Source organism: Diprion similis, chromosome 4 (assembly GCF_021155765.1).
Source record: "Diprion similis isolate iyDipSimi1 chromosome 4, iyDipSimi1.1, whole genome shotgun sequence".
In the NCBI taxonomy this organism is placed as follows: domain Eukaryota; kingdom Metazoa; phylum Arthropoda; class Insecta; order Hymenoptera; family Diprionidae; genus Diprion; species Diprion similis.
This window is the reverse complement of record NC_060108.1, coordinates 12,214,678-12,441,263: the sequence shown is the minus strand read 5'-3', so window position 1 is coordinate 12,441,263 and position 226,586 is coordinate 12,214,678. Positions and strand designations below refer to the sequence as shown.

Here is a 226,586-nt window from a genome sequence, read left to right as displayed (position 1 = left end):
CAAAGTCGTCGAAATTTTCGCCAACAATCCAAAGGGGTTAACCTTACTTTTTTGCGATTTTTGGAGCCGAAAATTTCTGGTCTCTGAATCGATTTGTATGACCCTTTCCAGATTAATTGGACGCCCAGGAACTCAAAAAACACAACAAAAAAAGCGTAGGATCAACAGCCGAGAAATTACCATACAAAGACCAGCAGCAGAAAAATTGAGGAAATAGGTCTTTCGTTTTTTGGCTGTAATTTTTGATTCGTTGCTCGTAGCGTATTGGGACTGCGCTCAATCGATTTCTCTCGCAAAATTCGTCGATATAATGCATCAGAGAATTGCTTCTAGCATGTTCCAAGGTCGGCAAAATTTTCGCCGAGAATTCAAAGGGGTAGGATTTTAATTTTAGAGATAGGAGGCTGAGCTATTGCCTTACTTAATTCCTTACCTGTGTTACGAACGGCCCCTGTTTCCCAATATTAGCTAGTATTTCTCAGGCATGCAGTCAACGCATTCCTGCACATGGTCGCTTTTCCTAAAGTAGAACAAGAAAGGGGATGACGCAAAGAAACCGCGATACAACCAAGTCTGCTGCTGTTGCACCTTGCCTCATCAGCAGACAATTTTGAAATCAGGGCAACCCGAAGTTTCTTTATCGAAACCGCGGAGATTGCCCCCAGTCCTTCTGCCGCTTTTGGTGAGTGCCGTGGGCAAAGTGCCCCACTACCCGAAACCCTTTCGAGGCAGCACCTAATTGCTGGAACACCGGTGCCGACGTGACGGCAAAGTAAGACCAGGGACGTGGAAGAAGTTGAAGATCTCTAAACAGGACAGCTGATACATCTTACCCGGTCCCCTGGCAAGGCACCGATCCTCGGACCCGGACAGCCAGCGGTAGGTCAAACCAAAGCTGACCCGGAACGGTTAAGGGAAACACTCGGGCTCACTCCTTTGCCTCATCAATTTTCTTGTTCTAACATTACACCCTTTACCCACTAATTTACCATAGAAGTTCAATTGTTAATACTTAGAATAGCTTACTAATAAGTGTAGTATATAAATAATATTGAAGTTAGGCTTAACCTGTTTCTTGGTTTGTCATAAAACCGTCCGTCATTCACCCTTCAAGTTACCTGAATAGTCAAACTTGATCATTCACTAAATCACAGGTGTCCTTAGGACTTTATTTGAGCTAAGCCCACGAGGATAGTCTCTAACCGCTCGGAGATTATCCTCATTTTTCAGTAAGTTAACATCAACCGAAGCTTTCAGCCTTGGTTGCACATAACACCTGTAATGCTAAAGCGTTTCAACTTAGTATTAACAATTTCATTGGGTTTATCAAGTTTAACACTATATTCGCCAGAGATATAGTTGCAGGTATTTTATTTTTTGGGTTCTGTAACCAATCTTCTTGTTAATTATTTTTATGTGAATTTGAATAGAAAATAAGAATCCTACGTCGATAGAACTAATCGTTGATAACATGTCTGTAGAGCCTGAATAAAAATATGAGAACAGAATTTATGACTTATGACTTACCTGTCCCCACTGCATGTCATCAGAAATTTCAAAAAAATTGTGTCTAGGTAACTGAGTGATGATAGCGTAATAGACGAGGGCCGTTTCGGTTCATTTTCAAGCCGCCTAATTAGAGACAACCGATTGTGCATGATGTATAGGCGCCTAATTATAGACAACCAATCTTACATACCGTGACGGTGCCTAATTATAGGCAACCATTCTGACGTAACGTGAAAGTGCCTGATTATAGGCAACCAATCTTACGTACAGTAAGAGTGCCTAATTATAGGCAACTAACCTTACGCAACATCAAAGTGCCTAATTATAGGCAACCAATCTCACGTAACGTAAAAGTGCCTAATTATAGGCAACCAATCTTACGTACAGTAAGAGTGCCTAATTATAGGCAACCAACCTTACGTAACATTAAAGTGCCTAATTAAAGGCAACCAATCTTATGTACAGTAAGAGTGCCTAATTATAGGTAACCAACCTCACGTAACATCAAAATGCCTATTTATAGGCAACCAATCTTACGTCACGTGAGAGTGCCTAATTGAAGGCAACCATACCCGTCAAAAGAAGACCTCCTCGGCTCAGATGTTCTCCTCATACCAGGAGCACTTTTATGCTAAGACTTCTCCCATTTCACTGATACTAAGCGAATGTAGCACGTAGGCAAACGATCACATGCCTTCTCAAGCATGCAGGCATGCATCTAAGCACGCAGCATCAACGTCGCAAGCAGTCAATCAATCAATCCCTGTTTTTGGAAGAGCTCCTCGGCTCAGATGTTCTCCTGATACCAGGAGTAATTTTCGCTGAAATTTCTCCGATTTCTTAATTCTAAATGGCTGTAGCACGTAAGCAAGCGATTACATGCCTTCTCAAGCAAGCAGGCATGCATCAAAGCACACAGTATCAACGTCGCAAGCAGTCAATCAATCAATCCCTGTTTTTGGAAGAGCTCCTCGGCTCAGATGTTCTCCTGATACCAGGAGTAATTTTCCGCTGAAATTTCTCCGATTTGCTTAATTCTAAGTGGCTGTAGCACGTAAGCAAGCGATTACATGCCTTCTCAAGCAAGCAGGCATGCATCAAAGCACACAGTATCAACGTCGCAAGCAGTCAATCAATCAATCCCTGTTTTTGGGAGAGCTCCTCGGCTCAGATGTTCTCCTGATACCAGGAGTAATTTTCCGCTGAAATTTCTCCGATTTGCTTAATTCTAAATGGCTGTAGCACGTAAGCAAGCGATTACATGCCTTCTCAAGCAAGCAGGCATGCATCAAAGCACACAGTATCAACGTCGCAAACAGTCAATCAATCAATCCCTGTTTTTGGGAGAGCTCCTCGGCTCAGATGTTCTCCTGATACCAGGAGTAATTTTCCGCTGAAATTTCTACGATTTGATTAATTCTAAGTGGCTGTAGCACGTAAGCAAGCGATTACATGCCTTCTCGAGCAAGCAGGCATGCATCAAAGCACACAGTATCAACGTCGCAAGCAGTCAATCAATCAATCCCTGTTTTTGGGAGAGCTCCTCGGCTCAGATGTTCTCCTGATACCAGGAGTAATTTTCCGCTGAAATTTCTCCGATTTGCTTAATTCTAAGTGGCTGTAGGACGTAAGCAAGCGATTACATGCCTTCTCAAGCAAGCAGGCATGCATCAAAGCACACAGTATCCACGTCGCAAACAGTCAATCAATCAATCCCTGTTTTTGGGAGAGCTCCTCGGCTCAGATGTTCTCCTGATACCAGGAGTAATTTTCCGCTGAAATTTCTCCGATTTGCTTAATTCTAAGTGGCTGTAGCACGTAAGCAAGCGATTACATGCCTTCTCAAGCAAGCAGGCATGCATCAAAGCACACAGTATCAACGTCGCAAGCAGTCAATCAATCAATCCCTGTTTTTGGAAGAGCTCCTCGGCTCAGATGTTCTCCTGATACCAGGAGTAATTTTCCGCTGAAATTTCTCCGATTTGCTTAATTCTAAGTGGCTGTAGGACGTAAGCAAGCGATTACATGCCTTCTCGAGCAAGCAGGCATGCATCAAAGCACACAGTATCAACGTCGCAAGCAGTCAATCAATCAATCCCTGTTTTTGGAAGAGCTCCTCGGCTCAGATGTTCTCCTGATACCAGGAGTAATTTTCCGCTGAAATTTCTCCGATTTGCTTAATTCTAAGTGGCTGTAGCACGTAAGCAAGCGATTACATGCCTTCTCAAGCAAGCAGGCATGCATCAAAGCACACAGTATCAACGTCGCAAGCAGTCAATCAATCAATCCCTGTTTTTGGGAGAGCTCCTCGGCTCAGATGTTCTCCTGATACCAGGAGTAATTTTCCGCTGAAATTTCTCCGATTTGCTTAATTCTAAATGGCTGTAGCACGTAAGCAAGCGATTACATGCCTTCTCAAGCAAGCAGGCATGCATCAAAGCACACAGTATCAACGTCGCAAACAGTCAATCAATCAATCCCTGTTTTTGGGAGAGCTCCTCGGCTCAGATGTTCTCCTGATACCAGGAGTAATTTTCCGCTGAAATTTCTACGATTTGATTAATTCTAAGTGGCTGTAGCACGTAAGCAAGCGATTACATGCCTTCTCGAGCAAGCAGGCATGCATCAAAGCACACAGTATCAACGTCGCAAGCAGTCAATCAATCAATCCCTGTTTTTGGAAGAGCTCCTCGGCTCAGATGTTCTCCTGATACCAGGAGTAATTTTCCGCTGAAATTTCTCCGATTTGCTTAATTCTAAGTGGCTGTAGGACGTAAGCAAGCGATTACATGCCTTCTCGAGCAAGCAGGCATGCATCAAAGCACACAGTATCAACGTCGCAAGCAGTCAATCAATCAATCCCTGTTTTTGGAAGAGCTCCTCGGCTCAGATGTTCTCCTGATACCAGGAGTAATTTTCCGCTGAAATTTCTCCGATTTGCTTAATTCTAAGTGGCTGTAGGACGTAAGCAAGCGATTACATGCCTTCTCGAGCAAGCAGGCATGCATCAAAGCACACAGTATCAACGTCGCAAGCAGTCAATCAATCAATCCCTGTTTTTGGGAGAGCTCCTCGGCTCAGATGTTCTCCTGATACCAGGAGTAATTTTCCGCTGAAATTTCTACGATTTGATTAATTCTAAGTGGCTGTAGCACGTAAGCAAGCGATTACATGCCTTCTCGAGCAAGCAGGCATGCATCAAAGCACACAGTATCAACGTCGCAAGCAGTCAATCAATCAATCCCTGTTTTTGGAAGAGCTCCTCGGCTCAGATGTTCTCCTGATACCAGGAGTAATTTTCCGCTGAAATTTCTCCGATTTGCTTAATTCTAAGTGGCTGTAGGACGTAAGCAAGCGATTACATGCCTTCTCAAGCAAGCAGGCATGCATCAAAGCACACAGTATCAACGTCGCAAGCAGTCAATCAATCAATCCCTGTTTTTGGAAGAGCTCCTCGGCTCAGATGTTCTCCTGATACCAGGAGTAATTTTCCGCTGAAATTTCTCCGATTTGCTTAATTCTAAGTGGCTGTAGGACGTAAGCAAGCGATTACATGCCTTCTCAAGCAAGCAGGCATGCATCAAAGCACACAGTATCAACGTCGCAAGCAGTCAATCAATCAATCCCTGTTTTTGGAAGAGCTCCTCGGCTCAGATGTTCTCCTGATACCAGGAGTAATTTTCCGCTGAAATTTCTCCGATTTGCTTAATTCTAAATGGCTGTAGCACGTAAGCAAGCGATTACATGCCTTCTCAAGCAAGCAGGCATGCATCAAAGCACACAGTATCAACGTCGCAAGCAGTCAATCAATCAATCCCTGTTTTTGGGAGAGCTCCTCTCCTCAGATGTTCTCCTGATACCAGGAGTAATTTTCCGCTGAAATTTCTCCGATTTGCTTAATTCTAAGTGGCTGTAGGACGTAAGCAAGCGATTACATGCCTTCTCAAGCGAGCAGGCATGCATCAAAGCACACAGTATCAACGTCGCAAACAGTCAATCAATCAATCCCTGTTTTTGGGAGAGCTCCTCGGCTCAGATGTTCTCCTGATACCAGGAGTAATTTTCCGCTGAAATTTCTACGATTTGATTAATTCTAAGTGGCTGTAGCACGTAAGCAAGCGATTACATGCCTTCTCGAGCAAGCAGGCATGCATCAAAGCACACAGTATCAACGTCGCAAGCAGTCAATCAATCAATCCCTGTTTTTGGAAGAGCTCCTCGGCTCAGATGTTCTCCTGATACCAGGAGTAATTTTCCGCTGAAATTTCTCCGATTTGCTTAATTCTAAGTGGCTGTAGCACGTAAGCAAGCGATTACATGCCTTCTCAAGCAAGCAGGCATGCATCAAAGCACACAGTGTCAACGTCGCAAACAGTCAATCAATCAATCCCTGTTTTTGGGAGAGCTCCTCGGCTCAGATGTTCTCCTGATACCAGGAGTAATTTTCCGCTGAAATTTCTACGATTTGATTAATTCTAAGTGGCTGTAGCACGTAAGCAAGCGATTACATGCCTTCTCGAGCAAGCAGGCATGCATCAAAGCACACAGTATCAACGTCGCAAGCAGTCAATCAATCAATCCCTGTTTTTGGAAGAGCTCCTCGGCTCAGATGTTCTCCTGATACCAGGAGTAATTTTCCGCTGAAATTTCTCCGATTTGCTTAATTCTAAATGGCTGTAGCACGTAAGCAAGCGATTACATGCCTTCTCAAGCAAGCAGGCATGCATCAAAGCACACAGTATCAACGTCGCAAACAGTCAATCAATCAATCCCTGTTTTTGGGAGAGCTCCTCGGCTCAGATGTTCTCCTGATACCAGGAGTAATTTTCCGCTGAAATTTCTCCGATTTGCCTAATTCTAAGTGGCTGTAGGACGTAAGCAAGCGATTACATGCCTTCTCAAGCGAGCAGGCATGCATCAAAGCACACAGTATCAACGTCGCAAGCAGTCAATCAATCAATCCCTGTTTTTGGGAGAGCTCCTCGGCTCAGATGTTCTCCTGATACCAGGAGTAATTTTCCGCTGAAATTTCTCCGATTTGCTTAATTCTAAGTGGCTGTAGCACGTAAGCAAGCGATTACATGCCTTCTCAAGCAAGCAGGCATGCATCAAAGCACACAGTATCAACGTCGCAAGCAGTCAATCAATCAATCCCTGTTTTTGGAAGAGCTCCTCGGCTCAGATGTTCTCCTGATACCAGGAGTAATTTTCCGCTGAAATTTCTCCGATTTGCTTAATTCTAAATGGCTGTAGCACGTAAGCAAGCGATTACATGCCTTCTCAAGCAAGCAGGCATGCATCAAAGCACACAGTATCAACGTCGCAAGCAGTCAATCAATCAATCCCTGTTTTTGGAAGAGCTCCTCGGCTCAGATGTTCTCCTGATACCAGGAGTAATTTTCCGCTGAAATTTCTCCGATTTGCTTAATTCTAAGTGGCTGTAGCACGTAAGCAAGCGATTACATGCCTTCTCAAGCAAGCAGGCATGCATCAAAGCACACAGTATCAACGTCGCAAGCAGTCAATCAATCAATCCCTGTTTTTGGGAGAGCTCCTCGGCTCAGATGTTCTCCTGATACCAGGAGTAATTTTCCGCTGAAATTTCGCCGATTTGCTTAATTCTAAATGGCTGTAGCACGTAAGCAAGCGATTACATGCCTTCTCAAGCAAGCAGGCATGCATCAAAGCACACAGTATCAACGTCGCAAGCAGTCAATCAATCAATCCCTGTTTTTGGGAGAGCTCCTCGGCTCAGATGTTCTCCTGATACCAGGAGTAAGTTTCCGCTGAAATTTCTCCGATTTGCTTAATTCTAAGTGGCTGTAGCACGTAAGCAAGCGATTACATGCCTTCTCAAGCAAGCAGGCATGCATCAAAGCACACAGTATCAACGTCGCAAGCAGTCAATCAATCAATCCCTGTTTTTGGAAGAGCTCCTCGGCTCAGATGTTCTCCTGATACCAGGAGTAATTTTCCGCTGAAATTTCTCCGATTTGCTTAATTCTAAGTGGCTGTAGCACGTAAGCAAGCGATTACATGCCTTCTCAAGCAAGCAGGCATGCATCAAAGCACACAGTATCAACGTCGCAAGCAGTCAATCAATCAATCCCTGTTTTTGGGAGAGCTCCTCGGCTCAGATGTTCTCCTGATACCAGGAGTAATTTTCCGCTGAAATTTCTCCGATTTGCTTAATTCTAAATGGCTGTAGCACGTAAGCAAGCGATTACATGCCTTCTCAAGCAAGCAGGCATGCATCAAAGCACACAGTATCAACGTCGCAAGCAGTCAATCAATCAATCCCTGTTTTTGGGAGAGCTCCTCGGCTCAGATGTTCTCCTGATACCAGGAGTAAGTTTCCGCTGAAATTTCTCCGATTTGCTTAATTCTAAGTGGCTGTAGCACGTAAGCAAGCGATTACATGCCTTCTCAAGCAAGCAGGCATGCATCAAAGCACACAGTATCAACGTCGCAAGCAGTTAATCAATCAATCCCTGTTTTTGGAAGAGCTCCTCGGCTCAGATGTTCTCCTGATACCAGGAGTAATTTTCCGCTGAAATTTCTCCGATTTGCTTAATTCTAAGTGGCTGTAGGACGTAAGCAAGCGATTACACGCCTTCTCAAGCAAGCAGGCATGCATCAAAGCACACAGTATTAACGTCGCAAGCAGTCAATCAATCAATCCCTGTTTTTGGAAGAGCTCCTCGGCTCAGATGTTCTCCTGATACCAGGAGTAATTTTCCGCTGAAATTTCTCCGATTTGCTTAATTCTAAGTGGCTGTAGGACGTAAGCAAGCGATTACATGCCTTCTCAAGCAAGCGGGCATGCATGAAAGCACACAGTATCAACGTCGCAAGCATTCCATCAATCAATCCCTGTTTTTGGAAGAGCTCCTCGGCTCAGATGTTCTCCTGATACCAGGAGTAATTTTCCGCTGAAATTTCTCCGATTTGCTTAATTCTAAGTGGCTGTAGCACGTAAGCAAGCGATTACATGCCTTCTCAAGCGAGCAGGCATGCATCAAAGCACCCAGTATCAACGTCGCAAGCAGTCAATTAATCAGTCCCTTTGTTTGGAAGACCTCCTCGGTTCATATGTTCTCCTGATACAGGAGCAATTTCACGCTGAAATTTCTTCGGTTTGCTTCTTTTTAACTTGAAGTTTTTAAACGACCTACTTGTCCAAGATGTTCTCCGGATACCAGGAGCAGTTCTACGCTAAAGTTTCTCCGATTCGCTTAACTTAAATTGGAAGTAGCGTGTAAGCAATGTTTGCAATAGTAAATCCATTGCAAGTCAAGGACATACCTTGTACGGGATGGAGTGGGATATTTTGTAGATAATTGAAACAACCATTCATGATAATCAAATTTCAATTTATTTCTGTGATTAATTCAACATATTCAATTCGTGTATTTTTATTAGTACTCCAAAGCTCATTTCACAAACTCCAGGACACAATGTATGTTGTTCATATATAATATTATGTATCATATATACCATACTATATTTAACTATAATACGTATTTCTTCATACATTATACAGTTACACATTCATGTATATACCATCATTACAATTATCATTATTATTATCTTACATTTTCTATATCCAGGGATATTACATGTGTACGGTATTGTAATAACTTATACAGATACACATTCATGAATGTACTTTTATTACAATGATTATTATTATATTCTACATTTTCTAGATCCACGGATACCACATGTGTACGGTATAGTAATAACTGACAGTACAACTTTTAACAGTAATGGCTGTAATAAATTTTTAAATCAGTTTCGAAGCTGAAAATTTTTCGTCTCGGAATCGATTCGTATGACCATCTTTAGAGTAATTCGACCCCCAGGAACTCAGAAAACACATAAAAAAAGCGTATGACCAGCAGCAGAGAAATGACGATGAAAATTATGAGTTTTTCGTCTGTAACTTTTCAGTTATCGCTCGTAGCGTATTGGGGCTGCGCTTAATCGATTCCTCTCGCAAAATTGCGTCGGAATAGTGCCTCATAGAATCAATTGCAGCACTTTTCAAAGTCGTCGAAATTTTCGCCAAAAATCCAAAGGGGTTAGCCTTACTTTTTTTGTGATTTTCGGAGCCGAAAATTTTCCGTCTCGGAATCGATTCGTATGACCCTTTCTGGATTAATTGGACGTCCAGGAACTCAGAAAACACAGCAAAAACAGCGTAGGACTAACAGCAAGAGAAATTACGACGCAGAGACCAGCAGCAAAAAAATTGAGAAAATACGTTTTTCGTTTTTTGGCTGTAACTTTTGATCCGGTGCTCGAATTTTTGAGATTAAATATATCATGTGATTTCCACTACTTTCGCTCTCATTAGCATTCAAAGATCATGGAGACGCCGATGAAAGCTAAGTATTACTTCCCTCGAGGTTTGCTAACTTAGCTTTAGCGTACTCCTAGCTTATATAGATACAGCAAAGAAATCGATCAGTTATTTTCAAAGGTTTCTAGCGTCTAGTTCATTTCTTCTAAATTCGTAGTGTTTTTTCTAATTACAAAATATATATTCTATATAATATCTCTGATTGTGATGAATCACTTCAAACGCTTATCGCTTCGACAAAACGCTCTGCGAGTCTTTAGTGATGTTACAACATTGAAAATGGTCTTGATTCATTGACAAATCCGTTTGAATCCAATGGCCAATAATGTTGTAGACTTAGCTTGAAGCTATAGGCGTGCTTGACAAGATGGGGGGATGTGATTTAGATGAAAAATAGACCCTTCCTCCTTGGCTGATCTATGTTACTCAAGTGAATACCCAAAGAAAAGGTTTTGGCTTATTCCGTCATAGAAATAGAGATTACCGCGATTTTCTGGATTGCTGTTGCATCCATTGCACTCATACCATGCCATGGTCGCCATGAAGCTCACCGCGCTTCTCCAACCAATAACAGTGCAGAGCGAGAGAGACAGCTGTACGAGGATTCAGAGGATTGCTTTCATGCTTGATGGCATAAGCTCGATGATTGCATCACGTGGCTTGCGCGTCAAACTCAAATCCCGTTACGTCATGAATGTGAGGTTATGTTTTGCACCGCGAAGCAGGGATTGTGTTTAGGAATGAGCCGAGATCAACGCAGGCCTCCAACTTCTCGATTTAGATAATGGCAGGAGCGGAAGGGCGGGTGGAATTCGTGACAGAACAATGTCCAATAAAACCGCGAAGGATCGGTCCCCAGAACATAGTGGTTCGTCTGCGTCGACGGGAGATGCTGGGCTGCAGATACCCGGGTACCCACGTCCTCGTAGCGAGGCAATTCTACCAAAACGTATTCCCAAACTTCACCGTAGTAAACGTCGAGAAACCTCCCTGTTTTCTGAGAAAATTCAGCCCCGACGGAAGGTACCTCGTTGCTTTCAGCTCTGACCAAACGTCAATCGAAGTTTACGAGTACCGCGGAGCATCCGCCGCAGCCGCTCTCCTCGCCGATTGCAAGGGCGAATACGTTGGACACAAAAATGACGAGAGAACTTTTCGCATCAGAAGTAGCGTCTTCAACCAGTTTTTCAAGGTTCAGGCTTTTCTCATTAGTCGATGCAATACCGAAATTTATAGTAATTCTACTCCAAGTCACTTGGAATTATCAAAGTTCTTAGCCTGCGCATAATTCACTATTTGCTAACACCTTCGTTAAACAAATCAGCTTATACAGAAAGCGATGACTGAACTCTGAGTATTGCCAAATTTCCATGGCATAGCCAGTATGTTATTGTTCATGGTTTGTCGCTCCTGTTCACTTTACTTTCATACAAAGCCTGGGCTTGTTTTTTCTCTTACTCAGGGTTTTTTCCTAGGCCAAATGGATTGTCAATGTTGCTCAAAGCAATGAACAGCTTAATCGAGAATGTAGTCTGTTCACGGATGATGGACGCTACGTGATCGTAGGATCCGCTGCTTACATACCAGACGAACTACGTCCTCACTTCTATCAGGTAAAAAATATCACTCAATATTTCTCTGAGGAATCTGTCAATTGACTTGTACAGTCACTTTCATCTGCTGACATGTATGGCTACAGCTATTTCGAAGATAATAATGTGAACAATTGATTAATTTGTTTTTAAAGATCTATTCCAATAATGAAGCGTTGACACCAAACCCTAGATCTCCCCTCGAAGACTACAGTCTTCACTTGGTTGATCTTCGTGCTGGACGACTATGTGATACTAGGCATTTCAAAGTGGATAAAATTTACCTGTCGCACAACCAAGGTGATCTTCATTGCTATGAATTTGCGCTTTGCATTTAGCACTTGAAATTAGATCAAGCACATATTTGATTAATAAACATTCTACTTATGTAGGTTTATATTTATTCAAGGACATCTTGGCTGTGCTTTCTGTTCAGCATCAAACTATACATATATTTCAAATACTGGATGGAATGTTTATTAATGTCAGGACAATCGGCAGGTAATATTGAGGTTGATATTCGTAATGTAGGCATGCATTTTCACAGAAAAATCTATTCTCAACCTTAGTGATCATCTGAAAATCAGTCAACTGTTACAAACTAAAACATACTGATACGATTTACAAACTCAATTCATGTTTTGGCATTTGAAAGTAAAAAAATAGAGAATTCTGTAATGCATCATCACAGTAGTACTACTAACTTGAACTACATAGGTAACAGGATGATGTTCATACACTTAGATACACTATAGAAAGATAGATCTAAAATTGTTATGTTAAATGACTGATATTCATTCATATTCAATTATTTTACCAAGAATAACACTCGATTTTAGATTCTGCTTGGAGGATGATGGATATCTAGTCACCACTGCTTGGCCTACAGTGAACTCCAGACCTTTCAGAGATGTTACAATAAACAGCCTGAAACATAAACTGCTTGTGTACTTGTTTAAACGGGCTAAATGCATCAGCGACTCGACAAGAGATCCGTATGAACTACGACGATTTTATCAGTATTTCGATCAGGTAGCTAAAACCTACGAGATGTTATGTTGAGAGTTTAACGTCAGAATAATCCATTTAGGATTTTTTCAATTCTGTAAATACGTTAATCTGCTAATATTATTGTTCGCATGTAACGTACGGCGTCTAAAACCCCTTTATTAATCAGTTAAAGGCTCTGCGCATGTGGAAAATGCAATTGCTAGACACAAATCATATACTGGTAAGGTATGCTAGTGAGGAAGTGGCAACACTACAGGCAAGTGAACCAAATGCCCAACCAGCCCTTTTGGTTGTCTACGACATGGTTACTGCCAAAGTTTTAGCTGCCTATGATAATGCGTCTACTCAGCTGTTGACGCAGTTCGAAAATTTTAGCGATTTTTTTCGAAATGCAAGGATGAGTACTGATCGACAATACATGTGCTCACCGTCAAACAATATTTATGCAAGGTAAATATGAACATTAATCAATTGTAAATAATTTTTGAAAGGAAAACAGTGCATTAAACGGAACTGTATATGGATTACTGTTGATTCTATTTCTGCATAGACTGATACAGCAAAGGTTTAAGCAGACTATAGTTAGCGCGCGATATGGTGGTCAAACAGAAGCAACAAAAAGATTACTTGCTCAATTGCCAATTAGTGCCCAATCTTACTCCAGCTCTCCTTACCTCGATCTTTCGTTGTTCTGTTATGATGATAAATGGGTCTCGATGATGGAGCGGCCAAAGGCATGTGGCGAACATCCCATACGGTACGTTTGCGCACGTTCTATACTTTATATATCTATAAAAAAATAAGGATAGATTAATTTCGAAGAAATTAACGTACTCTAACGTTTTTTCACTTTCAGCTTTTATGCCAGAGATTCTGGATTACTTAAGTTCAGAATTTACGCTGGGATGCTGGGCCGAGTGACGCCAGTTGTTGCTAGAAGACTAGTCGCGTTCACATTTCACCCTAGTGATCCCTTCGCAATTTCTGTACAACGGACAAATGCTGAATATATTGTCAACTTTCATGTACGACATATTTAACAAAAGCTCTATGGAAGCTAACATGTACATAAAAATTAGCTATCGTTTGTTAATATAAATTTGAAAAAAAAACAATACTTACGCGAAAAATACTCTGTTCAATTCTGTGATATAAATTGTCTTGTTCAATATTGTAATTATCAGTAATATTTAGGTGTAGTATATACACGTGTATAATATTTGTATTGATACGTCTCTTAGTTGAAGCAGAAATGATAAATAGTTAATATGAATTTTGTACAAGGAGTGAAAATAAGATTTGCAAATTAAGTTAAAAACAATGTGTTACACAACGTGCCTGATATCGTTGTCAATTATTTGTAGTTATGAAAGGCATTAAAACATTTTCTGCCCGAGTCCTCAGTTTTAAGTTTAGGAAATAAAAAAACTTGGATAAAAAAATTACAACAAATAGGTATATATACTTTTAAACATAGGTATAAATATATTTACCTACTGGGATTGAGAATATCACTGCGTCAACTACTCTTCATCTAATGCAAAGTTTTGTACATTTACATAGACTAAAAGAATTTTTGACATACCTTACAACTTTATTGACATAATTCTGAAGAATAAAAAATGTACTAAGCAATACAGTGTCTACCAGTTATTTCTCAATCACTTCAAAAGTGATTGGAAGTCATCGAATCGTTGTGTAAAATAATAACTGTGCAGATGACTAGGTTTGAAGACTGGATTAATTCGAAGAAATCTTACAAAATGAGTGTAATTCACCGATGATGAGCATTCAACATCTTTTTTTTTTTATGTCATTCATTTTCCATCTCTGTAGGAACCTGATAACTAATTAAAAGGTAGAAAAAAAGAACAAATTTGGCATCACTACAATAATAAACGCTGAAGAAATAATTTTAAATTGACAATACTGATCATTCTGTGACTTAGTGAATTATGTCGACTCATTACAAATCTCCAATACAAATTGAATCAAACCACTCGGCGACCCATTGAATGAAAGATTTGCATTATCTAAGTACAGATAGTAGGGATTGAAAATTGATGTAATAATTATATGCATAATTTTAAGTCGCTTTTTAATAGTTACAATGTACATACATACGATATAGTGTAACCAAGTAAACAACGCCAATAAAATAATGCAAACTAATTTACGATTACTAAGTATACTAAGCAAACCAAAGCAACATTTATAGTTTATGTGTAACGCGTGTATATATATATATGTATAATAATGTGCAGCTGAGTAATGTATACAATACTGTAGCCTGAATTGTAGCTTTATTACTATAACCCTTTGCTCAGCTGCAATCATTAATTTAAATAGTTTCCTTATTTAGTTATTTATTTACTTATTTTATCCACTTTATATTTATTTATTTATTTTCTTTCTTCTCAAATATATTATATTCCCTATTTCTACACATATTTATATATATACACAAATATATTCGCTACATATTATGTATAATTTTTATTTAAATTAATTTATATATATATAACATATCGTTTAACAAATTCGTCTCGTCAGGCTTTAATCGGGTAACGATTAACATTCAAGGCTATGTTCAAATACCTAGGCTTTTCTACGATTTGAAAAATATTCATATAGAAATGTGGTCTACAATGACCAGAGAAGTAGCCATGTTTGGAAATTACATGTATATTGTGTACGAGTAAAAAGGAGGACAATCTAGAAATTATCGTACAAAAAAAAATAAATTAATACTGCATAGAGGTGTAAATATTAATCGAATACCTCTGATTAATATCATGACGAGAAAGCGGAGAATGGGGTAACGATTTTAGCACAAATGCTCCACTTTTAAATAAGACCATTTTTGTTGTTAGTTGTATGAAATATTGTTAAATGCCTTGTTTTTCGATGGAATCAATAAATAATAACAGTATATAGAGAGTATGGCGACACATTATTAATGAAGTTTTATTTAAAAGTGTTGGCTGTAGCAATATGTGCCAAAGTTTAGGCATAATACCAATGTTCATATTTATAATCACATATACCTGTGTGTTTTGTGTTATATGTTTGTTTTATGTTTGGTTTCAGTAGCTTTAACGATTTTTTTCATGATACAGTTAAATGTGCAACACCTTTCTAGGTTCAACGAATCACAAAAAGAGAAACATGCATCAGAGCAGTAGGCAATGCGTATAGAAACATGTATGAATTCTTGGAATTATCGGATAAATGAGGTATCCAGAAAAGAAAATTAAAAAAAAAAGAAGAAATACCTACAGTATTAAAATTGAATCAACAGTTTAAAGAAACTTCATACAAGACAGACTATGCGTATATATGATACCTGAGATATATAAGAACTACGTATAGTATCAAAGGCAGTGGTTTGATTTTACTGAAAATAATTTTTGCCTCACTTTTAAATTTTGTGTAAAGGAATCAACATTTTAATACAATAATCATCAAGCTATGTAAACAGCCTGTACCAAATTTATTTTCTTTAATAATTTAGGCTATATTTATATGTGTAGGTACTTATAAATTTGAACAGAAAAGCGTCATCTTCAAATTTTCATTACCAGATTTATACTCAGAAACTCCTCAAGACTAGTATGTCTGAAAATCAAATCCAACGTCCAAAAACCCTAAAAGTGGTGCTGATTAATGGTATCCATGATAAAGTTTAAATCGTCATATGGATTTTCAGTTACTCTTTTTTTACTTGTACGACATGTTAACAATATGCTTGAATGTTTGCAGAAAACAACAAAAATATACACATTAAATTAAAAGTTAATAGTTCTCAAGGTTGCAGGTTTTTCACCTCATAACATACAATACTTAAAGAGCAACAAAACGGCAAAGCTTCAACTCTACATTGTATCAAACAATTAAGAAATGCTCTTGGAGTATGTTATAACTGCAATAGCTGCAAAAAAATCTGTTCCGTAATCTAGGAATAAATATATTGACGCGTTAATGCAATATTCGACAACAATGCAAGGTCTCTAAACTTTCAGAGAAAACATTTTGGAATACTAGAAATTTTCGCCACATAAATTTGTGAAATAAAGAAATTTGAACCAAATGCAGTTGTTAAGAATCTCCACGTAAATTTCTTGAACAATTTTATTTTTTATAACAATACGTCGATGGAAACATATTTTACTTTGGCTTAGTGGTGCCAGTTTTCTCATGTGATGTAGCTGTTTTTGTTTTTATGGCACTGATGATGATAACAGAATATATTCATGATTCATAGGAAAACAATACCTTTTAATTAAGGTAGTTCAAATTTCTATCTAACAATAAGTAGTAAAACGTATCATAGAATCACATTCGACTAGCTAATACATAGCTGTGTTATAGTTTGACAGCATAAAACAAGCGGAAACCGGTTCAATATTTCTGCCTACAATGAAAGTAATTGAATTTTGGATAAATCCGTATAAGTATGACGAAAATTTTATTCATATATCATATGATAAACGATGAACCCTCGTGTAAATAATCAAAACATTGAAGAAACTCTCAGTACTAATATCTATTTTTAAATTCATTGTATTCAGATAATATCAACCGACATCCATCATAATTTTAGAAATGATTATTTCCTTCTTTTCTCTCTATTAGACACGAATAGTTAATTAAAACCTACCATAACGAACGCTACGAAGAATACCTAGTAGTAACCATAATTAATGATTAAATTACGAATTATTTATCGTTTGTTCAGATATATTCATTTAATTTATTTTTAATGAACCGATTTTTTTCTATTTATTATTCTCCTCTTTTTTTTCTCTTTTTGAACATTCATTTAATAATTATTGTTATTATATAAGAAAAGGGAATGATTGTTAATAATTAAGATAGTTATCATAATAGAAATTGAAATTCCAATAGAAATAGATGACTTGTGTATGTACGTGTAATATACATACGTAAGGGGCCAAAACGAGATCAAATGTTCTTTCTCTCTCTGTTCTCTATACGAGCTTGAAGATGATTTTTTTAAATTTAGCATTCGTATTTATATTGTGCCGATACACGTTGCATGTTTCTATGCACAGGAGCATAAGGTGGTCAGAGAATATGATGTCATTTCTTTGTTTGCTTTCATATCCATTATGACTACTACACAATAGTCGTAAGAAGCGCAGAACTGTATAAACGTGAATACGCATATGTATGCATGTATATAATGTTATAATACTCATTGTCAGAAAATAGTTGAAGGAAGAAAAAATGGAAGGGAACGGTTTTGCAACATTCCCTTGTTGTTGCGTAGAACTACCTTTATCACCTAACTTTCATTACAGAGACATACTTGGAGACTCATGTATCTCTAGGAAGTGTCAAGACTATATCGAACCTGAAAGAAACAATTATCCGGCTTTCATACAGATGCCAATGCTTACATTTCTCTTCTTACGAAGTGAAGGATATAGAAAATGTGTTCGAAAAATCACAGATAAATCGAATTTATGATTTACAAAAAAGAACTGACAGAATAATACAATAGTACTGGCTTCATCATCGTTGTGTATATGAAATCACATCAAAATAAAATGTGTCATATTGAACGTTTTCTACGAAGTTTTTACCTTGAATATTCAAGAAAGTGCATAATAATTCTGAATAATTTTTTCATTTACAATCAAAAGATAGTAAATATTTTTAAGGTAAATATTGGTAGTAGATAACGACATTTTATCTTCGAAATTTATTGTTCTCGTGTTATGCAAAAGGTAGTGTTTAGATTCTACGCTGATCTTGTATGAAGTGCTTCAGCAACAATTCAAACATTTTATCATTCAGAGATTTTTCAAGTCTCTTACTACCTCGTGACTAAGCCACAAATTGTGATCACAAAGAAGATATTTGAGGACTATGGCTGAATCATAATTAAATGGAATTCAATTAACCATCGTAACACTTGATCGTGTATAGTGAACAAAATTTAAATACATCTAAGAACCAGTTTTAAGTCTGGTTATGATAAATTTCATAGAAGGCAATTTTTTGATGTCTCGCACATCAGATGAGCTTAGATGATGATATACGTAATTGATTTCAGTTGCTCTGGTTTACTTACGTAGGAAGTAGTTGAGTTTATTAGCCTTTAGGAATTACTTAGTCCTAGTAAAGAGTGTGCACTACACAGTCACGTTCGGGCAGTTGGCGAACTTTCATTGAACCATCCGCACCGCATGAAAATAAACGGGCAGCTGAATCAACTTGTAATTGAGTTACACCCTGTGAAAAACCAACATAATATAAGCTCATTGTTAGATTAGTATAAATAATGAGATGTACAGCAACAAGTAAGATTACTGAGTGGACGTTAGTAAAGCAAACAAAATTTGGCTTCTTAAATGGAATATTAAATTCTTACGAAATGTTTTAGAAGAAACTTTATAATATCTAAGAGAAAACTATAAAATAGGATTAATAACATTTTGAGGGTGTTTTTCGCAATAATTGCAAAAAAAATCACAGCAGAATGCATACATAAATATAGAGATGTCCAGAAAATTCTAATAGTAGTTATAGATTATTGTACACATATCGACTAAGTTATGTAAAATCTGAAAGAACTTCATAAGCCTTGACAGTGTCTAGAAAAAAGACAAAGTTTACAACAACTCAGAAATTTAAGAATACAATTTACACAATATTGTGATGCACCCCAATGAGAGATGACTCACCTGGCCAATGTTTTTGAAAAAGCTTGATCTCGCGTGCTCACCAGGAAAATAATGTAGTAGAGAATGGACGGTAAGGCCCCAGACCTAATAAGGTGTAGAAAAAAGTTTTATGAAATTGGACAATATTGAATTTGTAAGATAACAACAACCATGCAGGATCTATTACCTTGATATCACCATCGCCAGCTCCGCTAACAAAGAATTCTTCGTGAGGATCTAGTGCAAGGCACTTAACTGCCGATTCATGAGCCTGAAATCTGTGCCGTTGCTGTCTTTGCCGTACATCGAAAATATTAACATCACCCTTCTTTCCACCGCTAATTAAAAGTTGGTGTTGTGGTGCCAAGATCACCGAGCTTGAACCCTGGTCATGGCATACGAAACCTTGAAGTGCAAAGAAAATAAGATTTATTACAAACTAAGATGTATCAAGAATCGGTCTATTGTCTTTAGTCCGCGCAACTACCTTGTACAAGTGACTTGTTTTGCGGAAGAAGCGTATCCCATAGTGCCACATTGCGACCCTCGGAGCCATGGCCTGCAGTTGCAACTAAACTGCACGCACCCAGGAAAACAAAATCGGCTGTCACCTTACTGTGGCACTGGTAGTTCTGTAACAAAAATATGACCAATATTAGTATGAAACTAGGGCGTCTACTTGGAATATCACGAGGAAAAATTTATCTACATTATATACAGTCGCTTCAATCAAATGCATACTGAAGCGTAAAATTACTTACGAAAAATGGTCTTGTAGTGCCTTCTCGACAGGCGACTTGGAACAAGCTGAGGTGTCCATCGGAGTCAGCAACTCCAAACTTATTTCCATGTTGTGAAAAACGGACTCTTGTCACTTTAGCAAAGGTACCTGCAGGTCGAGGAGTTGCTACTGCTGACTGATGGCCCCATTCCCACAAGGAAACTGAACCGTCTTGGGAGCCCGTTAAGTCTAAGTTATCCAAAGTTAAATTACATTTATTGAATCTTGCATCGATGAGTTTTGGTTAGATTCTATTACAATTGACTTACACAGCGGTAGGAGCGGGTGTGAAGATACACGTCTTATGCCATCGATTTTATGTTTGAGGACCTGTCGTAAAAATTCATAAGTCTGTGATCATCTTCAATCATGATAAATGTGTGATACATAAAATATTAAGGTGGCTAATTCAGTTTCAAAACATAATTTCACAAAGAAGAAATATTGATAATAATAAATCATTGTATATCATCAACTTTGCCTTTCATATTTCATAATAGCAGCATAAAAATAATAAAAATAAATCAATAAATGAATAAATAAATATGCGGCCTAATCCAGATAAAGCATGCGACAGAAGGCAGTGCTCCGAACATCTCATGTTTTCTTTAGACACTGATAGTGATTGAAACAGTACTGAGGGAAATTTATTTTTGGACAATGTAAAAATAGCAAAGTATCGATTAGTGCTCTAATCTTCGTAAGCTAAGGACAGAGAAATTGTTACTGTAAAGATACAATTATATTCATGCAAAGTTACACTCATTGTTAATAGAACGCGATTATAACGTGATCATCAAGACTTAACATTTTGCCCTTTATTCGTAAACATACATATAATGATATCATAACACAGGTCCACCAAAATAAAAAAGTGGTGTGTGCTGGGGGTCAAACTGTATTTTCCTTGTGTATTTCTTCCCGCTGAAGACGAATCCGAAGTCAGAATTGGGGGCCTCGAATGATGGAAAAATAGATATTTGTAGAGTACTGGTGCATGTTACAGAGAGATCTAAACGAAAAAACTTTAGATGCAAGAACCATAAGAAAAAATTTCTAAGACAAGGTTTTGATGGTTTTTTTCCAAGATTTTTCACATCGACCCCCAATTCTGACTTCAAATTCGTGTTCAGCGGGAAAAAATACACAAGAAAAATACAGTCCGACCCCCAGTACACGCAACTTGTTTTATTTTTGTAGACCTGTGTAATTTTTTATTCAATCATCAATGTACGAAATATTTTAAAACTAGATCTAAGTAGCGTTTATCCCACACATACGTGGAGTAATATGAAAGAAATTTTAATAAATATTGAAAACAATGACCAAATCAATACATATACAACACACAGCCACCGAATATTCTATTACTTAGCAATCAAGACGACAGAGTAAGGTAAACGTTATTACGGTATATTGTTGAAAAAAAAAGTCCAACAAAAATAGCAAACTTACAACTATGAACTATGATCGTATGATGACTTCTAATTTTTATTATGAAATCAGGAACTTATTACCATGATTGTTACGTTCTTATTACCATGCCTAGATTTAAGAACTTAGATTCGCGCCCAATGCTTGTTGGAAAATTCTGTCTGACCCAAGATATACCGCAACGATGAATTGCCAAAAAGTAAATATACTGCAGCATTGTTGATACAAACTGTACCAAATTGAGAAAAGTATTGAAAACATGATGAATCGTTGATATATGATAGGCCAGACGTGAAGTTGAGTGTAGTTTGACATTAAAATTGGTGAACATTTAATTGGCATTAGGAAAAAGGTAGGCACTAGGGTCTGTTAGATGTTAGTCTCACCGGCTTCAACAAGTGTTTACTCCTATCAGCGACAAACTGACAGAAGCGCAGGTCGTGGGAGCCAGGGAAAGCAGGCATCCCCTTCATCTGAGTGAGCAAGTGAGCCGCCAGATCAGTGACGCAGACCGAGTGTGTTAGGCAAGCATTGAACAAGCAACATTGTCTCTGTCACCACGTGTGCTACCCTAACGCAATTTCCACCATACTCTCTGGCACCGAAAGTATAGCTCATTTTTACCGACATTTTTTATCAATAAAAAAAAATGTACTCCACAAAATAGCAAAAATCACTCATTTCGACGCTACGATACATAGAGAAACGTGTAAACCACTTTCGTCAAATGAGCTAGCCTTGTTTTCAAGTTTCATCCAAAGAGATGGGGTACGAAATCATTTTTCACACAATATCTCGGGCTACATGCATCACAAGTAAAACCTATTATAATAGATGTATTATTCAATTCTTACAAGAGTCTGAAAAGTACTGAATAATCGACAATCCTGTGAGTCAAACACTGTACTTTTTTAATCTTAATTACATAAGAATGGGATTGATGGTAAATTACACTAATGCGGCAGACTTTATATAAATTTGTAACACTCAAAGTGATCCAAATTCTTCAAAATTGCATCACAAAAAGTATAGCGAATATTTTACTCTTTATCATATTGCGCATTGAAATTCATTTTAATGCTTGCCAGATTACATCCTCTATAATAGTATGTTATGCAATGAGAGAATAAAGTCGAAGATTATCACCACGGATGGGTTTACTGCCTGAGCAAAGAGGGGGCAGTAATAACCCAAGGGAATAATCGACTGTTATTCCTATGCTGCATATAAGGACTTTATTTCCGACTCAACTCTGACCAGATTATTGACTTGAAGAGTGGGACACGATAATTTTGGCAATATTGTGTGTAGAATTCAGAACAGAGATTATTAATCGTAAATTATTATATCAGATGAATAAATGAATAAAACCATTTTTGTATAAAATCTCATTGTAATTTTACTTTGTGTGTAAGTGTTTTATTACTCTGAAAACTAGAATATTGTTCATAATAATACAGAAGGAAATAGTTCCAAAAGAAAAAAAAAAAGAGAAAATCAGAAAACTCCATTATTAGCAAACTCTTAGCAGGAGAAAAGAGCTACACTTTTGCCGGCGATGGGGGAAAAAGTACATGAGGGAACAATTTACTACTTTTCTCCAATTTATCAGATCAAAAAAGTGTACATTATCATTGAGTCGGGAATAAAATAACAATTCTACCACACTGACTCAGTACCATTTGTTAGACCCATAGCAGTAGTGTGAACCATTAGACGGTGTTACATACACAGCTAAGAACGCGTTTATGAGGACCAGCATGCATGAAATTTGACAAATGAAAAGAACAGAAATAATTTAACTACGCTGTAATTGTTTTCTGAGAAACCTGGCTTGCTACACTGACGACAAAAAACCAGTGTCACAAATAAACTCGTCGCAATTGCTACATTATTAGCAGTTAGTGATTGTTGTCTTACAGATATAATAAAACCGTGTAAAGACTTTTGCGGAAAAATTATATTTTCATCTTCATTCAATTTTATTCATCGCTGATAATCTATCGGGAATCTCTGTTGCAAGAAGCTGTTTCGAGCCACGCAATTAACATCAGCACCAACACGCACAAGTTTTTGTTCACAGCATTTATCCATTACGCTTGGCTCCGGTAAAAGTTCTGTATGTATCGGCGCTGGTGGTGACTGCGTGGCTCAGACCGGGCGTTTTCAACAGAGATTTCTGATATGTATTTGAATAAAAATCAAAGTTAAAAACTTAAGTTTTCCACACGTTACAACGGGAATGAATGATCAACAGTGCTCTAATTTAAACAATTTCAAACATACCAGTCCCCTTAGAGTAAACGAGTTATTCAAATGTCAGCTGAAAGGGCAGGTATGTATTCAAAATTACATTTTCACAAAATTCAGAAAACGATTCGCATATTATTTTTATATGTAAATAAATATGACTTCTTGGTGATGTTTGGGAAGCAAAGTTTTACGTGTTGAAACATGGCTGTGAATTATGATCCACTATAATTCAGCCTGATCTCAGGTAATAGACATACATACAGTGATCGAATTATTTATCGCGTGTTTCATCATATTTTATTCAATCGCCTCATTTATTGTGGACCGTACTTTACAGCGCGAAAAACATTATTTCTTAGAAATCGTAAATGCAGCGTTGAACGATAAATTTTTCAATGCTGTGTATTGCATGATTAGTTTGATATAAACACTGGATTTATCACCTAGGTATATATAGGAGGGGGATTAGCACGTTAAAACATACAGTAACCCTAACAAACTGGGATATAAAATTTACAAAAAGTTATTTAGTAGATAATAACTCACCACGCTAGCACCACGGCCACTTTGACCAGCTATTCCTGACTGCGGTTGCGGACTGTTTGGCTGTGGGCTCTGGGCAAGGAGCGGTCGATCAGCTGCTGTCTGTTTCAAGAATGAAAATAAGATACGTTTACATTTCAGATGTCAAGAGAATGTAGGTAAAAATTGAAGCACTAAGTTTACATTAAATTATACAATGGAGTTTTGTTTCTTTGAACTTTTTTTGTGTTTCAAAAATCAACTGAACTGTCGTAATGAATAAAAAAAAGTCCGTCTCACTCACGTTAACCAGAGTTCACACAAAATATCGTAAATTATTGTAGACTCATACCTGTATCACCAAAAAGCTGGTTGACTGTGTGGGTTCTGGTTCTGGCTGCTTATTCAGATTAATGATATCAAATTCGCACTCATCTTCCAACCACGACGGCAGTTCGAGTAACAAGGAAATGTCCATTTCTTGTACTTCTCGGGGCGTGGCCATAGCCATGAGCCCTGGCTTGACCTATCGATCAAAACATGTTTGAGGATCATGAACGTAATTTTGTGTTTAGATTTATTGCAATTTATACTCCTACTTCGAATGTTCAAACATATGATTTTTAAATTGAGACGAACCTGGTTTAGGCAAAAGGCACTGATGCTGTCCTGTTCTTTATGGATGATTCTGACTGGCTCCGGAAGACTGTTTGTACTACTATCACTACCTTTATCTTCACCGGTGCCTCTACTCATACCGTCGATGGCTGATTGGCTATTTTCAATAACTGACGACAATGATCTCCTTTTGCCAAATACTGCTCTGATAAAAATATCCTGCACCAGTTCTTGCCTCACTAGATAGCACCATAGACGATTGCCTGGTGCAGCAGATGCCATGCGTGTGCTGTATGAATAAGATATGTATTCTTATACTATCGTTGCATGAACACTTTATTTCTAGCTGATACACGGCAAAAAGCATATACCAGCAATGCTAAAACTTCTCGCGCATCGATGTAACTTATTATACTACATAAAAATGACATCAATACAAAACGTACTGACACTTCACAAAGCCTCATTTTTAACATGTTGAAACCAGTCATTTGACCAGGCCTGATAAGTTTAGTGTTAACGAATCAGACCTTCCATCATTACCAATATCTAACTTTTGCCTTGTGTTAGCAGATATATTAATTTGAATGAGTACGACATACTTAAAGGGTGTATTCCCTCTTTCCAGTAAAGATCGGTATTTATGTATCGCAGGCCGTCCCGGTGTAGGTGTTGGATCTGGGGCACATCCAGGAATATAATTGGCAGGGGGTGGACCTCTTGATTCGAGCTCTTCTCTCAACGTTTCTTGCCATAGAGAGACTACGCCCAGTGTTCCGTGAATTAAAGGGCTACTAACTGGCAATTCTATAATAATAATGGAGCCTGGATGTAATTTATGCACCATTGATTTGGGTGGCGACGGGGGAGGAGGGATGTTAATAAGTATTTCCAAGTACCTTGCATTTCTATTCCGGCAATAGTGAGGTAATCTTGTAGTTGGTGTTGTAATATTCTAACAATAGCCAATCTCATAACAGACCAACTGTAAGAAATTGGATTTGAATGTTCTGTATTGTCTTTTGGTTTCGTCTTTGGTTTTGCATTCGTGTCGAATACATCCTCCTCCTCTGACGATGAATCTAAATCTGATACAGCTGAATCCGCTGAATCATAGTCTATTTCATCCGGGTCATCTCCTTCTATATGAGGCTGTAATAAAAGGAATCAATTACAATAATTCAGTTATCAATGTTTTAGCAGAATATAGGCTGCTTATGTATCCAAATTCGATTACTCAGAAACTTTGTGATAAGACTCTTTATTTGAAGAATAAGAAAACAAACTGTTGGATTTCTTCAATCGATACAGCAATTAAGGAAATCTTCAAATATCTTGGAGTTTACGAGGGAATTTACCACATCTCTGATGCCTCATCTATCATTTTTTCTCAGTTTTATGCATTGTCCTAACGTAGTACACACAAAAAGTAAACGATATACTGACCTTCATAAGAAAATAGGATACCATGCTCATCTGTGGAGAAACAAACTGTTCCCTGTACGTAGGTTTGTCTTCTTTCATATTAGGCTGTTGTCCAGTAAACTGTCCAAGGAGTTTCATATTCAGCCTAACTCTCTGTTTGGTCAGGGAGGTCATGGTACTCCAAACACCACCGGCAGCACTGCCGGGTTGTGATTCGCTCGAAACACTGTCTCCACGTTCTACGCTCGCATTTGCACTCTGTGGAATATAATTGGTTAGCATATTTTATTGCTGTTCAATCCAGGGCAATGAATATGGAAATATTTTGCTTATACCTGACTAGTCGTACTCGCAACGCGAAGTAGTTTTTTAACGCCGCCACCAAACAGATACGACCAAGTACTCTGGTCGAACTTCTGTCCAACTAGACGATAGAGTATGTGGCTGTCGCAGCTGGACAATGCATACACAAACAGACTCATATAAGTTGCGACAAACGCTTCACAAAGAAGGATATTTAGCTTTGGTGCATCCTCATCTTTTTCGCGAGCTAAAAGTGCTCGTAAGTTGGTTACACCAGGCCACTTTGATGGCAGCGTTGTTATAGTCATTCCATCATCTATCGAATATCGACGATAATTCTTGTTTGATGCAACCAAGTGTCCGCCCGAAAACGTTTCTATTTCAGCTTGAGTTGTGAAACTGTGAGAAAGACGAAACAGAAATAACTAAATATGAGTTTACAATATATTTCGTAGACAATTTACTCGTTGGAAATGTTTTCGTTGCGAAAAATTGCTCAATCTTTAGCTAATTGACAAAATATAATAAGTTTTCAACCGTTTATTACCTTTCTGGTTGATGATGCTTCATGACAAATGTGTCCGAGTCACAGAGTGATTGATAGATGCATGCACTCAGGGCAACAGCCAAGTCTCTCAGAATGAATACCTCGCGGTAATGAGTATTTCGAGTAGGCATAGGTGGGGAGCGTAGTTCAATCACAGTTTGCAACATATCATGTGTTTGAGCCTGAAGTGAATAAAGAACTGTGTAGATATTCGGGTTCACTTAAGATTACTGTCTTTATTAAATTAGGAAGAAGAGACTAACTATATTTTTTTTCTGAACTTTACCTGTAAATGCCTGACAGGATCGGCAACAACTGTCTTGTTACATGCAACACTAGCACTAAGTAGAGGCAGTGTCGTTGGAAACGGCAAAGGACTGAGCAGTTGCTGCTGAGTTTTTTCCTGTTGTAATTCTTGCAGTAAGATCACCAGCTCCATTCGTACCGATGCTAATCCACCACCAGATGCTCCGTGCAATGAACAATAAGAGAGAAGAGTTCGCAATAGCGTTTCATTTGCTGTAAAAATGGCATTAATTTTCAACAATCAAACTTCAATTTTATAGGATGATAAAATTATAACGTTATTTAGTGGTTTAATGATACGAAATATAATTTATTCTGGCTTAAAAAGACTTTAATCAATATTAATACAGTACCTTTCAGCCACTTCTTTCTTTTTGCCGCTCTCTGAACTTTTGCTTCAAAGTCCAACTTCTCGGCAAGTAAAATTTCATGCAACGTTGGTTGCTCGCCTGGTCTGTAAGGTGGCACATCTTCCATCATACCGCCATCATCTTTAACCAAATAAGAAAAGTATGGTTATTCACACTGAAATTATGGACTGATAATTATTATACATGTCATAGAACGAGATTCTTAAATAGTGGCATGAAATGAATGAGGAGATTAATTTTTACATTATATCAGATTTTGAAAAACTCATGAAGTTCAATTTTGAGTTATCGAAGCCTCAAATGCCTAAAATATCGATATAATATAAATAAGGCATCTGTTATTTGATATCTTATCTTTACATTGGTATTTGATTTCTTCAATACATTCAGAAGAATGGTAATGAACCAGAGCTGAGAAAATTAATTTAGTTAATTTTGTCACGTATCAGTATGCGCAACAAATAAATCAACTGGCAATCGTTTCAATCATGATGTGTAATTATACAGTCGTTTATTCGCTTAGCTAGATAGTACTCACATTCTGAAGTATTATTTGCATCACCGTCTGGACCAGTACTATAACTACATAACTGTCTTAACGCGTCAACTTCTCGTTCTAGCCAAACATGAAGCTGGTATCGTAACTGCCCACCGTCAACTTCAAAGCCAGTGGCTAATGTTGATAATTCTTCCATCAAAATTTTTAGACAGGCAATAAACTTGAGCTGTTGCGCCATTATGTCCAACTGTCCCGTTGGTTTGGAATCTAAGTACAACATAAATTAAGAACATTGTAGTTCTTTAATCTTATTGTCATATGAGATCTAACGGCTGAAGAAATAATACATTGTGTATCAAAAGCAGACAAAAGGTGAATTATAAGTGTAATCCCAGCAAAGCAAGGTTGGTGATTTGTTTTTGTTTTAATCCAGTTGAAAATTCGCCTTTCAAGTACATGAAGTGAGTACAGGATCGTGTGTCTGTTAATTTATGAGTGAGTATGAAAATTGCAATTTTCTGTGCCTTCTTTAGATGCACAAAAAGACGTGTTTTCAAGAGGAGTTTGACAAAAGAAAATTTATTTCTTGCTAGTCAATGTTTTTTGACGCACTTTATTAAGCAGTAATGATTACCGCTTTGTTCGTCCTTAGACATCTGCTCCATACTCTTCTCCTTTTTGTCCAAATTCATACTCATTGGTGGACTGTCAGCATCTTCGTCCTCATCTCCACGGCCATCATCCTCCCAGTCTAATACCAGCTCATCTTCTGCTTGCTTCGATATTTGCTGTGACCAATCCATTGCTGGTGCACCCCAATCCATTGAACTCGACTCTGGAATTGTAACTCGTGAAAATTAAATTTTGAAAAGTGGAATAATGACCTGAAATCAACAAACGACATTCCGTATTCAGACACATCATAAAACGTGAACTCGTTAAAAAAATACCTTGAGGGGTTGCTTGTGGAGCAGGTGAATCCCAAGTGATGATTCCAGTATCAATCTGCGCATCTTGGGTTTTTGCCTTCGTTGGACTATTGAGAAGGCCTGAAAATACGACATGATGGTATTCGTTACTATTGAACAAAGAAAACATGACACATCGATCAAAATACTGAAATGCTCTCAGTCTTTCACTTACTTGGCGAATCGTCACAGTTAGTATCCATGACTTTGTTCGGCAGCTTAGATAAAACTTCTAAAGCAAGTGCCGGGCAGCCAGCCTTGAAGTGAGCGTGTGCCGTGGTGAAGTACAGCTGCCTCTCGAGTGGAGTTATACTGTCTTCTAATAACAGCTGTTTATCAGCCTGAGTTTTAGTTTCCGAACCATAACTGAAGCCAGAGATGACAACTGAGTGACCTTTTCTTTTGTCCTGAGCAGTAGACGCAATGTATTGTCTAATTAACAACGGATGAGTGCGTAGGTAGACATAGAAGTTGAATACGTTTGGATTGGCTGAAATAATCAATCAGTATTTTTAGGCTTTCAGGTCAACAATTAAAAATAAAAATTACATAGGTTATCAAAAAACCTACTACCTAAAAGCAAAAAGGATTTCTACAGATATATTACATATTAATCAAGGATTTGATAGAACGCAAAGATATTCTGAAAAAAGGAGTATCCAGTGATTAGAAAGTGAAAATGTACTATTACTTGTCTAATACTAGAAGACAATATCGTTAACAACTATCTTACTCACCGGTACTTCCTTCTGGTTTTTCTGATTCATCGTTGTACTGGGGGTGGTTTGAGCCGACATTGGTAGATAGCAAAGTATTCAATGACCCCGTGTAATCCTTTAGGATCCATAAGGCCATACTTCGGAGGAATGGATCTGGATGAGCTTTGTGTATGTCAGCATTACTGCCCTCCATATCACAACCCAGAATTTCCTCATAAAGTAGTCTTTTAAGATTAGGTGGAGCCCTGTCGTCTTCGTAAAGCCTAGCTATTACCATGGCGAGCTGAATGTCGTTAAGTTTATTGAGGCAGACTTCGATGGCATCTCTTAAAGCTCCAGCTAGCAAAAAGAACGCAGCTGCATGGTCGAATCTCTGCTTACCGAGCAGAGCGAAAGCATTTTTGAGTGCAGCTTTCCTCCATCTATCTTCAGCAAAATTGTTAGAAAAGAAGGCGGTCATTCTCTCGTCTCGTTTGTTTCTGAACAAACCCCAAACCAAATTTTTCTTTTTCATGGCTAAATAGTATATAGCTGCGTCAAGAGGATCTTGATTCGCTTGAAAAGCAGCTTTTGCTATTTTTTCAACGCAACGTTTTAATACTGTGTTACTGTTTATCCACCATCCGACACCGAGCTCCTTCAAGACTGACCACTTTGGCTGCCCTTTAGCATAGGAAGGTATGAGTCCTAATAGTTCATCTTCAGATTCTGAATGGAAAGCCCATACAAGATTATTAGTAGATACGCCCTGCTTTTGGAATTGAGCTCTTTGTGATAGTGGAAGACAGCGTATTAGGTAATTGTAATGTTTCATTGCAAGAAGGAACCTCAAACCACAGTCGTCCAGAGAATCAGTAGATATTTCTTCCCCTGCTGGAATGCCAGTCAAGTTTTCCTTGGCTATTGCATTTTTCGCAGCATCGATAGCAAAACGTTCAGCGAAATCGGTGTTGCAAGTCGATACCGTGTCAGCCAAGGCTAAAAGATGCATTTGATCAAGACTAGATAGTCCTGGTAAGTGAGTGTGGGTTAAAAGGCGCGACAGCAATCTTCCTTGTCTCGGACCAAAGTGTGATATGCCTTGTCTTTCTGGAACTGAAGATCGCCGATCTTTCTGACGTGTGTGATCATAGTCTTCATCTAACATGTCGTCTAGAGATTCTTCTTCATCCAACGTCCCATCAAATAGTTTGTTGTAATCTTGCTTATCATCGTTTTGCTGCAATATCATGTTGGTCTCCTTATCCGCTATCAAAAGCGTCCACAATGGCAGAGGGGGAATGGATGTTATTTCTGCATAATCCAGTGTCAATTCCTCTGGTATTTGAGTTGTCGAACCTCTTGGTTCTAGCGGTGAAGTTGTGCCCACATAACTGACAGACATTGTTCTCGATCTGGACCATCCACCACGCTGTTTCACCAAACTTTCATCATCTACTCGAAGGGAACAAGAGCTTGAAATGCATCTGACCAAATGAGCCAGAATGGCCTTTACCCATCTAATTTTGCCGGAATTTAAGAGCTCCATCAATTGTTTGGGATGATACTGAGGCAGTACTGGACAAGCTATCCTCGACGCTTCGAACAAGCCATTGTCAGGCATATAGTCGAAAGTGACATTCTCGTTTTGCATTCCACGTTTCTTTTTGGCATCTAGCATTGTTAAATTAATACTACTGACACGGGAGAGATGCGGCATTGAGGATACATTGGCCAATCTTCTTTGAGAAGTTTCTTGCGCCAAAGTTCGGAGGTCTTCATCTCTAAGATTTCTGCTTGCCTGAAATTCATCTGATTCTTGACTCTGGGTATTTGAATGAAAACAATCATTCTGTGGATTTGGTTTCCATTGCGAATAAACATGCATTTCTGAGTCCATTCCAACGACCAGAATGCCGTCTCTGACCCAGGAAATCTGCATCGGTAGTGGTGGCAGTCCGTCAGCTGTGGTAAGTTCGATTTTTCTCAATTTCATCCAGCGTATTTCATCAACAAACTGAGGCTGAGCTAGAGACGAAGTTTTTCTGAGTATTGGTCTATTGGTTCGCTGGGACTCTTTCATGGCTTTCATATTAGCTTGAGCAAGATCGGAGCTCACTGATGTGAAGAGCATGATTTTCGAGCCTACGCCGACAGTCAATATGTGGGAGCCATCCTCTTTAGATACCCAATCAAGTTGAACAAGGTGTTTCTGAGTCAAGGGACATGTATTGCCGTTTTCTATAATTGATTTCCGAAGTGACTGAAGTGTGCTAAAAGATGGAACAGCCAATAGACCTGAAAAATAGGATCATTAATAAAATTTTTGCATTTCTTTCATTTTTTGAAATCCTGTAGTGAGGCTTCAAGATTTTGTGTCATAGAATTTGATGTTAACAAACCTGCAGCTGCTTTAGTACTGTCTCCATTTTCTCCGTTACGTGTTGACCTAACATCCTCGTGACTGAGCGTTTGTAGCACTTGAGTGAGCCTTTGTTTTTTTTGTAAAAATTTACTATCGTACAAATAACTCAAGTCCAAATGTTGATCCACTTGAATTCTAGGCAAGTGTATGTTTTTCAAGTGTATTGTATCTTCTAGCACCCACTCGCTACCTCCGGTACTCTCACATTCGTATATCGCAACACAAAGATTCACATAACGAGAATCAGGATCACTTTTTGTGGGACGAGTAAATGACTTTCCATATTTGTATGCACAAGCTATCCTTCCACTGTACGCTGCACTAATATTCAGTGGCTGACCTGAATATTGGAACAAGATACATATCAAGTAGAGAAAATAGAATACGAACTAGTTATTTTTAAATTCATAAATCCAGTAAAGAATTTGTGATCTCTAAAAACGAGTGTTCATTTCCAATTTTATTATTCACCTGTTATATCGATTGTTGACTCTTGGTTTTTGCGTATCATCTCCCATTCACACCATTCGTAACTCAGAATATTATCCTCGCCTGTTTTGGTAACTTTACATTTCCAGAAACGAACCGTACTGTCACTGCAGGCAGTGACGACTATGTATGGAGCAAAACACGCTGGATAAATAGAGGAGCTGCTAAGATGACCAGCAGCTGGAGCTGCGTGTACAACCTGTTGATGTAAGGTATCAATATTTTGCGTTCTTTTGATTGTTTTCACGTCTAGACAATGCAAAAACTGAATACGAACCTCGACACCTTCAGGCAAAGGTAATTCCTGAGTACAGACTTTGGTCGTTGTAATTAAAACGTGGCTATTCTGATGATGACGGTGTTGAAACGTAGAATCAAACTCAGGCTGACCATCACGCGGATTTCGACCCATCGTTTGACTGGTTCTGCGAGACCTTCTGCCTTCTGATTGTGAATTCCGACCTGGCGTACCCTCGTCATCTTCATCTTGCACAAGATGAGAGTCAGGAACATACATCATGGATCCAGTTAAACCTTGAAAATAATGAATGAATGTGTAAAATAGTCTGGCTTATAATAATTGTAGATTATTCCGATAAATTTCGACGTATTCAGGCAACATACCACTTGTTTCTGGTTGCGAGGCGATAACCAGCCTCCACATGTGGACTGTAGTTCCTTTTTGTGTTCTTTCAAGAACGACAATATAGAAAGGCTCTTCGAATATGGCTGACTGTTGTAAATCGACCATGGCGTCCAAGGTAGACTCCATAAACCCTAGGTCATTAGTGGATGTTTCAACTCCGGGAAGTTTTTCGTCGTTCCGTTCACCAGTAATGAGTTGTTCTTGGAATACGTGAAGGAATTGCGTATTTTGCCAGTCCTATGTCAGAAATAAGTCGTTGACAACAATCAACCAGTGACCTGGGAAGTTTTAACAAGTGTTTTTGTGGTCCAAACTTACGTGTGTAGCGTCAGTTATTGCATCCAATTGGATAACACAACCCGGTCTAGATGTTGATTGCTGTGAAACTATCTTAATTTTGTCGTGTACGGAGTGTCTAAGTCCGTCATCAGATGACGTATCAGTCGATAGACTGGCCATAGAATCCTATTTAAAAAAGGTATCATGAAATACGGTAAGCAGTTAGCAATATAGTTAGACAAGATGAATGAATTGTGAGTATTTTTAGTTTTGAGTAATAAATTACCATCATTCTGCTTCTTCTTTCACTGATAGAAACCTCAGCCAATAGTGTTCTAGCGTCTATAACTGCTTGATAAACTCTGAGGCTCTCTCCGTCGCTAGCAACAAAACAGGCACTTGGCGAATTAGATAAACTGCCTAAAGTAGTACTAGGAAGCAATGTTGGTATCCAAGCTACGTTACTGAATGCCGATATCTCTGGGGAATTGATTCTAGCAAGCTCAGACACGCCTCCGCTCTTCGACAATGGTCCTACTGCATCTACCCGCCAGAGAATCAGTTCACTGCAAAAACCCTGGAAGAAAAACAAGTCATTTTGCGTTATCGGAATGACAGATAAAATTTTTATTAAAAAAAAATCCCACTTGTAGTTTTATGCAATGAATGGATAATTCTATTTATGATGAAAGTGTTTGGAAAACTGGATATTTTTTCACTTTTAAAAATATTCAACCTGACTTACGGTAGGTGACATTACATCTTTTCCGCGTCCGTGATCTTGTTTATTTTCCATATCGCTCATAGATCCAGGCATTGGTGTTTCAGAAGTAGGGAAATCTGGCATGTTGTGATGCGAGGTTGTAACAAGCAGTGGCAATACTGGATGACAGGTGATGTCGTTGACTCTGAAACGGTGACCAGATGCTCTGCAAGCATGCCCAATGCTGAGGACCTGCAAAAAGAACAGAAATATTTTTTTCAGACACAAGGCATTCTATAAAACTACTGTAACTTATCGACAGCTGTTTTAGCATTTCACTCAATTACCTGGGAGAATTTTGTTTTGTCGGCAAAAGTTAGTTGCCATAAATTCAGTGTACCATTAGAATGTTTTGAGACCATCGATACGATTGGACTCGGATGTGCGAGCATATCTGTAACAGTTTCCTGAACATTCTTTGCATTCTCAGCTCCCTGTGAATTCTGAGTCGCTGTCCCATTCTGAGTTTGCTCAGCAAGAGTTTGTACGCTCTTAAGCAGTTCCTGACCAGCCTTAGAGGTCAGCGTAGATTGTTCTTCATCTTGCTCAATGAGACTTGGCAGTGGCGTCGTCACCTCGGCAGCTACTCACAGAAACAAAATAATGAGGTAAAATGGTTTGATGATGAATCTCATGTTATTTTAAAAGCAAAAAATCATCCTTACATTCTACAGGTTTACTAGCTGATTTGGTGGCCTCTCTGATGTTGAGTAAAGGTCCGCCAGTGTTGTGAGAATACATCGATACATTGTGACTCATCGTTGACGCATCGCCGAGGGGAAAAGCATTGGGTATCCTTGTAGAGAATGATATTTGTGCCTGTCTGAACGAACCTGGGTGGTATTCGTCTAGCCACTCTATGTGCCAGATGAGAAAGCTGCCGTCAATCGGATGAATTGAAAAGAGAAGGTCGGGATTGTGATGCCAATCACGAAGCAGCGTTTCTATCTTAGTATCCAATGAGTCTGGTACGTGGTTTAAAGACGACGTTGCATCCGTTGCTATTGAATTGATGGATGTCGTATTGCTGTGTGAAAAGAAAAAAAGATGGATAAAAATTCTTAGAACAATTCCACATGCAATGGCAGCAATTACTAATATTATTGTAAGTAATTGAGGCACCTGAGGCTTTGGTGGGATTGTACACTGTGTGGTAGACTGTGGTGAGACGATGTGTGGGTTGTATGATGTTCGTCACTACTATGATCTTCCTGGCTTCCTGATCTACCGGCAACCCCAGTTTTTTGGTTGTGTTGATGACGCCCGGCTCCCTTCTCTGAAGAGCGTATCATACCATAACACGATAAGATGGTTCCTAACAAACGACACCATACCCAACAACCATGCAGCGCATGCAAGACCATAAACCGCTTCTACTCTTATAATGTTGCTTAGCAATCATGACGGTAAACTTAAATTACTGTCAAACTAAAATGAGCGCATGATTAAATTATCCAAAAGTAACTAAGAAGCTTGAGTTGAAACTTATCTTTTAAAAAGCAAACTATGAAGAAAAAAAAAATACTAAAGCTAGAACAAACTGTGCATTCTTTATAAATTAACAAAACAAAATTGTATTCAAAGCGAAAGATGATTTCCATTTTACAATAGAAAACCAAGCTTCTCAACTGATACCTAACTACCAAACACCACACCACGTGTCATTAATGTTTTAATACTGAACTTACTCGGTGTATGCTCGTCTTCTGAATCATGATCTACATTGTCCCCTTCATGTTGTAGTCCTTCTTCTTTTTCGACAACTTTTCGAGTTAATTCCTGACAAAAATCACAAAAATGACAGCAGGATGTTTGAAAAATAAAAAAACTTCTAGCAAACTCATTAGTCCAGTGAGCACTTCATAAAAATTTTAAATTCTGTTAATGTCCATTTAATATTGAATGGAATTCGAATTAATACAGATCAAATAAAGAGAATAAGAATTCAGAATTTGTTCTTAAATTCGACAAAAGAATGTTATCAATTGATTACTGATTAGGGAGGCTGTCCAAAGAAGTGAAAGCAGATGACTTACATTATACCTTAGCATTAAAATATCCAAGCATTATCTACGTAATTTGCTAAATAACCTGTAAAATGCTCTCGGCCTGCATAGTGAAGTGCATTTCCTTGTTGTTTAGCCAGTGCAATATAAAGTTTGGCTCTCGCTCGGGATCTCCAGTAATTAAACTTGGCACCAAAGGTATATCTATAACATCAATGTACACTGCCAATCATAATTTAACGAAATATCAAAATCATATGTACTTTAATAAAAAATAACTTATTGTGAATATTATGATACAAATTGTATTGGAAGAATAAAAATATAGTAATAGTCGGTGAATAAATGATATCCTTGATAGTGAGTAACTGACTCTCAATTATTATTGAAAATTTAAATACTCTACCAGTTTCGGCGTTGATGCTTGCTGCCAGATGAAAGTGCATTCCTGGGTAGTGGTTGGTGCCTTGATAATGGTTGTGGAAATCGTGAACCGAATATGTTGATGGAAGAGTAGGCAGAGTAGGAGCTGTATGACCAGCTTGATTTTGTTGCTGTTTCGCGTGTCGTCGAATATGAAAACAAGTTCTGTTAATGAACAAAAATATTCGTGTCACTGTTTTGTCGGTTCAAATGTTCAACATATAGAATGAAAGATAGAAGTTCATGCTTTTCATTCTGACATAACATCGAATACAGTTTAGGCCTACGTTTGGTTACAAACCGACCAAGAGAAGGAAAATGGTAACAAATGTAATACTTCATGTGTTTCAGACGCTGCATGAAACGATGCTTATGCATGCTATGATGCCGGTTTTTTCCGTGATGACCATGTCTGTCTGGACCTTCAAATTGGCTCATGTTAGCTAGCCCTTCAATTTCTGGTGGTATCGTCTCTGCCCAAACGCGACAAATATTATCACGACAAGAAGTAACCAGCATGTTAGACACAGATCCCCTATTAGAGAAAAGATCATATTCAATGCAATTACAAATAATTTGTAAAATCTTTTTCAACATAACAGGCAATACTAACTTTGGCATGTATTTACTCGTTTTGCGCCATGACAATTGAGTAACTGCGCGCGGATGAGCGACATAAACGAAACTGTAACTGATTTCATTGGTTGTAGATTGGCTGAAGTTTGAGTGATCCATGCTTCGTGTTGGAAATACTGCAACATAAATCAGCCAAAGTGAAATAATTAATCTCATTCAAATGAGATATCAGCAAGCTGGTGATTGAACAAATTAACAAAGTTGTTTACTCTGCTGTTTTGTGTCTAAAGATATGAAAGAAACCTGTGAACTAGCTTACACTGCTTATTTTCGAACCAGATTTTCACTAATCTATCATTCAGTCCGGTTGTTGCAAAAAGAGTGCCATCTGGGCTGAAACTCATAAGATGCACGGGGGTGGCTGTGCGGCATTTCCATACGCAGTTCCAAGTTCCTGCATCTGAGCCCGTATTCGGATCACCAACTCCTGGACTGTCCACCTCTCCACCAATGGAAAAAGTTACTCCGCCAGTAGCTGGTAGGTAGATATAGTGATAAAGTTATTAATACACACATAAAGAATGTACAGTTTGACAGGTAAACATTTATAAGCGAACGAGTGCCATGCTATGAATACGAGCCAAGTTTATGGCGACAAACTGCATAATTTAATAAATTGTTAGTCGCTTTTTAGAGATGGGAGTTTCATTTGCATTTTTTATATTACTCCGCAGATTCTGTATACTGCATCTGGCGTGGCATGCCTGAATTATGCGAATCATCAATCAAGCTCATTCTCAAATTGAGCCAAGAACTCACGATCCTGTGAAGTCGATCCGACAGAATTGGGATCTCCAGCTTCTTCCATTTGCAACTTTTGTACTCTTGTCGCTGCTTGTGTGTTTGAGTTGAAAATAAATTATTTAACGTTTATAAGAATCGAGTAACTTCATTTAAAATAATTTGACTTCATCAAATTAATTTGAGAAATCAAGTTCAATTGTCTTTTTGAATTTGATACATCGCACAATTATTTTCTCATTATCACAAGCAACAGAAGAATCTGTGTCAATAATGATGACCAGTTAATTACATTTCGAATAAAAACAGTTTAAGATTACTTACTGTGCTCTTCCTGAAACGGCTGAATATTTTGATGCCAAAGCTGCAGCAGCTCCCCACCTGTCAGTATTCTCGTCCCCTCCAAATTCCATGATAAACTGCTAATGTGGGAATCTGTTTGAAGGCTACCAGTCTGGACCCAGCGATATTCCAATTGCTGAAACAAATGTAGTAAATTAAATGCAAGGTTGCTACTGGAAAACTTGAGTTAATAACATAAAAAATTCCTATAAAGTATTGAAAGCTGTAAATTTCAAGCATAAAATTTTCTCATTTCTTTAAACAATAGTGATAATTAACATACTTGAATGGTAGAGTATTCTTGTCCTAAAGCAATTGATGTGATTCATAATAAAAAAAGGTAAAGTCTGGTCAAGATACTCTGTGGAATGTCAGTTGCTCTTGGATTGAGGTGTTTGTAAATTTTTAAGCTTTCAACATCTCGAAATAATTATGACTGGTGCAGTTTTCACATACGGCAATAAAGACAAGGATGAAGTAATAGAATGTAACAAATTATGTCCTCTTCTCTGTTTCTTTGGGTAATGAAAGGGACGGAAATATCCGCAATACAACACAGGGTACCACATTCTTCAATATTCTACTTTAAATAATTCTAGTTCAAGTTTATGCTCGAGTTATACACAGATGAGGACATTCTATAACTGTGTGGTTGGATAGCCGACAGAGAGATATTGATCCGAAAATAGAAATCCGCAATTATAGAGAGCAGCCATTTTGGAAATAAAAATACAACGACCTTTTGATAGCTTAAACAAAGTTGGGCTAGTTTAATTTTCTCTTCAATTGCGAATCACACCCAGCATACTTCACATTTGGTATAACAGCTGACTGAGATGGGCTAAAGTGGCTCTACGAGCTGAAATTTTTTTGTTAATTAGAAAGGCACAAATGCTGTATGCAATTCACGTATAACTGAAGACTATTTCATGTTTTCTTTATGCAGTAAGTAGAAAATAAACATCAGAATTAATTGCTTTAGAGCAAATCTCAAGGTGTAAGTATAAGACCTAAAGATAGAAGAAAATATGCTGCAGGAGTTTTACATAGCGATGGTGACTTAGTTATCAATTTTATACCAGCACACCACCATTTAATTCATTGAATTACAGCGGGAAGCTAAAAATGAAGGATAATAATAACAACTTACGTGGGAACACGTGCTGTGGATAAGTGGCGTAGGCTCAAATATACACACTTGGTTTTCATACGCAGCAGCTATTTTCCCAGTGTCAGTGCTACAATCGAGGCAGCTTATACGAATGTAGTTGTGTACCGCACCTGGTATTATTTGAACCCTTTCAAAGTTGCTAGCAAGAATGACTATGTTGCATCCTGCTGCGTACGCCTGTGGCAAGAAATAAAAATACAGGTCAAACGATAATACACACATGTATTATTTCTGTTCTATTCGAAACTGAAATAAAGTAATAGCAATGATAAGTAAGATGATTTTTACGCAGATATAATTAGTCTGGAAATATTTCAAATCTTATCAGTTTGTTGCGGTTTCTTAGCAGCATTAATTCGTAAATAATGAATCACCTTGCGTGACCTGACTGTATTATTAATCATGTTGAATTTACTAACGTTATCGTAACGATTCATGCTAACGACAAACAGTTGCTTTGCAGTTTTGGAACTGTTTGAAATTCAGTAAACCGTAATAAAATGAAAAAATCATATTTTGCAATCACGCTTCCTTCAAAATCATTATAAAAAGGAGAAAATAGTCATTTTTAGTGAATTATTTTGGATAGTGACGATGAAATTTTGTTTTATTTCAAAGCTAAATTATTAACTAATCAGGAAGAAGCATTGTTTTAAAAGTTCTACGATTTTGAAAATAGTTGTTTTCAAATCATATCAGTTTTTTCATTAATCCTCTCGTCTGTTAGCATAATAACCAAAATCGTTTACGAGAATCAATGAAATTATTAAACTGTCGAACTTTTTGACACGTGATATTTCAGTACATAAGTTGGTTCAGGCATCTGAATGTAGATCAATTATGAATGGATTTCTTATCATTCGAAATAACCAGATTGATTATTTCCAGACTCATTTCTTATCCGAATCGAATGGGAAGACCAAAAATTCTTGAGAGATAAGCAAGATATGCATGAGTTTATGATTATTTGTTTGAAGAATACGAACCGATTTAAACCGTCAATTGAAAAATACAGTAAATTTTCACAGTTGTGTGATAAAAAATTTACTACTGTAGTCGTTACAGTTGAAAAATGAATAATTATGCAAATGCAATATTTTTCGAGGAATAAGAGATGTAAAAAATTTTTTGAACCGTAGTAAAATTATAGGATATTTATATTATAGGTATTACTTAAAAATGAACAAGATTTGAGGCATTACAAAAGAGAATTCAATGATTTCATGCACGTTTCGAGATAAACACAAGTTTAATATTTTCCTAAGTGAAACATCAGTCAGGGTGACATGCTTGTTACGTGTGTAAATTTTGAGGAATTATTTTACCAGACAAGTAGTATAAAAATAAGAATGCCCATTATTGTTGAGTTGGAGTAAACTTAAACTGTTGGGCATACATGTGTCACAAGAGAAGCTGAAGATAATGTATGATGATAATGAAGATAAGTAGCCGACGTTGTCGTTACGTAGTCAGTAAACATGTAGGAGAAGGAAGGTACCTTTAATAGCAAAAAGGAGAAAAAATAATAATATTGCGATTACGTATTTGAAGGAAAATTCATTTCAGTCGAGATATTTTGAGAAACCGTTGAAAATTGAAAGAAATGCATAATATACGTCAGTGGGTAAGTTTGCACTGACAGTCTATTTATAGACAAAGTTTAGACACACACACACACGGACACACTGTGTGAACGAATTGATGCGTTATGTGCGTGCGGATAATTAATTATTATCGCTGCACCGATTCTCGTCATTCGGGGGAAACTGAAAAGGATTGTTAAATCAGCTGACTGTTAAATAGCAGCCGACAAAGCCATATTGACTTTTATCTCAACTACGTGAATCTTCGGCCTAGATATTGCCTTTTATTGATCTCAATACGCGCTTTGTAACTGGGCGTTCGACCCACGGTTCGTTATGAAAAATACATACAGCGGCTCGTTAGCGGGGTGGATTTAAAACGCACGTACCGTGAAAGATATTCCCTCAACGGAACCGACGGCGTAACAACGATCGCCTGCATTGCAGGCACCACTCAGTATCTGATGGCAATTCATGGCTCCTTCATTGATTCACATTATCATTTTTCAATCATTTATTACTGGATGATTGATTAATATTTGATTTACTATTCTTAAAGGTTATTACTCTTCTCGTAGCACCTCACTCGCTCTATCGAGGTTCGGATTTATTTAAACAATCAACACTTGTTATACATCCCTATGTACAGTACCTAATCACAATCCGACACTTGAAACTGACGTGCCACTACACCTAGCAGTAGCTCATCGGCCATCTTTAAATGGAGACTGGAGCCTCCTTGCGGAGTTGCCGGATCCTCATCTTTTCCCACCCCAACGATCGTATGCAATTCATTGAACTTTTTCGTTCCCTTTTATCTCCGCCAGAATGCGCTTCATATTTGTAATCAAACGGATCGCGGGAATTTCAAATGGAAATTTCGAGTCAATATTTTTACAATGGATTTCTAAAAACGAAGCCAAGTTTCGTATACAGAAATTTTACCAATAGCCTGAACAGAGGTGAAGGGTGACACGCCAATTAGTAATCTTTCATTCCAATAATAATTTTTCCGTTTTACTGACAGTAATTGCATTGGAAGTGATTTTTGAAATTGTTCAGCCAAACTGTTTTTTCAATTTTAATTACGCAAAAAAAAAAAAATCATTCAAGTTTTGTTGCGATCTGTGATACTGAAGAATTACTCCTAAATTTCTGAACTTAAAACTAAAATATCTGTTATTTTTCTGTAATCCAGTGTTTACTGAAAATATTAAACAGCACGATGAAAGTTCCAAATTAGCTATTAATTGTGATCAAGAAATCGGGAAACTTTTTCTAATCATTTAGACCTGGTGTAATTGTTATAAAAAAGAAAAAATTAGTTACGAACATATAGAATTTCTTATTTTTTTTTCAACATGTAATATTGCTTCGATTATTGTTTGATTTGATATCGATGTCCAGTATTTTGTCAATGATGACTAAATATTTAAAAAAAAAAACTAGACAATATTGGACGTAAAACGAGAGCTTCGTTCATTTCAAATATTACGTTGCAGAGGAATGAAAAATTTGTAGTTGTATTGTATGTTAGAGTTATATATTTTTTAACTTTATTATTATTGCGTAAACTAACTTGTTTTAATCTCTAGTCACCAGATTGTTCGTTTAAAACAGTGACTGTTAATTGCCATTAGTAACATATTCCATAGTGATATGCGGTTACGAACGACTTTCGTACGAGAATAAAACCTATTTTCAATCTCATATATCATTATCATAATTATCACCAGTATTATATTTTATTCAGAAAATTTGACTTGTTGATGAACTCAAAAAATGAAAATAAAAAATTGTCACGACTTATTAATTGACCGTTTAGTTTGAAGTTAACCATATAATAATGTTTAAAAGGCAAATCTCGATATTCTATAGCTATTCAGACAGCTTTTTCTCCGTGACCAGAGATCGGACGTTTCTCCGTGAGCGCTCGAGTGGGACTGTGGGACTCACAGACAACCTATAGGGTGGGACTACTCGCGCAGTTCCACCTCCCTCTCTCGCGCGCTACTCGTTCGCTCTGCGCTTCTCCCTCTGTGCATGCGCGCTACTCGCTTACTCCCCCCACTCTCCGTGACCAGCAAAATGCATGGCGCACAAACTTCCCGCGCTCACCCTGCTACATGATTGTGTAAAGGTCATTCATATTGAATGCAATAGCACATTTAGGCAGCAAAAAACGTCTTCATTGGATGAAAAATAAAAATAAAAAATAGGAAATTCTACAGTTACGGAAACAAAGTAAAATTCAAAACTTGACGGAATCAAAAACGAGAGTCGGTCGGGGGCTCCGTTCGATAAATAGTAAATGGTAAAAAAATGGGAAAAAGTGAAAAATCGTTATTTTTGACGTGGCGCACCACTCACAAAAATTTGAAATAATTTTTTTTAGGTAGGTAATATACATCTGAAGCAATGGAATGATAAAAAAAGTTTTTGTTACATCGGGTTAAATTTCGAAATATAATGTAGCTTTCAACTTTTATGAATTTTTTCAAAATCTTAGGAGTGGCCACCTGCACCCAAATTAATTTACATTAGAGGTCTTTCGGTAATGGATACCCATAATTTTCTTATTAAGAATCCGTCAATTGAGTCTTGAGATAAAAAATCGAATGCATAAAATGTCATTTTTTTAACACCCAGAGAGGGTGAAGGGAGTTATTGAGTTATAAACCCCTGGATACGTCCTTTTATGATCGAAGAAATATTTCTCAATGGATAGTTCAAAAATCCAGGAACAGGTGCATTTGGCCCTTTTTAACCAGGGTTACTCTCAGATATTAAAAAATACAAGGAACTCCTGTATACCGAGAAATAGGCAATCCGCAATACAAAACTATCCGAAGGGCTGCTCTATTCACGGAAGAATTTAGTCAAAGGCTGCTCGTATTCACAGCTCGCTGAATAAATTATCATACAAATTATTCACAGATAAATAAACTGTGATAAACAATTAGAGATGTCGTTAGCTTGAAGCAATAAAACGTCTACTCACCACTTTTCAGTATCGGCAGCTGTATTCATATGAATTGGATTTGTTTCAACAGTCGTGCTCTATTCACTGAAGCACCAATTGGTTGTTACAAAAATATACGATCCCTAACAAGCATTTCTCTGCAGTATTTCAAGACACTCTTAGAAAGTTATAAATCAGCTGTTTACATATTTATTGTATATCATTTCGTCATATAATTGATTATTAGGTCAAATACTTGCTATGCAAATAATTACATCCTGAATAGTTTCCGCCGTTTCAGTTGAATCAGTGAGCACTTTTCTTGATAGTTCACCGGTATTCAATTTAATAATTATAAATCAACAACGTAATTACTTACCTTTTTGGATTACAGTAAATCTCGTTGACTATTTGGTTCATATTATAATCTAGCACCGTCAAATAAGACGGATTAAAATTGATTAATTAAAAAAACAAGACTGCTTGATATCTGCAATTATACTTAAAGGTAAGATCATATCTATTTATTCTCGATGAGGATATTGGATCACTGAGAAAGTTGACATAGCATTGCCACCCCTCGAATGATCCAGTGTTCAGGTGGTTTGTTCGTTGGGAGCCATATAGCGATTACAAAATTTGTAGAATGACCAGTGGTGGATAGAACACCTCTACGTTCACTCGTTTTGTACACTGGACAAGTGTAAGTAAGTCTCTCGGGTACGTCTTCTTTTTTCATTGGCGTTAACAAGAGCTGAAACATTAAAGTATGTAGTTTTTATTCATTATATCGTAACTTTTAGCGATATTCGTAAACTGAAAGCTGTGTACCTGTCTTCACATATGTGTTTTTTATTTTTATGTATTATGAAACTAATTCTTACGAAAGGCACATCGTCGTAAAGGACTTTTGGAAGACTTTCATCCAGCATCATTTGAGTCATATTAAACCTGGCACCGTCTAGAAACAGTCCGTAAATGTAGATACCGTCTTCCGGAGGCTGCGTGAAATTCTTTTCCTTTTGTGGCATGAAATCGTATACTAGGAGATCGATGGGGATGTGATACTTTCTTGCGTAGTTCTGCCTAGCTCCAGTGAGAAATGCTTGCGTGAAATAGAACCCGGATATCCAGAAAGTAATCGGCGGACCCTCTTCGAACCAGAGCTGAAATAAACAAAATATTGTCAAGCTCGCTTAGTATTTTCTATCTTCTGATATACTTTAGCTCAACAAAGCAGTACAGAACAGATACCTGCAGGAAAGCCAATCGTTGTAGAAAATCGTTAACATAGCTGCCGAGCGGTTTTAATGACGGATAGGAATTCTGTTTCCATAATCCAGGGATTCTTCCGGTCAAAATGGATCCCACGACTTCTTCCAGCTCATAAGACATGGACACAAATCCTTTTGCACGATAGTAGAAATAAAAATTGCAGTTATAAAATTGTATTTTAAAATTCCTTTTCCGCGAAAATAGCTAGTAGAAATTAGTACCTTTGATTGCCTTTTGAACATTGATAAGGCTACTTCTAATGCACTGTAGAAGCTTGTTGAATCGTCCCATTTCTTGAACCAGAACAGTATTCATACTTTGATTGTATGAGGTTGGATAGCGTTCTAAAGCTTCGACAAGATCAAAGTCATTTGGCAATTTGTTCAAAATATCGCTGGATACCGAAAACACGATTTCATCTGCTGATTTGCCGCTGCTGTCCGTATCACCGGTTTCCTGTGTCAAAAGACAGATGATGAAGACATTTTAGGTTCCGTAATGAATAAACGTAACATATTTTTGAGTGATGCCACTTATCAACGTCAAGAATTATTAATGTTTATATTACTTTATCACCTACGATAATTCAGTCGTAGGTAAATTACCTTCAGTTTCTGTACAGCAGCATAAAAAGAATATCCATGTAATGAAAAATATGTCGTGAAAAATTAACTACGCGAATCGACTACCTACCTCCAGCATCCATAGGTCCTACAGTAGCAGTAATTGGAATAAAAGAGATGTTTATTAATTATATATTAGAGAAACTACAGTTGCGCATTACTAATTCTAGCACCCACATATACATACCGTCCGATCCTAGCAGCGTGAAAGCATGAGCACTGAATGAAGAATGGAACTAAGAGAGAACAAAAGATTCTAATCTTATGCGTCTGGTTTTACCTGAGTTAAGAGCACTGATTGGAACAGAAGATCAGTTTCTTGCCCTTCCTTGATGATGTCTGCGTTCTCGTTCATCCCAAACACACTTGGTCCAGTAATCAAGGGCAAGTTTCTGGTGTACTCCATATAGGCTTCGTATTCTTTAGCAGATGGACAATAATAAATCGTAGATGATGAATCGTAGTAGTAAATTTCTTGTTCGACGACTTCCCTGAAATTATTTTTTTTCGATTGAAGGATTTTAAGGTCTTGAATAGCAATAATTGTACATACTTGCAGTAAAACTTAGCCAAGATTGTGACCAATGTCCGTCTATCCCACTCGTCGGTAACCCTTCCTCCGTAATTGCACTCCCCTGTTAAGTATTTAAGAGCCTCATACTGCACGTCACTGTATTGGTTTAGAAATATGTGAAGCTGGAATACGCTGATTCGCAAATCGGTCTCGTTGAACTCGTACGGAGTGTTCCACCCGATGGGCCCAAATTTCCTTCTCTCTTGCACAATTGCGTGGAAAAAACACAAAGAGTACAGAAGTTTCTTAAAGGAGTCGCTTTGGGTACAGGATTCGTAGAAATCGGAATCCGAGATGGGATCACTTAGATATGAGCGTATGATGTTTGCGCGAAGGCCACTTGGTGGTTCGTTGGTCATTTTGACACCATTTTGGAGAACTGATACTGGAAAATAATCAGCAGGGTAGCTGGTCAGCCACAATCGAAAGTCAGGGTGGATCGTATCAGGAAGCAAACCCTCGCAGATCTTCTCCAAAGTGCTCATCCAACTCTTGGCCAAGTGGCAGTTTTGAAGTACCACCCAATAGCCGAATTTCACTCCGTCGTTGATCAGCTTCACAGCTATTGGGCCTTGGCCTGATACCAGAGAAAGTGTAAAATTACAATGCGATGAACTTCATTTTATAATTGATCTAACATTTCCAATCAATCATCACCTTGTCCTAATGACAAAGAAAACAGTTTTTCTGCTCCAAATCCCTGGTCATCGGCAAACTTTAGCAGTACTTGGTTCGGATCGGCTCCAGGTGTTAAAACGAAGATAAGCGGTATGCAGCAGTGAGAATCGGCATATGATGCTGCTAGATCGAAAGGTGGAGGCTCCACAAACTGCCTACCCATTTCGGCTGGAAAACGTGCATTTAAAGTGTAATATATATTAGGTACTTATCAGAGATTTATCAGCACATTTCTTACCTTCAACGAAAGCCTGAACTGCTGGTACAATTTTGTCCGGTCGAATGCATCTGAGGATCAACATTCGTTCCATTTGCTTAACATTATCGAACGGAACAGGTAGAGTTGCATATTGCGGTTGCTTATCGTCAAAGACTGACTTCCAAGCTGATAAATTAGCAGTAAACGATTCTTTGATTCCCTATAGAGTAATAATGAAAAAAAATTTAATGCCATCTTCTTATATAAATAAAAAAATAAATAATAATCAACCTTGAAACCCTCAACGGTATCCAATCTGCAGAGTTCGTTCCAAGATTTGACTGGAAGCCAATTAGTTGGATTTTCAAATGGATTGTCTAAGCCAATTCCACCCGTCAAAAGAAACATCCAATGAGACATTGAGACTTGTCCGTCTTTGTTCAATAAATTAATGACGAGTAGAAATGAGAATAGTAGCTTGTCCTTTTCGAATAGAGAGCGACATATATTGACGTAAAGAGAATACGTAAAGTATTTCGTCAAGTCGGCCAAGCGTAATTGCACGTCGTCGAGCTGCTCAGTGTTTTCGATAGCTGCCTTGAAGAGATTAACAAACCAGGCCAGTGAATACTGATACATCGGATCTATGTTGGCCAATACAGCTGTAAAAAATCAATGAATTGTGATTCATTTTACTTACATTAATTCAATATTGAAAGCAAAAAAAAAAAAATTCAAGTATGTGAAATATCAGACCGTGATAGTATCTTACCTATAGTAAAAAACAGAACCGTAGAGTAAACTGCGATCGGAGTGTACTGCAGTCGAGCAACGTCGATCGACTTCTCAGTGACTTCGGCTGCTGCTTGCTTGATTTGAATATCGTTGCTCAAAATTTTCGACGAGCTCAGAATGCTAATGGCTCCTTCATCCTCCAGGATGTTACCCTCAGAAGCTGACAGAACTTCCAAGATTTTGTCTTCAGTCTCTTTTAACATTCTGTTTTTATAAGTAAATTATAATTATTTGTACGTCAAAAGTGTGAGTACTCAAATACGAATACATCGACTTACTTTTTATTGGCAGCTCCTTGAACGATTAGAGCATTTTTCTCTGACTCAAGATCTGGTCGTTCTTTTGCAACTACTATTCCCAGGAGTTGATCTTCCAGTCCACCGGGTGTGATCATGAAATTTAGCAACGTCACCTTTACTGCTACTTCAGGCAAATAGTGAGGATTCTGCAGCTTCGTTGTAATGTAGAATCTGTAATATTAAAATTGTTCTTATTGTTAACATGCATTGATTAAGATTTTATATTTGGTCTCTCATAGTGTACGTGCCTGAAATTATTACTGTATTCCACTATTGTGTCTCCTAGCTTAATGCATAGTGCTCCACCCTGCTTGAAGGTCTGCTTCATCAGAACTGGTTCCAGCAAAGCATCCAGCTCTTCGCCAACGTTTTCTAATAAAAGCGGAAGTCCAAATTGTATTGCGTTTTCCAGAGCTCTTGTATAGTCTCCTTGTGTTAGGCGAATGATGCTCATGTTGTTTGCTTTTTCCATATTCTTCACCCACTTGTTGGCCTGTCCTTGAGGGTCGATCATGAGTGGCCATCGACAAGCATTTCTAAGCAATAACCGAATCATTTTGAATAAAGGATAACTGGCTATCTTTATCATCTTCTATAACTTACGTTACTATAATCCCATTGTCGATAGAGAATGAATCACTGGGGAGACCAAATATATTCCACGATCGAATAAGCACAGGATCGCCCAAAGTATCCCTCAATTGAAAATCTTCGGTACATGTTACTTTTAAGTCAGTACACAGTTTCACCCATTTCTCAATTTGGCCCACACGGAACGGGGTCGTGTAAGGGCCAAGGTATGCCACTATCCCCGAACCGATTATAATGTCTCCAGTTAGTTGGAAATATCTGATAAAAAAGTTTTGGTGAATTAGCACCATCTCATTATGACCTTTATTTACATCTCACAAGTTCCACGATACCAATGTGACAAAACGCTTGATTATGAAAATCCTACCTTTCACCCAACGACTTTGCACTCTCGGACCACCGCGTGTATTCACCTCCTAAGCCTCCTATGAGTTCTTCAGCTCGTCTCAGTTTTTGCTCACAGTCTGTAACCTTATCCATCATTCCCTGGTAATCGGCCTTACGAGTCCGTAAGACGTCTTCAAGTGCCGTCAGTTTTGCCTGAGACCAATGCATTTTGTGTGAACTTGAAAAACATAAGTAAAACTATTATCGGCTGATAATGATTACCTGGACTTGTCGAAGCTGTTCGCGCTTGATCGCAAGTTCACCCATGGCGTCGTTGTACTTTGCTTGCGCTTCGGCCAAAGCCCTCTTCTTCGGGGCAACGACTTTAGCGACTTTATCGTACTCGGATATAGCATAAACCCAGCGACATAAGCCTTCGCAGGCAGTTGATGCAGTCTTGATTTTGTCAGGATCGAAATTTATGTTGGTTAGATAATCTTTTCGTATCTTCTCCATCACGCGTTCAGGGATATTATCCTTATCATAATTTATCAAGGAATCCATGAACTTCATGTCACTCAAAACTTTTAACGATGCTTTCCAATAATCATCGCACAACTTTCCATCAGGTCCTTGCACTCTTTCCGGTTTGACTTCCTGTAGATCGAGAGAATTATTAGATGCAGCACACATATCACACGAGATGAAACGACCGAAGTTGAATCGCATAGACAAAAAGTGCTAACCTTGAGAATGCAGACGCTTTCCATTACTAGTTTCACACCAGCAGGTGGATTTTTCATTGTTTTGACCACCGCGATATCGGCAGGTGTCAGAGTGTTCAAAGCGGCATTAGCACGATTCAGAATTGGCATTGCTTGCTCTAAGTTTGCGTCACATTCTGACTTGATTTTAGATGCTGCTGCTGCTACTTCCTAAAAAGTTCAAATCAGTACCTGAATAATAAAGAGATGTAGAGATGTAGGTGACCAAGCATAACAAAGTAGCTCATCTCACCTGCGCTGCTTCTTCATCTACTTTAACAACTTTCTCTACTTCAGCTACTTGGACACTCTCGGCTTCAACATGCTCAAGTATTTGCTGAACTTCACTCGCTGCAGTGACGAGCATTGGTTGTAATTCCCTTAAGGTTTCTTGCATTTCTTTGACTTGTTGATTGGTGTTGTCTAGTTTATCCAGACCTCCTTCGTATCGCGTTTTTGCAAATATCACCTCGCTGAACATCACGAAGGTTTCAACGCAGATCTGAATTAGTATGGTTCAATATTACAGTGAATTAAAACTTACCTTCTTTTCTTTTCTAATAGAGATTTGAACGTGTTGATTAATTCCAAGTATGACGTTGGGGTGACATATGTCTTCCGGCGTACCCTTGTAAAGAATTCCTTACTCATCTGCTGCGTTGACATATGAAAGTACTGACACATGTCAATGCAAGCAATCCTTTCCTCTTGTGGAAGTTCAATTTCACCCAAAAATCGAGTCGCCACCGCTAGTAGTGCATCCTCTGGCCACGGCTGAATAGGATCAAATAATCACGATCCAATTGAGATCTTAGAAGAAGATACTTTGATGATCCAAGGAATGATGGGTTGCAGAAAGTGCTAACCTGGAGCCAGTCAATGGTACAGCAATTAACCAGAGCTGGGAATTTCCGGATTCTGTTGCGAAAGCCATCGCCGATTGGAGACATTGCCACAACGATATGTAATTGATCGCGAGCAATTTGGACGAAGAAGTTGAACAGTGCTACTGGACTGCCGTCAGTCTGCACAGACTTTTCTCTTTGGCGATCGATCTGTCGCATTTTTTCACAAATTTCTGCTCTCTCGTCAGCGGAAAATAGATTCGGCACCTGTATGGTGATTTATTTTAGATATACCTACTGTTCAAAAGCTTCTGAAGTATGATCTTGGATAACTGACCTCTCCAGAATTCAACATATTGCTAATGTCCTCCAAAAAGCTTTCTTCCTTGATCTGCGTGTCGGTGAAAAGGAAAGTAGAATGTAGATCTGTTGCGGTGCTTTTTGTCAGGATGACTTTGAGATCATCATGCCACTCATTGCTACCATATTGTTTGCTGATTTCGACTTGGAAAAGTTCGTACTCGGAAATGTGTGCGGCCAATCTGGTAAGGGACTGTCTTCCGGATCCTCCAACTCCAACCAGCAGGGCATGGCTTCGGGGCTGCTTTATGATCCGGCATATTTTTGAAAGATGCTCAATTGCAAATCTGAATGAATCATTAAGAATATTTATCAATTTATGCGTCGTAATAGTACTTTAGTACGAATCACCCATATATTTTGCTTGACATTAAATTTACAGAAATCTATAGATAAAGTTTAAATCAAAGAGAGTTACCTGAATAGCACCAGATTCATTGGCTTTTTTGTCATCGAGTTGAACTCTGCAAGATACGCTTCGACGATTACTCTGAGGTTATCCAAGTCCTGGACTTCCTGGTACTGGCGTATGTCAACTTTTGGGTCAGAGAAGTCGCAATATAACAAGTTCCGAAGTTCGAAGTCCCCGACCTAGGAATGCGAAGAAATTAGTATAACAGTACTCTCTGAGTGATTGGATGCTAGCGGTATCTTACAGGTCCTTTCTTATCCGCGGTCAAATCGCTGAACATATAGTCCATGTCTATTTCCATTCTCTCCTGAACGGTTCTGTGAAGCTGGTCGATAAGCCAATTGGTGTCTGTCTCGTCGACCAATCTGTCGCCGTATACCCGGAGGATCTCATGAACCCATAGTCGTTTCATATTGACCAGTGTGGGCATTGTTTCCGGAACAGACAAGAGTACACCCTATAGTGGAATTAAATGTTGTGCCATCAGCAACGAAAGATGAAGTAAAACTTCATGATATGGTTGTTCGTGACATTGTGAGCATACTGATTTCGCCTACCTGTATTACCCTCGAGAAATCACGAAGATTGAATAAGTAGTGGGACTTAGCAGGAGTTGGCAAGAGATGCCTGAGACTCTCTTTGTAGATGTCCATGGTTGCCATTACAATCTGTTCAATGCATGGATCAAACTCTTTGCTAAATCCCCTGAAGAGATAATTCGAGATATTAGATTTGTTGACCTTCTCTGTACATAATCTAGTTATTCAGCCACCGAGAGTACTTACCTAGTATCTAAATGCCAGAGAACAATTTTACTAAATATTGTGATCATAACGTCGTCTTCGAACTCGGATATAGTTAATGTGAAGAAATGACGTTTGAACCGTGGTGTAACATCTTTACCACTACCACCGGGTGGTCCCATGGCACACATCAACTGAATCTCGATAAGTTTCATCGGGACAATTTCTTTTCTATCATACCTGCAAATTATCTCCGATGTTTACATGATCTTATAACCACAGAACAACAGATAAATCTTTGGATGTTTACCACTGCCAATGGTCCAGCCATTGCCTCAACAACTCGATCGGAGGCTGCGCTCCGTAGATTTCTTTTAAAGGCATAGAAACGTCGTCTACAAAAATGACCCATCTCTTTCCAATCGGCGGACCATATACACCTTTTCTACGTTTATCTAGCTTGCTCATAATGATGTCTTGAGTTTGATTAGCGGTTGTCTGTGCCGAGAAATTGATGAATAATGGTTTATAGATATTTGTGTTGTTCTTTTTCAGCAGAAAGTCAACGATGTAAACTGATTTTCCAGTGCCGGTCGGGCCCACAAAAAGTACAGGCTTTTGATGTTGGACCAGTAATTGGAAGAGGGTTGTATACCTCACTGTCTCTACCGTTGGCACGATAATCTGATTTACTGGTATATCACGGGGAATGGGTGGTGCATTTATCAATTCATCGGACCATAGTTTCCATTTCCCTTTACCCTGGTGAATGTAAATTTTCCTGTAGTGTTTGAAGTTCTGTGTCCAATACAGTAAGTTTGTCTAAATACCTCTCGTATGAATCTGTAGTCGAAAACAAGCCCGTCCTTTGGCATGATGAATATGTATGGTTTGATTGGAGGATCAACAGGTTTGGTCAATCTAAACTCTTCCAGTAGGACTGTGGGAAATTCTTTTTCCAGTAAACCTCGGAAGAGTCTACTGAACTTTTCTCTGTAACGTGCCTCTAGTGTTCCACCCATAGCCCAGATACAGGAGAAAAAGAACGAGCCCTGCAGGTTCGTAAAGCATTGAACAACACTGAACCGCAGTAGGCAATCAATCAATCTAAAACTTAGATCGTTTATGATATATCTTACCTCTGTTTGTGCCCTGAGGTCCATGTCAGACATACCTTCCAAAAACTTTTCGTCGTGAAAATCTTCCAAGAAGCAGTCCATGAGGTACATCAGTGACCGTACTAGATTTGAATCAGGCATCGGTGCGAGTTCCTGGATTAAGAAAATCAAACATTATTTACCCAGCCAAAATAAAAGGATCTTAAATGCGTCGTTAATTACCGTGACGCCACCTCTGCGTAATAAATGCAACAATGGTCGACAAAAACGGTAAAATAGGCAGTCTCTCACGAAGTTCTTGAGCCATTCTCCTATTGCCTTCGGAATTTCTTGAAGCCAAGACAATAGCAAGGGTGTCCACCCTAAGGCCACTGGTTCCATGTAAATCATACCTGTTAAATTGATCATTTGCTTAGGAAGCATAATTATATTGTTACTATGACTTATTTTTATATTTCTTATATTTATTACCACATCGAGATACCGTAGCAGGCGAGGCGACCTCAAGGTCCATCGGTTCGAAAATCAAATTGGTAGTTGGTGCCAACTGGATAATCTCTCCGCTCATTAGGCACAACTTTTTATTATCGTCTAAAACAGTATTCATGTTTTCTATCCACACCGCGTCCACAGGCCCATCGAATATTAGCCACTTGCGATTATCATTTGTGGACACGGCGAAGGCCCGATAACTTACAGCTAGTACCCCGTCGCTCCACTCATGTGATGCCCCATCAAACTGTCCGTAAAGTTGACCCATCGTAATAGACTTCGGATTAATTACAGTTATCTCAACTTTATGCTCGTCCATTAATTGCTGTGACAATATAAATGATTAGCACTAAATAGTGAAGGCGAGAACTGGATGAGCAATGATCTCATACCCGTTGCTCGATCAACTCCAATGCGTCAGCGAGCATTCTGTAAGCTGTAGTTTTTCCGCCAAAAGGATACCCGACGATCATGAAGCCGTGCCTCACAATCATCATTTCGAATATTTGCTGGATTTTTTCGAGGAATACTGGTGTGCATTGAATGTTAGCCTTTTCACACGCGTCCCGAGCGCAAGTATTCAAATCAGTATAGTCAGGTTCAGGAAGAACCACGTTAGGGAAAAGATCTGAAGCAATGCCCTGTGGATTTCGATGTTATTTTTCATTTCATCTAACAAGTTGACAATTGTACCATAGAAAATGAAACTTACATGAAATAGTGGCAAGTCATGACTGAGGAATTTCGGAAGGTTGACATCTTTAATGCTGCGTAGCATCAGTATATCTTCATTCTCGTTTGGATACTTCAATTTCAAATTTCCAGCAGCTACGAGTACGGATTTCACGGCTCTCATTCCGTAATCGTAATGGCATTGACTTGACAGCTGTTCCGAGCAGAGTCTGTAGGCCATCACGATTTTTACGGACAATGGTCGCGCGTTATAGAAGCCATATGAGTACAATGTGTTCTCTGATATTAATCCGTAATCTGGTACCTATAAAGTTGAAAACACAAACCTAACGATCATTCGAAAATATATTAAAATTGACAAGCTCACGGAGTCACTGACCATCATGGCAACAGAACGGAAAAGAGCTTTCAAGTTGTCCGGAAGCTCCGATCTTCCGGCATAGCCAGGATTCATTGTGATAAAAACTGCGCAGGTTGGATCCAGGGTCAGTTGAGTGCCTTCGAAAATAAGCGTTTGCTTTCCCGATTGAATACCGCGTTGGATGGTAAGAATTTGTTGAGCGACTACCGAGAGGACTTCGAGATCGATGCGATTGAACTCGTCGAAGCATGACCACGCTCCACATGATGCTAGGCCCTGCATAATGCAGATAATTTTTGGGTACCATAGAAGGAAGATGACAAGAGGAGATGTGTTTTCGTCATGTCAACCGTACCTTGAAAAATTTACCAAGGGCAAGGTAGTCCAACCCATCGGAACAATTGAATACGACGCACTGCTTCGCGACAGCCTTTGCCAGGTCTTTGGTAGTCTCTGTCTTGCCAGTACCTGCAGGACCCTCTGGAGCTCCACCAAGATGAAGACTTAAAGCACCGAACAATGTTCTGTAGCACCTGTCTGTCAACGGGGTTATAACAAGTCGCGGTGAGTTTCCTAGATATTCGTAACCGTAGCTCAACGAAGAATTGATCATCATTGTTTGCAAGTTATCCATCTGCGAAATAATTAGAAAAATTGATGATAAAAACAAAAGTGGGATCGATTTTCTTCATTTTTGAAGTTCTCACCTGCCAGTAGTAACGCATCTGACACAGCCATTTGAAATCCGTTTCCGACTCAACTTGATCTTCCCACAATCCCACCAAAACATCTCGAGCATGAACATCTAACGTGACTAGCGCTCCTAGCAAGATAAAGATCGCGAAATATTGAAAGTGTCACATTTGCAAATCCACAGTGTAAGTAAATGTCCCCTTCTTACCTAATGTCGTGCGATTTTGGACGGACAGTTTTCCACGCACTAGAATGATGATCTGATTCAAATTGTAGTTGCACTTTTCAATATATTCCTTCAGCCCTTTCTGCCCTTGAGAAAAAGCTACAGTGACTTCGGCCGTCCAGTACATTTGTCCGATGCAGAGAACGGTCTGCCCTGGCCAGTCCAGCACCCACTTTGACCTGAGCTTTTTTGGATAGGTGTTTTTCGCATTTATAACCTGCCCATTAGAGAAAACAAAGATAAGATATCATCGATACCGAATGACAATAGTGACATTATTGTATTAAATTTGTTCAGAGTACGCACCATAGCGCGTACACTTTTTTTCATGTCATCTTCGAGCTGTAAGAGCCACTTTTCAACCTGTCCCCGAGCTGCTGAAGTGTCGATTATAAACTCGAGTGTAACTTCTTCGCCTTCGGACGATCTCATTGCAGTGACTTCCATGTCTTCGGTGAAATTCAATTTTGCTATTCCTTCGAAACATTTTTTTAAGTGAGGTTGAACTCTGTAACAGATGAAAAAAAAATGCTGAATTTTTCTTGTGCCAGACTTAACGTCGAGCAGATAGACTTACCTAGTTGGATCCTTGGTTTCGGATAAAATTTCCAATAACTCGTCATTCGATAGGAAAAAAAATCTAGCAAAGTACAATCTCTTTTTTTCCAAATATTCATTCAATCCTTTTTGAATCAGTTCCAAGAGCCCCATACTTTTTTGGAGACGATCGAGCATTTTTTCAATTTCGACTACCGTCAAAACTCTGGGATTGGATATCACAGTGCCCATGATGTCTCGCCAAATCTAAATCAGAATGGTTTCGATATAACCAGTGATTCTCGTTTTTTAATATTTTTAACATGCCTTGTCAACAGCATTGAAGCGGCGTCCCTCTTCGGGCATCTGCTGCTGGATGTCAGGAGAGGAGAAAATTGGCTCGAGATACATCCATGTTGATTGCACTTTCAACCAATAATCGATAATATCTTGTAGTAAATGAAGTTTGGCTTCCCATTCTCTGGAAAGATGAAAGATGCACAACCACAGTTATATTGTTGATAGCAACAGTTTAACCATTCGTATTTGAGACCAATTGCTTACAGAGTCTCACTCTCAAACGGTTTAATGTAGACAGAGTTCTTCATCGTCTGAGCCTTGGTCAGATGGTCGTCCAGCAGCAGCTGGATATCATCTACACTGGCCACAACGTATGTTCCAGTATCGCGATATGGAGTGACCGTGAACTCCATCTCTGTCCAATCAGTGTGCATTCTCTGAAGAGCTTTTTCCAAGTTGTTCTCTTTCGTTGCAGCCTCAGAGAGGGCCTCAAACTTATCCACGTACTCGTCCAGCCCGAAATCTAATATCTATGTATCATTTCATTGCCCGAAAGTTATTGGATCATGTAACACAAATCGATTTGAGAGTATTGTGCGTCGATTAAATCACTTGCCTTTGCCAGCGTCATGTTATGATCAACTTTAATGGGAAAACCAACGAGTTCCGAAACCTGTTCCCAATGTCTAGCCTTCAGTCCAGGATTTCCCAGCGTCATTATGACGGGTAGGTGTTCTTTGAATTCCTCGATTTTACATTTGATTGTCTCAGCCAATTTCCTGGGGATTGGTTCCTGGAAGGTCTTTTCGAGCTTGTAGACTATTCGATAAGCAACGCCAACGTCTGACTCGATTGTTTCAGGATCGTATGACCCGATTTGAGCGCTTGTCCACTTTTCATAGTTAGAAAGAAACTCGCATGCAGCATCGAACAACTTTTTGTAGGGCATCAGTCTGTCAGCAATCTGTTTTTGAGCGATGTGCCATGAGTTTCGGATCGGTTGGAGAGTTCGAAGATGCATCAGCTTACCTTTTTACGAAGTGGATACTGCGACAATTCCCAGCCGAACATTTGTTCCTCCTCGTTGAATCTTTCAATTCTATCCATAGCCGCGATTAGTCTGTTCTCAAGACTCGTGGTCTTCTTTTTGTAACGAAATATCTCATCTACATTACCCCAATACTGTATTTCATCACACTGCTTCCAGTATAGCTGTAAGTCTTGTTCGAATTTTTGAATTCGTACTGACAGAACTTCCTGATATTCAATCGTTTTCTGTGCCACTATTTCTCGGTGTTCTTCGAAGACAGAAGGCATGCGGTAGCACCTTTCCAAAAGCAAAAAGTGGAAATAGTCGAAACGGAGATTAATTTGGGGGCAAAAAACAGTGGTGAATTCCTACCAATTAAAAGCAGCATTCACTGATTTTATTTCGACAGGTGTGAGTAGGGAGTAATCTGTCAAAAATATGATGTACTGCAAAACTTCTCTTAGCCTCTCTTCAAGCAAACACACCAATTCATTTTCAGCTTTCTTTACAAACTTTATAAGCTGCATGAGTTCAGGAGTCCCTGGGGGAGTGCAGAGGGCTTGATCAGCAATGGCTTCATATTCCTCGCAGATCCTACAGATTATAGATTTCAGAAATTATTATCGGGCAAATTAAGTTGTCAATAAGTAACAACCGGACCAAACCCAAAGATTTGTTCCTTTTTCATGTTTGGAGAGGAACAGCGTTGAAAATCAGAACAAAAAAATTATTGGGCTTACAATCTACATTTGTGCTGATAATCTGAAACCATCTCCAATACAAGGGTTTCTTTCTGAGCAGCTGCCATTGCTGCGATACTTTCAATCAGATGCGTTCTTCGTATGGCAAACATTCCCACGAAAACCGTGTGTTCATTCATCACAGGGATGTCTATGCTGAGCTGGTGAAACTTGTCGATTAGCACAACGTATTCTTGCAGATTATGCGGAGGATCTGCGTCTATGAACTCAAAAACCGTTCGGTTTTCGTGATCATCGATCAATGACATGTACTGGTCAAAGTCCCGTAGCCGTTGCTCTGGACCGACACGTTGGTCCTCGATGAGATTGACGATTTGCTGACTGTAACTATCGATGACTTCACGAAGAATGACTGGCTGTGGTAGTTTGAATGAAGCGGGATGTTAGTGGAATTAAATTTAGAATATTTGTGACTTGGTAAAAAGTTATAACGTCCTTGATGTCTGAATAGGTATCATCTCGAGTGAGGCACAGTACCTGCAAAACCTTAAGAGGTCCGTTGTAATCTTTGTATAATTTAACTTCAAGGCGAGGTATATGTTTTACTGCCTCCAGAAGTGAAGTCAAGAGGGTGATCAAAGTGTCTGTGAAGTTCTTGAAGGAGGGCTCGAACGTTAAAGTTTTGTTTCTTATGATCACGTTCAAGTTGAATCCACACTACCAATGCGTATGATTGTTTAATTATTGAAAACAGGTAAGTTTTCTATAAATTTTTTCTACAATCAATTTGACAAATATCTAGTCGACGAAAAAACAAAAAACTTAGCACTTACATTTTTCACATTTAATATTCTCTTCGTCTGCATGAAAAGAAGTTTTGAAGTGAATATGAATGTCGGTGTGGACTAAATTCCTCGAGTTACAAACTGACGACTGCAGCAAAACTCAAAGGTTCTCACAAAATAAAAATAAACTTGTTACTTACTCGAAAGCTCAAAATATAATCCATATAGTCTTTCATTGATTCCAAACAAATATCGCGGAGTTGCGATTCCATAATTGTTGCCAGACAGTGAAAAAATTGTTCTCTCTTTGTTGGATTGCCTGCACCTGGTAGCAATCCCTTTTTATGTCCCTGAAACCGGGCTCGAAGACGTGAGGAAATCGTGGTAACGCTATTTTACTTCACTCAATGGCAAATCCATTCAGCCCTGATAATTTTAAATTTTCTGCGATACTTACAGCTGTAAATATGCGTAAGATTTTCGGAAACCAATTGTTGCATAACGCATCTTTAGCTTTCGCGACCATTCGTGAAAATCTCCAGTCAAAACTCTCCAGGTCATAGATCTCACCGTAGGTCTCAAGTTCTCTTTTGTTTATCAGCCGTAATTGACTAAAAACGGCAGGAGAGTACCTTTCAAAATAAGTATTCCAAAACCGACAATTTTTTAGTGTACTCACTGAAATTCTCTGTACCAGAGATCCAGGGTCTTGCGAATGCAAGGGTTGTACAAGTTCAAAATCTTTTCTAACTTTGCTTGGGTCGTCTTATACCGGATACTGTGCTGTGGTGGGAAGTGTTTGATTTCGTAATTTTCATTCGATACTGTTTGCTGAAATATAACATAATATTGCGGATGACTGTTTGTCGCTCAGGATCTTCATGGATAATCTGGATATCAGAATTCCAACCCACCACTTCTTCTTCCATACTTTCTAGCTTCTGTGGATCCTGAAGAACAAAATCAACGACGGATTTCTTGACACTGAGCATGTAGTCGTCTAGAGCATCTTTTTCAAGCTGCTTTAAGATTTCTGGAAAGTGTTCTCTCCAATTAATGGGTATGAGAGCGATGATATTCTTCATCACCGCGACGTCGATGGGTCCAACATGAGCATTGTCGATACCGTGTAGAATGTAATAGTAATATCTGAGCAGTTCTCGTTCGTCCTCCGTTAACCAGCCATCTCCAGGATCACAAGGACACACATCGGCCGTTTCATCAGCCGCAGAGACGATCTTAACCACCCTTTCCCTGAATTCCTCACGCCGTTTACGTAGTGCCGTGTAGCAGTTCATTTTGAAATTGAGCTCCTGTTGCTGGCGAGCTTTGGAAGGGGTGCATCTGATAAGCCTGTGTTCGTGATAAGTCCGAGGAAAATATTAAAAGAATAAAACTACCATTTGGCGAATAACTCTAAAATATAATTTTTACGGCATGGGCATTGAAAAGTTTACTTTTGTAGCAGTTTTCGTTCCGTAAAGTGACGCTTTATACGGCAGCGAACAAAGTTGCGGAATAAAGTCTTTATTCCGCAGTTTTGATGCGCAGTTCGAAGTGCGCATCCCAAACTGCCGAATAAAGTAGCTTCGTCGAAGAGATCGCGACATAACCTCACTCTTCCTTTTGCTTTTCAATGCCCATACGGTAAAAAATATTGTACGTCGCATGCCCGTAAACCGTTTTTTGCCTCGGATAATTTCAGTACGCGCTTCCGGCTCGCCTTCAGCTCGTCCTGAAATCTTTATCCTTGCCAAAAAAACAGGCGGTTTACGGGCATGCCACATAAATAGCTATTGAACCAACTCGGCTATAAGTTACACGTATCTAAGTATAATGCACCTAGGTATCTTTTCCTTAGGAAACTCCAAGAGCTGTTCAGGGAGTGAAATGATTGGATCCTTTTCGAAACTGTCTTCGGAGTGACCATCCTCGGGTTTGGCGGGCTGAGAGTATTTGCTGTGGTCCTTTCTTTTGGCACCTCTACCAGGTTTTGCTCCAAAAGCCGAAGCAGCTCTAGTGGACTTTCTACAAGGCTGACTGAGCGAAACTCCACCTCTATGACAGGGCAGTTTTTCCTTCCTGCAGGAGTCTGGTGACAACCTTTTAACACGGCATGTAAAATCTGTTCCACATTCATTTCCTCCGTCAGAGTCTCCGAAACAGGATGGTGTCGCTCTGCTTAAATGATCCATAGTGCTTCCATGTGTAACTTAATTTTCTACGGTGTAGCTTCCTTCTGAATATTTAATGCTTTACTTTGAATTTCAGCTACAGAGGGAATGCTCAGCCACATTGAGGAGGCGCTATCGATGTAGTGACTTATGACGTTTGAAATCCGGCACGTTTGACAGAAAACTGTTGACCACATGGCGAGCTTGTCGGAAAACTAGCAGTACGGATCAATGAATCATCTGTTATTTGTTTACTCAGTTCCATGGCAACTGACAGAGGCAGATAGCTGCTGCGGTATACCCGGTATACCTTAGGATCAATTTTCCTGCATCTACGCATACCTTGAATCTTTAATACCTGCAAATTCACATCCATCGATGCGAGGAATGCGATCCTTAATAAATCTCAGGTTCTAATTATTGTTAGTTGAAGTTTTTTAATTTTGTTTTTATTGTATTCATCAGTTTTTCAAATTCTCTTCAAAGCGCTTAGGTTGTAGCTTGGGATGCGGTTGTAAAACCTCCCTGAGAAGCAGCATGATGAGATTAGGGGCACAAAAATTTTATTCATCTCATTGTACAATGTTACAGTATACTTAAATAACTACGATGACCTGTTTTTGATTTTCATTGATGATTGTCGCATAGCTTATTTAATGACTCATTCGCGTTTCATAATAGCCACTTCCTGATGGCTTGAAACTGCTTTTTTATATGATATTTACACATACAATTAAATTATTTCTGATACAAAGATATACAATATCGCTTATACTATACTGTTGATATAACTTCATATTTAATATTACATCGGTATTATTCTAAGCCCAAACAGCATACGGCAAACAAGATACTATCGATTTACTCACAGAAGATTTCCCACTTTTGTTACGAAGCCTATGCATTCAGACGGTAACGAAATTTTTGTAACATTCAATAAAAGACAAGTACACAGAGGGAAAGGATTATTTGAGTTAAGTGATATTCATTTGATTCAACAAAATACTATGGTCAAATGCGGGGAAGACAGTACTTAATTAATTTAACAAAATAATTTTGTCGGACGAACTACTTGTGACAACTTAATATAGAATTGAATCAAGTCCTTGAATGATCATGCTGACTATCAATTTATTCTGAATAACACGGTGTGAGTTCCTTGCAGTAATTTGAATTTTGTAGCAAGAGAATGTGCGATTGAAATTATTAAAAATTTGATTGGATATATCTGAATTGTTGTGTTATAAAAATATGAAACTCTTGTATGAAAAAAAAATTGAGCTTGTTTCAATGCATGTTTTTTTGACTGTTTTTGTTTCGGTTTCTCTGCTTAAAATCTTAGTTAATCAGAACAGAAAATTACAATTGCAAATTTCACTGAACCTTTGTGTTTGTACAATCACTGCGGTGAGCCTTGAACGTAATAGTTATAGCTTCGGAAGTGAATAGTCATACTGCATTATCGATTCAAGCTTGGTCCACAATACTGCAATAAAATTTACGTGCAGCTATACAGAAGTACGTATCACGACGGTTATTCAGCACTGCATGTGACCTGAATTTCATACGGACAAAATCGATCGCATTTTTTTCTTAATTTTCAGAGATTACATAACATAGCTTGACCACTTTACAAATACGAACGATTATCACCATCGTAACAGTCATCCATTTTAAATGTTATACACGTACAACGTTAAAGTGTCTGCGTAAAAGCTCAGAGATTATTTTCATGTCGAACGATTAATGCTGTGCAGGGCTCAAATGGGTACGAGAAATTTTTTCCATTAGTTATACCTATGACATTATAAGATCAAGAAGATATGCACGACATCCACATACGTGGTTTTTGTACATTTATTGTTACACGAACGTATTGGTCGATAATGTGGCCGAAAGCTTCGCTGATTGTCAGACGATGGGTGTAAATATATATATAGACATATTTATAATTAATTTTTTCTATCAATATTAACAGTTTCTTATATATATTTATATATATATAATTTTCTACACACTTTTTTCTCTCGACATTTATTATGTGCACTCACTGCACAGTTTTGTTTGCGTTTTACTTCCCTCTTTTAGCATGGGTGTTATTTGCAATCAGATTGTTCAACCTAATTATACAGTACACTGAATACAGTATAGTCACCCCGTGTTATAATTCCGCTCGATATATAACCGACGATCATTATTCACTCGAGTGTCCTCAATAAAGCGAGGTCGATCGATTTCCTTACAGCCCTACGACCGGGATCATAATTCGAGACTGCTGAAGATCGGTTTTGGAAAGTGTATAATTATAAAGAGCGTACCACATACCGTATGGGAGTATAAAATAACTAACGAGAATTCTGATGTATAATTCTCAGCAAGTGTATTCAGAGCAAATAAGTAGTCTCCACAAAACTGAGCACGATTGTTTGATGGTAAAAAAATGGTACGATTATCGTATGGAATCGTACCATAGTTAGTTAGTACACATACATACGTAATGTGGTATTATAGACATAAGAACATAAATCGATTGTGCTGCATCGTCTCTCGATCGTTTGATCTTTTATGAAGTCAGCTGTAAAATTGACAAATTTACTTTATCGGTTACATCGACGAACGGTATGTCGATTGAGTGAAGGAGAATTCATTCTTGAAGCCTGTGGGAGCTGGCTAAGGTCTCGTGAAGCGATATGAGGCCCAGCTGATAAATTCTAAGGAAAGAATAAACGTAGAGAGATTTGAATACAGCTGCATTGTGTGGAACGTTATACCGATCGCCATCTACCATGGCATGGTCTACTGACAACACGAATACACACAAGTTTATTTTTTCATTCACATTAAAGCTTCGATTGCCATACCTTAATTTTCGAATGAACCGTGAAAATCATGCGATATGCACAACTATACACTACGCCGATTTACTTGTAACATTATAACATAAACTGCGTTGCACCTGTAAATAAATACTTACACAATCGCTACAATCGCATGCACGCATCTCAGGTGTGAATAACAACGCCATGTTTAAAAATAGAGCTTCAAGTAAAATTAGATCACGCAATATTCAACCCTGTCCAATTGTAATCACGTCCCAAAAAAGAAATTACTACAAACTATTTTTAAAAACGTTCGTATATGTGTACGAATACGTAAGCACCATACAAATGTACAGTACACTCTCCCTGTATCAACGTTTCGTTAATGCCCTGTGCCCTTGATGTTCTAGATAATAAATCGAATGCCAAAAATCCCAGCGAATCACTGCACAAACCCTAGCGGCCAGGGAAATATTCTGCGCATGTGCTGTGCGCACGTGAAGGATCGGAGTGGGGGCAACGCCGAGGTAATCCCAATCGAGAGAGAGTCTACTGTACCGTATGAATCGAAGCTGTGTAATTAAATACATATACGGAATAATATAAGATGTATTGTGTAGTGTATAAGAATTGTTCTGTAGTCGATATTTTTCTATAAATCTGAATTAACGATCCTGAAATAATGTTTAAACATCATTATCAAATAAAGAGATGCACGGAATGAGTCGATTTTATGAAAACTTTTCAAAGTAAGTAATCGTTTGAAAAATGAATTTTTAAGTTTTTCGACCAGCGGTGCGTGCACTGAAGTCAATTGATGTACAAGGCAATACTTTTTTTCATCTCAATTTCATTCTAGCAGAGATTTACCCATCCATCCGGTAGCCAAGTTTTGATGTTGTGAGCCGTGACGGTGATGACGATGATTAGGATGGTGATGATGATGATTTGGTATAAGTCGTGATGGTGTAAAGCTTCGTTGGATTTTTGTAGAATGGTGGATCGTGTTTTATTTATTTTTGTGAATAATAATTTGTCTGCGACGGTGTGCTTGTAACCAAACAAACATGTAGAGAGAAAGACAGATTCAGAGACAGCTTATTATTCTACGATTTACCATTGGTCGTGATGCAGGGACAAACTGCATTCAGAATTCGGTTGCAGAAGCCCCGAGCCCTTGAGTTCCAACCCCGGATACGATCTCCCCCTCTCAAACTACTTCCTGCGATACGTCCGGTAATTTACAATTACACACTTTTTACATGAGAAATGTTATATTCCTAATTCATCATTGTCGTTTTTCCAGTTATCTAATATTTTTGCATTTTTTTCTACCAACTGGTAGATCTCTCGAATTGAACACAAGCCCTTTTGGTGTAGCTTTTTACAGCTCCAAGTAGGACTGTGCGGGTTCTCGAAATCTGGGGAAAAAATTTCGGGTTCGGGACGAATTTGTATCGTATCGGGTACTTTGACGCTCTCGAGATTTTCACGAAACCCGGAATCTTTGAATAAATTTTTCCCGACCGATTTAACTCGAAGAATTCTGGTACCCGCACAGCCCTGGTTTCAAGTAATGATCATAAACTAATTTAGTGCAGGAATAACGATTAATCTTCTATATCCACGTGCAGTGCAACAAATTACAGCCATACTGAGTATAAGTATTTTCTAAGTATGCAGCTATCTGACTTTAGGCTCTCAATCACAAAGCTTGTACCATTTGCCACGTATCCGCACTATTCAAAAATAAATTACTATTTCAAAGACGACAAAAAAAAATGATTAAGATTTATTTAGGCCATGAGTTCTCTATAACGACTTCTAACAAATATAGAAAGACGGTAATGTAGAATTAAAACAAATTGAATTTAAATAGATTTTGATAATCTTTTTAATTTTCCACTCATTTCTGCTCAAAACCTCGAACCGTATACGCAATTTCGATGAAAAAAGTGTACGAAATAATTTAGAACTTTTTTGTCAAGTTTTCAATAGTCAACTCACGAATAAAAATATTGTACAGAAAACTATTGAAGATTTTGTAAATTGACGTTTATGCAAATAGAAATCAATTGATAATTCAAGAATAACACCAGAAAAAAAATTGTTGAATAAGATCCGAATATCAAAGAAAGATTTTAATCAGTCGTTCGTTAAACATCGTTCTACTTTGACGAAACATTATCAATCGTAACTTGTAAGCAGATTTAAATTTCAAGGTTGTACAAATATTTGCTAACAGCTGTTATCCGAGCGTCGCACTACATATCGCTGGAATTTTGGTTAAAACAAAAAAAATCTATGTCAAGTAACGAATACGTTAGAATGAAACCTACTTTACTAATCAGGCCTTACTTTTAGAATAGATTTGCGAGCTATAATAGTCTATATGGCGTACAACAAAGGAGAAAAGTGATTCCATAATAATTTGCAAAAATTTACCTTCATCAGCTTGAAACTCCTGAAACAAAAGTAAAAAAGAAATAAGTTCGAATCAATGCTCGTTTGACAATTTTAAAAAAAAGTTTCCTTGTTCTGACAGTGGCAGAAACGGGAGATCAACGCTTCGTGTAAAAGGCTCAAATTACCTATTTGTGTCAAGTGATATTCGTTTGATTCAACTAATTGCGGTGGACACAATATACTTGCTTAATTCAAGAAAATACTTGATATTTAGGTGATTTAACGATTTTTTTCTCTCATTGTCAGTATAATTACCGCTTTTTGACACTTCCGTTTAGAGGCCTCGGTGGCTGCGGATTCAATGACGTCAGCGACGAACCTTGTCGTTTCCTTCATCAATTCTTCATCGTCCTTGAATGCCTCTTTGCGTTGCTCCAGACCCTCGGATAACAAGCCTCGCTCGACCTCTTCCATTATCGGAGAATGAAACGTCAACGTCATTTTCTCACTCATTATAACTTCCAACTTTGTAGTTCTCTCTAACCAAAGCTGCGGAAATTAGTCAGTTAGCCATTAACTCAAGGGTAACATTGTTACACAACACCAATGACACCATTTCATTCAACCTAAACTCGTTCAGTCAAATCTTAAAGCTCATCTACACAACAGGTGTAGTGTTTCATAATCTAGCTGTCATGCAATCTGTACATAAATTTTAAGTCCGCAGCGGTATGCTTTTATGAAAATTTTTAAATATATATGGAAGATGGGAAAACTGTCTTACATTCTTGCAGACAATTCTCAAAATTTTCCGCACGACGCTACGTGATAAAAAGCAGGAATGTCTCGTTTGAATTGGCATGTGAGACGGGAGAAATTTTTAATAAAACTGACGACGGTAGTAATGTTCAATTAAACACTTTATTCAAATTCTGTAACAGTCCAGTGCAGTGGTTTGTTGGAAATTTATCGACCGCAGAGAAAATCGCCAAGGAAAAAATTTTATGCTTTGTTGAAAAGTATTATTCTCTGTCGAACGAAACTAAACAATATGGAAGTCAGTATCGAACGAATAATGCATTACGTTAAAATTCAGCAAGAACGTTTAGCCGTTTTTCTACCTCCCCATGTCACTTCCCTCCAAAACTCCAAAGACCACGCGATGTCTAAAATGTTATACCTGCAATCCTTCATGAGATACTGTCCATCGATTGATATCTCGTTTTGAAAGGCTCCGTTATGCAGATACACTGACTCATGAATATCCTCGTGTTATTTTCAAAGTTGATTTGAAACGTCTGTAAAGAATGGTATTGACAATGCCGTTCTGAGAGTATGAAACTAATTACAAGTCAAGAGATTCAATAGAAGACTTTAATCATCTGTCACAGTTTACCGGATAGTCGAATCATAGATCCACAACTAATCATGCAGGGACGTCGTTTTCATGGTGTGACACTTTGTTGTTAACATTTTTGTCTGTTTTCCAGGCGATATTCGGTACCGATGAACAGCAATACACGTAACTTCAAACGATGAAAGCTGGACGTAATGATCGACACTCTCAGAGCCCGGCTCGCCGAACTGCGAATCACCCCAGCCAGGCTCTGAGGAACTCCCGCAATTGAGACATGCGCAAAGAAGACTTACCGACTATAGTTACATGTGCATGCACGTACACCTTTATATTTTCTCATGTATGTACTTACGGCACAGTATTGGAAATATAGAAGGTCCACGCATTCAATTATAGCGAGTTTACACTCGACCTTATAACTCATTCCCTATTTTTTATACATATGTGAAACTCATTCCGATAATCCTTTGCCACGCGAAGGGGTAAATTTTTAGGATATAAATTTCAGTATCAAAGTACTGATCAAAAAACTTTTTTCAAAGTAGCCTCTATCGAATGAAGGATGGAAATTAGCGAAGAAATCCGCGGTTTGTCAATGCTTGATTCAGAAATTTGAAGCAATCTTGCAATTGTCTTGAAAATGTGATTATAGTTTTACATTCATTTTACTGTCAATTAGTAGTTTACATGCAACAGCGAATTAACAGTTAAACTAGTGAGTTGCTGTTATAATTCGTACACATATTCATGGGTATAAACACGAACCTAAAGCGTGTGTCCATAAATCTTAGCGGATAGTTTAACATAGATCAAAGTTATGTTATAGATCAAAGCTTTCACCTCTCACTAAAGCTCAGTGGCGATGAAAATTTCTAAATATAGTTTAGGTACGAGAGATACCTTCAACGGAGGATCAATACGCACGGTATTCACTTATCTCCTAATACTGATGCTGATATATAGAGTTAGGCCATTACACGGCATCTTAAAATGCGGCCACCTATGTATATTTTGTACGTTATCTATCCATTATCGGTAAAACGAATCGATCCGTTTTCTGATTCTACGAAGTAACGTAAGCTGATGAGCTCGATGTGTAATTTTCCATTATTACAATGCTACTAGGATTGTGTTGATTTTTCTGACTTGATAAAGAAAAATTATTATGTAGTTTGGTAATATTTGTATCAGCATCATCGAGGCGATCAGATATCTATAATCAATGGATTTATTTTTTCCTGGACTTTTTCTTCTTTTTTGTGCAATGTCGTTCCCAGTAAGCTCTCCATGCTTTTTGAATAACTCTAGCTGCACGATTTCGTACGAATACGTTTATCCTCTCGTTCAGTATCTTGCGTGAGGTTTCTTCTTTTTCTCGTTGTAAATCACCGTGTAGCCGTCGTAGATCAACCATTACGTCATTCTACGTGAAATCCAGAACAGAATTAGAAATTCCGCTTTAAATGTCACGACTCACGTCTACAAACAGAAATTAGATTCTTTTCGATTTTTTAACACGCCTTATAACTTGCCTCCAGATTTTTTCGCTCAGAACTAAGAAGCTCGAATTCGCTGACCAAATTCTCTAAGTCTGTGTGGCGACCACCAATGTCAGCGTCGTATTGAATCACGCAATTTAAAAGCTGCGCTTCAACTTTACATCTCGAATGATAAAACAAAGGTGCACAGATTAGTTGGGCACAAGTAGCGAAAAGTAAAATTCTTACCTTCTATCTCTCAGCTCGTTTTCCAAGCGAATATTATTACCACGGAAGTTATTTACCCTTCTTTCTAGGACTTCAACTTCGGAGCTCAAAGCTTTCTGCAATGCCGCAGAATCTTTGTAAAAACGTATCATTTGAGTCTCAGATTCGATTCTAAAAATCAAAGAAATCCTTTCAGGAACTCAGGTGAGCAACTAACGTACAAGACTGTAAACTTTTCAACAACATAATCTTACACAATTCGATTCATATCATTTGCGATCTCTGTCGCTCTTTGATCGCTGACATTCTGACACTCGTTTGTTTCTTCGTTAAGTTTGCTGATCAATTTTTCGTGTTCCATTTTCTGGGCTGCTAAAGCTTCGTTTAAGCCTATAAAAACGAGTACGAGTCTGGATTGAGTAGGTTCTAAGATACTCAATTCAAAATTTGAGAAAAAGTACCGATACACTACATTTAATTTCCGCTTCGGCTTTCCTGCAGCTTCTAACAGCGTAACGTAGCTTCCGAGTTTTTTCCTGTAGCTGCATCGGCGATACTTTTATCTGTCCTTCTGTGTATTCAACCAGAAATCGTAAATTAATTAAAAATTCATAAGCGGGTCGCGATATGTCCGTTGGAATGATGTCACGATTGCCTAACCCTGCGTGGCAAACATCGCGAGTTTCCTGAATCTCCTGAATAATTAAAAAAAAAAACACACTTGAAGATGATAAACGACGAACAGTATTCAAAAGTGCAATCAACCATCGATAGTTTCAGACTTACTTCGTGCAGTGAGAACTGTTGATCAGCATCTTCTTTACCAAATATCTTTACCATCTCAGATTTTGAATCAGGTGTGAAGAAACTCGAGCCTTGTTTCTCCGACAGCTGTAAGATCCGATTTTTTTCATTTGTGAATTCATAAGGGTGTGATTTATTAAGGTCATTTGCTGAACGAGTGCACGTTATAATTTACCGATCTCTGCATGGTCTTAAGTGTTGCTTTCAGAAGATTGATTATGTCCTCAGCCGCGATGGTTATGTCTCGGAGATAATCGATTCCATCAGCCTTTGGCACAATGCTAGGTCTATATTCTACGAGATTAGTCAGCAGCTCCTCGCCATGCTCTTCATAATTATCACCATCAGCTGCTACTTTTCCCACCACAGTGTGGAACATTTTTGATAATGACTATTGCTCTGCGGTATGTCCACTGTAGAGTAGTGTTATGCGTATGTAGAATGATCAGAAACATTCCAGACGAGCGTCGCCATATTCAAACATACTTTTGTTGCTATAGGAACCCACGTAGCAGGGAAATGACTTGGTACGCTGGAAACGGAGTTACCGTTTTCACTACTGATGGACAATCGATTTTGTAAATGAAGTAGGAACTTCAGCAAAAAATAAAAGCAGGCACGTCAGATGTGCTATGAAAACTGTCAATGTTGATTTTGATAAACAAACGAGTTTATGGCCTCTACTATCAATTTACCGCGAAGCAGAAGATGAAAAAGCACCGATTTCAGTGATTAATCACTTTTAATAACGATACATGCCACAAGTTCTCGGCACGGGCGTCTAGGTACGCCTCGCGGCTAACCTATCTACCTTCCGAAATAGTTAGTGGGCAAAACGCAATCCCTTCTCCTCCACATCTAGGTTGATAGGATGGCCGCAAAGACGGCAAAACCTACCTCAACGGCTAAAACTATTGGCGGCAATGCTGGTGGCCACAACACTGGCACAGCCAGCCTCCAATTTTCGTTGCCACAGATGTTGGATCTTGCGTTAGGCACACCTGAGGTAGTCAAAGGTTTACTGCTTGTCATATCGAAGCTTCGTTGATTTGCTTTAAAGTCAGAAAGTTCTTATGAGCGTATCAAATTCGAACGCTGAATCAGTTGGTCAATTTTTCCATGATGATGTGATCTTGTAGCAGCAGTTTTATGACGTGAAATTGTGACCTCAGGTTGGAGCAGTGAACTTGAACATTCTTCACAACTTTCTTCACGTGCTTCTACATCAGGTAAATCTCCGAACAACGAAAGTCGAGTATCGTGGCGAGGATGCTGCTCGTTTGCAAGTGAGTATTTCTGACGAAGAAGTGTCGCCCAGCGACTTTAATCCAGTCTTGGCATCCTTATATGCGCAGAATGTAGTTATGAGTGCTAGAACAGGGCCATCTTTGCATCTCCACGAGTACAACATCATCGAGAGCTCAGGGAGGGTCAAGCAGCGGATTCATAGCACTGAAGATGTTACCGTCAAAGTCGACGTGTTCACGGAAGGTACCTTTAGGGTTCCCGCGAGTGTTTTTCAGTTTCAGTGTCTGGACCCAGAGTAAATGACATCGTTACTTCTATGATTCGTCATATGTATTTACCTTGAAATTACCTTAGAATCGAAAACTCCTGGGAGCAAAGGTACCAAGAGTGCAAAACCTGCTGCCAGTGCTCCAGCTAGCGCTCGTGGAAAAGGAGTCAAAGAGCAAGGTTTGTGAGTCACTCATTTGTCGGTTTACAGGAACTATAATGATAAGAGAATGCATATGATTTTTATTATCGCAGTAAAAAAACAATTATACGGTATAATGGTTTCAGCTTCTGAAGGTTCGCTGGAATCGCGATCTTCGGCTGTTGGTAATGGAGCGAAGAAGACTAAGGGAATGAAACAACAAGTCGGTGGTGGTTCACAGAGTGAGGCTCATTCCGTGATTTTTGTGGAACCAGTTGTAGACGGAGCTATGCCAACAGCACTTGGATTCAAGCAGCTCGAAGACACTGTAATTATCAAACAAACTTGCGGCTGGTGATCCAGATACCGATTAGTATTTTCCGAAGAGTAGGAATATACAAAGTATTTTGTTTTTTATACAGATACACAAACTGCAGGCAGATTTCCGGGCACTCGAAGAACTCGCCACGACGCCAGAGATGGTCGAAAGACTAAAGACGAATAGTACAGATCCCGTGACGGACATGTGGCACGTTATAAACATAACAAAACGATTGGATGCTGCTGAGCAAGGAATAGACAAGGTAACTCTGTACGCTGTGCTACTAAGGTTCTACGAATCGTAATCAATTTTTAAAAACTAAATGGCATTATGCTGTCTCTATCACGTTTCCAGATTACGACCATGGTGCAAGACCTGATCAAAAGTGACAAGGTGATAACCCTGGGCGGTAACGGGGGTGGTAACACAGGTGTTAACGCGGCTAGTAGTGGAGGTGGTAACGAGAATGTGGCACCTCAGTTAGTTGATATTGACAAGCGACTGACAGATTTGGAAAAACAGCTGTCGTATAGCGGACCCGCTAATACAGGTGAAATAAAAACGACACGTCGGTCGAAAGTTTTGACTTCAAAGTAACATCACGTTTGCATATACTATCATATTTCACTCACCGCGTTACGATTTCTTAGTTGAAAAACCAGCAAATCTTACAACGCCAATTGACGGTGATGTTAGCTCAGAAATTACAACGCTGAAGACAGAGATGATGCAGCTAAGAAAAGACCTGCTGGACTTAATTGGCAAGATAGACAACGCTGGCAAGTTTTCATAGTATTGGAGCTTGTTCCTAAAATTACTTTTAGATTTCTAGATAGAATCTCTAGATTTCTCAGACCATGGAAGATAAGGGTACCTTCACTGGTTTATTTTTCCAGATTTGACACCAGCTGCGAAGAAAGACGGTCCTCGTGTGGAGTCAGGATTAGAAGGTAAAAATGCTGGGGAGATTGTTGTTAAGTCGGAACCAGGAGTATCGGATGCTGGAACAACGTTGGAAAGCGACTCAAAGATTCTGGAACAGATCCAGAACATGGAGGCGATGTTTGGAAATGCGACGCAGGACCTTGTTCAACGTGTGCAACACCTGGAAAAGGATGTGGGATGTTTGATAGAAAAGGCCAACAGCGCACCAATGGCTGGCGTCACTTCTGATGGGTCGCAAAACTTGGGTGATCTCATTAATAAGATTCAAACCATTCAATCGGACATGGAAACCATAAACCAAACTGCCAATCGACTTCTTGACGACAAAGAGACTCGTGAAACCCACACGAACGTATGCGGTCAAGTTGAAAAACCTGATAAATTTTACGGTTTTAATATTCAGTATTTTCCTTCACTCTGCAGGCTCTTCTAGAGCAAATAGAATTCCTGAAGATCATCAAGGCTGATAAAGAAGATCTCGAAGGAGCCTTGGCTAATAAAGCTGATGCTCGAGCGGTGAACCGAAAGGTAAGTGCTCAGTTCGTTTTTGTAGAAGAAACAACAGCTCATGACGACGGTGCAGTCAGCTTGAACCAAAAGACAAAGAGTTCAACACTTTGCATTTTAGGTATCCTACGATCAGTTCGACGCAGCTTGCGACGACCTAGCACGAGGCTTGGAAGAAGCAGTGTCGAAACTCACCCAGCAAGAGGGCATATGGCAAAAGGCATTAGACGAAGTCCAGCAGGAGATAGAAGGCAAGTTAGACAAGATTGAAATCTCACCACTCAAGGAGTTCGTCAACAACAAGCTTAAGACGCTCCAAGAGAAGCTGAAGACTTTGTCAGACCTTAAGAAAGAAAACGAGGCAGCTGGAACGAAGAAGTTGCTCAGGTAGTTCCACAGTAATCATGATCCATGTCGAATCTTGAAACCATTCCGATCCAACTCCTATTTTCACTGTCGTCATAATCGTCATCCAATTCCAACACTTATATTCTTGAAATCGAAATAATCACCAGAGACGTGCAGTGCCTGTCATGCGACAAGAATGTCGTGATGAAGATGCACGAGGGTGCCGTCTTTCACGCTGAACCTATGCCCTGCACGCGAAGCATGAAGCCTTACCTCACCTACGAACTGGACCAGGTGCGAAAACAGCAGAGAAGGCTGCCACACGGTAGAAACATGATACAGTTTGAGGCTGCGATGCAGGAAGAGGCGAGAAAAGTCCGACCTCCAAGGGAAGATTCCCTCGCAAAATCACCAAGGTATTATAAGAGATGACGTTCACAGTTTGTCAAAGCTTGAAGAAACCAGCAACTAATATTCTTTACTGAGCTTCTTAACACTCCTATCAGGGATCATCTTTGCAATCGATATTGCGGTGGAAGTCACACCGTTACGACGCCCCAGCAACGAGTCATGAGGATGGGACACTTCCTGACTCAGTGGGGACCTGAAGCTATTCAGCTTACGGAAGGTGTCATTCGGGGTACTGACGGCCAAATGTATCGAAGTCGAGCGCTTCCGAGCACGCCGGAAGTCTGCGTTCCCCAGGAAGCCGGAGATCAAATGCAGCCTGAGGAAGTCATGCCACCACCACCGCCACTGCCACCTCAGGAACCGAGATCAACCAGCGTTTCAAGTGCTCGTCTTGGGGTAAGAATTCATAATTTCTATGCTTATTTGTCATCGATTGTGGCTCCGGTTTGGCGTAAAATATTCTTCCATTAATTTGAAAATTTGTTGAAATTCTAATTGTATTCTGAAGGAAGCGCGAGAGTCGATTGGGCGTTCCAGATTGAGTGCAAGACCATCCAGTTCAACATCTCGTGAGTTGCTTTCACCTTGCTTTAAGACTTCCTAATTAATCAAGAGTCTTATGAGTTTTCAGAGAGGCGATCAGTTTCCCGCAAAGTCATTATGGCGACGAAACCTTCCGTTGAGCGCACGTCGGTATCGATACCTGCACCGAAGGTTTCGGTAAGTGGCACAATTAGGCGAAACAGTAACTTCTGCTAATGAGTAACTTCCACTCTCACCTCTTTTTTCAATATAGGAAGTAATCATTGAGGAACCAGTAAGTGCCGAAGGAAAGGAAGATGCTGGTGAAGAAGGAGGGGGTGAAAACGACGAAGAACAGGGTACTGAAGCCGTTCACGAGGTTGAGCATGAACATGAACATGAACATGAACATGAACATGAACATGAAGAGCAGCCTGAAGAAGTTGCTCCGGTGCTAGAGGAACCACCGGGCGTGGTGGATGCGGTGGATGAAGTTACCGCAGAGCCACAAACAGCTACTTCGGAAGAAGAGGGTGCTGAGTAAATATTCTGGATGTAACTTTATCGATCTTTGCGTTCGGTAATATTTTCTATCAATATTTTTACTCTTGATGATTATATTGAGTTTGTAGAAATTTAATGGGCTGTGGCGTTTTTACTTCGATTCATCAGTGAGCTTTGTAATAATTTTTTTAAAACCACTCGTACAAATAAAGTGTTATTTGAATGTTTTTTTATCAATTGACAGTTGAAGGTAGTAGTTTTGTTTGACGTAAGATCAGTATCAGTAGTAAGATAATCATACTGAAAACTAACAAAAACAGGACATGCTTCCTTCATGAAATTACTTGAAATTTTAATTGCAGAAATTAGATCAAATTTTAGCTGATCCGTACACGTGTGTGAACTTAGCATCTCATAATATAACGGCAATTCTTATGGCATTCGATATAGTTCTACAGTTCCTGATACTTTATAACAATAGTTCTGCTGAATTGAGCCCCGAAGACCGCACTCAAAAAATGAGATGCTAATGAGCGGAGGATAACATCCCAATATAGCAAAAACAAAAAATGGCACAAAAATTCAATAGTTCAGTCATAGTTCTGTAGTTATTTATAAGAATTTTATCTGATGCAAGTACACATCAACCTCTCATGTACGCAGTAGGAAAATATAACTGCTCTATCGTAAATTTAGAGGTATTTCGAGGGTTCTGAAGGTATTAAAAATTCATTTGCATAATCGTAAAAATAGTTCAGACCATTGTCCATAACTCAATAATTATAAACAATCTTGAAACCAAAAATATAAGTAATTGTTAAATGCTGCTGCACAAGTGCGTGTTCTGCACTTCATCAATATTTTATATGGTGGACATGGTACTCCTACAGGAGGGTGAAATGAGTTTCGTATCGGAGCCTTTCCTCGATCGATATAAAAAAAACGTATACAAACGAAAAATCTGCATGGCCATGAGATGGTGTGGTAAACAACTCACGACCGTGAGATGCAGTCTTACGTTATAGTCTTAATACTCCTTCGTAGGTTTTAGAAGAGTTCTAGCATTTCCTAATTTTTTCAAAATTATTAACAATTTTATCAGCATCTCACAATCAGGTATACAGTCATGAGATGCTGTATTGGCGTGAGTTCCAGACTCGTTTCGGGTCCTACATTATAGTTTTACTGCCCCGTATGAGTTTCAAAAGAGTTCTGAGATCTCTTGATTGTTTTTAAAATTAATAACAATTTTTATCAGCATCTGAGGTATAGATAAGATGTTAATAAAAATTGTTAGTAATTATTGAAAAATCACTAGAGGTCAGAACTCTCTTGAAACGCATCGGGAAGTACTAGAACTACAAGGTACGACCCGAAATGAGCACAGAACTCACGCCAATACATACACCAGCATCTCACGACTGTACACCTGAGACGTTGATAAAAATTCTGAATACTTTATTTTATATTACTTTATTTTAGCTGAGGGCTCGAAACGAGCCTGGAAATCATGACAAAACACCAATATCTCACGATAGTACACCTGAGATGCTGATAAAATTGTTAAGAATATTAAAAAACTTCGGAAATATCAGAACTTTTCTAAAACCTACCAAGGAGTACTAGAACTATAACGTAAGACTGCATCTCACGGTCGTAAGTTGCTTTCACACACCATCTCATGACACTACAAATTTTTGTTTGTATATATATTTTTTTTATAACTATCTAGGAAAGACTAAAGTTCGAAACTGTTTCACCCTTTTGTAGGAGTACTATGACCATCATATAAAATCTTGTCGAAGTGCAAAATACGCAACACTTCAAAACAGAACAATAATTCTTAGCATCGGGTAACATATGTGTATGATTAACAATGTTTTATTACCTTGACTGGTGTGCAGTTAAATCAAAAAAGGGGTTCCCAGATTCGTCCAAATGTTCGAATTCAGCTAGCACACTGATCACACACACATTCACCATTCGATACCACTTCACTCTGTCCTCTTAAAATCCCAGATTCGTCCAAATGTTCGAATTCATCTGGTACACTGATCACACACACTCACCACTCAATACCACTTGACTCTGTTGTCGTAAAATCGGTACGTCGCGCGTGAGAGTTGTTGACTGACTGACGAATTCACCGATCAGAGGTGATTCTAGATCGCCCCCCTCCAGTCCCCCCTCTGTCGGGGGTACACGGACTCGAATATTTTCGAAATTTTCGCGCTTTCGTGTTGGAAACTCAATCCTAAATGTACCGAAGACATTTCTATATTACAAGATAATTTGGTACCGACGATTTTTGATATGATTTATGGCTTATGCCTGATCCTATTTCCCTTACCTTCCAACAATATAAGTTGTTTATGTATAAATGATGAGCTCTCATATAAAAATGTTGAAAGTTAAAATAAATTTGTAGTCATAGAAACTAACTTTTGTGAAAAAACGCGTTCCGGAGGATATACCCTACAGCGGATTCTATGATCGGTTGAATCAGACTTGTCTACATTGAAACCTTGATTCGAATTTTTTCTTCTCGCCAATACACGGCAAGAATTCAAGTTTGATAGGTAATTAATCTGTTTAAATCTGAAATATTGATCAATGCGTTTCTCTTAAACTGCAAAAGTTAGAGGTCTGGAGGTGCAGGATTTTTTTATACCACTTCTGTAGCGGTTTTTCAGCAACCACTGCACCTTTGATTGGGATAAAAAAGTACGATTATAACGTAATTTGATTTAGTTTCATCAGTTCTAATCTAATGTAAAAATAATCTGCAACCTGGGTGCGTATTCTCCGTTGGTAAGTATATTCCTCGAAAGCATGGTGCACGAGGTGGTAGGTGAGAAGTAACCGTAACATATTAACGCTCGACGTATTAACTTATTAAAGTTTTATTGTTAATAAGGAATTTCAGCTTACACCGTATCTGCTACTATCTAGCAAAGATGATTCAGGAACTAACTGAGCGGTGTGACGCGGGTAGAGTAGAAACCAGTAGAGAATCCTTACATTTGGTTCCGTTTAAATATGATCCGCGTCAGGCCGGAAGATAATCCCGTCACAATAACGCACAGGTTTAGTAGATTACATACAATAATGTACTTAAAAGATTTATAGACATTACGACGTTGGAAGTATATAATTTCGCTTTTTCCCTGTAGCAGGTATTAATTTAAAAAAATGGGTAAATCAGGGTCCAGGCTAAATTAGTTTTGCAAAGTCTCAGGCTTTTGCTCGACCTGTGAATTGTATACGGTTACATAGATTATGACACTAAGTAAATAGGGGTTATTAGGTGGTTATGAGTTTAGTTATAATCTACTTCATATAAATTTCAAGGTACAGGGAGTATCTACAAGTAATGTGGCCTATCTAACTGTTTTGCCACACAAAATGGCCTCTATGAAACGGCCGATGAAATTTGGTCCCAATTATGATTTCATGTTCTGTTTATATAACATTGGATCCGCTGCCATGTATGACGTAGAAAAAATCTGCCATAGTCAGGTCATTTTTCAACGTGATTAATTATCAACTGTATAAACATTTTTATGCTTCAGTGACGTATCGATAAGTGTTTTGAAAAAGGGAAAAAAAACCAGCGACCACTTGTGTGATGTGAACTAATCTAACCAGATTCTGATGATTTTTACTCCGGATCAAATTGCATCGGTGTCTAGTTTCAAACAGGTCACCCTGTATAATTGTTATTGTATAATATGTGTAAGACTAGACGTATGTATTTTATGTATATGTATATAATATATGTATGTATAACTTCTAAGTCCTTAGTTCTTATATACTAATATCATTAATTATCCAACATAGAATTTTGTTTACAACCATGAGCTAACGACACCATTATTATACAAATGAATACAATGTTAAATAAATATATATATTATATATATATTATGTATAGATTATAGTTTTTAAAACAATAATAATATCGATGATAGTAGTAATCATACTAATAATAATAATAATAATAATTGCAATAATAATGATAGTGCGACACTAACGAGTCTTAAAAATTTTAACGTGGATATGCATTATTGGTTACAATTAATAATACTGGCAGCTTACAGTAGTCAACGTAGGTGAATACAGTATCGATCGCAATATAAGCCAATTGATGTTAACGGATTATTTTTGGTACTTATATCGTTTTACGGCAAAAGAAATCTGCACTGAACTGAAATCAAAATACTAGGCAAAGTTAAATACGAACGTTGACAAGATAGTTTCACGGTATATTATTTCCATCATCGAATTCCAGTATTATGCCACTGATAATGGTCTGTCAACGTTGAGATTAAGTTTGTCTGGTGCCACAGAAAGTGCGAGAAAATATCTAGTGTGATCTTCCGTGTTCTGAAGGTCTTAGTAAGGTCTAGCTACGAGATGAAATTTCTTTGAAGCCTGAATGAGGTTTCAGCTTTGGAAGACTCTAAATGAAGGACTAATAGTGACAGAGTAAATATGAAAGTTTCAAGCACGTAAGATGTAAGTGAGAGATAGAGTGACAAAGGAAGAAAAAGAGAAAGAGAAAACACATGGAGAGAGAGAAAGATAAGAATCGCAGGAGCTGCGTGGAAGGCTTTTCAAAAGTTCTTCTAATTTTTAAGCAGTGAGCACCCAATATTTTCATACTTTTTCATTTTCTTTTTAATTTGGCACGAGACAGACTTATAATAATTATCATACAAATATCGTTTGGCTGCAATTACCTTATAAATGTAGTTAGGTCCAACTAAATTGTATATATGTACGTATAGGTAATTAGTATTCCACACGGAGAGAAAAATCAAGCTTTGAAACGATGGAAACATCTCAAGCTTTGATGGCTTGGAAAGACCATCCTTTTAAAGGATGAATTCAACCTTCTAAAGCTTGGAAGGTCTTCTGCTCGAAACGCATGAAACTCATGCTTTTGCAGCAAGAACCTCGTCGTTTAGGACCATGAATACCGCCGGGTAGAAGCTTGCAGTAACTCACGGTCCGAAAGCAAGACTTTCACGGTTCTAAACTGTGAATCTCTTGGTCTCGAGTGTTAATAAGCCGCTAGAGCAGGTAGGGGGAACGCTCGAGATTCACAGTTTCAAGCGGTGGAGTTCATGGTTTGGAGGCTTGAATAATTCCGAGCGTTCAAACGATAGACTCCATGCTTTCGGACCACGAAGTCCATGCGGCTAAAGCATGGATCTCCTCCTTCCAGCCCGTGAATAGAGTCTTGCTTTTAAACGATGAATTCACCGGTTAAACTCGTGAAATTCATGCTTTGAAAGCATGTAAAAATTACAAGGTCCGAAAGCATGAAGGTTCATCGTTTCAAAGCTTGATTTTTCTCTCCGTGCATCTTTGAATTTTTGGTTTGTTCTTTGCTTAAATATAAATGTTGCCTCAACGCTACAATAATAGTAATTATAATACGTATCGTATATGGGTATTCATATATAATAATAATAATAATAATAATAATAATAATGTAATAACATATCCGGCTTCGCCGATATTTCCGATCGTTCAGAACTGCAGTATCTATAATAAATGTTTAGGCTAATATTCATTAAATTTAGTTTCATTATTGTTAACGCACGGACGTCTGTACTCTGTGTCGACATTCGAACAGTATTTTTATATATAAATTGAATAATCATACTTCAGTCCCACAGTGTAAACAATTAATTCATAACTGTCAATGATCCAAAGAAAAAAAAAATCGATTAAGAAAAGATCTACTCGTAATATTGCACGATCACCGATACAAAGGTTATTTACTAATTGTCGTTCAGACACAATGAATCACAGGTGAGAAGAAAATATTTTTATTCGTAACTAATTGTATACGCAGGCACTAGGTCATTGACCTGTAATTTTAATGGTTTACTTCATTTGTCTTTTATTCATTTGGATGCCAATTATTAAAACACGAATAAAATTTATCCCATAATAATAATGATAATAATGATAACAGTAATAATAATAATAATAATAATAATGATGATGATAATGATGTTGGTAACATGGGATGTAGTTACGGCATTTGTATCAAATTAATATCACATAAAATAATATAAATATGTAAGTTAGTTTTACTAGTGCATGTTGAAAAATTCATTAATGAACTATTATCAGGGATAGATATTGTACAAAATATATAAGGAAAAAATAAACATGTTGGAAAAAAAAAGTCCAACAAAAACGTGAATGAAAAGAATTACACTTATAAGAAAGTTTTACGTCTGGGAATAATTTTTTTTTATCACTTCGACAACAGTAATTAACGAATTCATTAATAATGAAAGATGAAATCAACAAAACTACCAGTAAATATACTTATAATTGTAATGTATACATATATATATATATACCTATATTCATTTACCGTTATGCGTAATAAAGTGTTCAAATATCTACCTAATATTTGGCATTGTTTTTCCTCAGGCTATCTCGCCCCGCTGATTTACAAGAGCGTTAAAATGTTTTTCACGTATGTATACAAATTACATGTAAATAATATAATAGGTATCGTATTATAAGTATAATGACAAGCATAATTTTCAGTTTGGCCTGTTACCGTTTGTCGCGAAAGTATACGCGAAAGATAGATGTGAAATTTATATCTACCCTTCATCGTCATTTTGACAGACGAAATTTACTTCTAGTAAACTAAATCTATATTACGTATATTCCTAGGTCTAACATCGTCTTAAATGTATTCACTTCGCATCGCGGTGCTGCAATCAACTGACATCGAAACCTTGCGAGGTGTTTGCTCTCTGATTACAATCAATCTTGGCAGGATTGAGGATGGAAATAAAATCAATAAATAACTTTTCTTTTTTTTTTTTAGAAATAACAAAATTAAAGAAAAGAGTGAAATTTGTTCTGATTCAGTTCAAAATACTTATTTTTGACTGATAAATCAGTTACTCTGCTGATTAAATCAGAGGTAAACACCCGGTGAGCCTTCCCTACAAGGTTGAGAATTGACAGTCGCGAGCGAGAAAGATTGCAACTTTCCCTGTATAATCCTATAAAGAGATCAATACATCACTTCACACTCTGGCCCGTTTGCGAAAAAATCGAATCCCTTTTGCACAGCCTTACAATAATTAAAGTCTGTATGCAGAGATAAAATGGAGAAGTATTCGCAAACTGTCTATATAGGTATAACACACGTCCTCGAGTTCTACTACCTCGGTATTCATCATCATGCAAGCTGCACTGCAGTGAGATTCTAATGCGGTGCCAACATCGTTTCATGCAGTTCATTATGCGCGATTCTGTGCCGAATCGATATATGTCCGAGCCTCTGTCATCCGAGATTACACCATCCAGGATGTTGACTCATTCGTTCATTGGGTAGAATCCAAATATTACGGGTTTATGGCTAGACGAGTATCATCGCACATCGGCTTGGGAAGACAATGTTTCAAAGTAAGGATATTTGGTGGTTGAACAAATTAATTACCGCGAGGGAATTTTATTTCTATACTTTTTTAGCACTGACCTCGAATTTCATGCAAATTGATTTTAATGCAGCGAGGTATGTATCTCCGGAATTTCGTTTCGTTTCTTATTAATTTTTTCTTCAAATTTTGTATTCGAATAAGTCAATGATTTGTTATAAAATACTGAAAATTAACGAGATTTACGATATACTAAATCAAAAACGAGAAAACGACATATTGGTTAAATGAAAAATGTCAACTTCTCATGTTACAAAAACCGCATTATGAGCCGTGAATTATAAAGAGAAATAAAAAAAATTAAAATGGAAACCCGATGTAAATTCTAGACAATATCATCACAAATATTTTCTCCAATACACATGTGCTCGAATCTAATCAAAAACCAAAACTGGATTCATCGAAAATTCCCTGAGGCACATATTCCATCGATTCTTTAGAATTGAACGGTTCTCCTCGTAACAGCTCAACCCTCGTTCATCTCTTTTTCTCTCGCTCTCTCTCTTTCTCTCTCCCTCTTTCTATCTCACTACTGATCCATATTCAGGTCAGTAATTCCGGTGATCGTTTGAGTCGTTCGATCGAAACTGGAGAAATTTGCAAGAAAACTTTCTGGGAAAGTGCGGTATATAATTATTGTAGCGCCTTAAAGGGCGCTGCGATAGATGCGCTACAAAAGTTGGGCTATCACTGGATGGAGCAGGCACATGTGCTCGGCTCCCCGTATCGGCAACCGATTTACACTGAAGTGACGAACCATTTCTGGAATAGTCTCGAAGGGCTTACTGAACTGGCCGAGAATGTAGGCATTCAATTCCTCGTTTCGCTGTATTCGCATATGCATGAATCCTCTTGCGCTTCTGCAATTTCGAAATGGAATCGTTAGGAGATCATTCCTGCTCAATGTTGCAGATGTTCCCTCTTCTCTTTTGAAATCTTTGCTTATACTCACTTGAGAGACAGAGAATAATCCTGTTTAGTCGACTCGCTGTTTCTAACCAGGTAGCTTCCTTCTCTTAGTAAACGAAGGACTGCTTCCGCTTCGATTCGGGTAATCGATCCGTGGTACCATCTATTAAACACAGAAAATCGTTCCGGTAATTACTCTTTTATAATCACTGAACAAAATAGTTTTGCTGATGAATATTTTGCTCGAGCTTATGTCTCGTAGTAAGAAATTTACTCAATTGCTTGAAACCCGTTGAATAAAAATATTTAACTGTTGAATTGTTTTGAATCGCTGATTACAAATCTAACCTCAAAGTATAAAAAGTCGAGACGATGCGAATTATGGTATCTAATTAAAACTTCAAAAAGCATTATGGTTTTGGTTGAAAAGTTGGGTTTCAGTCATTTTCAAAGGAGTTAACCAATTCTCTATCTTCAGAATTAAATTCAAAACTCAGAACAGCAAATTCGGCTACAAACTGTACAATAAAGATTTTATACATATTAAAAAAAGAAAGTTCAACTGCTGGCACAGAATCATCATGGCTGCCATTGTCCCTCTTGCGTTTTGCATTCGGCTGCGGAATTATTTCCAGCACCGGACAGTTTTTGAACGCTTTTCTATGCCAAACAAACCAGCGGCAAGAATAATTCGGTTATGAGATCGATTTCCAAAAAAGCCCCGAAGCCGAGATATTAGCTAGTAAAATTCACTCGCGTACACGAGTACCTACATGCATTGCGTATCGTTCATTCTAGCATATTTACATTTTCATCCTCAATTCTATATATTGTGACATCGCCGAAAAGAATCATTCTATTTCAAATAACGAAGAGATAAAAAAAAAAAAAAAAACTACCGAGAAGAAAAAGCGCGGAACTGAAACAAGGCATCGAGAGAAATGAAACCGTAGTAAAAACGGCGCGAGGGTTGCAAAAGTCAGCAGAATGCATGATGGAATATGAAGACATTCATCTTACCCTTGTCTCTCCAAGGGCAGGTCTGCGTCAACGAGGTCAGCGGATCCGCGGGAAGTCCCCATCTCCAGGGGTAGTCCAAGGCAAAGTCCTCCGGGTTTTTTTAGGCCTACTTTACCACCAGCCTCGTCCGTCCCGCCAGCGTCGAGGTTCAGCGTCATCTTCGGGCGCGCCGTACCGCCGCCTGAAATGAGTCACATCACAGACTGTTAGGAGCCAGACACAGCGTCGCGACGCTACCAGAATCGCCCGTAATATTCACACAGCAAAACTCCACCCCGCGTATCAGCCACCCCAAGCTTTATGGTCGATCTAATTGAACAACTTCCTCATGCCCTTTCCTGCAGCCACTGGTCATGTTTACTCACAAATTACTCACTTTTTTTGACCTACTTTGCTCAGGTAATAAAACGTTATGGTAAGATGAAACAAGGAAAGTTTGCTCTACTTGTGCAGAAAACTTTGATAAGGAAAATGAGAAGATATTTTTTATGTAACTGAATTAAGACTGTAACTGAATGAAATGAGAATTTTCACATTCCGATCTAGTATTAAGTCAAATTCAATTCCTTTGCTTTTTGATCACTCAATTAATGAAAACATATTCGATCAACACAAAAAAAATCTAGCCATGACTGAGGTGGTATACTAAGATTGGAAGTTTTTTTCACGAAAACACTTTAATTTAGGATAAAATGTTCAAGTACGTATGTTGCGGGAATATTTGGAATTTTATTTTCACCCTCCGAGTAATTTGGGGAAGAATTTTCCATTAGTGTCCAAGTTAGACTGACTGGGTCACCGTGATTGATTCGAGAATTTTTTTTTTAATTCGGCAGCTGAAGCACCCCCGGAGAATTCATTATAAGCTTTTAGACCGCCGTGGCAGAACTTAAGTCTCTGCTACTTTTTATTGAGTTTTTTTTTTTTCCAAATGTCCCGGTAGGGAGTTTGAAAGAAAACTTACTTTGGAAGTGTAATGAGGTCGAACCAGTACATGGTTCTTAAATCACGCTGCTTCGATTGACGAAGAGCAATTAGATGAAAAACTTATCCATTTGTACCATGTACAAACGAAGCTGCGACAAAGAAACTGCAAACAATAGGTATATAGTTGACTTCGGACAAATATTAACGGATAAATTGTCATCCGGTGATTAATTGGTGCAATGGACGATATCGTCCACCCTGACTTTCTCACTTATCGGTATCTCGGGAACTTTTTCATAGTTTAACAATTTCTACTAATTAACTGATTGAAAATTTTCTAATGCAAACTATTGAGATATCAAGTAGGCACCTGAAACTGATTACCTGAGTTGTTTGAAAATTTTTGAAAAGTCTTACGTAGGGGAAAAACGCTAAGGACGAAATCGTCCACGTTAGCCAGCAACGTTGGTAAAAAACCACATAGTTGGCGGAGACTCAAGTTAAGTTCCCATCGCGTGATTCGGTTCAGGTATCCCTCCAAGATCAATCTCTTAGCAGTTCGGTTTTGGTACAGGGAATGACGAAGGTGGTTTAAGCCGATCTGTCAGGTGTAGCTTTCGGTTAGAGTTGCGTGAGGGAAGTTAATCGCGTTAAGAGATGCTTCTGTCTCGAATAATAGTCCAACTAGAATCACTGCCGTCCCTGAACTCAGGCGAAGCAAAAACTCCTGAACGAATTAGGCACTGCGTGGCTCCATTAAATATTAACAACTTGTTGTACTTTTTCCAAGCTATCCGCCACAGAGCTTGTTCTATCAAATCTTAGCCATAAATCTCTACGCTGAACATGTGAAGATGAAGTATGACATGACCAGGAGCTGACAAAGAGTGTTCCAAAGTGATTTCTCAAATAAGAAACTGTTCCTGACCTCGTCTTAGCTAAAGGTCCAGCTGCATTTCGGAACGTCGTTGATTGAGATCACATATCCAGACGTCGACGTGGAAATAGTGATCAATTTAAAAAACGTGGAGTAAATCAGAAATGATCAAGTTTCAGTGACAGACGAGTGAGATATGTTGTTCGGAATAAAACGCGGTGCATGACGTTACCCAAGATCGCAGGCACGTCGCAGTGTCTAGGCGTCTTGGCGGGTTGCGAAGTCCTCCAGGGAAATACCGGGACGTTGAAGGCGTCACCGAGCGACAGCGGGGAACTTTTAATTCCCTTAGAAAATCAGGATGTATTGGTTCGCGTCATTCGGCTGGGTGAGTAGGCGCGAGGGATCCTGACGCCACGACGACGACTCGTGACAGTTGGTCGGAAACGGTATTGATGCGTATTTATTGCCCGCTGCTCGAAGCAATTTGGTGAGAGTTTTTATTGGACGAGGCATTGCCGAGTGTAATCGGCTTAACAAATGTCAGTGGAGGTGACGCTGGACAAGTGATGTCCAAAGGAAGCCAGCCACGTTTGCGTTATTCATGGGGTTGTATCCCATTATGATGATCTCACAGCTTTCGAAAACCTGCATTACACTGTGAGGCATGGTGCTCTGCTCCACACGTGTCGACTGGTGCAGCATCTGGTAGCAGATGTATCCTGCCAGCGAAGGCGAGCCCTCTTATCTCGCCTCTCACCTCTCGTGTAACAAACACTTTGGACCTGCCCGGAATTCTTGATGCATCGAGATCCTCATGAAATATGAACTAACGGAGCCAACGCCCCTGGATACCGTGGTCTGCAGTATCTGCCGTGTAACAGGATGCGCATATCCCTTTATCGTCGGAGATCCCTGATGGTTTCGGTATTCCAATTTGTCCAGAGCACAAACAATATCGTCGTGTCAAAAATTTACCCACTCACGATGAAACTGGGTGAAGAGTGTTTCCAGATCAAAAAAGAAAGTTCAACGGGTCTGACCTTCAGCTGGCTATACACTTGGGACTTGTCGATACACTCGCAAGAACCGTTCAATTGATCTTTGTTATCCGTACCGCATCATTGGGGTTAGTGAGCCGACTCGAGATGCTGAGTTATCGGTCCTTGCTGCTGCTACCGTAGCTGCTTTTTCATAAGTAGATCCACTTTTCTCGCTCAACCAAGGTGCCTAGCTTCGAAATTGAATTTTTGCTTCTTAAGCGAAATCTTGAGCAACGCTCACAATAAGAATGGATGTCAAACCTCGCAGCGTTTGTGAATGTTAAATTCAACGCACGATTCACGACAAGAATTATCATTGCCAATGTGAAATGTACTTACAATCAGCTTCTGAGAGGGTTAGTGTTAAAGCTATGAGAGAAACTGTAGTGCGATGGTGATGGATGGTTACGACACAATCGAAATCTCTGCCAACATATTTGTGCAATAAAAAATTTCGTTTGCAATACGTATCAGGCATCCGTACTGAGAAATTCGACACCCTAACACTTGAAGTTGGACTAAGGATTCGTATCTCCTCAATTTTTTAAAGTGAGCTCATACCGGCGTAGTCCTTTCATAATTGAATCATGAGATCAGTCCTCTACCTTATACTTCGCTCCCAGATTTCGTTCTGCTGCATCGTGGTTTCATCCAGGAAAGACAAAATCTCGGCGGGCAGCTTATAAATGCGTTATAAAACATTCATCCGGTGTGAAGGACCGCCACTAGATTTAATTTATAATTCAAGAATGGGCGAACGAGGAGATGGCAGCAGGTAGCGGCTATACATATAAACTGCTACATCGTAGCGCAGTGGCCACTGCGACTAAAGTCGTTATATACATCCGGTTATTGAGTAGGCTGCTGGGGCTTTAGATACGAAACAGAATCAGGTTACAGAAATTGGCTTTACCTACGGACTTTTTGATCTTTGCAAGGCTTTAGAGAATTGTAATAAGATTAGCAGCCCCTATGCGGGATGTTCCGACCGAAACATGCGGGACTGAATTCAAAACTGAATTTCAAAACGGCGCAATTTGAATCCATTTTTGTTACAAAGGGGAGTCGAAAACCCGTAGACAGTGGTGATTAGGAAACCGCGAGTCCTTTCAACGAAATGCTCACGGAGTAGATTAAAAAACGTACGCATCTTCTGAATGTGGGAAAAGCATTTCGCTTTTATCTTGCAACGGCAGCGGGACTTTCCTCCACATATTTCAGAACTTCTTCAGCTGTTCCTACTTTAATTTCTGCAGAGCTCAGTCAGCCGCGTAGCCCGAGATAAGAGGTGAAGGGGCTGTTTTCGCTTCAGTCAACGAACTTGCCGTGTAACAAAGATCTCAGGATTTAATGATCCGTGAGAGATAAAAATAACCCTAGACTCAGAGCTGAAAGAATCGGTTTAATTACCGGACACCTATAGTCTCCGGTAATCGATGTCGTGACGTGGGTGGTGTTCTAAGTTTTTTTTACACCATCTCTTATCCTTTTTCTTGCCTGGTCGATACCGCATGATTACAGTTTCGCGACACGCGACGTTACTATGAGTCATCCGGGATCGTTGTTGTCCATGAATTGCTACAACGCATCTCGACTGCACAGTTTTGTGGCCGCAAATAACACATTCAGCCCTTTTACAATCGCACAGACGTATGTACACATACGTCATACACCTACGCATGCGGACAAAACGGCATCTACATACTTCGATTTCCAGCCAGGCAGTGGCCCACCTTTTGTCTCTAAGCACAATGCACGTCTACTACCCAGCGGTAAAATAAAGCCAAACGGTACTCGTAGCTGACGTCACTTTTTTCTGTGTTCACCCTCGGGGTTTCTTTTCTGTTTTCCTCACTCATTCAGGTGTCGGGAGTAAAGCCAATTTCCGTGAATTCCTCATGTTGGCAATGGGATTCGGTACGTTTGGTCCACTGGAATTGAGTCGTGACTCGATTGGATTACACCGTCGTCCATAATCTCGGCAAATCGCTCATACATGACAATAATTACTTCTGTTTGGGGAAAAACGTACCCTCGTAGCGCGATCATAGCGTGATCAAGACGACGGAATTTCGCCATTTATTCGCCCCTTTTAAACGCTCGTTTGGAGATCGAGACGCCGTCTGGACATCCATCAGACCGTTCTCTGGGTCCACTGCACCAATCCGTCTTGTCCCATATGTTACAAGCCCCTTTCGCAATACTCGACGACAAACGAATGGCGATTTAAGAATCGCCGATTCTCTGCTTACGGAATGACGCTCGCGAGGCGTTGATATTAACCTGAAGACGGATCACCAGATTCCCTGGACTCAGATTGGAAAAGGATTTCTGCCCGGATAAGCTTGACCCTGATTTAACAGCCACTTAAACTTCCTAGACTTTTTCACTCGTGACAACGCACTGTCGAGGCGAGTATTTCGGAATATCGAGAGACTAGACATTGAAAATTAAAACACACGGTTTTTTTATCGGCGGAAAAATGGTTTGAAGAGGTGAAAACGACCCTCATAGATAGACAACCATCAGATTGATTTTTTGTTGCGCTTGATTTATTAAAATGAAACCGTTTTTTCACCAATAATTTTCAATGTTCTACAATATATTCTACAACATACATGAGTTGCAACGAAATCGAAAGGGGGTGCCAAACTGATGTTCCTTATCAGGTAACGTGTTGAACAGTTTTTTGAAGTACATAACGGTCTGCAGGACAAATTCAGGATCTATAATAAAAACCATCTTACACTTGGCTGCGTTCAAAGTGAAAGCGGTTCATCAAAAACTTCTGGTCGAAAAATTTTATGGTAATGCAAATTTTATGATCAGTGACTTTCCAGCGGTACGGATCAACCGTACTAGAAGTTAAATTTTTGCGGTTTCCGTGGTCCTTCATAGTTTGCTTTCCCAGCCAAGAGAGTACCAGATTGTTCGAAACACGCGCGAATGATGCGTTTATGTTGCAAATGGGCATGGAATTCGTATAACCATGCTTCGAAGATGTTTCAGACGAATATCGTTCAAACTCCCATCAAAACAGGGATGGTGTCGCCCTGTCGTAGGGGGAGTCTTCGCTCAGCCCGAGGCTATGCGTCGCAGTTTAATCGCCTGACTAATTTCAGTTGGGCCAACGTCGTGTGCTCTGGTATTACATATATTACAGGGCTTACCGCGACGATCGTAATCCAGGCTCAAATTACAATCCTTTAGAGTAATGGTACAAGCAAGCGTGAAAGTGCCTGACGACCAGAAATTGTTAGGGGTGCAGAGAAAAGTAAAGGGTTCCTTTTGGAAAAATATTCTTCCGAGTTACAAATGACTCGATGAAGAAACCGTGGCGCATTAGGTGGGCATTCCATTTTTAAAGGTCACGCGCAACTGCCGAGGGGAAAACTCCGTGTCGCTAAGTAAGTGAGTCCTAACATCGTTAGACACTGTCTGAGTGGTTTTGATTATCAAGTGTCAAACTGCCATGGTACTTAAAATATTAATGGGGTATCTCTCATTTTTGCCTGAACTTCAAACTTTGGTGTTCCTAAAATATTATCTTATGTAGGTACTTTTACGTCAAGTTCATCACGAGAAACTCGAGATTTTATCGATTTCACTTCGAAATGGAGAGCATTATTTACCCCAGGGAATGTTCAAATATTATGCCATCAGTTTGACGGTTATTTTATTCTATTAGTACTGACGTTATGTTGAAATAAAAAGTGTATACTTGAATTAAAGCTTGTACAATTGTAATACTTCAAATCACTCCACGATTAAAAAAAATTCTAAACTCCAACGAGTAGCTTCGATTGTCTTTACACACTGTGAAAAAAAATGTCGGTGTAGACTTTTATGAACAATAATTTGGTGTCAATCTAACACTATCTCATATCAATCTGATACTGTACGATACTAAATCGTTCCGCACTGATCAGAAAATTGTTCCATGACAATCCACACCGGCCAATTTCGACACCATATTTCTTTACAATCTGAGTTTATAGGTAACTTGACATAATGACTCCAAAAGGAACTCAAAATACTGTTGAAGAAGCGTACAAATGATGTCAAAAATGCTTAGCCCCCGTTTTTAACATATACCAATAAGTTTATTCAAAGTGCTGACTCACCGAACAAGATAGGGACGTCAATGTCGCGTACAGACAAGCTCGACGAGGCCTGTGACGCACTAGATTCGATGCTCTGAGTGCACCTCAGACGTCTTCGTAGTTTAGGCATGTCGAACGGAAGATCGCGGAGATCGACGCTAGTGGCACTACCGGATGTGGTGGCATCCTGCTGCATGAGAAGTCGCCGCCTGCGTAGTTTCGGCATGTCGAACGGAAGGTCGGAGAGTTCAGGTTCATTGTGGACCAGGTTGAGGTTATCAACTTGCGGTTTAAGAAGATGAAACCCGAAGGGTTTGCACTTTATCCCGGCGCGAGATTCAATCGAGATCCCGCTGTCCGATCCCTGAATTTCAGCGTCTCCGGACGATGACGACTGCAGGGCGAGGTTGATGAGATTCTTGTTCTGGGGCGTCCGGCGTTTCTTGAACGAAGTGTCGGTCGGCGATGTCACGTTGTTCACGTTCACGGTCGAGTTTTCAGTGGTCTGGGTCTGCGCCTCCTCGGGCGAGCCTTTCTGGGAATTGTTGTTTCTGTTGTTGTCCGACGTCTCAGAGGCCGGTTCCTGCGAGGACTTGTCCGATATCGGAGACAGGATGTGGAGCTTGTTCGCATGGTGGGTCAAGAAACCGGTCAGTGTGTTCTGCTGGTGATTGTTCACGCAGCTCGTGCTACCGCTGTCCGAACTGTGCGAGCTTAGACTCGTGCTGTGGCGACTCTCCGAGCTACTCGTCGATCTGTTTCCCTCGCTGGTGCTGCTCCTCAAGGACTCCATGCTCCCGCCACTGCTGCTGGTGGCCATGCTCTCCGTACTCGAGTAGCCCATCCTCCTGCGAGTCGTCCTGAGCTTGAATTCAAGGATTCCCGCCTCTCTCCGTGGTCTCGGAAGGTGTTCCTCAGCCTCGTGAGGCCTTCCCTTGAACTCCATTATCGGACGAGTCTCGCGAATGAGGCTCCGAGGACGTTGTCTCTCCTCCTTTGGCCTGCCCTTAAATTCAAGGATCAGTTCCTTGTCAAGCCGGCGCATTTGAGCATCGGGAGCCTCGCTTTTTGGCCGTCCCTTAATCTCTAGTATGCTTCCCTCGCTGCTCTGTGGCGACTCTTTGGCGCGGAGGGATTTTACTGGTAGTCTCGAGTCCTTGAGCCGCGGATGATCGGCCTGGGACGGTAGATTCGGAGCGCTGCGTATGTTCAGAAGAAGATGGTCCTTCCGGCCGTGAAACTTGGCCGGAAGTGGGGCTGTCGACGGTGGCGAGGGCGGTGCGGGCGCGTACCCACGGAGCGGCAGCCTAGGCGAGGAGTTTTTCTCGTCGCTGGAGTTTACCTGGAGGGATTCGATGTCTTGGGACAGAGACGACATATTGTCAGGTTGCTGAAGGCGGCTCGGAATCGGTTTTGGGCGGAGTAAGACTACCTTGCGTCGCTCCTTCGAGGCGTACGCGTTGTTGACTGGGCAGCTGACGGGCTCGAAAGCGTGGAAGGACTCCGGCACCGGGGACGGAGCCTTCGGCTGCAGGACCGCCGCGATCCTTGAGGGGGCATGGAGGACCGGATGGTTGGTAAGACGGTCATGATCGTCGAGGTCGTCGTCCGATCGGCTGACCTTAGAGTCGAACGCAGTCTCGTAGAGACGTCGCTGCCTGGCCATCTCTGCCTCCTCCTTGTCGGCCGTCTCCTCGTCCTCGTCGGCTTCGTCCTCGAGCAGGACTAGCTGCGGGTCTATTTTTCGATTCCGGCGAAGCTTGCGCGCTTGCCGCAGGGGCGGATCTACATCCTCATCGTCCGGTGACACGACGCAGGTGCAAACTGCACTGGGTATGTCGTGACTGAGGAGACGATGCGGCGGCATGAGGGTGCTGTCCCACTCCGTGATAATGCACGATGAAAGTATCTCGTTCCCACTGTGAGGTACGGCATGCTGCTCACTCCCCGATGTTGGGCTCACTAGATCCTGGTTGTTGTTGAACGTTCCGCCACCATCACCGGCCACCGAATTCCTCTTTGGTAGTCCCGGTGTCCTCGATCTTTCCCCTGGGACGTCGAGGCTCACGCTCTTCCGGTATCGTCCTGGCTGAGGACGTGAGAGTTCCTCACTCGCCTTGAAGAGGTCGCCGTAGTAGTAAGGCGACGGATGTCGCACCGGCTGCCCAGGATCCGTTGGCGACTGATCCGCTTCGAGGTGCACCAATGCCACGCAGTCTACGATCACTGCGTCTCCTGGAGGTAGCGTTTCCTCTTCAAGGAGTGAGGGCGAGCTGCGACCCGTTGTCTTATAAAGGCTGTTCTTACGTCGGCGAAACTCCGTCAGAGTACCACCTGCCTCGTCATCGGCACCGGAGGACTCGGATGCTGACGGGTCTGTGGAGAAAAGATTTCACAGGCTATTATATGATTGTTGCGGGAGATTCAAATACACAGAACGAAATAGCTATTTATTTTGTCATATAGAATTAACAAGAATTGTCTTCGACATATCGATTTTAAAACTGAAATCAGGGCGTAATATCGACATCGCAACAATATCATCACGATGAATTCAATCAAATCTCAGCAGTTAAAAATTCCGGGGCATCACCACATTTTTTTAAATAAAAATAATGTCTCTTATGCGATATTGCAGAAAATGAAACACCATTAAAAATGTGCTAATAAAAAATTAATTGGCTTCCGATATTGCATATACAAACAAGTCTCGTTTTCTATTTTGCGAAATATTGTTCGGACGGACGTAATTTACCAGAATATTTTTCGCAATCGCTGAAACACATTGATTCCACTCAAGAAAATTATGATAGGTGTGATTTCCTACGAAAAATTAAACAGCAAATTCCTTAACAAAAGGGTACTCAATTCTAAAATTGGAGTGAAACGTGCGACTAAAAAACGGTTTATAGAAGCCGAAGATAAGTGCTGCTGCTTTGCCACCGCTGGAAGTAATTGTATATATATATATATACAATGTAAACGAGCGTTATTCTATTCTGGAAATTGCGTCGAACGAGAACAAAAATTTTTCCAGAATCAAAAGACGATGAAGACAAGAAAAATTTTTACCGCGCGTGTAACACAGCAGTTCTGCATATATTTTTGACGATAATTTAAGGACTGCGTAGCGCAGATGCTACGAAAAAGCGGATTCTTAATCTGTGCCACAAAGGAGGCTGTAATAGCTTTTCGCCAGGCAGCTTCTAGCTATTCAGGGTTCCAATCTGACGCGCGACGTCTTCGTCGACTGTGCGAAATAAGGGGAGACAAAAAAAAAAAAAAAAATAAAATGAAGAAGGTGCAGAAGAAGAAGAAGAAAGGTTTGAAAAGAGCCCACACTGGTGGCTTCTTTTTTCCCACCGGAGTAGCTATAAAGCCGTGTTTCCTTCCTTCCGGGAGGCCACAACGTCTTGATTTCACATTGTCACTGAACCACTGCGCTTCAAAGCACCTCGTCAAGTCAGGCTGAGTTAGATTTCGCCAATTTGTGCATTCTCTTCGTACACCTGAGACGAGAAAAGATAGAACTGTCTTCTTCTCCGTTCATCAACGTGGAGTGAAAGTAATTCTACTTTGACAAATCCATTGGCCAAACCGCAGAAGGCCATGCTGTACTTCTAGATATGGAGCTTAACGATCTACTGCAGCAGAATTTTGCTCCTAACATCAGGTTTTTTTCCCCTAGTTCATTTCTGTCCTTATCACTTTATCACTCGCCCGTAACTCTTTTTTCGATCATTTTTTTCGGCCCGAATAGATTTTTTATTGATCGAAAGATTGGAATATTTTGTTCTTTAAGAAAGAGACTTAAAAAAATGCAAGAAAATAACGTAAAATAAAAGATAAAGAAGTTATCTGCGAAACTTCTTTCAATTTTCAGAATAACCCAAAAATCGCATTTTAGTTTACGACTTACTTACAAATCCATAACTTATTGCGGCCTTTAATCTTGAAGAAATGTAAATTTCTATAATGCAATTCAAAGTATTTGACCCTTTTTTATTCACACTTTTGAATTTGAACAACCAGCGCTTCAAATATCATAATTCCGATTTTGTCATTCAAATTTCTGAATCGTTTTTCGTACAATGACAAAGAAAACACTTAGGTATAAGGATTCAGAGAAACGAATCAAACTATTTAAAAAACATTAAGACTGAAAGAAATACGACAATAAAAATGATGAATTTACACCAGAAGAATTTCACCCCTCAAATGTATGTACATTTATTTCTTTACTATTACTTTCGTTATTTACTTTATTATACTTATTTTGTTTTATTTCATTTTATTACACCGTCATATTATTTTTGTTCTATTATACTTCGTTTTTCTAAGTTAACTTTTCATACTGCCTTAGGGTACTTGTCCCAGGATGAATATATATTCTAACTCTAATTCTGAATATTCTAAAGCATTTCTTTGTTCCAAGTCCATCGACTCCGTGTGTATGTGACATTCATGCTTTACCCATAAAATGATCTGAAATTTGGAAGACAAGGACTTCTGGACTTCGTCCTCCGAGTGAAAGTAACAGTGGATATAAGCTTATAGAAATAGGAGGTACCCTTAAGGAGAATTGGTATCCGCCTCTTTTCTTTGTCGTAATAATTTTTCGAAGTAAACTTCCTCCTGGTTGGCGTTATCTATACGGCCAGGGAACCGCTGTCAACGCCAGAACTCTGTGGTTTATGGAGCTGGCTGGGCTCGCAGTCCTTCGCCCTGCTGCCAAGGCGGGGAAACAGCCAAAAGAGGAGTTTCGGGAATCCATGATCCATAACGAGACCATTATCCACACTTGGTATACAGGATGTATCCCGAAATAATATCGCAAGCTGCGCTCTTGACGCGTAAGCCTAAAAAATCTTTATTAAATCCTGAACCCACGGAAAAATTCATCATCCGCATTATCTGCTTCAACATAAAAAAAAGTGTTGCCGGAATAGAACGAAATTACCGTGTGCAAATGGAAGGTCGTTCAATCCAAATAAGAGATCAGCATCTCGTAACTTGAAAAGTCTTTGAAAGTTTTCAAGAAATTAGTTCCATGAATTTTATAAAATTTCAGTGATAATGCTTTTAACGTTTTACGGTATTTTCAAAGATTTCGCACAATTTTAAGCCCAGTTGTAAAAGTATTCACGTTATTTAAAGAAATTTAAAAGACCTTATATGATTGCCAATGATTTTTAAGGCCTTAAAAATATTTCATACAGTGTTTGAAATATTCTGTTCAAGATTACAGGCCAGATTAAAAAGTTGGCGTATTTTTAGTGCAAGAGTGAAATTCTTAATCGTTGATTGAATAATTATAAGAAAAAGGGAAAAATATTTACAAAAAATAACGACGTTTCACGTGAGTAGAAATGACGCGAGACGGCGATACTTTCACCCTTGCACGTTGCTGCAGTGCAGTTTCGCAACGGTGGTTAGCATTACTTGAGACATTGAGGTGGGAGATAAAATGGGGTAGGGTGCGAGGGATGCAAGGGTTAGAAGCCTTGAATTAATGAAAAACGAAAGAAGAAGAAAAAGAAGAAGGAAGAAAAGAAGAAGGAGAAGCAGACGATGAAATATGAATATGTATCCACAGCTGCTTCGTCCTGAACCGACTAGGCGTATAGCCTAAAGGTAAAAGAAATGCGGAGGGGGAGAGATAAAGAGATTAAAATTTGCAAAAGAATATTCAAAACTCGCTTTACGCAACTTGATTGTATAACCTCCGCCGCATAGCTTGTCTGTAAAAATTCTTCCGCAGCTGTTTCGCAGCTGTTGTATTATCGCAATTAAGAATGAAATATGCACCTACAATACAAGACGCAAAAGCCATCTGCGTTTACGTTTCAATACGATGGACATAGCTACCGAATGGGAAATTATTATTCCAGCTGTGTAACACTTGAATTACATATTGAGATAATTTTTAATTTCAATTATCCGTCGTTTGATGAAATTTTTGTGATAAATAGCACGTGATGGATGTTGCAAACGCATCGGAGAGGGTGTATAAAAGAAATGACATAAAAAAATGGACGTTTGGTGAAATAAATTTAGATTGCATTGGTTTCGTGTATTGGTGGCCGAGGAGTAATCAGATTTATGATATTCCCCGCGTGGCAGAGATTGACAGAGTCCGGCGGTTTAGGGATGCTGCGGGTGCGGCGGTCTCCCTAATGAATCTATTAGGGGTTGCGGGATGGCGCAGCCTGCTTGCATATATCTATTTGTACACACCCTGCGTCGATATACAGACCGTATGCATGTATGTGTATGTAGACCATATGCACACAGCCGAGAGTCTTTGGTTTGAAATACTTCCGATATACAGGCTGCACTGCACTATCTCTCTATAACGGTTTATCTATTATACAATAAGTAACGATCGGCAAACAGGGATTATTGGTTAAAACCAGCCCCCAAAAACAACACCCGCAACGTGAAACGTTTACATTATCACATTTCGTCGCGAACGTGACGGAAGCTCTTTTCTCCGCATTCGTATCAACGTCCATCACAGGATGAAGAAGCGAAAATGCTCTGCAAAATTTATAAACCGAGAGATGTTTCTGGATGATTTATTACACGTTACTATACGTTTTGATTACGATCACTCGTACTGTGTTTTCTTATAAAAAATTTCCTTGTAATTCTATCTTATATCGAAGTTAGTAACGTTATTGTAAGGATTTATGTTGAGGAAAAATCGTTATTTCGCCATTTTGGAATTGTGAGAAATTCAGTAGACTGTAATAAAACAAAACACACTTACATTTTGAAATCTTAGTTCCTTAAAAATCATTGTAAAATTAAGTATTATTATAATTAAAGTAATTTCCAATTTCATGTGAGTTTTGTAAAGATAGATTTGCGCATGCGCTGTTTACAATTGCTTCGTTTCCGGCCCTTGGGAGATGGCTTTTCTCCCTAGGGAGAAAAAGAAATTGACCACTCGCGTCCCGCAAAACTGCCATATAAAGCCCCGCCACTTTTCATTCGCTTGTTATAAAAACTATCGCGTGTGACTCGGTTCAAGAGTTGGCGATAGTAACTCGTGTGATTGCCGTCTGAGCGAAGTTGCGATATACTATATAGTAAAAAAATTTTCCGTGTTGTAAATAATACATGAAAAATGTCAAGCAGATTTTTCGTTTCAGATATTACAAAGAGAAAGGATGTTACGCGTTTTAACAATGTCGGTAAAACAAAGTTTAAAAAAGTTCGCGTTTATACTGGGCGAAAGAAACTTTACGGTTGGTGGAGTGACAAGATATTGCATGAATAATGCGAACGCGTGTTCGAGCGTGAGCGAGTGAGTAATATTTTGTTTTTTCCCTTATTTTCTAGACTTTCGTTGTACTTTTTTCTTTTCCGTTTTTCAACTCCTTGTAATACCGAAGAGGCAAGAGAAGAAAAAAAAAATGAAATGGAATGGCACAGACTCAGTTACATTATATAATTACATTCTTATAAAATATCCTTTAATATTGTCGAAGGAAAAATCGCGACAAAATTATCACTTTTTATATTGACATTTCTTCGTGTCTTTTTTTTTTTTTTTTGTTCTGATTTCTTGACTTCTTCGTTCACCAGAACAGCGTTAAATACAAAGATAACTAAAGATCGATGAAAATTTATCCATAAATTTATCAAACTTTTCTTGGTGACCGTAAAATCACTCCGATATCACAAATCGTACGATTTACCAAATTATACGTAACTGCAGAGGGATATAAGGGTGTGAATTGAAAAATTAGCAAAATTCCTCCGTACGAAAAGTTGGAGATCTGAAATGCGCTCGATAATTCCCATTCAAGTGACATAAAAAAAAAAAAAATTTTCGTTGCACTCCGAAATGATTTCTCAGGACAGAATAAAAACGAAACGAATGAGCTACGTTGGTGAAAATACACAATGAGACGCGCAGAGGTCGCGGATAGAAATTGTGAAACGAGAGAAGCGAAGGGACGAAGAAATGGGAGATGGGCCCTGCCCTCGGATATTTCTTAAGGCTTTATAAAAGAGTAAAGCTCGAAAGCTCGCGGGCCCGAAGGCACTTCACTCCGTCTTTTATTAGATATTGTCCTCACGCTTTACGCGGCTATAGAGAAACTGCGTGGCGCACCACCATACCAGCGGGGACTCTGCGCCCCTTCTATATAAGACTGGGAAAGATTACCCCGCCGAGAAACCGCGGAAAGCCAATCTCGGTTATTGGACACACTATATACGAGGATTCGGATGGTCGCGTTTAAGGATTGACCAAATTTCAACCCTCCGTAGGAGACAACGGAACCCTCCTTTGAATATCCCCGTTTTTGTACAAGGGTAAGGGAAAGGAGTCACAGGGGCAAGGTGGGGGGGATTTACGAATATAAAACATTTTTGAAACGCCTAAGTCACTCGGTTTTATTGTAAATATTACATCACTGAAGAATGAATTAGTCTGTAGGTTAGAAAAAGAGAATGAGAGAGAGAGAGAGAGAGAGAGAGAGGGAGAGAAGAGCTATTGAAAAAATATTCGATAATTTTATTCATGATAATGAGAGTGAACACGAATGAAACAGCTTTTTTTATGTTATGTGATGGAAATGGATCTTTGAAAATTAGAGCAAAAAAAATATATATATATATTTGAGAAAGAAGTTTTGTAATGAGAACGTTTGATGTTGTAAAAAGGGTGAAATCATCCGAAAGACGCATAAAAGCTTTCATATATCATTAAAAATACAAAAATTAATATAGGAAAGTTAATTCTACATACCCTAAAATCGACATAAAACGTCGTTTCCAATTTGTTAACAACAAGATTACCTGAACTGCAAAATGCATGCCGAAGTATTCAATGCACATCTTTGCAGTATCTTCCAAATAAAAATTGAAACTCATTATATCGGATACGCAGTGTAGGTCGATTTAGTTTCAAAATGTCTGCCATAAGTTCTGCATTTTTGCACTCCTCGTGAAGGGGTTGAAAATCTACATCATTCTACCGATCGTCATTGAAAGAAACCTAAGTCTTTAGAAAAAATCACCATTGCTGGTATTTGCGTAGGTATACAACGTGGGTAACGAGAGAAGAAAGCTCCATCGGGAAATAAATAACTGCGTATAAATGAAAGGCGTTTCAGGAGAAGAAGGGAATTCGCGAATAATTAGACCCCTAGATTCCGTGGCAGCGAGCTGGAATAAGCCAGTAAGTATAAGTGCCATAAGAGAGAGAGAGAGAAAGAGTGAGATACGAGGAGCGGGGAATGATAGAGGAATAAAATTACTGGAGTAAGTAATTTGAGGACAGGGCAAGTAATTGCCACTCAAAAGGTTCAAAGGCGAGGCAAGTTCGACTTGCAGGCGTTGTGCACGCGTCTTTTTAATTCACCACTTTTTTAACGTCGGGTAGGTGTAGGTACGCGGGGTAGTTTCCTTGTACGAAATTATTCTTGCGCACAGCGTTTACCCGCAGCTTCCCCCGACGGACGCCATTCGGAGCGACGCATCTTTGCACCATCGTCAAAGGAGAAGATCACAGGAGGAGCTTTTCAAAGAAGACGCATCACGTTCGATTTACTTTGTAGCTCTCTATACTTCGCAATCAGACTCCGATGCCCGGTGACGAAGCTTTAATCATCGTAATAATATAATTTTTTTTATCACGTCATTTTAGGATGGGAATTGCAAATCCTGGAAATTTGCAATCTTGGAAATATTACATTCATTTCTGCGATCCTTAAAATTCTCCGATATTTTCGAATAATTGTAGAGCCTGCAGTGGATTTTAGTTCTTAAAAATTTTGAAAATGTTTCACATAATATCAAGAATTTCAAGTAAAATCCTGAGGGAGAATTTTTAAACTTTTTTAAAAGTCTTTTACTGATTTCTAACGATGACACGCAGTTTCCGGTGTTTTAAAAAATCTCGAAAAATATGTATAGATTTCTAATACTTAAAGAAAGTGAAAATGACATCGAACGGTTTTCGAGGATTTCAAAAGATTTCACTAAATTTTGAAGATTGGAAAAGATTGGAATGTTTCACAAAATTTCAGTTTTCAAATGATCGCATAGAGTTTTAAAGGTTATAGAAGCTTTAACAAGATTCCGATTATCTTTGTAGTTGAGAAAATTGCTATTTCAACTGTGTATTTATCATATCAAAAGATTTTAGAACATAAAATTTCACAGATTTTCAAATATTACTAGACTGGCTTCAACGCGATTTGTAATATATATCGTTCAATTTTTCGAGATGCCAATGATTTCTTGAGATGATGAAATTCGTTCAGAAATATTTATACATTTTGTCACAAACTTGTAAAAAAAAATTCAAGAGTATAACTCACAATTAACTCTTCACAAAATTACCAAATCATTCTGTTAAGCCATATTTAAAAAATTTGAAATACCACATTCATTTAATAATAATTTTACGATTTATTCGTACATAATTTCCTTTTGAAAATTCATCCGTCTAAAGATCTGCAAATAAAGAAAATAAAAGAATAATAAATGGCGTTGCAAAACGAACGAGACATAAAAACTTTGCCGGATTGCCGGACAAGGATCTGAATGCAGATAAGCTGATGGACTGCTCGTAGCAGCTGAGCAACCGCGAAACTGCATTGTTAAATTGCGTTGAATTTTAGTGCCAGTAAAATCAATGTTAGTCCATCGTTAGGGTTTGCCTACTGTATACCAGGAATTTCGAGTGACTATCGGGGGTAGATTATGGCCCTTCAGGACCCCCTCCTTTTCCACCCCATAAGCCCCCCGCCCCTCGACGGTGCTGCCCCTATCAATGGGCATTGCTCAATTGAAATCTACATCGGTGATCACGTGAAACAGCGCCGTTTCGACAGAGGGAAGCTACTGCCTGCCTGCAGCATCCCCCTAAAAATTTTCTGCGTTGATGCAGCTGCACGGATTTAAATTTTCGGCATTTTCAATATAATAGGATCTTCGTGACGACATGCAGCGGGTAAACGTCTGACTATGTATTTGGCAACGCGAAAATTACCGGAGTCGCAAATCTATGCAAAGAGATTCAGATTCACGTCAAAGGCTCGTGCTTGCAATACTACAGGAGGAAAATTATTATTCGTGTAATATAAATTTTGACTGATGTTAAAACCGGGTTATAATTCTTTTTTCATTTTTACATACATAAATAATAAAATTTTTGCGCATTCGAGTCTGATCGTTTAAACAATACATTTTCCTACAATTCGGGAAATTCAAGCGGAAAGAATTTTTCCGAAGGTTTTAAACTTCAAGAATAATGCATGCAATCAGAAAATTTTCTGATATTACTTTTATTTGTCATATCTGGAAAATCCTTTTTATTCTCCTCTCCTTTCACTTATTTATAGATTCTAAAATTTCTGTCCAACAACCAAAGGTTAAAAAATTTGATATAAATGACGATGTATTCAATAATAATCAATGATTCAAAATTTTTTAATCTACACTAAAATTTCGATTAAACACTATTTGATCACAATTTTTGCCCCCCAATAAAATTGAAACAAATAAAAACTAAGTTAATCATTTTCATCGCATCGTTATCTTGGATAACTCCATAACAAAGAAATTCTTTCACACGTTTTCAGCCATTTTACAGTGTTCATAAATTAAATTATCGCGAGCATTCGCGTAGAATTAATCACGAAAATGATACGAAAATTAGCGCAGTAATGTTAATTATAATCACTGTGCGCAAATTAATTCAACAGCCTTCTCTCTCTTTCTCGTCAAGGGTTATCCGAAGGGTCGAGAGTCTAATCGAGCTTACGCCGAGCCTCCGACACTCTTCAAAGGCATTTCTGCAAATTAGATCCAGCGATTTTTCAAACCACCGAGAAATTAAATTCTGCGCATTATTTTTCATACAGGAAGGATCCTCGACCCTTACTCATTAAGTAACTGAAATCACGACCTATATATATGTGCAAATTATCTGTCAAAAGTCTCCGCGCAACAGATAATCGGGCAAAATGTCACATAGATATAAGGCATTCCACGTAAACTCGACAAACGATTTTTCCCCTCCACTTTTAATTTCGTTCATAATTTTTATACGATTTTCTTAGCTGAATTGTTTTAGATTTTCCACTCCAACCGTTATTTTTTATAAATTTTCAAGCATAATAACAGAATGACATGAAAATGAACTCTTCGATCAAAGACGATCGTTTATATTTATTTTGAATATTAGTCAAATAAATATAAAAATAATAGTTTTTAATTCCGGATTTGGCCTGAAAAATTATCGTCTGCATTTTTTTTTTTTTTTTATTATAGCTTTTTCATTTCGAAATAACAGTGTAAAATTCTTCCTGGCAGCAAAGCTTTTCTCATCCATTTATATCTTTGTACATCGATGATTAATTTGTCTGGTCCGAAGCGGAACCCGCTGCGCAGGGTATGAATACACGTATATATCACGCAGCTTTTCCCACCGCATACATCGTCGTCGAGCGAATTTCCCGCGATAATAAATTCGTCAATACACGTACATGCCTCAAGCATATCTGTGTATCTCCGCCTAGATGGGGTTAAAAATTTAAGCACGAATAACCGTTTATCCATACATGGATGCGTGAAGAATGCTAAGTAAAAGCCTGAACTGCAAGACAAGCGCGTAGTTATTTAGTGAAAATAATAATAATTATTATTATTATTGAAATGAAAATAATTTTCACTCAATTTCAGCAATACGTGCGATATAAAAGTTTTGCAAAGTTTAGGATTTTTTACCTGCTTCTTCTTTCTCTGCCGTTTTTTCGCAGTAAATTTTTGTATTCAAATTAATCGAAATCAATCTTCACAGTTTCATCCCAAAGTTGTGGGCAATAAAAAAAGGGAACGAATCATACATCAAGATTTTTACGATTTGTGGAAAATTTGTAGCAGCGATGCTTTTTTTAGAGGGATAGAATGAAACTAAACCAAAGAAACTGTTTGAAAAACTGCAGTGTCAAGCATGGGTATGTGAAAAAGTGTGATTCATAAGTTATTTGCCAGAAAGTCCCATTTAAAGAAGTAATTTGCATGACTTTTAGCCACAGGCTACTTTCCATTGATCAACCATTTAAAATTATTGATATTACAAATTGTATTCATCATTATTCATGAATTGAATGCCAAAGACCATTGGGAAATAAGCAGGGTCAAATGCGTGATGACATTTTATGGATGAGTAGATATTATCAAAATAGTTATTGTAAGATCCTGTGAGTAACAGACATCGATTTCAATTGGTTTTCAAGAAAAATGAAGAGAATTAGAACTGTGAAATTACAATTACAATGAGTTATTAAGCGAGCAAGAATTTGTAAATAATAAAGTTCCGCAAAACGCGCTCTGAGATATGAAGTGAATCTTCTAAAATAAAATTTTTTTTATCTGTAACTCAAAGTGTGAAAACGTTCAATGAATTAATTTGAAAAAAAAAAAAACTCTGCGGGATAATGAAGGGAAACTTTCTGTTCACCGCGTCTTGTAAGCCTTTAGCTGAACTTGAAACTCGGAGGTGAGTAAAAGTCGAAGCAAGTAAAAGGAAGACCTTTAATCGAAGGGTTCAATTAATTCGGCAGTTTGTCCTCCTCCAGGGTTCCAAGACACGCGCCGGCTGTTCCAACCCTTTGCTGGTTCAACTGACGGCTACTATAGCTAAGCGATTTGCATGGGTTGAATTCTAGTCTGCATATGGTTAACTGTTAAAGGGATGAGGCGTAAACCACGCGTCGTTAATTCAAACGACCCATCAAAAACTAAACTACTGAAAAGTAGTGTTTTTAGCCTGAATTCATGTGGATTAACAGGTTCGTCGTCATTTTCAAAGAAAATGTTAAGAATATCTGAGATCATTAAGCTTCTAATCTTATCTGTGGATGTCTTTTTTCAATGCCAATAACTGCATAAGCGGCCTAAAAAAGTTTAAGCGGGTCTAATTCTAAGATTATTTTCAAAGCCCTTGACAACTTTAATTTCATTTTTTTAATGTGTTACTGTGATATTAAATATTTCAATGAAATATCAGACAGCTTGTGTTACCTCAGAGAAATTTTTTTTGACAAATGTAAACGGATTTCAATTTGATCTTTGCATAAAAACATTTCCAATTTTTTACATTCTTTTTTTTATTTCTATAAAAGATAACTGCGAATGATACGTGCAATCGAAATGAACCTTAAAATAGATAATAATTAATAAAATATTTGTTTAATCGCCGAAAACACTGCTATTCAATTATTTTCGGGCTCCTTGAGTATTGCACGTACAAAATTTTTTTTTTATGTAAACCGAACTGATTTTTCAGCCATGAATTGATAATAATTGAGGTTGATCCGGCTGTCAAAATATCAGGTAAAATGTTTTTTAATATCAAAATACCAAAAATACGAAGCTATTTGTCAAAAACATTTGAATAGTTATATGAAAAATTGTTGACGCAACGTTGTGAAATTTTCTACTTATTTCTTACTTCACTTTCAGTTCAATTTCCAACATTTTATCAAGATCCAGAATCGCATTTTGCCATCAATAGAATATCTTTTTTCAGACTTCATTTTATTCTTCGATAATTGTTCATTTGAAACCTCATGCATTCAAGAATATTTACGAAGTCTTAACGAACATTTCCAGGATCAAGAGATATTCAATTAAATTCTTTCGATTTATTCAGTGGTATAAACCAAGTTTTCGAATATTTTCTATCAACCCTACAGCGTTTTAAAGTTAATTTCTTCGCTACGTCTTTATAAAATATGAATTTTCATTTCAACAACAATAAAAATTTGAAAAAAAAATTAACTAATTCATTTTCATCACTATTGGTATGAAAAATATTTAGTAAAAATCTCTTAATTTTCATGACGTGCAGGGGTATTTTTTTCTCTTTATTACACACAGATACGGTTCAATAAAACTTTAGAACACAGCAGAAAAGCCAGGGTTGAAAATTTCTCGAAAATACAGAGAGTATGAGGTGACCATGGAAACAAGAAGGAGAAAATCGCGATCGAAACGGTTAATAATAAAGCCATTCGTCCCGCTCTTTAAGCCCCTCTCGAAAACTTTACAGACTGCATGTATCGGGAGAGAGAGAGAGAAGCCAGAAGGGCTGAACGGTTCGATAACAGGGTGAGTTTAATTAAATATCGCACGACGTACAGTCAGGAGAAGAACGAAGGACAAAGGATATATGTTGGGCACTGAGTGACGTCACGAGAATAAAAAAAAGGAGAGAATCAATGCTATGCTAACGTGAAAGTTTAAAACGCCCAATAAAAAAAAAATAATTCGTTTTTACTTTACCGATTTTGCAAAATTTTTCTAAACATGATTAAATAATCCAGAAATTTCTTAGATTAGCTTTTCACAGCATATAAAAGACAAGCTTCATCTATATTTAGATGAAACGTGATTAAACGTCAATCACGATCGCGTCATAAGATCCGGTGATTAGAATTGGGCGTATTTCGTCACCACGTCCCTGAGCAAACAATCTGGGTAACGTAGCTTGGTTCTGGTTGCCGTATAAGGTGCAAATATTTGCACGGTCTAGAGGGCAGTATTTGCTGGTTTAAGGCTGGTGAATTACGCAGCCATGAATACGATAAGAATGGAAATTTCACCGTGTTTGTTCGGGACCTGAATCAGCTGGCGATTTACATACTTGGTTGTTCGCTTACGCACTTCTCATGCTGCTGTGGAAATCTGCGTACCAGACAATGATACGTAGAGAATTATCCCGTTGCGAAATCTCGATAACGTTTCACGGGAGGAAAAAAAATTCGGTGAAAAAGTTTCATCACTTTCATTTTTTCAATGCGTTTTAGCAGAGTTCATTCTGGATTATGGACATTCTTCGTGACTTTAAGCTTTTTCAAAATGTTTCAGTTTTCTGAAAATTACCAAGTACACGAGATATTAAATCAGTAAAAGCTTCGCTAATGTTTTGGTTTTCGCCATAAGAACTTTGAATGAAGAAAAAGTGAAAAATAAATAACCGCTTTTCGTACGATAGTTCATACAAAGTAATTAAGAATCTTAAAAAAAGGACGAATGGATTGATTTGAAGACACAATGAAATCTTATTTCAAAATCGCGAATAATAAGAATTGAAAAAATTCTGAATTAGAAAACCGGGATAAAATAAAAGACTAAAAAATAAAGAAAATAAAACCGGACAACAGGAGCAAGTTTTCAAATATATTTGAAATATATTTCGAATCCACGAAGAACTCAAGTTTTATGCAACTGCGACTAACAATTCGAAAGAAATGTCTAAATTAACGTGCAAAAACGATTTTCCCGAGGAACGAATAGAATAATATTTTTCAAATTTTGGTAACATTCGCTAATCACCGGAAGTTATATTAGACCAGAGAAAGTCACGCGTAACAACAAAGAAAGTCTCAAAACACGCTTTCTTTCTTTCTGTCTTCTTTTTTTACGGATCAATGTATAAGAAAGTTTTGCACTTAGACGAAAAAGAAATACAGAAAATAGAAAAAAAATCAAAAACAAAAAAAAAGACATCCAAGAAAATTACTCACCGGTGTAAGGTCTGCAGTAATCTCGATTGACCTTCGCGTAAAGTTTTGGCAATGAAAGTTCCTCGCTCGGTTCAGAGTAGGCTTTCGTTCTGCTGTCTCTCGGATCACTGTATTCTTCTACAACTTCGACTTCCGCCTGAAAAACGTAATGAAAAACTAACGATAAGCATGAAACATTCTCAAAACATTCGTAAGAATTTCTGTGATACCATAAAGTAAAAAATAAAAATTACAAAATTAAGATTCAAAATATCAACTCTCGAGATGATCGACAAGAATTTTATTAAATCATTCTTTTCATCGGGTAAAAGAAAATTGGAAATCGGAAGACGAAAAAGTTGAGTTGTCGATAACTTTTAAGAGATCATTTTATTGTTCCATTTTTATTTAAATACCAAAATCGAATTTTGTTTTAACCACAGTTTTATTAATCATAATTATCTATAATAATTTGACGTACAAGGTTATTCGTTTAGGCAAGAAGCCATGTGAAAAAACTTATTTTTTTTATTTATTTTTTTTTATCAAAAATGATACAATGAAAAATGATTGTTCGCAAATTCCGCAAAAAATCGGATTTTTTATGAGTTAAAATTCTTTCCATAACGTCTTAACGAGAGATTATTTCAAAAGGTAAATTTAACTTGATTGCCTTTGGTCCAAGCTTTTGCAATATAATTTCATTTTTTGTCGAAACCTTTTTGTTTAATCTATACGTCCGCCGCATCCTTAATAAGTCGCTTTATGTCACCGATAATGCCTCAGGACTTTCTGGGACTACGAAAGATATTATTCTCTTTTTCGGCTAACAATGCATAGTAGGTATATATGGGCTATGAGAGAATCGTGTGACGAATCGTCTCTGTATGAGATTCGATATACGAGGATACGCCTTCGCGATTTCACATACATCGAGCAACACAACGGTGACCATCTTCTATACCCTGACAAAAGGCATGTGAGTCTGCATTGTTCGTTCACAGTGTTATATACATATAGATATGTATGAATAGCCATATGGCGGTTATACGAAAGTGTATTTCATAATAATAGATAGAAAAAGAAGGAAAGAAACACATAACGGAGAGGGAAAAGCAAAGAAAAATGAACGTCGAATACCTGCTGCGAAATCGATTTCATTGGGAAAAAAATCTACGTATAACTATAATCATAAATTACTTAGAGAGTAGAAAAATTTCTACTTCTAATTGTTATCATGCAAATAAAGTAACTAACAATAGAAGTTTTGCAACGCGGTAACCACAAAATTTAGTACATGTACCTACTAATTTTTTAAACGTTTGTTAATATCATCATTCGTACTAAATTTTCTTGTAACTGTTGCGATAATATTTTGATTTTGGTGGTACGACGATACTCGTTGAAAACAAAAAAAAAAAAATAAATACAATTCAGTAAACATAACAAGTAACGTTGAGACTTTGATAAATTAAACATAAATCTTTGATTTAACGACCTATTATGGACATTAAAACAAACTAATATTTGTTTTCCTTTAAATATTGAACAATTTCTAAGTACTCTTCAGCTGCTTGCCGAGGGTTGATTAAGAGCAAATTTGCGTACGTGGGTGAGAGATGAATCGAAGGAAGGGGGGGGGGGGTATTACTGTAACACGTAACGACCTCAGCGTCGAGTGTAAGACTGATTTCATAGAAACGCAACGATAATAATCAACGACGACAAAATCGACGACGCGTTAAGTTAGATTGGGAAGGATGAGCTGAGGTGGGAGGGGGGAGGGGCAGGGGGGGGGGGGTAAAAGAGACGGGGTTGAAAAACGGGGGTGATGAAAATCCGAGGAAGACAAGTACCTTAAATTGAAAGAGAGACCGGAATTGAAATTCCCTCGACAAACTTATTCACCGTCGTCGCGTCGTTTCGTCGTTGCATGTCGATCCTTATTCGACACGTTAATTCCGATTGGCCTACAGTTATGAAACGGAGGGATAAGAAAAGAAATGGGGAGGGGAGGAGAGAGAGAGGATAGAAGAATGAAAAGCGAAAAACACCGCCGTGTGCTCTTCTATAATTGCGAATGTTCCATTTGCAGGGAAACAGGAGAATTCGAGGAGAATTAACGTCGGGATCGTTTCGCCAACCGTTGAATTAAGGATACGCCTGCAGGAAAACCGATCGGTATTGCATATGATCCAGATCAGGTTAAATTAAAATTAGTCAAACATCTGGGAATTCGCGACGTGAGGATAGGTAATTGAAAATTTCTCGTCCAGACTGTGTGCTGACTGAACATTCCGCAGACCGAGTGCAGGTGAAATTCGATATATGTACTTAGTTCTGAACTATGTATACTCAGCTCAACCAATATACGATTACACAGGAAAATCGGGATCAGATCGATCGGGCCGACTGTTGGTAAAAATCTGATAGAAAAGTTTTAATTTTTAACTACTTTAAGCGGTTTTTATCATCCATTCATCGTTCTGAAAGTGCTCCGCTAGGCGATCCACAGGTGTTGCGTGAATTTATATGTTAAGGAGATTGAGGTTTATTTTATTAAAAAGTAAGTAGATCGAGCTTAATATGAATAATTTTTTTTATCTGATAAATTTATAGGAAGAATTTACGCTCGGTGATTTGTTTTTGCGATGCTCAAGATACATTAAAAATGGCTCGAATAAAGTTTGTTCAAATCAAGAACTAGTATTTTTCAAATAATTTTTGTTCTTTTTGCCACGATGCCACTTTTTCATTGTATCACAGTATTTTGGTTAATTAAAGGAAAGAGTAAATTTTGAACGAATAATCGAATATCGATTACAAACGCTCGCTATTTTGCTAGAAAAAAATTGTTTCGTCGCAAGTTTCAAGTAAATCGATAAAGCTCTTTTTGAAATATTCCGGGACCAGAAAAAATTCGTTATTGTGAATAACAATACTTCTCATTAATTTATTCTAATGAAAAATATGCGAATGAAACTTGGTCTGCAAAATTTTAAACGAGACAAACCCCAATTGAATTGAATAATGAATTTGAGAGGATTTCATTCGCGACTAGAAACCATTTGTAGCAGATTGAGAATTTCAAACCTATTAGAATTGCGAGTGCAGCAGGTGCGGAAGTTAGCTGCAGCATCACGGGGGTCAGTCGAGTGTATTTAACGGCAGTTTACTGGTTGAATATAAAAACACATCGGAGTTGGCGTTAAATCGACTATAAACGGAAATATAATGCTATATGTGAAATTTATGGAGGTTACAGGGGGGCGGTAAAATCACGGTCGTTCGAATGGCGCGAACTACCCTAGGAATTTACCCTCTCTCTACTGTCAGGCTTTGTTGACGCTTATATCATAATCCCATTGATTTATCCAGGACTTTGAGCCACGATTATCCGGCCACTGCGTTGTAATTGGAAACGATTATGAAGCATGTTAATTGCAAAATTCTGACTAACCGCAACGGCAATTATCCCCAATTTTCAAAGCCAATTCTCAACGATCAATAAACTCAAAACTCCGAGGAGAGTTTTTATTGTGACAAACTTCTTTCCCAGTCCTAAGGAAGAATACACAAAACTTTTCAAGGGGACAAACACATCCATTAGTAAATCGATTAGTTGGTTTCCAAAGTACTAAGTAAGATTGGTGAAAAATTTTTTATATCCTCAGTAAAAGTTAACGAAAATGAGTAAAGCGTGAAAAGTTTGCTTGATTGTTAATTGGAATTGTAAACTGAGTAGCCTGTGTGAATAAACAAAAAAAAAAAAAAAAAAAAACTTTGAAACCAAATTGAAAAACTAGCATTAAATAAAATCATTAATAAGAAATCTATGTAGGTCATTTTGAATGAGAAACACAGTGAAAATTTCACCGTTTTTCCTTGACATCCTGACGAACATTCAATCCGAGTTTTATTCTCTTCCAAATCTCTGCGGAGACGATCAAATCGTGCTTCAAGCGGTGAATTTTTGCTCTGCAACGTACGAATATCGTATGAATATATTCAAGGTGAAAGTTCTTCGACAGGGGAAGAGAACTCATGCGATCGCGGTTTCCGGAGTGCGCGGGGTACATTGTAAAGTGATAAATGTGCGAGACACTTAGCGAAGAGCTACAGTAGTCTCGGGGTAAAATCCAGCTCCGTGTATTAAGTGGATCTCATCGTGTACTGCAGAGTGTCGCCGCGCGATTATTCACCCACTTGAGTCAAGTGCCATGCCACTGCGGAGGGATGAAACAGTGTATTCTAGAGTGGAACCAAACTTTTGTCCCTCCTTACTCCGTCGCTCGAATTCCTCTCTGTTTTACCCTGGCCCGTCGTGGCCTCATATCCATCTCTGTCTCCTTCTCCCTTACATTCTCATCCCTTTACGAGCTAGCTCCTCCGAACAATCGTCAAGTTCTTCACCAAATTGCGAAAAGTTTTATCCACCGACAGTCAAGAAGAAGCGCTATATACGGGGATGGGACACACGTCGAAAGATCACTTTGCAAACTTGAAACAATAAACTTTCTAACGGGTATTTTCATTTTACAAAACTTAAGCAAAGTGGAGGGTGCAGACTCGCGAAATCGCAGGACGTGATTCTGTCGATTTGGTTCATGTAACGTTCGCTATAACGCATCATCGACTGTTCCCTAAACTTATTTGCAATCAGTTTCACTTCATGAACTGTCGTAGAACTATCTAACAAGTGCATCACTGGATCGGAAATGTCGAAATATATTTTTTGTATCGCATGCACGATTTTCGCGTTTTTTTACTCACAAAGTGGGACTAAAGTGACAGTTTTTGGACCAGCGGACATAAAAAAAATCCATGCATGCGTTACAAAATATATGGTGTGCACCATGGGCTAAGCGAGCTTTTTAACATCGTTTGGTTGCAGGACTCGCTTTAAAAAAGCCCGCTTTACGCCCTTGGTGCACAATATACTAAACCGATCGTAACTTCCCGGTGAGAAAAGAGTCTCGTAAACATAATTTTTTCAGTTTAGAGAATGCTGAGGCAAAGCTGAGATCAAAAGTCTGAAAAAAAAAAAAGGTCAGCCTTTCAAGATTTACGACGAGGGAAATCTCATGAGCGGAAATTGTTTCGTCGAAGAGAATTGTCCGAGAGTTAAGGGATTGAGGATCGCGTCAGCTGAGAGACTACTTCAGGGAAAAACCATTTGGCGGAACTGCCTCCGGCAGGCAGACTGCCACCAGGTTCCCGGTGGTTCGTTCGCTCGTCGAGTACCGCTGACGCAATTATGCACGACGTCGTCGGAAGTCGGGTAGGACACGGTGCCTCGATCCAACTCCGGCAAGTTGCGCAGCTGCAGTTGTACCCTGGGGCCATTTTCTCACTCCCCATAATTGTGTCTACCCCTCATATAAAACTGAGTCCTGCACGCGGTACTCCGTAAGAATCAGGTAGTTATCCTCCAAGGGAAGATATTTCAAAAAGTGAAATAAGAGTGCGTCGAGAACTCTGCGCACATCTGATGCACGATTCAGTGATAAATTAATGGAGATTGCATCTTGCAAGTGAAATACAGCCACTCCAACACCGAATTATGCGAAAAGCATGTTTTGCACAAGAAACACAGTAACCTACTCACGTTTTCGGTGGTCGGACTTGGCAAGGCCCACTGGACGGTGGAAGTCGCTGCAGCAACGCTGGCGGGTCGTCGTTTATTGACAAAGTCAACTGGCAGACTGTATTCATCGCATAAAGATATCTGGAACAGGCAATGAAAACACCAGGTTATATACAATTGCCGTTTTTTCACATTTCTGAAACCGCGGTTAAAACTGAGCTGACAGTTTGATGATTCAAATCACACTGATTCAAATCCAATTTGGGTGAGATGATAAATATCGGTATCAGCAAACTTTCTAGCGAAAGTGAATTTGTGATAAAGCGACTGTCAAATATGATGAATAAGTCAAAAAATGACAAGGCTTTCAGGATTTGGAACTCCCTGGAGTAATTAAAACTCTGCCAGACCATAGCTAATAGATTGTTGTGAGAACGTTTGCATTTTCATTGGAGCTGATGAGCACGAACCGCGATTTCCGATAATCAGTATCTTCGAATACCGTATGGAAAATTCAAAACCTGGCAGCCTCGTCGATCCTGATTAGCGAGTGTACAACAGCAAATGGTTGAAAGCTCATGGTGGGTGGCGATTTCGAGGCGTAAGCAAAGCACGGGGCTCATAGGCGATATTTACTGTCTGGCAGAGGTTCGATCAATCGCGTATATCTATATATATATACACACACACGTCTGGGTACGTATTCCACATGTATTTGGGCGCGTGTAAAATCGAGACAATCGGGGAATCCCCCGGGGCGGCTTATCACGAGGGGCTGAGGGGCGAGGGAATAAGGGAGATGAGGAGAGCAATGGGTGGAAGGGGGGGGGGGGGGGCGAAACGGGAGGCAGGCTTTATTCCGCTTCGAGGCCCTATGCAAATGGCCATCGTTTATTGCAAGCAAAGAGAGTGCCGTATGAACCTGGGCGGCGAAGGGTGAGGGTGAGAGGGTGAGCAGCGGTGGCGGGACAGAATGAAACAAAAAACTGAAAACAAAAATAAAAAGAAGAACTACACTAGGTACTGCTAGATGCATCGGCTGAACAGTCTCGGTTATTTTTCATTATCATTTTTCATTTAATTCTATTTTTCTGAATTTTTTGTTCTCCGAAATGGAAAATAAGGGAAGCGAAACGGAAACGCAGCACCGTCTACTTGAGCAAGTCGTTGGTTTTGATATCTGATCTGATTTTTACTGAACTCAACAAGACTATTGAATTTCAAATCTGCTCAAACAGTAATAATTATATAGGATATTGACAATTGGGGTAGATGCACCCTTTTTGGCCACCTTAGTACCATCTGTGGCCGCCAATTGATCCATTTGTCGCCGTATCAATTATATGTAGATAAGGACGTAACCACAAATAGTACAAAACTGTTAAATCAGCTTTGATAATTGTTAACATTATTTCTTATACAATTTATCGTCAAAAAGTTTCATCTCATATTATCTGCAAGACATGTTTTCGTAATGAATTCAATAACCGGATGGATTTATAGTATCAGAAACAAGTAAAGCATTTTACAAGGTTAGCCAAAGATGGTGCAGCGACCACAAATCGTACGATTTGTCCCTTTATAAGGTTTTTCAAAATTTAAAACTCACTACATTGTTTTCACTTTCTTCCCGATATTTATTATTTAGATGCAAGAAGTTGTAACTATGCTTACGTTATGATGGTAGAAGAGACAACATTTTTATATATGATGAGTCAGTAACAACTTTGAGAATAGGAGGAAGTTCGCTGATCAATTGATGCCATCCCACATCAAATCAGACAAGTGATTAGGGCAACCACATGGAAGCAACGTCAGTATTGATATTGGTGTGATGTTTCGATGGTTCGATATTAGCGGCATATGGCACCCAAAATACTGCCAACCATAACAAGAAGTGTTTGGATCACGGCCTTCTATACAGGTCTGGAAAATCGCATGGTGGGGGTAAGTCACTTACTGTGACTAGCCAGAACTAATCCTCTAGGTTTGCTACGTATGTTGCGATATGTATATATGTATATATATATTCGTCCTACGAATGCTTATTACATGTGGGTACTTCAATTCCAGTGAACCTAGTGGTTTAGGTATGACAGATGATACTGACAGTAAGTAAACCCCACCATCCAGAAACGATGGAGTTTCTACACCTGTATATAAACCCGTGGTTTGAATATTGTTGTTAATGATTTCCGTAAAAACTGTTTAAACAGAGAGACGTCTGATTTGTCACGAAAGTTACGTCAGAGGTTCCTCAAGAAACCACTCGGTATTTACAAAAAGTAATGTTTGACGACAAATTCAACATCTTTCAATATTACTTGATTGTATCATTAGTGTCAGAGTAACTAACTGTGTCACGAAACATTCGAAATGATAATTGACAGCTATGCTTCTTGTTTAATTGACAAATATGCTTCTTGTTTAATTGTTTGATTAATTGCGGGGAAGTATCTACATATACTGATCAACTAACCTCTACCTATTTCCGGAATTTGTACTGACTCACTCTCTCTTTCTGACTCGTTACTAGCAAACTTATAAGTGTTATCACACAATGCGTGACACATTTTAGAGTGAACTTTGTAAAAGTTATGACAAAACAAGTGTTACAAAGATATAGAACATCGTTGGCAGCGAATCTTCATTCGTCATTGGTGAAAAGATTTAACAACAATTTTAAAACGGGTTCATCGAAGTGTGATGATTCACGAGTAGATTGATTGACACACACACAGTAGTTTCCAAATTCGCAAGGCTTCTGTTTATAAGCACCCATCTTACCTTCCGCGGCTTCTGTTCGTGATTGTGAATGGTTCGTTCATTCATCAACGATTCCTAAGTTCTGCCTTTCCCCCTCATTCGTCAGAAGCCAAATACAATCTAGGCCGTCGTATTGCTCTAGAAATTCAATGGAGCACAGAGCACACCTACATCTGCAGCGTCATATTCATCATCTGCCAATTCTCTATTCCCCCCTCTGCTGCGCTAATACCACATGTCTTACGATGTCAAGCTATATATAGACATTTCTCGTTCAAAAGACATAAAATGACACGCCAAATGACTTGAAGCATTTGACCAGTCAAGTTTTTGCGATAGACAAATACGAGTATAAAAAATTCGTGATCAGAGTCTACGATTGAGGGCTCGTCAGATTGAAGGATTGCCGCAGAGTGGCAATAAGCAGAAGGCAATAAGGGTTAAAAGTGGAAAAACAGCGCAGTCCTGCGCAGGATCCTGGGTAGGCAAATTCCGGATTTATTCAAACAACTCGAATACTTGGTCCCCATAAAGAGAATGAATGGTATTGTGGAGGTTGCACCAATGCTCAGAGCTGCTTTGGGGGTTCATGAAATACAGCGTTTCCAACCAGCCGCCCTACTCGAACTGCTCTTCGCAGGGCGGCCAGGGGTATTACCATGAATTTACATAGCCTCTCGCACCAAACTCAGAACATATTGCATAGCTTTGATTTATGCGATATGTTTGCTAAACATTTCGTTTAATCTCCGTGCCACGGCAGCGGATTATTCGGCTCATTCTCCGCGGTCTCATTTTCATAATTTTTCAACGATATATTATCCACGTCATAAACAGTGATAGACCGTAATATAATTTCTTAGCTTTTTTTAGCCAAGGACCATGCTGACGGCATCTGAAAAAGTGACTAATAATCTTGAAAAAAATCACTAGGCATAAAGTAAGATTCAATGAAATCAAGGTATCAATAAATGAAATACTTCTCAAGACGTGAAAACACATAAAACTGAAATAAATAAAGTTAAAGATTACGGCTACTTTTTTATTCTTATAGGATCCTCTACAAATTCTTCCCGTCTCAGTCAATACTTAATGGACAAGCTTCCAATTAAGCTTTACAGTGATTAATCATGTCTCTAGTTATTCTGAACATTGTTACTTATTGCTATAATGGATGCGAGCACGTATCCGTTTGAAAATGACTAACATATCATTGAATGGAATTTATTGGCCAAGAAACAGTATCGCTTGAGCAATATAACGTTAATAACTTTAGAGGTAGGTATGGGGTGTATACTGTACAGTGCGGTTCAGAACTATTAACGGAATGTTATGATAGGGCAATGAAATTCTTGACGTGCTTCACAGACGAGCAGGAGAAACTGGCCTCGAGGGTGGAACGGGCTTTCATATTAAACGTTCTAAAGTCTCGATATCAAATCTCGTGATATTCAAAATCCATATACCAACCGGCGAAGATCCATTATATCCTTAATTCCCCCCATTGACATGCCATAAAAAAGAACCCTCGACGATATTTAAACCCCGAATAAATCTGGGGACCAATACAAATATACGTACCTATATAGGCGTGGGTATACGGTAATATAGAATAACCGCCGTCCCTAGACATTTTTTTAAATTCGTTAAACCGCCTTTGATCTGACCACCCGTAAAGCGATTTTTCAGAGTACGTTTTTAGGAAAAGAATTTGATCGCGGTACTTGCATTCATCATGTATATGAATATATTTAGTCGTCATTTAATTTCCTGCGAAGCAGAATTGATTATTAATTTAAAAACTGTGAGGGAATAGCGACGCTATTATTTACCAATCACGCCAAATAAGACGTGATTATTATTAAACAACTTCAATTAATCATTGGCTTATAATTAACCTGGAAAAGGGGCGAAGGGAAGCAAACGAAGCCTGCCGCGGATTGACAAGGGTTACCAGGGCTGCTTGTGGCTGCATAGAGTTAAAGGAAGGGTATCATTTGTTACCATCTCAATGTGATTCAACCTTCAGATTAATAGCTGTCTTGAGAGAATGAACCGGGATGTTAGGCATCAATCTCTAGTGAACTGTCTGTTTGGTCAGGAAATTAGACGATTCGTATAACAATTATTTACAACCTGAACGCAAATATTTTCACTATAAAACCATAGTCCAGAACACAATTTTCGAACCAAAATGACGCATTTAACTTGCGGAATCTTTCGTAAGATTGAATGTCAACTTTCGGAAGAATGAACCTTCGACTTTGGTTTTCAGAATGAAATGAAAATATAATGAATTGGAACAAAGGTTTAGGGATTATCCAGGTTACAACAGATCCTAAAATAATTTCATGATTTCAATTTTCCATGGGTACTTGGTGGGCTAATTTTTGCAAAGTTTAGCGATTTTTCGCTGAACAAAATACTAATGTCTTAAGTGTCTTAAGACGCACTAGTGATTTGTGAATCTGAAAATCTTTCCCCGTGGAGTCTAGCAGTCTGACTACGATAAGTCCAGAGTCTGAAGTGATTCGAGTCGAATACATAATCGATATAGGAAAAGTCTTCTCTCCCGCGGAGTTGAACTTTCAGGAAAGTGCATGTAAGCAGGCAGAGACAGGTCATTTGTCAATAAAGATACGAGAACTAGGGGAGCTTAGACACACGGTTCTTTCTTCATGTGTGCGTCGCTAAAAGCCCGGAACACCTTTGACCCATAAACAGTCATGTCGAGTCCACTCGCTCCCCGGAGACGGAGGGGACTATAGACAATGTGTCTACAACGTCATTGACTTGCTTGAATTTGCGAAAGATGAAGTTGTTCAATTCTACTACAATCGTTGAAAAAGCCGGGAAATTATTCACCACTTTTCGATTCGAGAGTCGATTTTTTAGAGTCAATCATTCGACAAAATCTAAGCCCCTTGTGGTTTCGACAATTTGATTTTGACGTTAAGGGCTAAGAAGGGAAAGACGTGATCAATTATTTTTTAGATTTCCAAGATGAATCCACATTTGATCAGTTTTCTTGCATACATTTCGTAGAAGTAAAATTATCAATCAGAGAGAAACTGTGGGTTACGCCTTTTTGGCACTCAGCACTTGACATGATGGTTAATCTGAACATTTGCCATTTAGAATTTAATCCATACTCGAAAAAATTGTTTATAGATTCATCTCAGAATAAGACTCAATGAGTGTAAGAGTAGCTATTCATTACCCTGCAGCAGACAGTGTCGTCGCATGCTGTATCCAGCATTAGGTCTGATTTGGAAAGGTGCGATGAACGATTCTACGAGAGAGAGAGAGAGAGAGAGAGAGAGAGAGAGGGGGCGTTAAAGTTTAACGAGCAGTGCTGAAAGCGAACAGGAGACCGAACTTACGAAGCAATCCAACATCATTTCGTGGAACCCCAAACATTTTCACTATAGCATAGACAGCAGCTCTCGTATATCGCTGTGGCTGCAATAGCGAGGCGATTTCTCACCCTGTCAGTAGTTCTCCGTACTCGAGAGAGTGTGTCCCGTTCCCAAAAACTCAACGCGGCAAATCGGGGGTTACTATACGTCAGGCTGCTCGTTTTTCTTCACTTGTTAAATTATATTAGGGCTCTTCCCAGTCTATGGCGACGCCATATCTCGTTCGCGCGAAGGTCTGAAAAATCCTCCAATCATCTTGAGATGCGTTGACGCCTGAGGGCTCGCTAACAAAAAGAGCCAGCAGATGACATTCGGCTTGCAGCAATTTCGCAAGCAGGAGGTCGCATATTTTTCACCATGCGAGATATAAATTTACAGATTTCTTTTTCATTTCACAAACTTTTTCTCTCTCTTTATTTATTTTTTTATCAATTTTAACCTCACTTTCTTCGGTCGGCGTTTTTTTCGTTCACCTTCCTACAGATTGAAGAATGAATTCCTCACAATAAAAATATCTGCGCATTTCAGTCAGACTGGCATGGTCTCGATTTCTTTGGCTGACCAACATACTGCAAAGGGCTCGCTGCACATGAGAGGCGGTCAAAGGAAATCTCGTTTTCAAGTCAGAAGCGAGGAGATTGACTCTGGGAAAGTTGTAGCGGACGTCCCTAACCACGTCTCGTCTCCGTCGACGTCCCCTCGTATTCCCGTCTTGGGTAGGCTACCTGGAATTTCCGGCAAAGTCCTCCAGTCAATCCTCCCTCGCAACCAGCCAGCCAGCCAGCTCTTCTCCGGAAGGCTGAGCCCAGAAGTCGACCCTAACTGCGCAGGGTCCTTTGTGCCACTCAATTATGTCGAGCGGGTCGAGGACTTTTAAGATCTTCAAACTTTAGCTGAGATTTCTCGGCCTGTCTGTCTAGGGTAAATTCCCTCCCGTCAATTTGCCGATGCAGGGACAACTTGTTAAAGAAAAAAATGATTCACCCGAAGGTATCCTCGCTCTCGAATTGAAGGCCTATCTCTAATTGAGCATCGGACAATGAAATGTTTTTGACGTTCGAGCTTTTTGATCCTCAAGAAAAATTTCAAGCTTGAGTCTATACCTCTCAACGCATTCATGAGTACTATACTAAACGTCTGCAGAGAATCAGCGAGTATAAGCCAATATTCCGAGGTAGCGCAAGCTTCATGGAAAAACCCTTAACCTGGTTGTAAAATCGAATTTAGCATTATCCATGAGTTGGGGCTACGAATCTACACTCAAGTCGACGGTTTTCCCGTAAAGAAAACTCCAGTGAATCATTCCAAAATAATTTGGTATCAAAGTTGAGTTCCGTGCACGGAGGCGAGGGTTGCGTCTAAGAAACCGGAGGGTTAGCGGGTCGAAGAGGGAAGTGCAAAGGGCGAAAGGGTTGAAATGAAATAGGAGCAGAGTTGACGTGGCCCCAGCAGCATTCATTGCAGCGCCGTGATTGTTCTGCCATCTCCACTATCGGGATAAACACGCGGGCAACCCGCAACTCCCGGCTCGACTCCCACGTCTCCTCCGTTACTCCGCTCCTCTCCTTATCACCCGAAACGAGGGTTTTCCGCTGTCGCAGAAACACCCTCACCGTCACATCGCCTAAGGGGCTGCTAATTGATTTCAGAACTTTCGCTCCTCTTCCCAAAGCTCCTGCTCCTTCAGCGCTGAAGACCTTTGTGACCAAGTCGCTAGGCGGGACATGGCAAGGCTACTTCTCCTGAATATCCCAGTTCGGTGTACAGTCTAGGGTGTTTCAAAGAAGGACGATTTTTTTTTTTTTTTTTCTTATGGTGTCCAAAAATTGATAGTATACGTAAAACCAAAAATTTTGGCGCCAATATGAGCTCTTAATATCAATAGTAAGGCTTGCCTCTATCCATTTCTTTATTTTCTATTTAAATAACACGGGAAATTTTTTTTTTTATTTTTGAATTTTTATTACTTTGGAACGGTTCATCGTAACAACAATCTGAAAAAAAGAGATTTGTAGGAAATTTCACGTTCTACAAAAAACGTCTAAAGATCAAAGTTTCTCAGATCAACCGTTTCAAAGATATCAGCGATCAAAAATAACACTAATAAAAAATTTCAAATATTTTCCAATAAAACTACAAAAAAATATCATATGCCATATTTATATTATTATTATATTTGTTTACAGTCTCAGGTTAACAGAATTAAAGTAATTTTACATAAAAAATAATATAAATATGGCATATGATATTTCTTTGTAGTTTTATTGGAAAATATTTGAAATTTTTGATTAGTGTTATTTTTGATAACTGATATCTTTGAAACGGTTGATCTTCAGACGTTTTTTGTAGAACGTGAAATTTCCTACAAAACTCTATTTTCAGATTGTTGTTACGATGAACCATACCAAAGTAATAAAAATTCGAAAATAAAAAAAAAAAATTTCCCGTGTTATTTAAATAGAAAATAAAGAAATGGATAGAGGCAAACCTTACTATTGATATTAAGAGCTCATATTGGCGCCAAAATTTTTGGTTTTAGGTATACTATCAATTTTTGGACACCATAAAAAAATAAAAAAAAATTCGTCTTTTTTTGAAACACCATAAGGTATATAGCTATGAGCGGCACCGTTATAAGTCAATTACCGCACTTTTATAGTGTAATTGTTATATGCAATTTGAGAATATGAAATTATGATCATAGAGTCTAGGTCTTATCGAAGAGCCGAATATTCCTGGTGCCAAACCCGTGTATCACTGGTGTAACTATACTGTGGAGAGCCTCAGGGCATTCGTTGACGTGGCAAAGTTCGCAAGGAAGGAAGGGTCGGATCGTGGTTGCCGTAATCATCGACTCTGTAACAATACGTGACCCCAGGCAGACTAGAACATTCTGCATCCTCGGTGACTGCAAGTTGGACAAAGATGAAGCAATAACAAAAATCGTACGATTCAACGAATAACGGCTTACGGACCCCACGTCTTACAATTCCAACCGTTATCGATAACGCGGTTATTGCCTGGTTGGTCAGCAATGTTTCCTGGCTCAAATTCCAAGTCGGCAATAAGAAAGCACGAAATCAATGCCGTTCTCCAACTGATCACAATCAGAAACATCTTGGAGTTAGTATCTAGAGTTGGACCAACGATATTTTTAAACAGATTGTAAGATTTGACCCTCTGAGACATCGGAAAAAGGACCAACTTCAGAAACGTATGTTTATTGTATTCAAACAAATCGTTACATTCCGTAGAATGCAGATACAGAACCGGAGAGGAGGAATTCCGAGGTGATTTGTAAAAGTAAGCCACTGAACATCGGAGACCCGAACGTTCATTAAACTTAACCTCTCTGCAGCGGTCACAAAACGAGGACCTGGTGCTTACGTTACGAAATTTTAGGTCACCCTGTGAAATTTACTATCGCAAAGGTCAAGTGAACCGCTTTAAGCTGGTTCTTACTCACAGTGAGGGTGGACGCGTTGGTTGCCACGAGGTTCTGCTGGTGCCTGGCGAAAACGAGGCGCTGAGAAACGGAAATATAAAATCTTGTTAAGGGAACTCTGGTCGTTAATATCTCTCGGTACATTTACTTCAAGTCTATTTCCGGCCTCGAACGGCCGTGGAATCTGCGTGTGCTAAACAACAAATTTGTATGCGTGAACCGGCCCCCACGACGGTCGGGTACATCCATCAGGTTATCTCTCATCTTCGGTCTGCGAACGGGAATAAACGTCTGTTTTTCACATTAAAATATAACCGCGGAAAAACTGAATGAGCAAATCATGGCCCTGAATATTTGCATCCAGGCTTTTTGTTACACAGGTTAGAAGTGTATGGAAATATTTTCAAATAAATCCTATCAATAGTTGTTCGGCAATGCTAATGGAAATGATACAATTCATAATTTCCTTGTTTCGAGATTTCATTTTATTATTGTCGCAGACGCGATACATTTCTATGCAAATTTTCAAGGAATGGTTTTTTTTTTGTTTTTTTTAAGTTCACGTCGACAATTAATCAAGAGATTCGTACAACGCTTGAATCGCCGTTTGCATTATGGCTAAATAAAACGAGCAGGAGCTGTAGCAATCACTTTACGCTGCAGGAGATGGAAATGTTTGTTGAGTAAAGTGAATTACCACCGTTAGAATAATATTGACAATGTTTGATATCCTTTCAAAATTTGGATGCGAATTAGTGTTGGAAAATTGGTGGGCGAGAAAATTTTCTTGCAGAAGAATTAACTTCATTTTCATGGTGTCTTGTACTTACACTGCATGTCAATGTTCAATACGATGAAAATCGTTTTTTCTCGAATAAAGAATCACGCACCAGAAACTCACGTAGCCACATAGCTCTGTTTCTTTCAAAGTATGCAATTCGCGAGAATGAAATATGAAAATTCATCAGCGTTTAAATAATTACACTGCAAATTGAAGCAATGAATATTTAAGCGTCACTAAAGTTTAATTCCGGTCAGTATAAGAATGACTGATGTCGACAAAGAGGGTGCTGAACTGCGCCCCTTTCAAAACGATGCGGATTTTCAACGGATTACGCACAAATGAGTGGCATTTTTTACGCTCACCCGACTACAAGGAGGTATTATTTTACAAATGAAAACATCCAGGGACACTCATTCCTCCACAAAGAATTTTGCAAAAGAGTGAGGCTTAAGAGGATTATCAGTGCCCGCAAGGCAAAAAAATAAGGTACAAGAATGTTCTCAACACAAGTTTGAAAGTTTATTCGCTACCGCAATGATTCAAAGTTCCTTGACACATTCGTCCGTCCGTCTGCGGTTAGTTTAAACAATTCTCAACCGTTCACATTACCGTAAAATCGCAATGCGTAAGCTCTACGTCACGTTCAGTGGTGACAGTTAATGACTCGCCAACTGGATCGGAAACGGGGGTTTGAGGATCAGGATAAAGGGACTCGAAGAGAAAGGGAGGCATGAAGAGGGTGAAAAGCAGAAGCGAACATCACGATTCACTTGCGTTAATGATGCCCCGTGGCTCGGACGAAAAATTTTTTGTTAAAAAGTGCAGGGTGGTGCGGTGCACCGAGACACGAAGCAACCGTTGGGTTCGGGCTACCATGGATCGCCACTATGCTTTACCTTCTACGTCATAACTCTCTCCCTCTCTTTGAAATACTCTGGTATGTATGAATGTACAATATCATTCAACCACTGGAAGCCAGGATACTGTTGCTAATGTTAGATCTTGCGCATAGTTTAGCTCTGGAGGTGAAATTAATTGCTGCATAGCCCCAGACGCTGTGCGTGATACACGACTGTGAAACACCAAGCTCGCCAGAGATTACTCGCCACTGAAATCCCCACCTCTTACAACTGCTATCGTTATCTTTATTTCACATCTTTTCGTAGTACTGCAACCAGCTACCGCTTTTTACCAACAATCGAGAAACGGATGTGAAGATTCAATGAAACCGCATAGTGGAACCATATTAACTTTTTAAAACTATCCAAAGAAATGACAAGAAGATTAAACTCAGTCCGCTAAAACTATCAAATTGATTCCAAGTTGATCTAAGATAAGGGTCATTCAGATCAATGTCAATATCCATTACTTTTGAATGTATGTAACAATGACTACTGTGTCTACTATTGGGTTGTAAAATGGAGACACTTGGCTTTGACTTACTGTATCTCAGTGCATTGTGGAACTAGTTAAAAATTTGGAACAGAACAAGCTTTATGATGATTTGCTTCCAAATGCTTTACCATTTTTGCTCACTATGATACAGAAAATCATGGCCGAGTGTCCCGATTTCACTTCCCGATAATAGATGTGATTCACACCGTGTCGTACACTGAATGTTTGACAAAAGTCCTGAAACGATTCGAATCCCGGAGGATTTCAATGACGTTTAAATTTTCTGGTGATATCTGAAAATAGTTTCTGAGTGACCTGGATGAACAAAGCAAAATACGGCTGGTGGCCGTTGCTGAAATTCATAATCGTGTTCGAGAACTGACGTGTAATTATCAGAGTTTCGTTTTAACGTGTTTTAGTTACAACGAAGAGGTTCATTAAAAGCGTCGAACAATAGGATCAGAGACGCAGGGAAAATGGAAAAATAGTAAACGTAGATGAAAAGTGGTGCGAGGTGATTCGGTTGACCGGTGACATGAAAAAGTGGATGGGAGAGTAAAGAGGGCTGTAGACACGAGGGTCAATTGTTGAAGGGTTGACGGGACGGTACGTATGCAGGAACAAGCATCGTTGGCGTGTGTGAAGTGACATTTTCGTTAATTCGTTGGGTTATCACCGCGCCGTGTAATTTGAATAACGGTTTCACAGTGGCGATAACAATTAAGCGTTACAATTTGCGATCTGACCGTAATATCCCAAAGGGATCGGATTTTATCTGTCCATCTCATTCACCGGCAAACCAGCCTCTAATTAATTCACTTTCTGGACTGGACCCGCGTCTTCCGACGTAGGGCTAAGGGGGACCCTGGGCCGAGCTGAAAGCCTAAGGCTATAATTGATTCAAATGCTTCCAGGGTATTACTTGCCCTTTCTCTTCCTCCTTCACTCCAAGTATCCTACGCTCAGGGAACAAGAGTCTTTGCGTAAAAAGCCTCCGGCGATTGTTCCCCGACGCGGGTAGGGGGGGGGGGGGGAGGTGAGGATTGATTTTCTCATCAGATGCAAACAGTCTGAGATACTTTCGGAAAGAAGCGGAGAGTCGAATTCAAACAATTCCGATGGCATGTTCGATTGGTTTTCACGGCTGTATGCCTGAGGCAAGCGACTTGTTATCGGAAAAATAGTAACTGGTATCGTGTAGTAGACTGCAAAAAGTGCGATAAGACTAAACTCCTAAGAAGGCCTGGTTCCCGCTTCCTTGGAGGGAAAAATTGAATCAAGGACTAATAAAAAAAAAGGTGTTATGGTGGGAATTTCAGCACTAAGTCACGTGGAACAAAGGGACCACTTCAGAGGAAGACGTAGCTTGCGAACCATGGAGAAACGGAAGGGTAAGATGGGAGGGGGGGGGGGGAATTTCCTGCAGCTGAGGGACAATGAAATCAGGGAACGCCACTGAACACGACGAAAGAGACGAGCCCTGGCAAACCTGTGATTAATGCACATGCCACTGCTGTATAATTACTTAATTAAAATCATATATCACGTGGTATTAGGCGATACCCCGAAGGAATATTTTCTGCGTTGCACCCGCCAGCCAAACGCTTCCCATTCTTCCTCCCCGAGCATCCTATCATTGCGAATTTTCTTGAACCTTTAGTTCGTCGAAACTTACACCTTGGTGTAAATGAAATTTCCAAAATTCTCGGTATCATTCAGACCGACGGTTCCCAGTAATTGGACCGTAAATTTTTTCAGAAGAGGATATAACCTGAGATTAGGTGATCGCTGCTAATTGGCTTCGGCTGTGGCTAGATTGCGGTCACCTTGTTAGAGAAACCTCGTCGCCTTGCCTTTTTCGCGAGGATATATATCTTCGACATCAAGGGGTGTGGATATCCACGAGTGTGTTCAGAGCTTGGTCGTTTCATCAGGACGCTTGAAAAGCCTCGTTTAGACTTGGTCTTTTACGTTTTACACGATCTGGGGCACATGATTAAGAAAATGGAACTCAGAAGCTGCATGAGTAGCGCGTTTCGGGCAATCTCGAGTAAATCCCTCATGTTCAGGCTACATTCGCTACTGCGCAACGAGAATTATCGTTAACTTTTAATCCATCGACATTTCCTTCAGCAAAAGTGCGGAGGTTTTTCGATATAAGATACTACATCAGAAGTCGACGTTCGTTAATTAAATTTCACGTTAAAGTGCATGAAATTCATATCAACCATAACTCAAAAATCTGTGGCTGAGATTAAACTTCATTCAAATCCACAGTTAAAAATGAATATGAGAATATTTTTTGCTTTTTTTTCAAACTTTGAAAATCATTAAACCTCAAATTTGAAAACTTTTACGTATGGTCAACACCATTCGTACGAAAATACATACATCGCGTACATTAATAAATGAGATTGCGTTTCATTTTCAACGATACGGCAAGAAATACGGAGTTTCGGTCATATTGTGTTGGAGATGATGGAGGGTGCCGTAAAGGTGTTAAATTGAGATGGAATAATGCGTTCTTTTTTTGGGCCACGTTTGGTGTGACCGAATTAGAATGGATCGGGAAACATTTAGAGCTGATTGCGACGATAACCGCATCGGCATCCTCTTTCTTTCTCCTGCTTGAATGAGTGGCGGTAACAGCGATCAAGCATGTTTTTGTTTCGTTTTTTTAATTAAACCAAAAGTTGGTATCCAGCGCCACCCACCGAGCCTGAACGAGCTGGCTCAGAGTGATTAAACTCACCCGCTCCACCGTTCTACCCGACGTTGTATGCGTATGTAATGAAGAACGATAAATTAAAGCCGGAGCTTCTATGCACGATTCAGAAAACTGATCACGTCTGTGCTGCGTATCGCTATGTGCCTATATACCCGATAGAAAAAAGCGGATATATCTCGTTTTTGAATGAGGCATTTGCATACGGTAATCCCCATGTTTTTACAAACCAGAGCTTACAGCGTTAAATGGGCTAAGCCTAGCTCTTAGCGTATTCGTTCATGTTTCATGGAATATTTTATGCGGAGCGAACGACCAAGTCATTACTTTGTCTGGAAGGTTTCAACACCTGCGTCGCGCCCAAGGTATTAAAAGTTATCCTTGACATCAAACTACGAAGCTTGCAGCCACACGTTTCAATGGTCATTCGAATAAGGTAGTGAAGTCCGAAAATCAAAGTTTTTTAAACACCGTGAACCTCCAATATTTTTATAGAATTATGAGGATAAAACTGAACTGCATTTTTCTGTTTCCAAAAAGTTTAACATGTTTTGCTGCGAACCCTGGCTGCCAGGTTCATCTCCATATCAAATTACAATTTTTGAATTTTGACCCCTATAACTTTTCCCCCCCAAAAAAAAAAATTAAACCGAATGTGCAGAACTGAATTCTGGTGAAAAATATACCGTGCTTATCACGCGGGTTACCCTGATGCGCCAAATGATATTGTTTATGGTGTGGACACGCGGGAATGCCGTGTAATAGAAATTCCACCGTCCTTCCCATGGCTGGCTTCCACCGTCTGCGGGATGGCCTCCGGGTATTTATGTGAATCCGTCACGTGGCCACAGCCGAGAAATAGTCGGCCAGTTCTCATTGCCACTTGACGCTATTCCCGTGGGACATTTGTACATATGCAAGGAAGCCTGATATGAGAGGGAATCTGGATAGATACGTCCGGAAAGACATCTAGACTAGGACCACGGGAGAATATATCTTCGAATGAGAGACGTGGATTAGTTATTTGCTAAAATTGTTAGAGTCAGTCAAATAGCTTAGAATTTTTTTTTTCTAATTAGAATGACTATTCATCTTGATGCAAGATAAAAAGTGAATTTCCTTCTTACTTTCGATGTTGTTCAACATGTGAGGGACAGTGATGATACCGAGCGTTTACCATTTTCATTTTGGAAACTATATATTTGATCAAATTTCATTGAGAAAAACAAATTTCTGTAGGTTTTTCATAGTTTAGTTTCCTTATCAAATTTTCGACCAATACGATGAAATTTAAAATAGCGACAAACGTACTGAATTATATTCAGGATATATACAACCCTGAAGACCTTCTACAAAGTTGAATCTATGATTTCGAGATCAGATGTATAAATAGTTAACTAAAAACCTACAACCTAGAATTTATTCAAATCACTTCGACCTACGAAAAAACATTTCGGTTACATTACCCCGTGTTTTTGCTGAACAGTATACGAAAACAAAAGCAGAGGATAAATTCAGTTCGAAATGTGAGGCGTGTTTACCTTTTACCCAGCGGAGTTGAATCTTTGAAAAACGAGCCCCGAACGCCCTTTATAGTAGAAGAAGTAGGTACTAAACTCGGATCATCATGCCGGAGTGAAGCCCCTACACGAGGATCTTATCGTCGGTGTAATCCGGTCAAAGAAATAAGCTTTTTCATGTAGCTACAAAATTTTCTTTTCCGGGTTCAGCAATCCTCGGAGACTAATGCACGCTTAGGTGGATTAGTCGAAGGGTCTTTCCTCTCTCATATTGGTGCATCCTTGCTCTACCCTTATAAACCCCCGGCTGCATAACCATTTTCGACATTAATCGTGCGATTGTCCAAGTGCAAGACACATCATGCGGACTGTTCAGTTTACGGAAGCTAAAGCCAGCACTGAGTATTCAAACTTTTTAATACGAAGGTACAACTCGATTTATACACTACGCGTGTATAATAATCCAGAAAACAAAACGTCAGTCGAATCACATTCCTAAAACTTGGGTATATATACGCTATAGGATTTCATGCAAAATGCGAAACAATTCGAAGAATTGGAAAAGTTTTCGGAGTTCTTTTGACGTCGATATTAAATTCCAACCCAAGCAAACTCGACTAGAAGCAACAAAGTTTTCGAATTCCAACAGCGAGGAGTTACAAGATGAATTCAAAGCACACCGCGTACCCCAAGAGTTTGATTATTCGAGGCTATGTCGGAATCGATATAAACAGTCTGATGATGATTGTGAATGATCCTTTGAGAATCGAATCTTGACCATTCGAATGCCTACATTTGGTGTTAGATATGAGAAGTGTGCTGGCCAATATCGGATGAATAGCGAGCATGGATTTATCGTCGATATCGCAAATCCGAGATCTTGGAAAGTGTCTTGGAGTGAGGATTGGCCCGAGTAGGTGTGCCATAAAATATTAATTCGGAGGAGTTCTAATCCGGTAATCACCATCGAAGGGTGGAGATATCGGGCGTGTGTTGGCCCGATAAGGGACGTCGAATGGCGTTTCCCATCCCCCGCGGGATTACGTCCCCTAGGCTACATTTACATACACTTTCTCGTGTCCCGCCAGCCCTGGGACCCCCGGATCCCGTCTTGAGAGAAAGAATTTAATACCCCGAGGAAGGAGCTCCTATTGTCTCAAGATCGAGAGACGACGCCTCCCTATACAACGAGACTCGACATTCAAAATTCATGGGATTACACGCAAGGTAGGACGGAGGATAAATAATTGGCCATAAACGGAATTTAGGTTGGGTCGATATAATTATAATTTGTTTTGTTTTTTTGTTTTTTTTTGCTTAGTTTTTTTGTTTAAACAACAAATTTTTTGCCCATTTTGTTTAATTATATTTAATAATAACACTGTTTAGATGTAACCTCAAGTATTTGGATTCAAATGACTTGAAAAAATTTGGGATAGTATTTGACCATTATGTTTTATAGGAAATCAGTTATTCTTAACAAAATGAAATTTTGGATATAAAAAGATATTTATTAAACAACAAAATACCGGAACATGGATCATTCTACGAAGAAAATTATGACTCACTGAATTTTCAATATTTTAGTTGAAAATAAACTGAGTAACTCTCAAGGCACAGATATTTAAAAGAAAAAACTATTTGGCAAAATACTGTGTGGCGAAAAAACATACTTATTTGAGCGAGTGAGGTTGACTTTTTGGAAAAAGAATGAATTGTGGTTTTTTACGATATTTCATTGGAAGCTTTTTGGATAAAATTTTTCAATGCGAACCGATGCATGACCAATATGACTTTCGAAGGATGTGAACATTCGCACGATTTATCATTACCGTCCTGGTGATAAGATCGTTACAATTTTGATGGATAAATCATTTTGGTAAGTACGGTATTACGTGGGAATAGCTGTATACAGATATAACGCCGGTTGCCCATGGTGATGATAAAAAATCACCCCCTCACCCTAATGGAAATAAAGAAGAAGCGTAGAACTCTTATAGAAGGTATGGCTGGGTCTGAGAGGGTGAAACAGTGGCAAAAAGAAAAAGAGAGACGGCATCGAAGGAGAGTGAGAGGGATGGGAAATAAGAGAAATAGAGCTTCGGGGGTGTCGAGTACCCGCCTATGCCTGCTCAGCTACCACCCTTACCTCTCCTTTCCTTCCTTGTGCGCGACTCGAAATGTATCCTAAATAAATATCCACCATTTTTTCACACTCGTTTTACATCCGACAAAGTATAAACAAGCTCGATAAAATCCTTGCTGATGCCCGACTCTTTATTTTACTTTCAGGGACAACGGTTGGGAGATAAAGACCCGCATGAAATTGCGTTTTCGTCTGTTTTATGCTGCACGATTAATAAAACATATTTGAAAGGCATAGGATTTCAGATAGATGGTGCTGAAAAGACTTAGATTCCATTATGGCGGTGATCACGTGAACTAAACGTATTGCTAGATAGGTTATGTCGTGTAATTTTTGGCGGGAGATTCAAATCGACGTCGTGCAATGATAGTTATACACTATTTACAAAATATGAAAACCTCTTAATCAAGGTGACCATCTGGAACGTCGTATATTTTCAAATCTAATTTCTTTTTTCTTGTTGTTTACTTTTTTTTTATTTTCACTGCTGTGCATAATGTTAAAGTTAAAAGGAAAAGGTGGAGATTACAACATCTGAGAGGCGAGTTTATCGTACGGTCTGCACACGTAGGTTGGTTCGAGCCTGAGTCTGACTTATCGTTCACGTCACGCCACGTCGTCAGCGAGCGTCACGCAAAAATGGATTATGCAAAATCGGCGCTCGTGATGCCGGGCGTAAATGAGGGCTAAGGTTTCTCTAAGAAACCAACTGAGCCTGACGATCAGTGGCTTATACTTCTCACCAAGAAGGGAACTTCTTGAGGTGACGAGAAAAAAAACAAGAATTTTTTTTCCACGAATAAATATCGGTAAAAATGAACAAAAAAATTCAAAATTAAGAACGATGTTGAAATTACGAAACGCAGAATTGATATAAAATCAGAAATAAAATAATCAAACGGGAAGAAAAAGGAGAGGTGAAAAAAGAAGAAGTAGAGAGAGAAAAGACGGATGAGCTGGGGAGAGCTGAGCCGTTGTCCGATTGTCTTAAGCCCCAGGAGAGCTACTATACTGCGATACAAATTGCCGCAGTTTCTGTATTTCGCGTTGTGTCCTTGTAGCGGGTGGACGCCACCGAAACGTAGAGAGGAGAAGAGCCGATTTTTCAAGACGTCTATTTACTCGCCATATAAACTGGGAATTTCGTGTATACTTTTAGCCCCTGGCGAAAACAACCGGGAAATCCACTCCAGAAGAAGATTCACTGATACATTCCAAATGGAATGTGACAAAAATTTTTTTATAAAAAGTCGTCTAGAAATATTACGAGTGTGCGGTGAACATTTCGACGCATCAGACATTTGAACAAAATATATTTCCGAATTTTGTCTGCAAAAAAATTGGAATAATGAAACAATGAATTTCAAATATGTCTTTTGAGTGAAAATATTACGTTTTCTTTATTTTTATCCACTATGATAAATTTTGAAAGTCTGACTTTTGATTTGTTATTGGTGATCCACAAAACTACCACCTACTAATTTTTACCAAAGTTTAAATGTTTTTGCTTTTTTTTATACTGCATATTGAAGACGGTAAATTTAAATTTAGCTAATCTGACTTTAGATTCGTGATCAGCGAGCCCAAAAACCTTGCGGTACGAATTCTCAATCGAAACTTTGTTGTATCATCCATTCTTAAGATATTATAATTTTTATTTTACATTTCTGAGGTTTATTATTCAAATAATTCGAAAAGTAGTAAACCGATTACATCGAAAATCAAATCATTTCAAAGTTTGAAAAAGCCACGATCCAAAAATCTCCCGAGTTAATTTTCTTCAACTTTTCATTTTCAGGGTGATGACAATAACTTCCTTTTTTTTCTTTGAAAACAGAAAAACGGGAAGTTAAAAATGCTCACGAGCGATAACAGACGGTTTAAATTATTCAACCAATTTGTTTTTATGTTTAAATTTACCCGACCTGCCCACCAGATCCGCAAAATGCTTCCCGTCTGAAGTAATTTTTGTATTTTTCATCAAATAGATGAACTTTTTTACGCTCTAATGTTTCCACATCGTTTCTCACCGACACATATAGTCACACGATTGTAAATTTTCACTCCTACAAAATACAGATCATACCTATACAACAAATGGGCTTGCAGATTATCCCCAGGAGGGAAAAGTAGTCGTCTATGGGGTATACTATAAATATCATTGTTAGCTAGCTACTTGCTTTCTAGCTCCTCTTCTTTTTGCCATCGACAATCAGCAGTTCTTGACTTTTATCGCTGGACGTGGGTTCTCGCCGCGCCTCCCTGGGCAGGTGGGCGGTGGGCGGTGGTTCGAGATTCTCTTAATCTTTAATTCCCCTACACCTACCTACACAAGTACATGGAACTGTGATTTCACTTTACCAAGTCCCCACAATCTACGCAGCCAGTATCAGATTGCCTTCGTACGATCTAATACACCAAAAGTCAGAGGTCAGAACTGCTAGAGTAAGATCGAGAGTCTCTCTGCGAAAGGGACACGAATTGAGGAAAAATTTATCAGCTGGGTACTTATCGTCGATCAAGTAACATGCGATCCCGTATTGCAATTTCAGTATTAAAGTTGGTAGAATATTTCTGAAATGATCCTTCAATCGAAGTGTGAAGAATAGATAAACGCGAAAATCGTTAAGTGTAAAACAGTGTAAAATACGATTTACTGACTTCATCGGCATTCCGATATCCCCTTAAACATCGACGTTGAATCTGAATGAATAGCCATAAACGGAAATAGTTAATTACAGAGGGAAATACTCAGTGAAGTTTGATGGTGAAATTAAACGGAAGCACAAGTCCTGCTGGTGCAAAACCCACCCACGTGACATGGTTCGATACTGCCGGATATAGCCTAGCCATCTTGCGAGACATGGTATAGAGCAAGACGAAATAGAAGCGTCGTAGAAAGAGTTAGGAAGAAAGATGGAATTGAGAAGCTAGTAGCCAAAGTTAGCAACCAAACGTGTTAAATTTTTTGGAAATAGAAAAATGCAATTCAATTTTATCCTCATAATTTTATAGTAGAATTAAAGGTTCAAAGTGTTTCATAAAATTTTGATTTTCGGACTTCACTACACTATTTGAATGAACATTAGAACGTTTAGCTGCTGATTCTGGCTGCCTCGTGGAAGGTACGACGAACGGACGGTTTCAAGAGACCCAGAGTTCATCTTGGTAGTGCCTTAATTGGGTTGAGAATTAGCGACCGGCAAACAAGACCGGATATTCTAGTTCCTTATTCAGGCACAAGTGTGGTCACGATACCCTGCAAAGGGTTCTTTGAATTTTTCACAACTCATAATTACAGCGATTAGTCCCGAATCGCGAGAGCTAAATCTCCTCTGGATAAAACGAGTGCGTGTCAAGAGAGATATTCCTTTTAAACGACCCTGATGGACTAAATACTAAGTCGAGTACGCTTCGAGTATTTTTTTTTTTTACTATCATTCATCGTTTCTTTGTTCAGTAACAAAGCTTTCACCTTGTAGTTCAGAACTTGCAGCTTTGATTTTCCTTCCACGTCGTGAGTCGAAAGTACTGTGTATCAAACGAGTTGAAAACCATGTACAAAAAGAAAATTCTGATGCTTGACACATCTGTTGCTGACCTGGAAAAGACAGGCCGCAGCCAATTTGTTTGTTCATGTTTTGCAACTGGCATGCAAACGGACGGCAGTAGCTGACACGAAGTGAAGCTGGAAAAGAGGAGGTGGGGGGGGGGGGGGGTGTAGTAGTCCAGGGAATAGAGGGACGACGGTAAAACGCAGCTCGAAATGACAGAACAGACCGCAGGTCATACGCATGTTGAACGAACGATACACGACGCGACGCCCCCTGTGTCTATGGAAGAGTACACACGTTGCAGCTGATTGTGTGTATACCAGATGCAGATTCGTTTGTGTACCGAGAACCGGGGAACCAACTTATTCCATTACCAACCTGTGCTGTATTCAAGCCCCATTTTCAAGCACACTACAGCGGGTGAACATCCGCATACACAGCATTCAATGTGCATCTCTAGGGTGACTTGAAAAACAGGATCAGCTCGTACATGCAAAATGCAATGAGAAAACTGAAAATTGTGTCTATAGTGGTAACTTGAGTTAGCAGTGTTGGGAACCATTCCTTGATTTTCAAAGACCAGACTCGATTTCTTTGGTATCTTCATTTACAAATATTAAGATTCTTTTACAAGTTACTTTCAAATATTATATTAGAATGTTTCTTTAGGTTACGATTTTTTGTTACTTCAGATGGCACTTCGCGATTACTTTAACGCTTAGACTGCGCACCAGGGTCAAAATGAACCCACGGGATGTTCACCGTGAGTATCATACGAAACATATCCAAAATAATCTGATTTTTTCCAAGATAAAAGTAATGATGTATCGTAAAAATTGTTACTTCATTCTTTTTCCAAAAATTCCATCTGACTTATACAAATGAATACATTTTTTTTTATCGCACAGTATCTAAATATTTTTTTAATAGAATGATCCATTTTCCAGTATTTTGTTGTTTAATGAATTCTACTTGCATATTCAAAATTTTATTTTGCTACAAGTAACTAATTTCTCTTGAAATATAATAGTTGAAGAGTAAGAGTCAATTCACCCTTTATCCTCATCATCATATTGTCCATAAGTAAGTACCTTCTACTCGCCTCCTACGTTAATGAATTTGTGATAAGTTTTAACCCCTTACCGCATACAAAACGATATTTAGCTGTTTGGCTGTTAAAGTTTCTAATTTTTTTTCCACTATGTTAAATTTTTTTTTTCTTTTTGTTTTTTTCCTTCAAAACCAACTTTGAATATTAATTGTACATTTCTTCGTGTAACGGAATGTATTTTTTATTGTCGTGTAAGAAAGTGCAAACTGTCAAAACTATTTAAGTGAATGTAAAATTTTTAAAATGTAAGTTTTACCTCATATCTCAATATTTGAATTATTTCTGAAAGTTTCAACCTTTGGGTGATAAATGAATATTATCAAATATAGAACCATCCATGGATTACGAGCATTCGAGGTATAAATATTTTTTAGAATAATATATATCGATGACATCGTGGTGAAAAAGAGAAAAAAAAAAAAGAGAACAAACGACTATTGGACAATCACATTTCTTTAACCGTTTAACATATTCAATACTCATTGTGATGCTGATATTCGTTTAGTATTTCGAGTGCCACAAAGTGCAGGGAAAATGGAGTGGAAAAGAAAGACACGGAAACGACGAAGTTTTTTTTTTACGGATACAAAAGCACCGAATAAAAGAATTCGTTGGCGTGAATTTAAATTCCAAATGATATGGGAATCAATATCGAAAATATGAAATCCTCTCCAATTCCACCCATTTTCCTATTCCATGGAAAATTTCCCCCGAAAGTATTACGACCGCAGAGAATTTCACCCTCCGTGTCGCATGACCTCGATGCTGCGGAGACTTCCAACTCGTAAGGTTTCCCTCTTTTTTTCTTTTCCTAATTCCCTCTTCCTCTTTCCTTTTCCTTTACACATACACAGACATAACGTGTACATGTCGCGATCCCCTCCCACTTCCTTCCTTCCTTCCTTCCTCTCCGCAAAAGATCGGCAAGCCTTTTTTCGCTATCTCCACCATCTCAGTTAAATCGCGCCCACCTGCGGATTCAATTCAGCCCGATATTTACGCCCGATTTAAGAATATTCAACGAGGATAAAACGATGTGCCCACCCGCTGCATACACTCCCGTAGTTTTTAATCCACCCGGCACAGCGAGGGATGCCGTAATTTCAGAAAATTTCGAAGCCCAATTTCATCCTGAAGTGGAAATGAGAAAAAAAATAAATAATTCAAGTTCAACCTGACCGAAGTGATGAGGGAAAATTTCACGCCATTGCATCTATGATCTTGCAATGAATATGATTCTCAGACTGTCAGTTCAAGCGTGGTTACTTCGGGGTTGAATTGGTAGTTCCCCCTTCGAAAACGGAATGTGGTCTAAGCGGTGATCATTTGCATACCTGGTAGGTATCGAATACCATGGTTCATAGAACAGGCAGTCAGATTCAATTACGAAAGGCATGAATATTGATCGCGGAAAGCAGTGCTCAGAGTAATTTCGCGCCAAATCAACGACAACGAGCCTCCAGTTTGCTTCAGCGTTAAAACGGGATCAGTTTCATCACTCCTGTACCATTTACAAAATGGATCTTAATTGGTGAAACAAATATGAGACAGTTTCACAAGTAAATCGTATTTTTTAATAAAAAATGTTAGTACAAACTTTCCAAACAAGGAGGACCATTGAGAACACACTTCTAATGGAATATCCGAACAGCGTTCAAACACATTTTCTATTTTGTTGTGAATATTTGTATGAGAATGTACATGAGTGATATATGACAAAATTACTCCAAGTCAAGAGAAGCACATTGTACTGTGGTAGACGAAGACATTCATCCCGCAGCAGATCGGTAGAAGATGAGAGCAGAGAGTGGAACTGGACATTCAAAGGAGCCGTAATTACATTCAAATACTGCGCCAACTTCTGAGTACTAAGTTACTACTTGTCTAATGTAATCAGGAAGAACTGCTTTATACCATCTCACGTCACGGCGTAGTTTTATTTCAAACGTTCTTTAGATTACGAATTCAAATATCATTTCCTAACTAGTAACATCGGCAGACTTGTTAAGATGTACAAATTTAACAAAACGACAAACCATTTTTGAATATAACTGGAAAAAAATACGAAAGAACAAATAAATTTTCATGCTCTCTCTCTCTCTCCTCTCTCTCTCTCTCTCGTTCTCATCTGGCTCTACTTCGAACTCCAGCAACGTCAGCACCCCTCTACACTGCAATATCAAAACCGATGATAGCTCAGGATGTGTGTATGAGTTTAGTGTTCTCGGATTGCGCCTCATAGGTATAGAATGTTAATATCTCCAAGTGTTCTCGAATTGTATATGCAGTGTGAAACGTAAGCTCGAAGTATTTGGTAAATCGATACGGAATACCCGGCAGGAGATTCTATGCAGCATTGAAATAAACACGAGAAACTGAGCTGATTCCTACGACTGAACGCAAGTTGAAAAAAAAGATACGAGATACACGAATGATAAATAAGCAGAAATTTTCTCACAAATCGAAAATGAAACTGGGAAATAATCTTCGTCCCACTGGAACTGCGTCAGCATGCTATTGTATTACATATGAACATCGTATGCAGAGATTTTCAGCTAAACGCATACTCAAGGGAAATTAAATGTCTAGATTCTAGATTTCTAAAATGTAAAATATACATTCATTGTCGTTAAAATTTCGTACGCATTATCTGCAAGCACATACCGATGATTTGACAGATTACGCGTTTACTTATTGGTTGTATTTGCCGTGAGATTACTCGACAGAATGAAACCACGTTCTGTGGTCAGGTTCTTTGAAGCCTTGCCATCCTCTCTCTTCTTCACTTCCCGTAAATTCTGTGCTTACAAAGAGGAGCCCCGCTGCGATTGAGATTGCTGGTCAGTCCTGAACCCCTGAAACCACCCCTAAAAACCGAAACCCCCAACTCGTGGAAGAGCCAACTCGCAATGTGATGCAATATTGAAACTTGGCGTGGTAGAATCCCGGCCGACGACACGCTGCGAGGGACATAAACCACGTCGACGACTATGCTTCATACGCGATGAGGTTCAGGCCGATACTGCACAGTAGTTATTACTAGGGATCCCCTCTATATTTACACTGCGCTCGGCACATGCATGGCGATGAACAATCCGAAAACCCGCTGTTTCATGAGATGGTCTTAGCACTGTACTTGGGGAATACGTTCCAGGGACCATTTACTTGGAATGAGAAAAATGAGGAGAGAAAGAAATTCCCGAGAATAACAAAGGAGGAATAGAATTGCTCTAGACGTGTGGAGTGGTCAAGACACCGGTATCAAGTCATGGAGCAATATTCTCACCCTCCCAAACCTCTCGGAACACCGGGTATTCTCATTGCGGACAATAAAGGAACAGCATTGAAAGGCATTGGTCAAGAGGACCAGCGAAAGGTGAAAACTCCAATACCTGCGTGAATTGTCACACAACATCGTCCTCGACGTTGGATTCAAGAAAGGTTTTCTTGGAGCCATTAGAATCCTCTCAACGGAATTGAAGTGCCTTTTTCAGCTTCCGACTGCACGCCCACAATTCTCAAAGCAGTTCTTTTCCAGCATCGAGTCTCTTGAGTTTGATCATTGATACGTAATCATCGTCATAATTCAACACTTAATTCATCGAATGTTTAAAGAATTTTTACACCTATAAACCTAAATTGCTAGAAAAAAAGCAGACGTGCCAAATCCGTTCGTCTGTATCATAAATTCGGTCAATTACCCCGATGATTCTAACTTCTCAAATAAATTTCTACAAGATTCCATCTCACGAAATCAGGCTTACCGTTAGTCACGCAACCCTTTGCGAGAACACGCACAGCCACGCCTTCATTTATTTTCTTACGCAGAATCCCTTTTCCCGTAAGTTCTTGAGCCTGTTTGCGGTACAGCTGCGGCAAAGCAGTTTGCGCTTTTTCCGCCCGATGCAGGAAAAGTCATCAAAGGGATTTTTGCCTTTTCTCTTAGCAACGAGAAAGGAGACTGCAAGGTAATCCGGTAATGGATTGTATCCACTGGCAGATTTCACACTCTCATCTCGGGTTTTCTTGGGTCTTGGTTCCGAGGAAATGTATTTGTAATAATAAAATTTGTAATGGAAAACGAGCCCGAGTCACGAAAGACGAAAATGTGGTAACACAAGAAATTATGGCAATGAGGTTATTCCGCAAGACGCTTACAGCTTTTTTCAAGTCGTGACCCTCGACCTAATCGCAGCCCAACCTGTGGCCAGGCAATAAATTACCAGAGCAAGTGAATTGATCAGAAAAGAAAAAGATTGCAGTTGCACGTGCGCGCAATATCGTCCGCTACCACATTTCGTCCCAATGGACCAAATCTCCGAGCCCAAAATTGAGGTTAGACACGCTACGGTCACGCCGTAGGAACATTAGCGTCTTTTTTGTGGTCTAGAGTTTCTTAAGCGAGTTTTAGTGCAAGCACGAATGCTGCTAGGTAGCTTTACTTTCTTTTGCGAATCTTCGAAACTTTCCCCACTATAATAACAATTACCATTACGTTGTATAAGCAACAATAAAGGGCTGCTCCAAGCACGAAATAAAACACTACCAGCCAGCATCCCAGCAGCACAATCTTTCTCAGTGTGAAGATTATAAAATTACTCTACCAGATTGGGCAAGTGCCATTATGAAAGCCTGTTATAGGTAAGAGGTAGTATAATTGTACTTAACTTTAATTATCCTTGAGAATCGTTAAAGCATTTACTACGGGTCTTGCCTTCGGAGCGATGAAGACGCTTAAAACATTAACGACAAACGAGATGGGTGTCAGAATAGAAGGATGATGGGATAGGATCGAAGGTGTGAATGTGTGATCATTTCCCAAAAATCCTCAAGGCTCAAGTCGATGAATCGTCGAAAGTGCATAACCCAGCTTAAATGGTCCTCATTTTCGAGCTTTTAAGGGCATCTTGAAGTGCTTTATTTTACAACGGAGGGTTGAAGCTCATTTAACGAAAGAGAATCGAACGGTCATGTTCTCTTCAAAAGATCCTTTTCTTTGTAGTAGGAATAATAATTAACCGTTCTATCGGAGATAACGGGGAGTCGAAACCCTTCGATGAGCTGAAAGGTCTCGAAGTCGTTGCGCGGGTTTCCATGGGAATGATTTAGGGGAAGATTTAAAAACACTTCTATACAGCTCGCAAAGGCTTTGACAAAACATATAAAGCGATATACCGAGGTGCGCGGATAAACTTGAGCCTTGAACAATGGATTTGTAATAAACATATGATATTTTGACTGGTATTTTACTGTTCTTGCTCTAAAAAAGAAATACTAACGAAGGGGATTTATCATTATTCATTTGTGCTACTTACAAGTCCCCATAATAATCTGGAATCACACCACACGAATGAACTTCAACAGGTTACTCACCTGAAACATAAAAATAATACAGAATTGAATATGGCGAAGATCAATGATACCAAAGGGACTAGAAGAATAATTATCACCATAACGATGGTCTGCAAGAACCTAAAGAAAATTCTTATCGCAGTGAATTCGATGCCCTCGCATTTTAATTGGGTATCGAGAAAACGCCGTTAGTTTCGCATGTCAAAACACGCCGGTTCAATTAGCGTCGAGTCGAATAACACACCAACACATACACACAAGCCCACACATTCATCGAGGAAATGGCGCAGTGGCACTTATTCAGAACCCTTCAGAGTGTGTCCGGCAGGGTATTGTCCACTAATACCTAAAATTTGTCAGTTGGTCGATGTTAGGGAAGCCTAGGAAAGGATTGGAGTCGCCGAACAACCATCCAATCCCCTTATCAACATTAAACCCGCCTAACATGTTAGAAATTTGTAACAAATTGTGCAATCTCACAGTTTCCAAGTTTTATTCTAACCTGCTCTTTGATTTCCCATCCATTGCTGTTTTTTTTTTTTTTTTTTTTTTTTTTGTCACTTGTTCTTTCACGCAGTTGCTCTACGTTCGCACATGGCTTCCACACACTTCTGCTGGGCATGACTCATCGCGTTCCTGCCTGTCTGTTTTTAACCCGTCAGGAGCACAGGGGCGTCTCGCGTGGGGTGGAGTTTAATCTAACAGCCCCCGGTTCACTTTGCATGGCCAGAGGTTGCTTGGCTCGGCCCACGCCTAACGCCCCAGAGTCGCCCAAACCAGAGCACAGTTACTAACTCACAGGGCGCAAGGGGCGGATAGAAACCCTGGCCAGCTTGCCTCGGGGGTAAAGCGGGTGTGATGAGATGGTGCAGAGATGAACTTCGAGGCCGGCTATCGCTTTAACCCCTCACTCCACAAGGCGACTATTCCTCAGTAGTGTGCGAAATATGTATTTGATAGTGAGCTAATTCTACCAAGCAGGTTACAGGATGTTTCTTTGGCACATTGATGCATGGTCAAGTGTCTAAAATGCACTCAAAACGTACTCGAACAATGATTTACCTTCGCGTCGAGAATCTTAAGGAACAAGAGAGAATGAACTGATTTGCACAATGATTTTCATGCATGATGAATGACAGTAATAGTTGAGATGCGCTGGTACGATTTTGTCGTTACTCATCTTATATGCTGATGAAAAGCAGCATGCCAGTAAGAAGAAAGTATGAACAGAAATTTTGTAATAGAATCGAAACCACTGCAGTGCGTCTCGACTCTTGGAATGAATGGAACTAATTGGAGTGAAAGTTTTTAGTTTACAGAGGAGTTGGATTATTGCCCTTTGCTAATTCTGTTAGTAGGTACCTAATCAGACAACATCCACCATCTGGCACCCCTTTTAGCTTCGTTAGTTAGAATGTACCGAAAGCTGAAATTTGGCCTATTGTCAAGCGATGCCAGAATGTTTTTTCAAAACCCCATCAATCAAAGTAAATTAAGGTAAGAAATTAATCTTAGGTTTATCGATACGTTTTTTTCATCTCCGAAGCAGCTGGTGTTACGTGTGACATTCTCAATGGATGCAAATTTGAAGATTTTGGGCACTGTGCGGGGTTGGCAGAAACGTCGCGTGAGCTTTCGGGGCATGTTTATCACACGCTTCGACAGTCGATTTACTACTTAAGCAAGATGACGCCCGCCGTGCGGTGCTACCATCCACGTCCCCTCTGCTGATTCGAAATTCAACCCCCGGATTTACATTCCTTGGAATAACACACGGGTCCTCGTTTGTCCGTTGGTATAGGAGTGCAGCATCGGTATTCGAGTCACGTGACGGCATAGGGTCGAGGAAGGATTCCCGATCGTGACGTCATATCCTGAGAAGGACGGTTACACGCCAGAAACATAAGCCCAGACGAATTTACACATGCTGGTGCAGTGTTGTGCATGTGAATGTGTGCACATGCACGAGGCGCCTTATACCATTCAAAGATACGCAAGGAAGTTCTATGAGGGTGGTGAATTTGTCGTTCAAACTCCAAGGTATGCGCGACGGTTTGCATTGATTTTGTATCGGGTTTAGGGATAGAATTTTAAAACTTGTGGGGTGTCACACGCGTGGCGTCGCGTCGCATCGTATGTCAAAGGGGACTGATGATTGCTACTGCTTCCTTATTCCTTTCTCCCTTTTCCTCCCTCCCGGAGTCAGCATCGTACAATGCCCTCACGAAACTACTTTCATCTTACAGAAAGCATGAACTTGGATCTAAGGATTCTCGCGATCGACATGTATCCAGAATCCAGATGCATACTTCACTTCAACTCTTTAACTTGATGCTAGACTTCGAAGGCGAAGAATACCAGGAACCGTACTGAGCACCACAGTAACACTGCGACAAGGTGAAGAAACTCGCGTTGATAGTGAGTGCATGATCGTGTTAAACGGACCATACAGATCTCCTTAGCCCATATGGGCTCCCCTAAAAATAATGAAACAAGACACCATCCTCGTGGTGCTACGTGTCATGAAATGTAACGCATATTGCTGAAACTCTAGAGTATTCACAAATGTAGCAGACTGTGGTTTACATTGGACGAGCTCAGTGGAAGCCGTACCGATACCGCAAAGGGTGCATCGAAAGCGGTGCTCGTAGCCTGCCCTCGCGGTCATAGACCATGGGCATCATAGACATCATAGGCACTCATAGCGTCCCCTCCTTTCCAAGCCCCACATGAGAATACCACCACGCGTCCACCCTACGCGACCCTAAACACCCCGAAGTCTGAAGCACTGCAGGCGAACCTGATGTTGCAGCACAAGAACATGTCCCGCAGATGTCGCCACTCGTGTAATTGCCTCGTATCGTGTAATTAGTTTCTAATTGAAACGCGATATGGCGACTATTTCAGTCGTCAAACGTGGGATTTTTAAGTAAAATCATAAATAATCTTGTTACTCGTATTCAAGTCTGAAAAAATACTTCTCTGTTCGATAATCACGGAGAAGTGCTTTTTCGTTACCGAAACGAGGAACAAACGCAAATCAGTTCTTTGATGTTGACTGATTGGATCATCACTAACGGAAACAAGCACAGTAGCGGAAAGCGCTCGTACGTATATATACATTCATACATACTTTCCCGTATCTGTATCATAGAATTTGAGGCGAGGTCCTAAAACTGGATTTCCATAACTTCCGAATCGGATTACGAGTTGTAATTGGCAAACGCGGAGCCGAGAGGCAGAGAGTTCCCCGCTTTCCATGGGTCAATCCATTAGCCTGTAAATATTCAAAACGCGGTTGACCTAGGCCGTGCCACGAGTCAGCAATTTTTAACGATCAACCATACGATGTTTGTCTAACACGACCCCACGTCAACCAACTCCCGACCCACGTCACGCATCCCGATAAGGGGATCGGCCAAGTTTTGTCCAAGTCGTGTATAATGCGTAGAAAGTCCATCCATCCATCCATCCATCCATCCATCCGTTCCCGGGTTCGTTGATCCGTTTTTGTCAAGGAGGACCACACACTCCTTGAAAGGCAAAATCGTGATATGTACGCATACATATATGTGTACAAATATCCACATACATTCATACAGGCAAACTGGATATTTGCACAGGCTACAATAACGCCGACAGTCAAAACAACCGGACATCAGAATAAACAAATCCACGCTCCAACGGGCTTAACTTTTCAGCCTTTTTATATCCGCTTGGAAAGAACCAGAGGGTTCAAAACACATCGGAGCGATTGCCATGAATTTTCACGCAAATACTGCGACCCCGAGTCAACGTTTTTCAACAATGCTTACTGACCGTACATTTCCAAGGTTTATGCAGCTGTTCAGTGGACCTTTTGTCAAGCAAACGATTTCACAGTACCTATCCAAAAGCTTTGACTGAGAAATAGTGAAGACACGAAAAAGTAAAGGAATAAAAACACTAAAATAACACAGTTTTCAACTAGTAAAATTTATCGAAAAAAGCTTAGAGTAGTTTGATTTAAAGTCACGTTCTATCCATACAAGGACAATGTCATTGCGTGATTACAGTTTCGAAAAGTTTACCAACGACAACTCCAAAACGTCGTGTCTATTTTCAAACACAGGCTACAAGGTGCTCCAATTATATTGAAATCTGACAGCAATTGACAAACTAAATCCACGATCGATGGACAGAACCTGTTGCAATAAACGTATATATACCTAAACCATCGGTCGGGTCATTTACGGTTGAAGGAGTTCGGTGTTAAAGCCTCCAAGGTTGCAAATACCTCTTGCCGAGTTGAAATATGCTTCATCTGTTAGAATTCAGCCTAGACAGCCAGGGTTTGTTGTTATTATATCTACTGTTTCGGGGTTCTGGTTCACCCCGCCATCATCCACCTCGAACGCTACCGAAGTAGAAAGGACACAGGAGGAAAGTGCCTATCGTACTAAATTTCCTGACACTTCGCGTGATGAGGCCGCTACGCAAGGCAATAGGCACTCAGGATCTGAGGTCCGGGGTCGGGTGATGTTTTAGCGTTGTCACGAGCGGCACGGTGTTTCAGCCAATTGACTATTGCCACGTCACGCGTGCTAGGACGATGGGGAAAAAGCGTGGCACGAGCCCCTCGAAGGTATTGGACCTGTGGGCAATAGCGGAAGCCTCGGCAACGAGGAGAACTCTCTGTCAACAGCATCCCCAACGGCAGAGTTCGGTTTATGACCGTTTACGTCGGGTTCCGAATCTTTTGGGGGAGACTTTGACTTCAATTATGGACACTAGCCAATCGGAAAATAGATCAGAGGGGTCTCCCGGCACCCGGGAGCCCAAAGAGAAATACCACCACCCTTAGCCTAGCCACAGGGGTGCCAGACAACGAGAGTTATGTTTATGAAGCGGCTTAATTAGAACGGGGAGTTCACTTGACACGCGCTTTTTTTACTCGTGTCATGATCGCGCAACACATTCGTCTTATGAGATGTGCTAGAAGTGGTTGCCACTTAGACCTTGTAACACCAGATCGGATACACTGTTTCAAACATTTGCCTAACCAAGTATTAATTAAATTTCGGAGAAATGTATCTACCTTGAGCAAATCACCATTTAAGGTAATGAGTGTTTACTCAGAAACAAGCTTCTCCGAAACATGCTTATTTATGTCCCGGATCGATACTGGTAAGCTTTGTCATCGCCCATTCAGGTATCACACGTTTCATGATTGAAACACGTCCGTAAATTAAATCATACACGCTCATAAAAGCACAGATACATTCGTACCAATCCAATGTGTTTGAATAAAATTACTCCTAGATGTTAGGGGTTGTTCATTCCAAATTTGAAGTTAAACAATGGGCAATGTACAATTCAGCAAAGTGTCCTTTGTTCATAAACAAAATTGTGTTGAACAAAAGATCATGGAGTTGAAATCGGACCAACCAACGAACTGCGAACATTCGTGCAACTGAACAAAGTTGCTAAAGAAATGTGGTTTCGGAATATTCATTCATCTATTTCGACGATCTAATAGTAAAAGGAATTCCATGGTGTACAGAACTTACTTGGTACGTTCGAAAAATAAAGTTTATCCAAGCTTTTGCCATTCATCAAGATCACGACATGTACCAACCCCCTTAACCCTTCACATTTACGTTATACGAATAAGATGAATCCACACGCTATCACTAGAATATCAGTTCTGCAAGAGCTTGAACAACATATCCCAGCGAAACCATCCGGTGTGTATATTACCTGCTTTCTCATTATAATTCGACAGCGGTTCGACGTTATGATAATAAGGAGAAGCACCCGGGCAGCATTAGCAAGATTGATAACGGATTGTTAGAGCGAGAAGAGTAAGCGGGCCGGTACCGTGATGGATTGCTGAATACAAAAAACCCGAGCTTTTTAAGAACTGCTCTGCTCTGCTCTCGGAGCCTTAGCCTTCAGTCGACCCGATTCTACTTATCCGCAGTCTGCTGCCTCGGGTCTGCAGTTCCCGTTGGAAGGGCAAAAACTATATCGAAACATCCAGAAGTAAACCAAAAGGCGGATACACCAAGCAACAAAAAAAAAAGAAAAAAAAAAGGAATGGAAGACGAGATTGAGAGAAAGAAAAATCTGTCTCCAAGCCACTTTCCCCCGAGCAGAATAATGTTCAGTCATCATTAGACCAGTTCTCTTCATGGCTCATCTTTTTCATTACACTGGCATACCACCGTTGCAAAATTCTTCCGAAGTTATTGATCGGCAACGTCGACAAGGTTCACGTTGTATCGGCGTGTGTACCAGGCAAGTGGGGGTTTGTTTCAGTGAATCTCCGAGAGATGATTAGATTCGGAAGCCATTTCTCGTGAAATATGAAAAATCCACTTCTCCTTCATCTCGCCGTACTTTTCCATCTTTCCTTTATTCCTTTCGCGTAAAGACGCACCGCCATATTCGTCAAGTCTCCGTTGAATCTTTTTGTTTTCTATAGTATATTGCTCGCTGTTTCGACCGAAACAATGAATCGTGTCCCTCGCCAATTTGAAGGGGCCAAATTCCAGACGGGTTCAAAAGCGCCAAATTCAACTTCGGTATCTCTGTTCCACCCCGCACCCTGCAAGCGAGATTTATCTCGTAACTAACGATAAACGGGTTGCCGGCAATCAGTGCCATTGAATGACGGACCCCGAAACTGTTTCAGAATGATCAGTTCACCTGGACCGTCTATTGTTGTTCAGTTGCAGTTCATTCCCGGGATTTCGACAATTACAAATCGAATCTAACGATCAGCGTTAATTAGATTCACGTCGGCTCTCTCTCTCCCTCTCTGTATCTGCGTATAAACCTTTATGCCTGTGAATGCGTCTTAATTGAAACTATGCGCACAGTTTACGCAGTGGGTTAGAGAGCCAACCCCCTCAGCAATTTACAGTTCCGGGACTGATGATCAGCCGACTGGAATTTGAACAGGCGAGATAAGCCGAAAGCCTGCCTTGCGACGCGGGGAACTGGATTAAAAAAAAAGAAACAGGTCAACCTAATTAGCTTCTCACGCACTGAATTAGCTTGGCTTCATGAATTACTGTATCTTTAACATTTTTTATCTTTTTTTTTTTTAGGAGTTTACAAACTTTTCATCTCGGATCTTGCAATTTTTTACATTCTCGACGATCTTCGCAAGCAATTTGATTTAAAAGACCAGCAATTTGACTGATAAGAGAATCGCATTTAATTACAGCAATTTCAGCCTGTTTTTATTAGACGCAATCTACAAAAAAACCAGCCAAGTTATAAATAATTTCTAAAGGATACCCAAACATTTGCAAACAACATAGCAATTTAGATTGGATTAAAGTTTAGTCAATTAATAAGAACTGTACTGTTTATTACGAATTTGTCTTTTTTTTTTTATCAGTGCTGAAATTTATCTGAATCAATACGAGTTTCGGAATTCAACTATATGAATTCTGTATAATTCATTTATTTTGGCAGCACGTTTTTAACTTTATTAGTCACGGGCTTAAGTTCCTTGAGATGAAGGAAACAAAGCTGGTTCGTTCAAAGGTTAATCCCAGATCAGTTGACAAAAAAAAAAAAAAACCAAACTACGAAAAAACCCATGATAACAACAATAAGAAAATCGTCCCTACGTATATAGACAGCAAATAAAAACTGCGAAGTGAATCCGTCGCCGATAAAACAGATGCAGCAAAAGCCAGCTTCAATCTCCGTTTCATTATTTCTTCTTTAGTACCTACAGAGATATTGCCACACAACCAACGTCCACAAGTATATTCACACACGCATGCGAATTCGCGTAAATAGAGGAAAATGCCTCGGAGCGATGATTAACGGGGGAAAAAGCTCGAGGGAAGGAGACGGCGATAAAAAAAAATTCAACACAGTCGCATGCCGAAGGCTTAAGGGTAGCTACAAGGAAGGAAGGTAGGTATTGGAAAACGGGGAAAAAAAAACTATTGACAGTTGTCGGCTGTCATGATCAGTTCACGAGGTGATATTTGACAGAAGATAGTTGGCAGGAAATCGCGGGGGTGCTGACAGCGAAGCGGTGACGGAGATCGGGAGGGAGGAAAAATTGGAGGAAAGGGGGTAGCTACCCTCGAAGGAGGGCGGGCAGCCTGCGGCTCTGCACCACCCGGGTCTCGTGTAATTTTCTTCAATAATCTTTCCCCTCATCCCCCTGACGTCATCCGGCCTCGACCCGGCAATCTCACCCACGACTCCAGCGCCGATGGTGTTAGTTAGGTATTCGATATTAATTGCGGGGAAGGTGCAGCGGTATTAGTTTATATATATATATATATATATGTATTATAAGTATTCCGTCTGGTATCGGAGAGAATGCATAGGCCGAAGGGCTGACAATGAGCAGGGAAGTCAAATAAAGATTGCAAATACACACGGAAATATGCGGAAAGGAGAGAAAAATCGCAGCCGAAGTAATTTTATTGTTCCAAGAGCAGTTATTCTTCTGTGCTCGACCATAGGTAAGGAAGAACTTTAAGCGGAAAGTTTTTTGAATTTGATTAGATAGCTTTCGGTTGAATCGATTGAATAGTGTCATTGAACTAGTCAATTTTTTTTTTTTTTTTTTTTTTTTTTTTTTTTTGTAAAATTGAAGAGAAATGGAAAATGCATTTTCTGAAGAAGAAGATGTCGAGATAACATTTCTAGCAAAACGATCTACATGTAGTGATTAGGGATTTAGTATAAGGAGGTTGATGAGTTTATACATCGCAGAAATCAATGACAGTTTTTGTTGTGATAAAAAAGAGCTTAAAAATGGGTTTATCGTTTTAAATCATTTTACAATGCCGAATAATTTGGTACACTTGTTCGATTTTAATTCAATTAAGTCAATTCTGTTTGCAAAAAGAACTATTTTCTCTAATATACATACAATTCTATATTGGCTGATCAAAGTCAATACGAGTGCAAACTTCAGAACTGAAATATTCAACGATTTGTCAGTGTAATCAAAACAGCGTATTCGTGGGACGGTAGAAAATAATTTTTTTAAACAAAGTAGGCTATTAAAAAATAGAAATTAACGAGAATATACTATTAACTATAGCATACTATATAAAACACTAGATATTTTATCATTTTCGAGGGACTTGAAATGCATATAATTTCGATTGTTCGTTTTTTTTTTTCACTTTCTAGTAGAATAATCGTAGCTTACCAATATATTTGAATTTCATCCAAACAATAAACTTTGGTACAATAGTTAACGATTCAAACTTCTTGCTACATTTTTCTCATTATCGAAGATGAAGAAACATAAAGGATGATACTTTGGTTATGCATAACCTACTGCAATTTTAACTGCAGTCATGTCGACATGTCTGAACTCTGAAGGAGGCTTGACGGTTGCTTGGCAAGGTACGAAGATCGTTGAATTTTGGGTTAAACAAGCGAAAAAGGCGGACCACCTTTCGCCCCTGCAGCTCTCATAAATCGCTTAATCGCTGCTGTTCATGGATCACGGAGTTTTAAAAACTTTTGCACTCCGGACCCTGCTGAGAATGCTTTATGCACCCGTAAACCGTGCAGACTCAAAATCACTCGACGATGTTAACCGGTGTATACTCACGGTAGAAAAAACTAAGCTGAAACGGTCTTTGGCTACATCGAGAGAGTCGCTTCAGCCATGATTTTGTTATTATTCCTTTTTTTTTTTTTTTTTTTTTTTTTTTTTTTTTTTAAACCTTCCTTGCTGATAAACTTCAAAGAAATAACTTATCGAGTGAACGCAAACCTCTTTCACCTTTGAAACTTGTAAAATTTCAAACTGAGAATCATTTTCGTATCCAGGTTCTCCATACTCGAAAATATGAACTTTTTCAAACTAATTTCAGAAGTAAAATCTCACATCGGAGAAGTGAAAAAATCCAACATCAATGCAAATTTAGCAGTTTAGAAAACTTTTATACGTTAATTCTTGGTGGGAATAAACAGAATAAACTTGTAAAAAAAAAAATCAAATTTTCAATTCCATGTTGTTTCTTCATCGTTTCAAACAGTTCTTTCATCAACTTCTTTTAGGAACATCTTATTTGAATTCTACGTAAGAATGTGTCGACATATTCCTCCAATTAGTGCGCAAAACACACGATGTGCGAATATTTTTGACGAGAAAGAAAGATATTACATCAGAAATGAAACACGGATCGAGCGATAGCAACTTTCTACTTCAATTAACTTGTTAATTCACAGCTCTAAACCTCAGAATCAGTATCAATCAAACCATCTTTACTTCCGATGAAACATTACTTTTTACTTATATTATGAAGATCCTTATTGATTTGAATGATTGAAAACGTCTGAACTAGATACACGAAAAACTTCTCGCCTTTAGCAGCCTTGTTTCATACAAATCTTTCACGTATTATGAAGTATGAATATAAAGAAAGATTTTTCCAGACACGCATAGTGATATTTTCGCATGAATTAGAATTTCATCGTAATTATACATCCAATTCATGGATACGTGTAAACAGTAAAGTAAAGAGAGTAGATGAAAGAAAAACCTTTCAGGATGAAAATTCAAGGTAAATTTTTTGGGGAAAGTGGTTACCCGGCTACAGATGACCGACCGATGCAGTTGCAGTGATCAAAAAAGTCGGAATTATAATTCCGACGAGGAAACGTACGACGCGGGAGTTTTATGCCGGTGGTACGGAAAATTCGTCTGTAAAAAGAGAAGAAAGAAAGACACGAAAAAAAGAAAACTAACCCAACCATCAGCAAAACGAGGAAATAGATATAATACGAAGGCACAGACCACGCGCCACGCCACCCTGCCCTGCACCCTTTATGAAATATGTCTGGCCCTAATTGCCTTACGGTGAAATAAATGAAAAAAAAAGAAAAGAAAAAAAAGGAATGGGGGAAAAAGTAAATAGCCATCCACGGCTTCTGTCGAGGGTGAAGAAATCAAATTCGAAAAACGCAAGATACCAGCTAGATGCATAGAAATGTATACAGTATGTGTCGTTAGCTATGCCGAATGCCGATGCGATGAAATTCCCGGCGGTTTTAATATCGGGACTCTTTCACACGCGGTGACAAAGGAGAAGAAAAGAAGAAAAAAAAAATGTTGAAATAAATTTCTTTCAAGTGAAAAGGTATAAAAGGGACGACGACGACGACGACGACGACGACGACGACGGGAGAAAAATGTTATGGATCCGGAAGATTATTTCTTTTCATTCAATTCACGCTTTAATTAATTAAATAATTACTAACGAGGTAACGTATCGATCTTTAATTCATTTCGCCGGATTTTACACGTTGAAGTACACAGAGTTAGATTTACATATGTAATATATTATTGAAAGCAAATTAGTCGTAACAGCTTTTTCAAAACTAGATTGACGAAACTTGTATTTATTTATTCGTGTATTCGAACGATTTCAGCTCAAAATATTAACAGAATGAACGAATAAAGTGGCATCGTCGTTGCTGGAAATTTTTTATGCTGCACTTGCAGTCTGCGTAAAAAAATTAACTGGTAAATTGCATGACTAATTTTATTCTGGTTTACTATTTCAATAATTATAGTGATTTTTGAGAGTAATGTAAGAATGTAATTAAAGAAGCATTGTTATGCTTTTGTTGGAAAAAATGCCGTCGTTTTTGATTTCCAAATTTTGGTCAAGTAAAGATTATACAGAATCATGTTGAAGTTAGTAACGTTATCGTAACGATTAATTCTTAGGAAAAACAATCATTTCGCAATTTTGCAACTATTTAAAATCCAGTGATCCGTAATAAAGCAAAACATGCTCATATTTTGCAATTCTAGTTCCATCAAAATCATTGTCAATATCAGAAAATACTGATTTTTTCTCAACGTTTAGTTACGATAACTTTACTAACTCCAACCTCGTTAAATAAAAGGATAAAGTTCCTTGATTCTAAATTGCATAAAGTGAATGTTCTAAATAAGTAAAAGATGTTGTAAATGTATAACGATTGAAAATTATTACGAAATTGTACAAATTCGACGATTTGGAAATAAGTACGGATCAGATTTTATTATTTAAATTAATCTAAGCTATAACTTAATTATTTTAAGCGTTACGATCAATTCAACAACTTTAAAAAAACTTCTTTTCACCTGATACTAAAAATTATTATTTTCATATAATTTATCAAAATCAAATGATACAACGTCTCCAACGAGCTACACGACGACGAATCATGCCAATAAGATAGACATGCGTCGAAACATCGAACAATAAACGATAAATGAAGATACAATATCTCCTCGTCACTGAGATAGAAGACAGGAGGACAAAAGTTTGTATCAAGCTTAGAGTTGGAGAGTTCAGTTTGCTTGAGGTTTGGCAAAGTTAGATAAAGAATTAGAGCCGATAGGCCGTATGAAGAGGCGAGAAAAGCGATAGTGACAAGTGTCTGTAGGCGAAGCACTGCATCCCTGGAAAGCTGAGCTCGTAACCGGTGTTTGCGTTTCTGATTAAGCGGCTCCGACGACGACCAAGAAGACGAACACAAGGACGATACCATTTCATTCGCAATTTCTTTCCTCTCCTTCCTTTCACCCCGATATTCGCAACGGCCGCCTGTGGAGTCGTAGTCACACAGTTTCCGAAGAGATAAAATCTCCCGCAGCGGTATTTTTTCCACTTTCATTTACCGCCTACCAACCCCCGACGTCGCTAATGACGTAATCATTTTTTACGTTACTTTCATTATTGTTATCACCGATGGTATCATTGTTGTTGTTATTATACTTATCCCATCGTCGTCGCGAAAGGCACGCTACTCACGCAAAAACAATTATTATACTCCGGGAGATTATTTATGAACTTCTATTGGTCTATAGATTGTATCGGCTGGTTTTCTTTGCTGATCAATTACCCCTTCCAGAGTTCAGTAAAAGGGCGATTTTCTTTGGGACATAATTCTTTTGGAAATATTTTTTTACGATAAAATTGTTTCATCGTAAAAAAACTAATCTCGAATCAACAACTATTATTTATAAAAAAAAGAAAGTCTTTGAGTATGATGAAAAATTTTATACAAATTTTCAATTTGAAATTACGTGACGTTTTCAGGTTTGGCAGTGTAGAAAAGAAATCTTCACCTTGACTATCATCTCCAATGAAAATTGAACTTGCATTGAGGTCAACAGCTTTAACAAATCAAATAGTTTTAACTTCCATGATACTCAACAAATTTTTTACTGAAGACATGAATATTCTCTGTTCAACAATGACAAGTAAAATCTGAAACAATATTTTCGAGCGATTCAAAAAATGAATGAAAGTGAACATTTATAATTTTTTTCAAGCATGTTTCCAATTGTGACAATCTGTAATTTTTATCACACAAAAAAATTTCTTTACGACCTGAACAAAATTTTGTCGATAAAAGTGTAAAATTCGTATAAGAATATTCCATTTTGGTCCGTAAATAGGAAAAATTTGAGAAACAAATATTCGCGATTTTATAGAAATCACTCTGTAGTTTAAACAAGTTTAAACTTAAGTAGGTATTCCATTTTTTAATTTTCTCCGACTTCACGATTCTGTGCATTCATGAATAGAATTTCAAAATTATTACGACAAAAAAGTATATTTCTTTACTCACTAACGTTAAAAATAAATACTCCTTTACATAAATTGCAAAAAAAAAAAAAGAGCAAAGTAAAAGAAGAGAAAAATGTATTAAGAAACGGAAAACTGCGCGTCTCTGCGTATATTTATATGAATTTATTTCAACCGCGGGCTAGCAGGATAAAAGGAAAAGGAGAAAAAGCAATACGCCGCAGAATTCTCACCCCTGTATAGCCGTTACATTACACGCATATGTAGGTATGAAAACGTCAAAAACAATTTAGGAATTTTAAATTACTCGTTGGATTACACGGCAACCTTATTCAAACTCATACAACGTTTGCACGGAGATTTGAATTTCAATTGAAAAATAAATCAATCCCGAAGGTCTAGCCCTACGTCAAACACTCCTGAAGGGGTACGTACACCTTTGAAATCTGATGAAATTCTCAGATAAGTATATATACATATGTATCTATATATGTATGAATATCTGAATGTTACGTTCCAATTCCGATAAAACGCAGAAAATTTGTGAAAGGTGAAGAAATTTTATATTTTCGTAATTCAAAAGTTTACGGTATTCGTTTTGAACCTACAAGTATGTATATATATATATATATGTATTATCGAAATACTTGGTCGTGGGATTAAGCTTATAATTTAGAATTTACAATTGAGCCTTTTCCTTTCAATTATGTAGATTTTGACTAAAAGAAGTTTCTGTTTCCAGTTACAATTAATTAACGAATAGTAAGACGATGATTAATTCATTCATACATATATATATCTCCCGTATTTTAATCAAATTTTTATCCACATAAAATCGTGTAATTGCTGCTTTTCAGAAATTTCCTGTAAGATAGACGACAAAAAGGATTCTCAGATTTTGTTTTACGTTTCAGTTGACCCCGAAATTTTTTTACTTTCTGCGGATTTCCCGTGTTCAATTAAATTTACGAACTCTCCTTCACTTCTCGCTGGCCACAACACAGGGTGACAGGCGAGGTGACAGGATATCACGATTAATTGGATTAATCGTTGCTTCGATTCTGGCTTCATGTGTCTCTAATTGTTCACGAGGTGTGTTCAACTGGTTTTAAGATGTAATTCATTAGTAATACACTGTTTCTCAATTTGTTTTTAAATCAACATAACTCAGGGATTAATAAAATTGTTGTTATCTGATTAGAAGCAGGGTTGTTACTATAATTACAGATTCTATACGTCAATTCATTCGATTTTACATGATAATGAAGATATTTTTGTCTCAGCTGTGTTTCAAATACAAATATTATACCATGTAAAAATTTTGAGCAAATTTTAAGCATATTAAAAACACAAATTACTTATTCTTAGTCGAAAAAGTGTTGAATATTTAAATATACTTCCTAGTTTTGATTATGGAATTAAAAAAGAATTGTTATATCGTTTCGAGAATCACATCTCTATTCAAAGGAACCAGTTGAGCTTGACATTTTGATAAATGGGAAAAATAAGGTGCCAAATCGATATGTCAGTTCACATTTTTAACAAACCCAACCATTGGAAATATTTTTTTGAAAAGCCGACCAAAAATATTCATCATGAAAAATCTCTTTGTCCACAGGGTGCACATTTCCTTACGAAAAAAAGCGAAAATCCAACAAGTCGTAATCAAGCCATACGATCAAATTCGAGACACAGAGAAACCAATTAATTTTCCCAAACAGTGTTAACTTGTTTCATTCTACACAACGGATGTCAATATCCAATGATCAAATATGAAGTGAGACGATTCTAATAACACCCGAAACTCATCTGACATCGTTGATTTGTGTAATTAACCCAACACCCCGAATCTTTTAATAACCCCATAAGCAAACCCATATAACGTACCCATAAGTCAAAGTTGACTCTGGTATCATCAGCCCTTGAAGGCACGCAGCACACCCCAATCGTCAAACAACAACATTGACACATTGAGCAAAAGCCGATCTGACAGGCAGAAGCACGCGGGGTGTAAGAAACCCCGCCAAAGAATCTCAGGATTACCATAAATCCGAAGTGAAAAAACGATCATCCAAGTAACGTTCAATCATCACCAGCTGACAGGGTGCGAAATAATCAAAAACAAAAAAAAAAGAACGTACGTAAATAATCACTCCGAAATTTTAGGAAAAACAAAACCGCGATAAATCTATGCGCTAATAAATAAACAAAAATTTTGCATAATACGTGACAAAACGTCAGAATCCTCAGATGACATGCACCGCAGTTACTCCTGTGCTCTCGATCGGATCACCGAATAAAATAAACGAATTTTTCCTTATATCCTTAAGGATAGGGGTAGTTTCAATAACGACGGTTCTGGTACTCACCAGTCAACGATCATTGCTTGTCGTCGTCGCCAAAGTAGGACACTGCACAACCGGGAATCTCCGTCAAGAAGTATGACGCACAGACTTGGACTTGTTCAGATCAAGTGCGAGCGCGCGTCTCGTTATGCGTGTGAACAATAAGAAGTACTTTGCTGAAATCACGGTGCAGGAAATGTTTAAGGACGCGGCGTCATCGCTGGTCGAGTGGTCGGTGCGGACTGCAGAAGGGATCGCAGATGATATCACAGTCCTAGGGGTGACTGCATGACATCATCGGCAGCCAATGGCAGACGTCCTTTGAACGCTTGCGCGTCGCCCGGCCCGAGACTGCTGCGATATATCGCAATCGATTCAACCCCTCGCGCGGGGTGGTTTTCGCCCTGGCGGGGTCGAGGCGAACCCGAGCCGCTCTGGAAGCGGGAAATTAAGCTCGCTTTGAGGGAAGAAATAATCTCCGATTTTTTAATGAGTATTATTTATTGCCGCACGCTTTTTATACAATTTAAAAATAATTTTATAATCTGTCGACTATACCTTGCGTCGATATCATTGGTTTGTTAGGAATTTATCTCCTTAAAGGAAATATTATAACGAATTTAGAAATAGTTTAGAAGTCTAGAACTTTAATATGTTGTCATACCTTTGATGAAGGTGATGCAAATTTTTTTAAATAAAAAAACTTTGATTCGTTGTACAGATTTTTTTCCAATACTTTTGCGAGGTAATGAAATTCAAAACTCATTCTGCTGCCGCAGTTCAAGAAGCTGATCCTTCCTTCTCCGTAAAACTAAACAAAGTATTTTGAAAGTTACACAAATTCGTTACTAGTTTCTTACATTTTTCAAAATCTTTTTCACTGATTTTATTAAATTAATTGTACTCGCTGTGATTTATTCGAGAATTTTATCACCATTTTTTAGTCATTAATTTCTTCCGTCAGCCCCTTGGCTGAAAAATGTTAAAACTTTCGTTGGAGACATTTTCTGGCGTGCTTCGACTGAATTTCGTTTCTTTTTTTTTTCTCTGACCCGACTGAAATGTAAGAACAAACGATTCATAGCTTTTGTAGGTGAATGAGATATTTTTGTGGATAGTTACTACTTCAAATACTTGAGAAATTAGTGAAGAACTTTTGATAGTCGTTACCACTGGAATTTACTTGGTGCAAAAGTTTTGCCCATGAAGTGAATTTGGGAGAATATTATGGCATTCCACTGTTTTCACCCGTTGCAAAATGAAACTGTTTCTTACTGTCACTATTAATTGGTCAGAAAAGTATCCACAAAAAAAGTTACACACGAATAATTTTTCTAAGCTATTAAAATGTAGTCAATGTTTATGAGAAAGTGGATTGGAATTAGAACTTTTTACCACAAATTCTAACTTGTAGATCCCACTCGTTTATAATATTACCAACACATTTTTTTACTCCAAATAAATATAAGTACAAATTTCTGTAAAGTGATCTCTTGATGAAGACAACACAGAAATATAAATTCTTTCCAATTATTTAGCGTTGTTATGACTTATTTTCATTTATTTCAATATTTCTTTACTTTTATCTCTTGCATGGTGATAATGATTAAAAAAAAAAAAAAAAAATTAAAGTCCGAACGAAAACAAGTTGGTCAAAGAACGCAAAGATACTAAAAATCTTCAATAAAGTCAACAAGATTCGTTGGTACAATTTTTTATTTTTTTTTAAACGATCTAAACGCCCACGGTATTCTTTTTGCAATGATCAACCTTCTTTTTATTGAGAAAAATGCATAAAAAAAATATAATTATGACCTAAAAGTCTCGTTAAAGACGTTTTATTAAATAAACTCAGTCTCCAATTACTCTCGCATATCACCTAAGATATCTAAGCTGAATCTGTAAATGTGTGGTAACATTTACTTAGAATCTCTGTTTTGTTCGCTCGTAAATTTTATTGATTTAAATACTAAACAATTAAACAAACAACAATCAGATCCCAGTTAAATATTACTGGCATGCAACTACACATATAGTTTCTCCGTAAGCTTGTGGCTGATGAAAGTAGATGGAACAAATTGGCATTGTTATAAAAAGTGAGAAAGGTAGGAAACGTGTATGCGAATGATATATAAAAAAAAAATAAAAATAAAAAAAAAAATAAAAAAAAAACCTATGTAGGTACAAAATGAGGCAGTTTTAAAGCGGCTTTCAGCATCTCAAGTTACCCAGGGAACCGTATAATAAAAGCGGCGAAGAAGCATAAGGTGATTATACGTGCGACTCGTACAAGTACCTGTATTAGTTTAAATTGCCGGATCAAGTTTAACGAGCAAAGCGTAGATAGGGCCACAATCTCATCGTGCAAAACTGGAGAACAACGAGTAACGATACTACGAAAATTACTCAACATTTACACGTGAGTGATCAATTATTATTCTTCTCTTAGCAAAAAAAAAAAAAGGTAAAACAATTTAGCAATTTTAAAAGTAACGTTGTATGTACGAGTATCAAGATATCGTAAAAAGCCGGATGCAGTGTCTCCTAAAAATTCAGTAGTATAAAGAAAGAAAAGTTGAAACTATAATGTAGCTTGTTCGCTGACAACAACAATATTGTTAGCAGATGAAAGTGAACGTTTGCATACGTTAGACAAAAGAATTGTAGAAAAATGCGGAGGATGCGTTATACCGATATGCGGCAAATCTTTCCCGAATATTTTTGCATATCTTAAACCGCGTGTTCCGCTGTTCACGACGACGATGGATAAAAGACAAGATGAGAAAAATGCAGAGAGGTATTGAAAACGTAGAAACGGCGAAAAGAATCCAGATACCCTTGTGCAAGGTACTATACCATAATATACTATATTGTTCTTATACTTTCTTTGTCCTTTCTCCCATTCCTTCATCCGTTGCTTATATATCCCCTTTCCGCAACTGTAGAAAGGGTTTGACTTATCGCTGAATTATACGACATATTGCACCCCGAGTCGACGCCTTTAACCCCCCCTTCCCCTCCCCCTCCCCCTCCCCATCCAACCAATCGAGGAAAAGTAACAATCCGAACAAATCACCGGAACGGAATCACTCGTTCAGGATACGCGACCAACGTGCCTTATACTTACTTACCTACTTCTGCATCAAATCACGGCTAAAAGTATTCGAATCCACAAAAAAAAAAGATTCATTTTAGCCAAGTGATGGGGTTTTATACATTATTTTACAGTGGATTCATAGACTTGAATACAATACTGCATTTTGAACTTGAATTAGAGGAGTTTTTGTTACCACCATATCAATACCAAACAATCTCTCACAGAACTTGTCTACGTATTTTTTAAATCATTTCGTCTAGATGTCTACGACATAGTTTATTGAGTTATTGATTTACCCTTAGAACGAACAGCATCAGGCTAAGAAGTAAATAATATTTATTCATTCTGAATCAATCAGCTGTAGTTTTCTGTCAATATTTTGAGTAAAAAACAAATGTTCAAGACTTGACTCACATTCAAAACTTTGTAATTAATTATTTCAGCACACACCGGCAGTTATTTTTGTACAATAACTAAACTAATGAAATAACCTGTCCGTGCAAAACACTCTATAAAAAGTGAAATTTGTCATTTACCTATAGATGTAACAAAATTGAAAAAAGAATGCACCCGTTAATTCAACTCCTCCATCAGTCAGCCAATGACATGCGTCAATACAAGTACCAACGTACCAAGTGTATGTAGTGAGTGAAGTTTGAAATGAATACAGTAGTTGAGGCATGTAGCTGTCGTGTTCGATACGATGTTTGAAAGTGGGACGAGTGACACGACATGTGAAAAGGTGAAAGGGTGGCACATTGGAACGTTGGGGGAGGGGGGGGGGGGGAGGCCCATCACGTACGTGTTTTGAGTTACGTTATGGATGCGTTCGTTAGTCGTTGACAGTTAATTATCGGTGAAAAATTCAACTGTAGAACACAGTGTGAGGGACGGACTGAGATGGACATTCGCGATGCCCAAACGGCCCCGAACTGTGCACAGAAAGTTACCCGTTTCACCTTTTTCATCCCCCGTACGGTGTCCAGTTTCCCCCATTAATTTCAGAGAGTTTGGACAAGGATATCTCCATAAATTGGTCACGGGAACCATGGATAGAAATAGACAAAGTGTTTGCTTAATTTTCTTCTCGTTAAACGTGCGATGCGAAATTAGATGTATGTATCAAGTGAGCAGCAAGCAGAGCTCCCTTATTTTTGACCGTTCAATTTTGAAACTTGATACCGAAAATTCTAGCGCACCATTATACGCCGGCATCGCTTTTCGTTGTTACAACGAGAACCCGGCTTGTGAAATGCTGCTAAATTTTCAACGTAACGTACATTCGCACGTGTTGGTATACATATTACACCCACTAACGCTAAAGATACCGGACTCGGCTCACCCCAGTGTGTCGGAGGATAATATTCACCAGCCATAATTCACTTATGCAAATAGCCCTGAAACGTAACGCGCCTGCAGGGTGGTGGCTGGTGGTCGATCCATCTACAGTCCGCAATCCTCGACGTAGTTATATGCGTGCGGACTACCGTCACCTTCCTATGTGTCTCACTTTTGGATCTTTAGCCCTTGTTAAGCATCGAGTGATATGTTAGCTTTTCGAGCTCTTAGATCGACGAGGTACGTCTTCATCGTAAGGGTTCAGGTACTGTGCTTCAGACAAAAAATCGACAGTTTATACATGCCACAAGTAGTGAGCTTCGTCGTGATCGAGATTGAATCGTAAAACATTCCGCGGTTTCAAGCGTGTAAATGCGTTTCGGAGTTTCCTTAAATCCAGCTGAGCCAGACTTCTTTCTTCCTTATTTAGGGGCTAATGTAAAATAGATTGTATACTCGGCTTCAAAAATTTATAGATTCTTTAACTTTAGAAACTCTCTATCCGAGATTGAAAAACTGAAGCAGTTCTTCGTTTATCGCCTGTCTACGCTTTGTCAGACCACCCTATGCAGTGGAGTTTAACTTCTATCTTGAAACTACTGCGTCAGCAGTGTGAAATTATTATTCTTTAACTTTCGTACCAGTTTTGCAACAGAAACTTTCTTCAACAACTTAGAAATGATAGCTTTGTTCTCTATGGAATGTGAAGAACAATTACCATGGACAACCACTTCGATCAACAAGATTATAAAACATTCATTTGTATCCATCTATTCGAGAGACCAGTTCAATCTATGTTGAAATCAGTCGTACAAGATCTGATATGAGCCAATTTATGTGTCACCGAACGCATGAGCCATAATACATAATGTCGTCAGTAAGATTTATCAGATAACAATGCATTATCATGTTACAAAGATAAGAGGCGTGGATTGAAGCAGCGGTGACGAGCTGCGCTCGTTTAAACGGATCGCGAGTCACACCAAGTGCTTGAACTTTTAGTCCACAATCTCGGATACTGCAGTGAAACTTTGTCAAAAAAGGGTTAATCGAGAGGAAGAATCCGGTAAGAAAGTTTTAGCGCTACTTCATCAGTAATACCCTGAAGTTGGTATCACGATTCATGAACGGTATGAGCTTCTTGTAATTGAAATAAGATGCTTGAAATAGGCATGCTTACATAAAATTCTCCCCGGGTTTCCAAAGAACCTCGCCAGTGCTCGATCAGTGATAAACAAGCGGCTGTTGATACGGTATTCTACGAGTGAAATGTAATTTTCATGATACAGTATTTCTTAATATAATATTTCTTATTTACACTATCAACGAACCAATCAAATTCATTTTGCAATAAGATTATTCACCCTGAATGCTTTCAATACTCAAGCTTGTTACCGAAACATACCAACGTTGTATACTAAAATCCACGAAAACTTTTTGCAGAAAATGGATCCCGTGCGGTATCCAGACCTCCAAGAAATGATCCAGAACGCAGGAGTCTGTCCAATCTGCTTCATGGAAATGGGTCAAATGCCAACGTACGAGTGCGATAACGGCCACACGATGTGCCACCGATGCAAGCCGTACTATCACGCATGTTCCATGTGCAATGGACCGTTGAATTTCTTCCCGGCACCGGAAATGGATCCTACGCAAACGCCACCGCCGATCCACTTCATGCCACATATGATGCCGAGGGATTTCGTATCTACCGAGCCCAGCGCGCCTTACGAGGACTTTCTTCATCACGAGAGAGGATCCTGGGGTCCACCGTCTCCTGACCCGGAACAGCACCTCGGGTACTGCAAGTACTCGAACTTCGGATGCTGGATTAGAGTTCCTGAGTTCCTCAGAGAGCTTCACGAGATGAGATGCCAGTTCAGGCCATTCCTCGAGGAGGAACAGCTTCCAACTGATTTTCATCCGAACGATGATCTCGTGTCCTGTGCTCACGCAGTGGTTGGATGCAGCGTGATGGTACCAGCTTGGAGGAAGCCGATACACGAGCCACTCTGCTTATTCAAAGAACGTTTCGAGGCCTTTAACGCAGGGGAATCAGAACCGGAACCAGATGTAGAAGGTGAAGGTGATGAGGATCCGGATGAACTCGTGGAGTGCAAGTTGAAGATTTATGGATGCCGAGTAAGGATGCAACGGCGTCGCAAGGAGATTCACGAAGGGAAATGTAACTATAATACATACTACAAGGAGGAGGACTTCCAGGAACCAGAAGAGGAACCAGAAAAGGAACCAGAAAAGGAACCAGAAGAGGAACCAGAACAGGATCCTGATGAGCTGATAGAGTGCAGGCTAAAAATTTATGGATGTCGTGTTAGGATGCCACGCCATCGGCAGGAAAGTCATGAAGCGAAGTGCAACTATAATAAATACTATAAAGAGGAGGACTTTTAGAACTTAGAAAACGAGCACTTTCCCGAAACTGCGATAGGAAAATTAAAAATTCCTTGGGAAGAGATATACGTTACATTTTTGAAACGGAGAATTTGTTTCTCCTGCATTTCAAAACCGACTGACTACTACAGACTCTCGCAATTCTGTGCAATTGAAGTTTTTGTATACAAAATGGCGATGACGAGTGTAGATAGCAATTGTGAATAGCTAAGATAGAGTAACCAAAAGCCTGTAGACTCGAAAAACATAAAAAAAATAAATGCCAGTAATTTTTACAAGGTCTCTGCGATTTGACTACCGGAAAACCGTAAAAAAAATAGCTTTGGACGCGAATTCTTCAATTTCGTTAGACTCTACATATAACGCTGGTTTCACAGCGTGCTACGAAACAATTACTCGATAGAAGATACACCGTGTGTCTATCGTATGTGTTTGTATGTGTGTGGGTATGAATGGTTCGAGAATGGTTACCAACGTAGTTGCTGTAGACAGTACAACAGCGGTAGACAATAGCCGAGAATGGTTCTCGACTACGGTCATTACGGAAGTTATCTAATTTTCCGTATAGTACCTGCAAAGACATTAATCACTACCTAGCAAATAGCCTTCTGGGTTAACGGCGAAGGGTAGAATTTTGATTAACCATTTCCGCATATCGAAAAGCTCGCTACCAAAGCGAGAAATAACTGGAAAGTAAAATAAGCAGCTTTCAAGGAAACGCCAAACGAACCCAAGCTCCAACCGTTAATACTCTATTATAAATTTTCTGACGTTCTCGTAACGTGTAACGTCTATATACATATATTGTATACAAGCATTAGGCGTTCCTAATCTCAAGAGGCACGCCGTAACAAGAAGACGTACAAAGGGGATGCAGCTACTTGAGATATTGATCGTCATAGATCCTCAACTAGTAACCCACATATATGCCTCTCTCAAGTAATGGCACCGCTTAGGGCTACCAACGACCCACAAAATACACCAAGTCCCTTGCGCCATATCGCCCATACCCGAAAGCTCTCCTGGTCGTATCGTTCCGAGTCTTTCAACCAGCTGCGTCTCCTCGTAAATAAGCAAATAATTTTCCGTTGGAGGTAGGTAATGGAGTTAGTCCAACGTTCACTTGATCATTATTTATCGATCTGATATCCGCTATCCAATTCATAAATCATCAACTACCGACAGCTAGGATCAGTTTCTGTTCTTTTTTTTTTTTTCTCCAAACAGGATTCCAAGAAGTTCTCTCATCTTCCTCACCATCAATCGTCCATCGATGCGACGATGAAAGTGATGCGAGCTATCATCATCATCACCACCATCGTCGTCGTCATTTTATTGGCATGACGATCTTTACTAGCGTCAGCAATCCTCCTCGTTTAGACGCCCACTTGGCGCGGGGATTCCCGGGAACCATTAGCTTCCAGGTGGTGGCTATCCCAGCCACCCCTGTGATCATGCTTAAGATGATCCCCCGACGAACAAGGGTAGATCTAAATATACCTACACTCGTATACTCGCAACGCCGTGTACTTTGCACGTCGGGTCATCCAACCGAGTTTAAACATTTCTTGCCTGCTCATTCCAAAGACATGATCAATATAAATTGATCTTCCCAACCTGAAAAACATTCCATCATGCTGTGTGATTTTTCGACAAAACTGGATACTAAAAAAATCCAATAACTATATCTAGAAAACTATGTTATCAGTTTTAACGATATGAGAGTAAATTGCAGAGTAATTGAATGGACCGTTGAGACCCAAGAATGAGGGAAGCCTCGGAAATGGCGTTTGAAAACGGCACCATTTTTTTCCAGATAACAACATCACTTATCGTCCATCTTTTATATATCGAACGAATCTATATACCTGCCTATGTATTCCTTATTTTGAGTAAACGATAGATGTATGGTGAGCGTGCAGGTTCAGGTGTGTGGGCACGTACAAATAAAATTGGTCTTTGTAGGGGATTCTCCTTGAGAGTAAATAATTGACTTGTGTAGATATATTGCGATTTACGGGATACCGGTGGTGCTCAGCGTGCAGGTTGGATGGGTAAAAAGATGAGGAGGTGAAATAAAACGATAATATTTCACCGACTAACGGCTCTTTCCCAACTCATTGTCAGCCTCGCTTGCCTTCTCTCCCTCCTCTTTTCGCAGGATATTATCGTCTGACACGGGAACGCGAAACAATATCTTTTGCGAATTGATTCTCCCCAGCAGCGTCCTTTGACTCCTCTGCTGCACGATGATCAATGCGTGCACCGCAAAAGAAGCGAGTTCAAATCAAATCGCAGTAACGATCGTTAGTGAAATTAAAACTCGACTTTTCTAACGTTCGATGAAAAATAATCATTTCGAAATCTACTTTTCTGTCGCCGGCACAAAGACATTCCCTGATTAGGTATTAAATCCACTGTTAACCCAACTCGCCATCAAATTGGAAAAAAATTTTAGAGTAAATGAAGAAGCCTGGATGAAAATCATGACCAACGGACTCAAAATCAATGCATAGACAGCGGTAAAGAAAGGTCAAAACCTTTGCATGACGCGCCATTACATGGGGAAAAGGATTTGCAGAATTCATCCGAGAGTGTGCATATTTCCCGATGAGCTGAATAAATATCAAACGAATTGAACAGTGAAAAACTAAGGTCGTAGAGACGATGCTCAGTCCCGCATCAAGATGGTCAGAACTTTCGAAACCCACGCAAATTTCGTCGGGGTCCATCTGATGGACAAAAGGGAATAGGGGCTGCTGCTTTGCATGGTAAAGACTTCCGAATCTCGCCCTCCGTATTTCCACTGTCTTAAAGGGGAAATCTCCAGGGAATTCTTCCCAGCTTGCAGTGACCAAAAGTCGCCCAGGTGCCACGACCAGTTCCATGTCTGGTCCATCCATTCTGTTACCGAAATCGGAAGTGAGATTCAATTCTTTATTTTCGACTGTATAAGTTTCCAGGGATAATCAAACCGTCGAATCAAAAAAGAAACACCCCTGAACCATCTGAAATCTAAAAAACTAATTTGCAATCGTCAAAAATCTTAAAATAGTTTCTATCGAACGAGTAATCATTCCCATAAGTATTCCTAAACACTATAAAATGTGTTGCCAAAAAATTGGCAACAAAGATAGATAATAAAATTCACGAAAAAACCGGTGAACTGAGTTCATAGTCAAAGATGGCGATTAACGTGTCCGAACGATACGAATACGTGGAATTAATAACAATGTTCATCTTTGTCTATAAAACGGTTTCTCCCCCGTCTCAAACAATAAGCAACGATGCATAAAAGCAATTAACACGAAGTCTCCTTGGTAGTCCACTTTGGTTAGATTAATCTCCACCCCTTTCTACACCCACCGCATCATCCCCTTCCCCCACCCCTAACCCGGAAAATTAATAACTTTATCGGTGAGGTGTGAAGCATTCCGGTGCCGCCCTCCACTTCGTTCTCTTCGTATCCAACGCCAGTCATCGTGGGGCGCTTGTCGTTAGAATATGAACACGAGGGGGCCACCGCCTCTAAACTACACCCCTGGGGGGCTTTTCCGCGCTACAGCCTCCCCGTACCGGCCGCTGAGAGCTGGCTAACTTTAATTAAGACACAGGTGCCAGGACGGATTCAAGTACGTTGAAGAAAAAAATTAAAAAAAACAAAATAAACAAAATAAAAATTACCCCACAATGACTCAGGTGACGACTGACGACGTTCTATATACGCCTTGCCAACCTCCGTGGGTAAGTCTGCTATTTTTAAGCAAGTTGACAAATTTAAAAATTTGTTTATTTCATTGTTGTTTTTTTTTTTTTGTTTTTTTTTTTTCTTGTTAAGAGTTTTACAGAATTGGTGAAAAAAATATGTTCTTACCCGTCATATCAACGATGTACCGATTTGGAAAAAGGAAATTGCCTAGAGAACTAATGATTATTTTAATATATAAATTCGTTTCGATTGTAGGGAAAACAATATGCGAAAAATCCAAGGGGATAAATTGTTGAACATGAATACAAATTTGACTTGGATTAAAAAAATTTACACGAACTTTGCACGATTAGGTGAAATTAAGGCAAGAAAATTTCTGTTCTTAGACCAAAAAACGTGTCGAATATAAAGCGTAATTGGTGCTTGCAATTTTTAACAGTATAAAGGTAAAATAAATTTAAGCTTCTCTTCATTTTGTCCAAACCATTGAAAGAGAGAGAGAGATAAAGTCGTTAAACAAATTCCAGAAAATTTCGTATCGTTTCTTCTTTAAATTCTTCGATAAAAATCGAGTTCTGACGAGCTCGCGCTGCGTCGAGTCCAAAGAATCGAAGGCACATAGGTGAGCGCATATAATGGCGGTGAGAAAAGCCTCAGGGTTATCCGCTTTGGGAAGGACGGTGATGCATGTATTCATGCGGTAAGCCCAGTTGGATTTTCAATGGACGTGATGAATTCACGGATGTTCAGAGGCGTCGGTTTTCGGTCTTACCGGATGCGGATCACCGAATGCCGAGGAGAGGTGACAAGGCAACTCTTGCGTCCGAGTGCGTCGCACTTATCGTTAAATAAACGCACCCTGCCACCTTATGTAGTTTATTCCACGACCAGATAAGTGGAGGACATGGAAAGACCGGCTATCGATCATCGATCAATCGATTTGATAACGATGGTTGCATGGAAGAAGTTAAAATTCCAAAAGATAAAAGGAAAACTTTTATATTCTAGTCTTTTTTATTACCTTTCATTGACTAGAAATTTTTCTTGCTGTTGAGTCCTTCGATGATAAAATAAAGATAATAATTCATGCAGCTCGTCAATTTCAAAGTCAATTTTGCTAACTCAAGAGATTAAGAAGGAATTGAATCAATTTTCTGAAACTTGCCCCTATTTTTACTTCGTAAGTTTCGATATCTTTCTTGATATTAATTAACCTCAAATAAAATCTAAATTTTTTATCTAATTCATTAAAATACTTTTTCAAAATCAACTTTACTCTTCCTCGAGTTCACACGAATTCAGATAAATCTGGCTTCGAAATTTACAAAAAAAAAGAATAAATGTCGATTCAAACGACGATCTATTGATAATTTTTAAATGAAAATCACCAGTTTATATAGAAGATCAATAAGTTCCAAAAGTTCTGTGTCCAAATACATTATTTCAAAAAATAATGCCAAACGTGACAATGGATCTGAATTTAATTAATTTTTCAAGATTGCCTGAAAAAAATGGTTTCATCATTTTCACGATAACAGACCCCCCCCCCCCCCCCACAAAAAAAAAAAAAAAATACGAAATACGGGGATATTGAACATCTAAACCTGAAAAAAGTGTGATATAAAGTCGACGCATCGGTACAACGGGATAGAAAAAAATTGAGTTAAGTCTCAATCGGGGGTTACGCACTTAGAGCACGCGAGCGTAACGCACCCTCTGCGAATATCCTTAAACACACGCAGGTATAACAGGTGTAGATCTATGAGAACCAGTATAAGGTGGTCTAAGATACCGAAGATAAGGTATTCTGTACCACTGGCAGCAGATTACGAATTTTCTCACATAAATATATCGTTCATAACCGAGATGATATCTCGTACCCTGCATGGGCTTACTGTTATCTTACCAGGATTCAAAAAGAACTCGTAATTCACTGAGAATTTGACGGAGGGTCTCAAAGACCTTGTGAAAGAAGTTCGTGAGTGAAGAATCGATGGTGTTTCGCTTAATTTATTACGGAATATTCGCGCATTTAGAATTTAAGACAAGCTACATAGATTTTCATAAGAATTTGAGGGGGAAAAAAAAAAATTATGTGATAGAATTAGAGCCTAGACATAGATTTTTCATTCAAAATCATTTGTAATTATTTGAACATGATTTATTTTCTTGAGGATACTATTATCTGGTTTTTTCACTGAGACACTTTTTTTTATAGCGTTGCTATCGATGAATATTTAATTCGTTATGATTGCGTTGATACTCATTTTGATTAATATTAAATTTCCTGTTGATAGAAAAAAATCTGTGCAAATCGAATCGAATCGATGAATGAAATCGAAGGAATCTGTTAGCGCCGTCGCAGTTTCGAAGTGATTTGAAATGAAAAATCGATATATAACAATAAGCTTATGTTTAGAATTTTAGTAAATGATTTTCTTTAATTTTGAGGAAAGTCATCGTAGCTTACGAATATATCTATGAATTTGATAAATTTTTAATGCTTGACCATCTCGTAATCAAATGAAACAGCAAAGTATTAAATTTTAACTCACGAACGAATTTTAGGGCCGAACTGATTAAGCTTTTAAACTCTGGATATAACGTCGAAGTTTCTGTTACACAAGGTTATAATATAGGTTGAATGTGATTTTACCAGAGAATATTGTTGATGAAAAAAGAAGGAATGAATTTCTGAACTTGGGACAAAAAAAAAAAAAAATAAAATAAAATACTGCGATAAAACTTTTTCAAGATCATTAAAATTGGTATAAAAATTCACAGAGTGAACGAGGTTAATGAATCGGGAAAAACAACGAAGACAATTTGCTATGCAAATATAATAATTTAACTCACGCTACTGATTCCAAAGGAGTCGAAACACGTTGTGTTTTTCTCGTGAGAAATTAAAACCTCAAAAGGTACTAGAAGACTATGGAAATCGCGGCTCCCCCTCCTCTTTCCTGCTATTACAAACCAGACTTAAATTTATTTCAAAGCTTTAATGCTCAGCTCACGTATCCAGCTCGTGCAACTGCTGCTGCTGCTGCTGCTGCTGCTACAAAGTCTGACACGATTAATCGAAACCATGAAAAAAGAGAAAGAGTAAAAGGGGAATTGACGAAGAAAAGGACAGGGGTGAAAATTTTAAAGCAGAAAGAAGTAGAGGATAGAAGGAAAACAAGCCCCTAATTTACCAATTTAATTGCGTCAAGGGTTGATTGCGAATATAAAACATCAACTTTTGCGGTCACGTCTGATTCTTAAGAGACCGTTGCAAGGCTAATTATACAACGCCAGTATAATTGTTCAAATGAACCAGAAAACCACGCTACTGTTTTAACATATTAAGAAAGATGTATTTGCCTCGTCCGGAATTTATTTTCACCGAATTTTGTTGACCGAATAATTGTTATAAATTTTATTATGATGAAAATTAGGCTATAGAAAAAGCTTAGACGTGTATGCTTAGTTTTAAATCACTCAGAGTTGTTAAAAATCTTACAGAGTCGTTCGATTTCACTTTAAATTGGCTCAATTTATTCAGAATACTATTCCTTACAAAGTGACAGAAAAAGATTTACTTTTTTCAGTACCTCATCAAGTCGATATTGTCATTTGTTGGCGATGCTCAGTATATTCATGCAATGTTGTAAAAATAAATATTTAACGATATCGTCATCACAATAGAAAAAAGTGTTTCACAGAATTTTACAAAGTAGTATTTTGAATAAAATTAGCCATCATAGAGTGAAGTTAACCGAATCTACTTATGTTTTTACTAATTTGAGATGATTCGTAGGTTTTTATTTTTAAAGAGGTATAACTTGTGAATATAATAATTGGACAATAAATGATCAACGTACGACTTTCTAGTAATAAAAATAATACAAAGCATCAAATTTTGGTCAACCAATTTTCTCAAAGATGACATGAACAGTCGTCAATGATATAAATCAAAAAATTAGATTTGCTCGCAACCGATCTTGCCATAAGATTCCTAAATTTTCGAACAGACATTTAAATAACAAAAAAAATTTCAAATATTTCAAAACACAAAATCGATATTTCTCATCAATTTTTTTGCCCAAGATAAATCGGCCGATCGGGACAAACAGAGAATCAAATCATCCCCCGTAGCAGATTCTGTTGTGACGCCCGCGTCAACGGGTCGTCAAATTAAGAGCCTTTGTGCAAAGAGACAAGGCTGCCCGAGCATTGAACGAGATGAGGAATTCTGGGTGGGAAAAAGGACGTCATCGAGTCTTGTCATGATAATCATACACACGAGCCAGTAGATGGCATCCCTCCACGCGAGGAGAAGAAACGATCAAGCATTTTTCTGCTAAACAGACTAAATAAACGACGACGCCCAAACTAACAATACAATGATTTACGCGCCTCCCAATATGGCACCGTTGCTTCGGCTCGTTTGACAACGCAAACAATACCCAATTCTCCCCATGCCATATACCTACCTATATGGTGAAGTGCAAACGGGGCAGAATTTCGGCGAATTGCGAAATGCGTCGATTCAGCGATTCCTTCGGGGTTGTGTAATTAGCAATAACTTTATAGGTGACAAAAATCGGTATATAAATGAAGGGTAAACCTGTCGGTGAAATCGGAAGCCAGATTATTTATGCCAGAATATATATGAGAAAAACCTGCTTTTCTAATTTCTTTTTCATTTATCATCTTCTTCTTTTTTCATCCCCCAAACTTAAAACGCGAAATTTCCTGTTCGCAACGAGCGTTCAAGGAAAAATGAATCATCTGTAACGATAAAAACTTCCGGTGTATATTATATATATATATATATATATATAATTTCAGGTTGTTGGTAAAAAGCTTTACGCCGTGTTTGAAATCCAATATCTCGAGTCGAGATTTCAACATAAATGAATCTTATACAAAACTCGGAAATTGAAGGATATTTCAAGCCAGAACATTTTATAAATTATAATCTGTAAACTTGTAGCCGCGAGAATATTTCTTCTTTACTCAAATAGATTCGACTGTACTTTTTAAAATATTTGCTTCAAAGACAGCTAATACAAACAATTATACAAACCCCTGAATATTGTTACAAATGTACAAAATATTGTCACAAATATAAAACAAAAATCTAATTAACTTTGGAATTAGTTTTTTGAGTTTTTGGTATTTAATTCGATATCAGGTGCCTTGACACTAGAACTAGTAAAATTAAGACGAAACTATTTCTACCAAATCCAGTCAAAATGACTAGTGTTTAAAGAATACGTAAGAAGCTTACATTATCATAAGATATTGAAATAAACATTTTACAAGTACATTATTACTATTTTAAAAAAATCAGTGTAAAGTAAATTCTCAATAATCACAAAAACCTGACGTTTTCATTTTAATTTTTTTAGGAGCTTATTCAAAACACCTGAATTCCGTTCAAAACGCCACTCGTAAAGACCAAAAATATGAAAACAATAGAAGTGAAATCCGTGGTTATCCCAGCATTAGGTGTGGAGTCCATGAAATGTGCACGCGGCGTAACCACAGTGCGCGGTTTATATGATCCATGCATGTGGAATGGGATGGGATGTGATGTGATGGGATAGCTATGGCGTTCGTGGTCCGCACACGAGCAACCATTGGGTTTGCCGTTCCCTCCGCCATGGAAACGTACGTATAGGTATATGTATGTAACACATATGGGGATTAAACAATCAATGGGCATTTGTCCGAAACGATGAAGCACGTCATTTGGATTCACTTTGCCTTTTTCGATGCCCTTTCAAACCTCTCGTTTCTGCAGCTACGCAGAGTTTAAAATAGACGGAGAAAGTGTACGTGAAGCCAAAGGAAATGTAGAAACTGCGATTGAATTTGCAGAAGAAAATAATTGGCAAGGATTTCAGAGCATTAATATGAAACTCATAAAATGACAATTTGTCACATTGGTCAAGCGCTCACACCATGATACAGAGTTCAGGCTGGCTCTTGGAACCCCCATGCCTATATATATATATATATACCGAGTGAGGCCTTTAATTACAGGGAATATAAATAACGCGAAACACCCTGCAGTAAAAGCATGCAGGGGTTGTTACCACCGCATTTTGCCAATAAAGAAGGATAATTGATGTCCACACAGGTTATGGGTAGGCTATACGTGTACAGAAAAACAATTCATCTGTTTTCGACAGTTTGTTGCACCTAAACAAGTTTCACAAATCACATACACTTGTTCCACTTTTATAAAAATCTTAAATTATTGAAATTAAACCATGAAAGAACAATTCCAACTCGTTTAAATCTTGTACCTTGATTATGAGATGGAATAATTATTAGAATACAAAGCAATAATTTATTGCGCTATTAAGCGTATAAAGTGGAACGCTTTTAGTCCCAGTCATATCCAGCATTGAAGCTTTCGTTTGATTCTTGAGCCAGTAAAATCGTGCGATGTATGAAAAGCGAGCAAAGCCATCGTGTTCTTAAGTTCTCTTTGAACAAAGATACATTGAGAGTATAAGGAAGAGACCACATATATCCAGATGAAAAAAATTAACGCGTGGTATAATCGACCAGGCGAATTAAATCCTGAATGTTTTTCGCAGTATTCAGCTTAGAAGCCGCTCACTCAGATACCTCAGGAGCTGTCAGCACCTCTACGGAGCACTTTGAATCCATTAAACACAACGAGCAATTCTTGCAACGTTCCTAAGTGTACGTATAAGAGTACGTTCATGAATGATACGATTCCTTGCCACAGTCTCCAGACTTTGAAACATACGTGTCACGCAAAAGCTCCCATCAACGATAAAAATGAAACTGTTCTCGAGGACGGATATAACGATGCATGACTCGAGAGGTAAAATGCAAGGGCCGTTTTTACATTTCTTGAGGACTTATGCAGCGTTCGGAGGTATTCAGACTCGGTACATTATGAATTGAACCTTGAATTTTGTTAATAAAAAATTAGAAGAATGAGAAAGTTCTTGAATCGTTAAACAGATTCAGGGTTTTATAGATCAAGAACTGTCCGTCTCTTGGAACGTCTCGCAAACCAATTTTATTCGCAACTTTTTCAAATGTCAACCAAATTTGATGGTATAACGAAATTGTAAGTGTCACTGGAAAGTTTCACTTTTCTTATTATCAAATATATCCATGAAGGAATCAACCGTTCTGTGAATCTGACCAAAGATAAAAAAAAAAAAAACTAGCACAGAGTCTCTCGTGTGCGATGATTTAAGAATGCATTCCCTTTTTTTATTTTTAAACTTTTTTAATATTACGAATCACCGCAGAGTTTCAACGCTTGTTCCAACAACTCCAAAAATCTTCTTCGAGAGTCTCTTCATCCGTAATCAGTAATCTGTTTAACTTTAATGACGAAAACAGTTAAAACGTGAATCGTACCCGCGACGCGGCAACGTGTGTTTATAATAAAAGCGAGAATTTAAGCCACGACAGTTCCAGATGGGCGTTTTGCCAAGGTGTGTAAGGAAAACGAACAACGAGCCACAAACAAAGCTCTACCACATCCGCTTCTCCCCATCCTCTCTTCTAGTCGCACCGCTCAGCTTCATCCCAGTGGGATTTGACGTAGAGACACTTCTGAAAAGTGGCTGTCCCTGCCACCGTCACCTCTCCCCCCCCCCCCCCCCCCCCGTATGATTTACAGGTACGGGGGACGAACGGGGAGGAAATGGAAGACGGTGAAAACCACCGAGGAAGAAGAGGGCGGCCCACAAGACCCCGGAACAACCGCTAATGCTGCACACTCACTCCTTCTTCGTGAACCTGTCTGAAGCCAGACGATCCCACGAGTTTGACGATTTTCCTTGAAAATCGACAGTGACATTCTCAACTTAGGAAATACCATGCCAACATATCGGAGGATGTTGCACGCGATAATGGAAAGGATAAACATGATGTATCCATGAATAAGTTGAATGATTCGAATTACCAATTCGCCAAAAGTTTGAATACGGATAGTCAAGCATCGGAGTAGTTTTCGTTTTTGAAAGTTTCCTATACGGTAAATCGTTATAAAGGTTCGATAATTTGTGCCCTAATTATAATTGGAATCAACCAAAACTTCAAACAAGGTTAGAATTTTGACTCACAATCCTGTTCTTGTTCTGACCAACTTTCTAAACGACCAAGTTTTTGGGAATACTTCAGATCCCTTTATCCTTAGAAGAACGCATGTTTCCCAAGGCATCGGTAAATATCTTTGTTTTCCTGTTCTACTATGTCTAACTAGCAGCAACGTGTTTTTGATCCGCTAATTTGTTCTGCCTAGAACACTTTGCAGCATCAGAGAACGTAAGAGGTAATGCACGGTAGGTATACATATATATATGTGTGTATATAAAAAGCGTTAAGGGTGGTTTCGCGTTTTTGTGTAGCGTCGTCAGTCGGAGTGAAACATGCGTGTACACGACCCCCTGGGCACCGACCGTCTGATCGTTCGAATCACGTTTGTACGTCGGCGGAGGAAGACTTGGAGGGTGAGAAGACAAATACTCAATGTCATGGAGAAACACATGCTGTTCTAAGAATGTCGGTACACGCACTTTTCAATGGCTAAATTATCAGGTCTACGCTGGAAGTTAAAGTCCCAAAGACCATGCGCCGAACGATATGTGAGTAAAAGAACTCAGTATGCTAAGGATTTCATGAAACCAGCGATTCAAATGCTCCATTCTTTTGTGTAAATCGACTCCACCACATCCATGGCATAAACATAATCATAAATGATATGATTTAATCTTTGTTCATCTTGACACACGGAGAAATAAAAATTTGTAAACTATCTCGCAAAGTGTCTGCATAAAATTGACGAGTAACGTTTCATCAGCGTTACATAGTAGAACGGACATAAAGTGTTGAGGGTAACATTGGAGGTGCATATTAAAGAAGAACGTTGATATAAGAATATTTGATATAAGATAAAGCGAGACAAAAATCGTTGAGGGTGAGCTTTTAAAAGTGGAGCCTATGTAGCTGTTACGGGAAATTCAGGTTGAGTTGAAAAAGGTCTTAACCGAGCTTTACTACGTCTCGTATGGTGCATGCTGCGCATACTTGAAGCCCACACTTATTCCAGCACAGTGTATATAAGTTTGTGGCGCAAGGGTATATTCGTGGTAGTGTAAGTAATAGGTTGGTAGGGGTGGGGTGCGTATACATATCGCAGGGACTCTGTCAACGTTATTATACCAGCGATTCCCTGGGGAATGGTGACACACACGAGCGGTAACAAGCCCGAATAGATCACAGAAGTGGTTTCGTAAAATATGAATAAAGTCCGCGCTCGCCACGCTAAGAGCGCTGTACTTTCCCTTCTTTGTCGACTGAAAGAAGAATATACCGCACACGTGATATTTCTGTGCAAAAACTCGCGCGAAAAGAGAATTGTAAGTATATTAAAAGTAGAATTTAAGAGTGCTTAAGAGAAGCGGAAAATAGCTATTTGTGTGGCATGCCCGTAAACCGCCTGTTTTTTTTTTTTTTTTTTTTGGCAAGGATAAAGATTTCAGGACGAGCTGAAGGCGAGCCGGAAGCGAGTACTGAAATTATCCGAGCCAAAAAACGGTTTACGGGCATGCCACGTGCAATATTTTTTACGGTATGGACATTGAAAAGCAAAACGAAGAGTGAGGTTATGTCGCGATCTCTTCGACGAAGCTACTTTATTCGGCAGTTTGGGATGCGCACTTCGAACTGCGCATCAAAACTGTGGAATAAAGACTTTATTCCGCAACTTTGTTCGCTGCCGTATAAAGCGTCACTTTACGGAACGAAAACTGCCACAAAAAGTGGACTTTTCAATGCCCATACCGTAAAAATGTATTTACACAAGAATTGGATAACGTATCTATTTTTTTCATTTTTCTTCGCGACCATCATCATTACATGATCTATTTTTTGACACGTTAATATATCTCTTTGATACCAAAAAAAAAACCTTCAATCAGACTTTTTCAACGATTCTCGATGAACGAACCGCACGTATGTCATATAAACGATTATCACATCTAAACGAACCCTTTTCCACCGTTCACTTATTTGCTGGCTTTTTTTACCATCAGAATTTTGTTTGAACCAAGCACCGAGATTCAGGGGTTTGCAAATAATGCGGGGTAATCGGATCCCCCGTTGGTCGGGGACGCCGCACAGAGTTGTGCGTAGTTTTGAGAGAGGGTTGTGTAATTTTGAGGTGTAGGCATATCGGAACAATCGCGTATACGAAAACAATGGATTCACAAGGAGAGAATGTTGATGAAAGTCTCTCCGGTGTATACGTATATAGTATATAAAGGTATATATTCAATCCTTTGTAGATTGAATGTAATTCCTGGTAACAGCTTGTGCTGGATGGAAGGTAATGATTCGCGCGGGTAAACCACCCTGGAAAGACACGAACAGCAGCAGCAGCATCAGCAGCTACAGTGAGGGAAGCTTGAGACAAGACCGAAACTAATGGAAGTCGACTCGCTTATTGCGCATAATACAAGTTCCCGCTTTTTATATGCTATAATAACAATGCAAGCTTGAACGGTTGAAAAGTTGAGGAAAGAAAATTTTTTCATGATTTTATTTGTTCACCCAATTTCGAATTTGAAAATTTATTTCTTGGTCTTAGCAAGAATAAAAACACGCTTTCTTTGTTCTCTAAATATCTGCAGTTCGAACAACATTTTTGTATATAAATAGGTAAATTGAATAAAATTTTATCGAATTCGATAATCTGGTATCAAGGAAAATATTTCGTCGATAGACCAAGTGAGCTAAAAATATTGTTTTACAATTTCTATTTTTCTGATTATTAATAGCTTTGGATCAGATTCAGATTCTATATCAGATTATTCTTACCGAAAATTATATTCCAAAAAAAAAAAAAAAAAAAAAACATGAATATACAAGTTATGCTAAGTCTTAAATCTTATATTGGTAATAATTTCTACCTCAACCGTGTATATAATATTGTTAAAAATTGTCATAAAGGTGACTAAAGTACCCACTTATTAATCCCAAAAAATAAATTCCCAAAAACATTGAAAAAATCAATGAAATTGAAACCAACAAATAAACCAAATCCTAATTATTCCAATTCTTAAAAAATTAAAAATTCGACGTGACGTGTAGAAGAATTTCCAACTATTGATAATTTACAGCATGAATTGTCGTCGTTGAATTTTGCAAACAAATTCGTGGTTCACCACAATGCTTACGCTAAATATATATTTGAATTGGTATGTACATACATGTTGGTACATGCACAAAATCGCAGCTGCAATTGACAACTATCCAATAAAATACTGGCCTCACGAACAAAGCCGCGCTGCGTACCGACTGCAGCAAAGTGCCAATGAACGACTGAAACGAGCCGCAGCGGAGATCTGTTCGTTGTCGAGGCGAGATGAATTTGGGGTGTGAATTGAAAAACGATAGTTGTCTAGCGATTGGCACCGCGCGAAAAGCAGCTGCGCCCTATTGGGGTTCTTTCGTTCTTCCAGGGCCGTAACCTGAGTCAGGTGGATGAAACTCTGCTATGGTTTGGCAATTGAGGTAATTGCATTTGCGTAGAAAATTACTGTCACCCACCCAACGAGAAGCTGTCCAAAACGAAAAAAATGAAGTTCAATCGGCAGTTTTTTCACATCGAGTGAATAGAAAAACGTGAAAAACGTGAACGCAGAAATCAAAAGTTTAAATTTTCCGACTTCTCTAAATCTTTTTCCTGTTATTTGAGACTGATAATTGAGCATCAGTTCGAAGAAGTAAAAAGTACTGAAACGTTGAGTTATACAAATGACTAAACAATTATCTAGATTCTTACGCAATTTTTGGAACATTTTTTCGATATTGAAATGTGTTTGCAATCCGTTCAATTAATTTGCTATTCCCGAGGTAATTGAAAAAAAAATTTACATTAATTATAAACGTGCCAAGCAGCTTCGAAATAAGGTAACAAATTCATTATATGGATAAAATAGTTTTGGTTTCGAAAAAATTCTTTTCATCGTTGCATGCGACGAACTCTATATATTGTCGCAGTGCTGAGGCCTAACTTTGCGTAATACGAGCGGAGGGCTGACCAGCCAATTAGATTTTGTAGGGTCCTCGACAGGGTTCGTTTCAACGGTTCAACTTGACTCAACAAGCAACGATTCAATCCGCAGTTGGATGCACGAGTCTGCAAATGCCTTTTACGTATATGCTTATACACTTATGCAACGTGTAACTCCTTCTCTAGCCGAAGTGGCAGACTCATGATCAGAGCTTCCGATAAATCTATTCAGTTCAAACATCGACCCCAAAGTAAGTACACAAGTAATTTTCGAATCATTTTTACCCTCGAGAAGCGTAAAGTAATGATTAATTATAAAGGAACTAAAATTTTTCATCAAACTATCGAAACTTTTCTCAGAATAATATTTAACGAGGTACAAAAATAATTATAATCACACACTGATTTACACTCGTTAAAAACCGCGTCAATATCCACTGGATAAAGAACTGCCAATTCGTAAATCCCGCGCGAATTCAACGCTCAACCGATAAGCGAGCTTTCCTTTCCCTGCGTTACCGACAGAGCTCGAGCTTTCGTAGATAAGGCAGTTTCCGAGCTTGAAAAGTCGATAATACTGAAGATTAACTCGTCAACGACCGGCTGGCGATGAATTAGACGTAGGAGGAAAACGCGGAGGGTAAAAAGTGGCAAATGGAAAATGGAAAATGAATTCTAGTGCATGACGTCACACTCCTCTGAAACGGGAGCTTATTTGCCAGCGGTGATAAGCAGGGTGTAAATAATTTTCTGAAATTTCAATCTGACCCAGGAAAAGCAGCTGCGGTAGCAACACGTTTCTGCATAAGAAGAGTTATATTAGCACCTGTGTGTTCGTAGACCCATATAGGCAGGTGGAAGGAAGGCAGACGGAGCGACCAGATCAATATTTTCCCGAATCAATTCAGCTTCGTATTTATACGTAACATGCCTCGCCATGAGGTTATTGTCGAATTGCCTACCTTGCACAGCCATTCGTTAATCCCTTGCCCCGTATAATTTCTTGCCATTCGATAATCTCACACTGATGAAAAGACACGCGTCTATACAGACAAGTAAAGCAGGTGCCACTCTCGGGTTGTCTCTACTGTTTCTCACCCAGTTTAATTTCATCGGCGTTGGATAATTGCGAGGGACTGTCTTTTCTTGATTGGATTGCGATTTCGAGAATGTTCAATATCATCAGTTGGGATGGAAGAATTGCTTTCAAGAAGAATCGAACAAATGAGAAATTTACAATTTAGGATTTTTAGTTTAGTTAGTTCGTGTCTTAATTGTGAGTATGTTTGAAACATGATGAAAGGACAGTAAATTATACGCATTGACCATATTTACGGTATTATAAACATTGCAAATCATCAGATGATGCAATCTATTTTCTCTAATTTCTTTAAAAAGAAATTATATAAATAAAACCATATTCAATACGGATTGTGTTTTGGTTAAAACGAATTGTAAAAAATTGAAATAAATGAAAAATAGTTTTAAAATAAATTCTTTGCTCTCTGGTAAAAATTGCACACTTGGAAAACAACTTGTCATTTTTAAAAAATAACAGTTTTCCAAATAATTCATCCCACTTTGAAATAGTTCATTCTATAGTTCTTGTTTTTTAAATATATGATAAAAAATTATAGATGCTCAAAGAAAGAATTATTTCATCTCGTTTAGACGTAAGGTAAGAAATCGATGCTGCTGAAATGAATTTCTCTTTGAAACTAATTGGCTAGTATTACTCTCGCTTTTATAGAAAGATTTTTTTGTCTCTTTGAGAAGAATTGAAGTGAATCGATTACACTTTAACGTCAATTATTTTCGATTTGAGAGGAATTCAAATGACAGTATTCCTTGAATATTGAGGATGGTGAGTTCAAATTCAATACCTTTGGATTAATTTCATTACCAGGTAGCCGAGCATGGAGAGTTCATTCAATTTATATAACCGCGAATTACGATAAGTTTCCTAAAAATTTGACAAAAGCAAATACTAAAATTGCGAACAAAAGCTTTTACATCAATTTTTTACTCAAAATCACTTTCAAACGGATAAAAATCTGATTGGTTCGTTCGATTCGGTGGTAAAACTGAATCAACATCAATATCAGTGCATTTTCAAAAGTTGAATATTTACGAATGCCAATGTGATAAAGAAAAAGTATCTGACTGAGACTGGAAAGAGCAGTTTCCTTGATAAAATAAGCCATTTTGTACTGAAATCGAACGAATCTATTACATTTTTAACCACTTCAAAGTATTTTTTCTTAAAAAATCAACATCTAAACTCTAGTTTATAAATTTAGTAATTTTTTTGTACGAATGTATGAATTTCATAAATCCTTAATGTGAAACTATCTCGGAATAAAATAAGTCACAAATCTTGACTCTTGACTCATGAACCTCCTTAAGTTGGGTTTATAAAATAAAAATCGACATTTATCGCAATTCGATTGAAATAACCGTGTTTCTCATTTTTCCATTTCACATTCAGACGAAAACTAAATAGTCTGCGAACATACATTCTGGCACTGTAACAATACGTGGCGGGTATTCATTCCTTGGGTTATCTCCGCATAGTGTTTACCATGCCGAGCAATTTTTTCATTGCTCTTTAAAAGCAGGCCATTCAGCAAGAGACGTAGGCACGTCTCGTATAAACAAATGTCGAATATCGCCGACTCACGCAGTAGATTATAAATATCCATACCCGTAAATCTGTCGAAGCTGCACACACCCACACATACATGACAATACGTACATACCTATATGCAAATTAATATATAAAAACGTGATTTTCTTCTTAATTTTCGATAATTTACTTTTAACAACAGAATTGAAATAATCGTGACTAAGTTTTTGCTCAAAGAATTTCTGAATTCTCTGCAATAAATTGTGATTTAATTTTCCAAATTAAGGAAATTTTGAAACCTGTAACCACGCAGATATTTGCTATTATTGAATCTCTAAATTGACGAAATAAAGTGCAAGATAAAAAAACACACTATCATTGCTTAAGCAGTAATTAAGTTGAAATTTCATCATACAAATCTAGAATCTCAAATATCGTATTTTGTAATTTCACATCACGTGTGCTGCTGAGCCCTTTCATGATTTTTCGAATCACAGATTGACCATTTGATAAGAATAATTGAGTCTTCATAATCTCTCGAAAGCCTGGAAAATGGTACGTTTTTCGCAATATTTGAACCGTGAAGAAACATAATCAATCAGTATCTGGTGATCGATTAACACAGAAAGTGTTTTATCTCCGAGAACAGGCCGCGCCATCGCTCTTATCTGACACAAATCATTTGAACTTTTACGCAACTTTTACAATTTCTTTACTAAACCTCTAACGATTGGTATAAAAGATCGATAGTAACTGAATTCTCTAATCACTATCGTCAGAATGTGGCTTCCGAGTGCAATCCTATTTTCTCTATCAATCGCCACGTGTCGCGGTGAGTATTTTTGTATACACAAAACCTACCAAAAGCCAATACTAAAAAATTAAACTCTTCAACTAAGCAGAAAAGAAACATAAATTCACAACAAGTTTGATTTTAAATCAAACATTCAAATTATTGTGCATATTTTTCCAAGTGGTTTAATCAATCAGTTCATCACAATCACTGTGTTAAATGCAGCATGATTTTGCATCCGGATGATCGATATTATTATTATTATTATTATTATTATTATTATTATTATTATGTTGTGGTCATAGGTCAACAAGTTTCTTATTATTTGGAGTAAAAAAAAAATATTCACTACCCTCTCAAAGTGAGTAGACTACTTTATCTGATTCCGAATTGGAAAAGTAATTTTTGCAATCAATGCCAATTGTTTTAAGATGTCCAAAATTCACGGCACATTTCATACTGATTTGAAAGTAAAGAAATCTAATTTTGGTTGACTTTTCTTAAACACCCGAATCCTCTGACCAATCGAATATATTGAATGTTTGAAATTAAAAGAAATAAACAAATTGACGTACGGACGGAAAAGTTTTCGGAGCAATTAATAAACTGAAACTCTAATTATATCGTTTTTTGAGTTGTCTTACACCCCAATTTTCAATTTTTCAAATCAGAAATGCATATGATCGATAAAAATACTTGAGCACTCACAAAAAAAAAAAAAAAAAAAAAAAAATGTCATCAAGTAAAAAATCATTACCTCCAATTCCTGATGTCAACATTTTCTATAAATCTTAAAAAATCTCAAAGCATGAATCGGATTTCTTGAACGCTTTGAAAAACCAACAAAAAGAAATTTAGAAATAATTGAAATCTGCTGAAATATAAAAAACTGAGTTTAGACCTGCTCTTACGACATCGAATATTTTCATTATTCATACTGAAGAATTCCACAGTCAAACATAAATTCACGTAAAACACACACATGACCTGCGAGATGTAAATCCATATTCAAGACAATATACGAGACTTCATTCATCGCCATGACACCCTTAAATTTTCATGTTCCAGGGTACACGTTACGATTCTCAAGCAGTTTCGAGCGTATAATCAACGGCGAGACCGTTGAACCAGGAGAAATACCGTATCAGGTATCCCTCCAGCTTCCAATCATCCGTTTCCATTTCTGCGGTGGATCAGTCATCAGCGAAACATTCGTAATAACCGCGGCTCACTGCGTTCTGGGGTGAGAAACAGAGGCTCAAACTTATCTCAAACTTGCGTACCAATTCGGTGCACTGTTTTAGACAAAAGTAATTTTCCTTCTCCATCCATTTCACTGCAGCTCAGGATAATTTATTTATTCAATTTTCTCTCATAAATGATTGAATTCGTCGAGCAGTATTGAACCATTTTCTTTTGAAAATTATGTTTTTATACTGCGGAATTCCTCAGTTTTTTTATAAACACGTAATACCAAATCTTGGAATAATGTGATCCTGTATCAATGGGGAAAGGAGGTTTGGATTTGGTCAGATTTGAGACCATTTGAACCCCGATGGTTCCAAAGTCCTGTGGAATATCGCGAAATACGTTGAGCGAGATCAGTTTTCAATTTCAATTTGCAGACGATTGCCGGATGGTGTGATCGTCGTGGCTGGAACCAACGACATCACCGAAGGGCAAGGAATCATCAGAAATGTCCAACGAATCAATACCCACGAGGGCTACGACCCAAGAGACGCTTACAGAAACGACATCGCCCTCTTGAAGGTATGGGGCACACCTCTATTGCACGACACCCTTATCGTAATCACATTATCGAATAACGGTGAAATGCGCTCGATTTAATTCAACGAAACGTCATTTTCAATTTGAGTCATTTAATTGTCTTTGCTACTTCTCGAGGAATCGGAGTAATTCATATGAATCAATTCGAGTCGGATCATTGAATTTATGATTTTTGACAAAGAAAAACTGTCAAACATCATTAAACGACGGATGATGTGTTATGGGTTGGTTTTTCGAAGATTTTTCATCTTTTTCAAGTAACTATACCGTGTGCATAAATATCAAGGCGAGATTCACTGGATAAATTTTCAGAAATCAAATAATCTGTTTACTTTTGCCATTTTTTTTTTTTTACTTTCTTTTTCGTAAAATACTGCTTGATAGCAACCAATTTGCCCGATGAATATCTTGGAAGTACTTTATCCTCAACTTCAGATAACTCTGAAATTTTCAAACGTTATATTTCACGCGAGATACTTTTACTTTAGAGATAACTCCCGCCCTGATTCGATTCGAAAAGTACCTTATCGTCTTCGGGAATTTGAGCTGCGAAATCCAATTGTACAAGAGTACATGTGTCGGCGAAAAAAGCGCGAAAAAGCTTACTTATGATCCATTCTTAGGGATGACTCAGCCATACCGTGTGAATCAGAAGTTAGAAAAAGAGAGAAAACAGTTTATAAATGATTTTCAGTAGTGAACACAAATGAAGCAACATCTCTATTACGTGATAGAAACGACTCTGTGTAAATTCAAATAACATTAACTATAACACACAAACAATTTGTAGAGAAACCGTTTTGTAATATTTTTGAAACGATGGGACTCTCGTGTTTTTGATCCGATTCTGATGTTTTCAACTCATTTCATAACCACATCTCTGCAAGTTATCTGAAAAACGTTCAGCAAATTTTACATTACAGTACAGTTATAACGTGAAACTGTAATTTATTACTGTCGAATATCCTATTTGTCTACGTTGAGCAACATGAGTCAAAAAATATTATAATCGAGTGATAAACACTAAAGTCTAATCATTTCAAATGTTTCAATTACAAAATATTTTCTAAAATTGTTGATATCTTATCGTTAGCTTGTATTGTTCAAATTTACCCGAATTGATATTTATTAAATATTAGATATGTCCTTCCATTCATGTTCATAAAATCGGAACAAGTAACATTACAGGTCATTTTTTTAAACAGTTTTTTTTTCATTCATCCTTTTTAACTTTAGATTCAGAATGCTGATTCATCCTTAACTCGAATTCAACAATCCCGCATTAAGTACACAAAATATAAATATAAATATTCACTTGAATCATACACATACATAACCACATCCAATTTCAAAATTCAGCTCGCTGAACCTCTTCTGAAAGTACCTAACCTCGTGGGGTACATCCAACTGCCGAGTTCGTGCCAAACTCTTACAACTGGAGACGTCGCTGTGGTTTCCGGATGGGGACGAATCCAGGTATGTTTATGTACACGTGTGTGTGTGTGTGGTGTGTACTGTGCATGTATATTATATGACGAATACATACTCTGAGTGAAGGATTATTATTATTTTGGGACTCTGTTGATGAATCTGAACAACGTGAGTTAGCTTTGACAAATGATGAAAATTATGTACGGATTCCAGTCCCGTTCTAATTATGTCCGAGGAAGGAACAGAAACTTATTTCGCTTTACGAATTTTTCAAAAATGATCAAGACCTCATTTTACAACAAAAGTTGAATCATTGATTCGATATTAAGTTTTATGATCTTGGATGAAAAAAATTTACGGTATAGAATAATTACGTTAATAATTAGAGTTTTAAACGAAGAATTTAAGAATATCGAAAAAAAATCGTATTCATTCATGATCCAGAAATGGTATAATATATGTTGAGAAATTCATTCGAAGCCATTTGCTTTATAATCTGAATCGTTTATACAGATTTCTCCTGTATCGTGTGATTTTCATTGATTCCCAGAGTATAACCAAGTAATTTCGATTGATTTCCAATGTTACCCTTGATGTCAAATGATTTCCTGGTGTTTTGGATAATTCTCAGTGATTCCCGTATTCGCTACTTTAACAGGACACAGCAACAAGTGACTGGAAATCATTGGAAAGCAATATAGATCACTTTGCAAAGCGTAAATTAATGAAAACATGTGACAAGATGTGACATCACCGTAACGATTTCCAATTTCTTTAATTATTTCGATTGATTCCTAGTTACTCCGTGGAATATTTTATACACCTAAGGCCCTTTAATTTACAATTTGACACCCAACTATTACTATTATTACGACATCCTTAATAACCAAATGAACAATGAATGTAAATTTTTCAGGAAGGAGGTCAAAGCCCGAAGCTTCTCCAGCGGGTGGCGATCGAAATATCGGACCAGGAATACTGCAAGGTAATTTACCAGAAGACATTCAATATGGAAGTCGACGATACCCAAGTGTGCGCGGACGTGCCTGACGGTGGAAAAGGATCTTGTCACGTGAGTGTAACAAACGTCAAATAACGCGACTACATAACGAAGCCCGCGACAGAAAATTTAGTATAATGAGAAAAAAAAAAACACCCAGTTAACCTCCCTCCTCCTCCTCCTCCCCCAACACACAAACCACCTCTTATCACCGAGAAAATTCAACTGATATCTACATCAATTACGCCAATAATAAATACTTTTTCAATATCTCCGTCCAACAGGGAGACTCTGGTGGTCCTTTGACCGTAAACGGCGAACTAACTGGTCTCGTATCCTGGGCGAACGGATGTGCTCGAGAAGGATATCCAACGGTCTATACCCGGGTCTCCGAGTTCCTGGATTGGATCGAGAAAACCGCTGTGTAACCGACGTGAAGGGGTTGGAAAACGAACGTATTTCTCAATACTTTGTAACCATTTTCAAAGCATTCTTTTTAATTGCAAGCACATAATCGAACGTCGTTAATATCGAACGATCCATAGCACTTAAAACTCCCTCACTTTTCCAACAAAAGTTCTGATTTCAAGACGGTAGAATGATTTGATATAGTAAGCCGATACTTTTTATGATCACTTTTCGAACCTTTCTGCCCAACTTTTGGCCATCAATTTTTTTACTGCAGCCATACAATCAAAGGAAGCATATAAGGTGTTTAGTATGTAGATCATCAAGCTATATTGAATTTGATGGCAATTTGTGGCACTTTCCCAGGTAACAAATCATATTCCAACACGTCCTTCATTTTAGAATTCTGCTTGATAACTGTGGGACATAATTATGTATACAATAAATAAATAAGGAAATAGACGAGCTGAAATTGATGGCCACGGTGACATTATATTGATAAAATAAAACCGCATATTTTTTGACACAAACTCTTTTCATTTTCTTTGTCCCTAATTTTTAATACACCCAGTCAATCGACTGTGGCTGGAAGAACAATCGAACAATTTTATTATTTGGAATCCCTTACGGAAGACGCGTGGTAGAGTAGATACGTTATTCTAAATCCGGTTGTCGCTTATATCGAGTGTTGTGTATACAGTAGTTGTATGAAAAAAATGGACTATTTTTTGTTTTGAAAATATACTGAAAATATTGTTCAGGATACCGAAAAAAGGCGCCTGTTAAAATGGGAGCTCTTAATTTTAATACTAAGAAGTGCCTCATCGCGATTTTCTACTTTCCATAAGAATAACATGGCAAAAATGGTTCTTGCTCCTTGCGATTTTTATAACTAGATAACGACGCGTCGTACAGAAAATTCATAAACATGTTTTTGTAGGAAATTAAACGTTCTACAAAAAAGGTCTCTTGTCATTTTACGATAAATCCATTTTTTCAAAAGTTATTTGAGGTTAAACATCAACAAAGGACCTCAAATAACTTTTGAAGGAGTAGATTTATCGTAAAATGACAAGAGACCTTTTTTGTAGAACGTTCAATTTCCTACAAAAACATGTTTATGAATTTTCTGTAGGACGCGTCGTTATCTAGTTATAAAAATCGCAAGGAGCAAGAACCATTTTTGCCATGTTATTCTTATGGAAAGTAGAAAATCGCGTTAGGCACTTCTTAGTATTAAAATTAAGAGCTCCCATTTTAACAGGCGCCTTTTTTCGGTATCCTGAACAATATTTTCAGTATATTTTTCAAAACAAAAAATAGTCCATTTTTTTGATACAGTCTAGTATACAGATACGTACAATCACACAATATCTGGATGCGCGAAAATTTAATTTCCGAATGTTTACAGCGACTATTTGATTCTGCGATTGAAATTTTTTCTCCCGACTCCAAGGTCTGATGGAATTGAAATTGAAATTCACGCAGCATTGAATTCTGCAATATCATCATGTTATACGTACTTATGTATCCAGACGCCTGTTAAATCCTATGTCTCGATGTAAATTTCGATCTCCGACTATCGGTTGCGCTGTGTACATGCGATATAACTTCTAACACATCTGCACGGACTTCAGACATATACCTATAATACGTATAATCTACTGGCAACAAAAAAATATGGAAATTTGTAAGCTCCTGAATTCTTTTGATCTACGAAGTCTGTATACTGAAAGTAAATTGAAATAACGCCTGGAATTGAGGCCGAAGGATGACAAAATTCGACAAACATAATTTATTTAGGTTGGTTGATCTAGTAGACTGAGTAGAGTAGCAAACATCTGTACAAATTAAAAACGTTTTACGACGTCTTAAAACGAGGAACAGAACTTTGAATCGCATGACTAAAAACTTAATAAAGTCCCTGGTAAACGTCAGGTTTTATATATCAAGAAAAAGCGTCGTTTAATCTTACGCCATGAAAAAGTAGCTGCAACTCTGAACCAGATTACGAGATTGAAGAATTTTTTTATCGTCTGTAAAAATCGGCTGGATTGTTCCAGAGTTGAACAAAAAATAAAACAAGCAATGCAATGAAAAAACAGTTCTCAGTCTGGGAGAAAGAACGATTTAAATACGGTCTCTGGTGACGTCTAACTAAAGCGCCATTCGCTCAAGGAATTCATCAATTCAACGGTTAAATACTTATTGAAATAAAAAGGCATGGATCAAAATTACTGCAATTGTTAAAAATAATTTCGAATAACTCGCAATCACACGATAGCGCTGAAAAACCAGCATGAGAAGCGTTAAAAATCACAAAAATCGTTGCAAGTCTTGCGATAGACGTTAAATGATTTCAATGTATTAAAATTTCATTGATTTCCTGATTTTGTCAAGTGATATAAATTTCTGCTTAACCAAGTTCAGTAATTTTCATTGACTTCCATTGACTTCCCAACATTCCGGTCAATCTCCACTGACATCGATTTTACCCAATCCAGAAATAATCTAAAATGATCTATAATTTTCGGAAACCATTAAATCATTAGATAAAAATAAACAAAAATGATTCGAGATTAATGTCGATGAACTGAACTGGTTAATTTAATTTGCAATTGAATGTCCCCTCGCGTTTAACACCAACAAGGATCAGGAAGAGACGAGGAATGTGTTGCAAGGCCTGAAGCACGGGAATGGCGGGTCAGCTGACGGTGAGATCAATACGGTAGGTAAGCCGCGCGATCGAGCGTTTTTGGGTGCACTCCTGACCCGGAAGTCATCCCCTGGGATATAATCAGAAAAATGTTAACTCCAACGACGGGGTAGCATTAACCTGTACTTACGGGGGTGAAAGAACCCCCAACAAAGTGTCGCTGACGTCGTGTTGATTAGACTCGTCGCCCGTCAGCAACGACGGAGACGAACGTTCAACGGTGATGCTCACGAAGTCTGCCAAAGCCCCGTGAAACCGCGAATAAATTGTACGTCGAACATCGGTAGGAACGTGAACTGACTTTGATTGACAAATGAGAGAAAATTTACAGAATATACGCGTCACTTTGTTATTTATTAGATTTCTTGCAAAACCAATTTTCATTTTATTAGCATTTTAGTAATGTACAGAAAAAATTATCAAGTTTTTGTAGCAAGATTTGAGAGTTCACAATTGAGAAAAAGCCATTAACTATCAGATTGTTGTAGAAAATTTAAATATTTTCCATATCTGTTGGATAAAACCATTTTTTAAAAACACGACAGTAAAAAAGTAAATTGAATAAATAATCGCACGTATACATCGAAATAACCAAATTCTCTTTGCCAGTAAAGTACGTTGGTTGTTTAAAGTTCCAACAAGTCAAATATTGATCTTGGAATTCGATTCTTAGATTTTCTGACTTTACTGAAAAAAAGCCTGAATCTTCTAAACAAGAGAATAAATGTCACGTTCTAATTCAAAACATCAAAGTTTAAACCGAAATAGGTTTGTGCACAGTGGATTTGGTGCTATAGAATTGCCCAATTTCGTAGGATAAAACTAAAACCCATTAACTTTGACCTTTGGCGACGTAAAACCATTACCAAAAATTATCAAGACCAGTGTAAACATTTCGTGTACAGTACAACCCACGTCGTTACAGGTCGTTGGTTTACCGTGGAAGTGGTGGGGGGACTCGACCCAACTGAGCAGAAAAGTTTTGGTAGGGAGAACGCTGAGTAGTTGTGATGGAAGGAATCGACGATACTACCTCACTGCTAATCGCGTTCAAATTTCCATCGCTTTTCACTCATCCATCGCAACACGATACACAAATTTTACTATTCAGCTAAAAATTAAAATATTACGAATTCTTTGTGCAGATGAAAAATTTTCGCAGCTGGATAAAATTCGTGGCGAAAAATTTCCTGATTCTTTTAATATTTCTTCACGACTAGAGTTGTTCAACTTTGTGTAACGAGGAACTGATTTAGAGTTCGTAAATGTTGAAACATGTCAATATCGGTACAGAGATGTATGTGTAATCAATCGAAATCTAAACAATAAGAAAAATTTAATTTTATAAAGTTACTAGAAAAGTCTAGTATTATATAAAATGATTTCAATATTTTTAATGTTGCTAGACTATTTGGTTCGAGTAAATGTTTAGCATAATTATCATTGACAATACTAAATACTTTTCCGATTATGTAATTTATTAAATTTTTCCATTTAAATAAAACCCCATCATCGATTTATTGTTACACGAGCATCAAATTACCGCAATAATTACAACCAAACTAAATTATGACTGACCTACATAATAAAAAAGAATATGTACAACAATACTAGATTTTCTAATTACTATATACAAAACTTATTTTCATTTTATACCCAAAACTATAGATTCTTTGATTTTCGTAGATGCAAATAATTGAGGACTGTACGACAACCACGTTTACAAATTGCTATCGATAAAAAAAACGAATGCAGAATGGGCTTTTCGGTGTTCCGATACGAGCACAGCTCGTGCTAGGAAGCAACTGTGGCATAGCGAGATCGAGATAGATGGAGACTGGAGAGGTATGTGAACCAGCGAATAGCATCGGGTGAACACTAAGGGTATCGAAGTCCGCTCTGGACATGCGCGGAATTTACCATTTTTGTTACTGGCATACGGGTTAACGTGCCTTTGATGACGAACATTGATCCCCTGGTATCTACGACACCCACGAGTCTCTAATTAAGCCTTTGACCTGCGAGAACACGTCATCATTCTCGTTACACATTTCCACGTGAGTTGTACTTGGTCTTGAAGACTGGGATCCAGTGTACTTCGGTTTAGCTATGATCTTCATACTTCATTTTACAACTCAAGTTTTGATTAAGCTTGATGAGATTTCGCTGTAATAACAACTGTTCACGATTAACGTAAATAACGTTGCAAAGGTAGCTCAAATGGTGAAAACAACGTTCGAAGGGATTTGTTAAATCAACAAAGTGAAAGCACGTGAAATGAAATATATGGAAATATAAAGTTTAGAAACAGGCAGGATATTAGAAATATTAAAGAGTATGATCTGTAGTTCCAGAATTTATAAAAGGTCTGAACATAAGTTCCTTATAATACCAACAAAAGTTTCATTATAAAAATAATATTTATAATAAAAATAATACGCTCTGTAATAAAATCGTCTGTTGAGTTCGTCTCACTAACAATAAGACTTCGCATCCATCGCACAGATACTTTACAAAACTCCTACAGTCGTGCTGAAAAAGTTTGCTTTAGAAATGGATCGTTAGAACTCGACAGTTCATAGTGGATCGTCGATTTGGGTTAAGCGGTATTTCCTGAACTTAAAGAAGCTTACGGTTTTCTCTAGAGTTTCAGTCAAGCAATGATCGTCATTTCGGAAAGAATATACTATACTTTAAGGTAATTTAATGAATTCGGATTGTTTGTAAATTTATAGAAGAAATAGTTGTGATTACCGACGTAAAGAATCTCACGGTACCAATTTTTATTCAAAATCGTTCATCCGTTCTCAAGATATCATTTTTATTTGACTTTTTGGAATATTGTTCTGGAAATAATTTTAAAAAAAATATGTGATCAATCAAAACCAAAATCTAATCAGTTCAAATCAAGTTCTAATCACTACAACTTCAAAATAGTAAAATTAAATGAACGAGTTCCAGATGGAGTCAAAATTTAAAGAAATCTTCCTATCTGGTTTTATACACAAGCCTTATTCTGCAGATCAAAATTTCAAATTGAAAAAATAGAATTAGATGTAATCCCACGATAAACTTGACGGTATAATTAGAAAAAAAAAAGAAACGAGGTTTCTTATAAGAATTTAAAAAAAAAAAAAAAATTATACCGCAATTGATAATAATCAGATTTTTTTTTACAAGTATAGTTGAAATCAAATATTTTCAAAAGAAAAAAAAACAATACCACACTTGGTCAATTTTTTCAAGAAGTTGTGATTTTTCGAAAAAAAAAAATCAAAAACTAATATCTCAAGAACACATAAACGGAAAAAATCGTGAAAGCTTTTCTCACTAGGTGGAATCATCTATAAAAATTTTGATGGAATCAAAAATTCAAATTTCTATTTCCGTACGATCTGACGAGGAAGGTCCCATAAAATTATTTGAATTCATGAAAATTGATTGATTTGAACTCATGAACATGATTTCAATACATGTTCATCGTATGTTTTCGATGATTTCCAGTTTGCCAAGTGATTTCCATTGATTTCCAATGTTTCCGCAAGGTTTCTGGTGACTTATATCGATATCTAATGATCTCCAACGATTTCCTATGATTCTATCAGAACCGAAAATCACTGAATATCGTCTAGAACATTCTAAAATCATTAAAAAATCACGGTCAAGATTGAAAATCGATGAAAAACAGATATGACACATGAGCGAAATCAATGGAAATCGTTCGAAACTAATATTCCATTCTACACATGTTGAGGACGTGCTTTCGATGATTTTCAGTTTATCAAGTGATTTTCATTGATTTTCAATGATTCCTCAGAGTTTCTGATAACTTATACCGATATCTAATGATCTCCAACGATTTCCTATGAATTTATTAAAACAAAAAATCCCTGAACATCTAAAACATTCTAAAATCATAAAAAAAAATCACGGTTTCAAATTGTAAATCGATAAAAAAGAAAAAAAAAAAAAAAAAAAAAAAAAACAGGTACGATACATGAACGAAATCAATATCAACGATTTGGAACGATCCATTTGCTTCCCAACTAAACAGCAGCCGTCGATCCTGAAGGATCAAGCACTCCTGCAGAGACTCCAACACCAAAAACTCAAACTTCGTCAATAAGAACTCACCTGTTTCCTGAGGGGGGTTGCATGCTCCTCCCTGCTCCTCTCGAACCGTTCAAACTTAAAGCTGTTACTGCGATAAAGTTCGTTGTCACTTTGCTGTCTGCGGCAGAGGCGTCGAGTGAGGGCGCGGGGCCTGCAGGGAGCACATTCGGTCGCAAGCTCCCAGTGAAGATGAAGCATCGCAAGCTCCGCGGTGCACCTCGCCATCGCACAACCGGCGCGCCTCACGCGGCACTTGACGCGCTTTATCCGGCCCTCGGAGTTGCTCGGCTTGTGGGTGCAGGTCTGAAGGCTTCCGGGAACGCAATCGGCGCACTGAGGGGCCCGAGACCCGCGCGTTTTCACCGCGTGCGAACACGGCATCGCTATGCAATCGCAGGCGGGATCGGAAGCTCCGGATTTATGCGGACACCCTGATTTATCCGGACAATCGCAGCAAGTGTTCGTCACTTCCGGCGTCGGCGTCACGCGGCGTCGCGGCGTACCCGAACTCGCCACGTGGTGGTGACAGGATCCCTCAGCGCTGCATCCGCATCTGCAAATATCAAATGTTAAAAATCTGTTCCTGTAGGTAAACAGTGGTAATTTACTTGGAATTCGAATGAACAATTTATATCGATTTCTACTTTGACATAAGACTTTTCGTTGACTTTCCGGTTACCAAGTATACCGTTTCAACTGATCTTCAAAATTAAACATGATTTACAATGATTTCCTCGCGTTTTACGCAGTTTTTTTTTTTTTCTTTTTTTTTTTTGTGGTTTATAAAATTTACAGAATGACAAAAAATCATGAGTAGAAATCACCCAGAACGCTGTGGAATTATTGAAAATTAATGGAAATCACTTGGTAAACTTTTTACATTAACGAACGCATTTTAATTTATAAAATAAAAAAAATTCTTAAAAAAAAAGACACTTTTATTCTTCCTACTTCATATGCAGTGAAGTTTTTTCTGCATGCGTATAAGAACGCAGCATGCATATTCCAAAAATAATTGAACTCTCATCTTTTCATTTTTCGGTATTCAATAATTGGTTCTCATAATCCTTATAATATTTTATAATTTATAAGAACTAGGATCAATTGATTTTAATTGTTGATGATGATTTTCAGCCAATGTACGTATTACTTTAAAAAGTTACGCACTTTGGACATCTGAATAAAACAAGGTCACTAGGTCCTAGGATCGAATCGTCAATTCAAATACAGGAATCGCGAAAGACTTTTGAATTCTTACACATACACGAAAAACAGATTTATTGACTCTACCAAATATGATCATTAAATGTGACAAAAGTTGTATTTTTGTTTTCTTTTATGTCATATAATTCTTCAAAAAAAAAAAAGGATATCATATTGTTGTATTTCATGAGACCGGAGATTATTTTTAATTTGATAAAATTTCTGTACTCGTTATTAAGACAAAATTTTAAAATATATTTCAATATTAAAGAATTAATTATTCCACCGTAGCAAAATGTCTTTCATAATTCATTACTTATAACTATAATTACATGAAAAACTTTAACAATCGGAGTTCACACACCGTTCGGCGACACAGGAAAAGTGAAAAGCTATATACCGAATCACCAGTTCAACAAAATTTATACTTCTATACAGAAACGAAATTAGTATAAGCACAGACTGTGCTACAGCTGCAGGATTACAAATCGCACTGACTCGTGTTGATCGTATGTCGAAATATAATCACAGGGAAGCCATCATGCAGTACAATAGTTTCTCGAATTACGCTTCGAACATTAACAGCCCAATTAACTACCATATTAAATTACTACGCAATCTGGCACAGTGCATTCAGAATTTTGACGCGATGCACCACGGGATTTTTATTAATTGTTCAACTCCAATCAAAAACCTCAAACAAAGAGGAACAAAGATATCGAATTTTTTCATCCCCTGTAGCAGAGTTACTCTAACACGAATACTTCTATGTATTATATAATGACTTTAATTACGACGAGTTAGCTAACAAAATATTTTTTGAAAAAAATTTCAGTTGCAACTAAAAATTATTCAATCTTATGTCAAATAGATAAGCTAATGATTAGTCATATTTAGTGAATATACTCAGATTTTAGACTGGTATTGATAATACTTACAAGTCAACGTGTTATATTAAGGGTATTTTAACATTGAAAAAAATAAATATGTCAGATTTAATACAATAATTATGAATCAAGAAATTGATAGCAGCGTGAGATTTGAACTGCATTTTTCTATTTGCAAAACGTTCAACACTTTTGGTTGCGAACTTTGGCTGCTAGCTTCAGCTTCATTTTCTTAATAACGACCAGCGTTACGCCTTTTAACTACTTTTTTCAACACCTAATCGAGATTTAAAAAATCCCAAATAGTTTTCTCTCGAAAGTCTGTTAAAAAACGAGCATTTTACATTTAATAAATTTTTTTTTATCCACATTTCAACGAAATAGGCAAAAAATTCCACTAAAAATCTCGTAGTGCAATAATAATTAGACTTTCTACAAGAAAAATATTACTTTTGATTGAACATAATTCTTCGAATTGTGTTTTATTTTTTTTAAATCAATTACTGTGCGAAAAAAATATTCTCATGTATTAATTAGAAATTCGTCAAACGGCTAATTAAGAACTTGTTGCAAGGAATAAATGTCTCACGAAATCTAGGGATTGTTAATCGAGTTAAAATTGCAGTTGATGGTAACCGACGATATTTGAAAACAAATTGAAACACGAGACTCAAGACGTATTGAATAACACAAACATAATGTTACAATAGTAACTCAAAAACAAAAGATCCCAGTATCAGTAAAGACGGCATTATACTTTAGATGGAACGTTATTGACCTTCTTATTGTGTTGTCAATCTCGAAGAACAGAATTCAAACACAAATACACACACGTAAACAGGTTTCCTTTGTTCTGTAATGCGCCACACTTTAACTAGGTACGAGCATATCGTGCATTCTTCCTTTACTGTAACATGTGAGAAGCTTCACGCGTTATTAAAGTCTGTTATACAGACGTAGCATAATAAATCATGCATTATCTCCATAGAAATGACAAAGGAAATTATACGCCTCTCGCATTACGATACAGGGTGAAGAAACGAGTAATTTTAACTATTATCTGGAGGAAATATACACACATTTGCCACTCTTCGACAACTCTGATTTAAATCATCAGGTCATCCCCAAAAAAAAAAAAACGGTTACAGTGTTTACAAACAAAATCTCGCTCCAAATTTCGTCTATAATTACGGGACAGGAAACCCAGAGGCAGACTGATTCGTTATTATATTTATAGATATACCCTGGGTTATAAAATTTCGAAATACTGTCTGCGTCATAAGTCCAAAATTATCCGTTTCGAACTTTATTAGTTTCAAGGGATTGACGCATAAGCTTCTTGGAGTAAGATCATCCGTTTAATCTGACACAAATCTGATGCATGAAGTGTATATACATAATAAATTGACCGATTTATTATTGAACGAAGAGAGATAAAAGATTTTAGATGTTCAGCTTTCAATTGGTCGAAAGTTACATCAACAAAAATCAAAAGCCTGGATAGATTTGTAGAGAAAATAGGTTAATTCTCCACCAATTCGGATAGATCTAGTTCTAGCGCAAGGATTCTCTCGAAAATCAGTAGGGATAGAACATATGTTTAGACTCCCACCCTCTCATCCTTAAAGCGTGTAATAAAAGATGCAGTGAATGAACTGAAACAGCTGTAGAGTAAAGTGGGCAATCGAAACGAACGAGAGTAGCGTATAATGTAAACGAAAAATCAGTGAACGAATACGACGTGTGATAATGAAGCTGAAATTTAGCAGCTGGTGAGAAACAGTCTGTAAGCAAGCATGTAAATTTTTCACAAGTCTAAGGATAATGCAGCGCAGTTCGTTGCGTGTAATTTTGTAAAAGTATCAACTTTAGGGATATCTAGCAAGATCAAATTATTTGTTTTCATTGCCTTAGTGTAACGAAGGTGAAAAATTTTCACTAGATACTAACTCTGGCTAATAGGTTTATGAGCAAAAACCATTTAATAAAATATCTAGACATATTATTTATGCCAATGGCGGTGAAGACAAATGAAACACGTCTCTACCGTGGAACAGAAATGTATCAATACAACTTCGAATAACACAAGATAAAACATATAAACGATTCAACAAAAGGTTCTATAATTAAAACGTTCACATTGATTAAACTCTGCTATTCTTTGGTCTAATTTTACTCGGTTTCCAGATCCCAAAAAATTGTCTAAAAACCATTTAAGAAATCTCGTATAATAATAGTACAGTCACAACTCGCGAATGTAATTTGCTTCGATTTGTTTTAATCAACTAGTATAGACACCGTTCGTCCATTCGTGTTCACTGTCATTGACCCGCCTAACATTAGTGAGGATTTTTCGAAGCATTTTTCAACTCGTCTAAACTCTGAGTTCAAGTCCACCTTACACCACTCGACGAATCCTCGAATTCTCCACAAAAAATGACTTGAGTAAATATCGGTATCTTCGTTTACTGACAGCTGTCATTGCCAAGAGCCAAGAAACACCTAGAACTCAAGTTTACCTGCGATGCTCACCCCGCGTCGTCAGGGATCCGCGGTTGGCGTGAGGGCAAGGGCGATCCTGAGGGCAGTCGCACTCGCATTCACGCGGGGCGGCGGTGCCGGCTGGTCGAGTCCTCCGCACCCTCACCAGGACCGGATGCACCGGACAGGGTTGAACCTGGCAGCCACAGACTATCGTCCGAGGGCCGCCCCGCGATTTCCGACCCCCGCCTCGCTTAGCGCGTTGGTCCACGTGCAGTTGACACGGCTGCGACGGGCATCCGCAACACGCGGCGCTGCGACGCCCGCCCCCCTTTGCTCCCTGCACGCGTCGCCACATCCGATCCATTCGACGATCAGCGCGCGACTAACGCAGCGCATCCCGCCAATCCCCGCAACGCGGCGCTAGTCGTGCGATAGCGAAAAAGCTTGCAGAATTTGCCGAGTTTGCAGAGAAGCAAGCGGAAAGAGCCTTCGACAATCGCAACACGCGGTACTGTGATGCGATGAGAATCATCTGCCACTAGGCGCACTTTGTTATTTCGATACCGCCAAGGAAAAGTAGCTCGATTCAGATTTTTTACGAAAAGTAGTTAGTTCGGGTTTTCGTTGCATGTTTTGATTTTCATTATAAAAAGTAGTATGTTCGTTGAATTTAAGCGAATGATATTTTTAGTTTGCGACGATTCATTATTCTTTGACTAAGTACTGTGAAATATAAAAACGATGTATTGAAGTCATTTAGACTACCGCAAACCGTACAAATGTTCGGAATACCCTTATTGCACTAATCGAAACATGATAGTATTACAAAGCGTAAAATCGACGGTTTTACCCCCCTTTCAAATGATCGAGTAGTCATCACAGATAAAAGACATTTGATTGTTCTTTTGTCACAAAATGAATGAGGTTGCTGCGTCAACCAGTATTATTGTAAAAACAGTCCTGTTTCAGACGTTATAAACTAGAACCACGTATTACCATTAAAAGCATATTCTTCCAATCATTTAATTTTCGCATTTTATTGATTCGCTAATTAAGTTCACGAAACGCGAGTCCGTTTTCATAGTTTTCGTTGGGATATCCGAAACGTTCTAGTTCTTGCGGTAATAATTTAAACGTGCTAGTTTTTGTAGGAAGTCTGAAATATGCTACTTTTCGTAAGAGGCGTCAATTTATACATCGAACAAATGTGACTCTGCGTTTTGTCAACCGAATTGATAAATGAACCTAAGGTTTGGGTCATAGGGGCGTTGTAAGCTTCTAAAACAGTCCAAAAGCGAGACGTCAAAATTCTAAATTGTCGAAGTTCAGACTGATTGTTATATTGAGTGATCGAAACTCACGACATAGATATGTGAAGGTTGATAACATTTGGAGTTTTGGTCATCATAGACTTCGATCTATTCGTAGTTCCTGATTATTCGGAATTTCGATCAATCCGGAGTTTAGATCATTGATGTAATGGGCAGTCTGAACTAGAGAAAATTAGGAATTTTTGACGGTACCCAAGAAACAAAATAGTTCACATATAGCAACGCGAACGTCTCGAACGTCAGTTCTACCTAAGACTATCAGTTCTACAGGATTCTACCAACAGTTTTGTAGTTCAATAAATAATATACTACATACGTACAGATGTTTAATAAAAATTTATGTATGCGTTATATGCCGAAGGTTGACTTTGTTCGGGGTTTCGACTAAAACACCTTACATTTCGCACTTCCACCCTTTTTTCATTTACAAACACGATGGAGCAACACATTATATTTAAACTACATACCTATCTAACGACATGACATGAGACCCTATTACATAAAAATCATATAAAAACCAAAGTGTTGCTCTACTGCACTGATTACAAAAACCACTGGGAAGGCGAAAAATAAGATATTTTCAGCCAGAAACTCCTAAAAGATCAACTACGCATGCATAAATTTTTATTTAACATCAACATAGTCGCTAAAACGTAATTGAACGGATGGTCAAGACTAGAAGACATTCCGCAAAATTCAAACCTTCTTTTCGTGTTATTTCGTGAGTGATATAACGATATTGTATCAGTTATATTCATTCACTTATACTCATTTTCCACGTTATTTCCACACAGTATAGAGATTCAATTAGTTGCATCTAAAAAAATGTCCTTTTACACTTTTCTACAAATGCATATGTACGTTAAGAATGTTTCATTTGAATTCAAGTGATATATGTGATAAATTAAATTCAACGTTGAAATTGCAAATCTGAATTTCAAATTGATTCAGTTAAACGTTCACATTTGTAGTTTAATCCAATCATAGAGCTTTTAGGAAACCAGTAGTTTCTTTAGGTATCAAGCAACAATTGCAACTAGTACCTACACTAATAAGTAACCACAGGCACTCCATTATTTCTTATTGAATACACTATTACTCAATTTATTTATTTTGTTCATATGTATCGCAAAGAGATGAAAATTATTGAACTGATAAGTCAAAATTACTATGCATCGCGAGGACTGATATTGTTTAAACGACTATCATGCTTCTTCGGGACATTTTTGGATCTTTAGGCAGCGTGGATTACGTTATGTATTAGAAATACCTCAAAATTGATGTTGAATACGTTATTGCGGACGTGGCCTTGCAAAAATACAGTTTTCTGTACAGTATACACGCGTTAGGTATAACAAGTTAGCATTATGTACAGTATATTCATATCAACAAGATAATAAATTATAAATGATAACGTACTGATAAACATTTTATCGGACTGTGCTCAGCACAGAAGCAGCAAATATCTGTTGTAATATTTTGGGTATGTTCTTCAAATCCATGCAGATGAACGCCTTGCCAGAGGGCAACTTTTGCGTCAACCTGAAATTAATATACCATAAGTACATATGCAAATGTGTATCTCAAGGGTCTAAAAAATATTGCCGGAGCATAGTAAAAAAAAAGAACAGAAAACAAATTATATCGGAAGTGGCAGCTCTACATACTGCAGTTAATTTTACTAAAATCGAACCTTGTAGCTTGGTCTCCCAAAGAACCAATGAAAATAGCGTAAGCATTTATGTCAGTATTAGACGTCAGAACTTTGGAAAATCTTTCAGGTCGAATGCCATATCGTTCTAAATTTGCATCTGAAAAGACGACAACGATGGATTCATCCGAATCCTCTTTTGCCAGGGATGATATGGCGTGCTGTGTTGCTTCCAACGTGTGATCACCGGACGTGCAAAATTGAGAATGTGCATGCATTGTCTGAAACATGAGAAAACCACAATAAATTATGTTGATAAAGCCCTATTTTCGTATCCTTACGGTATCTTCTCTAAATGAAAATATTTTACTCACCTTAATCACCTCAAGTCGCTGTTTATTATCTGTTGGTGGTTGAGTATGATGAACAAAAGTGATATGATAATCGTCTCCAGAGTGTCCAATGATGTCATACTGGAATTTCCCTTCGTACCCATCAAAGGCCTCCATGACCATGATACAAGCCTCCATTTCTCGGTCGAGTCTACCATCGTAGCTGTTGAATCTGTACATACTACCAGAAACGTCGACAATTAGTTTCAATCTCTTTGGCTTTAGTTGTGGGGCTCCAATTTCAGGTTCTTTTTCAGCTCTCCGTCTATATATGGTCCTTTCTCCTGTCAATCCTTCAATCAATTTAGTGTCATCCAATTCACCTGACGTCTGGTGTCTGCACCACTGACGCTCATTGCTCTTTGCCTGCAGACTTCCTAAAATTGTATAAGAACCATAATTGGAGTGAATAATTCGATTCATGATACGTCCTCTTCCATTTCAGTATTTTACACATCAAATCAAACTTACCCAGAATCACCCTGAGTGCTTTCACTTCCTTATGAACGGCGTTGCTGAACTGACTGTAAATATTGTGGTCATATTCACTCATTCGAATATCTTTCAACCGCTGCTTGAACGCTCTAAGTCCCATTTCACGGGCAGCCTTCTTTACATGCTCAGGCACTGCGTTTTTCTCTTCATCACTCAGCTGATGCACGGTATGTCCAGCATCCAGGCGATAAGGGCCACCTTTTCCACCGAGTCCAGCCGTATCTCTACCTAAAGAATTCATAACATGCGAATAGATAATGATTAGCTCATCATCTGCAATTGAAAATAAAACTGAATCGCGAATAAACACTTACCTCCGGTTCCACCAGCCCAAGTATTGCCACCAACATGTGGTTCATTTTTGTCATCAAGTTTTCCGTGCTTCGGTCCACTCACATCCAGCCCAGAGTCTCTCTGCTTTGTGATTTGTAGGTATTCACCGTCGCTGCCAACCATCTTTTTCCATTCACCCAGTGATTTCTCAGTGTTAATCAACGACGTTTCCCACAGTCTGATACAACCACCAGCATCTATCGTGACCAGGCCTTGGTTCGAAGTAGGTGCTGCGTAAACTGGCAAGTTGGTAGTATAGAGCCACTGAGTTACTGCGGATACTTTAGCTGGCCTTTAAGAAAAGGAGATTCAATCAGGAAGAGAGGAAAGTTGCAGAAACTAATAAATTCACTAAGGCCCATTTCTTTGATGCTGAAGATATAATGAAATGTCAGGAATTAAAATTTCTCTGAATTTTTTAAATTTCAAATTCCCGAGGCTCGAATAAGTTTTGTCTCGCTACTAAAATATATTATGTTGCACTTCGGTTTTGTACAACAATATCTCACGTACTCTGGTATCGGTATGTAACGAAGTTTGCGAAGTCCAACGTCAACGACCTCGAGATAGCCGGTAATTCCAGGCTGTTTTTTTCCTCCGGGTAGTACGTCTAAGGGCACTTGTTCAGACGAGACTGTTTTGATTATTTGACCACCACTAGACACAATGGGTGGTGAGAATCCCCTGACACGTCCATTCCGAGGCCAATAATAAATCTCGTTTGAGCTATCCAACTCTGGAAATCCAACAGCGATCGTTGCATAGGTTGTATCAGTCGCCAACAATCTATTGGGGGATTCTATCTTCTGCTGTAAAGCTTCACTGAGTATACTGTCCCCAATTTTTTCAGAGCTTCCACCAAGCAGCCACCCTATTTTTTGACCGTCAAAACCAGTCAAGTCGACGTCTTTGAGCACGTTTGGACACGGCAATGATTCGGAGGTTTTTTCTAGCACATATTTTCCACTTGAAGTATCTTGAACTAGCCATTTTCCAGGTGACGACAAAACGATTGAGTCTATGTTGAATGGCAGGGTGATCAAGTACGCACTCATCGTTTTCAAGTCGACGACTTCAAGCTTATTTCCGTTAGCGGCAAAGAGGACTAATTTATCGTCAGAACGCACTAAATCTGTCTTGAGCTTCCAGCTCGAATTTCCACCGCTTCCCAAAGCTCGAGAGAAAGTGTCACCCGCAGACTCGAGGAAGGATGATAATTGCAACGTACGGACTGCTCCACTCTCAGGATTCACAGATAGAATGGAATTAGACTGTAAAATCCAGAATAAAAATATTAAGTGAAGAACCATCTAGATTGAAATTACGGGTGATTAGCACCAATGGCATATCAAATTTCCTGATACTTCCTGCCAAAAATATTACTGTTTGTCAGGGTACATTTAAACTACTTTTGCCTAACAAACTCACTTTTATTGTGCAAATTCAAAAAATTGTATGCACAATATCCTTATTTTAAGCTGAAGTATTAAACCTTTTTTAAATTTAATTTAATTTTGCCCATGCTCTGTTATGTAACGAATCAATGAACATTCGTAATTCTTACTTCAAAAAAATATATCAGTATTTCCGTTGAATAATATTATATCTAGCCATTAGTTCAATTCAGGAATATGTATTGAACAGTGTGAGTCGATTCAACTATTTTATAATTGACAAAATTTTACATTTTATTCATTGAACAAACAAAAACGCAAGTTCAATTTACGTACATACATCATACACGCTTAGTTGTACGCATTGGTTTTCCACATAGTATGTACATACTGACTACAATATTTTCCTCGGAGCGGTATTGACGGAAGAAATTATAAAAATTTGAGCAACTGTGTGCTTATTACCTGACATTTAAGGGATTTACAAAAGTTCCCTGAAACTACTTGCCACGTTAAAATTCTCTTAAGTAAGATCAATAGAACGCCTTAGTTAGTACTTACAGTTTCTTCGTGCACCAAAATGTTTCCAGAGTTGTCAGCTGTCATTGTGAACTGCGGCCTGTTGCCCCGAGCCGGACTGATCAACCCCTGTATCGAAATTTCGTCAATTTTTTCCGATTGCGGAGTCATACTAAATATGGAGAGAGGATTCGCTGTGAGAACGTATATTGTATCATCGGAAGAATCCCCTTTTATTCCTGGGCTGATGGCCAAAGCAGCGACGGTCGCTGTCTCGCTTAGTGGAATGATCCAGTAGCTTTGAAGTTCCGTAAACCACGCTGACCGTGCCTCGATTCGATCAAATACGTGATTTCTTCTAACAGGGAAGGATGGAGCTTTATATTTGACGAGGCGCTCTTGAACGGCAAGGGTTTTCGGCCGATTAACAATGCTCCAACTTCCCGCAAAGTTTATTCCTGGGAGGGATATTCTGTGGAGGAAAAGGAGAGTGAGCTAGAGGCTTAATGATGTTTAAAAATGTTTATTGCTTACTGTTATTACTATTCTAATAGTTATAAATTACAAAATTACTTTTCTACAGAATTAATATTAACCGTATCAATTTATCTGACATTCATCACCTCGTAAGTAAATGACAATCTTACTCTTTAGCTAACGCCACATTCTTCGCACTGGTGCCTAGCGGTATCCCATGCTTGTGTAAAACTGAAACAAGGGTGTCAAAAACTTCCTGGGTGTATCTGTCAAAGTCGAACACGTTCCTCACCACAGTACCCAGTGATTCATTTGGGAATTTCTGTAATAAATAACAGATTCCAACATCCAAGATCCTCTTAAATTATTTGCAATTTACTTTGAGAACTCTGTTCAAATACGTATCAAGACAGATATAAAATTCTACATAAAAATAACTAGAAATAATAAATTATTCTTGACAAAATTCCAATAGTTACGAGAAATGAATAAAGATTCATACCTGTAAGTGTTTAACAATGTTGACTACCTCCCTTGTAGAGTACGGATACGAAACCAGTCCTTGATCAGCCATGCTTCTGAGTTCACCGAAGGCTTTGACTAGTTTCTGAATCACCTTGTCATCAACGTCTGGCCCGTACTTCTTTAGGAGTTGTATTTCGCTTTCAATACTAGGATTGTCAACAGAGTGTGTGCTGAAGAGATCTCCAAGAGCGCCAAAAAAGTCATTTCCCAAGAATGGAAATCCCGGGCGATTAGCTAACACTATCATACGGAAATCTGGATGCATTCGTATAATTTTCTCTGATGGATTATCCGCTGAAAGAGGTGGCACGATCCGGCGACCATCTGATAAAATCATCTCACCGGACTCAACCAATGTCTGTTGAATGAAGCAAAATTTGCAATGATCGGCTTTTAGAAAGTCATGAGTATAATTTATACAAAATATTTTTCTTTCAACTTTCCTGGAATTTTTGAACTTTTCTGACTAAATTTATCTACATTTCCAACGATTTCGATTATATTCAGACATAATATGCAATAAACATGTTTGAATGAATGAAAAATAGTAATTATAAGATACGACATTGAGAAGTTTGAGGTTTTATTAGAATTTTCTAACTTTCACTATTTTTGTAGACAAAATTGTACAGAGAGAAAATACGCATACCTTCAAAATGCACGTCACGTGAGTCGGAGCCTTATCTGCTTCATCGACAACGAGCACGTGCCCAAGTTTGACAGCCTGAACAAGCGGCGAATCTTCGTAAACAACAACACCGTCCTTGACCATGGGCTGAAGTGTTAAAGTTTGAACAGTAGTATCCCTGTGAAGCTGAATATACTCCCTTGGTCTGTTCATCAACTGTAGAAGTCGGTCAATGATCTTATTTTTACCGACACCCTGGTTACCCACAAGGAGTATATTTTCGCCAAGTGTAAAATCCTGAAGCAGATGCTCAAGCAGTGCTACGTGCTGCGGAACATCGTAAAAAAGGACATCCGGAACCTTGGTTAAAGCTTCAGTTTTGTACCTCTGCACTGTTGTCTCGCCAATTTTGACAACATCGCCAATAATTTCACACTTAGCAGTGAGAGAATGTGTATCTTTTTTCGAGGCTTGAATACCAACAGCAGCTAGACTATCTTCTAAGGCCTGTTTCGGTATTGCTGGTAAAAAACGAGCCAAACAAGCCCTCTGCACTGCGTCGTAAGCATTGTCGTCACGGAATTTTTGCATTCTATTCGCTATTCTGAGCAGCTGTCGGGTGCTGAGCGAACTAGCCAGAGACTGCAGTGTTGGATCTGACGAAGATCTTAAATTGTGCGTTAGCTTGATAACGTCAAGCAGTGGTTTACTGCTCGTGCCGTACTGAAAGATAATATTGAATTGCTTACAGGATGGAGATTTTAAATTTGTCAGGAATGAACTTGATAAACCGGTTCAAAAGCTAAATGTCATGTAAAAAAGAATCTGTTAAATTGTGACAAGTAAAACACAGTAATGTAGAACTAGTAAATTAGGTCGTAGGGGAATATAAAACACAGTATAGGACAAAAACAGAACTACGAAACACGTATTTTCGAACCTATTTTAGTAATTTCCTGAAGCTTTCTAATAAATTGGTATGTCGATTTCTTGTGAAGTCAAAAACTGTGTACACTCCGAGAAATAATTTCTCAGAGGTAGCTTGGACACTACTTTCTGAATTTGTTCAGCTCCTGAACTCTAATTGACACTTGATTTTGTGGATAGAAGATAAGTTATAGGATAATGCATAATAATCTCATACATACTTTTGCTTCTATTATATGGATTTCTTCAGATTCGCCTAACGGCCGCATTTCGTGGAACAAAAACAAACTGAGCAGCTCGGAGTTTAGCCACTGACCAGCGGCGGTGTTGAGTACAGGGGGTTCGGCTAATGCAATTATTCTAAAAGAAGGATGGATTTTGAATATTCCCGACTTGGCGAGTTCCTCATCAGATTTTTGCTCATCTTTCTTCACCTCCTCATAGCGATCGGCCCTGATCAATCGCTTACCATCATGCAGTTGAAGCTCTCGGTCGTGAACGAGCCTGAAACCAAAAATAAAATTCTGCTCAATCCTGCTTGCCTTCGAAAAAAAAACGATGTTACGACTAAGCACCTGCAACGTCTTTTATCAGTTCAAGCTGTTTACTACTCACCTATACACAACAGCTAACGTGCTCGGATGTATTCTATGAATTCCATCGAGGATGGCCAACTTTCCATCTAGAGCTGCCTGAACTAATGGAGAATCAATCCATACAGTGTCGCCATTAGGCAGTGTAGTCCGTTGTTGGATGAGATCCCTAGAAGTCATATCCTGAGAAAATATTTATCATTTTCAACCTGAAACGGTAGTTTTTGCTGCTGAATAAAATTCCATCTCGTTACTATGCTGATGTGAAAGATTTTACATGACCTAAGCATTGTTTTGTATTTTTTGCTAGTTACATATGCCCTGGATCATTGTTTTTGTAAATCTAGATTTTAAGTCAATCAGAAATATCTTAAATTGGTCTATATGATAATAGATTGAAGAATATAGATTGTGTAATCAAAAATCTAATCGTGTTTCGGGTCTCTTACCCAAAATAAGCGTGATAACGTAAAAATTTGAATTAATCAACAAAGTTCAGAGCAAACTAAGTAGGCTCTGGAATATTTCTAATATATCGGTTGTTAAAGGAAAACAAGTGGTGAGAATTTTGGGCAACATTTAAACATGTGAACATTATTAGCAAATTCGATCAAGTGATGACGATGAAAAGTTATAAACTTCTTGCCTGATAAAGTACAATGGGTTCGATTTGATATCCCAAAATTTGTGCCAGTCTTTTCACTGTTGTAGATTTTCCGCAACCCTTCGGCCCTATGAGGCAGAAATCAGTGGCTAAGTGCGACCGCATCATTTCAGCTAAGAGGTTGCTTTGGTAGTTTGTTTCGACAAAGTCGGATTGAGTGTCAACTACATTCTTTGCAGAGCCTGCTGGGACCTGCAACGAAATATGAGGCATTAATGAAATTGTTCTAAACAAAAATGATGACCAATCTTTTATAACAACAAATATATAACGAAACGAGACAATAAATTATACGACTTACCTCGAAAGTCAACTCTGAGGAGTGGTTTTTCTCTACACTAATTTGAGCAGAACTGTGACTTGTAATATCGGAGTTGAGAATTCGCAGATTTGTCGACCTCTTCTTAGCAGTCGACGAGTCCAGTATACCAAAAGTCTTCAGAATATCTTCTACGGCATCTCTGCCTTCTTTTCCAAGAAAGAGTTTGTAGGGATAAAGACTGTAGAAAGCATCGTATGGTTCGAGAACCGGAAAACTATTCTGCAGGAATTAGAATTCAAATAGGCGAATCTTGTTTATTTGTTGTCTAAGATTCGAAAATTTCGCGATCAACAGTGGAAACAGCAATGAGTAAGGAATTGTGTGAATTTTAATTCCACACATTGATTCGAAATCATGATTTCCATGAATTTATAAAATGGCATTCAGTAATCTTAACGATGTTGAGATTAGTAACGTTAACGTAACGACAGATCATGGAATAAATGATTATACAGTTTTAGAACGACTTTCAAGGAGTTGACTTTTCAAAATATGAACATAATGTTTTCTCTGTTATGATTAGTTGAATTTCAGACAATCCTAAGGCTGCGAAGTAACGATTTTCCCAAACATGCATTGTTAAAGTAACGTTATCAACTTCAACCTCATTAATTATACCAAATTTGTATGATTTTTGGTGAAATTGCAAATCTGCAACCCAAAAAATCTTTGAAATCTAGTTTATAAAATTTCAAACAAATCTTTTCAAGCGTCTACTTCAAAATAAGTGTTGAAAGGTAAAAAAACAAAATGTTAATTGCGATGGAAATTGCTATCAGAGACATACATCCGGACTAGACTGGACGTAATTACTCACCAAAATTTTAGCTACGGCCGAAAGATTGTCTAATGGAAAATCTGGAAGCCCAAGATTGACGGCATCGTCGGTGACGAGTGCATGGCAGCATGACAAAAGCTGCGACAATATTGCACTATCGACTTCCGGAGCGATCGCCTTTAACGTATCCAACTGATCCTGTAATTCGAAACATGTTAACTGCATTTTTCAAGTATAATTGATTAATTACGCTAAATAGTTACTTATACTATATATTCCCGTAATTCCAACAATGTTCAAACCATTATTGACCCTCATTCTACTAGAACTTTGTAGCAACTATATAAAAATACAATTTTTTTCAGTGCAATTTGAAATGATCGAAGATGAAATCGAATGAGTTAGAAACGGTATTAGAATAGTTTTCACCGAGTTCGTGACTCCGTGTGTGGAATGCTGCTGGCGAGCGTTGAAAACGATAATAATCTGAGGTGATTAACATCAAGAGGTTTCCAGGTAAAGTGGAAGAGCTTTTAGCAAAGTACCGATCCGCACGCAATCCCACCGGAATGCCTCCGATTCAAATCGCGAAGTTTCAATTGGACCACATACAGTCCACATACTGTGCAAATTCCCACCTTTAAACAAATGGAGTGCATTTCACGAAATTGCTGAAAATTTGCTCTGCAAAGTATGCTGCAGTGACCAAAAATGATTAAAATGCCACGATTTTAGAATCCTGCAGTTTTCGTCTTCGTATTCACGTTCCTCATTCCAGACTTCCACTTATAAATCAATTCAAATGATAGTTTTTTTTTCACACTTAATTTTCGGTACGCAAGCATTAAGTTAACAATACGATCAAGTGTATGTTGCATCGTGACGCCAGATTGATTCGATGAATTTTTGTTTTAAATATATTAGATTAAAGCTCAGTTTACAAAAAGAGACTGCAATAAATTTAAGAGTTCGTATCAGGCATGTATCTATATGATACAGAATTTGTGTCGTGCATCAATGAAACGAATTGGCAATTAAAAACTTTTTAAGTTTCTTCTGTGCACTGAACTATAAGAGGTAGGTACGTATATTATAATGACTTATATTCAGCATAAAGTTATTTATTCTTTCCTTTGGTATCACTATTATTATTATTACTATTATCATGTAAATAATTTCAAGTTACTGAGTGGATGAACAAAGTTTTAAAACTATTTTAAAAGGGAAATGGAGATAAAAATATGTCACCCTAGAAACAAGGTTGGAAGTTGAACGCGTTTAGCAATTGGAAAGTGTACTAGACTCTGACCTGCTGTACATATTTTCTACTTAGAAACAATGAGGACAATTTGTACCTTGAATCACGCGACATGTAGCTGAGCAAAGACACGTAGAGTAATAATTTTCTTGAGATATAGGCAGAAGTAGAAAATCTAGTTCCGCAGACTTTAGAATTCTGAAATTATGACATCCAACGCCGGAATTACCATACTGGGATATTTTATAATATCTACCAGCAATCCCAGTGGAAATGAGAAAACGTGACTAGAGCGTCAATTTCAAGACGACAAAAAATGAGAAAATGCGATTTGCTATGAGCTTTGAACGGGGTTAATTTATTCCGGGGACATCTTATCACGCACGACGAAGACGTTGTGACCTATGAAAAAAGGTAATGAAAAATATAGAGGAAAAAAAGAAGTGAAAAGCAACATTATCATAAGCTAAGCGAAGACGACGGGCCTCCGGGTGTCGGTCGTCGGATAACAATTTATCCTGAATTTACGTCATCACGGTATGGCCAAGTTCTACAGCGCATTATCCCTTCTAATTTTATCTTTTACTTTTTTCCACCTCACACTATATTATTACCTGCGAAAAGATACTGTCGCGAAGCAGAGGACAGAGATTAGAACAATAATTTCAAAGCAGCCGATTATCTTCTCGTTGCTAATAAATAATAAGTTTACAATATGATCGCAATGTTCAAGAAAATTGAAATACGAAGTAAGTAACGTTAACGTGAAGAAAAATGAGGGAAAAAATTATTATTACGCAATTTCAGAAGGACGTTTATCAGGAGTTGGCTTTTACAAAATAAGAGTATTTTCTCTTTATCATGGTTTATTAAATTTCAGACATCCCTAAAGTCTATTGTCAATTGTGATCACAGGAAATAGCTAATTTAGAATATGAATAACGGAAATTTGGACGAAAAGTTGTTTGATCATAAAATTCGAATTTTAAATGCGAAAGTAAAAACTATGGAAACGAAAATCGCGTATTCTTCAGACTAAATTCTGTTACGAAAGGGGCGGGGTTGAAATTCCGAGTTTGAAAAGTTCCGTGAGCGCAAAATTTCGAATTTTTCCGTGGCGAAACTTAAAATTAAATAAATTAAAATATAAAAAGTAGAAACATCGAAATTTCGATATTTTTATGTTTGGGATCCTGGTAATTCCAATTTTCGGTTTTTGTGATTTTTTACAGTCACTCGTTGAGTAATCTACACCGTGTTAGAATATTTTAATTTTTCGGAATTTCACTCAATCAAAACTTTATTTTTCAGGATTTTTCTCTATCGGAACCTTACTTTTCAGAACTTTGCTCTATCGTAATTCAAATTTTTAACTTAAAATTTTGTTATTTCACAAAAGTTTGATTTCTCTGCTTCAAGTTTCGCCACAAAATAATTCTGAATCAATCCTTTCGGAGCTTTTCAAATTCGGAACTTCCACCCCACCCCTTACAAAAAAAGATGATCACACAGCAGATAGATTCAAAACAAATTACTCAAGCTAAATGCAAAACAAGATTATAAAATTGACAACACTACCAAACAAGTGAGAAAATAATATCTACAAAATTAAAAGCCAGCAAAGTTCGAACTTGAGGACTCTTGCTTAACATTTCACACATGGAGTCCTAGACTCAAGGAACTGCGAGAGAAAGCTTTTATCTTGTCTAAATATTTCTGTCTATTATTTTCCAAACTGCCAATTGCAGTTTTTATTTGAATAAAAAAAAAAAAACACTAAATCGTAAGCTCAAAACTGAGCCATCTATTACTTTTCGCGTGGTAGCGAGCGATCCGAGCAAAAGAAGGAAAAGTAGCGACAAACGTTGCGTGAGAATTCGGTCTTTAACTCGTCCGCTGCAGCAGTGCGTGGGACGTACCTAACTCGTGATATATTGGTTTCACTGCTTCGACGTTGCTATGAGAATAAAATATATAAATACACACGTAGCTTTCCACTTTGGGTCACGAAGAAAACTGGAAAGCTTTAGGCAATAACAGCGGCAGCTGCAGGGTGAATTGTCAAAAAAAAAAAACAAAAAAAAAACGCATTTTCACATCCTTGTGATTATTCCGCAAGTGAAAGAGACTCCGATTTCATCTGATTCCTTCTATAACAAGTCGAAAATGGAATTGATCTACTCCCGTTAAACTTATATCTTTTACCCTGACATTGCAGGGTGCAGGTTTCGTGGATATAAATAAACTTGACGTGTTTGCGATTCGATTGGGTACTCGGAGTACTTTAATCCCAAAAATTGTACGTTTTCTGATAAAGGTCTTTTGAAAATACGAGTCTAAACGGATGATTTTTATTTCGTTAAAATAGAATTTAGTCGTCTTGGCAATATGTTTTTAGGAAGAAATTATTTCAAACTTGTAATTTAGATGAAACGTAGTTTAACGAAAAATAAAAGAAAAACATTGGATGCATATTTTTAAATAACTAATGAAATTGTATATATAGTATATTTATAACAGTACCGAAATTGAAAAATGATAAAAAGTTACGGTGTCTTCCTTAGAAAATCATGACAAATACTTAAATTGAAAGTGTGTAGGAGTGACAAGATCTCGGGTAATCAACTCAGAATGTTCAAAATTTTTTGTGTTCTACTAAACACGAAAAAGATACGCAAGATTACCGTTTGTTCAAAGCATATGCCGGTTAAGCTTCGGCGTTTAAAATCAATTATTGATTCGTGGCAATTATTAATTAGCAGATATAGGGCTAGAAATACATGTATCTAGTCGATAAAACGATACGTCCAACTTCCGTCCCAGATTACACGTTCATTTCTGCGAATAGAAGTACACGTTGTGAACAAGTTAGAAAAGTGATTAGTCTGAAAGGTTTGTCAAAAGAAGAAGGTAAAAGCGCCTGTCGACTTTAGAATTAAACAATATAATCAGACCAGGTTTAATTTATATTCAAACGATTCTTTATCCACTGCAGGCAACATCGTCATGTATTATAAATACCGCTGCAAGTATTTATTGCAGAAATGAGAAATTATACGCGCGCGTCAAAAAATCAATTTTAGGTATATTTTTCACTTTACTCCGGCAATTCTGACACATTTATAAGAAAAATTGAACGCTTGGTTGGCTTTCAATGAGTTTTAGGTTGCGTGAAGTTGAATAAGAACTTCAACTTTTCGAATCAATAATTTTTCACGTATTTTATTAGGAAATGTTTGCAGATTTGTAAAGATTCATCAAAATCATCATGCATTAGGCTACGAAGATTTACCGTAAAAATTCAGAAAACAAAAAACACGAAAATTACAAAGCAGATGCGAGATGTAGACTCGCTTTTCAATCATGATTCATTTCAAATCACTTTAAAGTTCATTCGATTTCTTTCAGTATAAATTATTTTGTTGAGTAAACTATTCCACGTACGATTGTAATCCCACAAACTTTTTTTTTATTATTTTGGTATCAATTGAAAAATAAGCGGGATTTAACTTGCAATTAACGAAAATAAATTTGTTTCAGTGAATTCGTGAAAAATAGTTTTACCAAAAAAATAATTCATTATGAAATGAAACCGCAGGATTCTAGATACTAGATTTTGATCTAATTTAAAACGATTAGGAATAATAAATCGATATCAAATCTCCAGTTTCTAATTTTAATTTTTTGTTTCTCGACTTTTCAGGTAAATCATCTCAACTTCCGAATACATAAATTTGACAAATTCTTCATGTTCACCTATCTCGTAATTGAATCGTCAAAAAGTTATCAAACTTATCCTCTTCACCAACCTTCTTAACAACTAAAGTGTACGATATATGAGTATAAATTTACCTTAACAAAGATTCTAACGAAATCTGGAATGATGTAACCGCAACGCATCGTGGACGTTTAATTGATAAAAAAAAAAACTTAAAACATAAAGCGTGACGCGTCGCAATTACGGTATCCTCTTCGCACAAACGACGAACATAACGGTGTACATAATTGACTTTTGGTTCAGTTTCTCAGTCTATAATAACAGGGTATTTAAATGTGCCGGAAGTATAGCTTTAACTATGAATCCCCCGAAGCGTAGCCAGAGAACGAGATAAAGAAGCCATAGCCATACAAAGCGAGAGAGAGAGAGAGAGAGAGAGAGAGAGAGAGAAAGAGAGAAAGTAGAGTCGATATACATTCCCCGCAGGATATCCACGCCGATCACGAAGGCTTCGAGCATATTCCTGCGAGTGGGTTACAAAGTGTATCAAGTTTCTTCAAACTCGAGGCTTATTCGACACTGTAATCAAGTACGTATATCAAACAGCCAAAACTGTAGCAAAACTTTCCGTTTGGTTGTAAAGATGTGTAAAGAAAATGAATTAATCCGCGACACAAAAACTTTCTCTGATATTGCAAGTGATCGATGTCTCTCCTTATACTCTCCTATTCATTATCGCCACTATCATCACTATCCTTAAGCCTCTTCTTAGCGACTAAAAGAAATTAACAAAGTCAAGACTCTTGTCCGGGCCTCCGCTGCTCGTAAAGAGACTCAATTGACGAGAGAATTTTCTCGCTCGGTGACAAAGTCGGCATGAATATATGAAGCTGCGGTTTCTTAGGCGGAGACCATAAGCTCTGCTTATTCTGAGCCTCCCCTTCAACCGGCATCGACTCCTCGATATTCTTCCTCGCAGCGGTCGTCAGACGGTCGACAAAGTAGGACCGAACAACCGGGACTTCCGGTCCTGGAGGCGGGCAGATTTCCCGCCGACAGTTGTCCCGGGGAACCGGATTTGCCGCTCCGATTTTGATCCTGTCTCCAGCCTCCTCGGCGTTCGTTCGAAGCGTGTAATTCTGCACGAGGATCCTCTCCTTCGGTATGACGGCCGAGCTGCCTCGTCTGCGAGCCGCAACTTCCGGCGAACTTTTTCGCGTCTCGTTCCTCCGATAATCGCCACCGCGTCCTGACAGATCGAGCCACTGCAGGACACGCTCGGACAGCGAGTTATCCTGAATTTCCGGCAGCCGAAGACCGCTTTCCGGATCTCCAAGGACCGTGCAGGCCGAGTCGATCCGCTTCTTCCGGTTCTCGGTGCCTCTTGAAACTCTGGATGACTTCGGATCCTGGAAATCGGAAGTCGCACTCTGTTCCTCGTCCTTTGGCAGGAGCAAATTAGGCTCTGAACATGGCGTCGATGGTACATCATTCCGGTTGACGACCACTCGCAGCTTCACCAGACACTCCCGGAGGTCGTTCACTTCCGGGAAGTAATCCTCGTCACGGTAATTCACGCTACTTGATGTCGTCGGACGGGAACGTTGACGGGGCCGCAGACTCGCGTGGCTCTGCACCAGAGGATCGTCCGGTGATAATATCGCGTGACGAACCCCGTCCACCCAAACTGTTCGGACGGAGATCGGTCGCTCTGAGGATGACCAGATGGCAGGCATTCTTAAGGACATTTCATCCTCGGTGTTGGTTGATAAAAGCCGAAGGTGAGATGAACCTGATTTGCTTTGTGGGGGGAGTTTCGTTGTCTGGAAATGTCTTTGGTTTTGGTTTGATTATAGAATATAAGGAGGACGATTTTTCTGGTCTGTTTTTGGTAGTTCCAAATTCTTATTTGAGAAGACACGGTATGAGATTTAAAATAAAATGTCCATATCTATTTATCTGTGTATACTGAATTCTTGATCTCTGAATTTTCTTGTTTTTTTTTTTTTTTTTTTTTTTTTTGAAAAACTAAACGTCGGACACCAGTGAGGTTAAATAATATCTTCAACAATCAAATTCTCCAACAATTTCATATGTTTTGAGAATCATTGTCTGATTTTTCCCCTTTTGACTGTTGTATTGGACGAGAATAATGTTACACGAATCTTAATGAAAAGAGACGTTGGCCAACTTTTTATCACTTTGAGAGGGTTTATCGTTTTCTTTCAGGTTTAAAACTCCGCGCCCCCTCGTGAAATTTGTACGACCGTGTCGAGGTTGAAGACAACAAATTTCTGAATTTTTTCATACTTTTTATACATTTCCGAGTCTTCATCGGCAGCTTAGAAAAAAGTACTTATTAAACACAAAGCTTATAACCATGAATTCCACAAAAACCATTAAAAACGAATATCGCCTTCTTACGTCTTAATTAGATTCGTATTTATTCATATTTCAAACGTGTTTTATGTTTCGATTTTTGTTTTCCATCAAATTGCACGGATTCGTATAACAGCATTGAATTCAAAAAGAGAACGCTATCGCTCCCCCCTTTTCTCAAAACAACTTTGTTCTTTGCTGCGTCATCACTGTGAGGAATTTCAGAAACCTGCTGCTGCATACGCGTATAAAATGCCGACTAAAAAAAAAAGAAAAAAAAAAAAGCAAAAGAAACCAAAACCATAGAATGAAAAAGAAGAAGATAAATTTAGCAATTTAAAAAGTTTATAAAAAAAAAACAAAAATAACAAACAAATAAATAACAACACTCAAGGCTCGTGTATCGACTCAATTTACGCGCTTTTCTACGCCAGTAAACGGAACTTGATATTATACTAATGTCGTCAGACAACGACGGCGGAGGAACTGAAGAGACGATGTCATACCGCGAGGAGATCCCTCCGTCGCGACGACGGTTACCGGGAGACACGCGATCACGGCCGCGACGTCTGTGACCGTCGCTCTGCCTCGGGATCGGCTTATGTACTTTCCGACAACCGCCCCCAATGGGGTATGTTAAACCCCCCTACCCTCCCCTACCTTCGGTCCAACCTACCGTAACCCTAGTTTCCCCTTCGCCTTATCTTCGTCCCCTACCAGAGCTTCAATTCTCCCGATTCCCCCGGACGGAAGTACAAGAAATCGCACGAGAACGAAGGTTGAAAAGTTTACACACCGCTCAGAGGGGATGATCAGTGATCGCTCTTCGAAAAGAAAAATTAAGCGTTGAATGTAGTTGAATCTATATATAATATATATATATATATATATATACATATATCAACCACGGTTACCATTGATTTTGGATTGTGAAATTTCCTAACTTTTCCAACTTTTCCATGTCCAGAATTGTCATTTTTTCAGACTCTCTTTGTGTCTATAAAGTTTAAATAATTAACGAAATCATTCAGGTTCAAACGAGCTTCGTTTCATGCTTCATTTCATGATCGTAGAAAAAATTCCGCAACGGTTGTTAATGAGAATAATTATTTCAAATTTTTCTTTCATCTGATCAGTTTTTTTTTTTTTTTTTTTTGTTTTTTTTTTTTTTTTTAAATCATTATTTTACTCACGCTCATTTATTACACTTTACCGACAGTCTTCTTCGCTACAGGTATTCTGATAATATGTCGGGAAAGGACTTTTGTCAGTTGACAAAAGGACAACAGTTCAGTTACAGAGTTGTAAATTAAAAAATGATCCGGCAATTCAGATCACGACGGGGTACGAAATAAAGTTATTATGAGACTGTTATACTTGATGTGACGCGTACAGGTTTTTAAGTATTGTGCCGTCGTTGGCGTGCCTGAAACTCCGAGGGCAGGGTAGAGGGTTGAAAAATAACACCTGTCGCCTACCGACAGCATATAATTACTTGATTGTTATACCCACTAAGCTGCAACGATTGTCCCTCTTGAAACGTGCGATAAAAGTTGACAATACATTGATTTTCAACATTATTTTTTCCATTAGAATGACGGAATTTCAATTTGACATCAGAGAATTATCAACTGAATATTATAATGGATTTAAATAGTAGAGATGAAAATTTATGACAGATATAATTCCAAGATGCGAATTTGATTGGAATACTACTGGAGGATAAATTTGGCGAGAGATATTTATAACCATCTGTATACAATTGTAGATAACGCATTCGTGTTTCCTAGATATTAGCTGCTAATGAGAGTTATTTTCAAGGGGCTTTTGTGCTTGATGGAATTGGGTAATATAGTTGATTGAGATTTCTACAATTCTAGGACTTCAAGTCGCGATTGCGAATAAAGTAAACGAACTTTTAATGAAATTGCTTGGCTCCTTATAGTATGCTGATCCCTAAAGTTATTCACAGACTGTATGTATACATATACGAACGCTATTTAAACAAATCCCATTTTCTTCGTAGCAATTAGTCAACTTTTCCAATTACATTCCGGCTGATATTCAAATCGCTCTTTCACGTTCGTAAATGATAAATAGTATGCAGTAAAGTTAATCAACGGACATCGCGATTCACGCCCAGAATAAAATAGTTGCTTCAATTTTGGGATACAGCTTTTACTATTTATCATATTTTTCATTGTAAAATTTGATTCTTTTCACATTTTTTTTACCCTTGTATACTAATAGGTGCTCAATACTACAGAGTAATTATCCCGATATAACTTAAATTATTATTGTTATAAATAAATCGTGAACATTGAAGGAATAATTCATTTTCGTGAAAGTTACCGTTCAACACATAAACATGTTTTATGTAAATTATAGGTTTTTGGGGTCGCTAATCACGAATCTGAAATGCGACTTTAAAAATTCAGCATAACGAATCCAATCAACGACCTCGAAGACTCCTGCATAGAGTTTTGTGACCCGATTCGATCAAATTTGGAATTTTCCTCCGCCATATTGGATCCATCATCTTAAATGTTGAAAACCTGATTGCAGATTCGTAATCAGTGACCCCAAAAACCATAGAATATTATCTAGTTTTGAAAGTTGACTCGGCACAACGCTGTGTGACTAAACGAGTCAAGCGATGTACATTGTGTTTTGCCATTTTCATAATTCGTGTAAAACACACTCTTTCTTCTGCCACTGTATTATGTCCTTTTACACATTTATACAATCTCAATCGTTTTATCAATGTAAATTGTCGTTCCAAGTAATTTGAAATTTTTAATACAAAGTAAAACTACAAAATTAAGGAATTAGAATGATTCAAATTTTTTAAACTAGAAAACAAAGCTTTTACAAATAAGAAAGTTGACAAAGTTCCAAACGTTTTAATCATTCGGCATATAACCAAGTGTGAAAAATAAAAAATTTTACCATATAAGTAATTCCTTCACTACTTCTAGTCGAAAAAAAAATACGTAACGCAATTTGGCAAAATGTTAAGAGCTTCGAGTCAGAATAAGTAAAAAATTCAATAAAAAAACTTACCTTAAATGAAGTTTGAGGAATGTGTCGAGCTTGGAATCGTGATCTTAGCGGTGGATCAAGGGGATGTCCAGGATATCGAGAGGAAGGTAAGCCAAGAGCGACGACTCGAAAGTCTTCGCTGACACGCACAAGTCTCCAAGAATCCAATTCCTCTTTAGTATGATTCTACGCAAATAATTGACACGTCTTAGATCCTCGCGCGAAAAATGCTCACATGAGATGGTGGATTTACCTGCAGAAGCTTATCGTACCGCGAAGCAGGGACCAGAAATCTGCCATCTTCTAAGTGCATCTCGCGATTCTCAAGCAGATTATTCAAAACTGGAAGCACATTTCTTTCAGCCTTTTCCACACCCTCCAAAATTAGGACTCTGCCGTTAACTGCGGCTCTTACTGCTCCCTGATCCTTGTAGTTGGCAGTCCCGCGCTCGATTTCTCTGCGCTGTTTCAGGTCTGCTTCCGTTGTGTCTCGAGATAAAGATATGAACTCGGCCTCTCTTCCCGTCAGCTCCAGGTACGCCAGGGCCAAGGTGCGTCTTTTTGGGCCTGGACCACCGACCAAAAATATGTCTTGTCCCAACAGGTCCTTTTGAAGCATCCATTTCAGATGTCGTAATTCTTCTTGACTCGATTCTCCAATTACTGAGTAAACCAGACAGAAAAAATGAAAATTTATTTTCAATTCATTTATTTCTTCAAACTTCAAGGATGAAAATAATTCACTCTTAACAAATGTTATGTACAAATTAGTTGAACTTACAATATTTTCGTGGAACGTACTCAGGATTTAAACTAGGTTTCACTTGCTTGGAAACATGTCCAATAGTCACGACGGTATTTCCTAGAACAAGAAAATGAGTCATGAAAATAAATTATGAAAACTAGGTAACCATTTTACTACACGGTAGTATCCTTTTGATTGGATTAACAATGAACATTATCAAGCAATTATTAGAAATTGGAATTAATTTTCCAAAGCAGAAAGATTATGATGTAAATTTTGGGGCCAATTGCAACGTTGAATCATGCGTGTCAGGATATGTAACGTTGATCGTCTGCTGATTGCCAATGTGACTAACATGTTGTATATTGATTACACAGGCCTGGGATTTATATTCATTAATTTTATTTCTTAATAAAAAAAATTTCAAAAATCTGTAAACACGCATATCTTGCATAATAAAATTAAATCTCCATGTGCTGTAAAAATAATTAGCGCTATATTTTAATTCAAAATATCTAAATACATGAATACCTGAAAAAATTATCATTATTTTAAAGGAAAATTAAAAGTTATATTTCGCAGGCCTGTGTTATCAGTTAACCCCCATTCTATAAACGAAACAAACGATGAATTATTAACTAAACTTACCGGATTTACAGCGAATAAAAGACGCGAGGTTATGATCAATGTTTCTGGTTCGATCGAGGACTCTATTTAGTGCCGACACACGACGATGACAGATTAACCTTGATCTGAACATCTTGGCATATCCTAAATCTGTTGTAACCCTAATACGACTTGTTGCGTAATGTCGATTATCAGAAAACTTACTCCTTACAATTAGACTAATATTGGCGGTCGACAATCACCGAAAACTGTTTCACAATAGTGGTATTACGATATGATATAACCTCCTCGTGCACATCACCGAGCAAACACGCTAAATCATCATTGCCTTTAGAGATGGACTAGATTTGTTTCTACTCTTTCTCATCAAGTCCGATATAATGTAGCCATACTAGTCCGAAGGTCACCGAATTCGAACAACATGAAGATTCCGTCTAACGAAACTAATCGCTGCCCCGCTTAGAAACATCTTTTAGCACAGATTAGAATCAGAATTCACAATATGAATCAGATGGTGAATGATTGCATAGCAGTTACACGCATGCTGCTATTACGCAATGACAGTTGAATATCGTGTCGCCATCTTTGAACATTTGATCGAACTACAAGCCTAGGTTTTAAAATTTTAAAGATACGAGAAAATAACAAAAAGAATCGATCCTGAAAATCGAATAATTATATTTGTTACTCCGATTCTGAGAATCGATAGATCGGTTTAAAATAGCATCGATTCTAAATAATCGGAATAATATTTATAAAACAAATGAGCTGAAATTGAAAATAATAAACGTTATGTAGTACTATAACAAGAATTTTTCTTCGCTGCGATTTAGTAATAGTGTGCTTATTATTGACTACAATAGTACTAATATTCGGTCTACTATTGTTGGCAACAAATAAGCTGAATTTTGAAGTTTTCTTTTGCATTCTCCACGTAATCAGATAACATGAATAGTAAATGACTTTGTTTTATGAATTATGAGAGACGGTTGTTATTTATTAGAATATTTGATTTCAATACAAAATACAAACCAGATATAACATTATATCTTTGTAGGAATTTGTTCTTGACGACTCATTAAGTCATAATTAACCGATTCGTATATAAAAAAAATCGATTCGGTGGTAATCGAAACTTTGAAAAATGGAATAATAGTCGATTAATCCATAACGCCACAAAGATCGATTCTTCAAGAATCGTCGAACATGATAACTCGAAACTTCAACTGTTTCGGTCAGCGGTTTTCAAATAGGAATACGAAGGTGCTGAATTGAGTTGAAATTAGAACAAGTGGATAAAAAACTGTGAAAAAACCACAGAAACGCTTGGTCACGGTTCATTGAGCACACGAAGTTCACTGAACTTACGTTCGATATAACTATCATGACTTAATATTAATATCGTTATATTCACTAATAATTATTGTATCCTAGAAGCTTAGAACCAGCCTTTTAATATTATACCCTTTAAAGTGAAGCAGACTTCCATTAATGCGTATTTTGATGGTCGAATGATACTCTATTGCGTGTAGACATAACATATAAATTTCATATTGTAGGAAATTTAGCATTAGTACGTACGAATTAAGTGCCACAGCAGAACTCAATATTGATAAAAAGACAATTTGAAATAAAAGTGGGTCCCATAGATGGACAAATCTGTTAATCTTATATCGGAGATATTTTAATATTCTAGAAAATTAAATTGATGTAAAAATGAAAACACTTTATTGAATATCTTCGTATCATGTGATTACGCAGAAATATTAAGTGTATAATTTTTACACTGTGTTTCATATTCCAATAATAAAATTGTTTGAATTGGTCTGTTTTTAATTGTGTCACGATATTTATTATCACCAGTTTTTATAGTTCTTCCCAAAATTAGACGCGAAAATATATTTTATCTCTCATATATATTGCTGAAAACATTACACTTTTCAAAGGTTTAATTAGGTATTAAAGCAATTATATCCTCTACCTTTTAATCTATACGAATTGAACGATATTAATGAGGAATCAAATGTTTACAATTAAATTAAAAATGTAATCGACAACTTGGTAGCAATATTGTTTCAAAATTCGATGTTTTCACGTTGAGCCAATCTTTTATAAATATTTATTTTAAGATGAAGAATTTTCCTCGGCATATTGAATCGCCAATCCTGTTGAGCATAAAAAAAACGAGAGTATGTCAATATATAGAAGCGCGGTGTAATTTCACGTAGCTATAATTACAAGTTTCCCAGAAAATAGGTATGATTGTCAAATGACATAGTTGAAACGAAGTTTCTTGATAAAAATATCTACATACAACAGTGGTTGTATGCAAGTTCAAAAAGCATAATCGTAAGGTAAAAGAATTCCATAAAAATTCTATTACATTCTCGTTGCTGTCATTCTTCGTATTATAGTTGAAACCCAGTTTTAGAAAATGAGGAAATTTATATTTCTGTAATTCATATTTAATTCGATTGCTCTTACTTTTCAATTACTTGTGTAAAACCAAAAGCTTGCGAACTTATATCTTGGTCTTAAAATTTTCATTTTTTTTTCTTCTTTGCAAAGAATCAATGAGAAAAATTTAAAGACCATCGATTAGAGCTATTCTTTTGAAAATTGGGTTTTTCAGTTTTTAGGAGCAGTAAAAATCAATTAATCTGAAACTCAGTGAAAAATGATTTCTTTATAGACTCTGCACCTACACCATACCATAAAATAAATACCATCACCGATGGTGAAGGTCAGACGCAGGTCGGTTTGGGGTGTAATGCCCCATACATATATATGTTGGGTAATATTCTCATCTCGCGGCATTTGAAGTTA

At 38.3% G+C, this 226,586-nt stretch overlaps 10 protein-coding genes across 13 annotated transcripts; 3 read left to right on the top strand and 7 right to left on the bottom strand.

Moving 5' to 3' along the window:
* Positions 1-10,524: 10,524 nt before the first annotated feature.
* Positions 10,525-14,112, top strand: LOC124405869 (DET1 homolog). The gene is made up of 8 exons (XM_046881130.1): positions 10,525-11,066; positions 11,350-11,487; positions 11,622-11,766; positions 11,859-11,967; positions 12,306-12,498; positions 12,644-12,927; positions 13,028-13,234; positions 13,334-14,112. The coding sequence occupies exons 1-8, from the start codon at positions 10,659-10,661 to the stop codon at positions 13,515-13,517; spliced, it is 1,668 nt and encodes a 555-aa protein (XP_046737086.1). The 5' UTR covers positions 10,525-10,658; the 3' UTR covers positions 13,518-14,112.
* Positions 14,113-16,530: 2,418 nt separating this feature from the next.
* LOC124405868 (dmX-like protein 2) lies at positions 16,531-42,111 on the bottom strand. Of its 2 annotated transcripts, none has more exons than XM_046881128.1 (43): positions 41,788-42,111; positions 39,795-39,992; positions 38,627-38,780; positions 38,321-38,395; positions 37,821-38,036; positions 37,539-37,677; positions 37,263-37,460; positions 36,909-37,090; positions 36,588-36,706; positions 36,185-36,275; positions 35,619-35,772; positions 35,162-35,523; positions 34,784-35,079; positions 34,479-34,700; positions 34,020-34,310; positions 33,773-33,919; positions 33,433-33,691; positions 33,086-33,342; positions 32,791-33,007; positions 32,297-32,659; positions 29,934-32,192; positions 29,372-29,686; positions 29,179-29,277; positions 28,863-29,063; positions 28,268-28,495; positions 27,712-27,849; positions 27,339-27,571; positions 27,053-27,234; positions 26,538-26,904; positions 26,224-26,460; positions 25,677-25,929; positions 25,380-25,584; positions 24,799-25,066; positions 24,512-24,685; positions 24,184-24,282; positions 21,771-21,857; positions 20,220-20,280; positions 19,931-20,139; positions 19,657-19,801; positions 19,357-19,574; positions 19,191-19,274; positions 18,578-18,738; positions 16,531-17,854 (listed from the first exon to the last, which is right to left on the bottom strand). In XM_046881128.1, exons 1-42 carry the CDS (start codon positions 41,872-41,874, stop codon positions 18,622-18,624), a joined length of 10,206 nt encoding a protein of 3,401 aa, XP_046737084.1. In that variant the 5' UTR covers positions 41,875-42,111; the 3' UTR covers positions 16,531-17,854; positions 18,578-18,621. The 2 variants fall into 2 exon arrangements, with proteins under 2 accessions (XP_046737084.1, XP_046737085.1); XM_046881129.1 differs by having other exon boundaries at positions 34,479-34,688.
* A 2,442-nt stretch (positions 42,112-44,553) lies between these two features.
* LOC124405867 (dynein axonemal heavy chain 7-like) lies at positions 44,554-62,195 on the bottom strand. The gene is made up of 53 exons (XM_046881127.1): positions 61,624-62,195; positions 60,696-61,134; positions 60,461-60,612; positions 60,239-60,392; positions 59,982-60,131; positions 59,830-59,856; positions 59,534-59,713; positions 59,036-59,412; positions 58,668-58,889; positions 58,295-58,592; positions 57,882-58,229; positions 57,530-57,795; positions 57,293-57,446; positions 57,006-57,232; positions 56,735-56,936; positions 56,411-56,645; positions 56,217-56,332; positions 55,865-56,143; positions 55,528-55,785; positions 55,168-55,452; positions 54,848-55,096; positions 54,435-54,780; positions 54,186-54,355; positions 53,985-54,116; positions 53,676-53,897; positions 53,156-53,607; positions 52,888-53,085; positions 52,660-52,807; positions 52,347-52,559; positions 52,109-52,281; positions 51,668-51,977; positions 51,352-51,597; positions 51,030-51,259; positions 50,739-50,958; positions 50,468-50,656; positions 50,004-50,378; positions 49,762-49,934; positions 49,407-49,652; positions 49,052-49,339; positions 48,783-48,974; positions 48,482-48,708; positions 48,001-48,371; positions 47,749-47,929; positions 47,490-47,678; positions 46,812-47,409; positions 46,539-46,749; positions 46,446-46,454; positions 46,329-46,346; positions 46,241-46,249; positions 45,857-46,091; positions 45,615-45,766; positions 45,245-45,526; positions 44,554-45,114 (listed from the first exon to the last, which is right to left on the bottom strand). Exons 1-53 carry the CDS (start codon positions 61,974-61,976, stop codon positions 44,908-44,910), a joined length of 12,183 nt encoding a protein of 4,060 aa, XP_046737083.1. The 5' UTR covers positions 61,977-62,195; the 3' UTR covers positions 44,554-44,907.
* A 1,070-nt stretch (positions 62,196-63,265) lies between these two features.
* Positions 63,266-68,774, bottom strand: LOC124405628. Of its 2 annotated transcripts, none has more exons than XM_046880674.1 (5): positions 68,361-68,774; positions 67,496-67,729; positions 67,220-67,238; positions 65,892-65,996; positions 63,266-64,666 (listed from the first exon to the last, which is right to left on the bottom strand). In XM_046880674.1, the coding sequence occupies exons 2-5, from the start codon at positions 67,691-67,693 to the stop codon at positions 64,626-64,628; spliced, it is 363 nt and encodes a 120-aa protein (XP_046736630.1). In that variant the 5' UTR covers positions 67,694-67,729; positions 68,361-68,774; the 3' UTR covers positions 63,266-64,625. The 2 variants fall into 2 exon arrangements, with proteins under 2 accessions (XP_046736630.1, XP_046736629.1); XM_046880673.1 differs by having other exon boundaries at positions 68,651-68,774.
* A 991-nt stretch (positions 68,775-69,765) lies between these two features.
* LOC124405898 lies at positions 69,766-70,395 on the bottom strand. The gene is made up of 3 exons (XM_046881166.1): positions 70,265-70,395; positions 70,070-70,199; positions 69,766-69,960 (listed from the first exon to the last, which is right to left on the bottom strand). Exons 1-3 carry the CDS (start codon positions 70,393-70,395, stop codon positions 69,766-69,768), a joined length of 456 nt encoding a protein of 151 aa, XP_046737122.1.
* A 13,482-nt stretch (positions 70,396-83,877) lies between these two features.
* LOC124405496 lies at positions 83,878-201,326 on the bottom strand. The gene is made up of 8 exons (XM_046880437.1): positions 200,998-201,326; positions 196,410-196,941; positions 114,776-114,895; positions 109,189-109,324; positions 92,651-95,005; positions 85,680-85,860; positions 84,703-84,822; positions 83,878-84,610 (listed from the first exon to the last, which is right to left on the bottom strand). The coding sequence occupies exons 1-8, from the start codon at positions 201,324-201,326 to the stop codon at positions 84,421-84,423; spliced, it is 3,963 nt and encodes a 1,320-aa protein (XP_046736393.1). The 3' UTR covers positions 83,878-84,420.
* Positions 164,276-166,014, top strand: LOC124405497. The gene is made up of 2 exons (XM_046880438.1): positions 164,276-164,391; positions 164,769-166,014. Exon 2 carries the CDS (start codon positions 164,772-164,774, stop codon positions 165,735-165,737), a length of 966 nt encoding a protein of 321 aa, XP_046736394.1. The 5' UTR covers positions 164,276-164,391; positions 164,769-164,771; the 3' UTR covers positions 165,738-166,014.
* LOC124405499 (trypsin-1-like) lies at positions 184,916-189,786 on the top strand. Of its 2 annotated transcripts, XM_046880439.1 has the most exons (6): positions 184,916-184,971; positions 186,001-186,175; positions 186,558-186,702; positions 188,080-188,196; positions 189,068-189,223; positions 189,436-189,786. In XM_046880439.1, exons 1-6 carry the CDS (start codon positions 184,920-184,922, stop codon positions 189,577-189,579), a joined length of 789 nt encoding a protein of 262 aa, XP_046736395.1. In that variant the 5' UTR covers positions 184,916-184,919; the 3' UTR covers positions 189,580-189,786. The 2 variants fall into 2 exon arrangements, with proteins under 2 accessions (XP_046736395.1, XP_046736396.1); XM_046880440.1 differs by lacking the exon at positions 188,080-188,196.
* A 2,378-nt stretch (positions 201,327-203,704) lies between the features above and the next one.
* Positions 203,705-224,083, bottom strand: LOC124405208 (von Willebrand factor A domain-containing protein 8). Its single transcript, XM_046879908.1, has 19 exons — positions 223,782-224,083; positions 223,170-223,250; positions 222,642-223,051; positions 222,410-222,574; positions 212,031-212,189; positions 211,193-211,432; positions 210,874-211,083; positions 210,250-210,410; positions 209,856-210,138; positions 208,729-209,430; positions 208,057-208,437; positions 207,725-207,876; positions 207,120-207,549; positions 205,678-206,435; positions 205,146-205,456; positions 204,808-205,059; positions 204,319-204,713; positions 203,987-204,225; positions 203,705-203,835 (listed from the first exon to the last, which is right to left on the bottom strand). Exons 1-19 carry the CDS (start codon positions 223,891-223,893, stop codon positions 203,724-203,726), a joined length of 5,553 nt encoding a protein of 1,850 aa, XP_046735864.1. The 5' UTR covers positions 223,894-224,083; the 3' UTR covers positions 203,705-203,723.
* LOC124405209 lies at positions 217,719-218,749 on the bottom strand. The gene has a single exon (XM_046879909.1). The coding sequence runs from the start codon at positions 218,713-218,715 to the stop codon at positions 217,762-217,764; it is 954 nt and encodes a 317-aa protein (XP_046735865.1). The 5' UTR covers positions 218,716-218,749; the 3' UTR covers positions 217,719-217,761.
* Positions 224,084-226,586: the final 2,503 nt, after the last annotated feature.

Bases quoted from the DNA above. Each gene is read 5' to 3' on its own strand.
- LOC124405869 (XM_046881130.1), top strand. From the start codon at position 10,659: ATGGCAGGAGCGGAAGGGCGGGTGGAATTCGTGACAGAACAATGTCCA. The intron at 11,067-11,349 runs GTTCAGGCTTTT...GTTTTTTCCTAG, and splicing joins TCTTCAACCAGTTTTTCAAG to GCCAAATGGATTGTCAATGT. The intron at 11,767-11,858 runs GTGATCTTCATT...CTACTTATGTAG, and splicing joins TTACCTGTCGCACAACCAAG to GTTTATATTTATTCAAGGAC.
- LOC124405868 (XM_046881128.1), bottom strand. From the start codon at position 41,874: ATGAATTGCCATCAGATACTGAGTGGTGCCTGCAATGCAGGCGATCGT. The intron at 26,461-26,537 runs GTATAAGCAAAA...TATATTCCACAG, and splicing joins TTGCGAGTACGACTAGTCAG to AGTGCAAATGCGAGCGTAGA. The intron at 25,930-26,223 runs GTCAGTATATCG...CTTTTATTACAG, and splicing joins TATCCTATTTTCTTATGAAG to CCTCATATAGAAGGAGATGA.
- LOC124405867 (XM_046881127.1), bottom strand. From the start codon at position 61,976: ATGGATCATTTAAGCAGAGCGACACCATCCTGTTTCGGAGACTCTGAC. The intron at 53,086-53,155 runs GTAAACATCCAA...GATAATTTGCAG, and splicing joins TGGCTGGACCATTGGCAGTG to GTATGATAGAAAAGAAATTG. The intron at 47,930-48,000 runs GTTGATTATTAT...ATTACTCTATAG, and splicing joins ATACCGTTGAGGGTTTCAAG to GGAATCAAAGAATCGTTTAC.
- LOC124405628 (XM_046880673.1), bottom strand. The intron at 64,667-65,891 runs GTAAATCGTAGA...TTCTTTCCTTAG, and splicing joins TCCCTGCATCACGACCAATG to AATTTATCAGCTGGGCCTCA.
- LOC124405898 (XM_046881166.1), bottom strand. From the start codon at position 70,395: ATGATACGTTTTTACAAAGATTCTGCGGCATTGCAGAAAGCTTTGAGC. The intron at 70,200-70,264 runs GTAAGAATTTTA...TTATCATTCGAG, and splicing joins AACGAGCTGAGAGATAGAAG to ATGTAAAGTTGAAGCGCAGC. The intron at 69,961-70,069 runs GCAAGTTATAAG...GATTTCACGTAG, and splicing joins CTGAGCGAAAAAATCTGGAG to AATGACGTAATGGTTGATCT.
- LOC124405497 (XM_046880438.1), top strand. From the start codon at position 164,772: ATGGATCCCGTGCGGTATCCAGACCTCCAAGAAATGATCCAGAACGCA.
- LOC124405499 (XM_046880439.1), top strand. From the start codon at position 184,920: ATGTGGCTTCCGAGTGCAATCCTATTTTCTCTATCAATCGCCACGTGT. The intron at 186,176-186,557 runs GTGAGAAACAGA...TTCAATTTGCAG, and splicing joins GCGGCTCACTGCGTTCTGGG to ACGATTGCCGGATGGTGTGA. The intron at 188,197-189,067 runs GTATGTTTATGT...TAAATTTTTCAG, and splicing joins CCGGATGGGGACGAATCCAG to GAAGGAGGTCAAAGCCCGAA.
- LOC124405496 (XM_046880437.1), bottom strand. From the start codon at position 201,326: ATGGATCGGATGTGGCGACGCGTGCAGGGAGCAAAGGGGGGCGGGCGT. The intron at 196,942-200,997 runs GTAAACTTGAGT...TGATATTTGCAG, and splicing joins ACGCGGGGTGAGCATCGCAG to ATGCGGATGCAGCGCTGAGG. The intron at 84,611-84,702 runs GTGAGTATAAGC...TCGAAATTGCAG, and splicing joins GATTATTCTCTGTCTCTCAA to AAGCGCAAGAGGATTCATGC.
- LOC124405209 (XM_046879909.1), bottom strand. From the start codon at position 218,715: ATGTCCTTAAGAATGCCTGCCATCTGGTCATCCTCAGAGCGACCGATC.
- LOC124405208 (XM_046879908.1), bottom strand. From the start codon at position 223,893: ATGTTCAGATCAAGGTTAATCTGTCATCGTCGTGTGTCGGCACTAAAT. The intron at 211,433-212,030 runs GTGAGTAATTAC...TAATTCCTGCAG, and splicing joins CGGCCGTAGCTAAAATTTTG to AATAGTTTTCCGGTTCTCGA. The intron at 204,714-204,807 runs GTAAGTTTGATT...ATACAATTTTAG, and splicing joins AGCACTCAGGGTGATTCTGG to GAAGTCTGCAGGCAAAGAGC.